General features: G+C 38.1%; 3 protein-coding genes across 6 annotated transcripts; all 3 read right to left on the bottom strand.

Moving 5' to 3' along the window:
• Positions 1–44,022: 44,022 nt before the first annotated feature.
• On the bottom strand, positions 44,023–50,300 carry LOC102907592 (preferentially expressed antigen in melanoma-like protein 7). Its single transcript, XM_076575600.1, has 2 exons — positions 49,720–50,300; positions 44,023–49,606 (listed from the first exon to the last, which is right to left on the bottom strand). Exons 1-2 carry the CDS (start codon positions 50,298–50,300, stop codon positions 48,991–48,993), a joined length of 1,197 nt encoding a protein of 398 aa, XP_076431715.1. The 3' UTR covers positions 44,023–48,990.
• A 61,509-nt stretch (positions 50,301–111,809) lies between these two features.
• Positions 111,810–214,332, bottom strand: Cwf19l2 (CWF19 like cell cycle control factor 2). Of its 2 annotated transcripts, none has more exons than XM_006992011.4 (18): positions 214,179–214,332; positions 211,574–211,684; positions 203,649–203,771; positions 198,498–198,608; positions 197,715–197,834; positions 195,471–195,561; positions 189,717–189,832; positions 187,577–188,247; positions 179,516–179,609; positions 177,509–177,601; positions 171,334–171,447; positions 168,992–169,129; positions 132,719–132,931; positions 129,844–129,960; positions 128,257–128,412; positions 126,983–127,063; positions 116,591–116,692; positions 111,810–114,313 (listed from the first exon to the last, which is right to left on the bottom strand). In XM_006992011.4, exons 1-18 carry the CDS (start codon positions 214,269–214,271, stop codon positions 114,170–114,172), a joined length of 2,688 nt encoding a protein of 895 aa, XP_006992073.1. In that variant the 5' UTR covers positions 214,272–214,332; the 3' UTR covers positions 111,810–114,169. The 2 variants fall into 2 exon arrangements, 1 of the variants encoding a protein (XP_006992073.1); XR_013052591.1 differs by having other exon boundaries at positions 114,165–114,313; positions 125,252–127,063.
• Positions 214,333–224,239: 9,907 nt separating this feature from the next.
• Positions 224,240–277,797, bottom strand: Alkbh8 (alkB homolog 8, tRNA methyltransferase). 3 transcript variants are annotated; one of them, XM_015985615.3, is made up of 12 exons: positions 277,740–277,797; positions 274,632–274,767; positions 270,294–270,531; positions 269,000–269,131; positions 267,847–267,942; positions 257,445–257,549; positions 255,894–255,964; positions 253,528–253,634; positions 244,963–245,114; positions 243,068–243,324; positions 238,114–238,263; positions 224,240–228,353 (listed from the first exon to the last, which is right to left on the bottom strand). In XM_015985615.3, exons 1-12 carry the CDS (start codon positions 277,751–277,753, stop codon positions 227,787–227,789), a joined length of 2,025 nt encoding a protein of 674 aa, XP_015841101.1. In that variant the 5' UTR covers positions 277,754–277,797; the 3' UTR covers positions 224,240–227,786. The 3 variants fall into 3 exon arrangements, with proteins under 3 accessions (XP_015841101.1, XP_042136353.1, XP_015841102.1); XM_042280419.2 differs by having other exon boundaries at positions 243,068–243,270; XM_015985616.3 differs by lacking the exon at positions 277,740–277,797 and adding an exon at positions 277,176–277,697.
• Between the last annotated feature and the right edge of the window lie 10,561 nt (positions 277,798–288,358).

The raw sequence follows: 288,358 nt of genomic DNA, 5'->3' as shown, positions 1-288,358 counted from the left end.
TCCCAAAACAATTCTTCACAGAACTGGAAAGAACAATACATAACTTCATATGGAAAAACATAAAACCTAGGATAGCTAAAAGAATCCTGTACAATAAAGCAACCCCTGGAGGCATCATGATCCCAGAACTGAAACTCTACTATAGAGCTATAGTAATAAAAACAGCTTGTTACTGGCATAAAAACCAACACGTGGACCAACAGAATTGAACTGAAGACCCTGACATTAATTTGCACACCTATGAACACCTGATTTTTGACAAAGAAGCCAAAAGCGTACAATGGAAAAAAGAAAGCAGCTTCAAAAAATGGTGCTGGCATAACTGAATGTCAACTGTTGCTGGAGAGCTTCTCTCCAGGCTCCACCAAGCCCTGCAGTCCCACAATCCACATATAAAATAATCACTCAGACACTTATATTACTGATAAACTGTATGGCCATGGCAGGCGTCTTGCTAACAGTTCTTATATCTTAAATTAACCCATTTTTATAAATCTATACTTTGCCATGTGGCTGGTGGCTTACCGGCATCTTTACATGCTGCTTGTCCTGGCGGTGGCTGCAGTGTCTCTCTCCTCAGCCTTCCGCTTCCCAGAATTCTCCTCTCTCCTTGTCCCACCTACTTCCCCTACTTCCTTCCTGGCAACCTACTTCCTGCCTGGTCACTGGCCATCAGTGTTTTAGTTATATAGAGCAATATCCACAGCAGTCAACATGTACAGGATTGCAAATAGATCCATATCTGTCATCATACACTAAACTCAAGTCCAGGTGGATCAAAGACCTCAACATAGATCCAGTTACACTGAACTTGATAGAAGAAAAAGTAGGAAGTTGTCTGTAATTCATTGGCATAGGAGACTACTTCCTCAATTTAACATCCCTAGCACAGATACTGAGAGCAACTATTAATAAATGGGACCTCGTGAAACTGAGAAGCTTTTGTAGGGTAAAGGACATGATCAATAAGACAAAATGATAACCTACAGAGTGGGAAAAAGATCTTCACCAACCCTACATCTGACTGAGGGCTGATCTCCAAAATATGTAAAAGAATTCAAGAAACTAGACATCAAAATATCAAACAATCCAATTTAAAAATGGGCTACAGAGCTTAACAGAATTCTCAACAGAAGAATATCAAATGGCTGAAAGACATTTAGGGATTGCTCAACATCCTTAGTTATCAGGGAAATAAAAATCAAAATTATTCAGATACCATCTTACACCTGTCAGAATGGCTACGATCAAAAACACTGATGACAGTTTATGTTAGAGAGGATGCAGAGCAAGGGGAACACTCCTCCACTTTTGGTGGGAGTGCAAACTGTTATAGCCACTTTAGAAATCAGTATGGCAGTTTCTCAGATATTTGGAAATCAATCAACCTCAAGACACAACTATACCACACTTGGGCATATACCCAAAGAATGCTCAATCATACCACAAGGACACATGCTCAATTATGTTTATAGCAGCATTATTTGTAATAGCCAGAACCTGGAAACAACCTAGATGCCCCCCAACTAAAGAATGGATAAAGAAAATGTGGCACATATACACAATGGAGTGTATATGTGCCACATTTTACTCAGCAGTAAAAAACAATGATATCATAAAATTTGCAGGCAAGTGGATGGAACTAGAAAATACAACCCTGAGTGAGGTAACCCAGACTCAGAAGGACTTAGAAGTGGATACTCAGTGTAAAGCAAAGGATAACCAGACTATAGTCCTCAGCTCCAGAGAAGTTAGCTAACAATAAAGGCCCTAAGAGGGATGCATAAATCACCCAGTGAATGAGAAATATATGTGATCCACATGAGCAAATCAGGGGTCAGGGGGTAATGGATGGCAAGGGATGGGAGATGAGAGCATAAGGGAATGGGAAGTTTGAGCTGGAACAGGGGCAGAGTGCGAGAGCAACAAAAGAGATACCATGATAAATGAAGACATCATGGGAACAGGGAAAAACAGGGTGCTAGGGAAGTTCCCAGTAATACACAAGAATGACCCCACCTTAGACTACTTAACAATAGTGGAGAAGGTGCCTGAACTGGCCTACTCCAGTAATCAAATTGGTGAATACCCTAACTGTCATCATCAGTAATTAATAGAAACAAATGCAGAGATCCTTGGCAGGGTACCATTCCAAGCTCCAGGGGTCCAGTCGATGACAGAGGGGAGGGATTCTATGAGCAAGGGATATCTAGATTATGATGGGGAAATGTACAGAGATGACCAGGCCAAACTAGTAGGAACTCATGAACTGTGGACCAATAGCTATAGAGCCCTCTTGGGCATGGACTAGGCCCTCTGCATAAGTGACACAGTTGTTTAGTTTGAACTGTTTAGGGGGGGGCCTGGCAGTGGGATTGGGATCCAACTCTGGTGCATGAGCAGGCTTTTTGGAGCCCAGTGCCTTTGGTAGGACAATTGCAGAGATTGGTGCTGGGGGGAGGGGCTTGGACCTGTCTAAACTGAATGTACCAGGCTCTGCTGACTCCCCATGGGAGGCCTTGCCTCGGAGGAGGTGGGAATGAGGGGTGGGAGGAGGCAGGAGAAGGGGATCTGTGGTTGGTATGTAAAATGAATAGAAAATTTCTTAATAATAAAAGAAAAAAATACTCTCCCCTAAAACTGTCAGTGATCTTAACCACTGAGCCATTTCTCTAGCCTGACCTAGGCACTCTGCATATATTAGCTTGGTCCTCTTGTGGGACTCTTAACATGGAACAGGAGATTTCTCCAACTCTTTTACTGGCTTTTGGGGCCCTACTCCCCATACTGGGTTACCTTGCGCAGTCTTAATGCATGGGGAGGTGCTTGGATTTACTGCAACTTGATATGCCATGTTTTATTGATACTCATGGGAGACCTACCCTTTTCTAAACAGAAATGGGGGAAGAATGGATTGGGGAGTGAGAATGTGGTGGGGGAGATGGGGCACTATTAGGAGAGGAGGGAGGGGAAACTGCAGCTGGGCTGTAAAATAAATAAATAAATAAATAAATAATAAATAAATAAATAAATAAATAAATAAATAAATAAATAAGAGATGTTTAATTTCTGTCCAGTTGCTCAGCCACATGTACCCAAGAATCAGTAAATACTCTAATGGTAGAAGAAGAGACATACATATTGACATCTCACTTTCTCTGTGGAATGAATGCCCTCCAAATCACATTAGCAACTCTCACTATAATCAAATAACTATATTTTACTTAACTCTTCTGGCTGTGATGGTCCAATATTTGTCTGACATGAGCCACTATGTCATAAATGTGATTTATTTTATTTAATCTTCTCTAGAAAAACCCATGCTTTCATATGTAAAGTTAGCAAAAATGGGTTTTATTCTAAAATTTTATTAATGTTCTGTTCAAAGGGGAATTAGTGAGGGAGGACATCTGAAACTATAGTGTTTGGAACATTTGTGCTGTGAGATACTATCCCAGATTCATGCACTATTTACCATCTCTTGAGCACTGACTGTCAAAATATACCCAACCACAAAACTTCAATACAATTTTCCCAGTTCTTCTGCACTGAGGGAGAAGTGTCATTTTTGTAAAAGTTAGCAGTCTGTGTCCTCCACAGGGACCCACTTATCAGAGATTGTTTTGCAACCCAGCCTCAGACAAGAAGCTCACATCACCCACCCCTGCAGTTAAATTACTGATCTATTTAATATTTGCAATCTAAATTGACTAAAAATAAGAGCTCAATATGGTGACAAAGGCCTTTCTCGCACTTGGAAGGCTGGGATAGGTATATTAAAAGTTCAAAGCCATCCTGGACAAACTGGCAAATACATATCTAAAAAGTTAATAGAACAATACTAAGAGAAGTAAAAAATGAGGAGAATCTACAACCACTACTTTACTGAACTAACATAATCCTTAACAGCAATCTAAACATTTTTCCTTATACCACAGGTAAATACAGTCTTTACCTCTCATCAAGGAAACTTCTCTTTGCAACAAAGACCATTACAGAAAACCACAATCAAAATACAGAGTTGTGAAGCCAAATCCCAGTGGATACATCTACAAAACACTCCTGCACCTAAGGCTCAGGGGACATTAAGGAAGAAGGAGGAAAGAAAGAGTCAGAGGACCATGGAGTTTTCTATGAGAATATGTCTCCTAGTACCATCAGAAGTTATATGCATAAAGTCTCATCCACATGACTATGCATACATGAGCTAAATATGATGGCACGAATGAATGTGCCAAACTAGACAGGGAAAAGGCCATAAAACCTCAACCATACACAAAGAACTATAGGCAACTGAGCAACTGGTTGAGGTGATTTTCCCAGGTAAGAGCACATAAATTGGTGTCGAGTGCCAAATGGTCAGCCCTGAATACATACATACTAGTAACATTATAAAGACTGAAAGAACTGTATTTAGGTATATATGTAAGTAATATCAGTGAAAATGGCTGTGTATTTGAAGGAAAGTAGAGAGGGGTGTATGAAAGGGTTTGGAGGGAGGAAACAGAAGAGACAAAGGTAATTATAATCTCAAAAATAAAAAATATTTATTTAAATTTAAAAAGTAAGTGAATTCTTCAAAATAGTCTAAAACTGACTACTGTCACTGTAGTCTTCTTTCTTACCACACTTTCACTGAACATGGAAGAGAGAAACCTTCCCACACTGTTAATATGATACCATCCCATAGCCCAGTAGAAATTATGCTCATGACATCAACAGGTCTGAGTAGAAGACTAAAGAGATAAGAAACTACCTGTATTCTTAACTCCATCTATGCACTGCTAAACCAAATAGCCTCAAAGCCCACCCTTTTTCTGTATTCTATGACTATGATGTAGTTTTAGTGTTGCATAAGACTGAGAAAACTTTCTCTAGTTTACAGTTAAAAGTACTGAACTATTTAGGGTAGACAATCAGCTCAGTCTCTTTTTGTTAGTGCCAAGTGTCCCAGATATTTCACCAACTTACCTGGTCAATTCAGAAAAAAAAATCCCTGCTTTCTTTTATCTTTATGCACACTTTAGCTAATTAAGCATATATGTCCCTTTAGGTCTTGTCCTGTCTCACCCAAATAATGTAACAAAGAATCTATACTAATTCTGTACTGTACTTCCTCTGATCTGGAGTAAGCACTTACTGTGCCTTGTGTCCTTAGCTTACAGTAATAGTTTAGCATCCCCTGTAGGCTGATGACCTTTCAGTGCCATCTTGACCTGTTCTTTAAATTGTCTCTGCTTAAGGACTTTAAATAAAGTTGCTGTAACTACAACTATTGACCAAATAAATGAATGAGTAGACAAGAAATGCACTGATAAATTTAAGTCCTACCCATACATCTTGGGAGTTCTAGCTACACTTTCTTAGAACAATTGAGAAGCACTCTGAGTCTAGTAAGATTATTAATTAATGAATAAGTCATTGTGAGCAAATAAATCAATATAGTTCATGTCAACAGGGAGTAGGTACGAGGGGAAAATTGTGTGAATCCTCATTAAGTAGCTAAATGCCTCCTTATGTGTATAAAAAACAGAAACAGGAGTTTTTAGGAAATAGCAAGTTGTTTTACCTAAGGTGAGAGAGAATTTCCCCCAAGTCCTGCCAATGATTCCCTTTCTATCCATCTGTATTGCTAAACCTGAAGCTTCTAGTATCATTCCCCCAGAGTGATTACACTATCCTCAATTGTCTTCTAATCATTCTGGATGGCATCTATCCATTCTAGAGTCAATTCATTCTCCCAGACTATAATGAGGCTCATGGATTGCCTGTTCAATCATCACCACATCTTTTATCCTGAGAATATAATCTTAAATCCTTATCAAGACACATAAGTACATCTTGATGTAAACTTGAAGCACCTACATCTGTTACTGGTTTGTCTTTCCTTTCATCTTCACTTTATCCACACTCAAATTTTTTCAAAAATACCATGCTTTTACTTACCTTTTGGATATTGTAAATATTCCTCTGCTATGACCTATGATCTATTGAGAATTTAGTTCTGCTACAAGTGAAAATGTTTCTAGTAGGTCATTTATTCCTTGTCCATAGAAGTCAAATTCCAGGCTAAGACTCCTTTAGAAACTCTACTGCAAAGAGTCATGGATGAGCTCTATTGAATTTGTTGTCCTATCGTGCTCATACACTTACAAGCAAAAGTTTAGGCCCTCACATGCCTGCTCTTGAAACAGCCATCAAAGCTACATTGCACTGAGAAGGAAAGGAAAGTGAAAATGAGAAATGGGGAGGATGTGTCTTTTTTCTTTAAGAACACATCATGAAAATGATACCTGCCACTTGCGTTTGTATTTCATCATCGAGAACAAACACACAGGGGATGCCTAAATATAAGTGAGATAAATGGGTTTCATGTTTGAGGGGGCTATACCCTATATAAAACTCTACAGCTCTACCTAAATTTCTTCATTCTTCACAATTGAGTAAGAGTATATTAAAGGACAAGTAGAGTCTGAGACAAACTAAAATAACTTCCTTTCCCTTTACTGCCATTCAGCCTGGCTCACCCCTTATCATGTTTCTTTTTTTCCACACAAAAAAGTTTTTCTGAACTCCTCTACCAAGTCTAAAATAGGTGTTTTTCCTTTTTCGTCTCATAGTACCTGCTCCTCCATTTCTGGACAAGCCCTCAGTTCTCCCTTCACACTCAGACTAATTTTTCCATGTTCTAAAGTATTAGGGAGAATTTGTTATATAAACCAGCCACATCTAGTCAATGTCCTGACCAATCACTTCATTAAGTAGTTTGTCACTATTAAGTCACTCATGTCTACAAGGGTTGTAAACTGTCTATCTCAACCTCCACTGCATTCTCCTTCTAGTTCAAAATTTAGCAAGTACTAACCTTCTGACACTAGTTGTATAATTGACAAAAGAACAAACAACCATGCCTCTCTCTGAAATCTGCACTTGTGTCATCCTCGGGGCCTTCACAACTTATGTAAATAAGTATAATGGTCTTCTGACTTTTCACATGATTGTCCTTTCCAGTGCCTGATGGAACACCAATAAAAAGTAAGAAGAAAGTCATACACAAATCTTGGTTCCAGTGGAATTAGAGCCTAAATCTTCCAGAGCCTTATCCAAAACAACATATAGGCTCACAGATGAGAAAAGAATAGATCTGAATTTTCAGGATAATAAGCCCCTATAAGAATATTATCTTTAAAAAAAAATATTATCTTTAAAAAAATCACTTAGAGGAAAATAAGAGGAGAAACAGGGTACATAAATCTACTCTCCCAAGTGCCTTTGGTCTTTTGGTTAATTTGATTTTGAGATGAGCGTTACTACAGCATCAACATAGGAAATATTTTTAATAAACCTTTTCTGAGTGCAATTACATGTTTCATATCTCTGCTTCCCAAACACTGCTCTTACATGCTTTCTGCCAGAAAACCACACCACTTGTATAGTTATTTACATTCTACAAACTAAGAAACAGAGCCTTATATTCTATCCTTTAGGATAAGTATCAGGTCACCTCATTTTCCAACCCAATCATTTTAGTATTACTTTTGATCAAAGATCATACTGAGAATCACATAATCTCTATGATCAGTTTTGTTTGTTTGTTTTGTTTTTGAGACAGGAGTTCTCTGTGTAGCCCTAACTATCCTGGAACTCTCTCTCTGTGTGTGTGTGTGTGTGTGTGTGTGTGTGTGTGTGTGTGTGTGTGTGTGTGTGTGTGTCTCTGTGTGTGTCTCTGTGTGTGTCTCTGTCTCTCTCTCTCTCTCTCTCTCTCTCTCTCTCTCTCTCTCTCTTCTGGCCACAAACTCAGAGATCCACCTGCCTATGCCTCCTGAGTGCTGGGATGTACCACCACCACCACCTGGCTCTATGATCCCTTTTAAAGCCTCAGCACATTGTCCCAGATGGGAAATGTAAATAAATATTTGATAAATTATTACATTATTCAAATTACATAAGAAACATTAAAGTGTGATTTAATATCAGTCTCTAAGACATCTATCTATAGTGTTGGAAATATGACTGGAAGGCTACATATGATGAGAACTAAACCCGGGAGAATTTAGAGGACTTGAAACTAAACCTTCATTGGTACCTCACTTTACACATGTCCATTGAACATTTTCATTTGCAAGACTAGGTTACAGGTGCAGTATTTGATATACAGATTGACATAGTTTCCCCCAAGAAGTCCCATAGTTCAATATTCCATATTCTTGTCTAAATTGTCAAAGTAGAAAAGTGTAAGTATCAAAATATTAAATCAAAATTTCCTTACAAATAGAGTGAGTGACCCTCGGAGACTGTAACTGTTCCATGAGACAGAACCTGCCAGCACCCGATTGGACTAAGAAAGCCTTTATCCAGTGACTGATGGATGTGGATGTATGCATTCCCAGTGGGCATCAGACTGAGCTCCGGGAATCCAGTTGATGAGAGAGAAGGGGTGGGATTCTACCAGCAGGGGACTTCGAGATCATGATGGGGAAGACTTGCAGAGATGGCCGGCCACATTGGTGGAGACCCATGAACAAGTGGCTGTGGAGCCCCCATGGGACTGGACTAGGCCCAAGTCCTCTGGATACAGGAGACAGTTGTTTAGCTTGAACTGTTTGGGGGACACCCAGGCAGAGGGATCAGGATCCATCCCTGGTACATGGGCAGGCTTTTGGGAGCTAGGTGCCTGTGGTGTGGCACCTTGTGCATGCTTAGTACGGTGGGGAGGGGTTTGGACCTGCCTGGGCTTGGTGTGTCAGGCTCTGCTGACTCCCCATGGGAGACCTTGATTTGGAGGGAGGGCTGGGAGGTGGGAGGAGGGAGGAAGTGGAAATCTGTGGGTGGTATGTAGATAAAAAAAAATGAAAAAAATAGAGTGAGCATGAAGTTAATTCTGAAAAAAAAATGGAAACTGTTTTTACTGTGTGGAGAGTGTTATATGCTATGATAAAGTTACTAATACAAAACAAATGGATCACTTTTCAGGGTTAGAATTCCCTACACAAAGCATAAAAGATCATCTGAGACTATAATGCATTAAATGTACAAAATTAATCAATTTTGTGAAGTTTCTTATAAATAATTCCATTTGTCAATTGTTTTATTTATTGGGCTATTGATGTGTTAAGAAATCTAGCTTTTTTTTCTTTTTATAGTGTCTTTATAGTTATTATATTCATTTGTGATTTTTTTTTAGTAAATTTATTTTACAACATCATTTAGTTCAACATAATAGCCACAGATTCCCCTATTCTCCCACTCTCGCTCCCCTCCCCCTCCTCCCACCCCACCACCCATTCCCACCTCCTCCAGATCAAGGTCTCCCCTGAGGACCAGGATTGACCTGGTAGACTCAGTCCAGCCAGGTCCAGTCCCCCCCTCCCAGACTGAGCCAAGCGTCCCTGCATAGGTCCCAGGATTCAAACAGCCAACTCATGCAACGAGCCCAGGACCCGGCACCAACACACAGCTGCCTCCCAAACAGATCAAGCCAAATGACTGTCTCACCTGTTCAGGGGGCCTGATCCAGTTGGGGGCCCCTCAGCCTTTGGTTCATAGATCCTGTGCTTCCATTCATTTGGTTATTTGTCCCTGTGCTTTATCCAACCTTGGCTTCAACAATTCTCGCTCATATAAACCCTCTTCTTTCTCACTAATTAGACTCCCAGTGCTCCGCCAGGGGCCCAGCCGTGGATGTCTGCATCCAGATTCCTCAGACCTTCCTTGGATGGGGTTTATGGCACAACTAACAGGGTGTCTGGCCATCCCATCACCAGAGTAGGTCAGTTCCTGCCTTCTCTCGACCATTGCCAGCAGTCTTTTGTGAGGGTATCTTTGTGGATCTCTGTGGGCCTCCCTAGCTCTCTGCTTCCTCCCCTTCTCATGTGGTCTTCATTTACCATGGTCTCCTATTCCTTGTTCTGCCTCTCTTTTCTTGATCCAGCTAGGATCTCCCATTCTCTTTCCCTCAACCTTTGCCCTTCATTGTTCCCACTCATGACCAGGCTGTTCATGTAGATCTCATCCATTTCTCCGTGTCTTTTTTGGGGTCTTGTTTTCCAGGTAGCCTCACTGGTGATGTGAGTAGCAGTCCAGTCATCCTTGTTCCACATCTAGCATCTTCCTATGAGTGAGTACATACCATATTTGTCTTTCTGAGTCTGGGTCACCTCACTCAGGATGATTTTTTCTAGATCGATCCATTTGTCTGCAAACCGTATGATGTCATTGTTTTTCTCTGCTGAGTAGTATTCCATTGTGTATATGTGCCACAATTTATTTATCCATTCTTCAGATGAAGGGCATCTAGGTTGTTTCCAGGTTTTGGCTATTACAAACAATGCTGATATGAACATAGCTGAGCAAGTGCTCTTGTGGTATGATTGAGCATTTCTTGGGTATATGCCCAAAAGTGGTATAGCTGGATCTTGGGGGAGATTGATTCCCAATTTTCTAAGAAAGCCCCATATTGATTTCCAAAGTGGTTGTACAAGCTTGCATTCCCACCAGCAGTGGAGGAGAGTTCCCCTAGTTCCACAACCTCTCCAGCATAAAGTGTCTTCAGTGTTTTTGATCTTAGCCACTCTGACAGGCGTGAGGTGGTATCTCCGAGTTGTTTTGATTTGCATTTCCCTGATGATTAGGGATGTTGAGCAATTCCTTAAATGTCTTTCAGCCATTTGGGTTTCCTCTGTTGAGAATTCTCTGTTTAGTTCTAAAGCCCATTTCTCAATTGGACTGTTGGTCGTTTTGATGTCTAATTTCTTGAGTTCCTTATATATTCTGGATATCAGTCCTCTGTCACCTGTGGGGTTGGTGAAGATCTTTTCCCATTCTGTAGGCTGTCGCTTTGCCTTGAAATCTAGCTTTTATTCATATCTTTTAAGTCTTTCTCTCTTTTCTTTTCATAATTTCAAAGTTTCAAGTCTTACTTGATAAATTACAAAAGCTTAATAGATATTTTAGCCGGGCATGGTGACACATGCCTTTAATCACAGCACGTGAAAGGCAATTCTCTGAGTTCAAGGCCAGTCTAATCTATCAAGAAAGTTCCAGGACAGCCAAGGCTATACAGAGAAATGCTGTCTCAATATATTTGATCCATTTTAGCTGAGTTTTATTCAAAATGAAATATATGGGTCTAGTTTCAACTATTTACATAGGAACATCCACTTTTCCTCTGTTGATCTGTATGTCTGTCTTTCCACACATGCAATGGTGCAAATGAAACTTTTATCACTATCAGGTTCTATAGATTGATTGTTGCTGGATTAGTAGTATAGTCTCTCAGGAGATGCATTTAGATATTAACTGAGGCTGTAGTCATCTCAAGACTCACCTGGCCAAATGAATGGTTCTTGTGTATGACAGATAAGTTTGAACTGTCAGTAATAGCCTCTTCATGTGGTTTCCCATTGAATTCTTTTGTCTTGTTCCTGGATTTTGAGAGAGAGTGCAAGAGAAAGTTTAAAGGTATTTCATATAGAATCATTCAGACTAGTTATGAGCCATTGCTGGCATTAATATGATTTCCTACTACCATAAAAAATATTGGCTGAAAGTGAGACATTGGACCAGCAGAGATTCAGCTAGGAGATAAGCTACCATATTAACAATGAGCAACTAATTTAAACTGTGCTCCATTTATTCAACACATAAAATGCAGGTAATAAAAATTCAATAGAATGGCTGTAAAATTAAATGAAATTATATATGTAGCATATTTAGAGGAATATCTGACACACAAGTGCTCAGTAAATATTACCACTTTTGCTAGACACTCAGGTACTCTTTTTCATACTCACTGTATGTCTCAATCTCACATTATACTATTATGAGGCTGTGATCATTCTGGGACAGAGATTGACAGAATTTTCTTTGGAACTGTTTCTCATGCTCTAGGAATCTCATTCCCACCATAAACACTTGTTTACAGAGGCTGTGTAACCCATATACACAGGTTAGTGATAGAGGACACAAGATATCACTCTTCATCTTATTTCTTCTAAGGCCCTCTCATTAAAGCGAGACTCCTTTATTTCATTTAGGCTGACTACCAGAAAGTCCCTGCGATCAGCCTGCTTCTGTTTCTTTCCAATGATGTTGTTACTGGCATGATTAGCCACACCAACTTTTATGTGGATGCTAGGACCCAAATTCAGGTTCTTGTGCTTGAATATCAAACCATTGGTCTACTGAGTCATTTTCTGCAATGGAGATTTTTGTTGTTATTGTTTTTTGAAACAAGGTCTTAGTAGGTTGCTCAGGTTTGCCTCAAACTCAGAATCCACTTGCTTGTACTCAAGTGCTGGTACTACAAGGATGCCTCACCATGGCCAGATGCTAAAAGACTCACTATAAAAATATAACAATGCCAGCCACACTCAGCATGTTCAGGCAAGATCAAGGAAGAGATGACAAATATTTTCAAATTTAACCATGACTCATAGTAGATTGATTGATCGATACATCTTCTCATTCCAGAACATAAGCCAAAGATCTTTTCTTCCAAAAGGTGAACTTCCAAGTTTAGATTCAAAAATGACTTTGTCATTCCCAAGACCATTAGCCCCTATGCTTGAGAAATTTGTATACATTGAGGAATGTAGCTTAAGTTTTTTTTGGAAAAATTACCAAACTTTGCTCAACCGAAAGGCTTCAAAGCTCTCAGAAAAATCCTGGGCTTGGAAAAACTCGGACCAGCATTCCATATGACTCGTACCAAGTGCAAATATTCTTCTCAAGATCCTGCCACATAGAGCTACTACTACATAAGGTTGAACTCACTGGGCACGCAGGAGAAGCATCATTTAATGAAGGCTTAACCTACGTTTCCTATAAGACCCTGTAGAGTTTCTCAAGAAGCAGCTGAGCACTGTTTTCAACTCTACAGAGAGTCAAAAGTTTATCCCTTTTTAAGTTCTGTGAAACTCCTTGGCCAGGCTGGCCCCTCTAGTGAACAGTGTAGACTATCTCTGGTGTCACAGAAACCAAAAAGCATCATTATGTTCACTGCCACAAAGCAAATCCCTTGTACTTATTGTACTGCTTCAAATGCTACCAAATATCCTTTTGAAAAATAAAAGTGTCCTAGAGTTAATTCTTTATGGAAATATGTTGGTTAGAACTCTGGCTAAAATTTAAGGGAAAAATGCAAAGAAAGAGGCATTTTTCAGGATGTAAATGGTAGAATGAAATCCAGGAGAAATCTGGAAGCAGGAACTTGAACTCTCTTGGAATTTAATGAGCTCTTAAATGTGTCAGCTCTTTGTATCTTAATTAAAGTCTCTGTAATTGCAAACCTAGACACTAACAAAGGTGGAATTATGTTCATTCTCCTTCAGATATCAGAGAAGAGTAAGCATGTCCCTGAATGCTTAAAAAAAGCAACAACAGGGGAACACTCAGATTGACAAATACAGACTTGTGACTAGGTGTTCATCTACAAACTGATCACTGTGAACAGGGAGTAACATTGGAAGAAAAAGAAAAAATAATCTCTCATCTAGATCATGAATCCCATGTAATTACTATGTTATTTCTCATTTAATTAATGGTAGATTCTTTTCGCATACAGCATAATCTGAATACAATTTCCCTCCTTCTAGTCCTCCCAGTTCCTTCACACCTCTGTCATCCATATCCATGTCCTTTCTGTCTCTCATTAAAAACAAACAGGTTTCAAAGGTATAACAATAAAATATAACAACATAACATACAATCAGTTAAAACAAAAACCATCATGTCAAAGTTGGACAAGACAAGCCAACAGAAAAATAAAAGAACTCCAAGAGAAGGCACAAGCATCAGAGACCCACTCCATTACACATTCAAGGGTAACATAAAAGTACTAACTAAAAGCTATAGTATATACACAGAAGAACTGGGATAGACCTGTATAGGACTTGTGGTTGCTGCTTTAGTCCTTGTAAGTTCATATGCTCTTTGGTCAGTAGTTTTTAGAGGGCCTTATTCTCATGACGTCCTCCATCCCCTCTGTCTCCCCCACTCCTTCTGCATGCTCTTTTATGGGGTTCCCTGAGCTCTATGGGAAGAGATTTGATGGAAACATTTAGTTTACAGCTGTACATTCTAAGATCTCTCTGTGTGTGTAATGTCTGGCTGTGGTTCTCTATACTTGTTCTCAAATGCTGCAGGAGGAAGCCTCTCTGAAGATTGCTGAATAATGCACCAATCTATGAATATAGCAGGATATCATTAGGGGTAATTTTACTTTTTACTATTTTAGACCAATAGTATTTGGTTTTACCCTAAGTCCCTGGGATATCTGGACTCTGGTTCTTGGTCATGCAACCAGTGTTAGTTATGGGTTCCATCTTGTAAAGTGGACTTCCAGCCAAATTAGACATTAGTTTGTTACTCCCACAAGTTTTGTGCCACCATTGCCCTAGCAATTGCAGCACAGATTGTAGGTCAAGGGATTTGTGACTTGATTTGTGTTTAAATTTCTTTTTTAGTAGGCTGTAGAGTACCTTCCTATAACAAAGACACTAAAAAATAGGGGTGGAGTTTCTATGAAGGCACTAGCTCAACTTCTCTATGTTCAATGAGTTGTGTATCTGTGTTGTCTTCAGTAATGGGACACATAGATCTCCCTGGGAGAGTAAAATAGAATACATCTTTTGGGTGGACTAGAATTAAGGGTAGGTATTGGTGAAATTAAGGCCACTCCACGTAGTTAAAAGGAAGATTTATTTAGTGGGTAACTTACAAATGAAGGGATAGGGAGGTCGCGGGGTCTGGGGAAGGTGTATTGCAGTCCAGCGGTGTTTTCTGGAACTCTGCTCAGTCAACCTCCACCATCTAGGGTCCAAGAACAGAGAGAGCGCTCTCCCATACAAGTCTCCAGTCTCCAGATGCCTCCCCTGGCCCCGCCTTATAGGCCTGAAAGTTGCCAGAGTCTCATTGGGGGTTGGAACTTCCAGATCCAAGCTGGAATGGCTACCTACTACATCTCCCCCTTTTTGTCTAAATAAGAAGGTTCTAAGCTAGTACAAGACTATATACAAAGGAATGGTTATCAAATATTGTCCAGGAATAATGAGGGATAATGACCTAGATAAGATGGAACTACAACCAATGCAAACAATATCAAGCAAGAAACACATACTAAAATCCAGAGAAGTATAGAACATAGGTAAATGGCATGTTATAAAGATCATTCCAAAAGGTGTCTTATCCTAAAGAACCTGAATCTAATATGTTCTATTTAAGATATTATATATACTAAGTTGTAACTATAACTGCTAGTCTTCAATCCCATCAAAGACCTGAGAAGGAACATAATGGTACCTGAGAAATAGTAGATGGATGTAAGCAACTTTCAGGAATCTTGCAAGAGTAGACCAAGACAGATGGCAGCCTGGACAGTCACCTAATGTTTCTCAGCATCGTTGGTGCATTCAAATTGGTTATAGGCCTAGAGTATCTGACAGACCACATTCAGAAGCAGGAATTCTGAAAGACCATCTTACCCTGTCTTGGCAGAGTACAGTGGTCGTTTTCCTTGTGTCCCACTTGTCCAGAAAGGACAACATTGCATTCGTACTGTCAGCCGTCAAGGCAAGGGCAGTTCTTTGCCAAGGAGGCCATTTTGTGCCAAGAAGACAAACTTCCAAATGGAAATGTCTTAGAAGCGCAACATTCTCTCGGGATCAAACTGGTGCAGCCAGGACCAATTGTGTCTCATGTCAACAGAATTCTAAGTTATTTAAATGCCATATTCTCTAGATCTATGAAGTGTTTGAAGATTACCTGTCCATCTGACCTATGTATCTGTAAATCTGGATAACCTAACTAACATAACTATAGAGATGACAGGCATAGGTGACTATAAATCTATAAGTCTTATCTGCTGAAATAACCTAAGGACTAAGGATAAACAAGGTAAACAGTCTATAAGCAAATGTATGGTAAAGAATGATGACTTCAAAATTGTGACAATACACAAGATATTTATAACAGAGGTAGGAATATATAGTGCAATATGCAATATGACAATAATCTTAAATATATATCAATATACTGAATATCCTAAACAGAATAGAACATACATAAAGTATGACAGATATAAATTTACATTTGTATCAATATAAAAATATTTCAAAAAAGAGTAGAAATATATGTACATTATAACAAATATAGTTCTGTATTTGTATCAATATACAAATTATCTTAAACAGGAATATAAAAATAGTTTACATTTGTATCAATATATAAGAATCCATAACAGTATAAGTTACAGTGCAAATTATCTAAGGTTGCTATTGTACTAAACTTGTTTATTAGTATATACAATGATCTACCATAATATCTTATACCTATCCATTCCATTTCTTCTTTTTCTTTTTTTTAGGGAGAATATTGAGTTTAATATTTTTTTCCACCCCCAACCCTATAACCATCATCCATAACCCTGATAAGTATGAAACCTAAGGGAGAAGGGGCGTCATTTTTTTAGAATTGTTTTCTGTTGTTTAGGGGGTGATGTTATCTCTGTTGGTTACTGTGAGAAAGCTCAGATAGTTAATCTCAGTTAGACTAACTGTAGGTTCTGCAGCAAGTCTTAGAGTAATGGGTAAGATTGTTTGAAATTCTGGCAAGAAGTGTAGTATGATGATGATTATCATGGCCATTCTGGATTGGGTAGAGTTGTTGTTGGAGCCCCATCTTCCTTCTGGAGACTTCCGAGATTACTATTGGAAAAACTTATTTGTTATCAAAAAATGGAAGGTTTGGATTTAAAGAAGACATAGCATGTAAGAAAGGATCCTGAGAAGTCATGAGTAAGCATGGAGAGAATTAGAATTTAGAAGACAATGGTTCCTTTTTATTGGTGTCCTTCTGTCCCATACCAATGGGCTCTTCTGATACGGGACTGAAGAATCTCTCAAACTTTTCTTTTAGCAATATTCTTGGGATTAGAGAAGGAGTGAGCCAATTCCATCTCCAAAGCCTGCTTGGCTTATAATTGAATTGGAACCACAACTTTACTAGATTGAGAGAGAGATAGATGTTAGACAGTGAGATTTTACCCTGTGTAGATTGGTATCAATAGATTCTTTCTTTCTGCTGTAAAATATCTGAATATCCAAGGTCTTATGATTTTTGGAAGATGGGTATTTCCATTATCCTGGAAAGACAAAAACAGAACCCTACCCCAACCTTTGACTGTTAAATTTTTCTTACAACTTGTAGAGATGTCACATTGGTGGATGACCTTTTACTTCTCTTCATCAAGGGGTTTTTCCTGTTCAAATCGAATTTTTATTAATTTTGTTGGTATCCATAACTTTTCGTCTCCTGCAGAAACAAAGGCAAAACCACTTCCCCAATGTAGAACATATCCAGGTTTCCATTCTGAGGTCAGAACATCCTTGAAATAAAACGGTTGGTTTAGCTCAGGAGTCTTGTCTGTCATCCAATGTCTCTCCGCAGCTGTTGTTCCTTTCTCATCAGCATTGAGAAAATTCAAGGTTAATAAAGCACTATGCTGTCTATTTCTAGGAGTCATTGTTACCTGTTGCTGTTTATTTAGCATATCCTTTAAGGTTCGATTGGATCTTTCTATGACTGCTTGGCCTGTGGGATTGTGTGGTATACCTGTAACGTGCTTTATATTGTAATAAGCAAAGAATTGTCTCATTTTATTGGAGACATATGCTGGGGCATTGTCTGTCTTAATTTGTACAGGTATTCCCATGATGGCCATAACTTCTAATAGGTATGTGATCACAGAATCAGCCTTTTCAGAACTCATAGGAGTTGCCCATTGAAATCCTCAATAGGTGTCAATGGTATGATGTACATACTTGAATCTTCCAAATTCTGCAAAATGAAACACATCCATCTGCCAAATTTCATTTTTTTGTATACCTTTTGGATTGCTTCCTGCAGGTAATGGAGTTTGGTTATAGATGGAACAAGTAGGACATTTTTCACAATATCCTTAGCCTGTTGCCAAGTGATGGAGAAATCCTTCTTCAAACCTTTGTTATTTACATGGTATTTCTTATGAAATTCTGAGGCTTCTAGCACACTACCTATTAGTAACTGATCAATCTCATCATTACCTTGTGCTAGAGGTTCTGGCAGACCTGTATGGGATCTGATATGTGTTATATATATATAGGATGTTCCCTTTTTCTGATGATTTCCTGCAATTGAATGAATAATGACATTAATTCTGTATTATCAGGAATAAATTCAGCAGTTTCAATATGTAAAACAACTCTCTCTGCATATTGAGAGTCAGTGACTATATTGAGGGGTTCTGTGAAGTCCATCAGTACTATAAGAATGGCATACAGTTCTGCCTTTTGTACAGAGTTGTATGGACTTTGTACCACTTTACTTAAGCCTGCTGATTTATATCCTGCTTTCCCTGATTTATTCGCATCAGTATAAAATATGAGGACTCTAGAAATTGGCTTTTGTCATACAATGTGAGGAAGGACCCACTCAGTCTTCTTTATGAATTTTATTCTCTTGTTTTTGGGATAGTAGTTGTTAATCTCTCCCAAAAAGTTACTACAGGCTCTCTGTCATTATTTATTATCTTTCTATAGTGATGAAATTTTCTCATTAGTTAAAGGTACTACAATTTCTGACGGGTCCATTCCTGTCAACTGGCGAAGTCTTAATTTACCTCTTTGAATCAAATCAGAGATCTTTTCTATATAAGTCTTTAATTTCTTATTTGGTTTACGTGGTAGGAATATCCATTCCAATATAATATCTTCCCTCTGTATCAAAATACCTGTTGGGGAATTTCTGGAGGGAAATATGACAAGAATGCATTTAAGTTTTGGATCCACATGATCCACATGTGCTTTTCGAATTGTCTTTTTTACTAGAGTCAATTCCTTCTCAGCTTCGGCTGATAATTCTCTTGGACTATTTAATTCTTTGTCTCCTTCTAGAGTATTAGCCAAATTTTGTAGTCCATCTTTGGGTATTCCCATGATACCCAGTAAGTTGGAAATGTTTCCTAATAACTTTTGAAAATCATTAAGAGTCTTCAATCAATCTCTCCTTAGTTGTACCTTTTGGGGTCTAATTTTTTGTAGCTCTATCTTATATCCTAAGTAATTAATAGAATCTCCTCTTTGTATTTTTTAGGATCAATTTGCAGTCCACAGCGAGACAAAACTGTCTTTATTTCTTTAAACATGCTTTCTAATGTATCTAACTTTGGATCAGCTAATAGGATATCATCCATATATTGATAAATTATGGATTGTAGAAACTTTACACGAATTATCTCCAATGGTTTCTGTACAAAGTATTGGCACAAAGTAGGGCTGTTTAACATTTCCTGTGGGAGGATCTTCCATTGATATCTCCTGACTGGATTAGAATTATTATAATTAGGTACTGTGAAGGCAAATTTTTCCCTATTATTTTTTTATAAGGGTATGGTAAAGAAGCAGTCTTTTAAGTCAATAACTATTATAGGCCATTCTTTGGGTAGCAGAGAGGGCAAAGGCATCCCAGTCTGTAGAGAGCCCATTGGCTGAATTATTTTATTAATAACTCTCAGATCTGTCAGCATTCTCCAATTACCAGATTTTGTTAATAACAAATACAGGAGAATTCCAAGGGCTGGTAAATTCTTCAATATGTTGAGCATTTAACTGCTCTTGAACCAGCTGTTCTATAGCTTGTAGCTTCTCTTTTGTCAAAGGCCACTGTCCAACCCAGATAGGTTTATTAGTTAGCCATTTTAAAGGTAAGGCAGTTGGTACTTCTGAAAGTTTAGCAGCAGTTGTGTTCTGTTTATATACAGCCTGAATGGTTGGTGACTGTTTTTTATAGCATGTTATTGTATTATTCCTAGAAACATGCATTGGTCTGTATTTTTTTTCTGAGAGTGTAGAAATTTTAATCTGGGTATTCCACTGTTGTAACAGATCTCTGCCCCAAAGATTTACTGCTACATTTGTTACATATGCCTTCAACCTTCCTCTCTGTCCTTCTGGCCCAATGCATTCAACCCATCTCAAACTCTGTTTTATCTGAGATAGGGTGCCAATCCCTAACAATTGGACATCTACCACTTGAAGAGGCTAATTCGGATGCCATGATTTTGGTGTAATTATAGTCACATCAGTACCCATGTCTACCAGGACCTCCAGAACCAGGCCATTAATTCGAATTTTAAGCTTTGGTCTTTGTTCATTTATGGAAGTCTGCCAAAATATTTGTTTTATAGTGTTCTTTGTAAACTGATCCACCTATCAGGGCTCTTTTATCATGTATTGCAGTATCGGTTTTTATCTTAGGCTTTGGTTTATTCAGTTGTCCTGAAGAGGAATTTCTTCCACAGTGGCTGGAAATGTTCATACTACATTTGATTTGGGGGCCTGCAAGAGGCCCCCTGAGGTGTTTCCCGCCAGTAAAGGGTTGCCTTGTATATCTATCTTTGATCTGTACTCACTGGTCCAATGTCGGCCTTTGCCACACCTTTTACATAATCCAGGAGGTGGTTGGGGTCTCCTGTTTAGGCTATTTTTAAAAGGAATATTACTTCTAGGAGTACCCCCACGTACAGTTTTTACTTATATGACCACACTTAAAACATTTGGTAACACGGGGCCTTCTTTCACCTCTGGGATTTGTCTCTCCTATCCAAACCTCACTACTGTAGTTAAGAGACTCAACACCATTAGTGTATTGACTCCATGCTTCCAAAGGAGATGATCTGATCTTTAGTGGTGTAAGTATTTTTCTGCATTCTGCATTAGCATTGTCGAACGCCAAGGACTCAGTTAATACTTTTTAAAAAAATTCTTTATCTGATACAGCTTTTGTTATAGCTGTGTTCAGCCTTTGTAAAAAAAATCAGTGAAAGGTTTGTGTGGTCCCTGAAATATCTTTGTGTATATCTCAGGTTCTGGAATTTTTCCCCAAGCATTTAGAGCTGCTGTACAACATAGGGATATTGTATGCTCATCATAAGTGGCTTGTACATTCCTGTCAGCGAAACATCCCTCACCAAGCATTTGATCTTGGGAGATCACAAAACCTCTGAGTTTACCTTGTTGTTCTAAATTTTTTGCCTCTTCTTTCAACCAGCTTTTCCACTGTAGCTGCTGGCTATATTCTAGAACAGCTGAAATTAACTGATGCCAGTCATCTGGGATGATTCTATATGAGGTAGATGATGAATTCAACATCTGTCTTACGTATGTGGAGTGTATCCCATATGTAGCTACTGCTTCATTTATATTTTTAAAGTCCCTTGTTGAGATTGGTTGTAATGTATATGTCATATATGGCTCAGGGTATGTGTCATCTGCTGGCTTCTCATGGATAATAACAGGATAAGCCATTGTATGAGAGCCATTTGGAGATGTTACAACCTCTATGGTCTTGACCTTCTGCTTATTAGTTCCCTTGTCATGTTTACTGAGAGTCTCTTCTAGGGCTTGCAAATGAGCACCTAGGGTCTGTTCTAGGGAGTGAACTTCCTCTCTTGCAAGGGACTCCAGATTTCTCATGGAATCATAGACATTTTTATTTTCCTCAGAAACATATGATTCCATGGACCTTATCTTATCAATTAATGATAATCTTTCTTCCTTATGTAGTGTCTGAGTAGCCATAACTTCACTCTGGAGAGTTAGTGTTCTATCCATTAGATATTCATATTTATTACCAATAAAATGAATTTTGGGTACAAGCCTGTTTTGTAAATCCTGATTAGCAGATTCCAGAGAAAGAATCTTTTTCTGTAAGTCTTCATTACTATCTCTTAAAGCAGATTCCAGAAAGAGAATCTTTTTCTGTAAGTTTTCATTGCTATCTTTGAAAGAAGATTCCAGAGATTCTTTTTCTGTAAGTCTTCATTGCTATCTCTTAAAGCAGATTACAGAGAGAATCTTTTTCTGTAAGCCTTCATTGCTATCTTTGAAAGCAGATTCCAGAAAGAGAATCTTTTTCTGGAAGCCTTCATTGCTATCTTTGAAGGCAGATTACAGAAAGAGATTCTTTTTCTGTAAGCCTTCATTGCTATCTTTTAAATCCTGTATCAGTCCCAATAATGACTCATCTTTGTTCTTATTAAACCAGTGTTTAAACATTGTGTGAATTATTACAATGAATGTCAAAATGGTACAGGCCAAATATGCATGAGGAAGGTCATATATTTCCAGGAGAATGTCAGTCATCATACAGGCAAAAAGGTTTTTAAATTCTTGTGAGGCAGGTTTAGGTACCCACCAGCCGGGGAGGAGATTGAGGGCAGGAGCCACCCAGGCCTTTGGAATTTGACCCACGTGAGTGCCAGATATTGGTGAAATTATTAAGGCCACTCCACGTAGTTAAAAGAAAAATTTATTTAGTGGGTAACTTACAAATGAAGGAATAGGTAGGTCACGGGGTCTGGGGAAGGTGTATTGCAGTCCAGCGATGTTCTCTGGAACTCTGCTCAGTCAACCTCCACCATCTAGGGTCCAGGAACAGAGAGAGTGCTCGCCCATCCAAGTCTTGGGTCTCCAGATGCCTCCCCTGGCCCCGCCTCATAGGCGTGACAGTCGCCAGAATCTCAATGGAGGTTGGAACTTCCAGATCCAAGCTGGAATGGCTACCCACTACAGGTAGGGAGTAGTGAGAATGGGAAGATCAAGTGGGAAGGAGAGAAGATGGGAATGAGGGAGGGAATGAAGAGAGAGACAGCTAGAGTTGAAAGGCTTTTGAGAGGTGCTATGCAAACCTGGTGCAGTGGAAACTTCCTATAAGATACAAAGGCAATCTTAATAAAGTCTCCAAATTATGTGAATGATACAACCCTTGTTGGTATGGTCATCTCTTTTTATCAAAAGAAGCTAACATCAGTTCCAGGACTGGTATTCATTTAATTGTGTAGCTGGCCAAAAGGGTCTCACAGAAATGCTTTTCAACTCTAGCTGTCTCTCCCTTCATTCCCTCCCTCATTCCCACCCCTCCTTCCTATCTGATCTTCCTATTCTTACCACGCCCCACCCTTGATTCCAATCCACCCAAAATATATATTCTATTTTCACTTCCTCTGTGACTAACCTCTTCCGGTCTATAGAACACAGATTGGTTATCATTTATTTAATGGCTAGTATCCAGATGTAAGCAAATATATACCATATTTATTTTTTTCTGGTTCTGGGTTACCTCACTCAGAATAATTTTTTTCTAATTCTATCCATTTACCTGCAAATTTCATTATGTAATTTTTAAGAGGTGAGTAATATTTCATTGTGTAAATGTACCAAATTTTCTTTGTCTATTCTTGTTGTGAGGGACATCTAGGAGGTTGTTTCCATTTTTTTTTTAAAGTTTTATAACTAGGCAGCAACAAACATGGTTGAGCAAGTGTCCCTATGGTAGGGTGAAGCATTATGTCCTTTGGGTATAATCCCATGAGGGGTATAGTTGAATCATGAGGCAGATTGAATCTCATCTTTCTGATGAACTCCCACACAGATTTCCATAGTGGTTGTACAAGTTTGCACTCCCACCAGCAATGGAGGAATATTCCTCTTGTTCCATATCCTCACTAGCATTTACATTATTGATTGCAGCCACTCTGACATGTGGAAGATGGAATTTCAAAGGATTTTTTTATTTGCATTTTCCTGATGGCTGAGGATGTTGACCATTTCTTTAATTTCTCAGTCATTTCAGTTTTCTCTTTTGAGAATTCTCTGTTTAGGTATGTCCCACATTTCTAAATTGGATCTTTTGGTTTTTGAAATCAAGTTTCTTGATTCTTTACATATTTTTGATATTAGCATTCTACCATATAGAGTTAGTTAAAAACCTTTCCTTGTTAGTAGGCTGCCATATTTTCCAAGGATGGTGTCCTTTTTTGGACAGACACTTTTCAGTTTTGTCAGGGCCTATTAATTAATTGTTGATCTTAGTGCATGCATTAGCAGTGTTCTGTTTTCTTCTCTTGTGCCAATAAGTTCAAAGGTATTTCCCACTTTCTCTTCCATCAGGTTCAGTTTGCCTGGTTTGATGTTGAGGTCTTTGATCTATTTGGAGGGTGTGTGCGTGTGTGTGTGTGTGTGTGTGTGTGTGTGTGTGTGTGTGTGTGTGTGTGTGTGTTTGTAGAGTAATAGGAATGGATCTATCTGCATTCTTCTATATGCAGGCATCTAGTTTCATTAGCACCATTTGTTGAAGATACTGTCTTTTTTCCAGTGTGTGTTTCTGGCTTCATTACCAAAAACCAGGTGTCCATAGGCATGTGAACTTATGTCTGGGTCTTCAGAATGTGTCTGTTTTTAATGTCATTACCATGCTGTTTTTATTACTATAGGATTTTATATAACTTAAGATCAGGAATGGTGAGACCTCCCACAGTCCTTTTATTGCTCAGGATTGATTTAGCAATCTTGGTTTTTTGGTTTCCATATGAAGTTGAGAATTGTCCTTTCAAGATCTGTAAAGAATTGTGTTGGAATTTTGATGGGGACTGCATTGACTCTGAAGATTGTTTTTGGTAGGATGGCCATTTTTACTATGTTAATCATACTGATCATGATCATAGGAGATTTTTCCATCTTCTGATATCTTCTTCAATTTTATTCTTCAACACTTTGAATATTTTATTATACAAGTCTTTCATTTTCTTGATTAGAGGTACCTCAAGATATTTTATATTATCTGAAGCTATTGTGAAAAGTGTTTTCCCTGATTTTTTTCTCAGTCTGTTTATCACTTTTATATAGGAGGGCTACTGATTTTTTTAGATAATTTTTAATCCAGCTACTTAGCTAAAGTGGTTTACCAGTTGTAGTAGTTTTCCAGTAGAAATTTTAGGGAACTTACATATATCATATTATCTGCAAATAAAGATACCTTGAATTTCCAATTTATATTTCCTTGATCCCTTTCAGTTGCATTATTGCTCTAGATAAGATTTCAAGTACTGTATTAAATGTATACAGAATGGGAAAATAGTCATATTCCTTATTTTAGGGGAATTACTTTTAGTTTCATTTAAGTTGATGTTGATTATGATACTTATGTAAATCACTTCTATTATTTTGAAGTATATTCCTTGTATCCCTAATCTCTCTAGGACTTTTATAATGAAGGGGTGTTGGATTTTGTCAAAAGACTTTTCTGCATCTAATGAGATGATCATGTGGTCTTTTTTTTTTCAGTTTATTTATATACTGGGTTACATTTATTGATTTTCATATATTTAAACATCATTTCATCTCAGAGATAAAGCCTACTTGACGATGGTATTTTTGTACCTATGTTCATAAGGGATATTGGTCTGTAACTTTCTTTCTTTGTTGTAAATTTCTTTCTTTGTGAGATTGGAGTAGCAGGGTAACTATAGCCACATAAAATGAAATGGGAAATGTTTCTTTGTTTCTTTTGTGGAATGCTTTTTGAAGTATTGGTGTTAACTCTTCCTTGTAAGTCGGGTAAAATTCTGCTCTAAAACCATCTGGCCCTGGGCTTCCACAAATATACTTTGGGAGAATTTTAATAACTACTTCTATTTCACAAGGAGTTACAGATCTGTTTAAATTTCTTATCTAATCTTGATTTAACTTTTTAAATGATATAAGTGATATCTATAAAGAAAATTATATATTTCTTTTAGATTTTCCAATTTGATGGGGTATAGATTTTTACAGCATGTCCTTATAATTCTCTGGATTTCTTTGGTGTCTTGTTATATACTACTTTTCATTTTTAATTTTCTTAATTTAGTTATTTTTCTCTGTTTTTATATTTTAAAAATGAGATTAACTAAATTTTAGTTAATTTAGATAAGGGTTTATAAATATTATTGATTTTTCTCAAAGAACCAAATCCTTTGTTCATTAATTCTTTGTATTGTTCTCTTTGTTTCTATTTGATTTATTTCAATTTTGAGTTTGATTTTTTCTTGCTTGCTACATTTTTTGGGTGCAGTTTCCTCTGTTTGTTGTACAGTTTTCAAGTGTGCTATTAATTTCCTAATGTGTGAACACTCCAGTTATTTTTTTCATGTAGGCACATAGTGCTATAAACTTGCCACTTAAAATCATTTCATTGTGTCCCATAAGTTTTGGTGTGATGTATATTCATTCAATTCCAGAAAGTCTTTAATTTCTTTCTTATTTCTGTCTTGACCCATTTTTCATTCAGCAGAGTTGTTCAGTTTTCATGAGTTTGTAAGCTTTTTGATGTTGTTGACATTCAGCTTTATTCATGGTGGTCTGATAGGATACAGAGAGTTATTTTAAGTTTCTTGTATGTGTTGAGACTTTCTCTGTGTCTGAGTATGTGGCTAATTTAGGAGAAAGTTCCATGAGGTTCAGAAAAGAAGGTATATTCTTTTCTATTTGGGTGAAATGTTGTGTAAATAACTGTTTGGTCCATTTGGTTTAAAATGTCTGTTATTTCTAGTATTTCTCTGTTTAGTTTTTGTCTAGATTACCTATCTTTTGGTGAGAGTAGGGCATTGAAGTCTCACTCTATCAGTGTTTGAGGGTTAATATGTAATTTAATCCATAATAATGTATCTTTTACAATCATGAGGGTATAAATGTTAAGAAATAAAATGCCATCTTGGTGGATTTTTCCTTTGATGAGTATGTAGTGTCCTCCCCTATCTCTTGTGATTAGTTTTCATTTGAATTTGATTTTGTTAGCTATTAAAATGTCTTAGATTCATTTGTGTGGGATATTTTTTTTAATATATATATATATTTTATTTTACAATACCCTTCAGTTCTACATATCAGCCATGGGTTCCCCTATTCTCCCCCCTCCCACCCTCTCCCCTTACCCCCAGCCCACCCTCCATTCCCACCTCCTCCAGGACACTCCTCCCCCGAGGACTGCGATCAACTTGGTAGACTCAGTCCAGGAAGGTCCAGTCCCTTCCTCCCAGACTGAGCCAAGTGTCCCTGCATAAGTTCCAGGTTTCAAACAGCCAACTCATGCAATGAGTCCCACTGCCAAGTTGCCTCCCAAAATGATCAAGCCAATCAACTGTCTCACCTATTCAGAGGGCCTGATCCAGCTGGGGGCCCCTCAGCCTTTGGTTCATTGTTCATGTGTTTCCATTCATTTGGCTATATTTTTTTTAATAATTGAGTAAAACTGAAATTTATTATATGCCACAGTCGTCCTAGGGACCTCCATGTTATATATATAGCCTCTCTGGTTCTATGGGTTGTGGTCTGATTGTTCTTTATTTTATATCTAGAATCCACTTATGAGTGAGTACATAGCATAACTGTCTTTCTGGGTTTGGGTTACCTCACTCAGGATGATTTTTTCTAGTTCCATCTATTTGCCTGCAAATTTCATGCTTTCATTGTTTTTCTCTGCTGAGTAGTACTCCATTGTGTATATGTACCACATTTTTTTCATCCGTTCTTCCGTTGATGGGCATCTAGGTTGTTTCCAGGTTCTGGCTATTACAAATAGTGCTGCTATGAACATAGCTGAGCATGTATCTTTATGGTATGAATTTTTTTCCAACCCTTTACACTGAGGTACTGTCTATCTTTGATGTGTACATGTGGTTTTAGACACAACAGAAGGATGGGCTTTCCCATCTATTTTGTTGGGCTGTTTATTTTTATTGGGGGAATTGAGACCATTGTTACTGAGAGACATAAATGACAATTGCTGACTCCTATTGTTGTTAAAATGTGTTTGTGTGTGTGTGTGTGTGTGTGTGTGTGTGTGTGTGTGTGTGTTCCCATTCTTTATTTTGCTGCTTTTGAGATTATTTGACCTTTGTGATTTCATGGGTGTAGTTAAATTCCTCAGGTTGGACTTTTCCTTTTTAGTATCTTTTTGTAGGGATAGATTTGTAGATAGAGATTCTTTAAATCTGACTTTATGGTAGAGTATCATAAATTTTCCATCTATGGGAATGAAAATTTTGTTTGGTATAGTAGTTGAGGCTGGCATTTGAGGTTTCTTAAAGTCTGTAGTACATCTGTCTATGACCTTCTAGGTTTTAGAGTGTAGTCAGAAGTTTTTCTGCATCCTGCCCAGCCTACAGTCAGGACAAATCTCCCCCACTCACATCCTGAAGCTGCTTAGTCCCAAGTAAGCATACAGAGGCTTGTAATATTTACAAAGAGGATGACCTATGGCTCAAGCTTCTCACTATCTATCTCTTATAACTTAACCTATTTCTATTTATCTGTAAGTTGCCACATGGCTTTGTGGCTTATGGGTACTTTTACATCTTGCTTGTCCTGGTGGTAGCTTGCAGCATCTCTTCCACCTCTCCTTTCCTCTTCCTCTCTCTCAAGTTGGAATGTACCACCTAACCTTATTCTGCCTCATCATTGGCCAAACAGCTTTATTTATCAAACAAACAGAGCAACACATATTGACAGCATACAGAAAGACATCCCATAGCACTTCCTCTTTTCTGTCTAATCAAAAAGGAAGGTTTTAACTTTAATATAGTAAACGTACATAAAATAGAACAGTTATAAAGCAAGAATCACAGTTATAATATCCAGTCTATTTGTATTTTACAAATTAATAAAAAATATTCTACCATCTATCCTATATTTGTGAGTTTAAGCTTTCATAGCTAATTTATCTTTTATCATAACCAAGGAAAATTATAATTTTAACTATCTAGTCTTCAACTACATCAAAGACCTCAGGAGGATATAATATTACCTAAGTAAACAAGAAATTAATTGTTAGAAACTTCCAAAACTCTGAAAATGACAGACAGCTGCCTGCCTGGACAGTCATCCAAAGTTCCTCTGTAACATTGCGGCATCCATCTTTAGTCAATAGGTCTAGAGTTTTTTGCTTGCTTCTTGCTGTGTCCTGTAGAATATTTGGTAGTATCCTCTGTGAAGCAGGAATCTGAAGAACTATTTCACCTTGCAAAGTTCAGTGGTCTTGTTTCTATGGGTACTGCATGTCTAGTTTATATAATATATTATACACAATCCAGGCAAGAGCAGTTTCTTGCCCAAATGGCTTTTTTCCCCAAGAAGATCAACTCCATATGGTGTCTTCTATGCCCATCTTTCTCTTTAAAGTAAATCAGTCCTGCCAGGAGCACTGTGTCTCACTGTCCAGAAAGTCTAAGTTTTTAAAACATTTTAAATGCCATATTCTGTAAGTCTTTGAAGTGTTTGAAGATTACCTACATAACTGAAATATATCTATCTATACCTAGAAAACTTTACTAACATGACTATAAGTTTGACTATCTTAGAAGACTAATTATTAATCTGTATTTCTTAACTATCCATTACAATTTAGTAATGGATAGTAACTCATTTGAGTTACATAAACATAATACCTTAAATGAAAGTAGAAATATATATACAGTATAACAAAATTAACTTTAAATTTGTAATAAACTAAAATCTATAGCAATGTAAAACATTTTTAAACAAGTTTTTGCTCTTTAAAAATAGGTTCAATAATCTATTCTTTTATTCTATCATATCTATATTATCCCTTTTTCTTTTTTAGAAAGAGATTGTATTTATAATCAACCCCTTTAAATAACAATAAACATTTATAACAAGGATGACTGGACTGCTACTCACATCACCAGGGAGGCTACCTGGATAACAGGACCCCAAGAAAGACACAGGGATCGCCCAATGACAGAGAAATGGATGAGATCTACATGGACCACCTGGACATGAGTGGGGGTAATGAAGGGTGAGGGTCGAGGGAAAGAGAGCAGGAGATCCCAGCTGGATCAAGAACAGAGAGGGAGAACAAGGAATAGGAGACCATGGTAAATGAAGACCACATGAGAATAAGAAGAAGCAAAGTGCTAGAGAGGCCCACAGAAATCCACAAAGATACCCCCACAATAGACTGCTGGCAATGGTTGAGAGACAGCCCAAACTGACCTACTCTAGTGATGGGATGGCCAAACACCCTAATAGTCATACTAGAAACCCCATCCAACGACTGAGGGATCTGGATGCAGAGATCCACGGCTAGGTCCCGGGTCGAGCTCTGGGAGTCTAATTAGTGACAAAGAGGAGGGTTTATATGAGCAAGAATTGTTGAAACCAAGGTTGGATAAAGCACAGGGACAAATAGCCAAATGAATGGAAACACATGAACTATGAACCAATGGCTGAGGGGCCCCCAACTGGAATAGGCTTTCTGAATGGGTGAGACAGTTGATTGGCTTGATCTGTTTGGGAGGCATCCCGGCAGTGGGACCAGGTCCTGTGCTCATTGCATGGGTTGGGTGTTTGAAACCTGGAGCTTATGCAGGGTCACTAGGCTCGGCCTGGGAGGAGGGGACTGGATCTGCCTGGACTGAGTCTACCAGGTTGCTCTCAGTCCTTGGGGGATGCTTTGCCCTGGAGGAGGTGGGATTGGGGGGTGGGCTGGCTGTAAGCGGAGGGGGGCTGGAGGGGGGAGAACAAGGGAATCCATGGCTGATATGTAGAACTGAATTGTATTGTAAAATAAAATTAAAAAATAAAAATAAAAACAAATAAACATATATAAACAATATTTTGGGAATTTGGGAGTAGCTCATTTCCACTGGAGTCCAGTTAGCTCATACACAGCCTTGAGCATTTGGATATTCCTGTAAGGTTACTGGGTAGATTAATGTTTGCTGTCTGGAAACCTAAGGCTGTTTCTCTGTAACTGTATAATTCAATGCTGAGATAGGTTCCCCTTTAAAGTCTTCTGTCTGGGTATGAATTTCTCTATAATTTATTTTAACAAGTTTTTCTAAAATTTTTATCTTGGCACTCAAATTGACAAACCTTTTTAATGCTAAAATAAAAATGATCAAACAAATAATATTTATAATTGATGTTATGTAAATCCCATTAACATTAATTATTCTGACAATTAATTGTTCCATTTTTCAGATTGCCGAATATGTTAGCAAACAGAGACCAAATCTCTTCCATTATAAAAATGTTTCCCATTTTTTAATGTGGGGGGATTTTCTTTCAATTAATTTCTCCCTTTAATATATCTTAATTGACTCACCAAGTCTGCTGACTGTGTAGAACAGCAGAAGTCTGAGGGAGTTTCAAAGCAGCTACCTAGTGTTGTAGCAGTCTGAGACGGGAATCCAGAGAGAGCCCACCACCCACCAGGAGAGGAAAAGCCAAAGAGACTCTAGCCCACATGGGGTGGAGACTCTGGCCACATGTAGCTCAGGCCTGAACCATGCAGCTCAGGCCTGAGCCGGGGCCACAAATGGCTTTTTAGTTCATTCTTGCCACAAACACTGGGCTGCCAGATGTAAGGTGAATTGCTAAACGTTCTTATAAATAAAAAAAAAAAACAGAGCCAGATATTGGGGTTAAAACTGAGAGATCAGAGGAATAGGACGAGACACAGCCAACCTCATCTTACAAGCTCTCAGCCTTCAAAGAGACCTACTTCCTGTATACCCATGCCTATATGCCTTTCTGTTCTGCCATCTCATTTCCTCTCTCTGCCCAGCTATATCACTTCCTGTCTGTCTGTACAGACCTCCAGACCTTTTTGGTTAATTAGTATTGGAATTTAAGGCATGTGCTACCATGCCTGGCTCTGTTCTCAATGTGGCCTTGAACTCACAGAGATCTGAATGGATCTCTGCCTTCCAAATGGTAGGATTATAGGCATGTGCTGCAATTGTCTGACTTCTATGTTTAAAAGAGTGGCTGGCTTTCTCCTCTGATCCTCAAATAAGCTTTATTATGGTGCACAATATATTGGGGGACACAATATATCATCACATTAGAGTCTCCATTGAAAGGTCAGGTGTAATTCTAATAGGTAATATCCATTACTTAGTATTTTCCTTTGCAGGTCTTAATATTCTTTCTGTGTTCTGTACATTTAATCCTTTGATTATTATTTGCTGAGGGCACTTCCTTTTCTGATCCAATTTATTTGGCATACACACTTTTTAAAATATAAATACATGGGCAGAAATCCAAATAAAACCTTCCCAGAGAACAGCAATTGATAAGCTGTTGTTATGTGGAATAATAAAACTTAATCTATGGGATGTTGGGATGGCTCAATGGTGTAATGTTGTGTAAATATCTGTTAGGTCCATTTGGTTTATAATGTCTGTTAGTTCTAGCATTTCTCTATTTAGTATTTGTCTACATGACATCTCTGTTAGTGACCACTTGATTTTGATCCCCAGAACCGAAATGTGAAAGAGAAAAGTTAACTCTCAGAAGTTGTCTTCTGACCTTCACACATGCACTGTGACACACACATGCCTGCACATATATCCATACACATTAAATAAATATATAAAAACAAAAAAATTTAAACACATCTGAGCACTTTCTTACCTATATTTTCAGTGTCCTTTTACCAAGGCACCCAAGACCTACTGAAAACTCTGGCTACTGAGAATCTCTGGCTAATGTAAATTACCTTGGTTCAAAATCTTTATTTAGACTGAGGTAAAATAGCAAAGTAACTCTATCCTGGACTATATAATTAATAATAAAAGCTGAAGTAGCTAAAAATGTCTGATTGCAGTGTAACAAAAATTCAGGGCTCTAAGCATCAAATATACTCTTGTCTGAAGAGTTCAAGACAGCCCCACCTTGTGGTTAAACACTGAAGCTCATGTTATAATATTAAGATTTGGTGATGCAAAATGCACTGTAGTGCAGTATAGCAATAATCAGGAAAAATCACACATTTATTTCAGTCAGATATGCAACTCTGTTAGCTTCTCAGCAAATAATTTCATACTTGTTATTTTAAAACACCATGTCAAACATCTTAAATTAAAAAACAGTCCTACTCTTATGAACAATTTCTGGAGCCCAGTACAGGCAGAACTTAATTTGCTGATACTAACTTAAAAAATAAACATAGTAATACAAAACAAAGGAAAACAAAAATTAGTGGCCAAGATTTAAAAAGCAATTGCCTTGAACATGGAGCCTCTGGAACAAAAGAAAAGGGACCTGTCTGCTCATGTTTATTTAGTAGCCATGAGGAAGCATGTACACTTACCCCAAATGTTTCTCTATTGTGTGATTAAATTCAGTGCCAGTACTGGAATCTCCAAAGGACTAACATTTTCCTCATTTCAATAATTGGAATGCCTGTTTTCAGTCCCTAAGAATTCTCTTGGCACACTATGCTAGGTTCAAAATAAATGCTTATTTTTAAAAAGTAAATCTATATATTGACTTATTTACCAATCATCTATTGTGCAATCAAAATTAGAGTTCTTGGGTTTAAAAACAACAAATAGGGCCTCCAGATAACTATTAAGACTTAGTTAGCTTTGTGGGTAGTATTTTCATGCGTAAGCAAGAGTGGGCTTTCTATTCTGTAGATGTTCTGGGCTTTGTTTTAACACTACTTGTACTGCATGTGTATACAGTATGTTAAGTCCTTAGAGACTCTGAAGTTCATACTTTTGTGCAACTATTTTGGATAAAGCCACACAGTGTTGAACATAAGGGCAGGCAGTACTGATTGTGTGTTTCTATTTTTGTTTTTTTTTTCTGACTGTTGTAACTTAAGTTTTGAACCCGAATTGCTTTGAATAAATCAAAGAGTTGTTAATAAAAAAAATCAGGAAAAAAATAAAAATTAGTATAATTGGGTATACATTATTTTTGAGTTGTTAAAAGAAATTCTGTACATAACATAATAAGAGAAAAGAAGACAGATAAGAAGAGAATCCCATTCATGTAAGTATCAGGATATCAGATTTGGAGAACATTTAGTACACAGTAACTCTAGTCACTCAGGATGGTTCTGACTCACTTCAATGTTTTTGGGTGATTAGTCTATATGTCTACTGAAAGTCCCCATTCAATTTCTGGAATCCTGATCCCTTGGGCAGATAATAAGTCTCCTCTCTTGCTTTTCATGAGAGCAGTAATTCTCCAGAATGTCACTTTCATACACTACTGTATTTATTCATATCTGTGCTCTAAAACCATAGAATGGTCTCAAATCCTGTTGTTTTTTGAAACCATTCAAGACTCTCCTTCAGAAGCAGACAATGCAGAGTCAAGATGCATGACCCCTGGACTGAATTGGTCAAGCTATATTAAATAGGAGACATGCCTGGCCTTTGCCAGCATATTACTAAGCCCCAAAGCAGGCTATTTACTACAACCTACTCCTTGAAAATCAATGCAGGTCACTAAGTCCTTTGCCTATAACTTTAACCTTGAACACTTATGAATGACTTCTAATTGTTGGAAAGGAAATCTGTTCTCCTTGGGAGTGGTATATGTAAAATATTGGGGAAAAAAGCTCCCTCTTTAAACATCAAGAAATGTTGACACTGCTAAAGTCTAGCCCTCAATGATGAGGTGGGGAGCATAGGCTTCCGACTTTCTACCTGCAGAGTCAGCACTCCCCTGCCATGGAGAGCTGGCATTATTCAGCTGAGTTTCAAAAGTATTATGCCATAACATATTCAGATAAAGAATTCCTTTCCATCAATGGGGCTAATTCATATGCTTCTTGCTTAGCATTTTAAAAGTATGGGTACAATTTTTTCAATAACTTTAATAAAATTTCAGTGAGTAACTATTATTTTACAGTTAAAAACTGCTATAATTAACCTAAGGCTAGCTAAACAGTTCTTTTAGTATTGTGTTTGTCTCAGAAGCCCAAGGGCTTGAGCTGAATTTCCTGATGTGGTGGTAAAAATTTGTAATCCCAAATCTGGAGAGGAAGAGACAGATACATCCCTGCAGCTGGTTGGCCCTATGACCTAATTTACTTGGTAAGCTCTAGCTTAATGAAAAAATTATTCAAACACCAAGGTAAATGGCACACGAAGAATGACACCCAAGTGTGACCTTTGTTATTCACACTCACATATATATGTATGCAATCACCTGCACACATTTATATACACATAAACACCACAAAAAGGAAGAAAAGAAAGAAGGAAGGTATTGTGGAATTTACTAAGGCAACTCCACATAGTTAAAAAGGTTTATTTTGGGATAACTTACAGCCAGTAAAAGGGTTGGTTACAGGATCTGGGATAGGTGAAGTGCAGTACAGTGGTGTTCTCTGGAGAACTCTGCTTGGTCTACAACCCAGCATCCAGGGTCACAAGAGAGCTAGCACATCTTGGGTCTAAGTGCTTCCGTCTCAGCCCCACCTCAGGGGCAGTTCATAGGTAGGTGTGGCAGTTACTGGGATTAGTACTTCCAGGTCAAACCTGGAACAGCTACACACTACAGGAAGGAAGGAAGGAAGGAAGGAAGGAAGGAAGGAAGGAAGGAAGGAAGGAAGGAAGGAAGAAAGGGAGGGAGGGAGGGAGGGAGGGAGGGAGGGAGGGAGGAAGGAAGAAAGGCAGAGAGAGAGAGAAAGAGAAAGAAAGAAAGAAAGAAAGAAAGAAAGAAAGAAAGAAAGAAAGAAAGAAAGAAAGAAAGAAAGAAAGAAAGAAAGAGGAAGACTAATAGACTTCTATTTTCACACCCAGAAAAAAAATGATGCCATCTCCTCTCTCCTTTGATAACAATAATAAACTTCAGAAAGATTCTGTTTTCAAATCTTTTTATTGTTTTATTTTACATGTATGGATATTTATCTGCATGTATGCCTGTACACCATGTGGATACCTAGTGCTCAAAGGGACCAGAGAGGGTGTCAGGTCCCATAGAACTGGAGTTACAGATGACTGGGAACCACAACATGGTTGCTGCAAATTAAACCCAGTTTTCTTGGAAGAGCAGCCATCTCCCCAAACACAGATGCCATTTTTAAATTATTTTATTCTTATCTGAAAGATTATGAAACTAATGCTGAGAAAGGAAACCACTTGGTCCAAGTCACATGCTAGTAACAAAGTAAAGACTGAAATCCATATAATTCTGACAGTAAAGTCTTTGCTATTAATCTGTACTATCAGATCTAAGTTTGCTGGGTTCAGAATAAGAACTGAATGAGGAAGACAAAGCTAACTGTGGATTCCATATGTATGCTCTACATTGTTTTCAGCTGCAAATAACTCAAACTATTTATGATGCATTAAAAATTTTATGAGGATTTTTGTCATTTGCTAACAGATATTTTACATTTTAATTAAAGCATGTTGTCTATGATTTTTTAACAAACAAACAACAACAACAGTCATTTCCCAGAAGTTTGTTTTGGTTTGGTTTTGGTTTTTGAGAAAGGGTTTCTCTCTGTATCCCTGGCTATGGTGATATTTTATTTGTACTGAAATGTGATTTCATTTGTATGTTAATAAATAAAGTTGACTGGGGGTCAGAGCTAATAGTAAGCCATAGCAGAAGCTGGGCGGTGGTGGTTCATGCCTTTAATCCCAGCTCTTGGGAGGCAGAGATAGGAGGATCTCTGTATGTTCAAGGATACAGCCAGCATGGAGACACATGCCTTTAATCTCAATACCAACCATAGAACACCTGGAGGTCTGTACAGACAAGCAGTGATGAGGTGGTCATGTGGTTGGGTTTACAACCAATGAGAAGGCAGAACAGAAAGTCTATATAAAGACAAACACACAGGAAGTAGGTCTCTTGGCTGAAGAGGATAGCTGTAGCAGTGAAGGGTAAGGCTCTTAGCTCTGACCTCTTGAGCTTTCATCTCTGCATTGGCTCTGTGTTTCTTATTTAATAAGATGGTTACTTCTATACCTGGTTGTCTTGGAACTTCCTCTGTAGACCAGGCTGGCTTCAAACTGAGAAATACACATCCCTCTGCCTCCTGAGTACTGAAACTAAGGGTGTACACACTGGCAACTTTAAGTATGCAAGATAAACCAGTTTGGAAGTAGGTTTTGTAGACAGGTTGTTCTTACCCAAGAGGAGACCACAATCAGAATTTTCTTAATCCCACCAGATGCAACAGGTCAAGAATAAGAACACTACCACATTTTAAAGTCAAATTTGAAGCAATGTTTAATTAAATATTGGCCATGTGGATGGGCTCTGGCTAGGTCCATCTCTGGGTTTCCAGAAAATGGCCCTGAGTCACAGTTTGCAGAGACTTAAGTATTTACTATCAGCTCCAATCAGGAGCAAGCATACATCCTGCCTGTGAACCTCCCACCCACATATAATCAAGCATATCCAGTGTAGTTGGGTTAAACAAACTAGTTTAAGAGAGTGAAAACATGTGGCTCATTGTTTCTTATAAGTAACCCCCTTGAGCATTTCAGGAATGATCTGTCCTTGGGCAAGAGGCTTGCAGATCAGAGGCATTTTTGTTTCATGGATCTCTTAGGCATAGTAATTAAAACTTAATATTGAACTTTGGCCCTCACAATTTATGAATTTGAAGTCTTTGTTGAGCCACACCAACCCAGAAGGGGGCATGCACTTTTTCTACTACAAGCCCAGTGTAGTAGACTCAGTGTCTATAAAGCAGGGGATTTATAAAGGAGAAAATCATAAGCTAGGTATTTCCCACTGATGCAGTTGTGGTGGCTGTTTGCAACCATGACAGGATATGAACTTTTCATAAGAATAGGGTATGGTGGTGTCACCATGGTAAATGAAAAACATAAAAAAAAATGAGAGAAAATGACTGCTCCTAGGTATAGTAGAGGACAAAGTTTATTATAGATAAAAGGGAGAGAATAGTTAAAGACAGACACATCGGTGTGGGATATTCCTTTACACTGTGTGAGTATATGTCACTGTGGTTGATTTAATAAATATGCTGCCTGGCCTATAGCCTGGCAGGTTAAGGCTAGGTGAAAAATCCAGACTAAGAAATTGCTGGGAAGTAGGGTGGAGTTTGAGGAGTCTCCAGAGACACAGAGAAAAGCAAGACTAATATGTTGTGTTGAAAGAAGATACAGATACATGGCAAAGGGTAGATAAGAAATATGGATTAATTTAAAATGTAAGATGTAGCTGGAGTTTTCTCCAGTCCTGCCCAGCACCACAGACCCCACAACCACTTATAAAATAATCACTCAGAAACATATTAATTAAACTGCTGGGCCATTAGCTCAGACCTACCACTGACTAGCTCTTAAACCTTACTTAGCCCATTTCTGATAGTCTATATGTCGCCACATGTTCCATGGTTTTGCCTGTTGTCTTTACATGTTGCTCCCTGGATGGCAGGCTGGCATCTCTCCCAGACTTCCACCTCCCAGCCTCTCTTCTCTGTTTGTCCTGCCTATCCTATACTCTCTGCCTGGCTACTGACTAATCAGTGTTTAATTTATTCACAACATACAGGACATCCCACAGCAGTAAGAGTTAGTTAGTAACCAGCCTGAGCTATTGACCAAGCATTTCTATTAATAATAAGTCTGGGTAGTTATTTGAAAGTGACTGCTAATACACAAAGAAACTCTGCCTACATATGGCACCTACATCCACATAAAATCCAAGAAAGTTTTTAAAAGGTTCTAAACACATTTTTTTTTAAAAAAAAAAAAAAAAGCAAAATTCTGCTGTCTCCCATGCCAGCAGCACTACAAAGGTACATTTCCCAGCAGCTGCCTGTAGGAGGATCCAGCCTCCAGACACCAGCCATCATGAACTACTGTTTTGAACTAAACTAAGCTACATGGACAGTGGCTGACATAGCAGTTTAAGATTCATCTCATGTGATTGAAAAACAATACAGATGCTCAGTAAAGACAGATCCAGACAGAAAGCAAAAACTCTAAACAGGATAAAATGTGTTTAAAAATATACATAGGCTAGGAAGGGAAAAAAGAAAGGGTAGAGACAGTCATAGACTTAAAACTGTTTTAAAAATATAGTAAAGTCCTTAAGAGAGAAATAGAGTAAAAAACATAATAGGCCATGTAAAGATGGGAAATACACAGAGTCTGTATTCTGTATGTTATTGTGTTGTCTTTAGATTTTCTGATTATTAATGAGGAAGAAAAGCTGCTAAGACACATTGGATTATGAAAACTACTAGATTAAACCAACCTATGTATTCTTAAAATGGAAGTGAAAAGATATGTTTCTTTGGGGAAGAGGTCGTGACTTTATTTCCACAGGGATAAGAGGCTGTATATTCATTCCAGGTTGATAGTGATCGGTTTGATTGGGAAGACTCCCTGAAAATCTTGACTACAAACATAAAGAAATAAACCTAGAAGAAATAAAAGACAAGTAATATATATTTACCTACTCAAACAGAAAAAAAAATAATCTTTGGCTAACTTGTGTACACCACACAGTATATACTTATATTAATACAGATATGTATGTTACATTTTAAAGTGTGGTGGTTTTAAAGAAAATGCCCCCCAAAGAGAAAGGCACTATCAGGAAGTATGGCCTTGGAGGAAGTGTGTCACTGTGGAGGTGGGCTTTGTGGACTTTTTCTCAAGCTTTACTCAGTGTGATAATCAGTCAACTTCTTGCTGCGTTCTTGTCAATATGTATCCAGAACTACATCTGCCTGCACATTATCATGCTCCCCATCATACTTACAATGAACTGAACCTCTGAAACTATAAGCCACAACCTCAATTAAATGTTTTATTTATAAGAGTTGCTGTGGACATGGTGTCTTTTCACAGCAATAAAACAACCCTAAGACAGAAATTACTACCAAGGACTGAGGAATTGCTGTGATAGGCCTGACCGTGCTTTTGCTTAGAATAATACGGACTTCGGTACTTTGGGTTAGAAAAGCAATGTAGTGCTTTAAACACCCTTTAATGGGGCATACTAGAAGAATCATGGAAAACAATGCTGCTGATAATGATTTGAAATGTTGGGAGCTGGCTCAAGAGGTTTCAGAGAATTTTAGTATGTTGCCTAGAAATCATTTTGCTGAAGAAAGTGGCTGCCTTTTGCCCTCATCTGAAAAGTCTGCCTGAGGCTAAAGTGAAGAATTTTAGATTAATTCCATTGGCAGAAAAAAATCTCAGAACAGCCTAGTATAATCTCTGTCATGTGAATATTAGTGGTGACTCTAATGAAGATATATAATGTAAAGGGGAAAGCTGAGCATGGTAAATTACAAAAAGTAAGTTTTGAGGAGAAAAAGAGCACCAGGAAGTGAAATGGAACTAAACCTTCTGGTCAAAGAGATAAATAAATTAAGAAGTGGAATATAGAGATTGGTGACCTTGTGGCAAGATCCAACCCAGATAAGTTTTCAATTTGTGAAAAGGAACTGAAGAAAAGCTTAGAGCTGACTGTAGTGGGGCACACCTTTAATCTCAGTATTAGGAAGGCAGAGGCAGGTGGATCTCTGAGTTTGAGGCCAGCCTGGTCTACAGAGCAAGTTCCAGGACAGTCAAGCTTAGGGAGTAAAAGATAGGAAACTGGTGAAGATGTAGTTGAACAAGGAGGCCATAGTCAAGCCCCAGCAAGAAACAGAACTTGGCAGCTTCAGACACATGGTTCTGGCTTTAGAGTTAAGGATGGAAGAAACAGATTTTAGAATTTACCTGTGTTCCTAAAGAAAGCTGTTGAGGCCAGGCATGTGTCAGGGGTGTCCCTGAGTGGAGGCTTGGTAAAGAGGCAATTGCCTGAAGCTGTGAAGTTGAAGCCTGGATTGCCTTGGAGAATCAAAGGTGTTAAAGATGCCAGAGTCATAGGACAGCTGCTAACAGGGAGTGGAACCAGCCCAGGAGAGGAAGTGTGTTGCAATCAACAAAGATGAATGGAGGTGGAGATGTGGATAGTGTTTTGACATCAGACATGGAGATGCAAAGCTTGGAGTTTGCCCATCAGGATTTTGGTCTTGGTTTGGTCCAGTATTTTCTCACTGTACTCCTTTCCCTACATTCTGGAATCATAATGTATGTCCTCTGCCATTATATGTTGGAAGTATATGATATTTTTTATTTTGATTTTATATTATATTACAGTTAAGAGATTGCATGAATCACAGAAGAGACTTTGAACTTTGGACGTACAAACACTGTTGAGACTATGATAGACTATGGGAACTTTTGAAGTTGGACTAAATATGCACTGCACTATGATTTGTCTATATGGCTTTGGGGGCCAGAGAGTGGAATGTGGTGGTTTGAAAAAAAATGGCTCCCAAAGAAAGTGACACAATTAAGAGTCATGGCCTTGTTGGAGAAAGTATGTCACTATGGGGTGGACTCTGGAGTCCTTTTCTCAAGCTTCACTCAGTGTGAGAGTCACTCAACTTCCTGCTTCTCTCTGGTCAAAATGTTGTAGCCAATTCCATATCTGCCTTATGCTGTGATGCTACCCACCATGATGATATGAACTAAACCTCTGAAACTGTAAGCCACTACTTCAATTCAATGTTTTCTTTGTTGTTACAAGTGTTACAATGCTCATGTTATCTCTTCACAGCAATAAAAAAAACCTAAGACAAAATATTTATATGTTTTCAGAGCAAGAAGAACAGACACCAATGAAAACAGAGTCCGTGTGATCCAGCATCCAGAACAGCTTCAAGGCTGCTGGCTGAGATGAACCATCCTCGCAGAATACTCCAGCCAAGACTTAACAATTATCCAGTTTTCCTCAAGGTTCTCCCAAGGATGACAGCACCCCAGACAACAAGATGCAATCTTGAAAAAATATCACCCACATTCCCAAAAGATGGGTTATGGATGTTTGTTATCATTTAAGGGGATTGGTTGCAAGTTGTTCTTGGTCATAGTTAGAAAAAAGGCTAGACGGAGGAGTTAAAATCAAAGATCTTTGTCTAAAAGAAAAAAGGGTGGTATAATATAGGAATGACAGGAAAAAAGGATAGATTATTCAATCTACTTTAACTCAAAAAACAACTATTAATCTCAAAATATTTTACATTGGTATGGATTTTGGTTTATTGATAAAAATTTAAACTTAATTTTGTTATACTGTATGCATGTTTCTACCCTTGTTTGTGGTATAGTTTTTATGCAGCTCTTTTGAAAATGTAATGTATAGTTAGAACCACAAGTTAGTAGGTTGTCATCTATAATAATCAAACATATTAGGTATGTTTTCAAGTTTAAACAGATATATTTTGATAGATGGTCTTCAAACAATTCCAAGACCTAGAGAACATGGCATTTAATATGTTTAATAACCTAAGGCTTTTCATGACAGTGAGATACATCTGCTCCTGACAGCACAAATTTACTTCAAAAGAGGATGATAGGCACCATAGAAACTCCATATGGAGGTTGTTTTCTTTATGGCAAAGGCAATCCATTTGAGCAAAGAAACTCCCCTTGCCTCAATTGCAGACAGTATACTGTCCAAACTGGACCAGTGGAATGCAAAAAAAAAAAAGTGACTGCTAAACTTTGCTAAGACAAGGAAGGACAGTCCTTCAAAGTCCCCTGCTTCTCAGAAGTGTCTGTCAGATATACATCCAGCCAAAGCTGGATGCCCCAATGTTACAGGAGAAATGTGAATGACTGTTGAGGCAGTCAGATGTCACTGTCATTAGGTAGCATTATACCCTTCTGGGCTCTTTGAAAATTTACAATTTTCCTTAGTTATGATGAAAGTAAATTAGGTATAAAAGTTGAGACTCACAAAGATTCAATAGATAATAAAGGAATTTCTCTAATTTTATCAAACAAAAGAACTGGATATTATAACTGTAATTCTTACTCAATAACTGTTTTGTATAGATTTACTATGTTAAAATTAAAATATTCATTTTTAATTAGACAAAAAGGGAGAAATGTGGAATATTCCTTTACATTGTGTGAATACATGTCACTCTGATTGGTTTAATAAAAGAGCTGACTGGCTGGTACCTAGGCAAGAGCTATGGGTGGGACTGTCAGAGAGATGACACTGGGAGGAAGAAGGGCATAGTCTCAGGAGTCTCATGGAGATACAGAGAGAAGCCAGATGAACATGTCATTGTTAAAAGAAGGCACCACAATGTAGCAGAGGGTAGATAAGAAATATAGGTTAATTTAAAATGTAAGAGTTAGATAATAACAAGCCTGAGCTATTGACCAATCATTTATGATTATTAATAAGGTTTTTTTTGTGATTATTTGGGAACCAGCTGGCAGGAAAGAAAGTCTGCCTACATATCTGGGAAAGTCCACAGTATTCATAACCCTAAGTCAAGTGAATAGACGGGGAGGGGAAGAGGGAGAGGAGAGAAGGGAACCAGGCACAGCAGCCAGGAGGCTCAAAGACAATGGGTAATCAAAATGGCTGGATTATATAAGGAGGGGCAGCTGAGGGAAAGACAGCTCAGCCCCTGGGTTGGAAAAAATTAGGGTAGGGAGCAGGGTATGCCAACCATACCCTGTAACAGGTAGGGACTGAGGGATGCTGGGAGAACCTGGCAGCTAGATCCCTTTCATATGTTAAATAAGCACTTCAGCCATTTGTTGTAAGTTTGAGATTTAACACATGGTATCACTGTTTGATCAGAGAGGGGAGCAGAAAGCCTTGCAGTTTCGAATGCAGAATAATGGCAGGTGAGTTATGGTTTCCATAAAGTCTGTGCAAACCTGTGAGTCAGGCTGACTTCAGTTTCAGTTCAAGGTTGGTTCAGAATTTAGCAAATATATTTTTCTAACTTCAATAGCAAATGTTTAGGTTATCTTTAGATTTCTCCATTTTTCTAAATACATGCATGTTAGTGATTACCACACATTGTTATGAAGTACCTAAAGAGAAAAACTCCCAACAGCCCCAAATAAGTGGAGTCTTTGTTAATACCAGTGGGGCTGTCCCAAGCGGATTAATGGGAAGCTGCTTGGAACCTGAAGTTAGTTTGAGTTTTCAAGAGAAAAACAAAAACAACAACAAAACAAAATAAAAAAACCCTCAGTTGTGATGTATATAGAAAACAAGTATTGTTTACAGAAGCTGAGAGATAACACTTAAATGGTCAGGCAGTTAACCTTTAATTTAAGATCACATTGTACAGGAATTTAGAACTGGTCCAGAAACCAATTTTATTCAAGATAGTTTTAGTACTTCAAGTATTCTTAGGAATATTTTCATGAGAGGCACAAATATAGTTCAGTAGCTCACTACAAGATAAGGCCAGCTAGAGTATCTGGTGACAGTCTTTTTTTTTCTTTCATTTTTCTTTATTAGGAAATTTTCTACTCACTCCATATACTATCCACAGATACCCCCTCCTCGCTCCTCCCACCCCCGAGCTCTCTTTCCCAAGACACGCTGCATCCCCGCATCCCCAAAATCAAAGTTTCCCAAGGGGAGTCAGCAGAGCCCAGCACACTGAGCCTAGGCAGGTCCAATCCCTTTCCCAATGCACCAAGGCTGTGCAAGGTATCACACCACAGGCACTGGGCTCCAGAAGCCTGCTCATAGACCAGGGACAGATCCCGACCCCCCTCCCTGGGTCCCCCCCAACAGTTCAAACCAAACAACTGTCTTCCATATCCAGAGTGTCTATTCCAGTCCCATGGGGGATTCATAACCACCAGTCCACAGTTCATGGGCTTCCACTAGGGTGACCAACCTGGTGACAGTCTTATATCTCAATATTTCCTCCTTTGGGGGCATATACCCAGAAGAATGAATTTAAAAAATGTGTACATTTATACAATGGAGTATTATTCAGTTGTTAGAAAAAATGATATCATAAAATTTACAGGCAAATGGTTGAAACTAAAAAATAATCCTCAGCCAGGTGGCAGTGGCACACACCTTTAATCCCAGCACTCAAAAGGCAGAGGCAGGTGGATCTCTATGAGTTTGCAGCCAGCCTGGTCTATAGAGCAAGATCCAAGCAGGAACCAAAACTACACAGAGAAACTCTGTCTCAAAGAAAAGAAAAAGAAAAAGAAAAAAATCCTCCTGAGTGAGGTAATCCAGATTCAGACCCAGAAAGACAAAAAAAAATGGTATTCACTCATCTATAAGTGGACATTAGCTATTAAGTAAAGGATAATCATGATACAACCCACAGACACAGAAAGGCTAAGTAACAAGGAGGGCTCTAAGGTGGACATATGGATCTCCCTTGTTAGTACTCTGAACCACCACTTGGGGACTCACCCCGCACCCTGACATCATCTTATATAAAGACCCTTTAAAAAACTCCTCCCCCTTTACTCTCTCCCTCTCCCCCCTCTTTAATTTTAGCATTCTAGAGGCAGAGATTCATCAGGATCTCCGTGAGTTCAAGGTCACACTGGAAACAGAGCCAGGCATCATGGCATGCCTTTAATTCCATCACTAGAATGGAAGTAAGATGGCAGGGCACAGAAAGATACATAGGCATTAGTAAACAGAAAATCTCTCTCTTGAGACTAAGGATTTCATAGAGGTAAGAACTTAGGGCTGGCTTGTGCTGCCTCTCTGATATTTCAGCTTTCACCCCAATACTTGGTTTTGGGTTTTGAGTTTTGTTTTTTCATTATAAGACCATCTAGTAATTCATGTTACATCTGGTGACCCAACATTTGTGTCATGAATTCCTGAAAAAGCCACTTGTTCCTGACTTTCCTGGCCCTAGCTCAAGCCCAAGCTGCATGTGGCCCAAGTCTCCAACCAACATGGGCTGGAGTCTCTTTGGCTTCTTCTCTCCCAGTGGGTTGTGGGTCCTCTTTCTGGATCCTCATCTTGGACAGCTACCACACTAGGTAGCTGCCTTGAAACCCACTCAGGTTTCTACTACTCTATGCAGAACAGTCAGCCTCACATCTGAATTGTCATTGTTGGCAAATTTGGTGAGTAAATTAAGATTTCTTAAAGGGAGAAAATAGTTAAAAGAGATTTTTTTGCACATTAAAAAAATTGGAAACATTTTTACAATGGAAGGAATTTGGCCTCTGTTTGATAACACATTAGGTGGTCTGAAAATGGAACAATTAAAAGAAAGAATAATTAATGTTGATGGGATTTACATAATATCAATTATAAATATTATTTGTTTGTTAATTTTTGTTTTAGTATTTTAAAAAGTTGGTTAATATGAGTGCCAAGACAAAAGTTTTAGAAAAACTTGTTAAAAAATCATAGAGAAATCAGACCCAGACAGAAGAACTTACAGGTGAACCAATCTCAACATTACATTATACATTTACAGATAAATGGCCTAATGCTTACAAACAGCCAACCCTAATCTGTATAGTAACCTTACAGGAACTGCCAAATGTTGAAAGAATTATAAGGTTGGGCTCCTGTGAAAGTGTTAGATTTGAGGCTATTCAAAGAAGCTATAGTCTTATATGGCATGCATTCTCTGTTTGTAAAGTAGATATTAAACTTGTGGTCAATGTGAAATAGAATTATCACTCAGGACTGGAAAGATTTGATTATACCTTTCCAGAAACTGGGCCACTACTGTGGGATATCATTCTGTATGCTGTGAATATGTGTTGCTTTGATTGATGGATTGATAAATAAAATGATTAGCCAGTAGTTAGGAAGAAAGTGTAGGTGGGATAATCAGATGAGGAGAATTCTAGGAAGAGGAAGAGCAGAGTCAGGAGTCACTAACCAGTCACAGAGGAAGCAAGATGACAAGGCAGAACAAAGAAAAGGTACCAAATCACTTAGCTAAACATAAATAAGAATTATGGGTTAAATTAAGTGTAAAAGCTAGTCAGTATCAAACCTGAGCTAATGGCCAAGCAGTTATAATTAATATAAGCCTCTGTGTGCTTACTTGGGGGATGCACGCAGGAGAGATTTGTCCCAACCACAGTCCAGCCAGGACACAGGAAAAGTTTCAACTATACATCCACAGTTACAATGGAGGAACTGGTGGAAAGATGAAGCTAAGACAATTGAACAACAATATAGGGTTAGAGGTATAGAAATTTGCAAAAATGAGCTTCTTGGGGAAGGCAATTATGCTGATATACAAAGACATCTTCATATGATAATCACACCTTAATTGCATGCTGAAAGTCAGCCTTGAATGCTTGGGACAGAATTGAAGAAGTAGAAAAGAAAATGGAGTCATTTAAAAAAGCTATACAGGGTCCAAAAGAAACCTTTACTGATTTTGTACAAAGGCTGTCTTCAGCAGTAAATAGAATGATACAAATTCAGAAGCTAAACAGATAATAATTGAATCTCTGGCTTTTAAAAATGTTAATGCACAATGCAAAACTGCAATTAAGACATTAAAGGCAAGATCAGCATCTTTGGAGGAGTGGATCTGAGATACAATTAATACTAAATCTCATGACAATGATGATATTTGGATAGGAGAAGTGATTTCTAGAGGTTTGAAGAAAAATAGTAATATCAGGTGTTTCAATTGTGGTAAACAGGGTCATCTAAAAAGAGACTGTGTATGGTATTCCTAGAAACAATGGTTTTTCAAGAAACAATGGCAACAGAACATCCCTCCCTTCTGGAATATACAGAAGGTGTGGTAAAGGCAAACATTGGACTAACAATTGTAGATCAACAAGAGACAGACAAGGTAATCCTTTGCCTTTCCCACTGGGAAATTCCCTCAGGGGTCTCTCAGAGGCCTCCATGACAAATTCAGTTCAGTCCTTTCCTGCCATCATAGAAGGAACTACTTCCCAAAGCAATTAAAAAAAAAAAACAACTAATGCCTATTGCAAAAAAACATACTTCTCGGGGTACTAGAACAGCTATAAAAGAGAGAACAAAAATTTGGGAGAAACCATGATGTGAATTTTGTGGCAAACTTCTATAAATAAACAAAGACCAAAATTAAAAATACAAATAAATGACATTCTCCTTGAATGTCTCATAGATACATGTGCAGACATAACAATAATTGTACCAAAATTTTTATATCCAAATTAGCCTCTTCAGGAGGTAAATGTTCAGGTATTAGGGATTGGAACATTATCTTAAGTGAAACAGAGTACAAGCTGGGTCAAATGGATAGGGCCTGAAGGACACAGAGGAAAATTAGAGCCATATTTAGGTATATAGCTATGAACCTATGTGGCTATGATTTATTACAACAGTGGAATACCCAGATTAACATTCCTCCAGTCTCAGAAACAAATCATAAACTAACACATATTTCTGAGAAAAATATTAGAAGGTATTATAAAGAACAGTCACTGACCATCCAAATTGTACAAGAACAGGGCACAACAGTGCTACCTTTGATATGGTTAACAGACATGCCTGTATGGGATCAGCAAGGGCCTTTAGCAACAAAGAAATTATAGGCCTCAGAACAGCTGGTAAAAATGCTCAACAAATTGATGAATCAACCAGCCCCTGGAATTTTCCTGTATTTGTTATTAAAAAGAAATCTGGTAAGTGGAGAATGGTAACAGATTTAAGAGCAATTAACAAGGTAATTCAGCCAATGGGCTCTCTACAATCTAGAATTCCTTTGCCTACTCTGTTACTTAAAGGATGGCCTTTTATACTTACTGATTTAAGACTGTTTCTTCTCAATACCCTTACAAGAAAAAGACAGAGAAAAATTTGCCTTTATGGTACCTACTTATAGTAATTCCCAGCCAGTCAAGAGAGATCAATGTAGGTTCTCCCACAGGGATGTTAAATATCCCAACCCTGTGCCAATATTTTGTATAAGGGCCATTTGAAGTAATGCATGAACAATTTCCTAAATCTATAATTTTTCATTACATTTTATTAGATGATTCAAATGCAGACACCTTAGAAAGAATGTTTGAAGAAGTAAAGAAAAAAATGCACTGTTGGGGATACAAATTGCTCATGAAAAGATACAAAGAGGAGATTCAATTAATTATTTATGATATAAAATAGGTCTACAAAAGTTAGACCCCAAAAAGTGCAAATTATAGTGATCTATTTCAGAGTCTTAATGAATTTCAAGATATTCAGAAACCATTCCTATCTATGGACTGCTATTTGGGTAAAAAATTGATGAACTGAGTAATTCGTTTAAAACCTTAGAAGGTGACAAAGACTTAATTAATCCCAGAGAATTTTTTTGATAGTGAATTATTTAATTGCAGCCTTATGCTGAAAATGGAGAATGTAATGGGTAGGCCTAGGGACTTTTAAAAAACACAATTAATGAAGAGATCACAAAAGAAGACTTCAAAAACAGTTCCAGGAGATGCTTGAAGCCAGTTGAAAGTCTTTCCAGACCCTGAAGCTAGCAGGGAGGCTGATGACTGAGGAAGACCCCAGAGGAAGAGCACTCACATCCAGAAGTCATGTTCCCTGTTTACTGCCAACAAGAACAAAGCTCCAGGTGAAAGACACAGCATTCATTTTCAGAGTACTCTTCAGAGTCACAGTTCTCATTACATACATGGCAGGCATTTGTGGAGAAGAAGATGCTACAGGGCTCCCTTATGGCTCTCAGTATATCCATGAGCTCATGACAAAGTTGGGCATATCTGTCTTCCTCGATGTAACCGGAAACATTATAGCATTGCAGAGGGGCAGGGTAGTACTCCACACTCATCTTGATCAAGTTGGCTGTGTGATGCAAAAGGTCCTTCAGGACGGGCATGGAGAAGTCATTGTATGAAAAGTTAACCTCGGTGAGCTGGGAACACTTGCTGAGGGCAGGGATGAGGTCAGTGAGCTGAGAGTCATCCATATTACAACCCTGCAAGTCCAGAGACTCCAGAGTACCTGCTACATTTTCTAGCAGCACTCCAAGAGGCTTGAGACATGAAGTCACAAACTCAGATCCTCTCAAGTCCAGCTGTTTTAGCTGATGAAGGCTGTGGCTCAAGGGGAAATATTTCAAGTCCGAACTTGACATCTCGCAGTTTTTGATGGAGAGAGTCTCCAAGCAAGTTGTCAAGGACCAGAGTATTTGTTTATGTGGTCTTTGAGAAAGCAGATGTCATCAATGGAGAGATGCTGCAGACAGTGGAGTTTAGAGAACTGAGCAAAGACCTTGCTGATATGCTTCTCAATGTCTGATGTCCTGTAGACAAGCCTGAAAGTGTTTGGGGCCTTGTTTTTCAGGAAGAGTTTACGAAGACTTCTCATCTTTCCAAGGCAGGAAGCAAATTGTGCCATTTTGGACACATCCCAGGCCAGGTTTAATTCCAGGTCCTCAATGTGTCCTGGGTGGAAAACATTCAAGATCTCTTTGACAGTGCACATAGGCACAGTCCAGATCTTAATGTTCATATAGTGCAGCTTTAGAAAGTCTTTTCTCTGCTGGACCCACTGCAAGAAGCATGCTTGCTCTTCATTCAGATGGAACCTGAGGTAGAGGTCAGTTATCACCTTCACATGCCTCCGCCTCAGTGCATATCTGGGAAGGTCCTTCACTACAGGCCTCTCATCCACAGTCTCTGCTGACCAGGCCCCATCCTCTCTTCCAGTCCATATGTTCAAGAACTCATGGTGAACATTCCTCAGGTCGAGCACCTGAAGTTTCTCACTCCCGTAGTGAAACTCTCTTTTCAGATGCATGTCTACTCCATCTAGCACAGCCTGGAAGGTTTTCAAGTTGGGAGTCTTCATCAACATCCCCACATGGAGGCAGGGGAAAGGCCAGGCTGCCACCATTGCCTTCACAATCCTAGTGTGTTAGCCATTGAAGGCATCCTTGAACAGTGCTGGGAACAGCATCCAGGCAGTTTCTCCAGAGCAGAGATGGCCAAGGCCTCATTTCTCAGCAGTGCCTGCCTGGCCAGCTCCTCCAGTGTGGGTGGGGTTTGAACACTCATCATGAATGGTCTTCAGTCAGAAGGTTCCACTTCTGAGCACTGACCACAGTCTCTCTATCCCAGCTGAGCCGGGCACTTCCTCCAGGCTCCAGGTCTCTCAGTCCCAGAGAATTTTTCAGATGAAGCTGAGAGTGAACTGGTTTTGGTGGAAAAGAAAATACAGGATGCATGTGGATCATTTGCATCCAAAGCTTGATTACAGTTTGGTTATTTTACCTTCTAAGCATTGTCCTACAAAAATTTTAATGGAGAGCAAAGATATTATATTAGAATGGATATTTCTACCAAATAAACAGAATAAGAAAATTAAAAAATTATGGAAAAGATCTTTGAGTTGATTTTAAAAGGAAAATTGGGACTTCATCAATTAGCAGGTGCTGTGGATGATTGATTGATAAATAAAATGCTGTTTGGCCAGTAGGTGGAACAAAGAGAGAGGAGAAGTCTGGGAAGTGGAAGACAGAGTCAGAGAATTGCTGCCAGCTGCTGCCATGAGAAACAGGATGTAAAGTACCAGTAAGCCATGAGCCACATGGCAAGGAATAGATGGGTTAATTTAAGATATAAAAACAGCTAGAAAGAAGCCTGAGCCATTAGGCCAAACAGTTTAAATAATATAAGCATGTGTGTGTTTATTTTATAAGTGATTGTGAGGTCCGTGGGGCTGGGCAGGATTGGAGAAAACTCCAGCTACAAATGACACCCAACAGGTTGACAAGAGTTTCAAATTAAAACCTGAAAAACAAGATTCTAAAACGGAACTAAAAACAGCTTCCTAGTTGTCTCTCTCAAGTTAGCGGCAGCCTGAGGGTTTAAGCTACTATGACGGGTTCCTGGCGTGTATGCTTGACCTGCAGTATGGTGGTAATGAGGCATCTATGAGCTATATATTATGCTGCATGGTGGATTTAGCCTTTGTTAGTAGAAAAAAGAAAAAAAGGTTTCTGGGCTACACACTGCTTTGATAGAGGCATGGACCCACTGCCTCCAGAGGTGAGCATGGTTCCTCTGAGGCTCGAGGTAAATGTACCATCTCCATGTTGAAAAGCTGAGGTGGGCAGACCCACCAGCCAAAGCTACTATTTTAGCCCTAGTAATGCTGCAGTTTAAAACAGTAGTTACACAATAAGACAGATTCAGATATAACAAGACTTTAAATTCTTTACAATGTGTGTAAAAATGTATGTAGGCTTGGGAGAGAGAAAAAAGCAATATATACAGTTATATAAAGAAATAGATACTTTTAAAAATAAAGTTTTTAAAGAGACAGTAAAAGTAGTATAAATAATAAGACATGTAAAGATGGATATTACACAGAGAATCTGGATTGTGTTGTCTTTGGGATTTTTAACTACAAAAAACATTTGATTGTAAAAGCTGTTGAGTTAAACTAATATGTATATTTTAAAGATATGTTGACATCAAAATTTAAATCTAAGGATATGTTGCTTTGGAAAGGAGGCTCTGCTTTTGTTTCTACAGAAAGTGAGAGGCTATGGATTTGTTCCAGATTAATATACATCAGGTTTGACCAGCTAAGACCCCCAGAAAGGTCTCTGATGACCCCATGGCCCAGATGATCCAACATGGTTTCAAGGCAACTGGCTCAGAAAATACAGCCTCATGGACTACTCCATAATCCTAAAATTTTCTTTATGTCCTCATAAGAATATGAAGTGCCCTCCTTCAGCAGGAAGATGTAAGAGAAGCTAGGCCCAGATTCCCAATATACCAAGCTGGCTTTGAGATGGAATTGGCATACTCCTTCTCTAAACACAAGTATATTACTAAAAAAAATAGAAGTTGAGATTCTTTTGTTCCATATCAGAAGAGCCCTCTGTTATGGGACAGAGAAAAACCAGTATTTTTATTTAAAGCAGTTTAATGCAGGTTAATTATAAATGTACTCTTTTTCTAAAGAAAAAATGGGATAGTTTAGATATAATAGGATGAAAGGGGAGCTTATTGCATCTACTTTTAAAGAGCAACTTGTTTAAAAATGTTTTAGGTTGCTATAGATTTTAGTTTATTGATACAAATTTAGAGTTGATTTTGTTATACTGTTTATATATTTCTACTCTTGTTTGAAGTATTATGTTTATGTATCTCATTTAGATTATAATGAATAATTAAGAAATACAGATTAACAAGTAGTCTTCTATGATAGTCAAAATTATACTCATGTTAAGTATTCTAGGTCTACATAGATATAATTCAATTAGGTGGGTAATCTTCAAATAATTCAAAGACCTATAGAATATGGCATTTGAAATGTTTTAAAAATTTAGACTTTCTGGATAGTGAGACATGTCTGCTCCTGGCATCACCGATTTACTTCAGAGAGGAGGATGGGCATTGAAGACACTCCATATGGAGTTTATCTTCACCTTGGCAAAAATAGCCATTTGGGCAAGAAACTGTTCTTGCCTGGACTGCTTGATTGACTGGACATGCAGAACCCATAGGAAGATGACCACTGAACTTTGCTTTACAAAATGGTCCTTAAGGTTCCTGCTTCACAGAGGAAACTGCCAGACATTCTACAGGACACAGAGAGAAATGACTGAGAGACTCTAGGCCTATGGGCTAAAGACAGATGCCCCAACTTTACAAAAGAACATTAGGTGGCTGTCCAGGCTGCCAGCTGTCTCTGTCTACTCTTGCAAGACTCCCAAAAGTTGCTTGTGTCTCTCTCCCATTTCTCAGATAATATTATATCTTTCTGAAGTCTTTGATGTAGTTGAAAACTACTATAACTTATAATTTCCTTATGTTATGATAACAGATAAGTTAGATATGAAACCTTAGACTCACAATATAAGATAGATAGGATATCTTCTTTAATTTTGCCAAATACAAATAGACTAGATATTATAAATAGACTAGATATTGTAATTGTAATTCTTGATTGATAATTGTTATATCTAATTTTACTATGTTAAAGTTAAAATCTTTCTTTTTGAAAAAGAAAGAGGAGAAGTGCTGTAGATGATTGATTTATAAATAAAACACTGATTGGCCAGTAGCCAGGCAGGAAGTATATGTGGGACAAAGAGAGAGGAGAAGTCTGGGAAGTGGAAGGTAGAGGCAGAAAGATGCTGACAGCCGCTGCCATGAGGAGGAAGATGTAAAGTACCGGTAAGCCACAAGCAACATGGCAAAGTATAGCTTAATAGAAATGGGTTAATTTAAGATATAAGAACAGCTAGAAAGAATCCTGAGCCATTAGGTCAAGCACTTTAAATAATATAAGCATCTGTGTGCTTATTTTATAAGTGGTTGTGGGGTGCATGGGGCTAGGCAGGACTGGAGAAAACTCCAGCTACAAGCAGGAATAGATCAAGCAGAAATTGTAGTTCCTTTATCAAGTGATGAAATTGACAAATTATAGGCAGAAAGTGAACCTTGGCAAAGAGCTTGCAGTAAATTTTTGAACGACATTAACAATAAATATCAAAAAAGCGATAGAATTAACTTATAACGAGAGCTAACTGAATCCTGCCTTGCATTGTATGGGAAACACCAATATCTGGAGCCCCCCCCCCTACATTTTATACAGATGCAAACCAGAAAGGAAAGGCAGATTACAAATCAGAAAATTGAAGTAAAATGGTTCAAAGTCCTTATAATTCTGTCCAAAAATCAGAATTATATGCCATTCTGATGGTATTAATGAAGATTTTGGAACCTCTCAACAACATACTTAATGTCTCTCAGTGTGCTGAAAGTGTGGTCTTACATACTGAAACTGCAGAATTTATTCTTGATGAGTCAGAATTAACTTTGTTATTTATTTAGTTACAAGAAATAATCAGGAATAGGAACCATCCCTTCTATATAACTTGTAGTTGGGAGGTTTCTCTGGTCCTGCCTGGCCCCACAGTCCCTCAGCTGCTTAAAAATAATCATTCACAGGTTTATTATTAATTACCATTTGCATGGCCTATGGAAGGCTTCTTGCTAGCTACCTCTTATAACTTAATTCATTTCTATCAACCTATAAATTGCCACGTGGCTGTGGCTTACCAGCACTTTGACATCTTGCTTCTCCTGGCAACAGCTGGCATCTCCCCAGACTCTGCCTTCTCTTTCTTTGGATTTCCTGCCTGCCTCTAAGCTGCCTTGCCATAGGCCACAGCAGCTTATTTATTAGACAATGGTAACAACATATTTTCACAACATACAGAAAGATATCCCACAGCACTTCCTTTTTCTATCTAATCAAAAAGGAAGGTTTTAAGTTTAATGTAGTAAAATTATATATAACAAAGTTATCAAGCAAGAATTACAGTTACAATAGCTAGTATTTGGCAAAATTAAAGACTCTATTGTATCTATTGTATATTTGCAAGTCTAAGGTTTCAAATCTAACTTATCTTTTATCATGACTAAGGAAAACTATTATAACTATCTAGTATTCAACTACATCAAAGACCCCAGAAGGATGTAATATTACCTAAGTAAATAGGAAAAATATTGTAAGTAACTTCCAAAATCTGGAATGACAGAGACAACTTGTTGCATGTACAATCATCCAAAGTTCCTCTGTAACATCGGGACATCCACTTTTAGCCTATAGGCCTAGCCTAGTCACTCAGTCATTTTTCCCTGTTTCTATAGAATATCTGGCAGTCTCCTCTGTGGAGAAGGAACCTGAAGGAACATTTTACCTTTATTTTTGACAAATTCAGCATTCAATTTCCTATGGGTCCTGCATGTTCAGATTATACAACATATTATTAGCAGCACAGGCAACAGCAGTTTTGTTGTGGGATTATGCCCCTGTAGACTGGCTTAATAAAACACTGATTGGCCAGTAGCCAGGCAGGAAGTAGAGGTGGGGTGAGCAGATTAAAGGAATTCCAGGAAGAGGAAGGCTGAGTCATGAGATACCAGCCTGCTGTCCAGGGAGCAGCATGTAATGCCACAAAGTAGAGCCATGGAACACATGGTGACATATACATTTACAGAAATGAGCTGAGGCCTGAGATAACAGCCAAGCAGTTTTAATTAATATAAGTCTCTGTGTGTTTACTTGCGTCTGAGCAGCTGCAGACTAAAAGGGACACAGGATAAAACTTTCAGTTACAAATGGCACTCAATGTGGGGAAAGAGTTTCCACATAAAACCTGAGAAAACTTTAAAAAAGATTCTAAAATGGAGCTAAAAACAGCTTATTAGTTGTGTTTCTCAGGCCAGCCACAGCCTGCAGGCTTGAGTTACTCTATGTCAGATTCAAGGTGTGTGGGCTTGACATGCAGTATGGCGGATTCCTGCCCTGGTACACAGAGGTATCTCCAAGCCACACAGTATACTGTGTGGTAGATTTAGCCTTTGCTAATATGAAAAAAAGAGGGATACGGGATATCTCTTTGTTTAGAGATTGGTTACAAATTATTATTGGTCATACTCAATATCTTCTAAAAAAAAGGAAGATAGGATATAGATATAGGATAAAAGGGTAGGTTTTTTAATCTGCTTTTAAAGAACAACAACTTGTTTAAAAATGTTTTACATTGGTATAGATTTTAGTTTATTGATACAAATTTAAAGTTAATTTTGTTATTATGTATATATTTCTACTCTTGTTTAAGGTATATGGTAATATTTTAATTGTACTGAAGTGTGATTTTATTTGTATGTTAATAAATAAAGTTGCCTGGGGGTCAGAGCTAATAGCAAGCCATAGCAGAAGCTGGGCAGTGGTGGTGCACACCTTTAATCGCAGCTCTTGGGAGGCAGAGCTAGGTGGATCTCTATGTGTTCAAGGATACAGCCAGCATGGAGACACATGCCTTTAATCTCAATACCAACCATAGAACACCTGGAGGTCTGTACAGACAGGCAGTGATGACGCGGTCATGTAGCTGGGTTTACAACCAATGAAAAGGCAGAACAGAAAGTCTATATAAAGACAAACACACAGGAAGTAGGTCTCTTGGCTCAAGAGGATAGCTGTAGCAGAGAAGAGTAAGGCTCTTAGCTCTGACCTCTTGGGCTTTCATCTCTGCATTGGCTCTGTGTTTCTTATTTAATAAGATGGTTACTTCTACAAAGGTATTATGTTTATGTAACTCATTTAAATTGTAATGAATAATTAAGAAATAGATTAATAATTAGTCTTCTAAGATAGAGTGCTGTGGGATGTTCTGTATGTTAAATGTGTTGCTCTGATTGGTTAATAAATAAAACACTGATTGGACAGTAGCCAGGCAGGAAGTATAGGAAGGAAAAGCAGAGAAGAGAATTTGGGGAACAGGAAGGCTGAGTTACAGAGATGTGGCAAGTCACTGCCATGAAAAGTGAGATGTAAGGTACCGGTAAGCCACAAGCCACGTGGGAACTTATAGACTAATAGATATGGGTTAATTTAAGATATTAGAACTAAATAACAAGAAGCCTGCTGTGGCCATAACTTTGTAAGCAATTTAAGTCACTGTGTGTTTACTCGGTTGGGTCTAAGTGGCTGTGGGACTGGCGGGTGAGAGAGATTTGCCCTGACCATGGGCCAGGCAGGCCCAAAAAAATTCTAGTTACAAATGGCACCCAACGTGGGGCAAGAGTTTCCACCTAAAACCTGAGAAAGAAGATTCTAAAACGAAGCTAAAACAGCTTCCTAGTTGTCTCTCAAGTTAGCCGAAGCCTGCATGCTTGAGCTACTATATGGTAGGTTCCTGGTTAGCGTGTTTGACCTATAGTATGGCAGTAATGAGGTGTCTCCAAGCCGTACATTATGCTATGTGGTGGACAACAATTTAGCCATTGTTGATTAAAAAAAGGGGGGAGGGTTTCTGTGCTACATGCTGCTTGGATAGAATCATAGATCCACTATGGCTCCCAGCGCTGGCAGTAAATTTTGTCCACCATGTTGAAAGGCTAAATGGGGTGGAGGTAACAGTCAAGACTTCTGCTTCAGTACTAACTGCTACAGTTTTAAGCAATAGTTACCCAATAAGACAGATTCAGATGGAATAAGATTTTAAATGGTTTATATTATGTGTAAAAATGAAAGTAGGCTTGAAAGAGAAAGAAAAGGGAATATATACAGTTATATAAAGAAATAGATGCTTTTTAAAAATAAACTCTTTAAAGAGGCAGTAAAGGTAGTATAAAAAATTATCCATGTAAAGATAGATATTACATAGAGAATCTGGATTGTGTTGTCTTTGAGATTTTTAGCTACAAAAAAACATTTGAATGTAAAAGCTGTTGAGTTAAACTAATATGTATATTTTAAAGATATGTTGACTTCAAAATTTGGACCTAAGATATGTTGCTTTGGAAAGGAGGCTCTGCTTTTGTTTCCACAGAAAGCAAGAGGTTATGGATTTGTTCTAGATTAACATACATCAGGTTTGACTAGCCGAGACCCCCTGAAAGATATCTGATGACACTATTGCCCAGATGATGCAACATCCAGAATGGTTTCAATGCAAATGGCTGAGAAAATACAGCCTCACAGACTACTCCATAATCCTAAAATTTTCTTTATGTTCCCATAAGATACAGTGCACCCCTCCAGCTGGAAGTAGTAAGAGAAGCTACGCCCAGATGTTCCCAAACATACCAAGCTGGCTTTGGAGATGGAACTGGTTCACTCTTTCTCTAAACCCAACTATATTACAAAAAAAAAAGTTGAAAGATTCTTGTGTCCCATATCAGAAGAGCCCTTTGGTGTGGGACAGAGAAAATCCAATATTTTTATTTAAAACAGGTAGAATATAAATACAGTCTCTTTCTAAAGAAGACAAGGGGAGGGGCTGGAGAGATAGCTCAAAGGTTAAGAGCACTGACTTCTCTTCCAGAGGTCCTGAGTTCAATTCTCAGCAACCACATGGTGGCTCACAACCATCTGTAATGAGATCTGGTGCCCTCTTCTGTGTACATACTAAATAAATAAATAAATCTTTTTAAAAAAGAAGAAAAGGGGATATGATATAGATATGCTAGGATGAAAGGGTAGATTATTAAATCTACTTTTAAAGAGCAACTTGTTTATAATGTTTTACATTGCTATGGATTTTAGTTTTTTGATACAAGTTTAAATTTAATTTGTTATAGTGTATATATTTCTATTCTTGTTTGAGGTATTATGTTTATGTAACTGATTGGAATGAATAATTAAGAAATACAGATTAACAAGTAGTCTTCTATGATAGTCAAACTTGTAGCATATTAGTCAAGTTTTCTAGGTATACATAGATACATTTCAGATAGACAGGTAATCTTCAAATACTTCAAAGACCTACAGAATATGGCATTTGAAATGTTTTAAAAATTTAGACTTTCTGGATAGTGAGACATGTCTGCTCCTGGCATCACCGATTTACTTCAGAGAGGAGGATAGGCACTGAAGACACTCCATATGGAGTTTATCTTCACCTTGGCAAAAATAGCCATTTGGGCAAGAAACTGTTCTTGCCTGGACTGCTTGATCGACTGGACATACAGAACCCATAGGAAGATGACCACTGAACTTTGCTTGACAGAATGGTCCTTAAGGTTCCTGCTTCACAGAGGAAACTGCCAGACATTCTACAGGACACAGAGAGAAATGACTGAGAGACTCTAGACCTATGGGCTAAAGACAGATGCCCCAACTTTACAAAAGAACATTAGGTGGCTGTCCAGGCTGCCAGCTGTCTCTGTCTACTCTTGCAAGACTCCCAAAAATTGCTTGTGTCTCTCTCCCATTTCTCAGATAATATCTTTCTGAAGTCTTTGATGTAGTTGAAGCTAGATGGTTACAATTTTCCTTAGTTATGATAAAAGATAAGTTAGATTAAAAAAAACCTTAGACTCACACATATAAGATAGATAGGATATCTTCTTTAATTTTGCCAAATACAAATAGACTAGATATTATAAATATACTAGACAGTGTAACTGTAATTCTTGCTTGATAATTGTTTTGTTATCTGTAATTTTACTATGTTAAAGTTAAAACCTTCCTTTTTGAAAAAAAGAAAAGGGTAAGTGCTATGGAATGCTCTGTATGTTAAATGTATTGCTGTGATTGGTTAATAAATAAAACACTGATTGGCCATTAGCCAGTCAGGAAGTATAGGTGGGACGAGAAAAGAAGAGAATTTGGGGAACAGGAAGGCTGAGTTAGAGAGACACATCCAGCCACTGCCATGAAAAGTGAGATGTAAGGTACCAGTAAGCCACAAGCCACGTGGCAATTTATAGAATAACAGATATGGGGTAATTTAAGATATAAGAACTAAATAGCAAGAAGCCTGCTGTGGCCATACACTTTGTAAGCAATATAAGTCTCTGTGTTTACCCGGTTGGATCTAAGTGGCTGTGGGACTGGCGGGTGAGAGAGATTTGCCCTGACTGTTGGCCAGGCAGAACAAAAAAAAAATTAGGTAGGTAATCTTCAAACACTTAAAAGACCTACAGAATATGTCATTTAAAATGTTTTAAAAACTTACACTTTCTCGACAATGAGACATATCTGCTCCTTGCAGCACCAATTTACTTCAAAGAGAAAGATGGGCATCAAAGACACTCCATATGGAGTTATCTTCTTCTTGGCAAAGGTAGCTATTTGGTCAAGAAACTGTTCTTGCCTGGATTACTTGACAAAATGTTATGTCAACTGGAAATGCAGGACCCATGGAAAGTGACCGCTGAACTTTGGAAAGAGATATGGTCCTTCAGATTCCTGCTTTGCAGAGGAAACTGCCAGACATAGGACACAGAGAGAAGCACCTGAGAAACTCTAGGCCTGTGGGTTGAAAAATGGATGCCACAACATTACAGAAGAACTTTGGGTGAGCAGCCAGCTATCTCTGTCATTCTAGATGTTTGGAAGTTGCTTCCAATATTCTTCCTATTTATTTATGTAATATTGTATCCTTCTGATGTCTTTGATGTAGTTGAAGACTAGATAGTTATAATTATCCTTGGTTATGATAAAAGATAGACTAGATATAAAACTTTAGACTCATAAATATAGAGTAGATACTGTCTTTAATTTTGCCAAATACAAATAGGTTATATATTGTAACTGTAGTGCTTGCTTGGTAATGGTTTGTTATATATAATTTTACTATGTTAAAGGTAAAACCTTCCTTTTTGATTACACAGAAAAGGGGAAGTGGTGTGGGATAATGTCCTTGTAGACTGGTTTAATAAAAACACTTAGGGCAGTAGCCAGGCAGGAAGTAGAGTCAGGGCAAGTAGACTAAATGAATTCTGGGAAAAGAAGGCTGAGTCAGGAGATGCCAGCCTGCCATCCAGGGAACAGCATATAATGGCACACAGGTAAAGCCATGAACACATTGTGACATATACTTAACAGAAATGGGCTGAGTTTAAGAGTAAGAGCTAGTCAGTAGTAGGCCTGAGCTAGTGGCCAAGAAGTTTTAATTAATATGAGCCTCTCTGTGTTTACTTAGGTCTGAGCAGCTGTGGACTGGGTGGAACACAGAAAAACTTTCAGCTATACAGTTTCTTAACCAAATGGCTATATTTTCCAAGAAGATAAACTCCATATGGAGTGTCTTCAATGTCCATCTTCCTCTTTGCACTAAACTGGTGTTGCTAGGAGCAGATGTGTCTTGTTTTCCAAAAAGTTTAAGTTTTTAAAGCATTTTGAATGTGATATTCTGTAAGTCTTTAAAGTGTTTGAAGATTACCTACATAATTGAAATATATCTTTGTATGTCAAAAAACTACAAGTTTGATTTATCATAGATGACTTAATTATTAATCAGTATTTCTTAATTATACATTTCAATGTCAAAGGAGTTGTACAAACATAATACCTTAAGAGTAGAAATACATCTGCAGTATAACAAAATTAAATTGAATTTATGTCAATAAAATAAAATACATAGTAATATAAAATATTTTAAACAAGTTGTTGCTCTTTAACAGTAGATTCAATAATCTATCCTTTTATCCAATCATATCTATATCAAATACCCTTTTCTTCCTTTGAAAGAGATTGCATTTATAATCAACTCCCTTTAAATAAAAACAAACATTTATAAACAATATTTTGGAAATTTGGGCATAGCTTATTCTATATCCTGTTGGTTGATGTTGCTGGCAATCCTACTGGGGGTCTTGTGAAAATTAAGAATTATAGTTATATCTTCGCTGTAGTCTGTGAGGATGGATCATCTTAGCCAGTTTCTTTGAAGCTGATTTTGGATGTTGGATCATCTGGGCCAAGGTGTCATCAGAGACTTTTCCAGGGGTCTCTGACCAAACCATATTAGCCTGGAAGAAATCCACAGGTTCTCATCTTCTATAGAAAAAAGAGCAGAACCTCTTTTCCAGAGCAATGTATACTTAAACATAAATTTGATGTGAAGATACTTTTAAAATATACATATTGGGTTAACTTAGTAGCCTTTATAATCAAATGTCTTTCTGCAATTAAAAAACCTAAAGTCAATAAAATCCAGACACTGTGTGATTTCCATCTTTATGTGGCTTATTTTTATTTACTTTAACTGTCTCTTTAAAGGCTTTATTTTTTAAAACTATCTATTTCTTTATATAACTGCATATACTCCTTTCCTACTCTCTTTCAAGCCTACATACATTTTTACACATACTGTAAACTGTTTAGAGTTTTATTCCATCTGAATTGGTCTCATTGTGAATCTATAATCCTTCTCTGACCAGGAGAGATGCTAAATTGTTAAAGTATGTGGCTAGGACAAAAAGCAGCAACCTTGGCTGCTGACTTTGCCTACCTCAGCTTACCAACATGATGGAGGTATTCAGGAGTGACATGCTTACCCTGCCAATTCTGGGGTCCATGCTGCCACCAGGTTGTGTGCAGCTGGCCTATAAACCTGATTTTATCTGTATGAGTAAAGGCTAAATCCACCATTCAGTGCTCTGCATGGCTTGGAGACACCTCTGTGTACCATGGCAGGAACTGTCATTCTGTAGATCAAGCCCAAAGGCTGCAAACCTGCCATTTTGTAGCTCAAGCCCGCATGCCACAGCTTGCCTGAGAGATAGAACTACAAAGCTATTTTTAGTTTCATTTTAGAATTTTTTAAAGTTTTCTCAGGTTTTGGGTGGAAATTCTTGGTACCACATCTGGGCACCAAATGTAGTTAGAAGGTTTCTCTGGTCCCAGCATGCCACATGGTCCCATGTTTCTCCAGTTCTGCCCAGCCCCAAGGCACCTCAGCCACTTATAAAATAATCATTCAGATGTTTAATATTAATTACCAATTGCATGGCATATGGAAGGCTTCTTGAAGCTAGCTCTTATAACTTAACCTATTTCTATTTATCTATAAGTTGCCATGTGACCACGGTTTACCAGTACCATCATATTTTCTTTTTCCTAATGGCAGCTGGCATTCACCCAGACTCTACCTTTCTCTTTCTTGTCTCTCTCCTTGGATTTCGCACCCGAGTTTAAGTGGCCTTGCCATAGGCCAAAGCAGCTTATTTATTAAACAATGGGAACAACATATATTCACAGCATACAAAAAGATATATCAAAACAATTACTCACATCTGATCCCATATGGGTCTGCCAGGCCCTCTAGTACAAGATAAAGATGAGATTGATAAACTATTGATAGGAAAAGTGCTAGAGAAATCAGAATTTAAAAAATACCATCTTAATAGTAAGGGTTTTAAAAAGGATTTTTCCATAGCCTGGCAACAAACTAATGAAATTATAAGAAAATATCCTACTTATTCTTTTTACAATTAAACTCCACTACAAGCAGAATGTAACCCAAAGGATACTCAGAGGAATGAAATATGGCAAGTGGATGTGTTTCATTTTATAGAATTTGGAAAATGAAATATGTATACCTCACCATTGATATCTATTCAGGACTTCAATGGGCAACTGCTCTGATTTCATGGAAAACTGATTCTGTAATCACACATTTGCTAGAAGTTATGGCCATCATGTGTACACCTGAACAAATTAAAAGTGACAATGCTCCAGCATATGTCTCTGGCAAAATGAAACAGTTTTTTGCTCATTACAATATAAAGCATATTACAGGTATACCATACAATCCTACAAGCCAAGCAATCATAGAAAGATCAGATTGAATTCTAAAAGATATGCTAAATAAACAGAAAGGGTTAACAAAAAACCCGAGAAATAGATTACATATGCTCTATTAACTATGAATTTCCTCAATGCTAATGAGAAAGGAACAATGGCTGTGGAGAGACATTGAAAAACAGAAAAAAACTACAGAATTAAATCAGCCGATGTACTGATATGCTGACATCAAAATAGAAACCAGGGTACGTATTATGTTGGGGATGAGGTTTTGCTTTTGTTTCTACAGAAGAAAAGTTATGGATACCACTAAAGTTGATAAAGGTACAATTTGAACAGGAGATACCTCTTAATTAGAAGAGGGGTTAGTTCATGAATCATCATGACCATTCAATTTAAACTAACTTATACCACTAACATATGCTTTTCATTTAATCAGCTATAACTTGCCCAAAGGGAACCTCCACAAAGTTAAGGTTGGGGAAGGGATTTGTTTTTGTCTTTCAGGAGAATGAATGCTAAAGAATCAGAAGAACATGGACAAATGAGACATCTGAAGAAAAAGGACAAATCTTCCAGAAAAAAAAAAATGTCCCAAGAAAAAGAGTAAATTGGCCTATTGGTATATCACATATCTAACAGGAAACAATTTCATAAGTCTTCCTAAATGTTTCTTTCTGCTGTCTCTACAAACACATAATGTAAATGGTCTTCATGTAGTCTCAGTTCAATTAAAAATTAAAGCTGGCTTTGGAGTTGGAGCATGACTCTCTCCTCTAAACTCAAGCATTCTTGTTAGAAGAAAATGCAAAATCTCTCTATCATGTCAGAAGTGTCACCTGATATATAGGACAGAAGAGAAACCAAAATTAATGGACTATTCTATTGCCACTATTCTCATAATACTTTGGATTTATTCTGACTCTTTAAAACTTTTCTTAAGGTATGAACTTTATATCAAAATTATATATATAAACTTTTGTCTTGACATTAATGGTCATATAGAGTACTAACTAATTCTAGAAAAAAAGGCTTCATCTAACTTCCTGTACATTATTTCTGCTTTAAGTCTATATCAGTTTTCTGCAGGGAGCCACAACCAAGCTGAACAGTGACTTTGAAGTCTCCAAAAATATGATTGGGCTCCACAAAGACAATTCCATCAGAACACTGATAATACCACTAAGCTGACAAACACCACCCAAAGTTCAGCTTTGGACTGCAAACTACTCAGGACAATTTTGAGATGGCTAGCTGAGATTATCCAGGCTCACAGACTACTTGAGAAAGAACCTGAGAGAAGCCCTGCATTTTCCCATTATGCAGAGACTGGACAACAAATGATACAGTTGCCTCTCCCAGGACTTGACAATTAACCTAAATTTTTTTCAGGATTTTCTAAATATGCCTTCACTGACAATCAACAGGAAGTAATTTTAGGAACACAATGCCCACATTGCCAAGAAGTGGGGAGGGTTGTTTTTGATCATTCAATGGATTATGTATAATTGTCATTGTTTCGGGTGTTTGATTACAAAGGAGATTAGATTCAGGTTTCTTAGTTTGAAAATGAAAAAAGATGATACAGATAAGAGGTATATTATTGAATCTTCTCTTAAAAGAAAAATAGGAGAATATGGATATGATAAGATAAAAAGGTAGATTATTGAATCTACATTTAAAACGCAACTACTAATTTTAAATATTTACATGGGATAGAATTTTTGTATGTTGTATACAAATTATGTATATTGACACAAATTTGAGATTGATTTTAATACTTCTCTGGATTTTAGTATGTGTTTCTTGCTTGATATTGTTTTCATTGGTTGTAGTTACATCTTATCTAGGTCATTATCCCTCATTATTTCTGGACAATATTTGATAACCATTCCTTTGTATATAGTCTTGTATTAGTTTAGAACCTTCTTATTTAGACAAAAAGGGGGAGATGTAGTGGGTAGCCATTCCAGCTTGGATCTGGAAGTTCCAACCCCCATTGAGACTCTGGCAACTGTCACGCCTATGAGGTGGGGCAAGGGAGGCGCCTGGAGACCCGAGAGCTGGATGGGCCAGCGCTCTCTCTGTGCGCTCTCTCTGTGCGCTCTCTCTGTGCCGGGACACTGAATTGTGCAGAGCTCCGGAGAACACTGCTGGACTGCGATACACCTTCCCCAGACCCTGCGACCTACCTTTCACTTAATTTGTGAGTTACGCCATTAAATAAATATCCTTTTAACTACGTGGAGTGGCCAAAATAATTTCTCCAATATAGCTCAGTCGGTAGAGCATGAGACTCTTAATCTCAGGGTCGTGGGTTCGTGTCCCACGTTAGGCGCCAGATAGTGGAGAAATATAGCTCAGTCGGTAGAGCATGAGATTCTTAATCTCAGGGTCGTGGGTTCGTGTCCCACGTTAGGCGCCAGATATTGGAGAAATATAGCTCAGTCGGTAGAGCATGAGATTCTTAATCTCAGGGTCGTGGGTTCGTGTCCCACGTTAGGCGCCAGATATTGGAGAAATTATTTTTGGCCACTCCACATAGTTAAAAGGATATTTATTTAATGGCATAACTCACAAATTAAGTGAAAGGTAGGTCGCAGGGTCTGGGGAAGGTGTATCGCAGTCCAGCGGTGTTCTCCGGGACTCTGCACAGTTCAGTGTCCCGGCACAGAGAGAGCGCACAGAGAGAGCGCTGGCCCATCTAGCTCTCGGGTCTCCAGGCGCCTCCCCTCGCCCCGCCTCGTAGGTGTGACAGTTGCCAGAGTCTCAATGGGGGTTGGAACTTCCAGATCCAAGCTGGAATGGCTACCCACTACAGTAGATTATTGAATCTACATTTAAAAAGCAACTACTAATTTTAAATATTTACATGGGATAGAATTTTTGTATGTTGTATACAAATTATGTATATTGACACAAATTTGAGATTGATTTTGTTAGAAAATACTGTACTTATATTTCTAATCTTGCTCAAGGTATTGTACCTATACAGTTCATTTAACAATGTAATGCAATTTTCTAGTCCTTGAAAGTTATTACCAACTATTTAGGATAATTAAGAAATGCAGGTTAATAATTAATCATTACAATCGAGCTTGTAGTTATATTAGTAATACAAGAAAAGACTACTGGAATTGCAGGGCATTTAGAAAGCTATGTAGAAACATTGCAGTTAACACTCCCAGAATTCTACAGGGTGATCCTAGTGAAGACTCCTAGTAATGGAGGACACAAAACCTGATCCGGCCATCTTCAGTAACTAGGCAACTTCTAGTGGTGGGACTGGGACACTAATTCATCCATAAAATCATCAACCTACAATTTATCCTGCCTGCTAGACAAGCTGGGGCAATGGAGGCACAGATCTTGAGGGAATGGCCAACCAATGACTAGTCTATTTGTGGCCCATACCAGAAAAGGGAGCCCATGCCCAACACTGCCTAGATGACCAGAAACTAGAGACTAGACAGCTCAGAGAGCTAGGAATGAATTTATAAAATCAATAAATGTTTCCTAATGATATTCTGTTATACTCATAGATCAGTGCCTAGCCTAATCATTATCAGGGAAGCTTCCTCTGGTAGCTTATGGGTGCAGATGCAGAGACCCACAACCAAATACGAGGCATAAGGAGAACACAAAGGTTATCTCCATCCTCCATTGGGTTCCTTTCCTCAGAGCTCAAGAAACCCCATGGAAGAGGGGAACAGAAAATTGTTGGATCCAGAGATGTTGAAGACACCAGGAGAACATAGTCCACAGAATCAATAAAGAAGGTCTCATAGATGTTTACAAAGACTGAAGCAGCAATCATGGAGACTGTATGGGTCTGCACTGGTCCCCTGAAAATATGTTATGGTTGTTAGCTTATTTTTGTGAGACTCCTAACAGTAGGACTGGGGGGTGTTCTGACTCTTGTTTGCTTTTGGGACCCTTTTCATCCTACTCAATTGCCTTGCCCAACCCTGAAATGAGTATTTGTACCTAGTCTTACTATAACTTGTTATGCCATCTTTGATTGATATCCCTGGGAGGCCTGCTCTTTTCTGAAGGGAAATGGAGGAGGAATAGATCCAGGGCTGGGGTACTGGGAGGAGTGATGGAAGGGGAAACTGTGGTTGGAATGTATTGAAAAAATAATAAATAAAGAGAAGAAGGGAGATCTATAAAACAAAAGAGTATCTTTAGCCTATAAAGGCTGAACCCATGAGAATGGGATCCCATCAGCCAGTTTTTCCAAGAGCAATGGTTTCTCAGAATACCTGGGGCTCTTCTCAGAATTGTCTGGTCTTGTACAATTTTAAACTGTCATTCATGTAAGATATGGGTCACAATGCTAACTACATGATTTCACTTATGTAAACAAGCTAGTTTGCTCAAGATAACAAAAACATCTATTTGCTGAATTGAAGGACGCCAGACACATAAAAATCTTAAACAATATAATGTTTTTCTGCCTCCAGATAATAGGTTTCTCCACTGATGCAGTGAGACAGATCAAGCCAAATTGAAAAAATATGAGAACAGCTTTATCTGAGCAAAGCAATTCCCTTGTGGGTTCTCCAGTCCCAGAAATTGAGGCCAAACTGTACACCCAAACTAAAGCAGAGTAATTATATACATTTTAGGCAAGGAGTAATGATGTTGGGTTTGTGCCTAAGAATGGTCAAAAGCTGAGCACTTTAGGTGGGAAATTTAGTAGCTGACAACTTCAAGGGAATAAAGTTGACATAGCTACCAAGAATGTAGAACTTGGATTTTTGGTGTCTTCCCTTTGTTTGGAGACTCTCTGAGTGGGTGAGGTTTGTAAGAGAGAGACAGGCATGACGCTTTCTGAGTAAAGCAGTAATGAGCTGGGGGCTCCAACTAAACACAATATACTTTGAAAGCAGACTGTTATGTTCAAGGTGGGCCCCTCATATGGCAGTGCCACTGACATGACATACTGCGATCTGCTCAGTATGGACTCTGAACAGGTAAAGAGAAGGATTGTGGTAGATTAACAATAGTCTTCCTTAGAAACTTGTAAAGCATTTTTCTGTTTGTCAGAAAGAGCCATCATCTCCCTTATCTGCTCCTGTGTCTAGCTACTTCTGCCAATGGAGTATCTAGTTCCCTATTAACACATATCTGCAACACAAATAAAAGTCTTCATGCTAGCTTCCATGCTATTCTGTCTTGCATCCCCTCCCCACTCCCTAGCTCTCTACCTATATACCAGAACCTGCTTCCTTAAAATTGGCAAGCCTTTCCTTGCCTTTTGTTACATGCCCCAAGAGATAGCCATGGCAGCTTTGAATTCGCCCAAACAAATCTTTCTTTCTACCCATGAAGTGGTCCAGTCTGATGGTTTATGCATGTTCTCATGTACATAGACCAAAAAGGTATCTATTAAAGTAGGATCCTTCTTAACCAGCCCAGAATAAACAAAATGGATCTCTTACCAAAGAAAGGGTGGTCTTGAGCCCTGGAAAGAACTCAGCAAAAATCCACCCAAGGAAATAACATCAGGTGTTCTGGATTCAATGTTCCATGTAGGCACCTGGTTTCTATTCAAGTGATTCTTCCAGTGAAAAGTGGATCATTCTCTGGGTCCTACATTGTGGCCTGAGAATTGTCAATCCAGAAAGTACAGCTCTCATCTTAAAGAGAATAAAAGATCCATTTATTCTTGAACTATTTTGAGGGACTGTGACCCAGAAACACAGATTTAGACTACTCTAAATTCCATGCTTCAACATGGAAGCAGTTTTACAAAGATTTTAGTTTCACACAGCAGAAAAAAATCATAAATCAAGGCACCTTTAAAATACATTAGTGGGTAGATACATCAGAGAGGCAGGTATAGCAAGATGGGGGAAGCTTTCCAAAAGTTCAAGACGCTATGTCATGACATTCATAGCTTGTAGAGAGGTAGAAGGTACTTGTCTGCTAAGTCAATAGATTCTAAAAGGCTTTTTTTCTCCTATTGTCACAATATGTTAGTGTTAGCATTCAGGCACCTGCACCAGGACGCTAGAAATTCCAGACCTTTGGATATTATTTCTCTACCTCACATGTGGGAAATATGTCTAGCACCATATGTGCAAAGCTCCCCAAACAGCAGACCTCTACACCTAGCACCTGACTTAAAGGCTTAACTTAACCATCTTTGCAGTCAAACCTGGTCCCAATACTCCTTAGATAGCAATTCAAATAACTGCTTGTCAGCACCTTATATCCTGATATTTCATGGGACCTTTGCAACTTCTGCCAGCAAACCAATAGATAGAAGGTGGTACCCTATGTTCAAGCTTTTTCTTATCTTCAATCCAAGCCCTCCCTTTGTTCTTTCTTTATAAATCCCATTAAGCTGCATTTCCCCATTCATTAAGTGAACTCTCTCAAATAGAGAAAAAAACTGGGGTCTTACACATCTAACTCTGCTTCTTTGATTAAAGAATTCCAATTTTAGTTTCTGTAGCAGCAGCAGCCTGCTTAGTTTCTATAGTGGTAGCAGAAGCAGCCTGCCTCTGCCAAAGCAATTACATCATTATCTGTCACCAGGTTCCTTTCCTTTCCACCACCAGCTATGTGACACTGGCCTGCCAGGCAGAGCTTGTTCTCTTTGCCTTATCTCTTACTCCTCTCTTTGTCTCTAATTTTCCCTCTTTCCTCTTTTCTCTCTTGCTTCTCTTCCTTTCATCTTCCTGTCTCAAGTCCCTAATCCAGTGCAGCTTTCCACTCACTCACTCTTTCACTCTCCCCCATCAATAAACCTCTTTAATTCTATTGCATGTGGCATGATTGCTTAGTAGCATACCTTAGCAGGGCCTGCCAAAGGGTACCCACTTCACACTGGGACCCTACCTACCTACCTACCTGCTCCACCCATAACAGATCCTCTCTCTTTCATCTGCAACAAATCTTGCTCGTTCACCTACAGCTTGGCCTTCCATCCAATACTGGCAATTAGGTCCCTGGCAGGGGCTACCAGCCTCTAACCATTCCCTTGGATGTGAGGCTGGCCTCAGTATTCCTTGGACCAGGCAGTCCATAAAATTGAAAAATAATTCTCCACTTTCTTTCTTTTTCTTTGCTAAAAGACCTACTTGTGTTTGTTTGATCTCCCCCTCTAAATGTTCTGCCTAGGTCTGCTGCAATACAGGAGTCAGAGATAGAGAAGCCAGCTTCACCTCACTCATCACACACTGGTTTTCACTTTCTTTTAATTTATTCAACTCCTCTTTGTGTGTGTGTGTGTGTGTGTGTGTGTGTGTGTGTGTGTGTGTGTGTCTTGAATTTAACTCTATGTGTGCATGTAAGCTAGCTTCAACTTTGTGTATATATGAATATAACTTGGATTCAACTGTGTATGCATGTGCATGCAACTATTGTTTAGAAAAATATATTTAAACAGCAGCCACGTGCCTCTCTTCCATCTTGGCTGGTTACCTCATCATAATGTAGACAGCCACATGGCTGGCAGTCATATTTTACTAAGGTTAAAGAGTACATACACTTCTTAATCCTAATGTGCTCTCCACTTTATCTCCTTTTAGACTAAGAAAGCAACAAGTCTGAAATATTTTGGATTGGTATGGAATTTTTTGAGTGATGATAAACATATATGGTTAGATCTTTTACAACATATTGTATATGTGGTTCAACCCTTGTTTAAAATATTAGCTATATGGTGATAAAAATTTAAGATTATGGAGATTATAGGGAAAGGGGAATGGGTAAAGAAACCCTGACCCTGCAACCCAGAACTAGGGAAAGAGGGCTCAGATAAGGCCAGTGAAAGAAACACAGTTTGGCTCAAATCAGAGCCATCTCTGGCCCTAGCCAACTAAATTATGAAACCAACCAATCACAGAACAGGACAGGAGAACCCTGGCCATGGGGCCCAGAACCAGGTTAAAAAAACATACATCCTGGGTTTGGTACTTGAGGCAGAGAAATGAACACTTTATTCCCAAACCTAAAACCAAGGAAACTTGCCATGATTCTGATTCTGAAACCAGCATTAAGGAAACACTCTTGGTCCTGAGAATCAGAGTCAGTGAAAGAAATGTGCCCTGCCCTTAGAATTAGTGTCAAAAGGCCAAGAAAGGTCAGTGAAAGAAACACAGTTTGGCTCTGAAATCAGGGCCATCTTTGTCTCTAGCTCACAAAAACTGGCCAATCCCTGGGCAGAAAAAAATCTAACCAATCACTGGTTGACTCTGCCCCCAAAACCTCCTATATTAACTGTCCTGCCTGATCAGTTGTGGGCTGTTTTCTCCACCCTGGTAAAGGCAGCTACTCTCCTGGACTTCTCCTTCCCCAATAAATCTCTTTCTCAAGAGTTTTGGGTGTGAAGATTTTTATTCACTGGCATAGAGAAGATCCTTGCTGAGACATCCTTCAGTGGACAGAGCAAGGAGGAACTAAACAGATGATCCTTGGAGAGATGTCCCTCTGTGGACAGAGCAAGAAAGAGCTGAAAAAGTAACAATTTTCTCTGGATCTGGAGGACATTGCTACATTTATGTAGGGGTTTTCCTGTTGTGGATATCTTTCTGTATAAATAAAACACTGGCCAGGGCTAGGCAGGAAGTAGGTGGGACCAGGAGAGGAGAATTCTGGGAGGTGGAAGGCTGAGTGAGGGAGACACTGACAGCCTCAGCCATGACAAGCAGCATCTAAAGATGCCATGAGCCACGTGGCAAGGTATAGATTTATAGAAATGGATTAATTTAAGATATAAAAACAGTTAGCAAGAAGCCTGCCACAGCCATACAGTTTGTTAAGCAATATAAGTCTCTGTGTTTACTTGGTTGGGTGTGAGAGGCTGTGGGACTGGCGGGTGACAGAGATTTTTCCTGACTGTGGGCCAGGCAGGAAAACTCCAGCTACATTTCCCCTTTTGAAGAATGAAGCAAAAGAAGCAACAACATAGGCTGAAGAAGCAGAGCTCTGCTAGGAAGGCCCCTTAAGTGGGGGCTGAGCAAAGCCCAGCTGTAACAGCTCTCCAGGAGAGGAGCAGGATTGCTATATCCTGCAGGGAGACCATCCCCCATTACACCAAGTATAGCCTAACTCTCCTGAACAGTCAGGATACCCTTCCCTGTGAAACACTTCCAGGCCAGACTTCTGAGAAGTCAGAAAAACTTCCCTTCAGGGCAGTCAGAAAAACTTCCCTTCAGGTCTGAGCTGTCTCTTTGTAGCTCTAGCCATCAGAGCTGTCTTAAGCAGCTCCAGGTGTCTGGGACACCCCCAGGGCTGAGCTGTCCTGAGCAGCTCAAGTTGTCTGGGATACCTCATTCTCCATGGTTGAGCTATCTCTTTGCAGCTCCAGCCATCAGAGCTGTCCTAAGCAGCTCAAGGTGTTGCCTGACTCCCCTAGTAGTCAGGATACCTTACCCGAGAGTTGCAAAACTCACATTTTGGTGCCGGGACCAAACCCACAGAGTTGCAACAAATTTACTTACAGAGATCTATTCAGATTAACAAAAAACTGACTTAGAGATTTACACCTAAGTACTTATTTCTCTGCCAACTGTTCAACACCAAGCTTCTAGAGAATTTAAATAAGTGACAACATGTGTTTGATAAATAAGGTATTTGATAAATAAGATATATATTCTATAATAGAATACCTGGTCCCCCAAGAGGGTCTATTTCCCAGATTTGGGCACTTGGGCAGAGGGCCCCATGGCCTGTCAAGGGCAGTGCTGGCCTCAGTGCTCCCCCAGTTCCTGCTAATGGGTCACATACCAACTCACAAGCCTCTTTTTCCTGTTCTCATTTCACCCTGGGATCTTTCCCTTTTCACTTTTCCTTGCTTTTGCAGGAGACAGCCTTCACAATTTGATACAAACTTGTTCTATTTTTACCCATGGAATGGCTATTTTGGTTTCTTTCCTGAGCACATTCTCTATGAACAGAGGGTTTTATTTTGACAGTATAAAAGCTTCAATTCAAAATCATTATTTTTGGGTAAAACCTGACAGGAATGGAACATAAAGTCCTAGTCCGATGAAAGCTGCTAACATATTGAAGACTGTTACAGAATACATAGTCAGTCCTTACGAATGATCAAGTTTTTTAATTGTAGTCATACTAAGTACTGATATAATTAATTACAGCAATAAGCCTTACTTGGCGCCCTATATGTTTTCAAAGTTAAGCTTGAAACAAGTAACTAGAAAGAAAGTTTGTCTATTAAGATATACCTAATAGAAAAACAATCCTCAAATGCTCAGAGATCTGCAGAATGTGGCATTTAAAATGTTTAATTTAAAAGTTTTTTGTGATAGAGAGACATGCTAGCTACTGCCAGCACCCCTATTTCCTCCAAAGAAGATGGATGGGCACAGAAGTACCTCCACCCAGACCTTGCTTCCAACACATAATGACAGCCACCAAGCAAAAACCATCTTTCACCTCAGCTGCTGCCAAGACCGTCTTCAGACCATAGACAACAGGACACTGGGGAATTGCTTGCCACATTTTCCCTAGACAAGGTAGATTGGCCCTCCTATAAGTTCCTACTCCATAGGAAAGTCTGTCAGATCTTCTTGACCTAGCAGTGGAAGACTGATGTTGCCCTAAGAACTTCTCCCTCAACAACCATGGAGGACTGTGGGGTCCCTGTCTAGATAGGCAGCAAGTAAGTCTCTGCCATTTTTAATCACTAACTTGGGTAAAAGTTATCCTTCTCAGAACTCTGATACTGTTTGATTACTAGGTTAGTATTAGCTTTGCCAGTTTAACAGCAGAAACAAGGCTTCTGCTGCTACCTCAGTTCTCTGTGTAAAATTCAGGTAACAGGCCTCACTCTCTTAGAGTGAATGCTAAGTCTATACACTTTTACCTTGCTACAAGACTCAAAAATAAAAAAGGCCAGGTGGTGGTGGTGCATGCCTTTAATCCCAGTACTCAGGAGGCAGAGCCAGGAAGAGCTCTGTGAGTTCAAGGCCAGCTTAGTCTACAGAGCAAGAGCCAGGCAGGAACCAAAACTACACAGAAGCCCTGTCTCATAAAAAAAAAAAAAAAAAAAAAAAAAAAAAAAAAAAAAAAAAAAAAAAACAAGATCCTGCCCTGGACTTTCCTCTGGACAAGAGGTGAGTGCCTGGGCTCAGCCTAGATCTCATCCCTGGCCACTGGGCAGGATCCCTTCTACCCCCATCAGGAAGGATCCCCTTCTCCAAGACCCCCGGCAGACTCTGCAATCTCCAAGCCCTGCCCCCACGTCCATCATTACCCAAGACCCCAGCCACTTCCTGAGACTTAGAGACCGGCCCCCAGCTCCCAACCTGCCCCAGACTTCCCTTTGGGACAAGAGCTCACATCCTGCCCCGGACTTCCCACCTGGACAAGAGAGCTCCCATATGGACAAGAGACAGAGACTTCCTGAATCTGTCAGCTCTGTCTGGACCATGTACACTGATAAGACCAAAAACAAACTACAAGAAGATGGGCAGATGTCGGGGCAGAAGTACATACAACAAAATGAAGAGCAATACAGCAATACTAGCCCTCCTCCAACATGTAGACTTGAACATCAAATATTGGAAGAAGCAGAAGAAAATAGCCTCATGAATAACATCATTAAGAAGGTAGAGGCTTATATAGAGGAAAAGACAAACAAAAAATGGGAAGGACGCTTTAAAAAACTAGAGGAAAGGACAAATAAAGCAGAAGAAAACAATAAAGCCCTGGAAGAAAACAATAAGGCTCTGAAAGAAAATCATGAAAAGCAATGAAACAGATGAAGGAAATAGTCCAAGGCCTGAAAAGGGAAATAGTAAAAATGAAGAAGACACAGGGAATGCTGGAAATAGAAAATCTGAGTAAATGAACATGAACTTCAGATGCAAGTATAACCAACAGAATGCAAGAGATGGAAGAGAGGATCTCTGGTGTTGAAGATACGGTAGAAGAAATAGATTCATCAATCAAAGAAAAACACTAAAGCCAACAGAGTCATGACCCAAAATGTTCAAGAAATTTGGGACATCATGAAAAGACCAAACCTACAAATAATAGGGATAGAGAAAGGAGAAGAATACCAACTCAAAGGCACAGAAAATATATTCAACAAGATCATAGAAGAAAAACTTCCCAACTTAAAGAAGGAAATACCTAAAAAGATATAAGAAGCCTATAGAACACCAAACAGACTAGAACCCCCAAAAAAGTCCCCTCGCCACATAATAATTAAACAACTAAACGTACAGAATAAAGAAAGAATATTAAGAGCAGCAAAGGAAAAGGGCCAAGTGACTTATAAAAGCAAACCCATCAGAATAACACACGATTTCTCAATGGAGACTTTGAAAGCCAGAAGGACCTGGACAGATGTAATGCAGACACTAAGAGACCATGGATGCCAGCGTAGACTAATATACCCAGCAAAACTTTCAATCATCATAGATGGAATGAACAAGACATTCCAAGACAAAGCCAGATTTAAACAATACTTATCCACAAACCCAGCCATACAGAAAGCACTAGAAGAAAAATTCCAACCTAAGGAAGTCAGATATACCCTTGAAAACACAGGCAATAGATAAAGCCACACCAGTAAACTCCAAAGAAGAGAAGTACACACACACTACCACCAAAAAATAACAAGAATGAACAATCACTGGTCATCAATAGCCCTTAATATCAATGGACTTAATTCACCTATAAAAAGACACAGGCTTACAGAATGGATACAAAAGCAGGACCCACCTTTCTGCTGCATACAAGAAACATGCCTCAAATCCAAAGATAGACACTACCTAAGAATAAAAGGCTTGGAAAAGACTTTCCAATCAAACGGTCTTAAGAAACAAGCAGGTGTAGCCATCCTGATATCCAGCAAAATAGACCTCAAACTAAAATCAATCAAAAGAGATCAAGAAGGGCATTTTATACTCATCACAGGAAAGATCCACCAAGATGAAGTTTCAATTCTGAACATTTATGCCCCAAACACAAGGGCACCCACATATGTAAAAGAAACATTACTAATGTTTAAATCACATATAAAACCCCACACATTAATAGTGGGAGACTTCAACACCCCACTTTCACCACTGCACAGATCTCGCAAATCGAAACTTAACAGAGAAATAAAAGACTTAACTGATGTTATGACTCAAATGGACTTAATATCTATAGAACATTCCATCCTAAGAAAAAAGAATATACCTTCTTCTCAGCACCCCATGGAACCTTCTCTAAAATCAACCACATACTTGGTCACAAAGCAAATCTCAACAGATAGAAAACAATTGGAATAACCTCCTCTGTTCTATCAGACCACCATGGTTTAAAGTTAGATTTCAACAACAACAAAAACTACAGAAAACCTACAATCTCATAGAAACTGAATAATGATAAACTGAATTACGAATGGGTTAAGGGAGAAATAAAGAAAGAAATTAAAGACTTCCTAGAGATCAACAAAAATGAAGACACCACATACCCAAACTTATGGGACACTATGAAAGCAGTGCTAAGAGGGAAATTCATAGGACTAAATGCCCACATAAAAAAGTTGGAGAAATCCCACACTAGTGACTTAACAGCACACCTGAAAGCTCTAGAACAAGAAGAAGCAATGTCTCCCAGGAAGAATAGACACCAGGACATTATCAAAGTGAGAGCTGAAATCAATAAAATAGAAGCAAAGAGAAAAATACAAAAAATTAATGAAACAAAGAGTTTGGTTCTTTAAGAAAATCAACAAGATAGACAAGCCCTTATCCAAACTAACCAAAAGACAGAGAGAGAGCATCCAAATTAACAAAATCAGAAATGAAAAGGGAAACATAACAAGAGACATTGAGGAAATCCAGAAAATTGTCAGGTCATACTTCAAAAACCTCTACTCTACAAAACTGGAAAATATAAAAGAAATGAATAATTTTCTGGATAGGTACCACATACCTAAGTTAAATCAAGACCAGATAAACTATTTAAATAGCCCAATAACCCCTAAGGAAATAGAAACAGTCATTAAAAGTCTCCCAACCAAAAAAAGCCCAGGACCAGATGTTTTCAGCACAGAATTCTACCAGATCTTCAAAGAAGAGTTAATACCAATACTCTTTAAATTGTTCCACACAATAGAAACAGAAGGAACATTACCAACTCCTTCTATGAGACTACAATTACCCTGATTCCTAAACCAAACAAGGATACAACAAAGAAAGAGAACTACAGTCTGATCTCCCTCATGAACATTGATGCAAAAATACTCAATAAAATACTGGCAAACAGACTCCAAGAACACATCAAAACAATTATCCACCATGATCAAGTAGGCTTCATCCCATGGATGCAAGGGTAGTTCAACATACGAAAGTCCGTCAATGTAACACACCATATAAACAAACTCAAAGAAAAAAACCAAATGATCATCTCAGTAGATGTAGAAAAGGTATTTGACAAAATCCAACACCCCTTCATGATAAAGGTCTTGGAGTGATCAGGAATACAGGGAACATACCTAAACATAATAAAGGCAATTTACAGCAAGCCAACAGCCAACATCAAATTAAATGGAGAGAAACTCAAAGCAATTTCACTAAAATCAAGAACAAGGCAAGGCTGTCCGCTCTTCCCATACTTATTCAAGATAGTACTTGAAGTTCTAGCCAGAGCAATAAGACAACATAAGGAGATTAAGGGAATACAAATTGGAAAGGAAGAAGTCAAGCTTTCCCTATTTACAGATGACATGATAGTACACTTGAGTGACCCCAAAGATTCCACCAAGGAACTGATACAGCTTACAAACACCTTCAGCAACATAGCAATATACAAGATCAACTCTAAAAAATCAGTAGCCTACCTATATACTATTGACAAACAGGCTGAGAAGAAAATCAAAGATACATCACCCTTTACAATAGCCACAAATGATATAAAATACCTTGGTGTAACACGAACCAAGCAAGTGAAGACCTATATGACAAGAACTTTAAGTCCCTGAAAAAAGAAACTGAAGAAGATGTCAGAAAATGGAAAGATCTTCCATGCTCACGGATAGGCAGGACCAACATAGTAAAAATGGCAAGCTTCCAAAAAGAAATCTACAGATTCAATGCAATCCCCATCAAAATACCAACACAATCATTCACAGACCTAGAAACAATAATACTCAACTTCATATCGGAAAAACAAAACCCCAGGATAGCCATAAGAATCCTGTACAATAAAACAACCTCTGAGGACATCACGATCCCTGACTTCAAGCTCTAGTATAGAGCTACAGTAATAAAAACAGCTTGGTACTGGCATAAAAACCGACATGTGGACCAATGGAATTGAACTGAAGACCCTGACATTAATCCGCACACCTATGAACATATAATTTTTGACAAAGAAGCCAAAAGTGTACAATGGAAAAAAGAAAGCATCTTTAACAAATGGTGCTGGCATAACTGGATATCAACGTGTAGAAGGCTGCAAATAGATCCATATCTGTCACCGTGCACAAAATGTAAGTCCAAGTGGATCAAAGACCTCAACATAAATCCAGCTACTCTGAACGTGCTAGAAGAGAAAGTAGGAAGTAGTCTTGAACCCATTGGCATAGGAGATCTCTTCCTAAATATAACACCAGTAGCTCAGACACTGAGAGAAACAATCAATGGGACCTCTTGAAACTGAGAAGCCTTTGCCTACTCTGTTACCTAAAGGATGGCCTCTTATACTTACTGATTTAAAGGATTGTTTCTTTTCTATACCATTACAAGAAAAAGACAGAGAAATATTTGCTTTCATGGTGCCTACTCTATTGATTCTCAACCAGTTAAAAGATATCAATGGAGGGTCCTCCCACAGGGAATGTTGAATAGCCCAACCCTGTGCCAATATTTTGTACAACAGCCACTGGAAGTGATGTGTAAAATATTTCCTAAATCCATAATTTATCATTACATGGATGATATTTTACTAGCTGACTCAAATGTAGATACTTTAGAAAGAATGTTTGAAGAAGTAAAGAAAATTTTGTCTTGCTGGGGATTACAAATTGCTCCTGAAAAGACACAAAGAGGAGATTCTATTAATTATTTAGGATATAAAATAGGTCTACAAAAAATTAACCCCAAAAAGTACAAATTAGGAGAGAACAATTACAGACTCTTAATGACTTTCAAAGATTATTTGGAGACTTTTCTCATCTACAAACTACTGTTGGGGTAAAAAATGATGAACTGAATAATTTGTTCAAAACCTTAGATGGTGACAAGGACTTAAACAGTCCTAGAAAATTATCACCAGAGGCTGAGAATTTGCCTTGGTAGAAAAGAAAGTACATGAAGGACATGAGGATCATATCAATCCAAAGCTGGATTGCATTTTGGTTATTTTACCCTCTAAGCATTCTCCTTCAGGAATATTAATGCAAGGGAAGATATTATAATGGAATGGATATTTTTACCAAATAAACCAAATAAAAATTTAAAAACTTATGTGGAAAAAATCTCTGACTTGTTTTCGAAAGGAAAATTGAGACTCCATCAATGAGCAGGAATAGACCCAGCAGAAATTGTTGTACCTTTAACTAAGGAGGACATTGAAAAATTATGGACATAAAGTGAACCTTGGCAAAGAGCTTGCAGTAATTTTTTTGGGAGAAGTTAACAGCAAATAGCCCCAAATCAATAGAATTGATCTTATAAAGAGAGCTGATTGGATTTTGTCTTGAATTCTATGGGAAAAACCCATATCTGGAGTTCGTACATTTTATATGGATACAAACAAACAAGGAAAGGCAGGTTACAAATCAGAAAATTTAAGTAAAGTGGTTCAAAGTCCTTATAATTTAGTTCAAAAATTGGAACTGTATGCTATTCTGTTGGTATTAATGGATTTTTCAGAACCTCTCAACATAGTTACTGACTCTTAGTATGCTCAAAGAGTGGTATTACATAATGAGACTGCAGAATTTATCCCTGAGTCATTATTAACTTCACTATTTATTCAGTTATAAGATACAATCAGGAAAAGGAGTCATCCTTTACATATAACTGATTTCCAATCCCATATGGGTCTTCCAGGCCCTCTAGCACAAGGTAATGATGAGATTGATAAATTATTGTTAGGGAATGTGCTGGAGGCCTCAGAATTTCATAAAAAAACATCAATAGTAAAGGTTTAAAAAAGGATTTTTCCACAAACTGGCAACAAGCTAAGGAAATTGTAAGGAAATGTCCTACTTGTTCCTTTTAAAATCAAATGCCATTACCAGTGGGATGTAACCCAAAGGGTACTCAGAGGAATGCAATCTGGCAGATGGATATGTTTCATGTTGCAGAATTTGGAAAATTGAAATATGTACACCATACCATTGATACTTATTCAGTATTTCAATGGGCAACTGCTTTGAGTTCTAAAAAAGCTGATTCTCTGATCACTCATTTGCTAGAAGTTATGGCCATCATGGGTATACCTGCACATATTAAAACTGACAATGCCTTGGTCTCCTATTCCTTGTTCTCCCTCTCAAAAAAAAAAAAAACTGACAATGCTCTATCATATGTCTCTGTTAAAATGAAACACTTTTTTTGCTTATTATAATATAAAGCATGTTACAGATACAGGCCAAGCAGATATAGAAAGATCCAACAGAACTCTAAAGGATATGTTAAATAAGCAGAAAGGGTAACAAAACCCCCCAGAAATAGACTGCATAATGCTTTATTAACTTTGAATTTTCTCAATGCTAATGATAAAGGAACAACAGCTGTAGAGAGACATTGGATAATAGAAAAAAACTACAGAATTAAATCAGCCTATATACTTTAAGGATGTGCTGACCTCAGAATGAAAACCAGGATATGTGTTATGTTGGGGATGAGGTTTTGCTTTTGTTTCTACAGGAGAAGATAAGCTGTGGGTACCATCAAAACTGATAAAGGTTTGAACTGAACAAGAGAGAAGTCTTAATTAGAAGAGGTGATAGTTCATCAACCATCATGACCATCCAATTTATACTAAACTTATACCATTAATGCATGCTTTTTCATTTAATCAGATATAACTTGCCAAAAGGGAACTTCCCCAAAACTAGTCTTGGGGAAAGGTTTTTGTTTTTGTCTTTTAGGAGAATGCAGACTAAGGAATCTGAAGAATACTGAACACATGAGACACCCGAAGAAAAAGGACAAATCATCTAGAAAAAAAAAAGTTCCAAGAAAAAGAGTAAAATGGCCTATTGGTATCTCATCTATAAAATTTCATATGTCTTCCTAAATGTTTGTTTCTGCTCTTCTCTACAGACAGTTAACACTATTGGTCTTCTTATAGTCCCAGTTCAATTAAAATTTAAAGCTGGCTTTGGAGTTGGAAAATGGCTCTCTCCTTCTTTAAACTCAAGCATGTTGTTAAAAGGAAAATGCAAATGCCCTGTATCATGCCAGAAGAAAGCGCCATCTTCTGATATGGAACAGGAGAAAAACCAAATTAATTAAGAGACTATTCTATTACTACTAATCTCAATTCTTTGATTCTATTCTGATTCTTTAAAGTTTTCCTAAAGTATGAATTTTATAACAAAATTTAATATATATATATATATATATATATTTAACTTTGTTAAGATATGAATGGTGATATAGAGTACTAACTAATTCTAGAAAAAAGGCTTTAATTAGCTGCCTATATATGTCTTTGTATTTGAGGCTCTTATCAGTTTTCTGCAGGAAATCACAGCCAGGCCTAACATCAACTGAAGTCTTCAGGAAGAAGATAGAGCCCCACAACAATAATTCCACGTGGACAATAATAATATCACTAACCTGACAAACATCGTCTACAGATCAGCTTTGGGCAGCAAACTTCTCAGAGCAATTTTGAGTTGACTAGCTTAGATGATCCTGTTTCAAAGACTACTTGAATAAGGGCTTGAGATAAGCCCTGAACTTTGGCATTATGCTTAGACTGGAAACAAAGGATATAGCTACCTTTCCAAATTTTTTCTTTTCAGAATAAAGATACTTTTGCCCATATCCAGCTGGAAGCAATTTTAAGAATATGATGCCCACATTCCCAAAGAGGTGGAGTGGGGTGGGTGGTTTTTTTTTTTTTTTTTTTTTTGGTCTTCTAATGGGTTTTTGGTTTGGGATAATTTTCATTGTTTAGGAGAGTTGGTTATGAGTTTTTGTTAAGGGTTAGGAAAAGGGCTAAGCAAAGGAGATTAGATTTAAGATTCTTGTTTAAAAACAGATACATAGAAATGATAGAATACAGGGTAGATTACTGAATCTACTCTGGGAAATAAAGAGAAGATATAGATATGATATAGATAAAAAGATAGATTATTGAATCTACTTTTAAAAGATAATTACTAGTTTTAAATACTTTACATTGGATTGGATTTTTGTATATTGTATACAAATTATGTATACTGAGATTGATATTGTTAGAAAATGCCATACATATATTTCTAATAATGTTCAAGATATTGTACTTATACAGTTCATTTAACAATATAATGCAATTTGCTTATCCTTGAATGTTATTATTACCAACTATTATGATATAAAGAAATGAAAGTTAGTAGTTAGACACTACAATCGAACTTTTAGTCATATTAGGTGTGTTTTCAAGATTGAGCAGATATATTTTAGATAGGACATCTTCAAACCCTTCAGAGATCTACAGAATATGGCATTTAAAATATTTTAATAACTTAAAAAATTTTTCTTTTTTTTATGACTATGAGACATATTGGCTCCTGGCAGTATCAGTCTACTTCAGAGAAAATATGGGCATTGAAGAAACTGCATATGGAGTTAACTTTCATTGTGGCAAAAGTTAGCCACTGACAACAAAGTATTCTCAAATTGACTGCTGACAACAGGACAAAATGGTCAGACAGGACACAAAATAAAGGACCTCCGATTCTTGTCAAGATGAGTGTGTTTGTGGCTTTAGCAACAGGCATCCTCTGAGGCCAGGACAATATGGCACTATCCCTGAAGTGGCCTTTGCAATCCGGGAAAAGGTACAGTGCTCTTTTTCTTTGAAGGCAGCTGAACAGGCACTGGACTGATGGCTTGTGATGTGCAGTGGAACAGCAGCTGAAACAGTTATTCTTGAAGAGTAACTAAGCTGACAGGGTCTAACCTCTCAACGACAGACTGGCATTTAATAAAAGAGTTGAAGCCACTCACAAGCTGAGAAGAAAGGGATGCGGAGAAGAACAGGATACCAAGATGAAGCCACACACAATGCCAAGAAGAATGGACAGCTGAATTCAAAAAATAAAAAACATCAACAATTTCTACAATTTAAAATTCTGAATCATGACATGACACTAGTGGAATTCAGCTGTTTCTGTTACATGGACTGCTCTCACCAAATGTGAGATCAAACTGTTGACTTTGTGTACATCCTACTTCACAAATGAGTCTGTCAGATATGTTAAGCCTATATATAGTCCTAAGATGATGCCCCAATGCTGCAGAGAAACCTTGGGTGACTGTCCAGGCAGCTGTTTCTGTCAACTCACATTGTTTTGGAAGCTGCTCGTGTGCACTTCCTATTTTTATTTTGTTAGGTAATATTATTTCCTTCTTGGGTCTCTGAGGGAGTGGAAGATTAGATAGTTATAGTTAGTTAAATATTAGATAGTTATAGTTTTCCTTGTTAAGAATTTCAGAAAAGAAACTCACTAAAGAGGTGTAAGTGTATACATTTCAAAGACATTATAAGATAGTTCTGTTAGCAATATAAGTTAGGATAGAAAGTGAATCAGGCACATTTTGGACTTACTAAAATAGGATAATGGAGTTAATTTCTACGAGTTTGTCAAATGCAAATGGACTAGACATTGTTTAGGTATTTATTACTTGTATATATTATATATAGTTACTGTACTTTTTGTATATAGTTTTTCTTATATTAATTATAACTTTTTCCTTTTTTGTTTTTATTAAAATAGAAAGGGGGAAATATGGTGATATTTTCTTTGTGCTGAAATGTGATTTTATTTGTATGTTAATAAAGTTGCCTGGGGGTCAGAGCTAATAGCAAGCCATAGCAGAAGTCGTGCAGTGGTGGCACACACCTTCAATCTCAATCACATGACAGACAGATCTCTGTGTGTTCAAGGATACAGCCGGCATGGAGACACATGTCTTTAATCTCTGTACCAACCATAGAAGACATGAAGGTCTGTATAGACAGGCAGTGACAAGGGGGTCATATCGTTGGGTTTACAACCATTGAGAAGGCAGAACAGAAAGTCAATAAAAAGACATATACACAGGAAGTAGGTCTCTTTCTCAGGGGAAGAACGGCAGCAGCAGCAAAGGATAAGAAAGTGTTTTTTTTTTTTTTTTTAAATCTATTTATTTATTATGTATGCAGTGTTCCAGCATGTATGCCTACATGCCAGAAGAGGGCACCAGATCTCATTCTAGATGGTTGAGAACCACCATGTGGTTGCTGGGAATTGAACTCAGGGCCTCTGGAACAGCAGCCGGTGCTCTTAACCTCTGAGCCATCTCTCCAGCCCCAAGAAAGTGTTTTTATTATCACCACGTAGCTACTGCTCTGACCACTTAGGCTTTTAACTCTGCATTTGGCTCTGTGTTTCTTATTTAATAAGACTATTGCATCTACACCCAGCTGTCAAATAAAACAGGAATTTGGCTTTTTAACAGTATATTTGTAGTAACCATGTAAAACAAACAAAGTGATCTGGGGGTGTGGGGAACACACATTTCACCTCTGCTTTCCTATTTAAAGCAATTGAATGTGATCAGAAAATGTGCATTCTTCAGAAACAGTATTTCTGTTGACTCTGACAATGACAAATTAGCAATCATATATTCTCACCAAACAATTGCTTTTTTAATGTGCCTTAAAAATCACTGAAGATGCCTATCATTACAACATACCCTCAAGATAGACATATCACTATTTCCATGAGGACAGGCTACCATTCATTAGCTAGAATCTAAAATGATGCTTTGCTTTTTGATAGGGAGTACCTCCAACCCCTGACTGGAAGCCAAGAAGCTTCTTAATCCTATCAACAATATTCATCAAACAATTTGTCACTGAAAAATATCTCCACACATGGGCAATCTCCTTCATTTATGATTATCTTATTAATTTTTATTTCAAACTTGTCATTTCTTATTTTGTTATCGAAGCACTTGGAATTGACATGTTCTGAATGTCTAGGTGAATACACTTCTGGAGTCATTTTGAGTGCATATAACTAGAGATAGAGTTTGGAATATAAAAACAGGATAAAGTCTTTGATGTAAATAAATTTATATTCCAGAAATACAGATATTTCCAAAACAATGACAGTAAAGTAAACACTGTCTTATATGTAAATGAGTGATAAAGAGCTGAACTACTCTGAGAGCTTATATAGAAGTCTTTGGAACTTTGTACTCAGGCCCTACAACAGGTTTAATGATGCACCCACCAAAGGACATGGCTATGTCTTACTTTCTAGAACCTCCAAATTTGAGTTTATTTTTATTTAAATAAAGTCTGTTCAGAAGTACTTAAGAATCTTGAAATAAGATCATCCTTGATTCTTAGATTGGTTATAATTTCAGTCAATGACAATCATGCTATTAAGAGACAAAAGAAAAAGACATAGTGAAGATAGAAGTAGATGGAAATTGTATGACACAAGCCAAGGAATGTATGGAACCATTAAAACCTGGAAAAGGAGGAAAGACGGGTTCTTTCTTGGGGCATTTGGAAAGAGTTCAGCTTTTCTAATACCTTGGTTCCAGACAGACATCTGGTATCTAGGATATAATAAATTCTTGTGGTTATGATTCAACAAGTTTGTGTCAATTTGTTATAGTGACTAAGGAAGTTAATCAAACAGCATGGGAGGTTCTGAATTTCTCTCAATTCCTTGGCTCTCAACTCTAAGGTCATTTTTCTAGAGATTCATCCTCTGATGCCCCAATCTTATCCCATAGTTAAATTTAGGTCTTCTTACACTCTTACAGCCAGTTCCATAGCCTCTTTCTTCCTCATGTGCATCATAGCACACATTCAAATGAGGACAATTTATTAATTGTTATAAATATGGCTGCCTGTTGATTGCAACCATAAGAATTTTGAAGAGATTCCCATAGCCAGCATCATAAAGCATTTATGCTTGTCTCAGACGATTATGTAACTTCTGTCTTCATACACAAGCTGATAGAAACTCTTCAAACATGCAAACACTCCTATAAGTCAAAGCAAGAAGTATGTTATTACGTAAATAATGAGAAATCCACTAGAATCCACCTTAATAACCTCTAGAATGACATGCACTCTAGAGTTTTTTATAAGGTTCCTTAAAAAGGAGTATTAAGGAAAAACTATCAAATTACATGTACTGTGGTTTGCTTTCCATAACCAGCATGAACAGTTTCACTAGTTGGGATACAGATATGGTTATGCAATTTTAACTATCAAATTATTTATTCAAGCATCACCTGGTTATAATCTCTCTTCTCTGAGACTCATCCTCCAAGTAAATATGTCAAAATACAAGGATTCATTCTGCTCAAATCGTCACATGCTCTTCCAGAAGAGCAGTGGAGGTAACTTGTAGTAGAATATTTTAAGGTGTGTTACTTTTGTTTTTGTTGCATTTGTTTAACTTTGTGAAGCTGTGTAACTGTGTTTGTCTAACACAACTGATGGTCTAATAAAGAACTGGCCAGTAGCAAGATGGGAGAAAGGATAGGCAGGGCTGGAAGACAAAGAGAAAATAACGAAGGAGAAATTTGAAAAGGAAGGAGGAGAAGGAGCCAGAGAAGGGGAGGACATCAGGGGCCAGCTCTCTAGCTACACAACCAGCAAGCTATGGATTAAGAGCAAGATTTATGGAAGTAAGAGAATGGGAAAAGCCCAGAGGCAAAAAGACAGACAAGACAATTTAAATTAAGTTTGTTGCCAGCTGCAGAAATATAAATCAGGAATTCAGCTGACTATGGCAAAGCTATAACCTGGAAGAGTAAAGAACTTTTACAGAGGAAGCCAAGACTTAAGGAGTGTTGGTGATATTGGTTGACTCCTACTATGAATTTCTCGTATGCTATTGTAGCTTTCCCATTTGACTGATCATTTATTGGGCACAATTTTCCCCTACTGGGATATTTGGATAACATCACCAGGCTTTTGTTCTCCTTTTAGCTTCAGACCCAGAAGTCTGCCTTTCTGTAATTATCTCCACCAGCAAGTATCCAGCCAGGTCCATCTCCAGACAAAAGCATTTTATCTGAGATACTTCTCAAACATTCAAGGACAACTGCAGATAGATAAGCATTGAGACCACCTGCTTGCCTTCTAAAATAAGGTAAATATACATACTGAGACAGGTAGATGTTAGGTACAAAGCTCTGTTCTTGTGCAAATTAAGGTTAAACCCTCCTTTCTTCCATAGCCAAAGTCCCCCTTTAACAATTAACTCAAAACAAAGAGGCTTTCACATACCTGGTACAGCAAGCTGTGACACAGGCTATGTAGTTACTGAGTTCCTTTCCCTGCCCTGCCAGAAAACCCGCACAGCTGAGATTAGGCTGAGACAGATATAACTCCACAGGAAAAAAAAAAAAAAGGCAGTTTTATTTTACTCATGACTTAATGACATAAAACTCCTAACATTTTACCTAACCACTTATAAGAACATAGTTTGAGCACATATATTCCCCCCTTTTGATCTATTAACTGATTTTTGCCCTGCATTGACCCCACCTCCTTTAATCACTCCCTCTTTGGGTTACAAACAAAACTGTCAATCACTGCTCTTATTGTAGATCTTATGACCCAGAAAACGTCACATTGCTTTGTCAAAGTATTACTGTTTGTAAGTGTATATATACCAGTACCCCCACAGCACTGGTAGATTTTGACTTAGAAGAATAAAGTGAATAAACTAAAGAGCTCGGGGTGTATTTAGATTCATTCAACATCCCTCAGACTAATTTTTGCCACTGGTAGGATTTCTTCTGGAACCCTGGGAAAAGATTGTAAGGGGCTGGACCTCAATAGTCTGTGATGAGCTGGCAAGAAACTAAGCCAAACTAAGGCCAGACATTCATAAGAATAAGCCCCTGTGTGTGATTTATTAGGTAGCTGGGTGGTGCCCACCCACAAAAAAGAGTAAAAATCCTCAACAACACTTTGGCACCCAAAGTAGGGTGTATTTCCACATTTGGCTTAAGAAAACTAAGAAAAAAAAGTGAGGATATGACTCCTTTAAGAGTTTTGGCCATATCCAGGTGGCAGTAGTACACATCTTTAATCCCAGCACTCAGGAGGCAAAGCCAGGGGGATCTCTTTGAGTTTGAGGCCAACCTGGTCTACAGAGTGATATCCAGGATAGGCACCAAAACTACACAGAGAAACCCTGTCTCGAAAAAACAAAAACAAAAACAAAAAATAATCAAGACAACCTCACACAGGCATGCCCAGAGACCTATCTACTAAGTGATTCTAGATTCCATCAAACTGACAGTTAACTATTACAAGACTGGAACCAAAAGTCATAAGGATTTTGCCTGCCTCTGCCTCCCGAGTGCTGGGATTAAAGGCATGCGCCACCACCACCCGGCAGGATTTTTTTTTAAGAGAAGTTGTTTCTCAACTCCCTAACTTCAGTTCTCTTAAATTTACCAATCTTGAAATTGCTAACACTCTACTGTAGTACAGGAAGCCACTACTGTTTAGAACTTAACTTTGGGAGCATAGAGCCTTCTCTAAGTGTGCACAATTAAAGTGTCACAGCTGTGCTTGCCATTGCTTCATTATAGCTTTCCTGGGTTCATTAAATAAAAATAGTTCTAAATGAACTTACTTAGAAAAGCACTCACATTACATATCAACTGCTAATGAGCACCTTTTAAAGACCCTTTCCTGAATGTAGAATTTACAACTCATTAGCAATTGTTTCCTTGTGGTTCTACCAGGTTCGGGTGGAGACAGCAAGTGGCTGGCTCTCAAGATCTTCTACTCCCTCTCCTAGTCAGAGTAGGAAAAATTAAAAGAAAGAAACAGTGCTGCTTATTCCACTTGTCTAGTTAAAGAGGCCTACTCCTCCCCAGGAACTCTAGGCTTTAGCTACTGATTGGGAGATGTGACACTTGAAGGCCCACAATCCCATATTGGGTTTTTTCCCTCATTTCCATGCAGTGGTCAGGCCACACCTGACCTACTTGCTTTCTCTATTGACAATACCTCTTCTCTTCTTCCCTTATTGGGGCAACACCAATGCAGGTTACCAGGCCTGGTGTTTGTCCAACCAAGAAACCTTCCTTACTTTTTCCCAACTCCCTTTGTTCATCTTTACAGTTCATTTAGGACCTGTGTCTTTCATTGAATGGAAGGAGACTCTCTCATCATCTTTCATACAGGATATCTTGAGGGTAGAAAATGCAGTCCCATAAGACACACAGCATTACCCTTCTCAGCATCACCCTACCTTCTCTTTGGTTTTCCTTTATATTAAGAATAAAGAGGAGGGGAAAGAACTAAGCAATTTCAACAGAAAGGCAATATTAGGTGATTCTAGGAACTAGGTTCTTAAGACTGAGAACACCAAGAGTGAGAAACTGACTTCTCTGGTGTCATTTGACCGATTTTTTTTCTTTTTGGTTGTTGTTTTCTAGTAAACTATGTGGACATAGCTGCTGCCAATTTTGACAGTTTTCTCCATCTAGACTACTTTGTTGCAAGCTGAATCCTTTTGTTCCTTATTTAGAAATCTGGGGAGATATTTTAATATCCTTCAGGATAAGTATTGATGGATCTCTTGAAAAAGGAAGCCGCATGTTTACAATCCATGATATCTTTCAAATGTTATATCCTCAAATTTCTTCTCATAGTTGTTAGAATTCTGCCCTCACTCCAGCTACATGACTGTACATGCACAGTTCAGGAGATAAGCAAATGTTCTTATGTCTTACATCATCAGTGTGCACTGGTGATCACGTATATGCGTGGTCACACAATCTGTGCATTAAAAAAGTCAGATGCAGACCCCACCCCCTCTCCCTCTTTCCTCCCCAGGCCTGATCCTTTTATCCCTCCTCCCCTTCCTCCTAATAAAGCTCTCTGCTACTAAGCAACCAGATTCTGTCATGACCATTAACGGGGTAGAGCAGTAGCGCTAGTGGCTGGCCATGGCTACCACAGGTATACAGCACTAGTGACTGGTGCTAGATACTGTGGTAGCAGAAGAATCACAAGCCATGGTTACCTTTTTGAGCTTTATTAGAAGGAGAGAGAGACAGAGAGAGAGACACAGAGAGAGAGAGAGAGAGAGAGAGACTGCATGGAGGGAAAGTACAGAGAGAGAGCACATGGGAGGGTACATATGCTTTTTAGGCTGGGACACCATCACAGGCTGATGACATAATAAGCACAGAATCCTTACAACCATGACCTTTTCACCGGTAACCAGCACCGCCACCAGAGCTGTTTATCATTCATTTCGATAATGATTTGTTATTTTTACAGATAAATAAAATTGAAGACAACAGAAATATTCTCCCATGGCATCATAGCATAGTTGTTTTCTTATTGTACACAATATATATTATATATATGTATATATATATATACACAATAATATATGTTTCAAAAATTCCATAATTACCATAGATGCTGAGGGATTATACTCTTAATATTCTTCCTTTTTTAACTGAGACATTTGGTGTCAGGGAAAGAAGTGGTCAGCGAGGTCACAGAGTAAATAAAATGAAGCCAAATAAACACAGGTATTACATGCATGAATACATATATACATTAATATGCTTTTGTGTGTACATATCAGATACATCACATGGTGTGAATATTGAGGGATATATAAAACCTTTTTATAAACATTCACAACTATTTCTACTGCCTAACAAAATTATAGGAGTCTTTATCTTATTAAAACTTTTAGAGAGTACCTTCATGGATCTCAAATAATATCAGAGAAGTCAGGGTCTCCCTCTTGGGGTTCTTAGTCCTATTAATAAAAGAACTTAAGAAATAACTCAAATCAAAGCTCAAGTACAATTTAAGAATTTAAAAGAAAAGCCCCAGGGTAGGCAAACTATAAAACTCAGTAGCTGCCCAGAGGAAAAGACTAGAGAAGGGAGTGGGTGGGGGTGGGGAGACATTCTGGTTGAATTAATCCAGCATGGAGATCAGCTAGCCATATGGCAGGCATGCAATCACAAGACAGGAAAGGGGCTTTAGAGAAAGAGTAAAGAAGTCCAAAGTGTTAGGGAAAAGATGCTTAAAGCAGAGATGGAAAGAAGAAAAAGGAAGTACTATGCTTTTCTGGGTAATTCAAAAAGGCAGTCAGACAGGAATCTGGTGGTTATGGGACAGAATTCCTGGAAAGGAAAAGTACATTATCTTATTGATCATTATTCTACTTATCTCTTTAGCATGACTTAAAATGAACCCACCATCCTAGGGGTGGTCATGCCTTCCTAAGCCAGGCAATTGAGTCAGTCCAGTTGGAATGTTAGGTCTCCACCTAGGCTAGAAATTTCACCAACTTGACCATAATGAAATAGTTTCCCTCAGTGGGCTTTTACTGCTGATCTGTCATTAACAGCATCCCAGTTGTATAGCGTCTTTTTCTTTCACTGGCAATCTTTCTCCAGTTTGTATATTTTATTTTCTGCTGATATTATTCTCATTCTGTAGTTTTACATCATTTTTTCTTTTCTTTGTTTATTCAACATTTATAAAGTGTCAGAATGCCTGTTGACATTTCTATTGTCTCTTACTCAGACTAGGGGTAAATGTTGACTACCTTTCAGCAATTTTTATGCAGACCATGCAGAAAAGAGTACAGCATCTCATTTTAGAAAGTACATGTAAATTTCTTTTATTGTGCTTGGTATTGAGGCATTGGCTAAAAGTTGAAGGCACTCATTCGACTGGCTTCATGCTTGTTAAAATCTTTCCAACTCAACTCTGTCTTCAAGCCATGCAAGGAACAGCATCTTATTTCTATTTCTGGAGCTCAGGTGCTCAATGAGGAGGGCAAACACTGCTGATCCAAGTTCATAATGCCTGAGTTAAAAAAGGACCAGTTTCCTTAGTAGTTAAGCTCATCTTCACAAGAGATCAGGGTATATTTGCATGAGTCAATCTTTGTTAGTGAAAATGGATGTTCTGAAGCCAAGAACCCATGCATTGCCACTTGCATCTCTAAAGAAAACACCAAATAAAATCTGTTTCTTTAATCAAGTGAATATGGTTTTGCATGCATGTTGTCCAAGTGATAGAGTATTGCAGCTAAATAATTGGTCACCTGTAGGAATGCAATTTACTTTTTAATCATTCTTGGTATTATCACAAATGAAATCACAGTAGGAGCACACAGCTGTCATTGATCCGAATATTCACATCCAGCCCAAAACACCAAGTGAGGCTTAAAATGAAATGTTCCTGTCCACCTTAAGTAGATTCTGCCCAAGAAGGACAACCACTCTTCCTTACCTACATTGCCATTTCTGTCATGTACTTTAGCCACTGGATCAACATATAAAGACATATGGTGTCTGCTTAAAATATGTCCCCTACACTGGGTGATTCTTTGAATAAATAGCCTTACTTTTGCACTGTTACCTAGCCAATTGCCACCTTCAGGCAGAGGGAGAGTTACCTCTCAAACCTTATTTTATCATTTGTTAATATAGATAATACATGACCTGCTGATCTTCCCCACTTACTACCCCCCCGCCCCCCGACGGCTTTTCTTCACAGTTGAACTCCTAAGTGACCTTCACCGAAACATTCTCTCTAAGATCACTGCTGGCAAATAAAACAAGTATTCTTTTTGGCTTTCACTTATTCTTACATAATTCAAATACCACTGTTCTAAACCATTTATAATGGGGCTTCGGCAAGTGGTTCAGCAGTTAAGAAAGCATCCTACTCTTGCAAAAAACCAGAGTACAATTCCCAGGACAGAGTGGAATTGCCCATAATCCCCTCTGACTATATATATATATATATATATATATATATATATATATATATATATATATATATATATCCAGAGGATCTAATGCCCTCTTCTGCCCTCTGTGGGTACCTGAACTCAAACACACAGACACACAGACATAGACAAATAAATACACACACACACACACACACACACACACACACACACACACACAGTAAATCTTTAAAAAGTAAAATATTTACCATGCTTGGCGGCATTCATAACAATATAATCTCCCTTTTCTTTCTTGTAGCATCCTTTATGTCTTTGTCCTTCATCCATTTTTTTTTTTTTTTTTTTTTTTTTTTACATTATCAGAATCTCCTTGGCTGATCTCATGCAGGCTCTGACCTCAGTGAGTTTGAACTCAAGAACATGTGGTTCATTGCTACCCTCCTGATGTCCCATTAGCTATTGAAACCATTTACCTGACTATTTTAGAGATCTTAAAATCCAAAATATCTGAAACTATTTTCTTTCTACTTATGTTCTTTTCATTCACCTGAAGTTTGGTACTCATTTATGACCATTTTTCATCTTTAATTCTCTATGAACCTACAACACATCTCCAATAAGCAAATCTGGCTCCGTCTCTACCCTGCCTATCAATTCTTAGATCATCCATCTTTGTCTAGCCTTCTTAAATTAATACACCAATCAGATGGTCTACCATGGTTTAATGTGTGTTGACCAAAATCATCACCCTTTGAACTTCTGTCTTTAGTTTCACATTGTGAGTAGGTAACATTGCCTGGTCCCAGGCTCTTAAGACTGCCCACTAGACACATGGCAATATATCAGAACTTACCTTTGAACCAAGGAGAACAGCAACTCTGCTGACAAGGATGACTGTGCAACTAAAGGGTAAAAGAATTGACATTATGGAGTTAGAGCTGCTATAGAGAAAGAATACCTTCCCCTCAAAAAGAATAGAAAGTCCAGGGGGGCGGTGGTGAATGCCTTTAATCTCAGCACTTGGGAGGCAGAGGTAAGCAAATCTCTATGAGTTTGAAGTGAGCCTACTCTACAAAACAAGCTCCAGGACAGTCACAGCTGTTACACAGAGAAACTCTGTCTCAAAACTCTCTCTCTCTCTCTCTCTCTCTCTCTCTCTCTCTCTCTCTCTCTCTCTCTCTCTCTCTCTCAGAGAGACTGAGACAGAGAGAGAAAGAGAAAGAGAGGGAGAGAGGGAGGAAGGGGGGAGGAGAGGGGGGAGGGGGAGGGAGAGGGAGAGGGAGAGAGAGAGAGAGAGAGAGAGAGAGAGAGAGAGAGAGAGAGAGAGAGAGAGAGAGAGAGAGAGAGAGAATAGCAAATAGCAAGGGGTGGCCTAAGGTGAGGGACATGAAAAAAACTGATCTCATCCTGCCTTGACTGACATGATACAGTTGAAGTACAGGGATGTCTGAAGTCAGATAAAACTCTCATTTATTATTCAGTCTTGCTAGGATGGCATAGAAATGTACATGAATTAGTCATTAGAAATGAATGACTAATTAAGCCTTTTATTGTCTATTTTTAGCTTTGAAAGACAATAGATTTTGTTATGGCTTTGTGTAGACATTTGTTTAATGTGAAAGTTAAAAGGCTAAAAAGGTTGATAACTAACCAAGAAATGTAAAAATAGAATAAATTATAAGTACACACTATTTATTTCTAACTAGATCAAGATTCAACAGTCTCATATCAAATAGCTTGAAGTAGAGTATATAAACTTAAAATCCTGGCAATTCAGCTTTGTTAAAAATAAATGAATATGGGAAACTCTCTGAAGTTTGTTTTTAACAATAACATAAAATTAAACATAACAGATTTATTGTGGACTCAAAAAGTATTTATTAAAGGAACTCATTACAGTAATTACATCTAGATTACAGTCCTTCTGGATTATAGCTTTGAAGTTTGCTAGAACATGAATACTTACTAACTAGGAACCTATATAAGAATAAAAGGCTGTGATCACTTTTGTGTCCAAATGAGAGGATCCTGAACAATACAGTTCTCTTCAGGTTGAGGGTTAAAGGCTGACAGTGTGTGATTCTGGATTCTGTTAAGATCTATGAATGTTCTTCTGAGCTAGGCTCCTATAGCAGGTATTAAGTATTCATTGTCAACTTGACAGCATCTAGGATCACCTAAGAGATAGGACTTCAGACACATATGTGAGGGATTCTTAGACCATGTGAGATTATGCCAATTCCATATTGAAGAATATCTTAGGGTTTCTATTGCTATGAAGAGACACCACAACCACAGCAACTCTTATAAAGGACATTTAATTGGGGTTGGCTTAAAGTTCAGATGTTTAGTCCATTAGAGATGACATGCAGACAGGCAAGGTGCTGGAAAAGGAGCTGAGAGTTCTATATCTTGATTCACAGGCATCATGAAAAGAACTTGCTTGAGCTTTTGAGACCTCAAAGCCCATTTCCTCCAACAAAGCCACACCTATTCCAACAAGGCCATACCTTCTAATAGTGCCACTCCCTATTGACCAAGTATTCAAATATATGAGTCAGTGGGGGCCATTCCTATTCAAACCATCATAAGGAGGTAAGACCTATCCTAAAAGTAGGCTGAGACTGGGCATTAAGAAATGGAAAAACTAGCTAGCACAGGCATTCGTGGTTCTCTGCTTCTTCACTGTAGATGCAATGTGTCAAGCAATCTGCCTCGGACTCCTATTGCTGTGACTTCTCTACCATGATGGACTGAATTGTGAACCAAAATATACTCTTCCTTTCTTAAGTTGTTTTTTTCATAGTTTTTAACGCAGCAACAAAAAATTACCTAAGACAGCTTCTTTGTTAAAAGACAGAATTTTGGTTACAAAAGGACAACATTTAAGTGTATATGGTAGATAAAATATAAATATGCATTTATATCTTCTTGTATGCTGATAAATAACTCTATTCCTTACCATAATTTTAATGTTCACTCATGAAAGCATGCCTATATATATATATATATATATATATATATATATATATATATATATATATATTTTGGTTTTTCGAGACAGGGTTTCTCTGTGTAGCTTTGTGCCTTTTTCCTGGAACTCAATTGGTAGCCCAGGCTGGCCTCGAACTCACAGAGATCCGCCTGCCTCTGCCTCCCGAGTGCTGGGATTAAAGGCGTGCGCCACCACCGCCCGGCTCGCATGCCTATATTTTATACTTAATATGTTTGCCTCCTTTTGAGCTCAGACACAGCATAAATCCAAGTATACTTGGTATGTAAATGTGTGAAAGCTCAAGGATAATGTCTTACTTGTGGAAGTTCTTTAGACTGCAAAGATATTAAGCTATAATATATGCTTTGTAATTATTTGTCCTTTAATAGCACATAATATGCTACCATGAGCATTCAGATTTGTTGGTTATTGACTTGTAGAAGGCCTACTTTAATTTCATTTAGATGAAAGTTAACAGATGCCTTGAAAGATTTAAATAAAATCTTAAAAGTGAGCAGGGTATTTCCTACATACTGGAAGATTAATATTCTTTGAGTGCCATGAACACCTCATGTAGTCTCAGTAATCTAATAATTAACACAATGATGCTTTGCTCTTCATTTTTTTGAGCTACACACAAAAGCAAAGCAGATGATAAATGTGATAAATTCAAGAAAGCAGGACATTCTATTAGATGTTTTAAAAACTGGCCAAGCTCAGTCATAACGCTTGTCTTTTATGCATGAAAGCATGAGTTTGATCCCCAGTTCCACATACAATAGGGCTTGGTGGCATATACCGGTGATCTAAGCACTCAGGAGGTAGAGGTAGGAGGATCTGAAATTCAAGGTCATCCCCGGTTACAGAATGAGTATAAGGCTAGTCTAGGCTACATGACTATCTAAAAACCAAACAAATAAATGCTAATATACAAATGCCACTTCTCTATGATAATGACTCCCAGGATGCAAAGTAAAGGTGATGCATAGAGCAGTTCATCCTCAAATACTTATTTTTCTCTGTTAAGAATTTTTCTACTCACTCCACATACTATCCACAAACCCCCACCTCCCTCCTCCCATCTCCCAGCCCTCTTTCCCAAGCTACCCCGTATCGCCACATCCCCCAAATCAAGGTCTCCCATGGGGAGTCAGCAGAGCACAGCACACTGAGCCTAGGCAGGTCCAAGCCCCTTCCCACTGAACCAAGGCTGTGCAAGGTGTCACACTACAGGCACTGAATTCCAGAAGCCTGCCCATAGACCAGGGACAGATTCCGATCCCTCTGCCTGGATGTCCCCTATAGATGTAACCAACCATCTTATTAAATAAGAAACACAGAAACAATGCAAAAGAGAAAGCCGAGAGGTCAGAGCTCAGAGCTGAAATCTCACCCTTCTGCCTGCGGTGTCCCAGCTTCCCGACCTATTTCCTGTCTGTTAGTCTATTTAAAGAGACAGAACAAGCCACAGCTATCTCACCTCACCAGTTCCTCAGCTGGTCCTGTTTCCTCAGACTGGAAGCTTCTGTGTCCTCATCCCAATAGCTCTCAGCTGAACTGTGTTGCTCCAAAGCCTGAAAGCTTAACCAGCCAAATGCTTCTAGTTTCTGGTCCTCATGCCTTATATATCTTTTTGCTTTCTACTACCACTCCCTGGGATTAAAGGCTGGCTTTCTGGGATTAAAGGCGTGTGCCACCACCGCCACACTCTTGCTATGGCTCTAATAGCTCTGACCCCCGGGCAACTTTATTTATTAACATACAAACAAAATCACATTTCAGTATAATTAGATTACCACCACAGCCCCCCAAGCAGTTCGAGCCAAACAACCATCTTCCATATCCAGAGGGCCTAGTCCAGTCCCATGGGGGCTCCACAGCCACCAGTCCACAGTTCATGGGTTTCCACTAGTGTGGTTGGTCATCTCTGCATGTCCTCCCATAATGATCTCGATGTCCCTCGCCTGCAGTATCTCTCCTCTCTCTCATCAATTGGATTCCCAGAGCTCAGCCTGGTGCCTGGTCATGGATCTCTGTATCTGCCTCCATCAGTCACTGGACAAAGGCTCTATGATGACAGCTAGTTTATTTGCTAGGGTGGTCACTAGAGTAGAAAGGTCCAGGTTGCCTCTGGACCACTGCCAGCAGACCAAGGTGGGGTCAACTTTGTGGATTCCTGAGAGCCTCCCCAGCACCCTGCCTCCTCCTATTCCCATGATGTCCTCACCTATCATGGTATCTTCCTCCCTGACCTCCCACTCTGTCCCTGTTCCAGCTTGACCCTCCCATTTCCCTATGTTCTCATCCCCCACTCCTCACCCTCTGCCATACCCCCACACCCAGTCCACTCATGTAGATCTCATCCACTTCTCCTTCGCAGGGTCATCCATGTGTCTCTCCTAGGGTCTTTCCCTGTTGGCTAGCCTCTCTGGCATTGTGGGTTGCAGTCTGGTCATCCCTTCCCTCCCATTTAGTATCCACTTATGAGTGAGTACATACTATGTTTGTCCTTCTGATCTGGTTTACCTCACTCAAGATGATATTTTCTAGTTCCATCCATTTGCCTGCAAATTTCATAATATCATTGTTTTTTACTGCTGAGTAGTACACCATTGTGTATATGTACCATATTTTCTTTATCCATTCTTCAGTTGAGGAGCATCTAGGTTTTTTCCTGGTTCTAGCTATTACAAATAATGCTGATATGAACACAGTTGAGCATGTGTCCTTGTGGTAAGATTGAGCATTCCTTGGGTTATGCCCAAGAGTGGTATAACTGGGTCTTGCATCCTCAAATTCTTAATCTAAGACTTTCTGCTAGGCAAAACTCCACTTACCATGATAGTCTGGAATGTTAGCAAATAATGACCATATGGAAGTAGGTCTCCCAGAACAGAAAGCAAATATAGCATTTATTAATTACTTGATTGCACACTAAAAAAATTTAACTCATTTGTTGATCTATACACAATATCTAACAACTAGAATCTGACATCAAGCTGCAGTAGTAATCATGATTATAATAAAATATGATTGTTTTGTAAATGATGATCACATTAACACTCAGAACACTGAAGGTGACTAATATAAAATGGGCATATTTTACCATTTCTCATCAAAACATGTCTTAGTGGAAATTGCCTATTTGAAAAATAAATGATTAAAGGCATTCAATATGTAAAAAACTTCTGGTGCTGCATACTTTATACCAATAAATCCCAGATGATTCTATAGCTAGGAAACACCAATGGACACCTGCTGCTCAGGTGCATGACATACCAGCCAGAAGAGGTAAGTGCCCCACCTGCAGTGTGAGCCCTCCCACCCCCTTGGTTTGGAGCCAAAGACTCATCCTCAGACACCCCTTTCCAAGCCTTCACCCCTGTGCCCCTAACCCCAGCTAGGGGGCATATCCCCTGCAATAGGTGCAGACCAGGACAGCCAGAACAGGTAAGAGCCCCACATGCCATCTGAACCCTTCCAGGCCTTTGGTTCGGAGCCAAAAGACCCAAGATACTGCCACCACTGCCACCACCACCCACCACAGCGGCCATGCCCACCCCCCCACCCCCATATACTGGGAGGGTACGAATTGCTCAAGTGCAGGCCACACTAACCATAAGAATAGAGATCATCTGCTAGACCAAAAGCCACACTAACTGCCAGAAGTCCAGCCCTCAACTCTGATGGAGACTCCTCAATGGACCAGAGGCCACCACACATATATAACACAAAAATAGAAACCAAGGAACAAAATACCCAGCTAACAAAAACAAACTCAAAAATAAGCTTCTAGACGTACATTCATTCCGAAACACAGATGCCTAGTCACTAATGCAAGAACACAATCAACAACAGCCAGGGCAATATGGCACCTCCAGAACCTAGCTATCTCACCACAGCAACACTGGAATATTTCAATACAGTGGTAGCCCAAGAAAATGACTATAAAAACCAACTTTATGAAGACTATGGGGTCCTTAAAAAGGAAATAAATAAATCCTTTAAAGAATTCTGGAAATACAAACAATTGGAACAATTGGAGGAAATGAATAAATCACTTAAAGAGGGCCAAGAAGAAGAAGAAGGAAAAAAAAAAAAACGGATGAAGGAAATGAATAAAGCTTTCCAAAACACGAAAATGGAAATAGAAGAAAACATAAACTGAGGGAACTCTAGAGAAGATAAACAACAACAACCATACGTACGTGGACAGAAACAATAAACACAGCATAACCAATAGAATAGAGGAAATGGAATAAAGAATGTGTAGAAGATATGATAGAATAAATTGATACATTGATCAAAGAAAATGTTAAATCTAAAAAGTTCCTGACATAAAACATCCTGGAAATCTGGGATACCATGAAAAGATCAAAACTTACAATAACAAGAATAGAAGAAGGAGAAGAATCCCAGCTCAAAGGCCCAGAAAATATTTTCAACAAAACTACAGAAGAAAATATTCTTAACCTAAAGAAGGAGATGCCTATAAAAGTACAAGTTTACAGAACATCAAATAGACTGGACCAGAAAAAGAAAATCTTCCTTGCCACATAATAATCAATACATTAAACATACAAAGAAAGAATAATAAAAGATGCAAGGGGAAAAAAGCCAACTAACATATAAAGATAGACCTATTAGAATTACACCTGACATCTCTCTTTTTTTTTTCTTTTTCTGCTCTATTTATTGAGCTGCACAGGAAGCATCACATGGGGAAGGAATGGAATACTGTACAGAAATCTTTAACAGAAATTTACAAGGGATAAAGTCACTGGCTTCAACCTATCCAGATAACAAATAGTATTATGACATCAACCAATATCCAAATGTTGTGTTGAACATTTTTTTAATTATTTTATTTTATTTTATTTCTATTATCAGCTGACATCTCAATGAAGACTCTAAAAGACAGAGGGCCTGGACAGATGTCCTGTAGACAGACTCTAAGAGACCACAAATGCCAGAGCAGACTACTATACTCAACAAAACTTCTAGTCACCCTACATGGAGAAAACAAGACATTCCACGATGAAGCCAAAGTTAAACAATATCTATCCACAAATCCAGCCCAAATGTACTGGAAGAAAAACTCCAATCCAAGGAAATTAACTACACCCACAAAAACACAGGAAATAAACAATCTCAAACCAGCATAACCTAAAGAATGAACACACACACACACACACACACACACACAAACACACTACCAACAACAATAAAATAACAGGGATTAACAATCATTGGTCATTAATTTCTTTCAATATCAGTGCACTCAGTTTCCCAATGAAAAGACACAGGAATACAATGGATTCAAACAGGATCCATCCTTCTGCTGCATAAAGGAAACATACCTCAACAATAAAGAGACATTACCTCCGAGTGGGAGTAAAGATTTTACAAACAAATGGGCCCAAGAAGCAAGTGGTGTAGCATTCTAATATCTAGTAAATGAGACTTAAAACTAAAATTAATCAAGAGAGATGGGAAAGGACCCTTCATACTCATCAAAGGAAAAATCCACCAAGATGAGATCTCAATTCTGAACATCTCTGCCCTAAAATGCAATGGCACCCATATTTGTAAAAGAAACATTACTAAAACTTAAATCATACATTGAACCCCATACTTTAATACTGAGAGATTTAAATACCCAACTCTCAGCAATGGACAGGTCATTCAGACAAATCTAAACAGAGAAATACTAGAGTCGAGACATTATAACTCAAATGGGCATAACCAATAGCTACAGAACATTTCACTCCAACAGAAAAGAATATATCTTCTCAGCAGCTCAGGGACCTTTCTCCAAAATTGAACATCTACTCAGTCACAAAGAGAGTTTAAATAGATAGAATAAAATTGAAATAACCCCTCTATCCTACCAGACAACCACAGATTAAAATTGTATTTCAGCATCAACAGAAACAACACAAAGCCTACAAACTCATGGAAATTGAACAGCTCTCTACTGAATGACTACTGAGTCAAGGTAGAAATAAAGACAGAAATTAAAGGTTTCTTAGAATTCAATGAAAATGAATACACAACATACCTAAACTTATGGGACACAATTAAAGTTTCCAAAAGGAAAGTTTATAGCATTAATTACCATGATAAAGAAATCAGAGAGATCGCATAATAGTAACTTAACAATACACCTGAAATTTCTAGAATAAAAAGCAGACACACCAAAGAGGAGTAGATGGGCAGGAAATAATCTGAAATCAATAAAAGAGAACAATACAAATAATCAGTGAAGCAAAGTTGGTTCTTTGAGAAAATCAACAAGATAGGCAAAACCTTATCCAAACTAATTAAAAAACACAGAGAGAATATTCCAATTAACAAAATCAGAATCAAAAAGGGGAATATAGCAATAGACACTGAGGAAAGAATACAAAGAATGACAAGGTCATACATCAAAAATCTATTCCACAAAATTAGAAAACCTAAAAGAAATGCACAATTTTCTTGATAGATACCACTTACCAAAGTTAAATCAAGATCAGATAAACAATTTAGATAAGACCTATCACCCCTTATGAAAAGAAGCAGTCACTAAAAGTCTCCCAAACAAAAAAAAAAAAAAGTCCAGGGCCACAAAATTTTAGTGCAGAATTTTACAATTCTACAACTTTCAAAGAAGAACTAATGCTAATACTACTCAAATTATGCTACAAAATAGAAACATGAAGTAACATTGTCAAATTCTTTTTCTGAGGCCACAGTCACCCTGACACCAAACCACATGAAGACTCAACAAGAAAGATAATTACAGATCAATCTGTACCAAATCTCATGAACATTGATGCAAAAGTACTCAATGAAGTAGACTCCATCCCAGAGATGCAGGGTTGCTTCATCATATGAGAATCTATCAGTATAATCCACCATATAAACAAACTGAAAGAAAAAAAAATCACATGATCATCTCATTAGATGTTAAAAAAGCCTTTGACAAAATCCAATACCATTACATGATAAAAGTCTTCAAAGAGATCAAAGATACAAGGGACATACCTAAGCATAATAAAGGCAATTTACAACAATCCTATAGCTAACATCAAATTAAATGGAGAGAAACTGAAAACAATTGTACTTATATCAGGAGAAAGACAAGGCTGTCCACTCTCTCCATATTTATTCAACATAGTACTTGAAGTTCTAGTTAGAGCAGTAAGACAACAATAGAAAATCCAGGGGATATAAATTAGAAAAAAAGAAACCAAAGTATCATTATTTGCAGTTTATATGGTAGTATACATAAGCAATACCAAAAATTCTACTAGGAAACTCCTACAGTTGATAAACACCTTCAGCAAAATGGCTGGTTACAAGATTAACTCAAAAGAATATGAAAATATAAAAATGATAAATGGGCGAAGAAAGAAACAAGAGAAATACCTTTCACAATAGTCACAAATAATATATCATATAATAATCATAACATGACATAACTGATGAAAGGGAAGAACTGTATGACAAGATTTTTAAGACTGAAGAATGAAACTGAAGAAAATATTAGAAGATGGAAAGATCTCCCATGCTCATGGATTGGTAGGATTAATATGGTAAAAATGGCCATCTTATTAAAAGCAGATTCAATGCAATCCCTATTAAAATCCCAACCCAATTCTTTAGAAACCTTGAAAGAATAGTACTAAAATTCATATGAAAAAACAAAAAACCCAGGATAGCTGAGACAATCCCATATGACAAAAGAACTTCTGGAGGTATTACCTTCCCTGATTTCAAGCTCTACTGCAGAGCTATAGTAATAAAAACCACATGGTATTGGCATAAAAATAGATATGTTGATTATTGGAATTGAATCAAAGAATGAGATGTAAATCCACACACCTATGGATACCTCATTTATGAGAAAATAGCCAGAAGTATACATGGAAATGGAAAAAAAAAAAAACAAGCATCTTCAACAAATGGTGCTGGTCTATCAAGATGTCTTCATGTAGAAAAATGCTAAAAGATTCATATCTATTCCCCTGCACAAAGACTAAGTGGATCAAAGACCTTACTATAAAACCAGATACATTGAACGTGATAGAAGAGAAAGTAGGGAATAGCCTTGAACACATTGGCACAGGAGACAACTTTCTAAACAGAACACCAATAGTGCAGACACTAAGATTAACAATTAATAAATGGGACCTCATGAAACTGTAAAGCTTCCCAACTGAAGAATGAATAAAGAAAATGTGGTACTTTTATACAAGGGAGTATTACTAGGCTGTTAGAAAAATGGCTGTAAGTAGAAAAAAATCATCCTGAGAGAGGTTACCCAGACCCAGAAAGACAAACATGGTATTGGTACTTCTAGTAGTGTTGTTTTTTCATTTGTTGTTTGATCAATTTGCAACATTTATGCTAGTCCTTATTTTATTAGAGCAAAGACTGCACAAGCTCCCGAGGACTATTGTCTTAGTTCCTTTTCCTGCTGTCATAAAATATCCTGAAAACAAATAAAGAAAAAAAAAAAAAAAACAAGAGGTTTATTTTAGCTCACAACTTGACGGAACAGTCCAACATTTTTAAAAATTATTTTTATTGAAAATATTCTCTTATATGATACATCCTGACTACTTTCCCCTCCCTCCACTCCTGACAGCCCTTCCCACCTCACCTTTCCTTAGATTTTTCCCCCCTCTGTTTCCCTTCAGAAAGGAGCAAGCCTCTAAAGAGACAATAACTAAACAGGTCAAAACAAGATACAATAAGACAAGACCGCCGGGCGGTGGTGGCGCACGCTTTTAATCCCAGCACTCGGGAGGCAGAGGCAGGTGGATCTCTGTGAGTTCGAGGCCAGCCTGGACTACCAAGTGAGTCCCAGGAAAGGCGCAAGGCTACACAGAGAAACCCTGTCTTGAAAAACCAAAAAAAAAAAAAAAAAAAAAAAAAAAAAAAAAAAAAAAAAAAAAAAAGACAAGACCAAAGCCCTCGTATCAAGGCTGGAAAAGGCAACCCAATAGAAGGAAGAGTCAGTGATACATCTTTTCTCACTGTTAGCAGTCCCACAAAAACACCAAGCTAACAGTCATAACATGCACAGAGGACCTACTGTAAACCCATGCATACCCTAAAGTCTGCCTCAGTCTCTGTGAGCCCATAAGTCCCACATAGTTGATTCAGTGGGCCATGTTCTCCCTCCCCTCTGACTCCTACAATCTTTCATCCCTCTTTTCTGTGGGGTTCCTCCAGGGAGGAACATGGAAACCTCCAATTTAGACTCTCTACACAATGCCTGTGGGTCTCTGCACCTACTTTTCTCTGCTGTTGAAGAAGCCTCTCTGATGACAACTGGACAAGGCACTGACCCATGAATATAGCAGAGTATCATTAGGAATCATTTCATTGATATCTGTATGTGTGTGTGTGTGTGTGTGTGTGTGTGTGTGTATGTATGTATGCCAGTCATGCTTGGTCCTACCCTAGATCCCTGTGCTTTCCAGTCTCCAGTTCCTGGCCATCAAGGCAGTGTAGGACAAGGGCGCCCTCTTGTGGTGCATGTATCAAATTAAACCAAGTATTGGTTGGCCACGCCCACAAGTTCTGAGCCATCATTGCCCTAGACCTTCTTGCAGGAAGGACAAATTATAGGTTGAAGGTTTCATGGTTGGGTTGGTATCCAGGTTTCTCTTTCTGTAGCCTTCAGAGTACATTCTTTTGCCAAAGAGATTAGAACATAGGGGCGAGAGCTCCATGCAGGCACCAGCTCAACCTCTCCACATTCAATGATCTGTTGATTGTCCCTCGGCAATAGGGCTCCTACTGTCAGTTTTCGAGAGCAACCTGTCCTAGCATCAGCCTGGGTTTTTTTTTTTTTGGGGGGGGGGGGCTACACTGGACCCTTTCAGCCAACAACTAGACCAAATGCAAACAAACCCAGTGCACTGGCTGGTTTTCTGTGTCAACTTGACCCAAGTTTGTCAGTTGAGGAAATTGCCTCCAGCTGTAAGGCATGGTTTTTTTTTTTTTTTTCCAACTAGTGATCAATGGGGGAAAGCCCAGCCCATGGTGGGTGGTGACATTTCTGGGCTGTTGGTCCTGGGTTCTAAAAGGTTGGCTGAGCAAGTCATAGAAAGCAAGACTCTAAGCAGCACCCATCCTTGGCCTCTGCATGAGTTCCTGCCTCCAGGTTCCTGCCATGTTTGAATTCCTGTGGTGATATATTGTTTTTGATCTAGGAAATAAAGCTTGCCTGAAGATCGGACGGAGGACAGAGCTAGTCAGAGTTAGCCATAGATGCCAGGCAGTGGTGGCACACAACTTTAATCTCAGCACTCTTGGAGGCAGAAACAGAGATTCAGCTGGATTTCTGTGAGTTCAAGGCCACACCGGGCTACATGAGATTAGTTCAGTCTAAAATGGAAACTGAGCCAGTCGGTGGTGGCATACACCTTTAATCCCAGCACTAGGAAGGTTGAGACAGGAAGTGATATTGCTGGACAGAGAAAGGAATATAAGAAGGGAAGAGACAGGAACTGGCTCTGGCAGGCTAAGGATAAGGAGCTGGTGAGGTAAGAGGTGGTGGCTGAGGCTTGCTCTGCTTCTCTGATCCTTCAGCTTTCACCCTGATATCTGACTCTGGGTTTTTATTATAAGACCAATTAGGATTCATGCAAAAAGTTTCTGGCCTGACTTCCTTCAGTGAGGAAAGAAATGTTGAAGTGTAAGCCAACTAAACCCTTTCCTCCCCAACTTGCTTTAGGGTCATGGTGTTTCATCACAGCAATAGAAACCCCAAGAAAGATACAAAGCCTGTTGGGGTTGCACAAATAATGGGGACCAGACCACCAAAGTTTATTAACCAGAAGCATACTTTTCCAAACCCCGTGGGGTTTCAAAACTTCTAGCCACAGACAAAGTTGGGATTCTGACACTGAAAAGAGGCAACAAGCCTCTTCTTGCAGCAAAAACCATATGCCAGGTAGTAACCCAAAGAAACTTTTTCAATTTTGAGGTTAGGCCTTGAGTGACAGTTCACTCCAAGATTTACACTTTTGATTTCAAGGTGTTAGTTCAAGATGTTTGCAAAAGCCTATGGCTATCTTGACATAGCTGCTTTCTCCCACAGTTGAAAGGAATGTAGGGCAGAAGGTTACACAGAAGCCACTGTTAAAGATTAACCTTTGTCCACAGGAGCTGCCAGCTCCAACTTTCCTAGAATATGTATATAGGCTATGGGCACACAAGTTTTCATATTCCTAGGCTCTTCAAGCCCATCTTGATGGGAAGTCAAGGTAGCAGGAGTGTCTTATTTAGGGTTTCTATTGCTAACATGACAAAACATGATAGTTCTGGCAAGTTTAGCCAGAAGGTTTCTCCGGTCCCGCATTTTCTCAGTTGCTTATAAAATAATCATTCAGAGCCTTACTATTAATTACCAATTGCATGGCCTATGGCTGGCTTCTTGCTAGCTACCTCTTATAACTTAACTCATTTCCATTAATCTATATGTTGCCATGTGGTCACGGTGTTACCGGTCTGCAGGCATCTTGATCCTTTGGCGGCAGGCTGGTGTCTCTTTCTCCTTTCTTCTCTCCATGTATGTGCTTGGATTTCCCACCTGCCTCTAAGCTGCTTTGCCAGAGGCCAATGCAGCTTTATTTACCAACCAATCAGAGCAACACATATTCACTACATACAGAAATACATCCCACAGCAAGCAAGTTGGGGAGGAAAGGGTTTATTTAGCTTACACTTCTGTATCACTGTTCATCACTGAAGGAAGTCAGGACAGGAACTCAAAGAGCACAGGATCCTGGAGGCAGGAGCTGATGTAGGGGCCATGGAGGGGATCTGCTTACTGGCTTAATTTCCATGGATCCTTCAGCCTGATGTATTATGGAACCCAGGACCACCAGTCCAAGGATGAAACCACCCACAATGAGCTAGGCCCTTCCTCATCAATAATAATTCTTTTTTTTTTTTTGTTTTTTTTCGAGACAGGGTTTCTCTGTGTAGCTTTGCGCCTTTCCTGGAACTCACTCGGTAGTCCAGGCTGGCCTCGAACTCACAATGATCCACCTGGCTCTGCCTCCCGAGTGCTGGGATTAAAGGCGTGCGCCGCCGCCGCCGCCGCCACCGCCGCCGCCGCCGCCGCCGCCGCCGCCGCCGCCGCCGCCGCCACCACCCGGCAATAATAATTCTTAATAACAAATTATAGCAGGATAATTAATGTAATAATTCTTAATAACAAATTACAGCAGGATCTTATGAAAGCATTTTTTTTTCAATCAAGGTTCCCTCCTTTCAGATAATTCTAGTTCATGTGTCAAGTTGACATAAGACTGGCCAGCACAAGAAGCTTGAGGAAGTTGGTAACATTGCATTCTTAGTCAAGAAACAGAAAGCAATGAATGCTTGTGCTTAGCTAGTGTTCTTTTCATACAGTCTAAGCCCTTAGCATAGGGAATGGTGCCACTGACTGTTAGTGTATGTCTTCCTCAATTGATTTAGTCAATGTAATCCCCAGAGGCTGGAGAATTCCTCACAGATGTGCCTTGAAGGATTGTCTCTTAGGTGATTCCAGATCCTGTCAAGTTGACAACGCTAACCACCATGAGCCTTCGAGGTTAATTTCCTAAGCACTGTTCCAATTAGGCATATATGAGACAGGATTAACAAGAGATTTTGCTGGCAGATAGTAAAGACAGCAAACTTCTCAAGATCAATCTATAATAGATGTTACCAACTTGACACTGATATCAAGTCAAAATCTTCTAAATAAAATTGTGGGGATAAGATTGAATATAGCATATCACTTTCTGTATGTGACAGTGGCAAAGAAGCCAATGAACATCAAATGCAAAAGTGAATTGAATGTATAGTGAATAAAGCAAACCAAGAAAGAGTATGCAAGAGATTCTGTGAATTTTAGAAACAAATGAAGCTCATGGCAAGAGACAGCAAGGATGCAGAAGTATGTCTAGAAATGTAGCAAAAACAGAGTGCCAAACTGTAATCATGATCTCACACAAATGAAAATTTCATATTAGTTGTCTCACCATGAACAAAAAAAAAGAGAAAAAAAATCTTGCTATAATTTCTTAGGTTATAGGATAAAAAAGCCTTCAGTCCTCTGTTCAGAATTGTCTAACACACAAATTCTAACATGTTGAAAGTATATATTTGATCTGTAATCATTATTTTTAATGAATAGACTAAAAACAACACCTCTAATTTTTATTGTCCCTGAATGTGTAGAATTGAGCATGAAAATAAAGTATTCTTGTCTTTCCCACTTACAAGAGAGCTGAGAAACCATGGAAAGAAAATGCTCAGGTTACAAACAATTGTCCCAGTGAAATAGCCGGTCTCACCTAAAATTACATTTGTCTTCTTAGTCGTCAATGGAAATACTAACCACAGCTTTAAAACTGGCTTTAAGATATTAACTGATGCCTCTCGCCAAGAAAAATTTGCCTGCTCTCTCAACTAACTTTTGTAGATTTTTCTTCCCAACCTTACCAATATTTTCTGTGCCTATATTTATGGAAGATGTCACTTGTACTTCACAAGAGTTTCAATGTAATCATGTCCTAACCTTTGTTGTACACATGCAATTAATTGCCATTGGGAAACTTTTTCCAAATGGTTGTGCTTAAGTATACTTAAAATATACTGCCTGGTGTCAGACTCTCAAAGTTTGAACTAGTGCCAGCTACTGAGTCATGTTGAACAGAATTTCTTTCTTGCCTCACACGGATTGACACTTGTTGGTCATAGTGGGTGCAGATGCTTTGGGTGCAGGAAAGATTTGGGGCTTGCTTCTAACCAATAACACATAGTGGTGACAGGATGTATATAAAAATTTGTTCAAGTCATATGTGATTACCTTAATACCTTATATGGTAGTCATCTTTAACAGATCCCTCTGATATTGAATTGACTATGAAGAAGTAATTGACAATGTTGGTAAACATATGTAGTGAAGATCTGTTAATGCCATACATAGAAGATGGCCAACGACATGGAAAACACATGAAGCTATCCTTCCTGGTTGAAAGGATATGAATGTAGCAAACAACCATGTGGGTGAGAAAGGAGATCTTTAACCAGTACAGCTTCCAGATGAAGAGCCTGTCCTGTCTGGCAATGATCACAACCTTGACTAAGTGTGCCTGACATCCTGGCACAGACGCTATGAAAACAGGTAAAAGAGTGTTGCTGTAAGCAGCTAGTCTTGTGGAAATTTGCTACACAAAAGGAGGAAGTTATTATTGGTGTGTGAAGGGTAAAAAATGTTTTTTTATTTGTCTCACTTGTACTTTGCTTTTCTAGTCTCCTGGTATTTTTATCTTCTTTATTGGCTTTTTCAACTATATTCTCTTAATCTTAAGGTCTTCTTTAGAAACTGTATTCATGTACTTTTAACTTACCAAAGTCTATATTTAAGTTATTAACACTTCAAGAATAGAGCAACAAACTTACAGCAGTACACACTTCTACTTCTTCCCTTTACATATCTTCACTATTTGTGATTTTACTTTTAGATGCTATAAATTCCTCATTATTTTTGCTTAAATAGTACTTATCTTCTAAAGAAAAAAACAAAACATACCTATCCAAGCAGTTGCCATTTTGGTGCTTTGTGTGGCTGTTTTTTTTTTTTTTTTTTTTTTTATACTTTTGAGCTTTGTTCTACACTGCAATTAAGTTGCTTGGAAACAGTTTCATATCTTTGCCTCTTCTAAGGTCTGTTTCTCTAAACTAGATCAGCACTCAGACTTGAAGCAATAATTCTAAACTATTACAACTATTATTCCACACGCTGTGATAACATTCTGTCCCCCTAATCTCAGTCAATCATGCATTTTTACATTCTGGTAGATAAACAATGTTACTGTAAACTCTCAAGTAGGTTAATCTTTAACTAAAGAATGCCTCCTCATATATACACTAAATATGGCTCCCTGTCTAGCAAACTCTCCTTTAGTAACTACCTGTGGTCTAGATATCTCTGTACTGAAAACTGTTATTCTTTAAGTTGAATGATGCAAAAGGCTCTTCCTGGATGTCCCCACACACACACCTTGTGGACATACTCAAGGTGAATAATGCAACAGGCTCTTCCTGGATCCCCCACCTTGTGGACATACTCAAAGTGATAGGACAGGACTTAGACGAGTTGTCTCACTTGTTCCTGTCTCTCAGAGATCACCAAACTTTGTTCTGATTCTGATTCTACTTACCTGAAAATTATGGTTTGATTTATGTTGTCTGTTGATGATTTGAGGCAGAAGGGCAACATGGTCACTCTATTTAGTCTCCAGGTATAATTCTTGAACAATTTCTTATGCAAAAGGAAGGCCAACTTAACTAAATTAAGAGCACCAAAAATAGAGAAAAGAACTAGACACTTCTCAAGAACAGACTGAGGCTCTAATACAGTAACATATGCCCAGTTTAATTTCAGACTCACTAGAGAATATAGACTGAACATTTCTCCTGACTGTCTTCTTTCCTTTTCAATGACGATGCCTACAGCATTAACAGATGCTACTCTCACTGCTGTAGTTTTTTTTTTTTTTAAACAGGAAAGACATATAAATTTGAAGGCAGAGCAAATTGCAATGAAATAAAAGTGGCCATACATTATTTCACATTTCTTCAATCAAAGGCAAGACTACAACACCCACTCACCCACTCACTCACTCACTATTTTGTTTGCTTGTTTGTTTGTTTGGCTTGGTTTTGGTTTTTTAAGACTAGATCTCCCTAAATAGTCTGACCTGTGACTACATAGACCAGGCTGGCCTTGAATTAACAGAGACATGCCTGCCTGCCTCCCAAGTGTTGGGATTAAAGACTTACACTTTCATGCTCAGCCCCATCCCTCTTCTTAAATGTAGGTAGGCTCTAAGCCATGTTTGACAAACATAATACAGAAATATCAAGTTGTACTAGTATCTGGGCTCTGCCTTGGGAACTGGCACATCCTACTTGTTAAGTTTTCCTTTGAAATAGTTGCTCTGGGGGAGTTTTAAGGAAGAGAAAAAAATCTAACTATTCTGAAGATAGCATTTATAGAGAAAATGATACCAAAATATTCCCTGCTGCTGTTCCCCAGCCCAGACACTAGGTACATAAGTGACAAAGCCACATAGAACATTAGCATTTGCAGTATAAAGAACAAAAGCCTCAAGAAACAACTCCAGTCATCTCCAGATGTTTGAGCCACTTTAGCCGAGGACCCAGACATCATAAAGGCAAATCATCGAAAGCTCCAACCATACGGTACAAGATAATAGTCATTATTACAAGCCACTGAGGTTTTGAGAAATTGTGCATTAAGACGTAACTGGCTGGGCAGTAGTGGCACACGCCTTTAATCCCAGCACTCAGGAGGCAGAGGCAGAAGGATCTCTGCGAGTTCGAGGACAGCCTGGGCTACAGTGAGTTCTAGGGAAGGCGCAAAGACAGAGAAACCCTGTCTCGAAAAACAAAAAGCAACAACAAAACAAAACAAAACAAAACAAAACAAGAAGTAACTGGAACCAGGACAAAGAGTACATTGGGATATACCTGCTACAGATTCTGTAGAATGTAAAGCAGGAGTATTCATATTTTTGAACTATCAACATGAATTAGCACTTTATAAACAAATGTTTTAACTCACTGATTATAAAAATGAAAGTTTTAGATTTGTTTAAGATTTGAGACAAAGCCAATAGTTTGAAAACATATAATACTGTCACACCTGTTTACTATATAAACACACATATACACTTAGATGTAATTTATAAGTACTGAAAATTAAAACCATTAAGTGTTATCATTATTTGTGAAATTTTAGAAGAACAAAAACAGTTGCCTTTTTTAACATACAAGGAACATACATTGGAACAGTGACAACCTGACTTTAAAATAAATGTATCACAAGTTACTCTGGAACATACTTCACAGTGATTCTAGGCACTAACATTTTATAATAAAATACTACAGTTTGAATTTTTAAAAAAGTCTTATTATAACACACATTTTATAAATACAAGGTTTTCTCAAGATCAAATGTTGAGAACAATAAAAGTTAAATACCTTTAATCAAGTAGGAACAAGAGAACATTCCCTGAATACTTACATTATTGAACATTTGTGACAACATTAAGACCCCAACACAGTGATTTGGCTACAGATTTTAACTTTACATGAACCCCAAACAACTGAAAATTGTGCTCTTTAGAAAAATTGCTTTTAAAATTACCAAAATTCAGACTACTTAAAGGTCCAAAATAAAAACAAGTTTGAGTTTATGTATATTTTCATTATCATTTAGTTTTTAATCCTTTTCTTTAACAAAGATAATACAGAGTGATACTATATGCTACTAGTAGAAAAAGAAAAAAAAGAACTCTTCCATAAAACTAAGAAAATAAATTTCACTTAGTACTGAATACATCTGGTTTTATATAAAAAGCAAAATAGAAGCTAGGCGACAGACTCTACATGGAAGCAGACTCACTTTCCCCTGGAGTCCTTTTCTAGAGTAACCAAATAATTTGGAATAGCCAGAAGTAGATACAGAAAGGAATGTGAACCAATTATCCTGATATACCTGCTCTTATTCCACAATCACCAAACTAAGTCTCCAGGAGCCATAAGGAAGAAAACAACTTGACTAGGTGTCAGTGACTAGAGTGGCCAGCTGCTGCTCCCTTCCCTAGGGGCCAAGGCAAAGTTGCTTATAAATATAATAAACATAAACTGAGTGGGCTCAGCAGAGGAAATGACACATGCAGGATACACTTAAGAGCTTTTACTTTTGGTGACATCAAATGGTTTCCACCACTGAGCAAACTGCAACACTTTCTTCCTTTGGTCCTCAAAGCTTTCTCCAATGCCCTTCCTCCACAGCCTGGGCTCTAGATCCAGCATACCACCAATGATTTCCTTTTAAAGAGTAAGAAAAATATGAATATATACATGTATAAACAATGTAATCAAGAAGGAAACTACTCATTTATTTTGCTATTAAATATAATATTAAATAATTCTTTGTGACAATGTATACATACTACATATTAGTTTCAAGCAAAATAAACCTTATTTCCAATCTTAATTTCAAACTCTCTGATCCTCAGAGTCCTTGTGATGTCTCTGGTGAAGTAATTTGTCTGCTTGGTTGCTCATTAGTATATCTATCTAATGGTAACAAAAGGGAGGAAGAAAATAAAATTTAATTTCCTTGCTCATAAATATAACTAATATGTCAACAGAGAGCTCATAAGAGAATATGGAGATGTGGTGAGAAGCAGAATAATAAAGTCTCAGCTATATAGTGGGAAAAGAGAGCTAGCAAAGACCATAAGACATTTAAAACAAATAAAAAATGTCCTACTTGTTGGATAAAACAGAAAAGGGAACCACCCGCCATTAAGAAAGTACTCTGTATATGATCTCAGGAGAAATTCAGATTTAGTGCAAGAATTTCCTGGCATCAGCCCATCTACAGTACAGTCCGAGAAAGGGTAGTTTATGTGTCTGTCTTAACTGTCTCTAGACCCCTGCATGCATTATGTGACAGTGCAAAACGGGTTCTCATTCTCTTACTGCACTGAGATCATTTTTCCATTGTTCTCTGAGTAATTTCTTGGGCAGCAAGTCAAAGGAGAATCCAAAGTATTTCCTAAAAAGCATACTCTGAGGCATGGGGAAACTGCCCATTCAATCTGAAAAATGTATTATATAAGAACAATGAATGAGTATTATTTGAAGGGAAGGCAATTCTCCCAATGAAAATTTAATAAGTAAATCAATGGGTTAGTGGTATCCTTTCCTCTAGAAACACATTTTTAAAACTATGAATCTAGAGCTAAAAATTAAAAATCTCTAGGGAACAACAACAGGATTTTTCAGAGCAGTGAAAACAAAGGTTTTGTTATTGTTATTGATTTGGTTACTTGTTGTTGGTAATTTTATAGAAAAAAATTCTGCAAACTTCTCAAACAAGGGTAGAGTGCACCTGACATGAATGAAGCTGTGGGTTTGATCCCCAAGGCTATATAAAAACAGGCCTGATGGTACACTCTTGGAAACCAACATCAGGAGGTGGCGGCAGGATGATCAGGAGCACAAGCACATATTCAGCTATGAGTTCAGACCAGCCTGAGCTATGTGAGAATCTATAAGCATTAATTCAAAAATCCATGTGACTTTGGAATCTGGGTACTCATTAAGGACAGCAGCATAGTGAGTTCTGGATCCAAACCATTGGAGCTCTGTTTCCTCTTGGCACATCCCAATTCATTGTAGAAGATTTTCTCATGCAGATAAGAGTAGGGTAGAGGGGCAAGCAGGGTGGACCATTAGGAACATTCAGCAGAGTTTATCAAGGCTCCTCTCTCTCTTGGTATAGGCACATAGAGGTCATACAAAAAGGCCTGAGCTAGGCCCAGATTCATTTTGCCAATTTCAAATGCTACATTAATTTCATTCCAGTTTCTGACAAGAATTTAGATACTTAGTAAACAGACCCCTAATTTAAGGAATATACTCTTAGGAAGGCTTTTTTTTTTTTTTCTTCCCTGAAAGAAACTACTGCCAATCAAATCACTGGGCCTTTCCTATATGCCCAGAACCTAGCTGTGTGCAATGAGTCATTTATTTTTCCTGGATTATACCTTAACTATAAATGAAGAGCTGAAACAATTTATTATCTGCATTAACCATGACCTGTGGTACCTGGGTTCTCTGATTTAGCACAAAACCCTAGACAAGTTACATAACCCCTCTGTCTGCAGTTTAGAGTTTTCTAATCTGTACAACAAATGTTAGAAGAAAATGTAGACAATAGAGTTACTGTGAGCACAAGATGACTGTTCTGACAGTAGACGGGCACACTGTAAGCCCTTAATAAACATTAGCAAGTGCCACAATTTTTTCAGGACAAAGCTGCCAGACTCCAAAGTCAGGACAACATTACAGTTACTGAGACTGAGCACACTGTCAAAAAGTCTGTTACACAATGATGTCTCTTACTCAATCATTAATATTCTGGTACATTTTTATTGTTACATCCTAACCCCATCCCTCTCTCAAACTTGTATGAAGAACAACTCACCAAATTCTTGTATACTGTGTAGAAACTTTTAATTTTCTTTTGCACCCTTGTGAAAGTATTAACCAAACCACTAAACTCCAGGGTTTTTATCAAATTTCTGAGTTTACCTTTCCAAAGTAACGAGGAAATTTGTGTTGATTTTCAATGACGTGGGCAAATCCTCCCTGAAGGCCAAAGTCTACAGCAAAGTAAGGCAAGCCTCTGGGCACCTAAGTAAACAAACAAATTGCACATGAAATAAGAAAGCTATGCTTTCTCCAATTCTCTGCCACAAGGGAACCAATCATCCTTCAGGAGAATGTACATGACAAACTTCCAATTACCTAACTTTCCAAGGAAAAGATTTCATTCTGACAGACTTTCAGCCAGACACATCTTCGTCAAGTCTAGCAATTCAATCAAAACAAATACTTTCCTATTCTTGGAGATAGTAGAAAAAAATTATTCAAATATTTTACAGAGTCAAGGAATAATTTTTCTATGATTACACAAATAAAAGTATGTTTTGTTCATATTTCACTTAGGAAGCGGGAGCTTGATCATATATTTGTGGCTTTGTTTACATATGCATAAAATTTTCACTATAATATTTATCAAATATAAATAAATTTATAATATTAATTTCTCTCAGTAACTAGTGAGATAAATAAAGCAATATTTAGTTTACCAAGTTAATTTCACAATACCTTGGGATCAGCTCTCTATTAGTCTTTTTTCCTTCCCTTTCCTTCCCCCCCCCCCACACACACAGGAGAAGGGGAGAAAGGCACGAGGGACAAGGAGACAAGGAAGAGTTTTAATCTCCATACTGATTGAAAAGAGCTATAATTTCTTGCTTTCTTATTGGGCAGATTTTGTATCTTTGTAAGTTTTTCCTCTAAGTTCCAACTTTTATCATTAGAAATTATCCATGTTTGTCAATATACAGTAAGTTTTCCCTCTAATACCACCACACAATCAGCACTGAGTTATCTGGACACTGACCCACATATTCCTACTTAAGAACACACAATTGGTATTGAGTACTTAGGAAGGCAGAATTTTAGAGTATGCAGTAACATATAGTAGGAACAGAGAAATCCTCTTTAATCATTATATCCAATAAAATTAGGGACAACAAAATGTTGCTCATTTAACAGGAAAAGCAATAATTAAAAAAAAACAGTCTATAAATATAAACATAAAATGTTGATTTATATTTTTTTAAAGTTATATATATATATATATTTTTTTTTTTTTTGTTTTTTCGAAACAGGGTTTCTCTGCGTAGCTTTGCACCTTTCCTGGAGCTCACTTGGTAGCCCAGGCTGGCCTCGAACTCACAGAGCCTGGCTCTGCCTCCCGAGTGCTGGGATTAAAGGCGTGCACCACCACCGCCTGGCATATGTTTTTAAGATAATAGTCATGTATTGACAATCAAGAAAAAATAAAGTAAAAACGGACAGATAGGGCTTTAAGCACATGTCTGATTCTCATGAGTATGTAATGCCGTACAATTCTGTAACATTTGAGTCTCAGGAGAAACATGAAGCATTCTGTGGTTTGCTGGGAATATCCAAGAGAATGACATAAACACAAGTCCTCAGCTCTAATCTAACAGCATAGGAGACTGTTACTTTCTTTTTATTTTAGATTTTTTTTTTATTCATTTTACATACTAGCCACAGATCATCTCTCTCATCTCTTCTCCTGCTCCCCCCACCCCAGCCTTCCCCTCCATTCCCTCCTCCAAAAGGCTAAAGTCTCCTGAGTCAGGAAAGCCTGCTACATTCAGTTGAGGCAAGACCAAGCCCTTCCTGGAGACTGTTACTTTCATTTCTATCTCTACAAGAATGCTTTGTACAAAGCCGTCCAATGACAATAGAAAAGAAGGCTCTATTGGACACTGTGCCACCTAACTAGGTCACCAGGCATGCAGCATGTGATACTTTGAGAAGTAACTTGAAGAAATATATTCTTTCTCTTTCTTTGTATTACACTCTGGTAGGCAGAATAATGGGTCCTGAATATGTCAAAGCCCTGAGTATGCTACTTTACATGGCAAAAGGGACATTAAGGGTGTGAACAAGCTAGGAGTCTTATAATGAAATGGTGATGTTGGGTTATTCACATGAGATAAATGCAAGCACAAGAATAATTATAAGAAACAGGAGGCCTGAGTACTCAACCAACTCTGCACTTTGAAGGCAGAGGAAGGCCACAAGCCATACATACAAAAAGCTTCTATCAACTGAGATGATAAGAGTGTCCTCTCTTCTGTAGAACTGATGGCAAAAGCCTATAGTCAAAGCCACTCTGGAGGCTGAAGGAGGAAGGCTTCAAATTCAAGGACTTGGCTACAAACAGACTCAAAGCAGGCTTGGGAGACCAGTGAGCATGTACTTAAAAAGAAAAAGGAAACAAAACTAAGGCTGGGGATATGGCTCAGTGGGAATGCACTTGTTTTACATGCACAGAGCCCCAGGTTCAATGTCAGTCCAATTAAAAAACAAACAAACAAACAAACAAACAAACAAACACCTCTTCTTCAGAGTCTTCAGGAGACACCCAACAGAGCACATTTCATACTTAAGACATTCCGAACTGGAATGTGAGATTACTGTACAGCATTTTAAGCTACTGCCACTGCTGTACAGAAAACTAATATACTCAATGCCTCTGGGGTACTTGCAAGATGGAAAATGAAATCATAGCATTTATATAAATGACAATGACTTCTCCTTTATTCTGTTTTTCAGGCTCCAGCAGGTGGGGCCTGCAGTTCTGTTGTCATTAGCTATGACAAAGGCACCTGCATATTTGTCTTCACTAGCACTCTCCTTTTCCTGCCTTGTCTAGCATAAGGAAAACTGTTGGAACTCCAGTTCCACTCTTTAACAGTGTACACAGAAATAGAGTCTGAATTTCAAGTTCCGGAAGGCAACCAAGGGCAATGGCAACAGCCCGTATTTTTTTACGTTCTTGTATTCCTCTAATCACCAACTTGAGGGGAGGTTTCCCAAGCCTGGCACTGGGGTTTCTGTTAGATAGAGCACAGTTTATAAAACAGTGTGTTACCCTATGTCTTTTTCAAACAACCTTAATGTTATGTATCTCTCCTTCTTCTCCATTCCCCTGTATTATGGTTTGCTTCCTTCCTTATCCTCAGCTAAAAGTCCTCCATTCTTGCAATTACCCCTTTAATAGTACCTGCTTCCTACTATTCTCTTCTCTAGAGCTTTTCTCACATTGTACTTTACTGACTCCTTCAGATACTTCAGGTTATCTATTCAAATCTAAAGCTAGGACCCATACCTAAGAGAGAACAGGTAGCATTCAGGACTTGGAGTAACTGAGCTAGACCTGAACTGAAAGCCTCCTCCCAGAGGACTAGTTTTCATACTGTGGGAAAGGATTATGTAAGGTGCCAAAGGAGAGGTACAATCTGTACTCCTACCAAGCTGTAACACCTATGAACTCTAACAATGATGGGACTGGCAAAATATTCTCAATGGTTTAAGAGTGGCTCTATCTTGAAGGTAGGCAAAGTTGTCTAATTGGATTTAAGGGCAAGTTAATAGTAGGAAATTCATGCTTGGCTCTATAAATCTAGTCAACTACTTATGGCTAGAGAGGTCATAGACATGAAAGGAGAACCTACTACTGCCATTTTTCTAACCCACTGTAATGTCTGTGTTCAAAATATTTATACTCACAGATAAGTATACCTGTCAGCCCTCCTCAAAGAAACTTCTTTTTATAACTAGGACTATTACAGAGATCTACAACGGGTCAAAATGCAGAGAAATAAGGAAGGGTCTGTGGTTGCTCAATTTCAACTGATATATCTGCAATGCAACCCCTACACGTAAGGCTCCGGGGAAAAAATCACTGGAGAGGGAGCACAAAAAAACAAAAACTGTTTTAAGAGGCAGAGGTCCAGGATGGCCTGTTGCTATGTAGGGTCTACTAGGCATGGCCGAGAAAATGAATGCAAATAATCTCAACAATATGGTTACCTGAACAATGTGGTGATATATTGTTTGTAATCTAAGTAATAAAACTTGCCTGAAGATCAAAGAACAGAGCCAGCCAGAGTTAGCCACAGAGGTCAGGGAGTGGTGGCACACACCTTTAATCCTAGCACTTGGGAGGCAGAGGCAGAGATCCATGTGGATTTTTGTGAGTTCAAGTACACACTGGACTACATGAGATTAATCTAGTCTAAAAGAGAAAGAAAGCCAGGCAGTGGTGGCACACACTTTTAATTCCAGCACTTGGGATCATACACTTTTAAACCAAGCACTAGGAAGGTTGAAACAGGAAGTGAATGGCTGGGCAGAGAAAGGAATATAAGGAGGGAAGAGACAGGAACTGGCTCTGGCAGGCTGAGGAGCTGGTGAAGTAAGAGGTGATGGCTATGAATTGCTCTGCTTTTCTAATCCTTCAGCTTTCACCCTGACATCTGGCTCTGGGTTTTTATTATAAGACCATTTAGGATTCATGCTACAGAACAAGAACAGCATATTGACAAGGCATGCCAACATAGATGGGGAAAATCATGCCAGGCCCCAATGGGGATAAAGAGTTACAAATGATCAATGGCCGGTAAGAGTGAAACTTAATTTCCTCCAGGAACAAGCTCTCATGGAGCATATCAAATCCCAAGTGGTCAGCCCTAAACATACTACATAACAATTAAAAACCACATTATGAACTGGACAGGGGAGGGATGCACACAGAAACTGTAGAGTGTTGTGTAGATCGATAGCAAAACTGTGAAAACTGCCTGGCTTTTCAGTCTGAATTTCTCCCTCTGATTTCAACAGTAATGCCTAACTTCCTCTAAGTATCTACACTTCTAGTTAACTCAAATTTCCCTTGAAAAAAAGTTTTTTTTATTAAAAAGCAATTATCTCCAAATATTGACTGCTACATTTCCCACAAAATTCATATTAATTTTTTTAACTGATCAAGAACTTTCCTGAAATTTCAATGCAACAGCTTTGCTTTTTTTTCAGTGCCCATTTTTTTAGACAGATTCTTTGTAATAACATGATTCCTCTACACTCAGCACTCAGATCTGTTTATAACATTTATTTTCTTAACCCTAACCCTAGGCTTGATATCACTCTCCAAGGAATCTAAAGACCCTAGAAATAGTATACTTATATTCACAATATATATTGCCATGTATACACACACACACACACACACACACACACACACACACACGCAAAAGAATCAGAACAAAGTACAAATACATGAATCTCTACTGAAACCTAAGAATGTAGGTGGAGAAAAAAAAAATGACCCCAACACCAAAGAGGAAGGCAAAAACCTTTTGAAATTATTAAGGCCACAAAACATACAGAAGAATGTTTTAAGTCTTTCTGATATGCAATGTTAAAGTGACTTAGTATTTACTCACTTCATGTTCTGAAACATCATTTTAAAGCATTGGAAAGCATGTTACCCTAAAAGATGGCTCTTTTGGAATTCTTCTGGTATTAAGTTCTCCTCACTATTCCACATACATGGACATCAAGATGCACCAAGAAGTTATCTGCCTTCAACTCACAAAGAGACTCAGGTAAAAAAATTCTACAAAGCCTTACTGCTTCAAGGATTCCCACCTTCAGATTGTTGATGCTAAAGAATGACTCCTGTTCTTATATGCAGCCAGACCTGCTTCTTGTTTTCCACATCAGTTAAATTAGCAAGAGCACCTGGCTACTTAGCTCATGTACTAAGCATAGGTTTTAGAAAAACAAGCTTAAGCAGTAGATGACCTACAAGTTGCACTTACAGTAGTAAATGTGGGATAATACATTTCTTTTGAACTTTCAACTTGGAATACATTGGCTGCATTTACAATTTTAGGAAAGAATTGAGTATGAAATTATGATTTAAAAAACAAAAACTGTATATTAGACACTGTTTCAATAAGCCAATAGAAAGAAGAGTGAACAAGTAAACAAGACACTTAGGATTGTTTTTTTTTTTAACCCCTTAAAATTCTTGGTGAGTTTTCTAGGGGAGCAACAGAAAAGGACTGTAGACAAAACACTCTCCCTCTGAGTTGAAACTGTATCTTCACTAGTTCTATGAAATAAGCATCTTTGAGCTGGCTATCAGTGTGATAGGGAATGCTAGCCATCTATGTGTTTTGAATTAGATGTTTGGCTTTCCAAAAGCAGAAATGGAGGGAAAATATTCCAGTGGTACCTAATATCTAGTTGAACAGCAGTGGCCAGACATTTTCAATAAAAAGGCCTCATGGTGAAATGCTTTATTTATGGTTTGCAGGTCATCCAGTCTCTGGTAGACTATTGAACCCTTAGCAGCATGAAAAGCCTCCATGGGCAAGTAACAGATGTATTTTAAAAACCTTCTGTACGGAAGACTGGGTTTAGCATGGGGCTGAATTGACAGTAAGTAAGCTCTATAAAAGCAACCATCTTCTCTGTTCTCATCTACTACACACAGAGCATGCCCAGAACAGAGCTGTTAAACAGCAGACAAGCAATGAAGACTTACAGAATGAGTTATTTTTAAAGGTAATTCAAAAGCAATATACATTTATTAAATCTCTATTCAATTTAATTTTTATTTCTACAAAACAATAGTCACTATAGAAGTAGTTACTATATCGTCAGACTCCAAGAACACATCAGAACAATTATCCACCATGATCAAGTAGGCTTCATCCCAGGGATGCAAGGGTGGTTCAACATACAAAAGTCCATCAATGTAATACACCATATAAACAAACTCAAAGAAAAAAACCACATGATCATCTCACTAGATGCAGAAAAGGCATTTGACAAAAATCTAACACCCCTTCATGATAAAAGTCTTGGAGAGATCAGGAATACAGGGAACATACCTAAACATAATAAAAGCAATTTACAGCAAGCCAGCAGCAACATCAAATTAAATGGAGAGAAACTCAAAGCAATTCCACTAAAATCAGGAACGAGGCAAGGCTGTCCGCTCTCCCCATACTTATTCAATATAGTACTTGAAGCCAGAGCAATAAGACAACATAAGGAGATTAAGGGGATACAAATTGGAAAGGAAGAAGTCAAGCTTTCCCTATTTGCAAATGACATGATAGTATACTTGAATGACCCCAAAGATTCCACCCAGAAACTGATAAAGCTTATAAACACCTTCAGCAACATAGCAGGATACAAGATCAACTCAAAAAAATCAGTAGCCCTCCTATATACAAAGGACAAAGAAGCTGAGAAGGAAATCAGAGATACATCACCCTTTACAATATCCACAAATGACATAAAATACTTTGGGGTAACAATAATCAAGCAAGTGAAGGACCTATATGACAAGAACTTTAAATCCCTGAAAAAAGAAATTGAAGAAGATGTCAGAAAATGGAAAGATCTCCCATGCTCATGGATAGGCAGGACCAACATAGTAAAAATGGAAATTTTACCAAAAGCAATCTACAGATTAAATGCAATCCCCATCAAAATACCAACACAACTCTTTACAGACCTGGAAAGAAAAAAACTCAACTTCATATGGAAAAACAAAAAACCCAGGATAGCCAAAAGAATCCTGTACAATAAAACAACCTCTGGAGGCATCACAATCCCTGACTTCAAGCTCTACTATAGAGCTACAGTAATAAAAACAGCTTAGTATTGGCATAAAAACTGACATGTGGACCAATGGAATCGAATTGAAAACCCGGACATTAACCCACACACCTATGAACATAAAATTTTTTGACAAAGAAGCCAAAAGTGTACAATGGAAAAAAGAAAGCATCTTCAACAAATGGTGCTGGCATAACTGGATATCAATGTGTAGAAGGCTGCAAATAGATCCATATATGTCACCGTGCACAAAACTTAAGTCCAAGTGGATCAAGGACCTCAACATAAATCCAGCTACTCTGAACGTGCTAGAAGAGAAAGTAGGAAGCAGTCTTGAACGCATTGGCATAGGAGATCACTTCCTAAACATAACACCAGTAGCATAGACACTGAGAGAAACAATCAATCAATGGGACCTCTTGAAACTGAGAAGCTTTTGTAGAGCAAAGGATATGGTCAACAAGGCAAAGCGACAGCCTACAGAATGGGAAAAGATCTTCACCAACCCCACATCTGACAGAGGACTGATATCTAGAATATATAAGGAACTCAAGAAAATAGACATCAAAACGACCAACAGTCCAATTAAGAAATGGGCTATAGAACTGAACAGAGAATTCTCAACAGAGGAAACTCAAATGACTGAAAGACATTTAAGGAATTGTTCAACACCCCTAATCATCAGGGAATACCACCTTACGCCTGTCAGAATGGCTAAGATCAAAAACACTGAACACACTTTATGCTGGAGAGGATGTGGAACTAGGGGAACTCTCCTCCACTGCTGATGGGAATGCAAGCTTGTACAACCATGTTGGAAATCAATATGGAGCTTTCTTAGAAAATTGGAAATCAATCTCCCCCAAGATCCAGCTATACCACTCTTGGGCATATACCCAAGAAATGCTCAATCATACCACAAGAGCACTTGCTGAGTTATGTTTATATCAGCATTGTTTGTAATAGCCAAAACCTGGAAACAACCTAGATGCCCTTCAATTGAAGAACAGATAAATAAATTGTGGCACATATACACAATGGAATACTACTCAGCAGAGAAAAACAATGACATCATCAGGTTTGCAGGCAAATGGATGGATCTAGGAAAAATCATCCTGAGTGAGGTAACCCAGACTCAGAAAGACAAATATGGTATGTACTCACTCATAGCAGGATACTAGATGTGGAACAAGGATGACTGGACTGCTACTCACATCACCAGGGAGGCTACCTGGAAAACAGGATCTCAAGAAAGACACGAGGATCACCCAATGATGGAGAAATGACTGAGATCTACATGAACAACCTGGACATGAGTGGGAGCAATGAAGGGCGAGGGTCGAGGGAAAGAGAGCGGAAGATCCCAGCTGGATCAAGAACAGAGAGGGAGAACAAGGAATAGGAGACCATGGTAAATGAAGACCACATGAGAAAAGGAAGAAACAAAGTGCTAAAGAGGCCCACAGAAATCCACAAAGATACCCCCACAAAAGACTGCTGACAATGGCCGAGAGACAGCCGAAACTGAACTACTCTGGTGATGGGATGGCCAAACACCCTAATAGTTGTGCCAGAAACCCCATCCAAGGACTGAGGAATCTAGATGCAGACAGCCACGGCTAGGCCCCAGGTGGAGCTCCGGGAGTCTAATTAGTGAGAAAGAGGAGGGTTTATATGAGCGAGAATTGTTGAAACCAAGGTTGGATAAAGCACAGGGACAAATAGCCAAAGGAATGGAAACACATGAACTATGAACCAAAGGCTGAGGGCCCCAACTGGAACAGGCCCTCTGAATAGGTGAGACAGTTGATTGGCTTGATATGTTTGGGAGGCATCTAGGCAGTGGTACCAGGTCCTGGGCTCATTGCATGAATTAGCTGTTTGAAACCTGGGACTTATGCAGGGACGCTTGGCTCAATCAGGGAGGAGGGGACTGGACCTGCCTGGACTGAGTCTATCAGGCCGATCTCAGTCCTCAGTAGAGGCCTTGCTCTGGAGGAGGTGGGAATGGGGTGTAGGCTGGGGGGAAAGGGAGGGGGGCAGGAAGGGGAGAACAACGGAATCTGTGGCTGTTATGTAAAACTGAATAGTATTGTAAAATGAAATAAAAGACATACAAAAAAAAAAAGTAGTTACTATATCGTATCTAAAAGTTGACCTAGGCGTCAAAAATGAACTATACATCCAAGAAAGTGGTAAACACGTAATGTAACCCAACTACTATATTCTAGGAATGCAGCACGGAACTTCTATATAAAAAATAAACTTGGGGTCAGGGAAATAGCTCAGCAGGTCCTTGCCACACAAGTGGAAGGACCTGAGTTGGGATCCCCAGAACCCAAAAAAGCTTGATGTGGTACCACACATCCATAATCTCAGGATTCTTGTGGCAAGACTGAATGCAGAGACAAGAGAATCCCTGGAGGCTTGTGTTAGCTGGCCTAAGTATATGTAGCAAGAGACCCTGTCTAAAACACAGTAGAAGGAGAAGACATGGATGCACACATGCACACACATTTTTGTTTTAATGGAGTGGGAAGAGAAGGAGGAACAGAAAAAGAGGGAGGGTGTTCTAAACTCAAAATGGAGCCAATACAAATTGTTTCTTTCATTAAAATACCAGTGACAAAAGTATCCTCCTGAGACCTTGTCACAGCAAAATACAGAGGCCACCCCAGACAATTTTGGTGAGTAAAAGGGCAGGGGGCTGAGCACCAGGAACAAAGATTTGAACAAATGAGCGTTTGACAGAATGAAATACTTTTTGTTGAAGCGTACTTTTGTTTCACCTTTACTCACTCAGGCAAATGGCCTAATTCTCAAACAAGAGGTAGACATTCACAAACATTCTCAATACTATAGTAATTTCTTATATTACAAAAACTTAATACTCACAGACTTTCTAATATCTTTTGAAGATAAATCAATCAACTTCTTATTCATGGACCATTCTTCATCAGATTCCATTATGGCTTTCTAAGAAACAACCATGTGAAAAAAAAGAAATCAAGAGTAGCAAACACAAAGAGACAAGTTTTTGTGTTGTTTTGTTTTCTAGGTGAATGCAGGTTTCAGTACATAGGATAGACTGTCATTTTGAATGGGTGAAAGCCTTAATTAGAAGATTTAAAACTAGAACTACTTAATGTTTTGAAGCCCAACTTTTAGTCAGAGACAAAATTCTTTTTCTCTTAACTTTATAGTGACGAGCTCAACTTCATGGGACAAAAAGCCATCCTTGAGAAGATTAAGTAATTTAAGATAGAATATGATCTGTGAATGTAAAATTTCACAAATTTCCTTTTGCATTAATAGAAGTCTACTCAAATTCATTTAATTTTACTTTTCTTCTTCCAAACACCAAAGGAGTGTATATTATTTGTGGGTACCAAAAACTATTTCGGACTATAAAACTGGAAATAAACATGTTGAGAAAAATTACTCTCAAAACTAAAGTATACTTTTTTAAAAGTAGAGATAAAAATACATAGAAATGGAATTTTAAGACTTTCTAAGTTAACTAGTACAGGTATTATTTACAAAATAATCTTTTTTTACCTTACCATTGATGAAACAAGTTTTAAGGTGAAACTAACATTCAACTACATCCAATTTAAATATACCAGGTAGGCTGTTATTCCCTATACAACTGCATGAGGTCACCTTCCTAGAGTTATTATTTGGAATTCCTCATGGTAAAACAATGACTTCACTAAAGACATTAAAATATAAACTTTAAGTCATTATTCATAGCTTATTTATACTTCTTAGCACTCCCTGTTACACAAAAAGTTCAAAATTATTTATACAGAAATGTATTTAGATTATTTTATGCTTTTACTTCATTTTTTATATAAAATTTGGTATGGCTATATTAAAAAATGGCCGGGCGGTGGTTGCACACGCCTTTAATCCCAGCACTCGGGAGGCAGAGCCAGGCGGATCGCTGTGAGTTCGAGGCCAGCTTGGGCTACCAAGTGAGCTCCAGGAAAGGCGCAAAGCTACGCAGAGAAACCCTGTCTCGAAAAACCAAAAATAAATAAATAAATAAATAAATAAATAAATAAATAAATAAATAAATAAATAAATAATACATTAGTACAAATATATTCTCCCTAAAATGAATATAAAAAAAAATAAGAATGTACACAAAAACTACTTATAAATACCTTAAAATAGATGGGAGCCATATCACCCACTTCCCTTGGGAGAGGGATACACTCATAAATCATATGATACTGCTTCTTCATGCCCATATTAGTCTCTAAAAAGATACAATCCAATCCTTTATCTTCAAACATCTTTACCAATGATTTCTTAAACATCTAGAGGAGGGGGAAAAAGATGACAGAAATATATTCAGAACTTCTCCACATTCACAAAAGTTTTTAATCTCATAACCACTGGTTAAAGGAAATAATATGAGATGGTCAATTGAATTAAGAGCAAAACTTTCTTCAAGTTCAACATAAAAGGTACTATATAACTTGGATCTTTCTCATTTGCAATTTGTGGTTGTTCAAGTATGCTTTTATGAAATTATCTTATATTTTCTGCCAAACATAAGATCCAATGTCCATTACAGTGTTATCAGGTACTTAAAAAGAAAATTATTGAAAAAGAACTCCTGCACTTTCAAACAATATTTTGTGTTAAGTCAAATCACTGAATGTCATGTTCATGTGCTCACTTCCTCGTGGACTGAAAAATTGTCTTATCCAACTTGAGATTTTTTTTACCACTTATTTTAATTCCTCACAGAAATATATAATATACACACAAGATTCTTGTAATTGAATGCCTTTTGCACTGCATTTTATTCTACGTTAAATCAGTTTTTTGTAAATTTTTAAATGCACCTCAGAAAAGTCCTGTAATAATCCTGAAGGTCAGATTTCCATACTTTCCACCTTAAATTACCTAGTGTTACTAGCACTTCCAAAAAATTTTTTCACATCAAAAATAACTTCTCTGTGTTGCTAATTATGCTTGGCCTTTGACACAACAACATAATTGACCCATAAACTCTGGGAGTATCAAACTTAGAAAAAGTAAAGGCATAAGAGACTGCATTTCATAAAATGCAGGCAAATCTGTCTTTTGGCATCGTTTTCCACATTCTGCAAAAACTAGTATATACTGTCATCTCTTTTGAAGTCTTATCTATAGTTTCTAACTTGAGTCCTCTGAAACCTCTACTCAGCTGAAAGCACTTAAAATGCTTTCTTTCTTGGTCATTATGAGGTCTTGAAATAATTCAGCAACAATTTAACCCATGCTGTGCCTTTCAATCTTTCAAGGAATCAGCCATAAAACCATGTAACTGACTCATATAACTGACTTCAAAGCCAGAGTATGCTATCAAGGGAACCAAGAAGAAATAGAAGCTAGTTTGGCAGCACAATCACCACAGCCAGAGGGCAAACAGTAACTGCTGCCTATAAATCTCTGACTCCACATATTTTCATTCTTAGAAACTTTTTTTTGCTATAATTTAATAAGAATGATGAACGTAAGATGCAAAAAGCACTAATTAGAAACCTAATTAATTTTTAAAGTAATTACTTTGTCAGTTTACTTAGTAAACAAAAGATTTCAAAACAAGGAGAATGTGAGGAAATAAAAGTAGTGAGAGATGACAATCTATAGACACCTACAAACTGTCAAGTAAAGGTATCAAACCAGTTTGAATTTATCATAATAATTTGCAAAACCTCTTCATGAACTTTGCAGACAATGAGCATGACAGTACTGACCTGAATCTCCTCCCAGATATCTTCATCCAACATGGTAGCTGCTTGAAGGTGCTGCAGAGGGACTATGAGGCAGTGGCCCTCAGTAAGAGATTGGAAGTTGGGTAAACATAAATAAACCTAGGGGCAAATTCCAATGGTGATGTGTTATTTAGTCATGGCTATAACAGAGAAGACTACAGTAGTGAAATCAGAAGTATTGAAAAAGGCAGACTTGCTTGTAAGAACTAGTCTTATTTTAATATTCTCAAAGATGCTATTTACATTTAAAATATCGTGGAAATGGCTTCTAATAAACTGTAATTTAGAACATAAGTCTCAGTTTTCATTGATAGACATTAAAAACAGATTCCCAAGAAAGCACAAGAACAAATGTCACTTGATCTTTTATCTAAGGGACATTTTATCTGAAAACAATACAGTTTTTGAAAAATAAAAAGACAAAATGTAAATCTTATGAATGGAAGTTCCTGGAAGAACTGCACCTTGTGCTGTTTAAAGCTAATAGACTAACCAGAGATCCAGCTGTTGTGGAGTCTGAAGTGCTGCAAATCAGGGTAACTTGGTTCTTGATTTATTTTTCAAAAACTGTATTGTTTTCTTTGAGAATAAACCATCTTTGTTCCTTTGTGAGGAAAGCTGTTTTCTTTTGTTGACAGTCTAAATTATGTGGAACAATCAGGCAATTTCTCTTGTTATGGGAAAAAACTGAATTAACCTAGCTAAGGGAAAGAAAATGAGTCCAGGATAGCTTTACCTCTCTGGTTAGATTCTATTTATTTACATATACGAATCACCTATAAACCATAGCTACTTTTCTATTACATACAATGAAGTACTCATATGTATATGAATGATAAGAAAGACAATATGAATGTTTCCCAAACTATTAATTCTTGAAACCAGAACTTTTTCATTTAGCCTCAGCCACCCATTCTCACTTAATCCATTCCAGTCTTTTTATTTTTAAACAGGGATTTTCTGTGTGCTCCTGGCAGTCCTGGAACTTTCTGTAGACCATGCTGGCCTCCAGCTGAGATCTGTTTGTCTCAGCCTTCAGAGGGCTGGGATTAAAGGAGAGCCACTCCAGATTTGTTTCTTTTCTTTCTTCTTTCTTCTTTCTTCTTCCTTCTTCCTCTTTCCTCCTCCTCCCTCCTCCTCCTCCTCCTCCTCCTCCTCCTCCTTCTTTTTTTTTGTTCCCAGTCAAGGCTTTTCATTCACTGCTGCCTCAGAGAGAACTTCTAATACATATTTTCAAAATAACACTTTCCATGATTTTGTCCCTCACTTTATGACAATATCCTTCTGAACCAAGATATGTTTAATTTGTTTATTACTTGTCAACAGAACAAAGCTTCAGAAGTGCTAGAGCACTTGCCTAGGTGGAGCCCTGTGGGAGCCCGTTCCGGGGTTCCTCGTGGCTTTACCCAGCAGGTCCGAATAGAGGATGATCAGGACCACGGGCCTGAGTGCAGGTGTCTGAGATGGCCTGCACTTGGCTGTGCTGGGGGAGGAGGTCTTTTGCTCCACCCCTTGGCGTCTCTATAAAAACCCTGGACCAGAGACAGTCGGGGCCCGTTGGAATAGGTTCCAGGCCCTCTCGAGGCTATCCTTTATTTTCTATCTGTTTATCTCCGCAAGATTCTCCGCTATAAATCCTTCTATCTAATATTTCCTGCTGCTCGCACTCAAGAAAACTCTGGGAAGCTGTGGGGGTGGTGGGTAAACGCCCCACAGAGCCCTAGATTCAAAACTCAATTACCACCCCCCCCCAAAAAAAACCTTTAAATGAATACATCTTTAAATTTTTTTTTTAAATCTACCTGACTCTTTACTTTTCCACAACAATCAGAATTTGGCACCTATCTGTGGTGATAAACTGTGTACCCCAATAAAGCTTACCTGGGGATCAGAGGACAGAGCCAGCCACTAAATTAGTATATGTGCTGCTGAAGCGAGCACCAGCCACTAAATTAGACATAGAGGTCAGGCAGTGGTAGCACAGACCTTTATTTAATACTATCACTCGGAAGGCAGAGATTCGTCTGGATCTCTGTGAGTTCAAGGCTACACTGGGCTACATGAGAGAAACAGAACCAGGCAGTGGTGACACATGCCGTTAATTCCAAGAAGTAATATGGCAGGATCCCAGAAATGTTTTTAAGGCATGAGGACACAGGAACTTACTCTCTAAAGATTAGGCTGAGGATTGTGCAGAGGTAAGCTAGCAGCTGTTCTCCTTCTCTGATGTTTCAGCACCCCCCCCCCAATATAGGGCTCTGGGTTTTTTATTATAAGACCTTTTCAGATTAGTGTTACACCTATCACATCCACAAACTAATTGCACAATGTAATATAGTCATCAACACAAATTTATTGAATAACTGACTCTGACACACTATGAAGATAAGATGCTTGGAATACAATGGTGAGCAAAGGTTATTTCTGCATTCCTGAAGCTGAAATACTTAGGGGAAAACCTAATCAACAAGACAAAGTAACTTCAATAGGTTTTCAAACTCTGACACAGTCTATGAGAAATCAAATATAGTCTATGAGGAAGTAAGTAAAGAAATGAAAGCTGCTTTAGACTAAGACTCTGAGGGGAGATTTTAACGCTGAGTTCAATTCAATCATTAGATTAGCCAGAATTTGATTCTCAACAGAACAGAGTCACCTACAACATGGGGTGAAAACAATGAAACACTGATATATGGTCTATCAAAAAACCCGAAGAACTATGGTAACTTAGAGAACAAAAACATTTGAAAAATTAGAGTAAGTAAAAACTTTTAAAAATTTTCTAAAAATCTGAAGAGCTAGAAAAATCTGTATATACGAACTGACCTTTACCTTGCATGAATGCTTTATTTCTTACCTTCACACCGATGGCAACAATAAGGTGCTTGGGGAACTGAGAGCTGTCAAAACAGTACAGACACTTGGCCATCTGTGTGGCAAGACTCTGGTGCTCTGCAATTGCTTTCCTCCTCTGGCTCTCTTCCTTTTCACCAAGATGTTCTTTTTCAGCTGCTTTGGAGACAAACATGTCATCCAGAGTATAATGGTCTCCATCTGGTTTTCCCATGAACTGAAAAATCAAAACAATAATAGCAGAAGACAGAGGTGGTAGTTAATATTTCATTGAATAAAATGGCATCCTAAAGTCCTATCTGTAAGCAATATGATACAACCTGCAATTTTTTTTTAATGATGAGAATTAAGCTTGAGGTTAAAAAAAAAAAAACAAAACAAAACTAATCCATCTATCATTACTGAGGCCACCAAAAACATTATCACAGCTAAAGTCAATGAATCTTTACTAATTCACACCATTTAATTACTTTTCTACTACTATGATATGGAAACCATTATGTTCATTTAAGCTGAAAGGAAACAAAAATGCAGGTTAAGCTACTTGAAAACTCAGCATAAACAATATATAAAAATTCATTATTGCTCTGCTTGTTCTCTACTTCTCTAACCTTTTCCCAACATTTGGACAGACACAAAACACAAATTTTATGTCCTTATATAAAATCCCTAAAGAGCACTATATTATGTACAAGGCCAAATACAAACTCTGCTATAGCCTAGAAAATGCGCGCGCGCACACACACACACACACAAACACACACACACACACACACGTAGCAATTAGAAGCTGCCAAAATAACCACAGTAAAATTCTATCTCCTAACTTTCACCTTGAGCTAGCTATGAAGTATTTCTGTACTCTCTCAATTCCTTTTTTTTTTTTTACAATGATCACAATATTATCTGTCTTCTTACTTACAACACATGCTGGTACAAGGTAAAGACTCATATTGTAAAGCACCAGTTCTCATAACAAAGCGTTTCATAATCTAGCATCAATAACCTCTCCTAACACATCTGGCCACACCTATTCACTCTCTATATTCTAGCAATCATTAGCCTTCCAAGGCACTGCTGCTTTTCAACTTGCACATGCTCTCTGATGAATACTCTCCATTTTTTATGTTTCAACTGTTTAGATTCAGTTGTTACCCCCAGAAAGAAATTTCCTCCCATATTCAAGCCCCTCAGAAATATTACCATCAATCTCATAATGACTACAGTGTTAAGTATTCATTGGCTTGTTTTTCCTTTTCCTAAATTAGTTTCTACTCAATCTACTAGCCTCTCCCCACCACCACCCCCAAAAAATTACTTGAAAAATCACCAAATATAAGGCAATAACAAGATACTTGGATTTGGGAAGAATTTTAGAAACAAGTTAAAGACGGAATAGTAAGTAAAAGGATATTTCTAATTAAAGATTATAAAAGATAAAAAATGCTGGTCACTAATGCTTTAATTCTAGCTCATGGAAAGCAGAGGCAGGTGGATCTCTGAGTTCAAGGATAACCTGACCAACACAGTGAGTTTCAAGTCAGCCTGGGTTACATGGTGAGAACCAGTCTCTAAAAGAAAAAGAAAAAAGCCACTTCAAAACACAAAATTCCTAAAATTCATGTGCCTAGTAACAGAATTTCAAAATACACAATGCAAAAATTCAATGGTACTGCAGGAGAAATATAATACACAACTAAGAGATTTAAACATCACTTTATAATTGCTGGGATAAGTAAAGAATCAGGAGACACAATGGAGACTTTAACAGGCTATGAACCAATATGATCTAATTAACACTAACAGAAGTCTCATTTGGCAAGAGAGTGAATGGTTTTCCAAATGTGCAGAATGTTCACCAAGACAGATGACATTCTGGGCTATTAAGAATTCTCAATCACTTTAAAGACTCTAGAATGTAATCAGAAATGTCTTTGGAATCACTGCCAAGTTCCAAGACAACAAGGAACACATTTTTCTTGTTTTTGTAAGAGTCTCACTGTGTAGCTCAAGCTGTTCTTGAACTCCTGATCCTCTTGTCTGAGCCTTCTAATTACTGAGATTATAGGTGTGGACCAAAACATGTAGCCACATTTGTCTAACAACTGAGCTAAAGGGTGCCTGGCATATATATGAGATTCTTCCCCTCAAGAACCCAATCTCTAAAGTATATCATCAACATACTATAAATATATTTTACAAAACAGAAGAGTTAGAAGAAAATGAAATTTCTTCTAGAATAAATAAACCAAACAGTATGAAGTTATTTTACTAAAAGGAGTAGAGACTTAGTGGGGGTTTGTTTTATCTACAGTATACTAAAACAATAGACTACATGTTTCCATATATAAAATCATGTCCCTATTAAATATAGTGCACCGTTCATATATTATTAAATAAGATACTTATTTTCTGTATATGAAAGACAGTATTTCCGTGCCTTATAAAAGTTAAGTACATGCTGCCAATTTTCTCTCATTTATTTCTGGTTTTTGAACTGATTCTGTCATAGACTAGCAAGTGAGGATTATTCACCAACAGAACTGAAACATGGTTCCATTTATCTGAGAACAGCATTTACAATGCCCTCCTCCTACACATCGAATCTGGACTTCTTCCTATTATCTTTGGGTGTGCTTGAAAATATTCTTTTCAGTCATATATGCTTCTTCTACAACTTTATGCCTATAATACTGCCATATTTGGCATCAATAAACAACATTTAAGTGAGTATTAACAATTATAAAATATCTTATACTTAAGAAGGAAAAGCCACTGAAGTATTAGAGAAGTGTAGTTAAAAAAGGAAAACGGTAGGAAAATATAGTTTAGACAAAACATTAAAGGAAGACAACTACATTACAATTTAAAACAGTACACCATACATCTTAGAACTTGGAGAACCTCTATATGGCAAATATCAGAAAAACGTGCAAAATTGAGTACAAAAATTAAAAGAAAGATTTTCACACTACACAAGGTACCATACAAATACAATGAAGTCTTTATTAAAAGGTCAATGACATTTCGGTAAAAGCAGAACACATGAAAAATGAAATCTGCTTTGTTCTGATAATAGACAGAAGAACTCACAGCTTAAGGACTCCCAGACTAGGATACACATTGAGGCTCTGTGTCAACACAAACAAACAAAAAAACAACCAACAACAAATTACCATCCTACAAATCCCATGGATTCTCAATGGACACAAACAGCTAAAGTAATCCTGAAATGCAAAAGTGCAGGTATGGAGATCTTACATTTGTTGATGTTAAAACTTGCTATGAACTACAGCAATTAAAAAATGCAGTAATGGCACAAACACATACACACAGACCAATGGGGCAGAATATGGAGCCCAGAAATTAAAACACACATACATGGTCAATCAAATACATGTATACATGGCCAAATGATTTCGGATAACAGTACCAAAATTATTCAGTGTGAAAATGATAGTTTTAAATAAATGGTTTTATCAATGGAATTTTATACAGCTGTGAAGAAAAATGAAATCATGACATTTACAAGAAAGTAAATACAACTGAAGATCATGTTAAATGCAATAAGCAAGAGTCAGAAAGACACTGATTGTTTTCTCTTATAAAGAGCACTTAGATTTAAAAGTGTGTGTGTAGCCGGGCGGTGGTGGCGCACGCCTTTAATCCCAGCACTTGGGAGGCAGAGGCAGGCGGATCTCTGTGAGTTCGAGGCCAGCCTGGGCTACCAAGTGAGTTCCAGGAAAGGCACCAAAACTACACAGAGAAACCCTGTCTTGAAAAACCAAAAAAAAAAAAAAAAAAGTGTGTGTGTGTGTGTGTGTGTGTGTGTGTGTGTGTGTGTGTGTGTAAGTCATAAGACTAAAAGGAGACCAGAGAGGGGAGAAATGTCTCTTAAGGGAGAGGAACATATGGAACACATGTAATAAAGTAGAAAGTACAGCTATCTGAGGAGAGAAAAGGAACCAGAGAGCAGTACAAAGCAACAGGGGCATAGGAGAAGGCAGTATGGGAAGAGAATGAACACAAAGTATAATGACATATCTGTATGAAAAATGCCATAATGAAACCCATTACTCTGTATGTCAATTGCAAATGTTAACAAAAAGGAGGGGAAAACGAATTCCAAAATTTTAGATGCAATATTTTTGAAAAATTGTTTTTAGGAGCCCAATATTGAAATGTAAAACAAATAAATTTGGAATTTTATCTTACACCATACACAAAAATGAATTCAAAATTAAACAAAAATATAAGCATAAACTCTAAACCCTGGGGCTGGATATGTGGTTCTGAGCTTAAGAGCATTGGCTGCTCTTGGACATAGGTTGGAACCATAGGTTCTGATTCCAGAATCCACACTGTAGCTCACAACCATCTGTACCTCACATTCTAGGGTATGCTATACCTTCCTGTGACCTCTGTAGGCATGAGGCACACTACATCCATGTAGGCAAAACACTGCATAAAAGTAATAAATCTAAAAAAATACCTAAAACTTTCAAATTCTTTGTGGGAGCCCACAGTGACTCAGTTTCCCACAGGGACTCAGTTTGAATCTGATGTCTACTCTGACCCAAAAGAGTTCAAAGCTTGCTTTCTCTAGTCTCTTCAGAAGCTATGAGAAAGCTCTGATAAAGTTCCTAGGAAAAGTATAGGGGCTGGGAGAAAGTCCTGATTAGCTTGTGGGAAAGAATGTTATCTAGCTAATGTTCAATTCTAAGCAGGGTGCTGATGTCACCAGGTGGCACATGTTTGAGATCATGAAAAAGCCTGTTGCTTGATTCAAGGACAGGCTAGACTGCCTGTGTTGTGCTTTGTTCTACTTTTGCCTTTCAGTTTGTGTACAATCTGGCTGTGAAATAAACTCAGGGCTTGCTTGGTATTGACCAGAAGCCCTCCCAACACTGATTTTCTGTCTCTGTCTATTCTTCTGTCTCTGTTTTTTCCTCAGCCTCATGCCCAACTCAGCTACCCTAGTTGGCTGGCTCTGACAATTCTTACAAGAAGCATGTAGTTTAAATAAAAATGACCTCCATAAGTGTACAGGTGGTGACTCTATTAGGAAGTGTGGCCTTATTGGAGTAGGTGTGGCTTTGTTGGAGGAAACACATCGCTAAGAGCTGGCTTGGAGATCTTAAATGTTCAAGCCAGTTCTAGTGTGACATTCACTTCTGCTATCTGCTGATCTGGACATAGAACTCTCAGCTCCTTCTCCAGCACCATGTCTGTATGCAAGCTGTCATGTGTCCTGCCAAGACAATAATGGACTAAATCTCTGAAACTAGAAGCCAACCTCAGTTAAATAGTTTCCTTTATGAGAGTTGCCTTGGTTGTTGCACCCAAAGGTCTGATGTCTCCAAGGGACCACCCTGTATCCAAGCATGAAAGCCTCATTTTAAGGAAAAACCCCTCCTCTTCCTCTCTCTCTCTCCCACGCACCCCCCCCTCCATTCCCATAAGGTGTGTACACCTTCGCTTTCCCTCCCTTCTGTCTCCCTCTTTCCCATCTTTCTCTTCATCTCTCTATTATAATAAACTCTCTCCATGTGGATGCAGTGCTTGGTGTGAGTGACTGCTCCACACACCTCTGCCTGCCACTGCATCTGCCTGCCATGTTTCCCTGCACTCATGGGATACCCTGGTCCTGCCAGCTGGGGTCCCCCATGCGATATATTGTAACAGGGCGTCTAGGGGAATTCCAACTCTATATAGTTACAACCTCAAGATTGGTGTTTACTTCAGGTTAGAGATGCTTGGTTTAAACAGAATGGAGAGTTGCAGCTGCAAGAAAATTGCCATATCCTCTAGCAATTTATGTTATTGCATCTATGTTACCAGTAGACACATTTCCTCTGATAGTTAGACATTCCATTTTTATCTGCAGGAAACTCATTCCCTCTGACAGCTATGGTATACAATCTACAACAGTAGTAAACCCACAGGATGGTACTTTGTTTATTATGCCAGTTATGTTATATCATATCCTTTAGGTTATGGCAGGAAGTGTCTGGAACTTGATTTTATGCAGCTCCGAATTGTCTGGGTCTAGGGGCAGAGGGGCAAGTTTTTTTTTGTTTTTTTTTTTTTTTTTACAATAATTTGTCCAAGGGCCTGCTGCTCCCTGTCTGACCCTTCTCTAAGATGGCTACAACCCTATCATCCTCTGAGTGGTCATTGTGTCTCTTCACAGCAACAGAAACCCTAACTAAAACAGAAGTTGGTACCAGGGACTCAGGTATTGCTGTGATAGGCCTGACCATGTTTTTGTCTGGAGGAATTTGAACTTTGGTAATTTGGGTTAAAAAGCAGCAGAATACTTTAAGCACTGCTCAATGGGCATACCAGTAGGAGGATGATAGACAGTGGTCCTAAAGGTGATTTGAACTGTGAGGTACTGACTCAAAAGGTTTCAAAGGAGAAGAATATCAGTATGTGGCCTTGATACCATTCTTGTGATATTTCTTAATTGGACTGTTGGTCGTTTTGATGTCTAATTTCTTGAGTTCCTTATATATTCTGGATATCAGTCCTCTGTCAGATATGGGGTTGGTGAAGACCTTTTCCCATTCTGTAGGCTGTCACTTTCTTTGCCTTGTTGACTGTATCCTTTGCTCTACAAAAGCTTCTCAGTTTCAAGAGGTCCCATTGATTGATTGTTTCTCTCAGTGTCTGTGCTACTGGTGTTATATTTAGGAAGTGATCTCCTATGCCAATGCATTCAAGACTGCTTCCTACTTTCTCTTCTAGCAGGTTCAGAGTAGCTGGATTTGAACCAATAGCTGAGGGGCCCCCAACTGGATCAGGCCCTCTGAATGGGTGAAGCAGTTGATTGGCTTGATCTGTTTGGGAGGCATCTAGGCAGTGAGACCAGGTCCTGTGCTCATTGCATGAGTTGGCTGTTTGAAACCTGGGGCTTTACGCAGGGTCGCTTGGCTCGGCCTGGGAGGAAGGGACTGGACCTGCCTGGACTGAGTCTACCAGGTTGATCTCAGTCCTGGGAAAGGCTTTGCCCTGGAGGAGGTGGGAATGGGGAGTGGGCTGAGGGAAAGAGGAGAGGGCGGAAGGGAGGAGAACAAGGGAATCCACGGCTGATATGTAGAACTGAATTGTATTGTAAAATAAAAAAAAAAAAAAAGCTTGGAGGTGGGGTATGGTGGTACACACCTTTAATCCCAGCACTCCAGAGGCAGAGGCAGGCAGATCTCTGAACCTGAGGCCAGCCTGGTCTGCAGAGCAAGTTTCAAAACAGACAAGCTTAGGCAGTGAAGGAAACTATAGAAAACAGAAAGCTGGTGAAGATGTAATTGTACACTGGGGCCATGTTCCAGCCCTAGGACGAAGCATAACTTGGCACCTTCAGCCACATGTTTCTAGCTTATGAGTCAAGGATAGAAGAAAGGAGTTATGGAATCTGCCTCTGAGGCCAGGCATGTATCAGGCATGTACCTGAATGAAGGCCTAGAGAGTGTGAAGTTGTGAAGGTGAAGCATGGACTGCCTTGGAGACCCCAAGATGTTAAGAGATGCCAGAGCTGTGGGACCCTGTGGAAGCCCACAACTGACTTAGTTTCCCCCTTTGATTCTAAAGTCTATTCTGAGTCAACAGAGTTCACACTTGCTTGCTCCAGGGCTGTGAGAAAGTCCTGATTAGCCCACAGGAAGGAACACACTATCTAGCTAGATGCAAGCTGCTGATGCCAGCTGGAAGTACATCAAGATAGAAAATGACACTCCCTGCTCCTTGACGCAAGGCAGGATACATAGTGGTTGAATGCCTGTGTGTGCATTGTTCTACCTCTGTCCTTCAAAACTGTATATAAGCTGGCTGTGAAATAAACAAGGGACTGTCCAGTATTGACTGGCAGTCCTCTTGACTCTTATCTGTCCTCTTCATTGTCCCTACAATCCACACGCCGCTACCCAGCTACCAGTTGAGTGTCAGACAGGACATTTGCCCAGGAGTGCTACTAACAGGGAGTGGAACCTGCCCAAGAGAAAGAAGTTATAGTCAACAAAGATGAAAAAGATGGAGCTCTGAAGAAAGTTTGGACATCAGACATGGAGATGTAGAATTTAGAGTTTGCCCAGCTAGTTTTCAGTTTTGTTTTGGTCCAGCATTTTCTCACTGTGCTCCCTTTCCTCCATTTTAGAATGGTAATGTATATCTTGTGCTATTATATGTTGGATGTATGTGATCTTTTTTCCTTTTGATTTTACAGGGGTTAAAGTTAAGAGATTGCATGAGTCTCAAAAAAGACTTTGGACTTTTAAACAAGTTTGAAACTGTTACAGACTATGGGGTCTTTTGAAGTTGGACTAAATGAATTTGGCATGATGATATTGTTATGAGCTTATGGTGATGGAGTGGAATAAAAAGGGCCCCTGTAAGCTCATAGGGTGTGGCACTATTAGGAGGTGTGGTCTTGGAGTAGGTGTGGCTTTGTTGGAAGAAGTGTATCACTTGGGGCCAGGTTTTGAGGTCTCAAATGCTCAAGCCACACCCAGTGAAAAAGACCACTTTCTGCTGATGCTGCTGATCTTGGTGTAAAACTTTCAGATCCTTCTCCAGTACCATGTCTGCCTGCAGACCACCATGCTCTCCACCATGATGATAATGGACTAAACTTTTGAAACTATGAGCCATCCCCACTAAATGTTTTCCATTATAAGAGTTTCTGTGGTCATGGTTTCTCTTCACAGGATTATCAACAGAGGAAAATGAACTGAAGCCCAATGTCCACAAAAGCATCCAAGCTTATGACTCTGCTCTCAAGGCAAAATGATAATCAAATCTCAGCCAGCAACTACTGCAGGCAAACCCTGGACACCCACTGGCCACATCAACCAGGGAATCAACCTTCTTTCACCACTCCACCCCTCAGTCTCAGTCACCAATGACCAAGTCAGACTCTCCCTGGAAACCCACCTGCCACACGGGCAGTTAATGAGGCAGGAGATCTTTACTCTCCCTCCTGTTCTCCAATTTCAAGCCCCCAGTCTCATTCCCAGCTTTGTATCAGACCACCTGCTGCAGCATCTCCTTCCACTCTATCACCATTCCTAAAGGTCTATGCAGATCTTTTTGGCCCACCCAGATTTCCTCCAACTTGTGGAACCTCTCAGCAAACCCCCAACCCACCTACTTCTAAGCCCATCTCCCTTCAAGCTTGTCAGCTCCCAATACCAAAACATATTATACCCAGAAACCCCAGTGGCCATATCTGGTAGGATCTCAAAAACATTCTTTCCCAGGCAACCCACAGCTACCACATTCCCTTCAGAAAAAGAGGGGAACATATACCTACCCAATCAAAGACAAGGCCATATATCAGTACACAGCATTCATTATAAGGGGTTGGGGATTTAGCTCAGTGGTAGAATTCCAAACCTAGATGACTAGAGGCCAGTGTAAAAACCCAATCAGTAACAGCCAGGACAATAAGTCTCCACCAGAAACTAGCAATCCTACATTCATAGGCCCTGACAAATGCAACACAGCTGAAGCACAAGATGAGGACTTCAAAATAGCTATTCTGACATAGTTCAAGGTCCTTAAAGAGACAAGATCATGATGGGAAGACACACAGAGATGACTGGCCATACTAGTGGAAGCCCATGAACTGTGGACTGGTGGCTGTGGAGCCCCCATGGGACTGGACTAGGCCCTCTGGATATGGAAGATGGTTGTTTGGCTCAATCTGTTTGGGGGGCACCAAGGCAGGGGGATCGGGATCTGTCCCTGGTCTATGGGCATGCTTCTGGAATCCGGTGCCTGTGGTGTGACACCTTGCACAGTCTTGGTGCAGTGGGAAGGGGCTTGGACCTGCCTAGGTTCAGTGTGCTGTGCTCTGCTGACTCCCCATGGGAGACCTCAATTTTGGGGATGTGGGGTTACGGGGTAGCTTTGGAAAGAGGGCTGAGGGATGGGGAGGGAGGTCGGGCGGGGGGGGGGTTGTGGATAGTATGTGGAGTGAGTAGAAAATTTCTTAATAAAGAAAAATGAAAAAAACAGCATAAATAAGTCTATTAATGAACTATATGAAAACAGAAATAGTGGAATAAAAAAAGAAAACAGTTCAAGACATGAAAATAGAAATTGAATCAATCACGAAAACCCAAACTAAGGAAAAACTAGAAATGAAAAATTTAGGAACTCAAACAGGATTTCAGAGGTAGCTTATCAACAGAATACAAGAGTTGGAAGAGAGGCACTCAAAACAAGATAGAAGATATGGATACCTTGGTTAAAGGAAACAACAGCTCTAAAAAAAAAAAATACAGGAACAAAACATTCAGGAATCCAGGGAACTATGAAAAGACCAAATCTATAAATAATAGGAATAGATAAAGGAGAAGAAACCCACGTCAAAGAAAGAGAAAATCTTTTCAACAAAATCATAGAAGACAATTTCCCTAACCTGAAGAAAAGGGTGTCTATTAAGGTACAAGAAGCTTATAGACACCAAATACACAAGACCAGAAAGAGATTCCCCACAGCACATAATAATCAAAACACTAAAAGTACAGAAAAAAGAAAGAATATTAAAAACTGCAAGAGAAAAAGACCAAATAACATATAAATTCTGACCTAGTAGAATTACACCTGATTTTTCAATGGAGACTCTAAAACATAGAAGAGTTTGAAAAGATGTTCAATAGACTCTAAGAGATCATAGAAGATAGCTGAGACTATTATACCCAGCAAAACTTTCTATTAGAATAGATGAGAAAAGAAAGATATTCTATAATAAAACTAAATTTAAGCAGTTTCTAGCTATAAATCCAGCCTACAGAAGGAGCTAGAGGGAAAACTTGAACCTGAAAAGGTTAACCACATCCAAGAAAACACAAGGAATAAATAATCTTACATCAGCAAATCAAATACAGACTAACAGACTGGATTTGAAAACATAACCCATTTGTATGCAACATTCAAGAAACCCACCTTAAAATCAAAAACAGACATCACCTCAGGGTAAAAGGATAGAGATAGATATTCCAAGCAAAAGGACCACAGAAGTAAGTCAGCATAATAGCCATTTTAATACCTGACAAATAAATTTCAAACCAAAACTAATCAGAAGAGATAGGGCAGGACACTACATACTCAAAGAAAAAAAATCACTAAGGGAATATTGTAATTCTAAATATCTATGCACCAAACACAAGGGCACCCAAGTTCATTAAGGAAACACTACTACAGCTTAAATTACATAGTGACCCTCACACAGTGATCATGGGTATCTTCAACATCCCACTTATAGCAATACACAGGTCATCCAGACAGTCAAGTAAACAGAGAAATGTTGGAGCTAACTGATGTCATAGAACAAATAAACCTAAAAATATTTATAGAACATTTCACCCAAACACAAAAGAAAATATCTTCTCAGCACCTCATGGAACTTTGTCCAAAACTGAGCACATACTCAGCCACAAAGAAAGTTTCAACAGATACAAGAAAATTGAAATAACATCTTGAATCCTATCAGACCACCATGGATAAAAGCTGAATATCAGCAACAGAAACAACAGAAATTTTACCCACTCATGGAAAATGGACAACTCTCCATTGAATGAAAAATGGGTCAAGAGAGAAATAAAGAAAGAAGAAATTAAAGATTTTCTAGAATCAAATAAAAATGAAAACACAACATACTCAAACTTTTGGGACACAATTAAGACTATTCTTAGAGGCTAATTCACAGGACTAGATGACTACATAAAAAATTGGAGCTATCTCATGCTAATAACTTAACAGCACATCTGAAATCTCTAGAATAAAAAGAAAGAATAACACCAAAAAGAAATCAAACTCAATACTGAAAACAATATAATGGAAGGAAACAACAACAAAATAATACAAAGATTTAAAGAAACAAAAAATTTATTCTCTGAGACAATTGACTGACAATGCCATAGCGAAATTAACTAAAAGCCAGACAGAGAATATCTAAATTAACAAAAGCCACCTGGCAAAATATAGATTAATAGAAATGGGTTGAATTAAGTTATAAGAGCTAGTTAATAATGAACCTGTGCCATAAGCCATACAGTTTGTAATTAATATAAGCCTCTGCATATTCACTTTAAAAGCGGCTACAGGACTGAGGGTGGGAGAGATTTGTCTGGAGAAACCTTCAGTAACCTTTTTTATTTTTGTTCTATTTTATGTATATGGTATTTGCTTGTATGCATGTCTGTGTACCACACGTATTTCTTTGAGGCTATGAGAGGACAGCTGATGCCCTTGAGTCTGAAGTTACAGATGGTTTTGAGCTGCTGTGAGGTGCTGGGAATCAAACCCAATACTCTTAACTGCTGGTCCATCTCTCCAGTCCCGAGAGTTTATTTATAAAGAATGCTGGGGTCAATATAACGCATTTTAAGGAAGATCAAAGCATACAAAACTTATCCCCAAATACCAATAAATGATGCATGCAAACTGGTCAAAGGTAATTTAATGTAGGCAGCAATCAACAATTATTTAATATAAGTTATTTAAAGTGGAGTACTGTTTAATGAAAAAGTTGGCCTGGGAGTTAACAGTTGAAGCTTATGATATTGCAGTCTGCCACTCAAGAACTTCAAGAACTAGGAAAGTCACCAAACATTGCACATGCCATTTAGCTCATTGAGGTTCATTTTTCCCTTTTGTAAACATGAAAGGTTAAATAAGAATAGTATGGTTCAGGTGGTGTTCTATGTTCTCAAAGGAACATAATACACCCATTAGAATAGAAACCACAATAAGCACATTGGTTTATATACAATAGGAAAACAAGCAGATATTCCTTTTTCTAGATTTTTTCTGCCATTCATGTCCTGTTTTAAGTAATTACATAGAACTTCTTTAGAAAAACAAAACATAAAACTAAGAGATATAAAAGGATATTTTAGAAACAATAATCATGCTCCTCCCCTGTGGCCTCACCAACCATCCCCTATGGCACAAGCGACCACCAGAGCCATACACACCCCAAACCCTGTGCTGATTAGTAAGAGGTAAAGCCCTGATCTCTGAACGGGACAGCTCAGCTCATTAACTCCTAGGCCCCGGGGGCACTCCAGGGATGGGGTAGCAGCTTCCTCCCCTGCCCCCCATTAACCATCTCTTGCAGCACCAGCAACCACCAAAGCCATACACCATCCCTATACTGATTAACAAGAGGTAAGGCCCTGATCCTGCACCTCCTGCACCTATAGGGAAGAAGAGCAACCTGGAGCTCCAACCTGTACAGATTAAAGGAAGAAATAGGTAGACAGTAGTGTAAGAACACATTAAACAACATAAACAGCAATATGGCACCACCAGAACCTAGTGATCCTACAACAGCAAGATCTGAACTACCCAAAACAGATGATCCAGAAGAAAACAACCTTAAAAATAACTTTATCAATATGACAGAGGTTCTAAAAGAAATGAAAAATTCCCTTAAAGAAATGGAGGAAAACAAACAAAAAATCGGAAGAAATCAAAAAACCCCTTAAAGAAAATCAAGAAACACAAGAAAAAAACAATCAAACAGGTGAAAGAAACAGTTGAAGACTTGAAAATTGAAATTAAAGTAATAAAGAAAACAAAAACTGAGGAAATTCAGAAAATGGAAAATCTGAGTAAACAAACAGGAACTACAGATGCAAGCATAATCAACAAAATACAAGAGAATGAAAAGATAATCTCAATTGTTGAGGACATGGTAGAAGAAATAGATTCATCAGTCAAAGAAAATGTTAAATCCAGCAAAATTTTAAGACAAAACATCCAAGAAATTTGGGATACCATAAAAAAAGAAAAACAAACCTAAGACTAATAGGGATGGAAAGAGGAGAAGAATTTCAGCTCAAAGGCACAAGAGTATATATTCAACAAAATCATAGAAGAAAACTTTCCCAACCTAAAAAAAGACATGCCTAAGAAGGTACAAGAAGCTTACAGAACACCAAATAAACTGAATCACAAATAAAAGTCCCCTTGACACATGCTAAATATACAGAATAAAGAAAGAATATTAAGAACAGTAAAGGAAAAATTCAAGTAACATATAAAGGCAGACCTGCCAGAATTATACCCGACTTCTCAATGGAAACTCTGAAAGCTTGAAGGTTCTGGACAGACGTTCTGCAGAAATTAAGAGACCGCAGATGCCAGCCCTGACTACAACATCCAGCAATGCTTTCAATCACCATAGATAGATAAAACAAGATAGTCCGTGACAAAACCAGATTTAAACACTACATATAAACATCCACAAATACAGCCCTACAGAAAGTACTAAAAGTAAAACTTCAACCCAAGGAAGTTAGCTGCAACCACTAAAACACAGGCAATAGATAACCCCACACCAGCAAATCCCCAATAACAAGAGTTAACAAGCACTAGTCATTAATATCTGTCAATATCAATAGACAGACCAGGTCTCTAGTCCCTAGGCCCAGAGGCGGACATTCCATGCCCCTCCTTCTGTCTACTGGAGCCCCAAGGACCAGGCAGCTGCCTCTTTCCCCACCCCCTCTCCAAGCCAAACATCCCCTGTGACACCAGTGATCACCGGAGCCATAAGCCCACACTGTACCAATTGGGAATAGCTGCTCCCTGAGACAGAGCCCACCAGTACCTATTGGACTAAGAGCTGCTCCCTGAGACACAGAGTCCATTGGCACGGAATGGACTAAGAGCCCCGATTAAACCAAGAGCTCCCATAGGACCAAGAGAGGCTCCCTCAGACACAGACAAGGCTTGCACTAAGTAGAGGAAAAGATAGGTAGACACCAGTACAAAAATACAGTCAACAAAATGAATACCAGTACAGCACCATCAGAACCTATTGATTCAAGATCAACAAGACCTGAGGATCCCAATATAGAAGAAGCAAAAAAAAAAAAAAAAAAAAAAAAAGACTTTAAGAAGACAATAGAGGCCTCTAAAGATGAAATGAAAAATTGCCTTAAAGAAATTGAGGAAAAGACAAACAAAAACTTGGAAGAAATTAAAGAAAGCCAAGAAAAGAGAGAGAGAGAGAGAGAGAGAGAGAGAGAGAGAGAGAGAGAGAGAGAGAGAGGGAGGGAGGGAGGGAGGGAGGGAGGGAGGGAGGAAGGAAGGAAGGAAGGAAGGAAGGAAGGAAGGAAGGAAGGAAGGAAGGAAGGAAGGAAGGAAGAGCAACCAAACAGGTGAAGGAAACAGTTTGTGACTTGAATACTGAAATAGAGGCAATAAAGAAGACACAAACTGAAGGAACGCTGAAAATGGAAAATCTGAGTAAATGAACAGGAACTACAGATGCAAGCATAACTGTGGTGGCAATCTAATTGTACTGAAATGTGATTTTGATTGTATGTTAATAAATAAAGTTGCCCGGGGGTCAGAGCTATTAGAGTCATAGCAAGAGTGTGGCGGTGGTGGCACACGCCTTTAATCCCATAGATCTCTGTGTGTTCAGGGATAAAGCCAGCATTGGAGACATATGCCTTTAAGACCTAGGGGGCTGTACATTCAGACAGTGACGAGGCAGTCACGTGTTTGGGTTTACAACCAATGAGAAGGCAGAACAAAATACTATAAATAGACGAACAGACAGGAAATAGGTCTCTTTCGGGAAGTTGGGACACCGCAGGCGGAAGGGTGAGATTTTAGCTCTGAGCTCTGACCTCTCGGCTTTCTCTTTTACATTGTTTCTGTGTTTCTTATTTAATAAGACGGTTGGTTACATCAACAAAAAGAGGTTTCTGGGCTACACGCTGCCTTGATAGAAGCATAGACCCACTATTTCTGAGAGTTGATGGCTCCCAGAGCTGGCGGAAAACGTACCACCCCCATGTTGGGAAGCTGAAGTGGGCGGAGCCAGCAGCCACAGCGCCATTTCAGGCTTAAAAGGCTGCAGTTTAAAGCAATAGGCTGAAGGTAATATAAAAAATAAGCCATGTAAAGATGGCTACCACACAGAGAATCTGGATTATATTCTCTTTGATATTCGTAACTGAAGAAAAACATTTGATTGCAAAAGCTGTTGAGTTATGCCAAAATGTGTATTTTAAAGGTACCTTGACTTCAAAATTTGGCTATAAGGATATGTTGCTTTGGAAAAGAGGCTCTGCTTTTGTTTCTACAGAAAGCCAGAGGCTACAGATTTGTTCCAGATTAAGATACATCAGGTTTGACCAGCCAAGACCACCTGAAAGGTCTCTGATGACACCATGGCCCAGATGATCCAACATCCAGAATCGTTTCAAGGCAACTGGCTCAGATGATACAGCCTCATGGACTACTCCATGATCCTAAAATTTTCTTTGTGCCCCCATAAGATACAGCGCCCCTCCAGCAGGAAGTAGTAAGAGAAGCTATGCCCAAATTCCCAAATATACCAAGCTGGCTTTGCGATGTGTAAAAGTTAAACCCTTCCTTTTTAAAAAAAGAAAAGGGGAAGTGCTGTGGGATGGGCTGTATGTCAAATCTGTTTCTCTGATTGGTCAATAAATAAAACATTGATGGCCAGTGACCAGGCAGGAAGTAGGTTGCTAGGCAGGAAGTAGGTGGGACAAGGAGAGAGGAGAATTCTGGGAAGCAGAAGGCTGAGGGGAGAGACACTGCAGCCACCGCCAGGACAAGCAGCATGTAAAGACTCTAGTAAGCCACCAGCCATGTGGCAAGGTATCGATTTATAGAAATGGGTTAATTTAAGATAAAAGAACAGTTAGCAAGAAGCCTGCCACGGCCATACAGTTTGTAAGCAATATAAGTCTCTGTGTTTACTTGGTTGGGTCTGAGCGGCTGTGGGACTGGCGGGTGACAGAGATTTGTCCTGACTGTGGGCAAGGCAGGAAAACTCTAGCTACATATAACCAACAGAATGCAAAAGATGGAAGAGAGAATCTCTGGCATTGAAAATACGATAGAGGAAATAAGTCTCGTCAGTCCAAGAAAATACTAAAGCCCACAAAGTCATAACACAAAATATCCTGGAAATTTGGGACACCAAGAAAAGACCAAACCTAAGAATAAAAGGGATAAAAGGAAAAGAATACCAACTCAAAGGCACAGAAAATACATTCAATAAAATCATAGAAGACTACTTCCCCAACCTAAAGAAGGAAAAACCTATAAAGATACAAGACCCTTACAGAACACCAAATAGAGTGGATCCAAAGAAAAAGTCCCCTCGTCACATAATAATCAAACCACTAAACATACAGAATAAAGAAAAAATATTAGGAGGTGAAAAGAAAAAAGGCCAAGTAACATATAAAGGTAGACACATGACTTTTCAATGGAGACTCTGAAAGCCAGAAGGTCCTGGACAGATGTTATGCAGGCACTAAGAGACCATGGATGCCAACCAAGACTATTATACCCAGCAAAATTCTCAATCACCATAGACAGAGTAAACAAAATATTCTACAATAAAACCAGATTTAAACAAAACCTATCCACAAATGCAGGCCTACAGAAAGCACAAGGAAAAATCCAACCTAAGGAAGTTAGATACACCCATGAAAACACAGGTAATAGATAATCTCACACCAACTAATACCAAAGAAGGGAAACACACAATACTACCACCAAAAAATAACAGGGATTAACAATCACTGGTCATTAATATCCATTAATATCAATGGTTTCAATTCACCTATAAAAAGACAAAGGTTAACAGAATGGATATGAAAACAGGATCCATCCTTCTGCTGCATATAAGAAACACACCTCAACTTCAAAGACGGACACTACCTCAGAGGAAAAGGCTGGGGAAAGAATTTCCAATCAAATGGACTTTAAGAAGCAAGCTGGTGAAGCTATCCTAATACCTAATAAAATAGACTTCAAACTAAAAACAAGCAAAAGAGATCAGGAAGGACATTACATATTTATCACAGAGAAAATCCACCAAGATGAAGTCTCAATTATGAACACTTATGCCCCAAATACAAGGGCACCGGCATTTGTAAAAGAAACATTACTATAGTTTAAATTGCATATCAAATCCACACACTAGTGCTGGGATATTTCAATACCCCTCTCTCATCAATTGACAAGTCTGGCAGATAGAAACTAACAGACATTATGACTCAAATGGACTTAATAGATACCTACAGAACATTCCACCCTAACAAAAAAGAATATACCTTCTTAACAGCACCCCGTGGAACCTTCTCTAAAATCAAACACATACTCAGTCACAAAGCAAATGTCAACAGATACAAAAAATTGGAATAAACTCTTGTATTTTATCAGACCACCATGGCTTAAAGTTAGACTTCAACAACAAAAATTACAGAAAGCCTACAATCTCATGGAAACTGAATAATGCCCAATTGAATCACCAATGGGTCTAGGAAGAAATAAAGAAAGAAATTAAACATTTCCTTGAATTCAATGAAAATGAATGAACAACATACCCAAACTTAAGGGACATTATGAAAGCAGTGCCAAGAGGAAAATTCATAGCACTAAATGCCCACATAAAGAAAATCGAGAAATCTCACACTAGTTACATAACAGTATACCTGAAAGCTCTAAAACAACAACAACAACAAACAAACAAACAAAAAAAGAAGAAGCAAACTCACCCAGGAAAAATAGACACTAGAAAATAATAAAATTGAGGGCTGAAATCAATAAAACAGAAACAAAGAGAACAATATAAAGAATCAATGAAACAAAGAGTTGGTTCTTTGAGAAAAATCAAAAAAGATAGACAAGCCCTTATTCAAATTAGCCAAAAGGCAGAGAGAGAGAGAGCATGCAAATTAACAAAATCAAATATAAAAAAGGAGATATAACAACAGACATCGAGGAAATCCAGAAAATCATCAGTTCATACTTCAAAAACTTGTACTCCACAAAATTGGAAAATATAGAAGAAATGGACAATTTTCTGGATAGGTACCACATACCAAAGTTAAATCAAGATCAGATAAACAATTTAAATAGACCAATAACCCCTAAAAATAAAATAAAAAAGTCATTAAAAGTCTTCCAACCAAAAAAAGCCAAGGACCAGATCATTTCAATGCAGAATTCTACCATATTTTCAAAGAAGAGCTAATACCAATACTTTTCAAATTGTTCCACACAATAGAAACAGAAGGAATGTTACCAAATCCCTTTTGAGTCTACAGTTGCTCTGATTGGCAAACCACACAAAGATGCAACAAAAAGAGAATTACAGACCAGTCTCCCTCATGAACATGGATGCAAAAATACTCAATAAAATATTTGCAAACTGAATCCAAGAACATAACAAAAAGATCATCCACCATAATCAAGTAAGCTTCATCCCAGAGATGCAGGGATGGTTCAACATACGAAAATCTGTCAATGTAATATACCATATAAACAAACTGAAAGGAAAAAAGCACAAGATCATCTCGTTAGATGATGAAAAGGCCTTTGACAAAATCCAACACCCTTCATGATAAAGGTCTTGTAATACAAAGAACATACCCAATCATAATAAAGACAATTTACAGCAAGACAACAGCCAACATCAAATTAAAAGGAGAAAAACTCAAAATCCACTAAACTCAGGAACAAGACAAGGCTGTCCACTCTCCCCATATTTATTCAATATAGTGCTTGAATTTCTAGATAGAGCAATAAGACAATAAAAGGAGATCAAAGGGATAGAAATTGGAAGGGAAGAAGTCAAACTTTCACTATTTGCAGATCATATGATAGTATACATAAGTGACCCCAAAAAAATCTACAAGGGTACTCCTACAGATGATAAACTTCTTCAGTACTGTGGCAGGATACAAGATTAACTCAAAAAAATCAGTAGCCCTTCTATATACAAATGATATATGGTCTGAGAAAGAAATCAGAGAAACACCACCCTTTACAATAGGCACAAATAATACTAAATACCTTGGGGTGACTCTAATTAAACAAGTAAATGACCTGTATGATAACAACTTTAAGTCTCTGAAGAAAGAAATTGAAGAAGATATAAGAAAATGGAAAGATCTCCCATGCACATGGATAGGAAGGATTAACATAGAAAAAAATGGCAATCTTTACCAAAAGCAATCTACAGACTCAATGCAATTCCCATCAAAATCCCAACACAATTCTTCACATACCTGGAAAGAACAATACTCAACTTCATATGGAAAAACAAAAAGGTTAGGATAGCCAAAAGAATCCTGTACAATAATCCAACCTCTAGAGGCATCATGATCCCTGACTTCAAGCTTTACTATAGAACTATATTAATAAAAAACAGCTTGGTACTGGCATTAAAAACTGACATGTGGATCAATAGATTCAAATTGAAGACCTTGACATTAATTTGCACACCTATGAACATCTGAATTTTGATAAAGAAGCCAAAACTATACAATAGAAAAAAGAAAGCATCCTCACCAAATGGTGCTGGCATAACTGGATATCAACATGTAGAAGACTGTAAATAGATCCATATGTGTCACCATGCACAAAACTCAAGTCTAAGTGGATCAAAGACCTCAACATAAATCCAATTACTCTGAAGAAGAAGTAACTTCTTTAAATTGATAGAAGTTGATAGAAGAGAAAGTAGAAAGTAGTCTTGAATGCATTGCACCGAAAATCACTTCCTAAATATAACACCAGTAGCACAGACACTGAGAGCAAAGATTCATAAATGGGACCTCCTAAAACGGAGAAGCTTTGGTAGGGCAAAGGACACAGTCAATAAAACAAAATGATAGCCTATAGAATGGGAAAAGATCTTCATCAACCCCACATCTGACAGAGGGCTGATCTCTCAAACATATAAAGAATTAAAGAAACTAGACATCAAAATACTGAACAATCCAATTACAAAATGGGCTACAGAGCTAAACAAATTCTCAACAGAAGAATCTTAAATGGCTGAAAGATATTTAAGGAATTGCTCAACATCCTTAGTCATCAGGGAAATGCAAATCAAAATGACTCTGAGATATCATCTTACACCTGTCAGAATGGCTAAGATCAAAAACACTGAAGACAGCTTATGTTAGAGAGGATGTAGAGCAAGGTGAACACTCCTCCACTGTTGGTGGGAATTTAAACTTGTACAGCCACTTTGGAAATCAGTATGGCGGTCTCAGAAAATTGGAAATCAATCTTCCTCAAGATCCAGCTATACCACTCTTGGGCATATACCCAAGGAATGCTAAACCATACCACAAGGACACATGCTCAACTATGTTCATATCAGCATTATTTGTAATCGCCAGAACCTGGAAACAACCTAGATGTCCCTCAACCAAAGAATGGATAAGGAAAATGTGGCATATATACACGGTGGAATACTACTCAGCAGTAAAAAACAATGATATCATGAAATTTGCAGGCAAATGGATGGAACTAGAAAATATCATCCTGAGTGAGGTAACCCAGACTCAGAAGGACAAACATGGTATGTACTCACTCATAAGTGGATACCAGATGTAAAGCAAAGGATAAGCAGACTGCAACCCACAGCTCCAGGGAGGCTAACTAGCCGGGAAGAACCTAGGAAGGACACATGGATCGCCCAGCAAAGGAGAAGTAGATAAGATCTACATGAACAAACTGGGGGTGAAGGAGGGTAATGGAGGGCAAGGGATGAGGGATGAGAACAAAGGAGAACCAGAGATTCAAGTTGGAACAGGGACAGAGTGGTAGAGCAAAGAAAGAGATACCATGATAAATGAAGACATCGTGGAGATAGGGAGAAACAGAGTACTAGGGAAGTTCCCAGGAATCCACAAGGATGACCCTACCTTAGACTACTGGCAATAGACAAGAGGGTGCCTGAATTGTCCTACTTTGATGATCGGATGGGTGAATACCCTAACTATCATCATAGAGCCTTCATCCAGTGACTGATGAAAGCAGATGCGGAGATCCACAGCCAGGCACCATGCCGAGCTCCAGTAGTCCAAATGATGAGAGGAGGGATTCTATGATCAAAGGACATGGAGATCATGATGGGAAAAAGTACAGAGAAGGCTAGTCAAACTAGTGAAAATGCAAGAACTATGGAGCAATAGCTGTGGAGCCCTCATGGTACTGGACTAGGTCCTCTGGATAGGCAAGACAGGTTTTCAGCTTGAACTTTTTAGGGAGCCCAAAGGCAGTAAGCTCGGGATCTGTCCCTGGTGCATGAGCTGGCCTTTTGGAACCTAGTGCCTATAGTGGGACACCTTGTGCAGCCTTGGTGCAGGGAGGAGGGGCTTGGACCTGCCTCAACTGAATGTACCAGGTTCTGCTGACTCCCCATGGGAGACCTTGCCCTGGAGGTAGGAATGGGGGGTAAAGTTGAGGGAGAAGTCTGGGGTTCAGGAGGAGGAAGGAGAGGGGCATCTGTGGTTGGTATGTAAAATGAATAGAAAATTTCTTAGTAATAATAAAAAAAAGACAGAGGCTAACAGAATGAATATGAAAACAGGATCCATCCTTCTGCTGCATACAAAAAACATACCTCAACTTCAAAGGTAGACATTACCTCAGAGTTACGGGTTGGAAAAAGATTTTCCAACCAAGTGGACCTAAGAAACAAGCTGGTATAGCTATCCTAATATCTAACAAAATAAACTTCAAACTAAAAGTAAGCAAAAGAGATAGAAAATGACATTTCATATTCATCACAGAAAAAAAATCAATCAAGATGAAGTCTCAATTGTGAACATTTATGCCCCCAATACAAGTGCATCTACATTTGTAAAAGAAACATTACTAAAGCATAAATCACATATCAAACTGCACACATTAATAGTTGGAGACTTTAACACCCTACTCTCACAACTGGACAGGTCTGCCAGACAGAAAATTAACAGAGAAATAAGCAAACTAACAGATGCTATGACTCAAATGGACCTAACAGACATCTATAGAACATTTCACCCAAACACTAAAGAATATACTTTCTTCTCAGCACCTCACAGAACCTTCTCCAAAATTGATCACATACTTGGTAACAAAACAAGTCTCAACAGATTAAAAAAAAAAAAAATTGGAATAACCCCCTGTACCTTATAGGACCACCATGACTTAAATTTAGAATTCAACAACACAAATTGCAGGAAGAATACAAACTCATAGAAACTGAACAATGCTCAACTGAATCATCACTGGATCAAGGAAGAAATAAAGAAAGAAATTAAAAACTTCTTAGAATTCAATGAAAATGAATGCACAACATACCCAAACTTGCGGGACAGACATTATGAAAGCAGTGCTAAGAGGAAAGTTTATAGCACTTAGTGGCTACATAAACAATTTGGAGAAATCCGAGACAGTGACTTAATAGCACATATGAAATTTATAGAACAAAAAGAAGCAAACTCATCTAGGAGTAGATGACAGGAAATCATCAAATTGAGATCTGTAAACAATAAAATAGAAACAAAGAGAACAATACAAAGAATCAATGAAACGAGTTGGTTCTTTGAGAAAATCAACTAGACAAGCCCTTATCCAAATTAACCAAAAAGCAAAGAGAGAATATCCAAATTAACAAAATCAGAAATGAAAAGGGGGACATAATAACAGACACTGAGGAAATCCAAAGAATCATTAGGTCACACTTTGAAAACCTGTACTCCACAAAATTGGAAAATCTAAAAGAAAAGGACAAAATTAAATCCAGATCAGATAAACAATTTAAATAGACCTATAACCCCTAAGGAAACAAAAGCAGTCATCAAAAGTCTTCCAACCAAAAAAAGCCCAGGACCAGATGTTTTCACTGCAGAATTTTACCAAAACTTCAAAGAAGAGCTAATACCAATACTCCTGAAATTGTTCCAAACAATAGAAACAGAAAAAACATTGCCAAACTCTTCTTACAAGGCTACAGATACCCAAACCACATAAAGATGCAACTAGTAAAGAGAATTACAGTCCAATCTCCCTCATGAACATCGATGCAAAAATAATCAATAAAATATTATCAAACTGAATCCAAGAACACATCAAAGAAATTATCCACCATGATCAAGTAGGCTTCATCACAAAGATGCAGGGATGGTTCAACATATGAAAATCTGTCAATGTAATACACCATATAAACAAACTGAAACCCAACACCCCTTCATGATAAATGTGTTGGAGAGACCAGGGATACAAGAAACATACCTAAACATAATAGAGACAATTGACAGCAAGCCAACAGCCAACATCAAACTAAATGGTGAGAAACTCAAAGCCATTCCACCAAACTCAGGAACAAGACAAGGCTGTCCACGCTCTCCATACCTATTCAATATAGGACTCCAAGTTCTAGCTAGAGCAATAAGATGACAAAAGGCAAAAAAAAAGGGGGGGGGTACAAATTAGAAAGGAAGAAGTCAAACTTTCGCTATATGCAGACGATATGATAGTATACATAAGTGACCCCAAAAATTATGCCAGGGATTACTACAGCTGATAAACACCTTCAATAATATGGCAGGATACAAGATTAACTCAAAAAAATCAGTAGCCCTCCAACATACAAATGATAAACAGGCTGAGAAAGAAATTAGAGGAACCAACACCCTTTATAATAGCAACAAATGACATAAAATATCCTAGGGTAATTCTAAACAAAGAAGTAAGACTAGTATGACAAGAACTTTACATCTTTGAAGAAAGAAACTGAAGAACATATCAGAAAATGCAAAGTTCTTCATGCTCTTGCATAGGTAGGATCAACACAGTAAAAATGGCAATCTTAACACAATCCCCATCAAAATTCCAACACAATTCTTCACATACCTGGAAAGAACAATACTCAACTTCATATGGAAATACAAAAAAGTTAGGATAGCCAAAAGAATCCTGTGCAATAAAACAACCTCTGGAGGCATCACGATCCCTGACTTCAAGCTCTACTATAGAGCTACAGTAATAAAAACAGCTAGGTACTGGCATAAAAACAGACATGTTGATCAATGGAATCAAATCGAAGACCCTGACATTAATCTGCACACCTATGAACACCTGATTTTTGATAAATAAGCCAAAATTATAAAATGGAAAAAAAGAAAGCATCTTCAACAAATGGTGCTGGCATAACTGGATGTCTAGATGTAGAAGAATGCAAATAGATCTATATCTATCGCCATGCACAAAACTCAAATCCAAGTGGATCAAAGACCTCACTATAAAACCAGTTACACTGAACATGATAGAAGACAAAGTAGGAAGTAGTCTTGGACACACTGCCACAGGAGACTACTGCCTAAATATAACACCAGAAGCACAGACACTGAGAACAACTGAAACTGAGAAGCTTCTGTAAGGTGAAGGACACTCTCAATAATACAAAACGGCAGCCTACAGAATGGGAAAATATCTTTATCAACCCCACATCTGACAGAGAGCTGATCTCCAAAATATATAAAGAACACAAGAAACTAGACATCAAAATATCAAATAATCCAATTCAAAAATGGGGTGCATGTCTAAACAGAATTCTCAACAGAAGAATCTTAGATGGCTGAAAGATACTTAAGGAAGTGTTCAATATCCTTAGCCAGCAGCAAAATAGAAATTAAAATGACTCTGAGATACCATCGTATGCCTGTCAGAATGGCTAAGATCAAAAACAATGATGACAGCTGATATTGGAGAAGATGTGGAGAAAGGGCAACGAACACACCCCCACTGCTGGTGGGAATACATTCTTGTACTGCCACTCTGGAAATCAGTATGGTGGTTATCTCTGAAAACTGGGAATCAACCTATTTCAAGACCCAGGAATACCACTCTTCATCATATACCCCAAAGGTGCTCAACCATACCACAAGGACACTTGCTCAACTATGTTCACAGCAGCATTTTCGTAAGCCAGAACCTGGAAACAACCTAGATGCCGCTCTAGAATGGACACAGAAAATGTAATACATTTACACAATGGAGTATTATGCAGCAGTGAAAAACAATGTCATTATGAAATCTGTAGGCAAATGGATAGAACTAGAAAAAAATCATCCTGAGTGAGGTAACCCAGACCCAGAAAGACAAACACGGTATGTACTCACTCATAAGCGAATATTAGATGCAAAATAAAGGATAACCAGGCTACAATCCACAACCCCAGAGAAGCTTGGTAAAGAGGAAGACCCTAGAGAGACAGGCATGGATCACCTCACGAAGAGGAAAGGGTTAAGACCTCCTGGGTAAACTGGGAGGAGGGAGTAGAGAGGAGATGGGAAGTGGGAACATGAGGATTCGAGATGGCTGATGGCCAAGTTGAGGGAAGGACAGAGAGGGAGAGCAATGAAAGAGGTATCTTGACAGAGTGAACCATTAAGGGGTTAGGGAGCTCACCAACTCTGGACTGACAACTGGGGAGCCTGCATGGGACAGCACTAGGACCTCTGAATGTGAGTGACAGTTGTGTGGCTTGATGTGTTTGTGGGTCCCTTGGCAATGGGACCAGAATTTATCCCGGGTATAAGAACTGGCTTTTTTAGAGTCCATTCCCTATGGTACATGCCTTACTCAGGGGTGACGTAGCAGGGAGGGGCTTGGTCCTGTCCCAACTTGATATGCCAGCCTGTGTTGACTATCCAAGGGAGGCCTTACCCGGTATGAGGAGGAAGCAGGGGTGGGATGGAGGAGGGGGATGAAGGAGAAGGGGAGGGAAGGGGAACAGGGGTTCGGTATGTAAAATGAAAAAATAATTTTAAAATAAAAAAAAAATTAAAAAAGAAACAATAATCATGATCCCCTATACAAACAAAATCAGGCTTTATAAGACAGAGATATTTATAAAGATGTAATGACAAAACACAATGGAAAAGAAGTGAATATAGCCTATATAGCAAGAAAAGACAGTAAAAATGAGATGAATCAATGTAAAAAGAGAGCAACAAAAAGTAAAATATGTATCAAGAACAAGATTAGGCACTCCGGGTATTGGTTCCAAATGATTTTACTTGTCATTCACAGCAATTTACATATACATACACAATTACTGAGGTCACTTTTCATGGTTCTGTATTTAATACCTCTTTTTCCACCAGCCCATGAGCTACCTAAACAAAATGCATAATCCCAGCAGTGCCAATGTGACTTCTGCAGGATATCTCATAGGATGGCATTACGACCATAAGGATTTCTGACTGCCTGCTTCTCTCCAGGCCCAAGACTGCTTTTCAAGAAAACTATTAAGTAAGAGAAGCCTATCAAAGCCTATCAATTAAACAGCCAGTATCTAGGGGTAATGAACTATGGCTCAAAGGCCACATAGGGCTAGCCATGTCTCCTCTCACCAATGATGATGATGATAATATTATTATTATTAATTACTGAAATACAGCCACACATTCATTCACATACTGCACATGGTTGTTTCTGTGCCATAACAAGAGAGCTGAATATAATACAGAAAACCAAAGCTGTTTACCATCTGGTCCTTTATAGAAAAGTTTGGTGACTTCTGTCCTTGATTAATACCTTTTAACTAAAAACAAGAAGGAACACAGGCTAGTGAGTTTTTGCAGTCTCTTTATGAAAACATCTAGTACTAATAGTACAACAAGGATAATAATATTTTTAAGAATGTAGTAACTCAGCTATTTAGTTCATAAAGTTTGAATAATAAAAAGATTAAGAATGGTATTTATAGAAATGCCTGTAAGATGCCAAATCTCTAACTTTTATATACATGTAGTGTTACATCAAATTTTTGCCAAATTTAATTTTGATTAATAAAAGTGCAAAAGAAATTATTCCTATGCTGAGGCTAATTTCTAAACAGGATGAACTAAAAGTCACCATGCTAAATCATTTCCATAGCAACCTGTTTCTCCTTAGCTATATCCCAAATTGGAACCATTGCTTTATCCACATCTGTTGTTTTATGAGAAGTTGCCTACCGTCTTACTGCTACTATCAAACACAAATTAGTCTTTATCCCACACTCTCATAAGTAAAAGCTGGTTACAAGAAAAAAGGGTTGGCACTGTTTTCATCTTCGCTATTAGCAGCTCTAATATAATTAACATCTCCATTAACACAAGAAACAAGAACAGCAATACTTGTGCCAAAATGCTAACAGAACACTACTACAAATTCAAGAATGTAACTTAGTTAACCAGAAATTATAGAGAAAGTCCAGGTCGAATATGTTTCAGTTGTACACAAATTTATCTAGTGTGTAGTTTAAATAAATGGTATCAGAACCAGTTTATTTTTACTTAAAATTATTAGGAAATATCCAAATCATATAAAGACAAACACAAGGGGCCCCGACTTCCCTTCTGGACCAGAGGTGAGTATCCGGGCCCTTCCAGGACCCCATCCCTGGGCTCCAGCCACCCCTGGGAACACCTGCCCAACTTGGCCCCAGGTTCTGGCCACCGGGCAGGTCCCCTTCTAGCCCCACCGGGAAGGATCCCCTTGTCCAAGCCCGCAGCAGCCCCTGCAATCTCCACGCCCTGCCCCCACACCCATCTGCCCGAGACCCCAGCCACTCCCTGAGACTTAGACACCGCCCCCCAGCTCCCATCCTGCCCCCGACTTCCCTTCTGGACCAGAGGTGAGTATCTGGGCCCATCCCTGACCCGATCCCTGGGCACCAGCCACTTCTGGGAACGCCTGCCCAGCTGGGCCCCAGGTTCTGGCCACCAGGCTGGTCTCCATCTAGCCCCACCAGGAAAGATCCCCTTGTTCAAACCCCCGGCAGCCCCTGCAATCTAGACACTCTTCTCCCACGCCCATCTGCCCGAGACCCCAGCCACTTCCTGAGACTTAGAGTCCGGCCCCCAGCTCCCATCCTGCCCCCGACTTCCCTTCTGGACCAGAGAGGGCTCCCATCCTGCCCTGGACTTCCCTTCTGGACAAGAGCTCACATCCTGACCTGGACTTCCCTTCTGGACAAGAGCTCACATCCTAACCTGGACTTCCCTTCAGGATAAGAGCGCCCATCCTACCACTGACTTTCTGTCTGGACAAAAGCTCCCATCCTGCCCCAGGTTCCCATCCAGATATGAGTTTCCATCCTGCCCCGGAGTTCCCATTTGGACAAGGGAGCTCCCATCTGGACAAGAGAGAGAGTATTCCTGAATCTGTCAGCTCTATCTGAAACAAGTGCACTGATAAGGCCAAGAACGAAACATAAGGAGATGGGAAGACGTCAAGGCAGAAGTACATACAACAAAATGAAGAGCAATACAGCATCACCAGAACCTAGCCCGCCTCCAACGTCTAGATCTGAACATCAAAAATTGGAAGAAGCAGAAGAAAACATCTTATGAATAACATCATGAAGACGTTAGAGGCTTGTGTAGAGGAAAAGACAAAAAAAATGGGAAGAACACTGTAAACAACTAGAGGAAAGGGCAAACAAATTAGAAGAAAACAATAAAGTCCTGGAAGAAAACAATAAAGTACTGAAAGAAAATCATGAAAAAGCAATGAAACAAATAAAGGAAACAGTCCAAGACCTGAAAAGGGAAATGGAAAAAATGAAGAAGACACAAACCGAGAGAATGCTGGAAATAGAAAATCTGAGTAAAAGATCGGGAACTTCAGATGCAAGTATAACCAACAGAATGCAAGAGATGGAAGAGAGGATCTCTGGCATTGAAGATACAGTAGAAGAAATAGATTCTTCAGTCAAAGAAAACACTAAATGCAACAAAGTCATGAACCAAAATGTCCAAGAAATTTGGGACACCATGAAAAGACCAAACCTACGAATTACAGGGATAGAAGAAGGTGAAGAATACCAACTCAAAGGCATGGAAAATATTCAACAAAATCATAGACGAAAACTTTCCCAACTTAAAGAAGTAAATGCCTATGAAGATACAAGAAGCCTATAGAACACCAAACAGACTAGACGCCCCCAAAAAAGTCCCCTCGCCACATAATAATTAAACAACTAAGTGTACAGAATAAAGAAAGAATATTAAGAGCAGCAAAGGAAAAAGGCCTAGTGACCTATAAAGGCAAACCCATCAGAATAACACCCGATTTCTCAATGGAGACTTTGAAAGCCAGAAGGACTTGGACAGATGTAATGCAGACACTAAGAGACCATGGATGTCAGCCCAGACTAATATACCCAGCAAAACTTTCAATCATCATAGATGGAATGAACAAGACATTCCAAGACAAAGCCAGATTCAAACAATACTAATCCACAAACCCAACCCTACAGAAAGCACTCGAAGGAAAATTCCAAACGAAGGAAGTCAGATACACACTCGAAAACACAGGCAATAGATAAAGCCACAGCAGTAAACCCCAAAGAAGAGAAGTACACACATGCTACCACAAAAAATAACAGGGATGAACAATTACTGGTCATTAATATCCCTTAATATCAATGGACTTAACTCACCTATAAAAAGACATAGGCTTACAGAATGGATATGAAAGCAAGACCCATCTTTCTGCTGCATACAAGAAACACATCTCAAATTCAAAGACAGACACTACCTAAGAATAAAAGGCTGGGAAAAGACTTTCCAATCAAATGGTCTTAAGAAACAAGTGGGGGTAGCCATGCTGATATCCAGCAAAATAGACTTCAAACTAAAATCAATCAAAAGAGATCAAGAAGGGCATTACATACTCATCACAGGAAAGATCCACCAAGATGAAGTTTCAATTCTGAACATTTATGCCCCAAACACAAGGGCACCCACATATGTAAAAGAAACATTACTAAAGCTTAAACCACATATAAAACCCCACACATTAATAGTGGGAGATCTCAACACCCCACTTTCACCACTGCACAGATCTCCCAAATCGAAACTTAACAGAGAAATAAAGGACTTAACTGATGTCATGACCCAAATGGACCAAGTAGATATCTACAGAACATTCCATCCTAGCAAAAAAGAATATACCTTCTTCTCAGCACCCCATGGAACTTTCTCTAAAATCGACCACATACTTGGCCACAAAGCAAATCTCAACAGATACAAAACAATTGGAATAACCTCCTGTGTTCTATCAGACCACCATGGTTTAAAGTTAGATTTCAACAACAACAAAAACTACAGAAAACCTACAATCTCATGGAAGCTGAATAATGTTCAACTGAATCACCAATGGGTTAAGGAAGAAATAAAAAAAGAAATTAAAGACTTCCTAGAGATCAACAAAAATGAAGACACCACATACCCAAATTTATGGGACACTATGAAAGCAGTGCTAAGAGGGAAATTCATAGCACTAAATGCCCACATAAAGAAGTTGGAGAAATCTCACACTAGTGACTTAACAGCACACCTGAAAGCTCTAGGACAAGAAGAAGCAAAGTCTCCCAGGAAGAATAGACGCCAGGAAATTATCAAAGTGAGAGGTGAAATTAATAAAATAGAAACTAAGAGAATAATATGAAAAATTAATGAAAGAAGAGTTGGTTCTTTGAGAAAATCAACAAGATAGACAAGCCCTTATCCAAACTAACCAAAAGACAGAGAGAGAATCCAAATCAACAAAATCAGAAATGAAAAGGGGGATATAACAACAGACATTGAGGAAATCCAGAGAATTATCAGGTCATATTTCAAAAACCTCTACTCTACAAAACTGGAAAACCTAAAAGAAATGGACAATTTTCTGGATAGGTACCACATACCTAAGTTAAATCAAGACCAGATGAACTATTTAAATAGTCCAATAACCCCTAAGGAAATAGAAACAGTCATTAAAAGTCTCCCAACCAGAAAAGCCCAGGACCAGATGGTTTCAGTGCAGCATTCTACCAGATCTTCAAAGAAGAGTTAATACCAATACTCTCTAAATTGTTCCCCATAATAGAAACAGAAGGGACATTACCAAACACCTTCTATAAGGCTACAATAACCCTGATTCCCAAACCAAACAAGGAAACAACAAAGAAAGAGAACTACAGACCGATCTCCCTCATGAACATTGATGCAAAAATACTCAATAAAATACTGGCAAACAGACTCCAAGAACACATCAGAACAATTATCCACCATGATCAAGTAGGCTTCATCCCAGGGATGCAAGGGTGGTTCAACATACAAAAGTCCATCAGTGTAATACACCATATAAACAAACTCAAAGGAAAAAACCACATGATCATCTCACTAGATGCAGAAAAGGCATTTGACAAAATCCAACACCCCTTCATGATAAAAGTCTTGGAGTGATCAGGAATACAGGGAATATACCTAAACATAATAAAGGCAATTTACAGCAAGCCAACAGCCAAACATCAAATTAAATGGAGAGAAACTCAAAGCAATTCCACTAAAATCAGGAACGAGGCAAGGCTGTCCACTTTCCCCATACTTATTCAATATAGTACTTGAAGTTCTAGCCAGAGAAATAAGACAACATAAGGACATTAAGGGGATACAAATTGGAAAGGAAGAAGTCAAGCTTTCCCTATTTGCAGATGACATGATAGTATACATGAGTGACTCCAAAGATTCCATCCAGGAACTGATAAAGCTTGTAAACACCTTTAGCAACATAGCAGGATACAAGATCAACTCAAAATAATCAGTAGCCCTCCTATATACAAAGGACAAAGAAGCTGAGAAGGAAATCAGAGATACATCACCCTTTACAATAGCCACAAATGACATAAAATACCTTGGGGTAACACTAACCAAGCAAGTGAAGGACCTATATGACAAGAACTTTAAGTCCCTGAAAAAAGAAATTGAAGAATATGTCAGAAAATGGAAAGATCTCCCATGCTCATGGATAGGCAGGACCAACATAGTAAAAATGGAAATTTTACCAAAAGCAACCTACAGATTCAATACAAATCCCCATCAAAATACCAACACAATTCTTCACAGACCTGGAAAGAATAATACTCAACTTCATATGGAAAAACAAAAAACCCAGGATAGCCAAAAGAATCCTGTACAATAAAACAACCTCTGGAGGCATCACAATCCCTGACTTCAAGCTCTACTATAGAGCTACAGTAATAAAAACAGCTTGGTACTGGCATAAAAACCGACATGTGGACCAATGGAATCGAATTGAAGACCCGGACATTAACCCACACATCTATGAACATAAAATTTTTGACAAAGAAGCCAAAAGTGTACAATGGAAAAAAAAAAAAACATCTTCAACAAATGGTGCTGGCATGACTGGATATCAACGTGTAGAAGGCTGCAAACAGATCCATGTCTGTCACCGTGCACAAAACTTAAGTCCAAGTGGATCAAGGACCTCAACATAAATCCAGCTACTCTGAGTCTGCTAGAGGAGAAAGTAGGAAGTAGTCTTGAACGCACTGGCATAGGAGATCACTGCCTAAATATGACACCAGTAGCACAGACACTGAGAGAATCAATCCGTCAATGGGACCTCTTGAAACTGAGAAGCTTTTGTAGAGCAAAGAATACAGTCAACAAGGCAAAGCGACAGCCTACAGAATGGGAAAAGATCTTCACCAACCCCACATCTGACAGAGGACTGATATCCAGAATATATAAGGAACTCAAGAAACTGGATATCAAAACGACCAACAATCCAATTAAGAAATGGGCTATAGAACTAAACAGAGAATTCTCAGCAGAGGAAACTCAAATGGCTGAAAGACATTTAAGGAATTGTTCAACATCCCTAATTATCAGGGAAATGCAAATCAAAACAACTCTGAGATACCACCTTACGCCTTATGTCAGAATGGCTAAGATCAAAAACACTGAGGATACTTTATGCTGGAGAGGATGTGGAACTCGGGGAACTCTCCTCCACTGCTGGTGGGAATGCAAGCTTGTACAACCATTTTGGAAATCAATATGGCGCTTTCTTAGAAAATTGGGAATCAATCTCCCCCAAGATCCAGCTATACCACTCCTAGGCATATACCCAAGAAATGCTCAATCATACCACAAGAGCACTTCCTCAGCTATGATCATATCAGCACTGTTTGTAATAGCCAGAACCTGAGAACAACCTAGATGCCCTTCAACTGAAGAATGGATAAATAAATTGTGGCACATATACACAATGGAATACTACCCAGCAGAGAAAAACAATGACATCATGAGGTTTGCAGGCAAATGGATGGATCTAGAAAAAAATCATCATGAGTGAGGTAACCCAGACCCAGAAAGACAAATATGGTATGTACTCACTCATAGGAGGATACTAGATGTGGAACAAGGATGACTGGCCAAAATTAATGAATGATTGGGTTGTGAACTGTGGAGGAAAGGGGAAGCTGGACATGGACCTTATTTAGATATAGCAGAATGAACTATCTCTTAAAGACCTCAAGCCTCAAGCCGCTAGATAATAGAAAGGATAATAGTTTAGGCACTTCTAGGGAATAAACATTCACCCAATAGGAATCTCAACTAAAGTGATTTATGGCAGAAAACATTATCTCATAAGAGGCAGATGGTGGGCCCCTCTGTTGAGGAAGTTTAGCATAAAAAACTTAAGGATGGCTCTTTTGATGCCTTAGCTCGTGATCTTGAGTCAGATGTCCGCTCTCTTAAATCCTCTAGATTGGACACAATACTTTCCATTCATTGGGGTATTGATTCTTATTTTCTTTTGGTTCTGTTATTATTTCCTTGTCTTTTTAAAATTATCCTACGTTCCCTACACACAGTAAAGCGTGATCTGCTGGAACTGCGTCTTAAAAACAAAAAACCGGGAAATGCCACACCAACTCCAGTGTCGTCCGTGTGACATGAACAATTATGTCAATAATAACGGACGGGAGATACGTGTCCCATGGGACTAAGCTCCCTGGAGGTCCCTGGCAGAGTGCCTGTGTTATGCCTCCTTCTCGAAGGAGACGTGCTTCACAGATCATGAGCTCTCTGGGCTATGGGTTCTGTATAACTGCTTTTCTGATAATGTTCTAATTAATCTATAAAACACAGCCAAATTAATGAATGCTTGGGTTGTGAACTGTGAAGGAAAGGGGAAGCTGGACATGGACCTTATTTAGATATAGCAGAATGAACTATTCCTTAAAGACCTCAAGCCTCAAGCCGCTAGATAATGGAAAGTATAATAGTTCAGGCACTTCTAGGGAATAAACACTCACCCACTAGGAATCCCAACTAAAGTGATTTATGGCAGAAAACATTATCTCATAAGAGGCAGATGGTGGGCCCCTCTGTTGAGGAAGTTCAGCATAAAAAACTTAAGGACTAGAACAGAACCCTTTCCCCTTACAGGTATAAAAGTACAAGTGTCCATATTCCAGCAGGCAAAAAGGTTTTATATTAGAAGAGATATATGGTAAAGAACTAAAGAAAGACTTAGGGAGGATCTGCAGCATCCAAATTGGCTAAATGGGTCATGAGAACCAGAAAAGTAAAAATGAATAATAAACTAGCGAGCAGCTGAGATAAAGATGAAGGACACAGCTGCAAGAAGCCTACACAAGTATAGGGACTGTACTAAGTTTATAAAAACATAGACTGCTCTTTGGGTCATAAAGTTCTTGTGAGTGAAAGGATATGTCTAGCGCCGATTAATAACTGTGTGCTTGATGTTTTTTAAAGATGATGTAATTGAATTATTGCCAAGCTCTTGTTGTTCCCTGTATGACTTGATAGTTTTCTTTTCTGTATATAAACTACTGATTTGCAGAAGTAAAATTGCAGCAGATTCAAACCACTTTTGAGTGTGTTTGTTGTCTGTCTGTCAGTCGCCGAATACTTGCCTTCCTGACTACCCAAGCCCTGATTCTCCTATGGTCGTGGTACTCCCGGTGGGCCAGTCCGTGGCATCTATACTTGTCTATTAGAGCTTTTGATTTTGTGTTTCTATGGAGGGTGGGTGTGTATGTGTAGGGGTGGGCAGGTTTCTCATGTTTCTTTTTTGTTTGTTTTATTTTACTCTGGTTTGTCTGATTTTTAGAGAGAAAGAGACAGGGCATGGAGTTGAATGGATGGGATAGGGAAGATCTGGGAGAAGATGAAAGAAGAAAACTTTTATCAGAATATATTTTATAAAAAAAATTTTTGTTGTTGTTGTTGGTTTTTTTTTGTTTGTTTGTTTTGTTTTGTTTTGTTTTTTGAGACAGGGTTTCTCTGTGTAGTTTTGCGCCTTTCCTGGATCTCGCTCTGTAGACCAGGCTGGCCTTCGAACTCAGAGATCCGCCTGCCTCTGCCTCCCAAGTGCTGGAATTAAAGGCGTGCACCACTACCACCCAGCCATTTTTTTCAATTAAAATACTGGGAAAAAACACATATAATATTTGCCTTAATATTTTCCTGATGTACCATATACAAAGTTCAATTTAATGAAATAAACTAAGATTATAGATGATCAGATCTCTTCAATGTGTACATCACTGTTAGATCGATGAAACAATTTCTCAAAATGCAAAGGTTTGCTGGGACTCTCTTACCTTAGATGCCATTCTCATGAAAAGTCTGTTTTGATCAATATTTGTTCCCATCTTCTCATTCTTGACTAAATCACTGAGACTAAGATGATCATCATCAGGAAAGTATCGGATCCTTTCTTTATCCGCATGGGTTGAAACCTACAGCAAAGTGAACATAATGAAGTCTCTGCAGATGTTTTGAATGAATTATCCATAAATTTGGTAATAAGTTAAAAAAAAAAAATCCCACATATCACAACCGTCCCTTCCAGGTGAAAGAATGTCCGTCAGAATAACACTTTCCACTTCTTCCCCTTTCCTTTCTTCCTTCCCAGGAGGAAGCATCCCATTCGCTGATTGTCAAGTTTGGCCAAAGATTACAACTATCACAACTAACTGTCCTAGCCCCTCTCTCTTCATGTACTTAAAACTCCTTACCACAGTGGAAGGAAGACTGCCATTATTCATTATTTAAGCAGGAAATAAGTATTGGGAAAAAAGAAAAAAAAGAAAAAAAAAAAAGTAAACATCCACTATTATGCACCTAATGTTTGTATCTCTCCCCTAATTCATGTGTTACCAGGAGTCAGGACTTTGGAGAGGTAATCAGGTAAAAAGGCAGAGCCCCTGTAAGATTAGGATCCTATAAAGACAGGACAACACCTGTTCTGTTTCTGCTCTCTACTATGTGAGAATAAGATGAGAAAGTATCACTGTAAACTGAGATGTTAAACCTATCAGTCATTTGGATAAGAATACATTTGTTGGCCAGGCCACCAATTTGAAATGTTCTTCTGGTTGCCAGAACGATAAAATACACACTCCTAACCAGTAATCTGTTCTACAAACAGCTTTTTTTTTTTTTTTTTTTTTTTTTTTTTTTTTTTTTGGTTTTTCGAGACAGGGTTTCTCTGTGTAGCTTTGTGCCTTTCCTGGAACTCACTTGGTAGCCCAGGCTGGCCTCGAACTCACAGAGATCCGCCTGGCTCTGCCTCCCGAGTGCTGGGATTAAAGGCGTGCGCCACCACCGCCCGGCTTACAAACAGCTTTATTAAAAGCAAAGCTGGTATTCTGAGGCCATATAATTCAGCCCTGGGTTTTCTTCACAGTTGGTTCCATATCCACATAGGAATCACAAGGTGCTATTTATTGTCTCCTTAGTCCAACCACTCATTACAGAATTCAAATAAAATCCATCCCCTACCTTCTTTGAGATTCCTAAAACCAGTGTCCTATCATCTATTCTAACATTGCTATTATTTCTTCACTAACCTGAACCTAATTTGACATGATTTCCTTGACTCTACAGACTTAATATTTGGCCTATGCTCAAAATGCAAACCCCGAATAAACGACTCTGTCTCCGACTTTAATCACTTGTTTAAATCGTTCAGTAGTGTGCAACTTAAAAGGGCTTCCATGGCATCTGACAATGTGTTTATGGACTGCTAGTCAGTTCTGCCATTTTAAATATTCAAATCTTATATTTCTCCATCTCTCTCCAGCTTCACCAGAACTCCCATTATATTAGGAGTATCAATCTCATTTCTATTTATTGAAAGAATTAATTAGTATCTATAGAGTAACAGGCATTCAACAGGCAAACCACCAATATTTGACAGAATATTCCCAAATAATTATTTGTATATTCAGTTATCATCTACATGATCTCCAAATTTAAAACAAAAACCTAACTTAGGAGAAGTGAAAGTGTTGGTTTTGCCAGCTGTCCATACTCAAAGTAGAGCTGAAAGATGGAAAAGAAAATATGGTGCTCAAAAGCTCTTAGCCCCTATGTAATTAAGACATTACTGTGCGTGAACACCCTATCATCAGACCTCAAACTAGGTGTCTACAAAGATAACAGGTCTAGCAGGTCAAGCTTTTCTATGTGCAATATGGTAAATATGCAAAGAAACTGAATACAATGTCAAAGACATACACATTAAAATGAAAATTGCAGTAAGCCTTCCATGTTCAGTCACTGGAAAGGAAACAGTTCAACTTTTTGCCATTTGTAAAAGGTAAAAAGATACCATTAAGAATAAAAGTGAGCCGGGCGGTGGTGGCGCACGCCTTTAATCCCAGCACTCGGGAGGCAGAGCCAGGCGGATCTCCGTGAGTTCGAGGCCAGCCTGGGCTACCAAGTGAGCTCCAGGAAAGGCGCAAAGCTACGCAGAGAAACCCTGTCTCGAAAAACAAAAAAAAAAAAAAAAAAAAAAAAAAAAAAAAAGAATAAAAGTGAAAGTTTGTTATTTTCCAATGTTTTCATTTAAAAAAAAAAAACTAGTCTAATGCAAAAGGAACTCAAAAGAGAATAAAGCAATTGTGAATTAGTAATTGAAAGGGTATGCTACACATACTCTTTGTCTCTTCCTTCTTTTTGCTTTCATATCCAGGGTCTCTCCGGGGGTGTTCACAGGCCACATTCGTCCAGATTCATCTGTTCTAATAAGGATCACTTCTTCATCCTCATGCTATGAAAAGGTTTAGTTAATATTTGAAATTCATATAATATTAAATATCCACACTTAACAACAACAAATTACAGAAAAGATTCTAGTTTGCATACACAATTATGAGCCTTTTAAATCTCATGGATTTTTATTACCCAATGTAAAGTGACCATAACAAAAAAAGACAAGAAGGGGAGAGACCAAAGGTTCATTTCAGTATTTTAATAATTCAACTACTGAAGCGACCTTCAAATAGTTCTGTCACTGTTTTAAATTGGGCTTAATGGGGATTGAACCTAAAGCCTCATGCATAATACTAAGCAGCGCACCAATGGGCTATATCCCAGCCCTCTTATTTCCTTTTTTTAAAGATTCTGAGATACGGTCTTACTAAATTGCCCACGGTGGCCTTGATCTCTCTCCATATCCCAAGCTGACTTTGCACTTGCCATATCCCCACCTTCTTCTCCCACATGGCGAATATTCCAGGCCTATGTCTTGGTCCCAATTCAAAAAGTTTCATCCAAATACTATTAAAGGATGATAAGGAGGAGAACAAAGATGGTGGTGCTGCCACAGCAGGCCATATTCGTGTCTGTGGTTCATGTTGCCTCCAGAGGCCAAGATGAAGCATGGGATCCCTGATGCAACCTGGGACCTTTGTTTCCTGCTGCAGCAGAGGCTGTGTGTATGTTTGTTGTCTAGTCCCACTGGAGGCAATGTTGACATCAGTGGTCTGTGCTGCTGCCGGAAGTAATGTTGATGTCCATGGGCCTTGTTTCTGCCAGGGGCCTGTTTGCCCCAGAGGCCATGTGGATGTGGCATACTATGCTGTCTATTGCCAGAAACCCTGTGGAAGTCTATGAATGTAAAGAGTGAGGAAACTACCTTTGCAGTGATATAGATGACTGCAGACTCACAGTTGAGAATGACAGACATTGGTGGAATTCTGTGAAACACCCCCCCCCCAAAGTCTAGACAGGAAGCCACTAAATAGAAAATTGTGAAATACATGATGAAGTGTAGTTCTTCACAGTTGATGGCCTCTGGTAGGGGTTGAGGGTGAGGAAGGACTCAGTTTTCTTTAAGGGGCTGGCCATTGGTACCAGTTGACTATGCTCCAATGAGTATATGGGCAACACAAATTAAACTTGATGTGTTTCTTTCTTTCTCTCCCCCTACATCCTAGGGTGGGCACAAAGGTGGGAGGGTAGATCTAGGAGGACTGAGAAGCAAGTGTGATTGGGGTACATTATGTGAAATTTCCAAATAATCAATAAAAACTCATTGGGAAAAAAAGGCTGATAAAGTGTAACAGGAATCTCAATGGTCTTATTAACAGAAAACCCAGAGCCAGATATTGAGGTGAAAGCTAAAACATCAGAAAAACAGAACAACCCAGTCAACTTCACCTCGACAACTCCTCAGCCAATTCTGTTTCCACAAATCCTCAGACTGAAAGCCTCTGAGTCCTCACCCCTGAGGATCTCAGTTGAACTGCTGCTTAGTTCCTGTCTCCTCATGCCTTATATACCATTCTCCACCCAGGCATGTCACTTCCTGGGATTAAAGGCCTGTGTCCTTCCCAAGAAAAGGCATGAAATCTCAAGTGCTGGGATTAAAGATGTACCACCATGCCTGGCTCTGTTCCCAGTGTGGCCTTGAACTCACAAAGATCCAGATGAATCTCTGCCTCCCGAGTGATAGGATTAAGGGCTAAAGGCATGTGTGCCACCACTGTCTGGCCTCTATGTCTAACCTAGTGGTTGGCTCTGTCCTCTGATCACCAGATAAGTTTTATTTGTTAGAGCACAAATAAAATATCACTACAATAAAGTACCAATAGTCTACCAGGGATTGACTGAGAATGTCCATCTCTGATAGGGTAGACAGAATATTTAATTGGTGTTTCAGAAACTTACACTTTAAACTTGATTGTAACAAGACAATCAACTGCCCTATTATAACCAAAAGTCGATTTTTCAATTTAACTTTTGCAACGATATCAGCGTTTCCTTTGCCTAAGACCTTTCAAATGTCTTTCATGCATCTGGTTCTTCAAAGGTTATTACATTTCACGTGGTTTAAAGATACTATCTTTTCTAAAAAAAAAAAAATTGCAGCCAAATATATTCCTGACATAACACAAAATAATAGTTTTCTATGATGAAAGTGGTATGTCATTGTTAATAATAAGGAGCATTAGGTAATGAACTCATTGAAGATCAATTTGAAACAAGGCCAATCAAATTATTCACATTTCAATTTTCTTCTCAAATCAGATTTAAATATATAAATCAATTTCAATTACATTTAGCAGCTCCTATGTTGAAGAACTAAAATATATACTTATTACTGTTCTTATAAGAATTTATTTTTCTCCAAATATTTAATGGACACTGTCACTATTCTCCCTCAATTACTTCATGAAATGCTATGTTTTAAGCCTTTCTATTTGTTCCCTAGCTAGAACAAAAAGATGGTAAAACACAGTAATGTAACTTCTAACTTCATCACACTGTGAAAGTTGCTCTCTAGTCTAATACTAAAGACTTTCAAATTACTAAACCCAACAATTGTTAATTGTATTAACCACATTCTTTGATTTGAAAGTATTTTTATTATGTTTATCACATTCTCTAGCCTGAATTCTTTTGAGTTTTGCATGTGAGGTGCACACTGGTGTGTATGTGTACACACACATATAGTCAAGAAGATGACCTTGGATGTGCTTCCTTGACCACCATCTATCCGGTTTGTATAGCTTGTTTGCTTTTTCACTGGATTTCTTACTGGTCTAGGATCTGCTATATAGGCTAGGCTGCCTAGGTAACAAGTTCAGAGATCTGCCTGTCTCCTGCTCTAGCACTGGGATTATCAGGTTTTATTACATGGATTCTGGGGATCCATCTCAAGTATTTTAATGACTGAGCCATCTCCCATGTCCTTGAAACTTTTTCTGCCTTTCTTTCTTTAACCAGCAAATACTAAAGTATCTGCATTAGCAAATAATTAAGTGCCTATATTTCTAAGAAATAAAGTCCCTGACCTCAAATTTATAGCTTCATTTGAGAATTATTCCCCATAAGAATTATTAATATAAAGAAAGCCAGATTCACTTTCTGCTACATTTTAGAGCTACCTATCAAATGTTGGTGATTCCAAGGTTCATTGATTTCCCAGAAATCCAACCTCATAGCCACTAATACTGCCACAAACTCTACTGCTAAACATAAATTTAATTGTGCCAGTCTTTACTTAATTGAGAGACCATGTATCACAAAACAGGGTGATGCTCAGAATGACCAGGTGTGAAATATGTTATCAATGCAATAAAAGATCTAGAAACTGAGTGTTCATAGATCTTTGAAGCCAGCACACATGAATTTTATGTTGCTTCAACCTAAATTAAAAATTGAGACATTTTGTATTTTCTTGTATTTTTATTTTACATGCATGAATGCTTAGCCTGAATACATGTGTACCACATGTGAACTTAGTGCCTGAAGAGGGTTGAAGAGAGATACAGATCCCATGGATTAGGAGTTACAAATGTTTGTGAACTGCCAGGCACATACTGGGAACCAAACCTATAGTAATTAACTATGAAGCCATCTCTCCAACCCCATTTCCTATATTTTTTATTTCGTTTTCCAATAATGTGAATCACATTTTATGACACTATCAGTCTAAGACGAACACAACATATACACATACATACATACATACACACACACACACACACACACACACATACACACACACAAACACACACTATGCATCTATAAACAACCTTAATTGTGCACAGAAGGTTAGAGGCACTGTACTAAACATGGTGGTGATATTTTATTTGTGCTGAAATGTGGTAATATTGTATTGGTATGTTAATAAATAAAGTTTGCCTAGAGATCAGAGGAAATAGCAAGCCATTTTAAGTAAACACACAAGTCAAGCAGTGGTAGCACACACTCTTAATCCGATCAATTGGCAGGCAGGGTCTCTGTGTGTTCAAGGCCAAACTAGTGTGGTGACACATGCCTTTAATCCCAGTACCAACCACAGAGATCTGGAGGTCTGTACAGAAAGGAAATCACAAGGAATTGTGGTACCTGGGCTAAGAGCCAATGAGAGGGCAGAACAGCAAGGCAATAAAGATGCTGGTAGACAGGAAGTAGCACTTTGGAAGCTGCGGGCGAGGTGAGGTAAGGTTAGCTGGTGGCTATTTCTATTTCCCTGATCTCTAAAGCTTGCACCCCTATATTTGGCTCTATGTTTTTTGTTTAATAAGACCGCTTAGAAATTCGTCTACAGCCAGGCACCTGCAAGGCCTTCAACTTCTGGCCCTGTATTTCTTTTCTAACTCTTTATAATTCTGATAAATTAACTGTATACACTTTACCTCCATTTCACAGAAAAAGTTACTTTCTTCTTCAATAAGAAAATCAAGAATGTAATCATAGCTAGCACTCGTTCCCAAGCAATTTTAAGAATATTCACATTGCTAAATCACAAGTCATTAAAAAAATTATTATTAGACTACTTGTGATTTTCTGTCTTAGCCACCTTTTCAGTCCAAGAAAAAGTAAGCATTTTAAGTATATATAAGACTTAGTACACTGTCAAACAACACAGAGTCCTCAATAAATGCTTGATAAATGGAATTAACAAGCCAGGGCCTCAAACTGATTGATATGCTCTCAAAATTAACCCACTTCCTCCCCTTGGTTGTCACTCTGTCCACTTTCATTTCCATGATGCTGTCAGTCCATAAGACCTGAAACCAATTCACTTTATGAAACAACAGAGAGGTCCATTCTACAGAGAAAAGAGAGGGGGAAAAGAAAACCTGGCATGGTGGCAAACATTTTTAATTCTAGCACTTGAGAGGCAGAAGCAGGTAGATCTCTGCTGAATTCCAAGCCAGCTGATCTAGTGAGTTCCAGGACCAGAGTTACAGAGTAGAGAGACCTTGTCTCAAGAAATTAAAAGGGAAAATAGTCAAATCATTCTTAACACCCATGTAATTTACTATTTTTTTCACCAAAGAAAGCAAACACATTTTCTGGTATAAATAGAAAGGATTTATAAAAGCTTTTCATTTACTAAGAATGCCAAATATTCCAGAGTTTTAAATTATTCCCAATAATCACAGTTCAATCTGCACAGCTTTTGATTTTATAAACACTGAAACCAAATGTTTCATTACAAATATTTTATATGAATATTCTTATAAACAAATCTCAAAATGCTTTAGTTCTATCCATTCATTATCTATAAAACAGCCTTATAGCTGGCAAAAACTGTGATTTCTTATTTTAAGGAAGGAGAAAATAAAACACTTATTAAGTTATAAAGTCAACATGATGATATAGCCAGAGATGAACATTTCCCACTGGAATCTAAAATCTAGAAGCAAATACCATTATCCCAAAAATGTATTATCAATTTTACAGTAAGAAAGGTCAGTATTTCCCAGAAAAAAAAAATGCACCTCTTAATCCAGTCACCCAACAGGTGCATAAAACTCTTTCCCATTCTTCTAGCATAGGATGTATAACCTTCTGATGTGCACCATCACTTGGTTTCCATTGTCCCTCCATCTCTACTCAAATAAAAGTTCTATATAGGTAAGTATTTTTACATGTTTCATTCTATACTATATAGATGAACAGACCACAGACAAAATCATTTGTCTTTTCTGTAGATGAACAGTCTTATTAAATAAGAAACACAGAGCCAATTGCAGAGTTAAAAGCCCAAGAGGTCAGAGCAGTAGCTGAGAGCTGAGACTTAAATCTGCAATTGGCTCTGTGTTTCTTATTTAATACAACTGTTCATCTACACTTATCTGAAATGAATGTCTAATTCAAGTCTCTTATTCTTTTATAGAAAAAGAAGTTAAGAATTAAAGTATTAAAGAATTTAGAATAAAAGCAGATTTCCTTGGCCTGAGGATGAGGCTTTCATCAGGGAATGTTAGTGAAATTTACACATAGCCATCTAGAATTACAATATCACTACTACAGTATAATAATATTAAACTAAGAAATAATATGCATTCAAGCAAACTTTTACTACTTACCTCTACTCTGAATCTTTTTGCTGATATCTCTGTTATGGTTTCTTTAAATTTATTTGCCTCTTTAAGTTGGGCTTTAAGTTGTTCAGCTAATTCCTACAAAGGGAAAAGTTAAATAGGGAAGCTGTGATGTTAAATTCCTCATTACAGAATATTTCAAAGTTATAAAACAGAAAAAAGCTTAACAAAAAGCCCTACAGCCAACAGCTAACTTCAATACACAACTGACAATAATTTTAAGGAGCATTGTTCAGTTATAAATATCTCGAGTACTGAGATAATTTCTTTATGATTTTGAGGCGAATAATTTCAAGAAACTATAAGTTGGGACAGGCAAGAAAATGAAAAAAGTACATAGCATCAAGAATTACACTTCTGCAATTTCTTAGGTATTACAAACTTGCAATACTAAAATCTTCAGTTATTTATTATAGGGAGCAATCACAAGACAAAAAAAAATTGTATTTTCTTCATTTCTGATGAGAAATTTGCACAAAAACTCTAAATATATTTCACTATTCTAAGAACTCTGTGAATTTATATAAAACGAGCAATAAACCACAAAATGATAAGTTATTTCAAAGACAAAAAATAACATGCTAATCATCCATGTTTCCATGAAAAACAGAACATCTTTTTCAATGTAAGTTTTTAACGTAAGTTAATCTACTAGGCAACCACTCCACTATTTTCACTGATTCCTCTGTACTTTGAAATATTAAATTTCACTTTTTTTATTATAATTATTTATTAGTTAATTTATCTCTCTTACTGATTTCTGGGTTGAGATATATTTCACTGATTAGCAAAACTATGTTCAAAGAAACGGAGGGCATATACACAGTCTATAACACGACAAGAACAAAATGGTCTTCCTTAGCTGCCTCTTGTACTCTAGAGCACTGATAGTACACCACAACAGAATATTTAAACAACACTTAAATTTAAAACAAGCCCACGTATAGTTCAGCTAATTAATTTACTATACTGGCACACAGAAGGATTTATGTCTTTGCTATCTGCCATATCAATACTAACACAAATTAGTATAATGGTATATTATATATATATATATATATATATATATATATATATATATATATATATATATGTGATAAAAGAATATATGGATGAGGTCATACCAAATTAACCCTATTTCTATTTAATTTTAGGCAAATTGGTCTTAACTCATAAACTTTTTTTGGTTTCTTTTTAAAACAATTTAAATTTATTATTGAGATGAACCACAACATATGTGTGGAGGTCAGAGAACAACTTACAGTAATAGGTTCTACTATATGGGTTGCATAGATGAAACTCAGGCATTAGTCTTTGTGACAAACTCTTTTACCTACTGAGCCCTTGCACTTGCCACAAGGTTTTAGGTTCTTAAGTTTCATTTTAAGAAAGTAATAAACACTGTTGGGCTGTAGATAGCTTAGTGGTTAAGAGTGTTTGCTATTCTAATAAAGGACCAGACTTCAATACCCACTAAACAACCACCTCTAACTCCATAGCTCCAGAGGAGCCAAAACCTTTTTCTGGCCTCAGTGGGCATCCTAGTATACATGAACACACACACACACACACACACACACACACACACACACACACACACACACACTAAATTAAAGAAAATTAAATCTTTACAAAAAGATATTAATAAGCATTCGTATTAAGTTAAAATGGAATGAAACAAAGACATCTTTAACTCATCCAATTATGTACCAGGTGTTAGAAATGCAAGAATAAAATAGAAAAGTGCTTAAAAATAAAAATTTTTTCATAAATTTCAGAAATCTAATAAATGAGAGATAATATATATTTCTCCAGTAGAGAAACCACAAGAGTACTGTTTCTAGAAATTCTCAAGAATTTCTTTAAGGAATTAATAAGCAGTAACTATTTTCTTTAAAGGATACCACATCTAAATGGCTAAAGCTTCTAAAAATATCTGTGAAGGTTAAACATTTCATTCTTTTCCAAGTGTAAAACACACAGGGGTCTTACCATATTTCCCATCATCTCTGCCTTGATAATCTTGGCACCCAACTTGTTCTTTTCATCAATATTCAAGATACAGGTGGACTCTGCCTCTGAACAACTGGTGAAACAGGACAAGAGAAGAGCATATGTCATAAATAAAAATAATGCATTATCTTAACTGACCTCAGAAAAGCATTTAGCACCAATAGCAGATCACAATTCTAACACATAAGAATTAAGTTCAGCATTCTAGGGTAAATTATATTTCAAGATTCTGTTACAAAGATAGGGATGGCCTATTACAGTTACAATAATAACTGAAGAGAGTACTGTTAATTTTAAGATAAATAATATACAAATTAACATCTTCATTTTTTAAATACCTAGCCAATGTACTGGTGCACACCTGTAATCCCAACACTCAGTGAACCAAAGTTGGAAGCTGTCATAAGTTAAAAGCCAGCTTGAGCATGATGAATTTTAGGCCAGTCTGGGCTACATTGAGAGACCTTGTCTCAGAAACAAAATATATTCATTTCAAAAAGGAAACAAACAAAAGTCCTAATAATAATGTCAGACCCAATTTTCTATAGCTTAAGAAATTTTGTATTCAATATGATGAATTATTGATCATCTTAGAACTACAATCTTGGGATGATATTTAGCCACATTCATGTGTGCTTTTGTAAAGTTGGTCCATAATTAAGTAGAAACAAAAACAATTTAAAATTGAGATCATGTGCCAAAGTCAGAGAAACCTCACATAAGAGAAAATTTCAGCCAATGTCAGATAACCCTAGCTTAACTACCTTAAGAGTCTTAGGAGTCAAGACTACAGAACAAGAGTCTGAAGGAGTCCTGAGCAAAGAATAGTAACAGTTTCACAAGTCCAAAGTAGTCCTAGTTCATGGTACAGACTGACAAGAGAAAGCTATACTATGAGAGAATTCTCTCAGGGCTGCCCTGGAATATTCAGTGAAGAAATACCTGTAGTCAGAGAAACAACTCTCCTACATGGTTAAAGAAATGTTATGAGGAATACTGGTAATAATGTCTGGTTCCATTAGCAAAGTTGCATAAGTGAGAAAACACTGAGTAGAATGCATAGGAAATAATATGTTATATACACTAAAATGCTACTCAGAACCAAGATTTAAAAAAAAAAATGTTAAAATTAAGAGTCAAAAGTAGCAAATGGTTTCCCATTAATTACATTCCAAAACAAAATGCAAGAATACTTAAATACATGACACATTTGAATGAAAATGTTCTTATGAAACTGATGAATTCATGTTAAACACATGCCAATAAAAATTAGGAGAAATGTAGCATTCAACAAATAAATATCATTATATCTAGTATTCAAATATTATCAGATATGTAAGTAGAAAAGTATAACTCATATTTAGAAGAAAATTCTATCAATAAAAGACCATCCAGAACTGACACAGACATAAGAAATAAATAAGCATATTTAGTTATTAGGATAAATGTATCCCATCTGTTCAAAAAGAAATAATAAAGCTAATGAAAAGTTACTTTAGCCAGGGTTGGTGGTGCACACCTAAAGTCAGAAGGATAAGGTAAGATGATAGAGTGTTCAAGGCCAGCCTGGCCTGTGTCTAAGACCTTATCCCTAAAGACACAACAAAAAAAGATGTAAATTGAACTTCTACTCAGGAAAACCACAACTTAGAGATTAAAAACAACAGACTGAATAAGATTTTTAAAAAATCAGATTACTAAAGGATCAGTGCACTAAACCAAATGAAACAAAAAAAATTAAAAAGAGCATCAGAAGGCTGCTGTGTAACCTCAAGTTCTCTATCATATGGGGAGTCTTTCAAAGAAGGGAAGGGAAATAAACAATAAAGGGTCAAATTCCCCAACTTTATTGAAAATGAAGAAGTAGCTCAAGGAAGTTGAAGTGTGCAGATAAATGGGACAACAGAAAAAAAAAAGAAAGAAAAATAGAAGAATTTTTAATGTAATCCAGCATCCCACCCACCAAAGCATATGATATTTGAAAATGACTTGAAAAAGATCTGAAGATTTTTAGTATTAATATCATACACTTGATCTCATAACATAATCATACTCAAAATACAGGTTTATTGAAAGTATATAAAATTACTTTCAAGATACAAACACACACACACACACACACACACACACACACACACAAACATATGTATCAAGTACTTATGGGACAAAATATATTTCATGTACAGACACGGATTTCCCAAGGTATTTTATGATACGTATGCAGGTGTAAATACTTCAAAGTAAAATAAATAAAAATCCAAAATACTAAAAAAGGCTCCAAACATCTGAGATAAGGGATACTCAGCCTATATACCATTAACATTATCTAAATACTTGTATTAAAAATCAGATGTTACCTATGGATTTTTTAATTAACAAAAAAGTTCTGTAAATATAAAGATAAATGTGTTATACGTAAAAGGAGGAAAGATACACTGTGTCAACAATAGTCAAAGGAAAGTTGAAGTATCTATGTTAATATGAGACCAATTACTATACAACACATTACTATACAATTACTATACTAATCCTGAACACACCAGAAAACTTGCAGAAGCCATATTTCACAAGATACACATATTCCAAAATTTATAAGTTATGTACAGCAGTTTATCACACGTCAATTACACCTCACAATGCTTTTAAATATTCCCCAAGGGGAGCAACCAAGAAAAGGTAAGGCAAAGCGTATCTTCAGAACCATCAGAGTGCCAAGTAGAAAGGATCTATCTAGTGAACATGGGCAGATCCAGATTTATGAAAATGTCACAGTGAAACCTATCTTTTTTGCACAATGGATACATGCTACTAAAAAAACCCCATACCTTTCTTTTACTAGTTTCCTGGATTCCAAGGTTTTATCATACTTCATTGAAATTAAGCTATTATTTTGCTTACATAGCTTCTGAACAAAGAATAACAAAACACAAACAACCTCTGAGAAAGAGAATGAGAGACAGAGAGACAGAGACAGAGTGAGCATAAGCTAATGACCATGAATGGAATTAAAAAAAATATATCAAATTTCTCTGTCATAAAAAAGACAATTTAACAGACACCATTTGAGTTTTGTTTTTAAAGGCATTACATTATCTTTTACTATAGAAACCAATTTGTTTTATACTAGGTGAACACAAAGAGTAAAATTCTAGAGCTTAAATTAAGTATAAATATTAGAAGTAAAGCAATCAATCATTAGGGAGGAATTTTTCCTTCCCTGTACGTTCTTTTGAGTCTCTATTTTAAAAGGCAATTAAAACAAACAGTGGGGCACGGTATGCATATGATTAGGAGAATATCATAACTGTTTACTTATTTGTGGGTTGGTACTGTTATGTATACATGTAATCTCATGATTGCGTCTCAATCTTGGGCACAATTTTCCCTATACTTTTGGGGTTATTAGATAACTGTCCCCAGCTGTGTTTATTTTTCATTAACATAAATCTGGCCAGGGTCAGACAAAAGTATTTCAGCTAAGATACCTTTTTATCCAAGGACAAATGCAGATAAACATTATCTCATCTCACCCATAGATAGAGAAAATAACCACTAGCAATTAAATCCTCAACCCTGGGTTATTTATATAAGATCCTAACTTAAGAGATTTACTGCTCACATTCCTGGGAAGATATTTTAGTTACTTGGTAGTTACTGAGTTAAGACAGTCATTTCCCAATGACCAAAGAAGACTTCTGACAAGGCCAGGAAGGTAATAGGTGCCATGCTTCGCTTCAATTCCTCCTCAGCCAGGTGCTATTCCTAGATTTTATCCTCAGATCTTACTCCTGGGGGTGGGGGGTTGGGGGGGGGAGAGGGGTTGTGTGTGTGCCGCTAAAGACAATTTTGCTTTTCTAGTTACTTATTGACCACTAACATTCTACCTAGCCACTTCTAGATGAGTTTGATCACATAAATTACTTTTTAGCATTCCCTAATTGATCTTAGCCTTTAGTTAACCCTACCAGAAAACTCCCCTTTAGTCATTCCCCCTTTCTGCGTTGTAACTGGAAGCTGACAATTATTGCTTTATGTGTGGCTCCTTATCACCTCTTACTGGAACCCTGAAAACTTCAAGCCTAGCATTGCTTTGCCAAAGAATTACTGCTTGTGTATATATACTGGTTCCCCCACAACACTTGGGGGGAATTGATTTAGAAGAACAAAGATGAGGACAGAGATGGTAAGAACTAGAGAGAATGATGAGACAGAAGAAAAAGCGACAGAGAGGAGCTCGGTGTGAGAACAGAAAAGAAACTGTGTAGATAGAATTGAATTTAGAAGAATAAAGTGAATGAACTAAAGAACTCAGTGTGCTTAAATTCATTTGATATCCCTCAGATTAGAATCCTCAGCTGGTTGTTAGACTCTTCCACGGACCCTGGGAGAAAACAATAAAAGCTGGACCTACTTTGTTTTCAGTACCCTCCCCCTAAGGAAAGAGATAACTACATCTCAAATGTCAATGTAGAATAGACTCATGCTCATTTCAATAAATAAAAGGAACAACTGAAAACAACCAATCAATCCTGACTTTCTACTATAAGCAATTCATGCACTAGCAGTCACATCTTTATAATATAACTTGCTTCTTCCTTTCTTGAAAAGAATGAAAGTCCTAAGTGTTTTGAGAAAAGGGATTTCCCAGTCATACTGACATGGGTCCAAATCTACACTGCCAATAGCCAGACTAGAAAAAAGGAGGGCGGAGAGAGGTGGCTCAGTAGTTAATGTCACTGAGCTCTTTGTTCCTTGCACAATAACTAAATTCAGTTCCCAGAACCCACATGGTGGCTCACAAAGGCCCATAACTCCAAATCCAGGGCATCTGACACCCTCTTCTGACTTCTGCAGGCACCTGTACATAGATGGTGCACATACATAAACTCTTCAGGAACACAGACACATACATACAATAAAAAAGTATAGATCTTAATTGAAAAGAAAGTGATTAATTTCAAGGCTCACACTGCCAGAATAAAATGCAGAAATGTATAAAATTACAGCAATTGCAGGAATGCAATATTCCAAGCAAAGTACCTACCCTAGTGCTTCATAATTACACATGCCTTTGTCACTGACAGCTAATTACTAAATCCCAGAATTTTCCAACCAGTAATACATTCCTTGTACTTAAAGTCTAATGATAAAATCTCTTCAAAAAAGGTTAAGAGAAACATCTAGAGCAATGCATAGACAAGTTTACAAATCCTTCTAAGGAACCAAAGAAATAACTTCAAGTTGTAAATTATATATATTATGAATCCCAAACTCTCAATCAAATGCTACCTTTCTTCTACACCCACTTCTCTAGGACAAGACTTCTTGTCTCTCAGTACAGCATCCTGACCAGCACATTTACCTTTAATTTATTCCATTTTCCGATCTAACCTTCATACTTACAGAATGTTTTGAAGTGTAAAATCAGTCCTTAAAGAACCCTTGCAATATTTCCTTCTTACTATTTATAAAATGCAGTCCAACTGAAATATGAGTTTTGAAGCTACTTGCAAGGTACAGTGGTTTCAAGACCTCTTCCCATAGCCCTTTCACTTAAGTATATTCACCTAATTACTAAAAGGCTACTATATGCTAAGTACTCTTAAGGTTCAGAGACACAAAGACTAGAAAGATAGAGCCTTCTCTTGAGAGCTACTGCAGCATTCTCTGGAAGATGCTTTGTGTAAACACTAAGTTATATGATGCTATCTCCTAACTTCAGTTTTCTCCTCAGCAGTGGTTGCCTTTTCTCACTAACTAATAGGCTTACTTTCACAAGGACTTTACACCTTCCCTGGACCGTAAGGCCCTAATATTGTGTGTACCGATTGCAACTGTAAGTATTTACACCTATTCTTGTAAGTGTTATGGTACCATATTGGTATAGGTACATACTTAACTGCCTTTCATATGCAAATTCTCAAAGACATCCTATGATGAAATTATTTTCATACCACCTTATCTAGGAACTAAAACCATCCAGTGAATGTAAGATGAATGGCAGAATGCATAAGTTACCTAACAAGCATCAAGAGACACCTCCCATGCAAACATAGCATTCCTTACTGTTAATCTATTCCATACACCACAATTCCAGACATTATTTCCCAAATTTGAGTCATTGAAATAATTAGTCTGTTCCTAATCTTTTAGTATCCAAGGTTCATTTATGTGTGATAAAATGTGTGTATGGCCTAATCAATTTTTGGAGTAAGTTTGTTTCAGAGTTTCACCAAAATTGAAGGGCAAAAACAAGTTAGAACCAGTAACAGAATCCTAACAAATTGAGAGGATGCCTCAATATTGTCAAGTGCATAACTACTAAATTATTGTACCATTATTAATATTATTGAAGCTACCAAACTCTTTGTTCACCCTTATACAGGCTGAGAGAGAAACCATGTTTTAGGGAATCACATATTAAAAAGCACTGAACTGGGCTGCCCCATTTGATGGCCGGCAGGGAGAACTCTGCGCGCAGGCTCCCCCACCAAAACACCCCAAAGGACCCTGCAATCTACAAGACCCACGCCCTACTCCAAACTCGCCCACCCCACCTGCAATCCCAGTATCTTCCTGAGACACAGAATCCAACCAGCTCTCATTGGACCAAGAGCTCTCATTGAACCAAGAATGGCTCCCTGAGACACAGAACCAGACAGCCTGGATTGGACCAAAAGCAGCCCCGAGACACAGAATCCACCAGCTCTAATTAGACCAAGAGCTAAGATTGGACCCAGATTGGCACCCTGAGACACAGACACAGCAAGTATAAATTGGACCAAGAGCATCTCACTCAGACACAGGTACCTCTTGGAAAAAGAGATGAGTAGATGGCAGTGCAAAAATACAACAAAATAAAGAGCAATATGGCATCACCAGAATCTAGTGGTTCTACCACAGCAAGACCTCAACATCACAACATAGAAGAAACAGAAGAAAGAGACCTTAAAAATAACTTTATGAAGATGACAGACCTTTAAAGAGGAAATGAAAATTCCCTTAAGGAAATTGAAGAAAAGACAAACAAAAAAATTGGAACAAATAAACAAATCCCTTAAAGAAAGGCAAACAAACAAAACACGAAAAAGCAACTAAACATGTGAAGGAAAAAGTTCAAGACCTGAAAATTGAAATAGAAACAATGAAAAAGACACCGAGGGAATGCTAGAAATAGAAAACCTGAGTAAATGAACAGGAACTACAGATGCAAGCATAATCAACAGAATAAAAGATGGAAGAGAGAATCTCTGGCATAGAGGTTACAATAGTGGAAATAGATTCATCAGTCAAACAAAAAAAAAAAAAAAAACACCAAAGCCAAAAAAGTCATAACACAAAACATTCAGGAAATCTGGAACAACCAGAAAGAATAGTAACGACATATGGAAGCTTTGCACACATGGCTCATCTACATTCACAGAAAACAAGACCAATACATTGTACACAAATGCTAAGCCAATATTAATGATATCAATAATTAATGCCCTCATTCATTGGCAATTGGGGACTAGAAATGACAATGCACCTGGAATAAAGCCTGGGTAGTTTGACTTCTAATCCCTGCCATGGTTATTCAGTCAATATTAATTTCCCTTCAGTGGCACATGGAAACAATGCGGAGGTCAGACGGCCACCTTTAGTGTTGGTGCCGCCTTCCAGGTTGTTTGAAACAGGGTCTCTCATTTTTTTGTTACTGTACATATTGACTTTTTCTAGTCCCTGTCATGGTTATCCAGTCATTATAACAAAATGTCTGCTTCAGTTTCCAAAGACTATCTGGCTTCTAGGGGTTTCTGCTGTTTCCACCTCCCATCTTTCTGCTGGAGCACTGGATACACAACATTGCTACTCCAGCAATTTGAACAATCTCCCCAGATCTTTTATGTAATTAAATGATCGCTTAAGTGGAAATTAGTCCTTACATTTTGGACACATTTTTTTCCTACTTCCAAGAGGGCCACAAAAATCAAGTTTTCTGATCCCACTCAAGAACTTAACTGAAAAAATACATATAATACATAAAAATACATAAAATACCCAGCAAATGTTGACTTTGTATCCTGCAGATGTCCTCTTCTTGGTAGTTCACCCCTCAAGTTCTCAGCCTGCAAATGTTCTCTCCTATCTCCTGGAGAGTGCTGATCAGCACTCCTGCTCCAGGTTTCCAGTGGCTTTTGATCTGAATGTTTTTGGTTTCCTTCTCTCCCACCAGGCAGGATCCAGGAAGTCAAATTTTCTTCACTGTTCTCTGTGAGTTTTTTAAAATCACAATGTAAAGAAGCCGGAGCCACTAATGTAGATGAAGTAGATGGTTCAAAATTTCTCCTCTTGGTGTGAAATGATAGTTGATCCTCATCAGAGGGTTTTAAGAATTTAGGTCTCAAATTTCCAGAAGATTCTTGCCTTTGTTCTAGGGCAGACTCTCTTCTACATTTTTCTAAAGACCCAGATCTCTTCCCTAAGTCAAGACCACTAAACTTATAGTCGCTACTGCTGCTGCTGCTGCTGCTACTGTTTGCAACCTCTTTTGCAAAGTGTCTGTCCTCTGAGTGCTTCTTACATTTCACTAAGTCTGAAGTGCCACTTGCTTGACTACACTGTGCTCTATCTGAATATGCAAGCTTCCTCCACGGTTCCCGTCCACAGTCTTCTCTTTTGCATGCAATTTTTTCAGCTTCTTTTAATTTTGACTGAAATATTTCCATTGACTGTAAGAAAGAATAATATATCTACAATTAAGAAAGTTTCAGTGTCTTGTCTCCCACATGACACTGTGTCATGATGCACTGTTAAATAGTACAGTAAAAATACCCCCACCAAAATAGGCAGAACCACAAAAATCACAACAGTAATACTTTAAAAAGCATAAGTAGATTAAAAAAAATCGAATCAAATTAAAATTTTCAAAAAGGGATGCACTAAGAACAAATGTTCCATACAACAGAGTTTCACACAGACACCATAGACACAACTTTTAAAAAGTTATAATTAATTCATACTGTTAAGATTCAAGAGGTTACTATGCTGCTAAAACTATATATCCTTGTGAAAAAAAGTGCTTAAAAATAAGACTAATAAATGAAGGAAAAATGTTCAGGTACATTGAATGAAATAAATTTTTAAAAATCAAATAGACCAATAAATTCTCTAAAGTTTGAGAAACAATAGTAAAGAGATGCATGTTTTAAGACCAAAAAAAAAAAAAATACACATGGACATTTGATTCTAGAGACCCTCATAACTACATTTTAGTACTTCCAGATAAAAGGATGATGGGAGAAAAACATGAAAAAATAAACAGAGGATTCAACACAACTGATTTTCTTGAACAGAAGGTCCTTTGGGATGGAGACAGAAAGAGAAAGACTTACAGATTAAGGTATCTAATTCTACTCAAAATAAAAATCTTTGCAAAAACTGGACATATTACCTGAAAACAAAAGACATCAAAATGGCTTAAAAATATATGATGAAGCATAGTCACATTGCCAAAATGCTACAAAATATGAAGCTTTAGAGTCGACCAGTATGTCAGCAGTGCTTATCTCTAAAGGTGTACTACAGAGACTCCCCTGTATTATTTAAATTTTCTTCCAATGAGAAAAAAATTCTACTTTTATATTGAACATACACACATTTTAAGTTTTACAAACTTGGGTTTTACGTTCATTATGTTAATCTTAAAAAGATGTAGGATGGGCTGGCAAGATGGCTCAGTAGCTAAAGACACTTGCTACCAAGTCTGATGACTTGAGTTCAATACCTGGGATTCACATGTAGAAGACAACAACATGATGGAAGGAAAGAACTGACTCCCTTAAGCTGGGCCTAGACTTCCACATGGGCCCTGTGGCATGAGTACTTCCTGAGTACGGGCACATAAATAAATTTACAAATGTATAGTTTTGGTGCCTTTCCTGGAACTTATTCTAAAACCCGGGCTGGCCTCGAACTCACAGAGATCCACCTGCTTCTGCCTCACGAGTGCTGGGATTAAAGGTGTGCACCACAGCCACCTGGCTATAAAAAACATTTTTTAAGCAATATTCTTACATAAGAAGAAGCAGGAAATTACTTAAAAGAATGAAGATAAATATAATATTAATTTAACTCAAAATGTTGCATTATTCAAAACAAAGACATTTAGTTTTTCAAATAACTATGAAACAATGCTTACCCCATATTTTTCCACTACAATATCCTCAAAGTTTCTGTTTTCTTTTTGAGCTTGTTCCTTCATTCTTTGATAAGACTTTCTTAGCCAGCTTAATCCTCCATCTTCTACTCCTGAAGCTAAATTCCAATAATAAGCATCAGTTGTATTTCTTAGGTGGTTATTACACAATTAATATTCACTATGTATTTAAATACTCACCTATGCAAGCTACCAAGGCTTGTTATGATAAAATAGGAAAGTGAAACAAAACTACTTATAAATTTAAAAACAAGCATAAAATTATATAATTCAATAAAGTTATAGAAAAATCAAAGAAGTTAAGAATTATTTATTTAATGCAGGGTCTTATTATGCAGCCTAGATGGCCTAGAACTCACTATGTAGACCAGACTGGCCTTGAACTCACAGAGAAATGCTTCCCTCTATCTCCTAAATCCTGGGATTAAGAGCATGTGTCATCATGCTCAGCCTAAGCATTATTCTATGGAATTTTCTCTGACCTTCCAGTTGGATTTATTTTAAAATATATAGGGGATGGGCACTTCCAGAAATAAGAAATAAATATGCCCAGAAGAGAAAGCAACACAAATAATAAATAAGAAAGTTATAGAAGATAATGTCATTAAGCTAAACTTTAGTTGTGATTAGCAACTATGAGTATATGAATGCCTTCAATGACCTGTGTGTGTGTGTGTGTGTGTGTGTGTGTGTGTGTGTGTGTGTGTGTGTGTGTGTGGTGTCTCATTTTCAATCTGCACAAAGAAATTTAATTGATTACTTAAATTAAAACTCTGTTCCTGATTTTCCTTGCTCCAATGAAGACTGCTTTTAGATCCCTCCAGCTCTAGAGCCAAGAAACACACACAGGCTCTTGGAGACATACACAAGAATCTTCATAACAGAACAGCCTACCAATAGCTCAAGCATGGAAAAGTCCATCACCAGAGAGGGACATGGAGATCCTGATACATTCTTAAATACAACAAAGAGAATAAATGGACTACAGTTATTCACAACAATATGGAAGAACTTCAAATGTGGACAAAAGAATAAAAAGATGAAGTGTAGAACTCATTTTTGGTGCTAGAAAATAAGATAATGATTAACCCTCCAGTGACAGAGTTACTAGCAGGGAACAAAAACATTCTTGAGTTGTTAAAACTGTTGTTTCTCCAACTGTGTGCTGCCTTTCCACAACACGCAATTGTGTTTATATTTTATTTGTGCTGAAATGTGGTGATATTTTATTTGTGCTTTGATAAATAAAGCTTGCCTGGTGATCAGAGGAAAAAGGCCAGCCATTGTAAGTAAACAAAGAAGTCAGGCAGTGGTAGCACACGCCCTTAATCCTATCACTTAGCAGGCAGGATCTCTGTGTGTTCAAGGCCACACTGGAAACAGAACCAGGTGTGGTGGCACACACCTTAATTCTAACACTAGTTAACCATGAAGTTCTGGAGGTCTGTACAGAAAGATAGAAAGTAACAGAGCTGAGCAGGAAGAGGAAGTGAAGTAGATGGGTGGAGAGAGCAAATCAGATGGCAGAACAGCAAGGCATATAGGTGTGGGTAAACAGGAAGTTGCTCATTTTTTGCTGAGGTAAGGTTGGCTAGTGGCTTTCCCTATTTCCCTGATCTAAGGCATTCACCCCCATATTTGGCTCCCTGGTTTTTCTTGTTGTTGTTGTTTTGTTTTGTTTTATTTATTTAATAAGACCATTTAAAATTCATCTACACTCTATGACAATCTTCACTCTGTTTCATCTGTGGTTTAGGTACTTTTTCTATGTATGTCAGACTTTGATAAGAGGCTTAAGAATGAACAAAGTAATGGCTCAGCGGTTAAGAGCATGTGCTGCTCTATCAGATGACCCAAGAATTCAGTTTCCACACTCACATCAGTTGGCTCACAACTGTCTATAACTCTAGCTCCAGAATGACATATCTGGCCTGCATGGGCACCTGCATTCCCATTCACATAGCACGCCACCTCCACATGTATATATAAATAAAAGTAATAAAAATATTTTTTTAAGTTCAGAGACAGAATCAAAAGCAAAAGAGATTTTTTCTAAAAAAAATATATTCAAATTAATTGTACTGTTTTACTCAAAAGTCAACATTTCCTAAGCAATACTTTTAATACAATGTGGCCTTTCTTTAAAGATCTAAAACACTTTGTGATTCAAGCCTAGATCTCTAACGATGCCACTTTTCATTCAAAAGTTTATTTTACTTGTTCTTTTCTACTTACATAGTGTAAATTACAGGCTGTAAGCATCCAAGGATTAACCCAAATCTGCAGTCAGCATGGTGATAAGTAAAAAATCCCCAGTAATTTATGTCTTTATTAATGTTCCAACTACATAATTAGATCACTGAGTCCACAGAATCATCTAGAAAACTAATCAAGTAACAACTGGGCATCATGACAATCTCTCCTCAACTGTCACTAAGATATTAGCAGTCTAGAGAGAAATCCAGGAGAACAAAAATAAGACTGATTCCCATATGCTACTGTGTATGAAGGAAACCTAACAGGAATAAAAACCCAACAATTCAGTCACAACTTGAATCCTAACTTTAGGAATATCTATGCATCATCAACTGTGGTTGATAAAATAAACTGAACAGTCTTATTAGTGTTATCACTAGGAATGATACTAATATACTACTGAGAAATCACCCAATTTAATATTTTAAAGGAAACAGATCCACTCACTTGCAACAGCATTCTCAGATTCAATCAACAAATCTTTAATGAATATTTAGCACTCATGAAAACTGTTAAACACACTATAATTCACACCATGAAAATAGCAAGTTTTTTTCAGCCTTCTGTGCTGAAAAAATGGTCTGTCAATAATTACAGTAAATTCAAGAGTATGCCACATTTAGGTATTCCAAACCTATTTTTATCCAAGTAAGTCTAGAATTAAGTTTTAATTTCAAGGTTTTAATAAGTTATGCTGTAATAAACCACTACCAAACAAACACTAGAAATCTCTTCCATTTCTCTCAGAAGACAAGTTAATACATAAAAAAACAATAAATTGAGCATCAGAAAACCTAGACTTGCTGCTGTGAGACCCTCACTGTATTCTCTAAGACGAAGGAGGCTTAGACAAAGATATCTTAATATAGATAGACCCAGGCCAGTTTCAAGCTCCCAGAAATGACAGCACCAGCCCCAGAAACTTAAAAGTACAGCCATCTGGTAGCAACTAATTAACAAAAAGAGTGCCCCAAATGCCGGACAAAAGCCAGGCCATTTGGTGGTGACTGATTAACCAGCGCCAGAAATGGCACTTCTCAACTCTGGAAACAGGCTCTAAAAGTTCTAACAGAGCAAACAGACAAACTAAAATAAGGTAACATGGAGGCCCAGGAAGATTTAGCCAATTAGAATTGTACCCATACTAACTCCCCCACAACATGCAGGGACTCATGGTTTTTGCCTTTAAAAAGCCAGCCTCACAAAGAAAGAGCAACTCCTCCCTGCCTCGCTGCGCTGAGACGAGTAAGTGCTTGAAACGAGTTCCCTGTTTCAATTAGAAATGAAAATAAACCTTGCTTTTGCATTCTGGGCATCCTTGGTCTTTAGTGGTCTCTCTGGGGGGTATTTTGGGCATAACACTGCTAGTACTATATATTTTTAACATTAAAAAACAAATCATTTCTTTGAACTTTTCCATCTTCATGTTAAATAATGCAGCTAATTAAAGCCACCTTTAACAATCCTTTCAACTTAAAGATTCTGACAGAAAAGTCCAAAAAGAGAAGAGGAGGAAGAACCAACAAGAGTTCACTGAAAAAGCCCATAAACCAGTGTCTACCAAGCACATGAAGAAATCAGTCTTCTCAATAATCTTCAGCAATGAATGCTCCAATGTGAATCTGAGGCCTGGTCCCTTACTACTCACATGAGTACAGACAAATCACCGAATCACTGATTGTTCCCTACCTGTTAACTTTCTAGAAAGCTTTGTATGACTACTATTACTAATACTTAATCTGGTAGAGACATTTCTGTCAATGCTAAGAGCAGAATAAAAATGTGCTGCAGTGGAATAATCCTTTTGTACACTGTGAAGATTTGTCACTTGAATTGGTTTAATAAAAAGCCAATTGTATGGTGGCAAGGCAGGAAGTATATGTGGGACATTCAAACTAATAACACTGGAAAGGAGGGCTGAGTTAGAGGAGTTGCCAGTCAGATGTAGAGGGAGCAGGAGATGAATGTGCCATGCTAATAAAGGTACCACCATGTATATGGCAGAGCATAAATAAAGAATATGGGTTAATTTAAAATGTAAGAGTGAGTTAGTAATAAGCCTGAGCTATTGGCTGAGCATTTCAATTAATATTAAGACTCTGAGTGGTTATTTGGGAGTGGGATGTCGGGACTGGAAAACTCTGCCTACAATGTACAGTCACTAATAACGAAGTAAAATTACTAAGTAAAAATTCTAAAGATGTCTTTGAGTGGATTTGGTGGCTTCATGCTCACAGACAATAAAGACTCTTAAGAAGGAGCCAAATAGAAATGATCTATAAATAAAAATCTGCTGTGGAACAATTCTTTTCTACAATATGAATATGTATTACACTCATTTGCTAATAAAAAGCTGATTGGCCAATAGCTGGGCAGGAAGAGACTGAGCTCAAGAGCCAGACTAGGATAATTCTAGGAAGAGGAAGGGAGAAGTCAGAGAGTCACCAGCAGATGCAGAGAGAGCAAGATGGGCATGCCGTACTGAGAAAAGGTACCAAGCCACGTGGCAAAGCATATGGGTTAATTTAAGTTTAAGAGTTAGCTACTAGCCGGGCTGTGGTGGCGCACGCCTTTAATACCAGCACTCGGGAGGCAGAGGCAGGCGGATTTCTGTGAGTTCAAGGCCAGCCTGGGCTACCAAGTGAGTTCTAGGAAAAGGCGCAAAGCTACACAGAGAAACCCTGTCTCGAAAAACAAAAAAACAAACAAACAAACAAAAAAAGAGTTAGCTAGTAACAAGCCTGAGCTACTGGCTAAGCATTTATAATTAATATAAGCCTTTGTGTATTTACTTGGGACCAGCATAAATAGAATATTACTGATAAATAACTAAGACAAAAAGATAATATTATTATTCACAATTTTATTTTATTCTGGTTAAATTGCAATTGGACCTATCACTGAATTGGCAATACAACGTACTAAGCATTATGTGATGCTCCATCAACTGAAAAATACCTCCTAAGAACACCACAAATTTTATGAATGCTGACAAATGAAGAACTTCTAAAAGCAATAAAATTGCATCTTTAATGTTCATACATTATTTACATAAATGTTACACTAAATATATTTTTATATTTTGCTATAGAATTAACAAACAAATGCAATATACAGTTTCCCATGATCATGCTTTGTCTTAAACTTTGCCCATTTAAACTAAAAACTTGCAAATGATGGTCATTATTCACAATATATACTGAATCATCTTGCTCCAAAATACGTTAACAGTAAACTTTCTAAATAATAATAATGTAAATAAGAGTTCAAAAGACTGCAGGTATTTCATAAATATTTTGTTATATATAAACTCAAATCATTCTCTTAAGAACACTAAACTTAAAGAATTTGTATGCTTTTATTAGTGCATATTAACTACAAAAAATAGTGGGTTTCATTATGACATTGTCACACACATATATAACAAACTTTAATCATATTTACTCCTCTCCTGCAAGTCCACAAAAAATATAAAAATACCTTTAGTAACTGCCGGTATACAATTTTCTGATGGTAGACCTGTCCCACCGTCCTTCCAATATGGATTCAATTCTCTTTCTTGTAGTTTGGACTAGAACAAGACATTTTGAAAGTTTAGAGTGTAAAAGTCAATCCACCATGGAAATGATTACTAACTAATTTGAGGCTAACAGTTGAATATATGAGCCTCAACAAACCATTTAAAATTCTTTAGACACGTTATTTAACTTGCAGGTAACCATGTCTAACTAATGTTCATGTGTCTTTATTGAGCACCTACCATTTCTCAAAACTTTGACATCTAACTCAGAGTTTTACACAAGATATTCCAAAGTTTAGGTAAGACATTAAAAAAAATCCTGTTTTCCAATGCTCCCCAAGGGTAGCAGCTTGATTACAAACCAACACAATTACCATACTTACTGCAGCTTGAATGTTAAAAAGTCTTTTAGTAAAACACCTGGTGCCAGATACTGCAGTAAATGCTGAAAGATCAGAGAGACAAAGGAACAAGCCACTGCCATGTCTTACCTCTAGGACTCCTCAGCCTGAAAAGGCCAGTTCCTGTCTCATCACGCCTTATATACCTTTCTCCGCCCATCATCTCCTTGCTAGTGCCGGGATTAAAGGCATGTGAGCTTCCCAAGCAAGGCATGAGATCTCAAGTGCTGGGATTAAAGGTATGTGACTCCCAAATACTGGGATTAAGGTGTGTGCCACCACTGTCTGGCTCTGTTTCTCTTCCAGCTGAATCAATCTCATGTAATCCAGGGTGGCTTTGAACTCACAGAAATCCAAATGGATTAAAGGTGTGTGCCACCACTCCCTGGCATCTATGTTTAATCTAGTGGCTTGTTCTGTTCTCTGATATTCAGGCAAATTTTATTAAGTTATACAATATATCACCATAACTTACTTTTAAAATTAGACTGGGAGCAAAAAAACAAAAAACAACACTGACCACAGAACTCTCAAAATCAGTTGGCTATATTTTTCACTTGTTGATCTATATTATATTAAAGGTAAATTTTAAGACAATCTCTGAAAGCCACAAGCTTCAGCATTTCTATATGTTGTGGTCTCTAAGGATTCCCCATTATTTTCTTGACATCGAAAGTGAAAACAATAACAAACATGCTTGCTTAATATTTCTTATGGCACTCTAGGCATCTTGAAAGCATTCTTATGATAACTAACTTGTGTACATAAAGAAGGCTCAGTTGATGGTTCAACTGTAATTCAAGGGTCATGTAACAGACAATAATTGCTCAACCCCATTTACTTAGATTTACACATCTAGAATGTCTTTTAAAAGATATATTTTATGTGCCTGTGTCTCGGTGTAAAATATGTGAACATGTATGCAGGTGCCTGCCCAGGCCAGAAGTATTGACTCTCCTGAAGTTGGGGTTACAGCCAGCCCTGAATCACCCACTGTGGGTTCTGGGAATTGAACCTGGGTCCTCTGGAAGAGCAGTCATGCTCTTAACCACTGACCCATCTTTCCAGCCAGAATCTAGTATATTTCTCTAAAAAACACATTTTTATTTTTATTTTATGTGTATGAGTGTTTTTAAAAAAATTGTTTCACAGTCCTTAGTTATCAAACATCATTAAAAAACATACTTCACAAATAAAATGCTATTACAAATAAGGCATTTACTTTATGGCTATAGCAGGAATCTTAAAAGTTCTTATTAACCCAATCAAACCCGAGGCCAGTTATTGGGGTGAAAGCTGGAAGATCAGAGAAGCAGAACAAACCACAGCAACCTCACCTTGCCAGTTCCTCAGCTGATCCTGTTTCCTCAGACTGGAAGCCTCTGAGTCCTCATCCAGAATGGGTCTCAGCTGAACTGTAGCTCAAAAGCCTAAAAGCTTAACCAGCCAAATGCTTAACCAGCTAAATGGTTCTAGTTTCTGGTCTCCATGCCTTATATATCTTTCTGCTTTCTGCCATCACTCCATAGGATTAAAGACTCACTTCTTAGGATTAAAGGCGTGTGTCACCATGCCTGGTTGTTTCCAATGTGGCCTTGAACTCACAGAGATCCAGAGGGATTTCTGCCTCTGGAATGCTGGGATTAAAGGTGTGTGCTACCACTGCCTATCCTGTATGTTTAATATTGTGGCTGTCCTGTTCTCTGCCCCAGGTAAGTTTATAAGGGTGCACAATATTTTGAAGAACACAATACCACCACATACGGCAAATTAAAAAATTAAAGCATTGCAACTATTCCTTACCTGTTCTAGCGCTTGGGCTTTCTCCCGCTCTATTTTCCTTAGAGATTCCTTTTCAGCTTTGAGTGATGATGAGGACACAGTTTTGACAGACATAAAATCAACAGTCATCCACTCATCCCGCTGTTTAAAAGAATGAAACCAGTTCAATCTGTACTTAAGACCTTCTCAGTATTAGAAACTGCAGGCACCAGGCAGAAGCAAACACTATGTGGTTAGCCACTCTCAACACACCTCTCATTTTGCTGCACCTTAGCCTCTCCCTTATGAAAGTGGGGTAAAGAACTCACCTTTCAAGTTTGTTTTAAGGAGTAAACAAATGCATATGAAAGGCAGCCAACATAGGCTCGCGCACACATAATGAATTGTTAGCTCCTTTCTTCATGTATCTGTGGCTAAGTGGGTAAACTATATTCTTTCTTAGGTATGTATATGAATCAGTACTCAAAACTATAAGCATTGTTAAGCAAACTATGACATAAGGGGAAGAGAAAAAAAAGCTGCAACTGAACTAGACAGGAGATTCAGATTTCTAGTATTAGGTAAATCCAACAGAACAGGAAAATGCCAACAACCACAGCTGAGAGAGCTCTGAAGGGCTGCAGCACAGATGAGCATCTACCTTCCACATCAGGACAAGGCCAGTCTGGACACCAGCATTCAGCATTTCTGTGGAGAGGGTTCATGAACTACTGCTAAAGTATAATTCTCCTGAAGTTATTACCATCAGTTTAATACTCATCTGCTTTCAGAAGCCATTTCTCTCTAAATCAGGTGGGTACTCACCTGCATAATGTGGCTGTCACATGCTTTTTCTGGCCTTCTGTCTTTCACTTTCCAGGTCTTTTCTTTAACAGGTGTCTGGGAAGGGATGGCCTCAACCCACTCATCAGAGCTCTAGAAACATTTAGCATATACATGACATTTATAATTTGCATACTTATACATAAAATAATGACATTAAGTGGAAATAATTCAGCTTCTTAGAAGAGATTATTTCATTGTTTTCCCCTTTTAAAAATAATACTGGAAAATCTCAAGAAATAACATGAAAATCCTACTTTGGTTTGAGTCCAAAAGACATAGCCAAATCCATTCTTCCTCTCATAAGTTATATCAAAAAATAAAATTAAAAGCTAGAAAGGGAAACACCATAGCAAGGCTCAATTTCTACCAATGTCCAAATGAACTCACAAGTTTGTCTCAATAGTATCAGGGAAATAACACCCATGTAAAGGAGTTTGACAGATATACTTGTGTCTTAAGGGCTAGAGAGATAGCTCAGCAGTTAAGAGCATTTGCTGCTCTTTCAGAGGACTGAAGTCTAGTAGTTCTTAGCACTCACACTGATGACTCACAACAGGCAGACATAGCTACAGATCCAGGACATCAAGACCATGTGTTTCAGATACACACACACACACACACACACACACACACACACACACACACAAATTGTTTTAGTTAGGGTGTCTATCTGCTGTGACGAAACACCATGACCAAAGAGTAAATTGTGGGGAAAAGGGTTTATTTAGCTTACACTTCAGCATTGCTTTTCATCACTGAAGGAAGTCAGGACAAGAACTCCAAAAATGGCAGGATCCTGGAAGCAGGAGCTGATGCAGAGGCCATAGAGGAGAGCTGCTTAGTGGCTTACTTCCACTGGTTTTGAAGGCATGCTGAGGCTTGGCACTATGAGAGGCCAGGAAAGGCCACTGGTGAACATATAGCCTCAGTAAACATATAGCAGCTGAAGGCCCAGGACTGAAGTGGTGATGAAAAGAAGCAAGGCTTGACACTATGAAGAGAGCCTATTAGAGGTGGCTACTGGTGAAAGTACAGCCAGTTGCAGAGAGGAACCCCAGCATTTTGGAAATGACAGTACCAAAGGATAACCACAAAGAACAGGAGAAGCAATGGAGTGGAGCCAGTTGGAGAACATAAGACAAGTTGTGTGTGCTACAGAAGGCAGAATCAGAAGGAGTCTAGAAGATCGTGAATGGATCCCAAATAATGGATAGTTGGAATTTTGTTTTGCTTTGATTGGGACTGTGCCCTGATTTTTTTCCTCTTAAAGTAAGAACATATTTTACTGGAGACCACAGTTGAGAAACTTTGAATTTTGAAAGATCTTGGTGTGGTGGTATTGTGTTCCCCAAAATATTGTGTACCTTAATAAACTTATCTGGGGTCAGAGAACAGAAAAGCCACTAGTTAGGCAGTGATAGCACATGCCTTTAATCCTAGCATTCCAGAGACAGAAATCCCTCTGAATCTCTGTGAGTTCAAGGCCACATTGGAAACAGCCAGGCATGGTGGCACACGCCTTTAATCCCAGGAAGCCAGTCTTTAATCCCAGAGAGTGGTGGTAGAAAGCAGAAAGATATATAAGGCGTGAGGATGAGAAACTAGAAGCATTTAGCAAGCATTTGGCTGGTTAAGCATTTGGCTGGTTAAGCTTTCAGGCTTTGGAGCAACACAGTTCAGCTGAGATTCATTCTGGATGAGGACTTAGAGGCTTCCAGTCTGAGGAAACAGGATCAGCTGAGGAACTGGCAAGTTGAGATAGCTGTGGCTTGTTCTGTCTCTCTGATCTACCAGCATTTACCCCAATAACTGGCCTCGGGTTTGATTTTATTAATAAGAACTTTTAAGATTCCTGCTACACCTTGGATTTTAAAAATTTGGTTACTAAAATTTTAATGTGTTCAAGTTTATAAAGACAGTGGGACTTTTAAAGGTATTTATGTTCTTAATGTGAGATCTTAGGAATGAATAAGAAAGGAAGGGTTATGGCTTAATAGTGATGTGTTTGTCAAGTTGACAAAGGGTCAGTTGTACTGGGTAGTTTTTGTGTCAACTTGACACAAGTTAGAGTCATCATAGGAAGGAGCCTCAGTTGAGGAAATGCCTCCTTGCATTTTCTCATTTAGTGATCCATGGGGGAGGGCCATCCCTGGCCTGCTGCTAAGAACTACTAGACTTCTGTCCTCTGAAAGAGCAGCAAATGCTCTTAACTGCTGAGCTATCTCTCTAGCCCTTAAGTCACAAGTATATCTGTCACGTGATATATTAAAATATGTAAAACATATTTATACTCTGCCACATCAACTGCCAACTGTTTCCCAAAGCAAAGCAGATTCTATTTATTCACTCATTCACTCATTCATTCATTCATTCCTTAATTTGGATTGAAATGCCAGAGCTTATTCATATTTACATACTTTTTTTAAAAGGTCATTACATATGTATTTCTATCCTAACTCAAGTTTATATTGTCAAATCAATTTAGTGCCTCAATCACAATTCTTTATGCCATGCATTAAAACTGGAATTTACAGCCTGAAACAAACAGTACTTTTTTCAGAAGATGGCTAATTTGCTACAATTAAGTAAAATAACAAAGAAGTTTGAGTTCCAGGAAGTTCTGTCACAAGAATTCTATAGTGAAGGTTTTTCTCTGACTTACCATATGCTGACCAATGACTTTTCATTAGTTTGAGCCACTGGGAACTTTATCACCACAGTTCCAAACACAAAAGTCATCATCACCACCTGCAACTTCAGTTAACTAGACACTAAAGAAACTAGAGTTCACCTTACTGATCCTTAATTGGTTAGGTAGTAAGTTCTATGACCACAGAAACCACAATCACGCTTGCCTACTTTGTACCTAACACTGTTATCTTCTTCACACCTTCCTAGAGTTTTCTACCAATTAACATTTCCTATACTTACAACAAATGATCTCTCCTCTTACTTTAGCAAAATAGATCACTTTGCTTCCTACCTAGTCCCCCCAACCCCCTGGCAAAAATTATTTACCGTTGTGCTTGGTCTAATCTCCTGTCAACTCCTCCTGCTGCAAGGCAGGTCCTCCTCCAAGGGTTTTGGTCTCACTCCAGCCACCTTGCTCTCTTTCTGGTTTGCTTCAAAGAAAGGGCTCTGATGGCTGAGAGATTTGTATGCTGAAGCATTTCAAATCCCCATCTTTTTTGAGGGGAGGCATTTTCTTGCCTTATGTACACCTGTAGCAGCAATTCATCTTCCAACTACTCCATTTCTAAGACAATATTACTCAACGAGTAATTGCCCCATCAAACATTTCTCTAAACTCATAACTATCATACACATTAATCTAGTACCAACGCTTCAAACTTGATAAATGGCTTAGATATTTCCAAGCTCAACAAAATATTCCAGTCTTTATCTCCAAAACTTCAACTCTGTTGATGACTCATGTTCAAGATTTTCAAGATAGTCTCCAGTCCAACCCTCAATGTTTATTCTGCATTTCCTTCCTATATTCCTCCTCCTTTACTCTATTTTTAGGCATATGTTGTTAGAGGCTCCATCTCACTACTATATTTTTTATTCTTTACATTGGGACTATTATATTCATCCTCATGGTTTTAATTACCTTTTTTCTTCTTTTTTGTCCAACCAAAGCTTCAGTGACTTAATTAGCATCTTGAGTGTTACGATGAACTCAAGGATAAATAAACCCCTCATCTTCCACAAAGCCTGTTTCTTCTGCTGAATTACTGAGTTACCCAACATCTCAAGTTAGAAATCACAGGATCATCTTGCCCACTTATCCAAGCTGATTTTCAACTCCAAAACACTAGTCAAATATACCATCTAACAAACACCACATCACTGCCCTAGGAGCATATATCTAAACCTAGCCCCAACTCCAGTTCTAGCCACAACAGATTGGTTCAGAGGCCTGTGTCTACAGACCAAATTAATTTCAACTAAGTCAAATGGGCTGAAGTAAAAATCAAGGAGAATTGAAAAAACATTGTTAAGAGTCCACCTGCGTGTTGAAAAGTAGAATTCAGGAAAAAAAAAAGAAAGAAAGAAAGCAACACTGGACTTGGTAAGATTGTAAAGCATGCACAATTCAATTCTAATTCCATGAGCTAAAGATGACTCCTAGACCTAAATGTTGTCACCTTCACAACTGAATAACCAAATATAGCTCTAGAATCCCCATCTTTCCTGCTCCCCTTCCTTCTCCAATATCTAAGTCTCTATCCATCATACATTTGGAGTGCTAGAGGGAAACCTGATCATAGCACTTATCTTGCATGGTTCCTGTCACTAAGACTATGTAATCTCTCTCTTTTTTTGTTTTTTTGTTTTCGAGACAGGGTTTCTCTATGTAGTTTTGGTGCCTGTCCTGGATCTTGCTCTGTAGACCTGACTTGCCTTGAACTCACAGAGATCCACCTGGCTCAGCCTCCCAAGCGCTGGAATTAAAGGCATGCGCCACAAACACCCAGCATGTAATATCTCTTCCTTGCTGCTGACAGAACCTGATTTTGTCTGAAGAAGTAATTAACCCTAAACATTTCTATGCCATCACTATCTACACATACCCCTTTCTTCTTGAAAATAAGTATGAAAGGTTTGGCTTTTTTTTTCCTCTGAGTCCAAACAGACTAAACTGGCTACCCACCATTCTCTTCTTTTTGGCCAAAAGATAAATAAACAAATTCTATTTTGAAGACTTAGATGTTACTTTCTATGGAGAAAACAGTAACACAAAGAAAACTAGACTCCAGTGTTTTAAAACTCTTCTCCCTTATTTTTATAAAACATTCTTTGTTGCTCTGCCTTAAAAATTTCCAACCACTTTTGTACAAGTGCTTTCCTATCCTTTCCATGTGACTCTTCAGTGTTCCTAGTCACCTTTTAGTTTCCCTGCACATTTCATTATCATCACATCTCCAACAAAGATTAACAAATGGTATCCCACTTTCTTTCTGGAACCAATAATTTACATTGCCAGCATTTCCCCAGGAAACTTCAAGTAGCTATCTTGTAGACATTTTTCTATCATGCATTTTCTACCATGCACCATCAGTTTCCATACATTATTCCTTCAAGTGCACTACTCTCCAGAGCTGCAGAGCTTAGATGCTCACTTACTGAGGAACTGTCAGCCGACTCACTCTGTTTTTCACATTTCTGTTTCTTGCTCTTCTTTTTCTTCTCTTTCTTCACTTTTTTTGAATGCTTGTCCTTTTTCTTCTTTTTCTTCACAGAGTGTTCCTAATAATTTTGAACAAGTATAAATAGAATTTAATCTTACCTAATTTTAACAGGAAGGCATTTTGAGTGGAAAGAAAAATCCATGCACCAAGAAACTTTACACAAAGATCATGACTATACAAAACAAAATTCTCTTAAAAACTTTAACATACTTTCTGTAAGATAAGCACTACTGATCAATGTAATAGTTCAGACTTCTTACCAGAAAAGATATGAGAGGAAAGTTATGGTTAAGTTATTTGTATGTGACAGATATTAAATAATATATATACATCCACTAAGTTTTAGTGATAGGCAGTGTAGGACCAGGACCACAGTTACTAATACATATTAAACATTTTAAAATTTCTAAAAAACACATTTTTAATATTCTCATTAGAAAAAAAATGAGTGGATGAAGGGTACATAACCTCAACAAAATCTTTCTATGTGTACATAAATCAAAATATCATAGTGTCCTCTGTAAATATAAATAATTAACATTTGTCAATTAAAAACAAAACAAACAACAACAACAACAAAAAAAAAAAAACCTTGAATCAATTGTGGGGGCACATGCTAGAAAGAAAAAAAACTGCTAAAACTTTGTAAAAAGAGAAAAGAAAGTTGATAAAAATTAACTACGACAGGCAGAGGCAGGTAGGCCCAGCAGAGACAGACAGACCTGGCGGCGGCCCACAGATGTAGACAGGCACGGCAGCGGCAACAAGCAGAGGCAGGTAGGCCGGCAGCAGCGGCCAGCAGAGGTAGACTGGCCCAGCAGAGGCAGACGGGCCCAGTGCGGAGGCAGGCAGGCCCAGCGGACAGTAGCCAAAACACAGTCGCAATAAAGACCAGAAACAGAGCTATTACCCGCTGAAGAGCTAGTGAAAACTAGCTCTTAATCAAAAGCTTGGAACATGGACGCCTCTAACCCCAACACCCGGAGAAAAGTTATCTCCGTGGGACGGAACCAGAACGAATCTGAACACTCCATCTGAGGCCAACCCAGGGCCCAGCTGCTAATCCGGCAAAACCCAACAACTTGGAGGTGTTGGTGAGACTACCCCGCTCAGCTGAAATCCATCCGGGAGAGGATTCAGATCCCTACAGTTTGAAGTCTGAAAAAACAAGATCAGCTGAGGAGTTGGCGAATGAACAAAACGTGACCTGGGAACACAGAAGGCGCTGCCCAGCCACCAAACCAGATCACCAGAATCATAAGTATATACTTCACCGACTGAGATCAACTGCTCCTGAAGAAACAGCCCAATAGCACCAATTTAACCAAGAACTCCTAGTGAACCAAGACTAAAAATTACAACAAGAGAGGCACTCTCAGACACAGACACCACCTGCACCGAGCAGAGGAAGAGATGAGTAGACGCCAGTGCAAAAATACAGGCAACAACATAAAGACCTATATGGAAACATCAGAACTTAGTGATTCTACACCTGCAAGACCTGAACATACCAAGCCAGAAGAAACAGAAGAAATCAATCCTAAAAATGACTTTAAGAAGATGATAGAGGCCCTTAAAGAGGAAATAAAACATTCCCTTAAATAGGAAATAAAAACTTCCCTTAAAGAGCAAATGAAAAACTCCATTAAAGAGGAAATAAAAACTTCCCTTAAAGAGGAAATGAAAAACTCCATTAAAGAGGAAATAAAAAACTCCCTTAAAGAAATGGAAGAAAAAACAAACAAAAAAAAAATGGGAAGAAATCAAAGAAAGCCAAGAAAAAGCAATTAAACAGATGAAAGAAACATTCCAAGATCTGAAAAATGAATTTGAGACAATAAAGAAAACACATGCTGAGGGAAAGCTGGAAATATAAATCCTGACTAAATAAACAGGAACTACAGAAATAAGCATAACCAACCAATTGCAAGAGATGGAACAGAGAATCTCTGACACTGAAGACACAATAGAGAAAATAGATTCGTCAGTCAAAGAAAACACTAAAGACAAAAAAGTCGGAACACAAAACGTCCAGGAAATTTGGGACACCATGAAAAGACCAAACCTAAGAATAATAGGGATAGAAGAAGGAGAAGAATACCAACTCAAAGGCACAGAAAATATATTCAACAAAATCATAGAAGAAAAGTTTCCTAACCTAAAGAAAGAAATACCTATAAAGATACAAGAAGCTTACAGAACACCAAATAGGCTGGATCCAAAAGAAAAAGTCCCTTTGCCACATAATAATCAAAACACTAAACACACAGAACAAAGAAAAAATATTAAGAGCCACAAAGGAAAAAGACCAAGTAACATATAAAGGCAAACCCATCAGAATAACACCAGACTTCTCAATAGAAACTATGAAAGCTAGAAGATCATGGACAAATCTTATGCAGACACTAAGAGACCACGGATGCCAACCCAGACTATTATAACCAGCAAAACTCTGAATCACAATAGGCGGAGTAAACAAAATATTCCAGGATAAAACCAGATTTAATCAATACCTGTCCATAAACCCAGCCCTACAGAAAGCACTAGAAGGGAAAATCCAACCCAAAGAAGTTAAACACATCCATGAAAAGTCAAGCAATAGATAATCATACACCAACATACACCCAAGAAGGACAACACAACACAACCACAAAAAATAACAGGAATTAACAATCACTGGTCATTATTATCCATCAATATCAATGGTCTCAACTCACCTATAAAAAGACACAGGCTAACAGAATGGATAAGAAAACAGGATCCATCCTTCTGCTGCATACAAGAAACACACCTTAACTTCATAGACAGACACTACCTCCGAGTAAAGGGCTGGGAAAAGGTTTTCCAAGCAAATGGACCTAAGAAACAAGCTGGTGTAGCTATCCTAATATCTAATAAAATAGACTTCAAACTAAAATCAATCAAAAGAGATCAGGATGGACATTACATATTTATCACAGGAAAAATCCACCAAGATGAAGTCTTGATCCTAAACATTTATGCTCCAAATACAAAAGCCCCCACATTCATAAAAGAAACACTACTAAAGTTTAAAACGCACATCAAACCCCACACATTAGTAGTGGGAGATTTTAACACACCACTCTCACCAAAAGACAGATCTACCAGACTGAAACTTAACAAAGAAGTAAATGACCTAACAGATGTTATGACTCAAATGGACTTAATAGATATCTACAGAACATTCCATCCTAACACAAAAGATTATACCTTCTTCTCAGCACCCCATGGAACCTTCTCAAAAATTGACCACATGCTTGGCCACAAAACAAATCTCAACAGATACAAAAAAATTGGAATAACCTCCTGTATCTTATCAGACCACCATGCCTTAAAGTTAGACCTCAACAACAACAAAAATCATAGAAAACCCACAAACTCATGGAAACTGAATAATGCCCACCTGAAACATCAATGGGTCAAGGAAGAAATAAAGAAAGAAATTAAAGATTTCCTAGAATTCAATGAAAATGAAAGTACAACATACCCAAACTTATGGGACACTATGAAAGCAGTGCTAAGAGGAAAATTCATAGCTCTAAATGCACACATAAAGAAGATGGAGATGGCCGGGCGGTGGTGGCGCACGCCTTTAATCCCAGCACTTGGGAAGCAGAGGCAGGCGGATCTCTGTGAGTTCGAAGCCAGCCTGGGCTATCAAGTTAGTTCCAGGAAAGGCGCAAAGCTACATAGAGAAACCCTGTCTTGAAAAACCAAAAAAAAAAAAAAAAAAAAAAAAAAAAAAAAAAAAAAAGATGGAGCAATCCCATACCAATGAATTAACAGCACAACTGAAAGTTCTAGAACAAAAAGAAACAAACTCACCCAGGAGAAATAGACGCCAGTAAATAATCAAATTGAGGGCTGAAATCAACGAAATAGAAAACAAGAGAACAATACAAAAAAAAAAAAATCAATGAAACAAAGAGTTGGTTCTTTGAAAACAATCAACAAGATAGACAAACCCCTAGGCAAATTAAACAAAAGGCAAAGAGGGAGCACCCAAAGTAACAAAATCAGAAATGAAAAGGGAGACATAACAACAGACAACGAGCAAATCCAGAGAATCATCAGATCCTACTTCAAAAACCTGTACTCCACAGAAATGGAAAACCAGGAATAAATGGACAATTTTCTGGATAAATACCACATACCAAAATTAAATCAAGACCAGATAAACCATTTCAATAGACCAATAACCCCTAAAGAAATAGAAACAGTCATCAAAAGTCTCCCAACCAAAAAAAGCCCAGGACCAGATGGTTTCAGTGCAGAATTCTACCAGACTTTCAAAGAAGAACTAATACCAATACTCTTCAAAGTGTTCCACACAATAGAAAAAAAAGGAACACTACCAAACTCTTTTTATGAGGCTACAATTACCCTGATACGCAAACCACACAAAGATGCAACAAAGAAAGAGAACTACAAACCAATCTACCTCATGAACATTGATGCAAAAATACTCAACAAAATATTGGCAAACCGAATCCAAGAATACATCAAAACAATTATCCATCATGACCAAGTAGGATTCATCCCAGAGATGCAAGGATATCAGTCAATGTAATACACCATATAAACAAACTGAAAGAAAAAAAAACACATGATCATCTCATTAGATGCTGAAAAAGCCTTTGACAAAATCCAACACCCCTTCATGATAAAGGTCATAGAAAGATCAGGAATACAAGGAACATTTCTAAACATAATAAAGGCAATTTATAGCAAGCCAACAGCAAACATCATATTAAACGGAGAGAAACTCAAAGTGATACCACTAAATTCAGGAACAAGACAAGGCTGTCCACTCTTCCCATATTTATTCAATATAGTACTAGAAGTTCTAGCTAGAGCAATAAGACAACAAAAGAAGATCAAAGGGATACAAATTAGAAAGGAAGAAGTCAAACTTTCACTATTTGCAGATGATAGGATAGTATACATAAGTGACCCCAATAACTCTACCAGGGAACTCCTACAGCTGATAAACTCCTTCAGTAAAGTGGCAGGATACAAGATCAACCCAAAAAAATCAGTAGCCCTCCTATACACAAATGATAAAAGGGCTGAGAAAGAAGTCAGAGAAACGTCACCCTTTACAATAGCCACAAATAATATAAAATACCTTAGGATAACACTAACTAAACAAGTGTAGGACCTTTTTGATAAGAACTTTAAATCTCTAAAGAAAGAAATTGAAGACGATATCAGAAAATGGAAGGATCTCCCATGCTCATGGATAGGTAGGATTAACATAGTAAAAATGGCAATCTTACCAAAAGCAATCTACAGATTTAATGCAATCCCCATCAAAATCCCAACACAATTCTTCACAGACTTGGAAAGAAAAATACTCAACTTCATATAGAAAAACAAAAGACCCAGGATAGATAAAAGAATCCTATACGATAAAGCAACCTTGGGAGGCATCACCATCCTTGACCTCAAACTCTACTATAGAGCTATAGTAATAAAAACAGCTTGGTACTGGTATAAAAACCGACATACGGACCAATGGAATCTAATTGAAGACCCTGACATTAATCCATGCACATATGAACACTTGGTTTTTGACAAAGGAGCCAATACTATACAATGGAAAAAAGAAAGTATCTTCAACAAATGGTGCTGGCATAACTGGATCTCAGTATGTAAAACATTACAAATAGATCCATATCTGTCACCATGCACAAAACTCAAGTCCAAGTGGATCAAAGACCTGAACATAAATCCAGTTACACTAAACTTAATAGAAAAGAAAGTAGGAAGCACTCTTGAACCCATTGGCACCTGAGACCATTTCCTAAATAAAACACCAACAGCACAGACCCTGAGCACAACAATTAATAAATGGGACCTCTTGAAATTGAGAAGCTTTTGCAGGGCAAAAGACACAGTCAATAAGACAAAAAGACAGCCAACAGAATGAGAAAAGATCTTCACCAACCCCACTCTGACAGAGGATTGATCTCCACAGTATATAAAGAACTCAAGAAACTAGACACCAAAATACTGAACAGTCCAATTAAAAATGGGCTAAAGAGCTAAACAGAGAATTCACAAAACAAGAATCACAAATGGCTGAAAGACATTTAATGAAATGCTCAACATCCTTAAATCATCAGAGAAATGCAAATCAAAACGACTCTGAGATACCACCTTACACCTGTCAGAATGGCTACAATCAAAAACACCAATGACAGTCAATGTTGGAGAGGATGTGGAGTAAAGGGAACACTCCTCCACTGTTGGTGGGAATGTAAGCTGGTACAACCACTGTGGAAATCGGTATGGCAGTTTCTCAGAAAATTAGGAATCGAACCACCTCAAGATCCAGCCATCCCACTCTTGGGCATATACCCAAGGAATGCTGATTCATACCATAAAGATACATGCTCAGCTATGTTCATAGCAGCACTATTTGTAACAGCCAGAACCTGGAAACAACCTAGTTGCCGGTCAATGGAAGAATGGATGAAAAAAATATGGTACATATACACAATGGAGTACTACTCAGCAGAGAAAAACAATGAAAGCATGAAATTTGCAGGCAAATGGATGGAACTAGAAAAAATCATCCTGAATAAGGTAACGCAAACCCAGAAAGACAGTCATGGTATGTACTCACTCATAAGTGGATTCTAGATACAAAATAGAGAACAATCAGACCACAACCCATAGAACCATGGAGGCTATATATATAGCATGGAGGTCCCTAAGACCACTGTAGCTTATAATAAATTTTGGTTTTACTCAATTACTGAAAAAAAAAAAAAAAGCCAAACGAATGGAAACACATGAACTATGAACCAAAGGCTTAGGGGCCCCCAGCTGGATCAGGCCCTCTGAATAGGTGAGACAGTTGATTGGCTTGATCAGTTTGGGAGGCATCTAGACAGTGGGACCGAGTCCTGTGCTCATTGCATGAGTTGGCTGTTTGAAACCTGGGGCTTATGTAGGGACGCTTGGCTCAGTCTGGGAGGAGGGGACTGGACCTGCCTGGACTGAGTCTACCAGGTTGATCTCAGTCCTCGGGAGAGGCTTTGCCCTGGAGGAGGTGGGAATGGGGGATAGCCTGGGGGTAAGGGGAGGGGGTGGGAGGGGGGAGAACAGGGGAACCCGTGGCTGATATGTAGAACTGAATGGTATTGTAAAATAAAATGAAAGGAAAAAAAAATGAAGAGAAAAAAAATTAACTAACTAAATAAAAAGACATGAATCTTAAAACATGTACTTTCAGATCTAGAAGATTCCTATAAATAGCCCACAGATTTATAACTAAATCTACGAGCCAACACAATAACAAAACCTTTTCATATCATGATAAACTTGTGGTCAAGACAGACATTTTGTTGCCTAAAGAGATAAATTTCAATAATACTAACCACCTGACAGTGAACATGTTATTGACAACCTGAGTTCAATACCCAGAATCCATAAAGCAGGTGAGAATTGACTCAGGCAAGTTGTAAGTTGTCCTTTGACCTGCACACATACCATCACATACATACATACATACAGAGAGAGAGAGAGAGAGAGAGAGAGAGAGAGAGAGAGAGAGAATATAAATACAAAGCAAAATTGTTCCTCAATATTAACCTGAATCATACTTTAAAAAGAAAAGACATAAGCAAGATATATTGGCACATGCCTTTAATGTCTTTAGTCCCAACACTGGGTAGGGAGAGGCAGGCAGATCTCTGTGCTTTTGAGGCCAGCCTAGTCTACATAACAAGTTCCAGACTAGCTAGGGCTACATAGAAAGACCCTTCCTAAAAATACAAAATCAAGAAAATAAATCCTATCATTACATCAAGCACATCTGTTGATATTCACCTGTGAGCACTGTTCAATTCTCTCATTCACATCAGGTAGCATCCATGTGTCCTCACCTCGAAGTTGCTTAAGTTCTTTGCATCTTTGTTCTTTTTCAAAATTACTTTTGGCCTAAAACAAAAGAATATGAAAGACAAACTGACAATTGATACAACTGCTTTTCAAATACAAAAAGAAAAATTGGTAATACTTTCATATAAAGATTCCTAGTCAATAAATGGTCTATTCTTGGGCTGGAGAGATGGCTCAGTGGTTAAGGGCACTGGCTGCTATTCTAGAGGACCCAGGTTCAATTCCCAGGGTCCACATGGCAGCTCACAACTGTCTGTAACTGCAGTTGGGAGATCTGACACCCTCACACCAATGCACATAAAATAAAAATTAAATAAATTATTTTAAAAAATGGTCTGTTCTTGACAATAAATTTGCCTCTACTAGTATAGGAAAGATTTTAAAAAACCTAACAATAGCTTTTCTTTAGTACTACCAGTCTTCAGTAAATCTGGGTACAAATCACACATAGTATCCTGTCCAGTACTAGCTTATGTCTTCCTTTCTCCCTGTCTCAAGTATAACTTGGAATCACTTTAACTGCCATCATCCCTGTTGTTATTTATTTTTGCTCTTTTCTGGGGGGCCTGTGGGAGCCCGTTTTCAGGTTCCTCATGGCTTTACCCAGCAGGTCCACAGAGAGGATGATTAGGACCACAGGCCTGAGTGCTGGTTTCTGAGATGGACTGCTCTTGGCTGTGCTGGGGAGAGGTCTTTTGCTCCACCCCTTGGCGACTCTATAAATACCCTGAGGCAGAGACAGGGCTCCTTGGAATAGGTTCCAGGCCCTCTCGAAGCTATCCTTTATTTTCTATCAATTTATCTCCACAATCTAAATCCTTCTATCTAATATTTCCTGCTGCTCGCACTCAAGAAAACTCTGGGGAACTGTGTGGTTGGCCCACCACCCAGCTCCCAAATAAATCACACACAGACGCTCATTCTTAATTATTAATGCCTGACCTTAGTTTAGCTTAGTTTCTAGCCAGCTTTTCTTAAGTTAAATTATCCTAACTACCTTTTACCTGCCAGCTCCACCGATCCTTTTACTACCTTGCTATTGGCCAGTTCTTTATTAGACCATCAGGTATTTCAGACAGGCACAGTAACACAGCTTCACAGAGTTAAACAAATGCAACATAAACAAAAGTAAAACACTTTAAAATATTCTACTACACATCCCTGTGGCTAGTTCTTTAGACTTTTGCAAAAGTTATGAAGCTGACTTTTTTCTATGCCTTCAATAGGCAATATCTGCACCCCAATACTTCATCTCAGAAACAAAAAAGTTATCTTCTTAAAAAGAAAGGATCATATTGCCAATTTCTAGTAGCAGTCAACAACAGTGAAACAATGCATGGTTTTCCCAATAAGTTTCTTCTGCTTTCTCATCCACATCTCAAATGCCAAAGCTGATCTCTATAAAATTCATTACACATTACAAAGAGTATCCTCTCAAAACTGCTGGGAATACCAGACAGACAATAATGAAGAGCATTAGCATACCTATTTTGAGATCAATGAACAACCTTAAGTTTACCTGTCCAAGACTAGCTGCTCACAAATTCCCTTAAAATGTGACTGAAGTTATTACTCATTCTTCCTGTCTTTTCTATTTCTTTTCTACTCTTTATATGCATTTAAACTTATTAAAAACTCTTTCATCTTAAAACAAAGCTCCCAAAATTTGTCACCAAACATTCTGTTGTTCTTCAATTACAAATTTGCCCTTTTTGCTGTCACAACTAATCAGGAATATCTTGTCAGATAATTCAATAATTTGTTTCTCCCATTTTTATAAATTCCATACATTTTAATATTAATGAGAATTTTGTTTCCAAAACTTTTGGGGTATGCACATAGTCTGAGTCTCTTATCTAAGTGTTTCAATCAGTAAAGGCTGACCTAAGTCTGGAATTGAAAGGAACAATACATTGGAGGAATCACCAGTGTATTCAAATGTGTCCTACTTCCAATACAGCCAGAGCAATGACTGGGGCTGCGACAGATGTGGAACAGTACATAGAAACTGAGCAATCCAGACGGCATAAATGCCAAGAATAGATGACGTAAATGCTAAGGAAACTCGGAGGAAAACAATCACATCTGTCTGCAAAGAGAATGAGCAAATGGAGCCGGGCAGAGCATTTAGGAGACACTGCATTGTTGAGAGACAGACAGAGAGAGACAGAGAGGAGAGAGACAGAGAGACAGAGAGAGAGGAGAGAGACAGAGAGAGAGAGAGAGAGAGAGAGAGAGAGAGAGGAGAGGGAGAGAGACAGAGACAGAGAGACAGAGAGGTGAGACAGAGAGACAGAGAGCACACCTAGAAAAGGCGAGTTATCGAAGTGATGAGAGTTGTTTGTGAGATAACTCCAAGGAGTCTCAATTCCTACAACTCTAAATAACTGTCCGAGATCTAAGACAAAAAACGAAAGCATTTTAAGAACTAAAGATTGATTCTCTCGGAAAGTGCTGGCTTAGCATGCATGAAGCCCTCAGTGCAAGCTCTAGTTTTAAAAAGAAGAAAGAAAACCCTTCAAAGCGGAGGTACCTGGCGTAATACTTCCGCCCGTGCAATTCGGATCCGTTCTTTTCGCTCTTCGATACTCTTAGCACTTTCGAATCTTCCACTGAACGCTGCCATAGTTGTTGCTGTCGTAAAGCGAGGAAGCCGTCAGGAAACCTCAGTTTACGACTGTCGTAATTCAGAAGCCAAATCTAGATTCCATAGTAGGGAAGGGGGCGTTACTATACCAACGCGCAGGCGCAGATCAGAAAGTCTGTCCCGCAAAAGGTTCGGTCAAAGCCTGGAAGGCTGACATTTTAGGAGTACTGGATTCGCTAAACGCTGAGTTAATATCAACAATGCGTTATGATGCACCCTGAACTATACTAACTCCTTTCTTACCAAGACTCTTAAAAATACTCCAGTGAGCTAGAGAGTTGTAGAAGTTAAAACCAGATCTCAACGTTTTTGCCGGACTTCCTGTGATAGTGCACCAGGCTAAAGGGGAGCTGATCAGAAAGTCAGGAGTTTGCGGGGTGAAGGGGAGCCGGGGGATTGCTGTAAGATTCAATTTTTTTCGTTGATGGGTGTCTTTAAATATATTGAAAACGGAGTTGGTGAGATGGGTCAGCGTTTTGGGACGCTAACTGCTCTTGCAAAGGACCCAAGTTCAGGTCTCGGACCTTTATGGAAGATCAAAAAACATTCTTAATTCTATTTCCAGAGTTATTTCGCCCTCTTCTGACCTGCACAGGCACTGCACCGCCGTGGTGCACTTACATACAGCCAGACAGAAGAAACAAAAATATGTATTTTTTATCTCTGGAGGTTGAGACTTAGTCTTGCACAAGCCTGGGTACAGAAAGAGTTCCCGTCACCCTGAGGGACCTCTTTGTTGTGTTTATTGCATCTTGAATAAATAAATCTCTGTATCAAAATACTAGTACTTATCTGTGCCTCAGTTGATTGGTTCACAGGGACAAGCCATTTCTCTCTTCTTTTAACTCTGGCAATTCAGAATTTAAAATGCCAAACTTTAATAGTTAACCACACACCCCAACCCCCTTCCCCCATCACCACCACCAAAGTGCTCTTGTTTGATTTGATTCATTATGTTTGGGAGGCTGTACCCTGCACAGATATACCTGGGCATCAGAATCGAGAGTAACCAGTCAATGTCAAGCTGATTAGAAGGGCTGCTGCACCTGGCTCACCCAATCCCAAAGGCACCTAAAAGTGCATGTCTTGAAATACTGCTAGCCAGTCTTGTGTTTTTCAGTAACCTGGGTTCTCAGTCAGATGTGCTTTGAAAGTTCATTTTGTTGTTAAGGACCAATACCCATGAGCTTTTGTATTGAAAAGTCACAGGAAATGAAAATGTCAGGAAACTAAAAACTAGATTTTGGTATTTCCCCTTCTTAAGTTCTCATTTCCCATCCCACCATGCACTAGTGATGAGAGGCCAGGCTGATATTGTTACAGCTAAGGTAGAAGCTGCCTGGTGGTGACAAGCTGCCTGTATCTCCATTCTCCCCACAGGATTTGCCCAGCTCCAACTGTGTAAAGAAAACACATGTAAGGACTAAGCCCTGTTAGACCTTGAGATTTTTGAGGACAGTTTAGACTCAGACATATTCAAATCTGGTCTTCTCATCAGGCCTAGAGATGAGCCATGCATAGGTACTGCCCTGTAGTCATGCTTTCACTGTCTCTTATGCCTGAGCTTCCCTTTCTTTCTCACTCTTCACCTTTTCTCTGTCCCCTCCCTTCCCTCCAGTGCTGAGCCTGACATAGGGCCACCTTCCAGCTCTTACTCCCACCTAAGGCCTTTGTATGTCATTCATATCCCAGGTCAAACAAACACCCTGATCACAAAACGAATGCTCCCATCTTCATACTACTCTCCAGATATTTTCACATCATGATTTAATGCTACTATAGCTCTCTATCTCTACTTGAAGTTGTCTCGACTGCCCATTTTATTTGTTTCCTGGATAACCCCCAGGATACCTATCACAAGTATTCAAGAACTTGAGTAAATGATTGAATTTACATAAATAAATTGCATACATCTGCTTATAATTTTAAAACAGTCCCTTTTATATTCATAGTAATTCTTGCAAGAACTAAAAAGTAATCATATAGAAACTGTACTTTAAAAGAAAGTCTGTGGATGAAGAGATGGTTCAGCAGCTAAGAGGTACCGCTCATGCTGAGGTCCCACATTGGGTTTCCAGCACCTACCTGGCAGGCCACAACCATCTGTAACTCCAGTTCCAGGGGATCGGATGCCCTCCTCTGGTCTCTTTGGTCACTGTGGACATGTGATGTACTTATATAGAGTTAAAATATTCATACACATAAAAGAAAAATTAATCAAAAAAGTTTTAGTAGATTCATAATCCTTATCAAATTAGACAACTTGTTTGAAAATGATTACTTATATGAAATGATGTTTTGGAGAGCTTAAATTCTATCATCATGTGTAAGACAACTGTCAAACACAATCAAGATAATACAAATTGTCCATAAAATAAAGATAAAAGGATGTGTGAAAACAATCCTATACAGTAACATGCATAAATTGACATGCAATGTATATAGGGACACTCAATTTCATGGGGAGAGGTGGGGGGTGTTGAAGCTGAAAAAGATCCTGTGAGGATGACCATATGTCCTAGATCACATAAAGCAACCTAATTTATATTTATTTCCCTAATTGTTATCAACAGTTCCTTATTTAGCTTTTGAAAGGGTCACAGTTTAGATCATAAGTTACAAGATCACCCTAATATTAATCCTATGTTAATTCCTTTCAACATAGTTTGTTGTCTTTAGATAGTCAAGAGACCAGAAAGACCAAGAATCTTTTCTGACAATATGTTGTAGCCCATAACAGAGATTTGACAATCTATTTCCCAGCCACTAATTCTGTGCCAATTTCTGAGGTATTGGTGAGTTGTTCAGTACACAATTTCTGAAGCCAGGTGTGCTAGGTTAAAAAAACAAAACAACAAAAAAAAAAAAACTCTGCCACTTATTTAGTTGTGCCACTTGACATAATCTGCTTCTTTTTGTTTCTTAACTGCAAAGTGGTAACAACACTGTATGCCTAACTTCTGTGAAAATTGAATGAGTTAAAGCATATAGAGCTTCCAAACTAAGTGCTAAGGCAATAATTTTCACATTTTAGCATTATCTCCTAGTCAGTGACCTGAGGTAATACATCCTAGTCACTTTGATCAACTTGGTACAGGCTGGAGTTATCTTAGAGGAAACCCTTGACTTAGGGATTGTCTAGATCAGATTGGCCAGTGGGCATGGGGTAGGAAGAGCTTACTTAGTTGTTAAGTGGTGTAGGGGGACCCAGGCCACTATGGGTACCACTATTCCTTGTCCAGGTGGTCTTGGACTATATAACAAGTATGAGCAAGTGAGCCAAAAAGCAAAGAAACAACATTCCTCCATGTTTACTGCTTTCAAGTTCCTGCCCTGACTTCCCTCAATAATGGACTGTGACTTGGGAATATAAATCTTTCCTACCCTAAGTTGCTTAGGTCATTGTCTTTATCACAGCAATAGACTGAAATTAGAACACCATGCTGAACTACCGTTTTCTCTCTAATTTTTATGACATAAGTGCCTTCTATATTCATTGTCTTCTTGTTATAAGTCATGTAGGAAAAAAGAAAAGCATTTCTCAGTAGGTTCTTCAGCACTGGAACAGATCACTGATTCTCTATGGTTGAGCATCAAAGTAGTTTGTATTAAGATGCTATCTTTCTACAAACCACCACCAGCTTTTGTGGTCCACATTAGGTAAGTAAAGTGTTCAACTGAATTTTAAATTTTAAGGTAGAGATGTCACCACAGTGAATATTTTCATTATCGTATATGAGTAGAACCATGGAAAATATTCCCTCATCTTCTAACTCCTGTAAACACTGAACTCCACTGTGTTGAAGTTGATCTACTATGTAAATGAAAGTCTATACATTCCTATACTACTTTGTTTCACATACATAATTTCTAAACATCACAATAATCATGCATTTGTCTTTGCAGTTATTTAAAGCATTCTATAAATCTCCTGTCTTATCTTTTTTATTCATTGTATAATGAAGGTTTTGTCATCCCCAAGATGAAAAACTATGGTTCAGAGAATATATGAAAGTGTCTTTCCCTAATATCACACTGGTGGTAAAGTTTTTTCCAAGCCTGGATCTCTTGACTCCTATAATAGTGTTTGGGAGTGATCTTTAAAAGAAAACAGAATCAAATTCCCCTTTTCCATTAGAGTACACACAAATCACCTAGGGAGCTCAGCTATCTAGACAGACCTAGAAATGTGGATGTCCATCAGGGAGTGTCAGGTAATCATGCAGATACTGAGCAGCCACATTTTGAGAAACACCACTCAAGGTGATGGCACACTATATGGAGATTGTAGGGAATACTCCAAAGGGCTATCTTATCCATGTAATATGGTAATTAAAAATAAGTAGAGGGAAAGATGCTTTTGGTCAGTAGAGATCAATGTCCTAAGCACAAAAACATTTTCTCTGTAACGGTGACAGTTAACTCTTCAAAGTTATATCTCTTGTTTTCCTGAACAGCAGTAGGATGACCAGATGTCTGCTGTGTCAATTCAAAGCTTTTCCTTCTCAGATGAAACAGGTGTGTTATTTCTCTTGCAGGAAGACAGACATCACTTGTAGCATTTCTCACTTCAGATGGGCTTTGAAGGAACTCATTTAGTTGAAGTACTACATGCCAATTTTTTCTCATGAGACTGGGCTGACATTTTGTTGACAAGGACAATGTTCTAAGGCCACCTGAAAAAGCAAATTCTATACTCAAGTTAGAAAAGGACCTTCTACATGCACCTGAAAAATCTTGGATCTTTTCAATAAGATACAATTTCACAATTTGGAAGTCTGAAGAAGATAACGTATTTGTGTTCCCATAGTAAACACGCCAATTAGCATACAGTTTTTTCTATAGGCCAAGTAGATTGACAGTATCTTGGATTACTTTTGAACTTTGTGTAGACAAAGGAAACTATGCCAGTCTATTTCTTAAACATATTGTGGTGGTTTAAATAAGTTACTGTCATCATTATGAACTCAGTGTTGCTAATTTTGAGTTTTATTGAATTATATCAATGTCTTATTTCTCTTAATAGGTTTTTCCTGATTAATATTAAACTTCTCCAAGAGCAAATTCATTTGATTTGAACCTCACAGATTGATACATCAGCTCAGGAGTTAGAGTGTTTTTCCATAAAACACTTGAAATTATAAACTAAGTGATCTTAGTAGAATCTGCTCAGCTCTGCTAGTTTATGTTAGTGACTAGAGGGTGCTGAGTGAGGTTGACTGAGCTTTTACTTAAATCCCACACATTAAGCTGTAGTTTTCTTTATTTTCCCCTAAGACAGGGTTTCATGTGTCCTTGACTGGCCTTGAAATATATATGAGGATGAAGATGTTCTTCTACTCATGATCCTCTATCTAGTCTCCTCTCCCAAGTTCTGGGATTATAGAAGTCAACACCATGCCCATTTTTATGCTGTACTGGGAGTAAAACCCATGGCTTCCTGAATGTTAGGAAAGCACTCTACCAACTGAGTTTTTCCAGCCCTGGACAATAGTTTTTATCTGAAGGTGCTGATGTCTGTATATATGATCTATTTGTTACAGAAGTTGTAAAAAAAAAATATGCCTAAGATTTAAAAACTGTATTCAGTGGATTATGAAATGATCAATATATCAATTGTAAAAACTTTTTTTTACATATAGGTAATTTTTACTTTAGTATTATTGATAAAATGGTGACCACTCTTCAAGTTCTTAAATGAAAGAAGATAGAACTCCATGAGCATATAAGTGATGATAATTCATTGAAGCTTGCTATAAGCATACTTTTCATTCTGTGGCTTAAGAGTAAAACTTATGGTTTACCATCTTTATTATAAAGATAGAAAAATTAGGTGGAAATTCTCACAAGTATGCATCTATTTTGTGAGATTAATGTCACAAAATCATGGGGGCAATTCACATTGTTATTTCATTGTCATTTTAAAAAATTCATGTTCTGAAAAGATTTTTTTTCTTAATGTTACTCGGACTAGATTACTGTTACTAAACTACTATTTGTCTCTGCATGATATTTATTTCTTTTTAACACCTATCTCTTGTTTGTCTGTAATAAATTTTATGGAAGTTATAGATTGCAGAAAGAATATAAGAGCATTCATTGTGTATAGAATCAAGTCAGTCAACTGTCCTACTGTTCTAGCCTCAAAACAAATGTTGGGAAAAGAAACATAATCAGTGTAATTAGCTTATTAGGTGGAAAGATCCATGATAATGTAAAGATGTTACAAAGAATTTATTTTTATAAATCTTCAAGGAGGTCTTTGTGTTTTCTTGAATTTTTTTCCTCCTGATCACTTACATCTTAGCAGGTGGCCAAACATAGTTTAAAAGACTAATTGTTGATAAATGATTAAGACATACATAAACATATTAATATCCACTGTTTACTACCATATTGTTCTAAAGGCAAGTGACCATTTATACTGTCTTGCTTGAAGAAGTATTTGACAAAAGAAGCAATATTGCCAGTTTGTAAACTTTCTTGTTCTAAAGAAAGCAGCTCTGTTCTGTAGATAAAATTATGCAAATAAGCTATTTTATATTAAAGATGGTCCCCATAACCTCACATATTTGAATGCTTAGTCATCAGAGAGTGGTGCTATGTGAAAGGACTTGAGGATTAGGAGTAATGACCTTGTTGGAATAAGTTTGGCCTTGTTGGAAGAAGTGTGTCCCTGGGGATGGCCTTTGAGGTCTCTCTCTGTCTGCAGATCAGGATGTAGTTCTCAGCTACTACTTCAGTGCCATGCATTATGCCATATTCCCTGTCAAGATAATGGACTAACCCTCTGAAACTGTGGGCAGGCCTCCACTGAAATGTTTTCTTTTATAAGAATTGCCTCAGTCATGGTATCTCTTCACACCACTCTAACAGTGACTAAGGCAGTATGTATAAAGGAGGTTGTTATGTAACTGGTGGCACACAGATTTTTCATTTAAGGAAATCTGTACTTGCATAAACATTCTGTGAAGAGAGGACCAAACACTACACCACTTAGGGCTCTGTGTCTAGTTTAAACTGAAATTTAAAATGGAGCATAGTCTCAGTTATCTTTTCTACTGTTACGTTAATTTATTTTCTTGTTTCAAATCAACATCCTTTCATTCTCTCTCGATCAAAGCCATCAGTTATAGTCCCAATAACAGCAATAAAGGAATGAGAAATTATTTACACGAGATTTATTGCTGAAAATTAGAAGTTACTCACAGAGTTCAGTTAAGGTGAGAGATCTTTAGGTTTTATACAACTCACTTGGGCAGCATTGCAGAAAATCAGAGAGGGGTGAGGCTTGAGGCAGAAGGAAAATGACATGAGATGTTTGGAAGCAGCCATCAGAAAAACTTGGTGAACCAAAACATATGAAGTGATAATGAACAATAAAAGATACAACCAATCCATAGCCTGAAATTTTGAGGTGCAGACTGTATATGGTAAATTTAAAGAAGAAATTAATCAATAAAACTTGAGGAGTCTGAAGGAAGACCTTTGAATACTTAGATACGAGAGCTGGCTCTCTGGGAGGCCTTGATGAGCTATTGTTGCTGCTAAGTAAAACATAATGTAGAGATTTGTGCTTTGTATTAAAGTATAGATCAAGAAATTAAAAACCAGGGTTGTCACTAAAAAGAATTATTTTAATCTACTTAAATGATACAATATTTACTTAGAGAAACCTAAGGAAAGAGAAAATTAGTTTAAAATATATTTTGGGAGTTGTTTTAGCTGCATACTAGGTAAAGGGCAGGTATTGGTTTACTTAAAAAATTAGCCCATATCTAAAATAGTAGCTACATAAGACTCATGACATGGCTGCATTTTTGATAATTATTCAAGATCCATATATATATATTTGGTTTTTCGAGACAGGGTTTCTCTGTGTAGCTTTGTGCCTTTCCTGGAGCTCACTTGGTAGCCCAGGCTGGCCTCGAACTCACAGAGATCAGCCTGGCTCTGCCTCCCGAGTGCTGGGATTAAAGGCGTGTGCCACCAACGCCCGGCTAAGATCCATATATTTTTTATACTGTATAAAAAGATGAGCTGAAATGGGGTATGGTAGAAATCACTACCCCAGTCTCTAGGAAAATACATCCTGCAACACTAATGGTGGTACTAATCTCTACAACCTTTGCAGGCATATTATCTTAGCTTTGCCTTACTCCTTCCATTAGGAACCTTTTCCCAGTGGCTTCCAGATGTCCTTTCTTAAACAGTAGCATAGGACACTGCATAGTTCAGAGAACCAGTGCCAGTTGCTGGATATTTCCATTCCAATTGTACATCCTAGAACTGGGGGAGATATCCACAGTATGGATTGAAAAATGCACTAGACCCACTGGGAAATGTTACACAGTATCTGTGTGTGTGTGTGTGTGTGTGTGTGTGTGTGTGTGTGTGTAGGATCTCCAGAAGAGGTCAAAATCTCAAGTCCATTATATAAAGAAAAATTTGAGTGTAATTGGCACACATCTTCCTGTATACTTTAAATGATCTTTAGTTTACTTCTAATACTTAACACAATATAAATAAGCTATGTATCTACTTGTTACAATGTTTCATAAGTATATTAGATGAGATTGTCTAGAGTAATGTAACCAACAAAATGTATATTTATTATAAAATGGGTATTTGTTAGATTGGTTTACATGTAGGAGCTAGGTAGTAGAACAATGGCCATCTGCATACTGGAAAGGCAGAGAAACCATTAGTTGCTCAGTCCATGAAGCTGACACAGCAGTCCCTGGAGAGTCACAAATTCAATCCACATTCAGCAAGGAAGGCAACAGAGTAACAGAAACAATCACAAAGAAACAGGAAGACAAGTAGGTGAAACTGTTTTTTCCTTAGACCTGGTTACATCTGGGCTACCTAGAGGAAGGTGCTATCTATTCTGAGAATGAGTCCTGTGTCCCATCCTACACACACACACACACACACACACACACACACACACACACACCACTGACATGTATTCACAGACATGACCATGACCAAAAGTCTGTCTCTTGGTGATTTTAAATCCCCTCAAGGTAGCAATCAGGACCAAACATCATCGCTGTGGGAAATATACTAAGAAAGTGTGTGTGCATGCTCAGCATAGATAAAATCATTCCTAATGTTTTTGGTCTATAGTTGGTTGCATCTATGAACAAATAGCAGTATTCTCACTCTTTCTGTTCCAGCCACAGGTCTTCCTTACAGTTCTTCTCTTTGGCCTTTTACCTTAGAATTTTTCCTCTATCTGAAATTCTACTTCCCTATGTAAGTACATAACTAACCTCTCAACCTGTCAACTCTTCACTTAAATGTCATGTTCTTATAGAGAACCATCCACACCTCTTTAGAAATGGAATCCACCAGGCCTCTCTTAACATCTTTATCTGCTCTACATCTTTTCTCTATGAAGAAAAACATGTCACTTCAGAACATGATGCATGTTTATCAATTTTTCTTATTGATTACAGTCTATTCTGAAACAGTCCATTGAGTTTCACACTCCCTCCACTTCCTCCTTTCAACCACTCCCTCCAGCAAGAATTATCCCTGAAGTGCAGCAAGCAATCAGTAAATTAATAGTGACAGAATCATAGGGATGCATTAATGAATGTCAATGCCGAATTGACATTCAAAAACAGATGAGGAAAGATAAAAAACCACGTGGCTTACAGGTGATTAGTTAGGGTAGAAGAAGAGGATGGAACAAGTTGGTGTTTACTGTCCATTATGTAAAAAGTATAATGTTTGAACTTGTCATGCTTTCTCATATAATCAATCCATCCAAAGAAATTGCAACTGAGTATTACAATTTTTTCTTTCAGATATAGATATGCCAAATTCTCACAACGACAAAGTGGTGGGTTGGTTTTAAATATATCTGACTTGAAAATAGTCATAAAAACGTGCACTACTCACTTTTTGTTGTAGTGATAAAATACCATGACAAAAAGCAATTTATAGAATGAGTTTATTTTGTCCTACAGTTCCATTGGAAGATAGTTCATGGCAGCAGGTGGCTGTAGTGTATATATCAGACACACACAGGAAGAAGAAAGAGCAATCAGGAAATGGGGCAAGGTCATAAATCCTTAAAGCCCTCCTCCATACTTCCTCAAGCAAGGTTCCACATTGTAACCATTCCATAACCCCTCCCCCAAATATCACCACCAACCTGGGACCAAGGAGTTAAATACATGAGCCTGTGATGGGACATTTCTTGTTCAGACCACAATACATAACAAGACAAATTTACTTCAGGACAGACATAGCCATGAAGGGATAAAAGAAGTCAGAAGCTAAAAAAGTAAAGCATGCTCACACCTGCCACCAGATTATGACAATTTATATTTTCAAAACTTCAGTTAAATTCTTCAATGTAAAACATGAATCAAATTGATATAGTCCCATTATTGTTTCTTAGCCTTTTATCTCACAGGGTTCTGATTTGAACAGGCTAGATCCAAAACAATAAAGTTTTAAAATTATATGCAGACAGCCAATATTTCTAATCAAATTATTGCTCCTCTCATCCCTTAGATACTTTCATTCAAAAGCTGATATACAGTAAATTGTAAATTATGAGACACAATACATCACAGTATCTTGATACTCATTAAGACTTGAGATCATTTCCTTCATTCTTCAGAATTATTGTCATAACTGACAAATCCTAATTGTTAGTTATAGTTTATATTTTCTCTTGCTTTATAACAATTGTTTTATGAAGAAATTAAAAAGTTATCTACTAAAGACTTCGGGAGAAGGCTACCAAGATTTTCACACTGGCAGTTCTTTAGTCTCAAGGAAACAACAATCACAAAGGTGTAGCCTGAAGCTGCTGGAAATGGGCAGTAACAAAAAAAACCTATTCTATGGGTAGAAAATATGCAGTAAGTTGCATTTAGGTCCTGCAGGGACAATGGACTTATATCTTACTTTACTCTTGACTGATACCCAAGAATACCATTTCAAAGGAGAAGAAATGATGGGAATGACACAGAAGAGATTTCTCTTATTTTTCTGTTTCACTTTTAGACTGGGTCTCACTATGTAACCCTAGCCAGTTTTGATCTCTGGGGCTCAGACTTCTGAACAGATGATATTATAGAATGACCCTATGCCTGCCTTTAAGTTTCTTTCTAAAATATCCAAGAATAAAGAAATATTCAAATTAGCTTAAAGAGTCAATATGTATTTTAAGAAATTTTCTTCTTAAGGTCAATCAACATTGCTAACATGTTTACCTGGAAATTTAAATTAACCAAAAGACATTGAAAATTTCATTTAGAACCAGCTAATAACTTTTTTCCCCCTTTGGTTTTTTCGAGACAGGGAATCTCTGTGTAATCCTTGCCTTCCTGGAACTTGCCAACCAGACCAGCCTTGAATTGACAAAAATCCTCCTGCCTCTGCCTCCAGAGTGTTAGGATTGAGACGTGAACCACCACCACCTAGCTTTAGATCTATTTTTTTTTTAAATATATTCAGCCACATATAGTAGCACATACCTTTAATTCCAGCACTTGGCAGAGGCAGTCAGATATCTTGTGGGTTCAAGACCAGCCTGATCATTTTAGTTAGTTCTGGAATAGACAGAACTAGAACGTGAGATCCTGTCTCAATATATAATGTATGTGTGTGTGTGTATATGTGTATGTGCATTGGTACAAAGGTCAAGACACCTTGTGGGAGTCAGTTTTCACCTTCTACTATGTTGGTCCTGGTAACTGAACTCAGGGTATTAGGCTTGATGGCAAAGGCCTTTATCAACTAAGCATCTTACTGGTCCACATGTTCCTTTAATAGAATGGTTCTTAACCTTCCTAATGCTTCAATTCTTTAATACAGTCCCTCATGTTATAGTAACCCCTAACCATACATTTATTTTCATTGCTACTTCAAAACTGTAATATTGCTACTGTTATGATACTAATATAAATACCTAATATTTCTGATGGTCTTAGGCAACTCCTGTGAAAGTGTAGTTTGGCTGCCAAAGGGTCATGATCCACAGATTGAGAACTACTGTTTTAATATATAAACAACATCTTAGTGTTTTCAATATATATATAATTTTAAGCTATACTTAAGCTTAATCTAGAGAGGTAAAAGCAGGATAATCAGCTACATAGCATGATTGAGGGCAACCTGGACTACATGAGATCTCTCTCAAAAATAGAAAAGAAAAAGAAGTCTTATTTGAAAGGGCCCTACTACAATTTTTAATTTTTTAATTATAAACATTTTTTAATCAAGTGATGGTCTTAAAACATGTACATGTTACTTTTAATTACGTTTTTTGATTGAGCCAATTACAAAAATCATAAAAGTTTCTCCCTGGTCAACTCAGTCTGGCTAGACATTGATCAATCTTACTAGGACTTTCCAAGAATATGCTTTTGGTTTCACTGACTAGATAAAAATGCCTCATTCTTCCTGGATTGGGACAAACTATGAATAAGGAAAAACAGCTAATTGTGACTGAAAGAGCAAAATTTGGTGTGGCTGATAAATTTTAACTTCTGGAATTTAACTGTTAAAGGGAACTATTTGAGTTGTCTTTAAAGCTTAAACCAATTGATGAGGAATAGTGATTCCTGGTAATAAATCAGTCAGGATTGCTAGTTACTTCAGCCATTAAAAAGTAATTTTTTGCTCACAAGTTAATATCCCTTTCAGCCTCCAATTTACTTTTTTTTACATGGCATTTATGATTACAATGAACACAATATTTACTTATCTGTTTGCGTTTATCAGCCTCCCTTTCTAGAAGGTAAGCTTCCTAGGAATAAGGGCTTTGCTCTTGTTTTCTACTGGTGTGTATGTTTGTGGTAACAGATATTAAATCCAGAGCTTCAATTAGAAACACACGTTCTTTCACTGAGCTAAACACCAACCTACTTTACTTGCTCACAACTCCATTCCTAGTACTTAACAGTAAATAGTATGAATTTAAAGAATATCTGTTGAATGAAGTTTCTATGAATTCAGAGAATCACCTGGCTAAAGTTTTACTGGGCATCCACAATGTGCTAGAAAGATCCAGTGAGAAAGTTACTATGATTTTTTCGGAACAAACAGTTGTAGATAAAACTTCACATTATTTCCTACTGTCCAGGAGTGTTCACTTAATTAAAAGGTCACATCATTGTTTCACTACGATCCTACATAGTATAGGATCTTTATATATAAACACTTTATAACAAAGCTTATCTTCAAAATGCTGCACACTTATACAAAGATCACAGGCCTTTCACAAGTTAAAGCCAATCACTTTTAAACACCATACGTAGAAGGCATGTAATAGGAACCTACGTTTTATGAAGTCAGTCAATAGTAGCACACAGAATGTTACCTAAGTAATCTCTACTCTCAGCTCTCCTTTGGTAATGTCCCCCAAGTTGCCTCACTAACTAAAGGGATAATTTAGCCTCTTTCTCAAAAACAGATAGGCAGTTTTTTTTTTTCCTTTTACACCTGATATGTTCAGATAAATGATCAGACCTTTTGAAGAACAACACACCAATTCCCCTGATCATAGTAGCTCTGTAGAACGCTAACATCACCCACAGCCTGGCAGGAAGCCTCCAATTCTCCATCACAGAAAACATGGTAATAACGATGAAACACGGGACTTGGGTCAGGGGATCCTGCTAACCCGAATGGCTCAACATCTTTGTCTTTACTAGGGTTTCCCTTGAAGTGCCAAGGAACCAGAACATCTTGGGAGTGAAAGGAAGTCCTGTTTGTATGAACAGGAAGCTCAGAACTAGGAACTTTCCTTGACGTACATTCTCCCTCTTGGATGTTATTAGTGGTGGGGACAGATGATGCTTGGTCTTCACTGCCTAGGTCAGGCGTCTGATTTACGAGTAGTCCTGCAGTGGTTGTGGCACTGTTTATCCTGTTTATCTCCTCTTTATCTTCTTGGCTAGTTTTGCTTCCTTTGAGGTACTTGGACTTCTGGTTTTTATACTCTTGTTCCATTGCCCAGACATATATGAGGGCCTGCCCACCAGGTCTCAAGAGACGGGCAAGTTCTTGGAGAGCTGCCACTCTACGCTCCTAAAAGAAAATTTAAAATGAAATGACTGTCATTTATTAACCTACAGGAGACAGAGAGAGGAAGTAGAAACATATAATTAAATGTAGGATTATTGTATTAAAACACCTGGCAAAGGCAGACTAGACCTGAATGAATTTAATTTATAGTGTGAGAAATAGATTACACACAGGAAACAAAAGATTCCCTGGCCTGAGGACACCAGGCTCTGAGTACACGGAAGTCAATGCAGCTGGAATGCAGGGGACAGAATTATAGAAAAAGGAGGAAGTGCAGGGAAATGCCTACAAAGGCTACACGCAAAGTCTTCTAAAGGCATCGTCCAGTTCCTATGCTACAGAAGCAATTCCTTGGTGAAACTCCAAGAAATTCAGCAGAGAAGCAGCTGGGAAGTTAGAAAGCAAAGCAGAGGTTTCAGCAATCAAACAATGCTGGAGACAGAAGATGACTTTAGGGTCTTCAAGGTACAATGGCAGAGATATAAACCAAGCTTAACCTGAAACCATAGGGAGGGTTAGAAATAAGTAGCTATAAACTGGCTACAATAGAGCAGAAAGCCAATCCTTAAAGAATTATAGTGATCAGCTTACATGTAGTTGTAGGTCCAGAATCCAATAATAATAACAACAATAATAATGATGATAAACATGAGATATATTGAAAGCAATCATGACCAAAGCCCAAAAACCAGAGGCAAAGACAGACTAGGAAAATAAAATTGCAAGCCAGAAGAAGGCAACAGGTGTCCACCTTTATTACTTTCCATCTTGGTCCCTTTAGACAAAGGGTCCCTTGAACCTAGCACTAGCTAGAGCTAGACTGCCTGCTAGACTACCAGCCAGTAACCACAGAAATCTTTCTATCTCTGTCACCTCAGCATGGGAGTTACAAGTATGTGTGTGTGTGTGTGTGTGTGTGTGTGTGTGTGTGTGTGTGTGTGTGTACCACGCCCAGCTTTTATGTGGGTGCTAGGTTCTAAACTCTGGTCTTCAAACTTTCACATAAAATGCTCTGAACTACTGAGTCACCTCTCTAGCCCCAAGAACATTTTTGTAGATATAAAAGAAAGGGTGTATAACTATTGCTGAGGGAAAGAGAGAGAGACAGACAGAGACAGCTATAGAGAGAGACAAAGAGACAGAGATACTTTGGTTTAATGAAATTCTTCCTTTTTTTTAGTAGGAAAATGAAGAAAACTTTCACTTATTTAACTCTGGAGTATGTTTTTCACAGTTTATCTGGATTCTTTGTAACCATCACTTCCAGGAATACAAGAAAAGAAGTAGCAAAATAGCTTTCCTTTCAGAAAGGCTACCTGTCAAGGTGTTTTCAATTTCTTATGTATTCTCAGAAACTTTACCCTCAGTTTTTACAGACAGAAAAGGAGATAACTGTTATTATTTTCATTAGACTTAGGAACGTTCCTACCACCAATTAACCATGAGGTATGGCCTCTGTCGGTGCAGAAATACTCTGCCCACTATTATCTATCCTTTTATAAAAGATGTAAAATTATATAACACAACTTTCTAAATCCATACAGTGCTTCAACAAGGCAACTGTTTGAATATTTGAGAAGTGAATTCAAGTTCAGTAAGTAGGCTCCATGATCATTCTACCTCTCAGATGTTTTAGTTTTTATATGGATTAAAACTAATATAATGCCAGGCAGTGGTGGAGCACGCCTTTAATCCCAGCACTGGGGAGGCAGAGGCAGGCGGATCTTTGTGAGTTCGAGGCTAGCCTGGTCTACAGTGAGATCCAAGAAAGGCGCGAAGCTACACAGAGAAACCATGTCTCGGGGAAAAAAAAAACTAATATAACATTTAACAATGTTATTATTGGTCTCATAAATTGTTTTGTAAGTTTCTCACATTTCTTCCAGTTGACTTGCTACTTGCTATAGTTTCTATTAACCCAGATAAAAACCAAGCGATGTACTACTTGGAAATGAGACTGGGTTTACACAATTATTTTCATCTTAATGTTTTGTAGTTATTGTCCTCTATTTTCTGTACAGAGACAAAGTTTAGTTAATCAAAATTCAATATAATAGCTATGTATATTATAAACAGTTATTCTGTATTCAGTGTAATTAAGAATTAAACATTGTATGTCTTGGACTAGGGAGATGGCACTGTAGGTAAAAGCTCTCGGCACTACCTGATGATTATTGTGTGATATTGTTTATATTCTGAAAAATAAATCTTGCTTGGAGTCAGAGGGCAGAGATAGCCACTAGTTAATCATAGAGGTCTAGAGGTCTGTGCAGAGACGAAACAGGAAGTAGTAAGGTGGGGTGGAGACAGGATCTCAGCCTTTTTGGATGGGATAGTGGAAGAGGAAGGAAGCGACTGTGGCTATTCTCCTGCTTCCCTGATCTTTCAGGTTTTTACTCTGATATCTGACTCCTGGATTTTACTGAAAAGATCAATTAGATTTATGCTTCTCTGGCACCCAACTCTTGGGGCACAAATTCACAAAAAAAGCTGCTTGCCAGTGGCTTTTCACCTACTGGCACATACCAGGGCTGCATGTAGGAACTGTATCCAGTGGAGTCACCACACCATCAGCTTGATTTCCCTTTCTTCCTCAAGCCCTCTGATCAAGTCTGAGATTTTTCTGTTGCAGCCTCTCTATGCAAACTCCACAGGTGCTTGGGCTCCAAACACTGCTGGAGTTAGGCCCTCACAACCAGTCAGCTCTGCCTTCAGGTAGCTCTGTGCTCTCACTTTGTGCTGATCACAAGTGCTGTTTTCACAATACCTGTTGCAGAAGGGTGGCTCTTTGGCTCCCCCTCCCATGGGTTGTGGGCTTTCCCTGGACCCTCTCCTCACACTGCTGACACTGTTCTCAGCTAAGCTGTTTTCCACTTAGACATGTTACACAGTAGCAACCAGCCTCCCACTTTCCCATCGTCATCAAAAGATTTGGTGAGACAATTGGGAATTCTTAAAGAGGGGAAGTAGTTTATAAAAAAGAGAAAGAGTTTTTTCCCACATTAAAAAATGGGAAATACTATCACAATGGAGGGAGTTAGGTCTCTGTATGATTACATAACGGATGATTTAAAAATGGAACAATTAGCTGGGTGGTGGTGGTGCATACCTTTAATCCCAGCACTTGGGAGGTAGAGCCAGGTGGATCTCTGTGAGTTCGAGGTGAGCCTGGTCTACAGAGCGAGATCCAGGACAGACACCAAAACTACACAGAGAAACCCTGTCTCGAAAAACCAAAAAATAAAAATAAAAAATAAAATAAAATAAAATAAAATGGAACAATTAAATGAGGGGATAAATAACATGGATGGGATTTACATAATGTCAATTATAAACATCGGTTTGATAATTCTAAGTTGGTTGATATGAGTGTCATGATACAGGCCTTAGAAATGGTTACCACTGATAATATGCAAGCCTTACAACTAATTACTAAAAAAAAAAAAAAAAAAAAGGGAAAGAAAAAAAATTGACTGATAACTTACAAGCACTAGAAAAACCTGTTAAAATAAATAATAGAGATATTCAGACACAGACAGAGGAATTTAAAGGAGTACCAAACTCACCACTACATTCTAAAATTAGAGAGGAACAGCCCAAGATTATCAAAAAATCAACTTTAATTTACCCAATCTCCTTACAGGAACAACTGCCAAATGATAGGCATCCCCCAGGCTAAGAAAGAACTGACTGGATTCCCGTGGAAATGTTAGATTTGGGGTAACTTAAGGAATTAATAGTCTCATATGGCATGCATTCACCTTTTGTGGAGCAGATGATATATTTGTGGTCAACTAGTAACAGAATTGTCCCACAAGAATGGAAAGACTTGGTTGCAGCAGTATTAAAACCTGGTCCTCAGTCACAGTGGAGGACCTGGTGGAAAGATGAGGCTAGGACCATTGAACAATGAAGTAGGGCTAAAAGTATTAAAATTTCCCATGAATAACTTCTTGGAAAGTATGATTATGCTGATGTACAAAGATAGTCTTTATATGATGACCACACCCTGGTTCAGCAGCTTTGAATGCTTGGGACAGAATTGAAGAAGTCAGAAAGAGAATTGAGTCATTTATCAAAGTTATACAAGGCCCAAAAGAAACCTTCAATGATTTTTTACAAAGACTGACTTGAGCTGAAAATAGAATGATACCAAATTCAGAAAGTAGACAAGTAATAATTGAATATTTGGCTTTTGAAAATGTTAATTCACAATGCAAAAGGGTAATTAGGCCTTTAAAGGAAAGATCAGCACCCATAGAGGAATGAATCCAAGATACAGTCAATACTGAATCTCATAAATATGATGATGGTTGGATAGGAGAGATGATTACCAGACGCTTCAGGAAAAATCAAAATATCAGGTGTTTTAATTGTGGCAAACAAGGTCACCTAAAAAGGGATTGTAGGCACAGCATTCCTAGAAACAATGTGTTTATTTTTATTTATTTATTTATTTATTTATTAGGAATAATGCAAACAGAAGGCCCCTGCCTTCTGGAGTATGCAGAAGGTGTGGCAAAAGCTGACATTGGACAAATGAATGCAGATCAACAAGGGACACGTAAGGGATCTCTTGTAAGCCCCCATGTCAAATTTGGTTCATTTCCCCTATTCCCTGTCACCATGGAGGAAACTCCTCCCCAGAACAAATAAAGGGCCCAATGCCTATTGTAAAAAAACATACTGCTTTGGATGATAGGTCAGCTTGAGAAAATAAGACCAAAATATCAAGAAAAACCATATAACAAATATTATAAAAATTAGATTTGAATGAGAGACCTCTTGATTAGAAGAGGTGATGGTTCATCAAATAGCATGACCACACAATCTAAACTAACTTATAAGACTAACAAATGCTTTTTTTTAATCAGCTAAAACTTGCCAAAAGGGAAACTCCCCAAAGTTAGGGTGTGGGAAGGGTTTTGGTTTTGTCTTTCCAGGAGAATGAATGTATCCAGGTAAGGAATTCGAAGACCACTGGATCTGAGGAGAAAGGACAAATCATCCAGAGAAAATGTCCCAAGGAAAAGACTAAATTGGTCAATTGATATAGCACATTTCCAACAGAATAAAATTTCATAAATTTTCCCAAATGTTTGTTTCTGCTGTTCTCTACAGACACATAATGCAAATGGTCTTTTTGTAGTCCTAGTTCAATTAAACATTAAACTTGGCTTTGGAGTTGGAGTGTGGCTCTCTCCTTCTCTAAACCTAAGCATGCTTATTAAAGGAAAATCCAAAATCTGTCTTATGTCAGAAGAGCCACCTGATATGGGACAAAAACAAACAAACAAATAAAAAAAACCCAAACCAAACTAATCTATTGCCATTAATCTCATATTCCTTTGGTTTTATTTTGACTCTTTAAAGCTTTTTTTAATGTATAAATATTATCTCAAAATTTATAAGATACATATATCTTATAAGGTGTATGTATGTATGTATATACATACATACATATACCTTTTTGTCATGATATTAATGGTCATATAGGGTACTAATACTAGAAAAACACTTCATCTAGCTTCCTATACATGATTTTGAGTTTGAGTCTCAATCAGGTAATTAGGAATTATGGTTTTGTACTATGGATGTACATAACAAATTATGGTCCTTTAACCTTTTTGAGATCTGCTGCATATTGCTGTAGATGGTTGTTTGATAAATAAAACACTGATTGGCCAGTAGCCTGGCAGGAAGTATACGCGGAACTAACAGACAGGAGAAAAGAAAAGGACAGAAAGGCAGCAGGGAGAGACACCAGTCCAGGGAGCATCACGTAAAGGCAACAGGTAAAGCCACAGAACACGTGGTGACATATAGATTAACAAAATTGGGCTTAGTATAAGAGTAAGAGCTAGACAATGGTAGGCTAATGGCCGGGCAGTTTAAATAATGTAAGAGTTGGTGTGTTTATTTTATAAGTGGGCTCTGGGACTGGCAGGGCTTGGCAGGAGCTGGAGAAAAACTCTCCAGCTACAGGGTAGGTAGTTTTTGGTTACTCAGTAGGTTATGGACATTTGACATGGTTTAGGGGGGTAGGATACAAGTTGTTATTAGTAATGGTTAAAAAAAAAAAGCAGAACAAAGAAGATTAGATTCAGAGATCTTGTTCTGAAAAGAAAAAGGGGGAATACAGAAATGATAGGATAAAAGGGTAGATTATTGAATCTGCTTTTAAACCAAAAAAGCAACTTCTTGTTTTAAATATTTTACATTGGCTTGGATTTTTGTATATTGATACAAATTTGAGGTTATTTTTGTTATACTGTATATATGTTTCTACTCTTAAGATATTTTTATATATTGATACAAACTTAAGGTTATTTTTGCTAGAATATACTGTACATGTATTTCTACTTTTGTTCAAGGTATTATGCCTATACAGCTCATTTAACAATGTCATGTAAATTTATAGTTCTTGAATGTTATTATTACAAACTATTTAGGATAATAAAGAAATACAGATTAGTAGTCACCTATTTCGATCAAACTTGTAGTCAGGTTAGGTATGTTTTCAAGGTCAAGCAGAAATAAGTGGTCTTCAAACACTTTAGAGATCTACAGAATATGGCATTTCAGATGATTTAATAACATAAGTTTTTTTTATTTTTTATTTTTTATTTATTTATTTTTAAAGACAATGAGACATGTCTGCTCCTGGCAGCATCAATCTACTTCAGAGAAGATGATGGGCATTGAAAAAACTCCATATGGAGTTTACTTCTTTGTGGCAAAAGTTAGCAACTGGGCAAGAAACTGCCCTTGCCTCAACTGCTGACAGTATGCTTTTAAAATTGAACAAGCAGGACAGAAAAGAAAGTGACTGTTGAACTTCACCATGACAAAGTGGAATACTCCTTCAAAAATCCTGCTTCACAGAAAAGTCTGTCAGATATTCTAGGCCTATACGCTGTAGATGAATGCCCCAATGTTACAGAGGAACCTTGAGTGACTGTCCAGGCAGCCAGCTGTTTCTGTCATTTCTTAGTTTTAGAAGTTGTTTGCTTTGCACTTCCTGTTTACTCAGGTAATATTAAATCCTTCTCACGTTTCTGATGGCGTTGATGACTAGATTGTTATAGTTATAGTTTTCCTTGTTACCAAACTCAGAAAAGAAACTCACTGAAGAGGTGTAAAGTGTATAAGGTTGCGAAACATAAAAAGATAGTTTGGAGTGGGTAATGCAAGTTAGGATAGAAAGTCAATTAGGTAGAACACTTTGGACTCACCAAAATAGGATAGATACTGGAGTATTTTCTCTGAATTTGTCAAATGCAAAAGGATTAGTCATTGTTAACGTAATTATTGCCTGTATATATTTGTATATAATTATGTACTTATTGTATATAGTTTTTTATGTTAGTTAAAACTTTCACTTTTTATTTAGACAAAAAGGGGGAATGTTGTGTGATTTTTGCTTGTATTTTGACAAATAAAGCTTGCTTGGAGTCAAAGGGTGGAGCTAGCCACTAGATAACCAGAGATGTCTGGAGGTCTATACAGAGAGGAGACAGGAAGTGATAAGGTGGGGTGGAGACAGGTCTCAGGCTTTTTGGACTGGACGATCAGAAGAAGGAAACAACTGTGGCTGCGCTCCTGCTTTTTTGATCTTTGAAGTTTTTACTCTGATATCTGACTCCTGATTTTTATTGATAAGATTAATTAGATTTACACTTCAGATGACCTGAATTCAATTCCCAGAATCCTGTAGCAGGAATCTTAAAAGTTCTCATTAATAAAATCAAACCCGAGGCCAGTTATTGGGGTCCATGCTGGTAGATCAGAGAGACAGAACAAGCCACAGCTATCTCACCTCACCGGATCCTCAGCTGGTCTTGTTTCCTCAGACTGGAAGCTTCTGTGTCCTTATCCCAATGGCTCTCAGCTGAACTGCTGCTGGAAAGCCTGAAGCTTAACCAGCCACATGCTTAACCAGCCAAATGCTTCTAGTTTCTGGTCTCCACGCCTTATATATCTTTCTGCTTTCTACCACCACTCCCTGGGATTAAAGGCTGGCTTTCTGGGATTAAAGGCGTATGTCACCATGCTTGGCTATTTCCAATGTGGCCTTGAACTCACAGAGATCCAGAGGGATTTCTATCTCTGGAATGCTAGGATTAAAGGTGTGAGTGCCACCATTTTCTAGCCTTTGTATCTAGTGGCTGTCTGTTCTCTGACCCCAGATATATTTATTAGAGTACACAATATTTTGGGGAACACAATACCACCACAGAATCCATATGTTGGAAGGGCAGAATTCACTCTCAAAACTATTCTCTGACCTACACAAGTACCTATGGCAAATGGACACTCACATCAATACCCACATACACACATTTACTCTAAAGTAAGTAAATGCAAATAAAATTAAAAATTTGATATATTACCATTTCAATTACTTTGAAATGACTTAGATTATAAATTAACATGTTAAAACAACTATTATCCTGTGTCCAGTCAAGAATAAAACAAGAAAAGACTTTTTTTCCTTTTAAAAAATGAATGAATAAAACCTAAGGGACTTTAAACTAAGCTAATACGTCCATAAAACTAGAAAAAAAATTTCAATGAAGATATAAAATAAATTCTAGAATAGTATTAACACATTAATTTCACAGTAAATTACATATATCTCCACAGAGAATTGAGCTAGAATTCAAGCCAGCATAAATCACCAAGAATGAAGCAGAAATCTTAAAAAGGGTAGCAAAATGTAGAACATATTATCAATTTAGAATTCAAAGTATAATCAAAATAATATTGTTTTAAATAGAGTTTAATGACACAAAAAGAGGATGTGCTACCAATATTTAAATACTTAGTAATAAATAAATACTTAAATAAATATAGCAAAGAGAATTCTTCAAGCAAAAGAAAGCTAGTCTTTCAGAAACCTTTAAAAATGCTTCAAAGAAGGAAGACTAGAAAGAGTAAATATTGAAAAGTACAAATAAATATCAAGAGCTTAAAACAACAAAACTAATAAAAAACAATACCACAGTGGAAGTCAGAGGAGCTAAGTGGTGTTCTGATGTCTTACATTGCTAAGAGGGCTAAGCATCACAACTCAAGGTAGACTAAGGTCATGGGTAGATATTGGGCACCATGGTAACCACTATAAATAACCAAAGACTATCTAATCAGCAAGCTAAGGGAAGAGGAAAAACTAGAGTATGGCTATGAGGTAAGTAATCAAAGAGAACTGTTATCAGTTTTTGTCACTGGTGAAATGCCTGAGGAAAGCAATTGTAAAATGGAGATGCATTTTAGCTCACAGACTTTCAGGTTTCACTCCATGGCCACTTGGCTTCTTGTTCCTAGGGCTATAATGGACTCATCAGAGAAGAAGGCATCCTGGCAGAGCTGCTCACCTGATGGCAGCCAGGCAGCAGATAGAAGGGGACCAGGAAGAGAATGCCATTCAAAGTCACTCTACTGGTGAGCTCCTTACTTCAAATCAGGCCCCACTTCCTCATAGTCTATGCAGCATAAAGTAATCAATGAGTTAACACATTGATGGAGTTAGCACCCTCATGACCCAATCACCTTCCAACAGAGCCACCAGCTTGGGGCCAAGCCTTCAACACATGAGCCTTTTTTATTTACTTTTGGAGGATACTTCATGTTGAAACCATGACAAAAACTAGAAAAATAAAAGAAAAAAAATTTAAGGAAAGGCTTATACTGAGTCACATACATACAAACTTTTCCTGCCACTTTAGTTACAAGCTTTTACAGAGGGAGAAGCAATACTCACCGCAGTTGAAAAATGGTGAATGACAGCAATGGAGATGCAAGCATCAAAAGACTCACTTCGGAATGGAACTGACAGTGCATCACAGACTAAGGCCTGAAACTGCCTCTCTCTACAAATGTCCACAAGGTTCTGGCTACGATCACAACCAATCTGTTATAGGGAAAGAAATTTGTAACATTTAGTTTACATATCACAAGAGGTTTATTTCATACCTTAGACTACTCACACATGCTTCAAATACATAAGCAAACAACCACATTACAAGTCATAAGAATCAGTACCAAGTCATGACTACAGTCAGGAGAATCAGTCATTACCAAACAAAAAAAGAGAATTTGGGCCAGATATGGTGGCACATACTATTAATTACAGCATGGTGGAGGCAGAGGCAGGCAAATCAAGGCCAGCCAGTATTACATAGTGAAATCCTGTTTGTTTTTTGCTTTTTTTTTTATCATTGTTAAATATTATTTCATTTTTTAAAGCTATTAAGTTTTTTTTTTTTTTTTTTTCTGTTAAACCCCTAGCCTTACAAAGAACAAAATGCTGAATTCACAGTTTGTAAAATTATGCTTGTTTAAATTTTTCTGTATCAGAAAACCATCCTAAGGGAACAGGGCCACTGAAGGCAGCAAGCAGAGCAAGTATTTCTACCTCCCCAAGCAGGTAAAGCCCAATAAGTCCCATGACCACCTCTGATTCTGTGAAAGTGTCTGAGGGCTTCCCATCTTCAAAATAACTGTTCTGTTTAATAACATATATACAAACATCGAGCTCTTTATGGTGCTATGTATGCCCATGTGTAGAAACGTGCATATCTATATAGATATAACTGTGAAGTGCACATGTAAGCTATGGAAGTCATAGAAGGGACTCAAAAAACACTAACCAATCTTTTAATAATTATTCCCAGACATTTCTTTATAACCCAATCCAGTAATGAGTAACGCTTTTTATTCTGTAAAAACTTGTAACTAGCCAAGCAGTGGTGTTACATACTTTTAATCCCAGCACTCAGGAGGCAGAAGCAGGTGGATCTCTGTGGGTTCGAGGTGAGCCTGGTCTACAAATTGAGTTCCATGAAAGCCAGAACTTTACTAGGTAAAATTCAATATGGGAATGTCCTAAGGGACTATTAATAACAGGATTGGCACCATTCCTAACTCTTCCCTTTGTTTAAGATCCATGCCTGGATGATCACATTTCTTTATTTTCATCCATATGCTATACAACTCAGCCAGTAAGTACAAACTCAGACTGGAAACACCATTCAAATAATATATACAGTTTTATGTTGGCCACATTTCCTTACACTTAAATTCAGTTCAGAAATTATCATAAGCCATAAGTATGCCCAGTCATAACTGACAACTGCATCTTACTAAGAGTCAACAGAAAGGTATCCAGTCTGACTATAAAACAAAGCTTTAAAAGTAGGGCTCAATAGTTTATTCAGAAGAAAGTTGCTAATAACAACAAAGAAAACTGGAACAGTAGCCATGTAAAATAAGAGGAAAGGTCTCTCTCCTTTTGCCAGATGCTTTTGACAGTTTAGATATAGCATACCTTTTCAATAACAAGAAAGCACAGGCAATGTGTCATACAAATCCCACTGATGGAGAAGTGGCCCATGCCTGGCTCAAGACTTTCATCTTTCGTTTGTTTTGCTGGAGTCTTCCACAAAACGTAGTTAAATCATGTTTTTTCTCTTCCTGCTATAAATACTGAGGATAATTCATAATAATTCTATACAATTCTCCACAATATAGCAGAAAGATGGCCTAATTATAAGCAAAAAACATGAACTCGAGAACTCTTGCAAAGCTCCATATTTCATTGTGGTAGATAGAGATTAAGGACATAAAAATTTATATTAGGCTTAAAAATATTTTCTTTACTCTTCCCTACTTGTGTACACATTATGTGTATGCATGTGTTCATGTTCATGTTCATGTGTGAGCATGGTCACATGCATGTGTGTTAGTCCTTGCGTAATTTAGAATCTCTTGTTTTACTGCAATGTACACCAGCTACCTGACCTAAAACCTTCTAAGAATTCTCCTGTCTCCATCTCCTATCTCACTGGAGGAGAGAGTAAACTACATTCACCTTCTACCACATCTGAATTTTGTTTATTCTGAGGATTTCAACTCAGGTCAACTTGCTTGTATGACAAGCAATTTACCCACAGAGCCTTCTCCCCAGTGCAACTTCTTTATTTTTAAAATTTTCAAAGAAAAATAAAACAAGCCAAAACCCTAAATATGTGACTGTGGAAATATAATTAAAACATGAGGGGCTGGAGAGATGGCTCAGAGGTTAAGATTACCAACTGCTCTTCCAGAGGTCCTGAGTTCAATTCCCAGCACCCACATGGTGGCTCATAACCATCTGTAATGAGATCTGGTGCCCCCTTCTGTATACATAAATAAATAAATATTAAAAAAAACATGAAAGAAATCATTAAAATAAAGTTTCCTTTTCTACTATTAAACTATCAAACATAACTTTTAGAGCAAGCAAGTAATGCTTACCTTAGCAGGTGAGAAAGGGAAGGAAGGAAGGAAGGAAGGAAGGAAGGGAGGGAGGGAGGGAGGGAGGGAGGGAGGGAGGAAGGAAAGCATACACTTCAGAGTGGACAGGGGACTGCATTGAGAAGGACTCCTACACAGTTTTAAAATCAAAATGTCTCACAGTAATGGCAGTGTGATAAAAATCTCTCTTTACATAATGTTGACAACACAAACTGGCACAGCCATTTAAAAAGCAATTAGTCATACTATCTTTAATTTTTACCATAAAAATGTCCACAACTTTTAGCTTAATAACCACTCTTCTAAAATTCATTTTTAAAAATAACACAAATTATAGAAAAAGCTAACCAGGCTAAGAGCCACTGACCTGTATTAAATTCACCCAGGCATATTCTTTGTAACATATTTTGAGTTAGTTATATTTCCACAGTAGAAATGATAAAATTTTATCATCAGTTAGTAATTTGCCGAGAATAGACCACAGATTTTAAAACCTGATCATCTTATCACCAAAATCTGTATTTTTTTCTTCTTGTCACAATGTCTTTCAACACACATGTTTGCATACGGTGAAAACTCATGTGTTTTTATTATAGCATACATACTCATCTGGAAATCTACCCTCCTAACAAATAGGTTATTTGTATGTGTGTATGCATGCATGTACATGCGGCTGGAGGTGGACCCTGGAACCCAGAACTCATACATGCTAAAGCACTGTGCCACAGAGTTAAGGCCCCAGTCCTTCAGTTACGTAAAACAGTGCTTAACTGACAACAACCATAAATACAGGAATGTCACCTAATTTAAATATTCTAAACTCCAGAAACTTTGAGACAATTAATGTAAAAATGAGAAAAAGTGTTATGCATTATCAAATTACATAAACTATGGTATTAAATATTTATGGTAAAATAATAAGAAAGTATACTCTGCCGGGCAGTGGTGGCGCACACCTTTAATGCCAGCACTTGTGAGGCAGAGGCAGGTGGATCTCTGTGAGTTCGAGGCCAGTCTGGGCTATAAAGTGAGATCCAGGACAGGCATCAAAACTACACAGAGAAACCTTGTCTTGAAAGACCAAAAAAAAGAAAAAAAGAAAAGAAAACCTTAATAAAAAGAAAGAAAAAAGAAAGAAAGGAAGGAAGGAAGGAAGGAAGGAAGGAAGGAAGGAAGGAAGGAAGAAAGAAAGAAAGAAAGAAAGAAAGAAAGAAAGAAAGAAAGAAAGAAAGAAAGAAAGAAAGAAAGAAAAAGAAAGAGAGAGAAAGAAAGAAAAAATATTATAAGCTAGTTTACTAGGGTAATAGAATACAGATAGGTAAATATCTTTCAGCAATATTCTGAATAGGGGCTTTGTTTTTCTTAAAAAGACACAATATTTGGGCTACAGAGCACTTGATACTCTTGTAGAGGACATGGGTTTGATCCCCAGCACAAATACATGGTAGCGAATTATCTGTCATATAACTCCAGTTCCTGGGGATCCAATTCTCATTACTGGCATTTGATAACAACAGGTTTGCACATGGTACATGTACATACACAACAGGCAAAACACAAACATATATTAAGTAAAGTAAATACTTTTTAAAAAGAATATATATATGTACATACATAAGCACACAATTTTTAAAACTATGAAGAAAACATTACAGCTGGAGAGATGATTCAGAGGTTAAGAGCACATACTGCTCTTACATAGGATGTGAGTTCAGTTCCAAGCTTTGTAATGTGATCATCAATAAACTATTTCATGATTATAAACTATAGATTAGAAAGGAATTTTTGGAGAGGTTTTCTATAGTGAAGCATCCTAACAAGGGAAAGGTAAAGCAGATGCACAAAGCAGAAAAATTATGGAAGAAGGCAGAAAGATTTTAAGAGCCAGAGGAACAAGACATCTGCTATAATACAGCATCTTCTATATATGACAGTGAAGCTGCACCCATGGATCTCAACAATATGGCTGCTTAATTATGGCTAGACCTGAACAGTGACAACACACCTGACATGTTAATGTGGATGGGAGAAATTTCACAAGGCCCCACTCCTGCATGAAGAGCTATGGACAATTAGTGACTATTGACAGAGGGAGAATCAGTCTTCTTCAAGGAGGAGTGCCCCTCATAGGTTATGTAATCCCAAACTGTCATCCCTAAACATACACACATACACATATATACACACAAACACAAACACACACATGCAATAAATTGACTCAGCAGGCTGTATTTATACATACATATAAATACAGTGACAATAACAGTTAAATAAGAGGTCATAAACTAAAGAGGGAAGGAAACATAGGAGGAACTGAAATTGGGAGAGGAAGAAATGAAAATGATGTTAAATACAGTATGCATGTATGAACCGCCCCCCATTTTTTTCAAATTAAAAAAACAGGAGCAAGAGTTACTTGCCATATATAACTCCTTGTTGATGCCAAGGTACTTTCCATTTCCACATCCAATATCTGCCACTATTGAACCACTTGGCAAAGCTTTCAGGAATTCCACTATGCGTGGCCATGGGCTGTGCCTTGTGCTGCTGAAGTGTCTTGCAATCAAATCATATACACGATGAACATGCTCTTGCTCCAGCTGCCATGCTTCTTTACTACTCTCTGGAAGGGAGGGAGGTGTGGCCTTCCTCTGTCTGTCACAGACCGAGGAGTAACCTAAATGAGAAGAAAAAGCTCTGCATCCAGGTGTGGTTGCACATGCCACCACTTGAGAGTCTGAGCAGCAGGACCACCAAGAATTTGAAGGCACTCTGTACTACACAGTGAGTTCCACGCTGCCTAGGCTTATAGAGTGAGATTCATCTCAACTAATCAATCAATAATAAATAATAAATCAAAACTAAATTTATTAAATAATAAGTAAAGCAATGTTAACTTTATTTTTATGCAAAAGACTAGGGTATCAAGTAAAATCCATATATGGACAGCTTCAGAAAATAATTCTACACCACACTCAAGCAAGTAATTCTAAGTAAACATAACTGGTCAGAAAACAAAACAAGTAAGAAGTTGGCGGGGGGGGGGGGGGGGGGGGCTGTTGGGAAAAAGAGAGTCAGTGGGAGAAGAGTAATGGTGAGTGAAAATGACCAAAATTTACTATACATGCATCAAACTGTCAAAGAAGAAAGAGGAAGAGGAAAAAAAGGAGAAAAAAATCTATAAACTGAATAAAAAGACTAAGTGAAATGCTTTTAGTGTTTCACTTACAATTAATAACTTTCTACAACAAAGAAACATTTGCATAAGAAACTTAGCTTCTCTGTCCAACCAAATTTTTAAGTAGCTCAAAAACTAGAGCTTTGCTTTAGTTTCTGTACCTTATAAGGCTGCCAGCAGTGTGAGACTCATCAAATACCAAACATCTTTAAAGTATCGCACTTTATAAACTTATTAACAGTGTTAGCAAAATAAGCAAAAACTCATTTTCATCCTCACAAATACAGTGATTTCAAGTTTTTTAACAGGATTATCATCTTCAGATCTAAGAGGCTTTGCACTTTAATATTTATTTGTATTTTTATTCATGTGTATATGTCTCTGTGTGTGTATGCCATGGAGGAGGGGGGTGCCTGTGGAGACCAGAAGGTATCAGATCCTTTGGAGCTGGAGTAACAGCCCGACAACATGAGCACTGGGAAGAAGCAAACTCAGGTCCCCCAAAAGAGCTACAACTGAACCATGTCTCCAGTCCTGATAGAAAAGATTTTTTATTTATTTAAGATTGCAGCTAAATATAATGGTTATTGTTACAGGCTATCCCAAACTGAAACACCTGTGATATGAAAAGCATTCTCTGATTCCTCTCATAACAAATTATCATTTATAAAGTAAAGGAATTTTATGTTGAGTCCATGAAATTAATCTAGGGAAGAACACACTCATATAAACAAGACAGAACAACATCCTATGCGTGCAGTTCTTTTTAGATCCAGGTTTTCAAACTGACTAGAATATAAACCTCTACTTACTCCCCTAGAGTCACCCTCACCCACACAAGCAATCTGTCATCTCCAACTTCTCTGTTGGGAATAAAAAAGAAAAATCAAGAGCCTGACAAGCCTTTCCAACAAAAGCCATTTCTGCACAATTAATGCCTTACAATCCCAACAGTCTTAGCTATTACTTCAAAAACTAAAGCATTTTCTTGGCACCAGCAATACTAAAGGACCAAATATCAGGTAAATAAATAATAAAACATAGCCTCTGCCTTCAAAGAATATAAACACTGATGGCCTTAAAGGGTTTCCATACCACATTTATTCTATTGTAGCACAGATGAAATTAGAGACTTACTACAATTGCAGGGCATACGCCTCACTTTCCTGAACGTAAATGATGTTCGAATTCCCCGCTTGCTTAAAGTCAAGTCTCCAATGTCACTGGTGATTATTCCACCTTTGAACTGTTCAGATGCTTGGACAGTATCAAATTTTCTGGGTGTAATTCTGAAGACAAAAAATAAAATAACTTACTTGGCATATAGTGACAGTATTTAGGGAGCACTACAAATGTTGGAATTAACATACCTATTCAAATCTATGACACTCTACAAATTACAATGCACTTGGAAAGAATGTACATATAGCATTTTGGGATTTTTTTTTCCAGAAAAATCATCAAAAGGTTATTATCAAGTTGATTTCCTATGCCGCCATGCTTATTTCAATTTATTCTCCCTTTCACCAAAGATCTTAACAAGCATCTCAATAGTTGGGATACTGTTTGTTTTCTCTATCACTTTCTTCCCCTTCTCTGACTACCTCCACCTTTTCCTCCATCTCTTTCCATAGCATGCAAATGCAGACACACACAGTCCGTCACTCTGAATGTAATAAATGTTAATAGCAACCTAAAAAAATAACGTTGAGATTTATTTTTCTTTCTCCTAAAACTATAACAAAGAATGTACAATTCATACACCAGCTTTAAACATCAGTATGACTTACAATCCAAACTTCCAGAAATAACTACTGTTAACATTTAAGGACATAAGATACTTTCTTTTGGTGGGGGAGGGGATTTGGCAAGCAATTCTTTTTATTTTATTTTATTATTTTTTAATGCCAAATGCCTTTTATTAAAGGAGGGAGGAGGTCTTAAATTACAGGCTTACAGCACAATGGGAGAACAGAAGTCCGCAACCGATGCTTTACAATCTTGCATCTAAGCTGTTAACGCTCGATATGCATGATACACAGACAAGGAACTTCCCTTAAGCATTCAGGAGGGTGGAACCCAGCAGGGAATTAGCATAGGGAGGATATCAAGGTCAAGTTCAGGCAGAGAGGATATTGGGAAGAAGACAAAACGCTTATCTGAGAAGTATTATGGAATAATCTTTTTGTACACTGTGAAGATGTGTCACTGATTGGTTTAATAAAAAGCTGAATGGCTCATAGCTAGACAGGATTTCTAGGCAGAGAGGATGCTGGGAAGAAGAAGAGGGGATGCCAGGAGACTCGGAGGAAGCAGCATGGGCAATACAGATTAAAGGCAATCAAGCCATGTAAAAGAACATGATTAAAACATATGAGTTAATTTGAGTTACAAGAGCTAGTTGGAAAAAAGCCTAAGCTATCGGCCGAGCTTTTATAATCAATAATAGTCTCTGTGTCATTACTGGTGAGCTGACAGTTCCACCAAAAAGTCCAACTACAAAGAAGCTTTACCATATCCAAGATCAGATTAAATGTTTTCACAACATATATATGCAAAGTAATTTCTTATTTTGCACTTACTATAACGCCATTATTCTTAAAACTTTAAGAATGAGCAACAATATAAAAAGCCTGAACCCCAAAAGAAAACATGCTTATTTTCAAAATTCTATGAATATTTGAGAAAATGGATTAGACAGCATTTAAGAGCAAATATTTTAATGGCCATGAAAAAAAATCAAAATCAGGCCATTTCTTTTTTTGTTTGTTTGTTTTTTGTTTTTTTCGAGACAGGGTTTCTCTGTGTAGCTTTGCGCCTTTCCTACAACTCGCTTTGGAGACCAGGCTAGCCTCGAACCAGGCTACTTTCTCTGTTTCCTTATTCTCAGGGTAGCCTTAGGGCTGCAACAGAACACCAGCTGCAGCCTGTTCCCCCTCTTGTTGAATCCCACAAACCATCCCACCCTGGCCTCCCCTCCCCATCTCCTCACCATGCCCCAGCCTTCATCTTGGGCAGACAAGCCCTACTCAACCACGCAGCCCCCAACACAAGTGAACAATACATGTTCAGTTACAGTCCACACCACCAGAAGACCAGGAAAGCTGCCAACATTGTCCAGTCTCCCTGCTCCCCAAGACCCAATCCTCAGGGTCAGCCACAGCTCTGCAACAGCCTAAGCCTGCAGCCTCGCCTTGCCCATGACCAAAAAAAGCCAGGAAAACCAAAACAAACAATTGGAGGAAATGAATAAATACCTTAAAGAAAGCCAAGAAAAACCAAACAAACAGTTAAAGGAAACAAATTAATACTGTTCAAGACCTGAAAATGGAAATAGAAAAAAAAAATAAAGAAATCACAAACTGAGAGAATTCTGGAAATGAAAAATTTAGAAATACAAACAGGAACTATAGAGGCAAACTTCACCTACAGAATACAAGAGATGGAAGAGATATGATAGAAGAAATGGATATACCAGTCAAAGAAAATGTTAAATGTTAAATCTAAAATATTTCTGACTCAAAACATTCAGGAAATCTGGGAAACTATGAAGAGACCTAACCTGAGGATAATAGAAATAGAGGAAGGAGAAGATTCCCAGCTCAAAGGCACAGAAAATATTTTCAACAAAATCATAGAAGAAAAATTTTTTAAACAACGAAATACCCATAAAGGCACAAGAAACATAAAGAATACCAAATAGATTGGACCAAAAGAGAAAGTCCCATCACCACATAATAATCAAAACAACAAACATATAGAACAAAGAAAAAATATTAAAAGTTGCGAAGGAAAAGGACCAAGTATCATATGAAGGCAGACTTAACAAAATTACACCTGATTTCTCAATAGAGACTCTAAATGCAAAAAGGGGCTTGAACAGATTTGCTGCAGACTATAAGAGACCATAGATGCCAGTTCAGATTATTCAGATTATTATACCCAGCAATATTTTCAATCACCATAAACGGAAAAAATAAATTATTCCACAATAAAGTCAAATTTAAATGATATCTATCCACAAATCCAGCCTTACAGAAGGTGCTAGAAGAAAAGTCCAAAGCAAGGATATTAACTACACCCATAAAAACACAAGAAATAAACAGTCTCACACGGGCAAAACCAAGAGAAGGGAAGCACACACAAACACATACACACATACACACACAAAAACCCACACACAGACATACACATATACACACCACCAACAACAACAACAATAACAATAAACTAACAGGAATTAACAGTCATTGGTCATTGATAGATATCTTTCAATATCAATGGTCTCAATTCTCTAATAAGACAAAGAATAACAGAATGGATTCGAAAACAGGATCCATTCTTCTGTTATATACAAGAAACACACCTCAACATCAAAGACAGTATTACCTCAGGGTAAAGGGTTGGAAAATGATATTCCAGGTAAATGAACCTAAGAAGCAGGCTAGTGTAGCCATGTTAATATCTAACAAATATACTTCAAACTAAAATTAATCAAAAGAGATAGGGAAGGACACCACATATTCATCAAAGGAAAAATCTGCCAAGACAACTTCCCAATTTTTTTTTATCTATGCCCCAAACATAAGCTCCCCATCCCATTTGTAAAAGAAACACCAGGACAGCTTAAATCACACATATAGAAGGATCAATGTCCAATTCATTTTATGAGGCCACAGTTACCCTGATACCCAAACCACATAAAGGCTAAACAAATAAAAAGAATTACAAACTTATTTTTCTCATGAACACAGATATAAAAATACTCAATATAATACTTGCAAACCTAATCCAAGAACACATCAGAAAAGATTATCTACTATGATCAGGTAGGCCTCATGCCAAAGATGCAGGATGGTTCAACATATGAAAATATGCGAATGTAACTCACCATGTAAATAAAGTGAAGTAAAACCCCTCATGATCACCTCATTAGATGTCAAAAAAGCCTTCAACAAAATCCAACACTTTAGGGGACCAGCCCCCACCATTATTTACCCCAGGACTCTTGAGGAATGAGGGATAAGAGACTTAGTTAAAGTAAGGAGGAGAGAAAACACAGGATAGACTCTAATGGGCCTGGATCCTTATCCAAACGGGCCCAGAACTTTATTTCAAAGGTCTATTTATAACAATGCTAATGGGTGGAGCAAAAGATCTTCACCTTGCTAGTTACAGTCACCTGGTACCCAGGCCCATGGTCCAATCAACCTCTTATGCCGTTCTGCTGGGTACAGCCACTAGGAAACCTAGTGGGCTCCAACACAACACCCCTTCATGATAAAAATTCTGGAGAGATTATGGACACGAGGGACATACCTGAACATAATAAAGGCAGTTTATAGCAAGCTATAGCCAATATCAAATTAAATGGAGAGAAACTCAAAGCAATTTCATGAACAAGACAAGGTTCTCTCCATATCTATTCAATATAGTACTTGAAGTTTTAGCTGGAGCAATAGGACAACTAAAGGAGATCAAAGGAATAAAAATCAGAAAGGAAGATGTCAAAGTGTCATTATTTGCAAATGTTATAACACTATGTATAAATGACCTTAAAAATTCCATGAGGGATCTCCTATAGTTGATAAACACTTTCAGCACAGTAGGTGGATACAAGATTAACTAAAAAAAGAAAAAAATCATTAGCCCTCCTATATACAAATGACAGACTGAGAAAGAAATCAGGGAAGCAACACCTTTCACAATAGACACAAATAATATAAAATATGTTGGGGAATCTCTACTCATGCAAGTGAAAGACATGTATGTAAAAAAAAACTTCAAGTCTTTAAAGAAAGAAACTGAGAAGGATATTAGAAGATTGAAAGATCTCTCACATTCATGGATTGGAAGAATTAACATAGTAAAAATGGCCATCCTAACAAAAGCAATCTAGAGATTCAACATAACCCCCATCACAATTGCAACAAAATTCCTTACAGCCCTTGAAAGGACAATTCTCAACCTAATATGGAGAAACAAAAAAACCCAGGATAGCTAAAACAATCCCGAACAATAAAACAACTGCTGGAAGTATCACCGCTTTAGTAATAAAAATCTCATGGCACTGACATAAAAACAGACAAGTTGATCAACAGAATCAAAAGGAAGACCCAGACATAAATTCATACACCTGGGATACCTGATTTTTGATAAAGAAGCCAAAAATTCACAATGGAGAAAAAGAAAGCGTCTTCAACAAAGATGCTAGTCAAAACTGGATGTCTGAATGACACCTGTCAGCATGGCTATGAACAATAACACAAGTGACAGCTTATACTGGCAAGGATGTGGAGCAAGGGGAATACTACTCCATTGTTAGTGAGCCTGCAAACGTATAGAGCAACAATGGAGGTTCCTTAGAAACATTGTGGTTCTTTAGAAAATTGGGGCTCGATCTACCTCAAGACCCAGCTATATCAACCACTCTTGGGCACATACCCAAAGAACCACATACCAGAAGGATTCCTGCTCAACTATGTTCACTGAAGCTTTATTCATAATAACCAGAAACTGAAAACAATCTAAATGTTCCTCAACAAAAAAACAGATAAAGAAAATGTGATACATTTACACAATGGAGAATTACTCAGTTTTGTTTTGTTTAAAAAAAAAAATGACATGAAATTTTCAAGCAAATGGATATAACTAGAAAAAGACTATCCTGAATAAGGCAACCTGTAGTGGTATTGTGTTCCCCAAAATATTGTGCACCCTAATAAACTTATCTGGGATCAAAGAACAGAACAGCCACTAGATACAGAGGATAGAAAATGGTGGCACTCACACCTTTAATCCTAGCATTCCAGAGGCAGAAATCCCTCTGGATCTCTGTGAGTTCAAGGCCACATTGGAAACAGCCAGGCATGATGACACACGCCTTTAATCCCAAGAAGTGAGCCTTTAATCCCAGGGAGTGATGGCAGAAAGCAGAAAGATATATAAGGCGTGGAGACCAGGAACTAGAAGCTTTTAGCTGGTTAAGCTTTCAGGCTTTTGAGCAGCAGTTCAGCTGAGACCCATTCGGATGAGGACTCAGAGGCTTCCAGTCTGAGGAAACAGGATCAGTTGAGGAACTGGAGAGGTGAGGTAGCTGTGGCTTGTTCTGCTTCTCTGATCTTCCAGCATTTACCCCAATACCTGGCTCCAGGTTTGATTTTATTAATAAGACCATTTAAGATTCCTGCTACAGCAACCCAGACTCAGAAAGACAAATATGATATTTACATATAAGTGCATATTAGCTGTTAAGTAAATGATAATCAAACTAAAATCCACAGACCCAGAGAGGTTAGTAAAAAGTAGGGCTCTAGTCGGGAAGCACAGACCTCTCTGGGAAGGGGAAGTAGATTTTGCAAGGGTATGGGGGACTGGGGGTGGATGAGGACAGGGGCAAGAGGGATCATGTGGGGTGGGTGGGAAGGGATGGAGGGAAAGAGTACAGGAAGGGACAGCTAGAATGGGTGGGGAGAATCAGGGGTTGAGTGGAAATGCAAATTCCTGGAATCTATGAGGACTCCTAGTCATAGAGGATATGGAGTCTGAACTGGCCATCTTTTGTAGGCAGACAAGGCTTCCTGTGGTGGGACTGGGTTGTATTTGTTTGTGTTGTTGGCTGAGGGGGTGCTTAGGAGATTCCTAAAGAACCCAGGCTGATACTAGGACAGAAGATCATTCTTTGAAACTGAAAGTGGGGCTCCATTTCTGAGTAAAACATCTATGAAGCTCATTGAATGCAGAGAAGTTGAGCTCCTCCCTAAATTTTACATCTACATCTATACCTACAGAGAGGAAAGGCTCCTACATGTAGCCTTCACCACTACATTATAGTCAAATTGGCTCAAGAAGATATTGTGTAGGCTGTGGAATGAAAAACCAGGCCCAATCCAGTCACAAAACTTTCAACCTACAATCTGTCCTGCTTGCAAGATATGCAAGAGCAAAGGTACCACAGAACCTGTGGGAATGGCCAACCAATACTTGGTTTAACTTGAGGCCCACACTACAAGGAGACTATGCCCTACACTGCCTGGATGGCCAGGAACAAAACATGACTGGAAAAAAAAAATTGAACAAACTGATCACTAATGATATTTTGCTATATTCATAGATAGATGCCTTGTCCACTCATCAGAGAGGCTTCCTCCAGCAGCAGATGGGAGTGGGTGCTGAGACCCACAGTCAGACTTTATGTGAGGGAAAGAAGCTAAACTGGAGGTCTTCATCAGGTCCCTCCCCTCAAAGATCTAGAAACCCCGCAGAAGAGGGAAAAGTAGGAATAAGAGGGAATGAATGGGCACCAGGAGAACTAAATCAACTAAGCAGGGCTCACATGGTGTGATGGTTTGAAAAGGAATAGCCCCCATTGACCCATCTGTTTGAATACTTAGTCTATAGGGAGTGGTATTATTAGGAGGTATGTCCTTGTTGGAGTAAGTGTGGCTTTGTTGGAATAAGTGTGTCACTAGGGGGTCTGCTTTGAGGTCTCAGAAGCTCAAGTTAGCTCATCTCGCTACCTGCAGATCAAGATGTAGAACTCTCAAGCTCCTTCTCCAACATCGTGTCTGCCTAAATGCCACCATGCTTCCCACCATGACATTAATGGACTAAACCTGTGAACTGTAAACCAGCCCCAATTACATGTTTTCCTTTGTAAGAGTTTCCATGGTCTTGGTGTCTCTTCACAGCAATAGAAATATTAACTAAGACACATTGGCTCACAGAGACTGAAGCAGCAGGCACAGAGCCTGCATGAGTCTGTACCAGGTCTTCTGCATATATGTTACTGCTGTTAGCTTGGCGTTTTTGTGGGACTCCTAACAGTGGGAAGAGGTGTATCACTGACTCTTTTGCCTGCTCTTGAGACTCTTCATCCTATTAGGTTGCCTTATCCAGACTCGATAAGAGGGCTGCTGCCTTGTCTTATTGTATCTTGTTTTGTCCTGTTTGACTGTCATCTCTTGGAGGTCTGCTCTTTTCTGAAAAGGAAAAAGACTGGGAGTGTGGATCTGGGGGAAAGGGGAGGTGGAAGGGAGCTGGGAGGAGTGGAGGGAGTAGAAACTGTGTTCAGGATGTACTGAATGAGAGAAGAATCTATTCTCAATAATTATTTAATTAAAACTTAGAACAGGTTACTAATACAATAACATGATCATTTTCCTGAATATTTGAAACGTGTCAGCTAAAATTTATAAGCAGAATGGAATTCATATAAAATTAAGCATTATTTTAATTATTTGTACACACACACACACACATATATATACTTTCACACAAAAATTCTAGCAGTATAATGTTCTGTCTTCAAACAACTAAAGATTCATTCCCACCAAAATGAAGAAAAATTATGATGCTGTAAATTACTCTTAAATGATTATGCAAAAGCAATGATGATAACAGGTGAGAAAAAGTAAAAGATGTAGCAAAGTATTCATAACTGAAAACTACAGGTGAAAAGTGGAGGGAGTTTACTCTATTACACACAATTTTTCTTTAAATTTGAAATCTTTTCAGAATAAAAATGTAGTGTATTAAATAACAAAACAAACAAAAAACCTGCATATATCTTGGAGGGCTTGTACACAAATGATTTGATGTGCAGGCACAGGACATGGCTTCAGCATCCCAGACAGAAAAGAATGAGAAATCTCGCAAAGCAGAAAGTTTCCCATCAGTAACTAAGGTCATCACAATACATACCCATGAGTCCAAAGGTATCTAGATTCTCCTGTCATCACCAGCAAACTCCGACGAGGCAACATAACTTGTACTGTGACACCCTCTGGGTGCTTAAAATCCATAACAATCTTGGAGCAAAGACAAAAGTTGAAAAAAGTTATCACCAAGAAGGGTTAATGCTGAATCTAGTGTCATACATTCCAGGGATTAAGGATGGTTCGTTTATACTGACCATATTATTCTAGGTTAATAGCTAAGTAGAGCTAAAACTTCCTCTAACACTCCTTTTACCTACCTCCTTGCTTACAGCTTCCCATGACAGCAGCAAAGCTAGCTGACCCATTATCTTGCAGCCAGGCTCACTGGTCCCTGCCCTTTTCTTTAGTCTTTTTCAGAACCAGCCAGTGTGTAGGATCTAACATGCTCCTTCTGGTCCAATGTTACAAGGCTAGCATCTTCCTAAGCAGACAGTCAGTGCTGGGAACAAAGACAGTGTATTTCTGTAACTCAGAGGTGAAGTTGAAATGTCTCCTTGGCCACATACCTACAGTGAAGTCTGCCATCACTTTTCTCATTAGAAAGCTGAAGACATGCTGATTTCCCTTTCCCTTTTTGTTTTTTTTAATTTCTCAACTTAAGGAAGAAAACTCAAGAATGTTACTCACTGCCCCTCTAAATCTACAAGTAAGGATTAGCAACATGGAAAAAGAACTTTAGTTCTTTTTTCCCATGTTCATTATTTCTGAAACCTTCTATACTAAAAATCCACATATGTAAATGATAAGATGGTTTTACTATATCAAACAAACATTATTGGTTCTTTAACCACAGCATCAAGATCACAGGAGTACAGCAGAGGTTGAGAAGTCAAAGAGCTTAAGCTACAGAGATGGAAACTATACAGATATAGTGGAAAGAGACAAAAGGAAGAAGAGGGAGGAGGAGGAGAGGCAAACAGTACTTGCCTCCAGGAGACATTAGATTTTGAAGCAAACACTAGTTAGATGAGATGATCTCAATGTTTCAAGGATTATTTTGGATTTAAATATTTTCTATTTCTGTCTGAAAGTACATGTGTAACTTGCAAACACTGTAAATGTTACAGGTCTGAGAGGAAAGATATCCTAGCAGTTGGAAGTCAAAGAATACAAAGTCACACTGCCCAACAAACCTCACACAAGAAATTTATTGGGAAAGACACAAGAGGGTGGTTGCCTCTGCTTGGGAGAAAAGCACCAAAAAACTGAACAGGAGGCAGGCTTTATATAGGGTTTCTTGGGAGGAAGACCTTTCCAGGGTGGCCTGATCTTGGGGCAAGCTCAGGGATTGCTGGGATTTTCTGGCCTGATATTGGGGCAAACTTAGAGATTAGTGAGATTTTGTGACCTAATCTTAGGCTTTTTTTTTTTTTTTTTTCTGTAGGATAGAGCTTGGTCACCTGTATCTCCAGGGGCTAGAAATGGCCATTAAAACCATTAGAGTAGTCTGGGAGACAGGGCCTGGCCACGTGCCTCAAGGGGCTAGGCCTGGCTGTTGGAATAATCTGGAGATAGGGCCTGGTCACTCATTTGTTGAGGGACTTACATTCACCACATTGAATCATGGTTCTGCATGTTTAGCAGCTCAAGCAAAGTGCAACTACAGAAATCAAGCACCAAATAAACATGAGCCTTTTCTTTACCTGGAGGGGCAAAAATAATCCTCTGCTAAAGTTTCTGAAAGGTTTGACTCAAGTTACCTAAGTAGAAAGGTCTAACCTGTAGCCAGGTGTGATGGCACACACTTTTAATCCTAGCACTCAGGAGGCAGACGCAGGTGTATCTCTGTGAGTTCCAGGCCAGCTCAAAGACAAAAAAAAAAAAAAATTACGTCTAAAAAAAACAACAGAAAAAAAAAAAAAACAAACAAAAAAACCTAAATGAGTAGAACTCTCAGGCATGTGAATTTCAGTTCTGTCATTTTCTCATGATCCAATTTCATGTGGTGACTATCTTTTACCACCATGTGGTATGCAGCAAAGGTAGGTCAAAAATGGGCCAAACTACACCAGAGAAAATTTGTATTTCACATGACTGCTAATATGAAATGTATGAATAAACATATAGATTTATCCTGGCATCTAATGAGCTACAAGATAAAACTTTGGACATCTAAAAAAAAAAGTGCGTGGTGGGGGTGGGGAGGTAGGGGGGTGTTGGTGAAACTACCCACTCTGGTAGGAACTAATGTGCTAACAACGCCCTTTTTATTTTAAAATTTTAATTCATTTTAATTAGAGTGTGGATAGTCCCATAGGGGAAACAAGGTACTGTGCAAGGCAAAATATGCTAAAAGCTGATTTAAAAAAAAAAAAAAAAGAGGAGGAAAAGAAATGCTTCAGCACTTACCTCTGCCCCCAAACTGAGAGAAATGATCTCATCCTCAAATGCAGAATGTGTGTCAATATGGGCAGGAATTCCTGAGATAGAAAACATGACAATATCACTTCATCATCCATTGTAGATTTAGACTATGTATACACATAGCCTCACGTAATTATGGTGAAAAGGTTTTTTGGTTTTTAAGAAGGTGCTATAATCTTAGTTAATAGGAAACAATGAATATGACTTGACAAAATTAAATCTAAAACAGGGTATCTCAATTTCAAAATAAAACAACATGGAGAATTGACTTTAAATAAAGGCTCAGGAGTCACTACTTAAATAAGACAAATTTTCCACTCACAGCCTAAGAGGTCAATGTGGAAGACAAATACAAGTCATTCTTTCCCATAATTACTGGGACTCTCAAGGACTTGGAGAACAGAGGCCAATACATTAATAATTAAGACACAGCTTCTTCCATTCATCAGTCTGGTAAATAAAGAAACTCTAACTCAGAGAAAAGATATAAAGAAGAAAGATACAGCCAACTCAAGGATATATAGACCAGTGGAAGGCCAGATAGGAAAATACACAGTTCAAATACTTACAATATGGGCACAGCAGCACACATGTGCAGTCCTAGCCCTGGGGGAGCTAAGACAGGAGCAGCTCAAGTTTGAATCAGTCTTGGGGGCTAGGAATGTAGCACAATGACAGGGTTCCTGCCTAGCAGATACTAGGCCCTAAGTTTAATCCTCAGCATCATAATAAAACAATAAAAAATAAAGTAAAGCATAGCATGATAAAAGCAGAGGGAAAAAAACCCTTGGAGGGAAAATCACTTAACTATAAATATTGTGTGAAAATGCTACTAATAACCTACCCATACCTAAGATTTTCACTGGCACATATTCCTAGAATAATCCTACACATTCTAAAATAGAAGAGGAGAAAAATCATCCAACCAGTTAGTTCTTCCTTTCTGTGAATAACTTGCTTCTTCTATTAAACATTTCTTGTTTTCCAGGCTATCAACTCCCTCTCTAACATGTTGAGAGAGGAACAAGAACAAGCTAAAGCCACAAACAGCAATGTATATTCATTTAATTATGTTTTATAGTGTAATCTCAAGGGGTGGAGGTACAGACTGCAAGTAATAAGCAATACAGATATATTGTATATAAGCAAAGCAGCCTAAAAATTAATTTTAGCTAAAACAAAAATTTAAAAAAAAAACACTGAATTTTAACTTTCTATCTTAAAATGTTTCGTAACCTTCTTAATTCTCAAATACAAAATTGGGATTTTAAAGAATAAACAACTGGGGCTGGAGACATGGCTCAGTGGTTAAGAGCACTAGATGCTCTTCCCAGAAGACCCAGGTTCAGTTCCCGGGACCCACAAAGGAGCTCACAATCATCCATAACTCCAGTTCCATGGGACCTGATACTTTCTTCTGACCTGCTATGGCAGTAGAGAAACATGTGATTCACAGACAGGCATGTAGGCAAAACACTCACACACATAAAAGATAATCTAAAAGAAAAAAAATGTGTTTAGAAAAGAAGCACCTACCATGTCCAGGCTCATACTGATTTATGGTCAACTGATCCGGTTTATGTTTAATGTAACCTTCTTTCAACCATTTCTCTAAAATGCTATTGCAAATATCAGGAAGACCTAAAGTTGGTAACCAGAAAAGCAAAACATGATGAAATAGCCGCATGTTTAACTGAAAAGTAACATTATGCTATCAAAGAGCTTTTGCGATCAGAGCTTTTGGTGTCAAAAAAGATGACAAATCCACAGACAAATTAAGGAATAGACCTGTAAGAATCTTTTAAAGTTATTACACCCTTATCAAATAAAAAGCACAAGATAATAATTTTACTAATAACAACTTTGACATTTTATAAAATGATAGTAAACAATATACAATGAATTGCCCTTGTCCAAATGAACTAAAAATGATTCATATATACCTTACATCACAGGTTGAGGGTAATTTTACATCTTATTTTTGATGTGTTTGTGTTTTGACTATGACCCATTCACATGAGCTTAGATATGGACACTTTCCCCTGGTAGTATCACATCTGCTCTCAAACACCTTCAGATTTTAAAGAAATTTGAATTTTGGATTTTCAGATTAGGGAGGCTCAACTTATAGATTTTATGTCAAAAATTAAATTGAATACTTTGTCAGTCTTTGAAGGTATTCCACTTACTGCAAACATTTTAAATTATTACTATTTTAAAAATCATACCTTTCAAAGTGAAACTTTTATCATGTTATAAATGCGATTTCATCAGGAATGAAAGCCTTAAATGTGATCAAGGTCATAAAAAAATAAATTTAGAATAGGAGAAATGCTTCAATCAACAAAGTACCCAATAGATAGCACAAGAAAAAAGCTGGGCATGGTAACACACACTTTTAAAATCTGTGGAGACAGAGATAGGCAGGTCAATGAGGTCCCCTGGTTAATCAGACTGGTTTGTTTGGTTAGTTCAAGGCCAGTGATATCCTGTCTCAAAATAAGATGGAAAGCTCCTGAGAAACAATACTCAAGGTTGTCTTGTCCTCTGCTTCTCACAGGTACCTATACACACATGAACACACGAATGCACACACACACACACACACACACACACACACACACAAATAAATAAAATTTAATTCAACAGAGTTGAATTAAGCCAGTATAATTTAGATAATCAGTTTATATAACCCATTAAAAAAAACAGCAGGAGATGAAAAAAAATTAGAAAAGGAAATACAATTGGCCAACCTCATTACTAACCAGGAAACTGTAAACTGAAAAGCTGTACAGCATGTTGGTAAGGACAGAGAGTGTGTAAAAATATACTGGCCAAGCTATTTGGAGCTATTTTTGTCTCTTCAATAAACCTAACCTTTGAAGCAAGAATTCTACTTCTTTGCAGTCTTCTTAAGAAACTCTTGCAGAGAATATAAAGAGGCATGCACAAAAATACTCACTAAAGTGCTATTTCTGAGTACTAAAAACTAGAAGTAACCTTAATGTTTAGGATAGGTAACTACCCTGACACTCAAATAAAAAATGACAAGATCTACAGGGCACAAGGAGTATATAGATGAGAAACATGCTGTGACTAGACAATGTAAGACTACTTTTACAATATGAGGCTATTCATGTTTACCTATGTACTTGAATAGATATATGAACTTAGATATGAACTCATTTCATTAAAAAAAAAAGTAAGAAGAATGTGTACTAAATTGATAAGAGCACATATTTCTAAAGGGAAGGAGTAGGGAAGGAGAAAAGATGCAAATAGAAAGTAAACATGAAAACACAAACTGAGGGAATTCTACAAAAGAAAAATATAGGTAATCGAACAGGAACTACAGATACAAGCATCACCAACAGAATATAAGAGATGGAAGACAGAATCTCAGGTGTTGAAGAAACTATAGAAGAAATAGATACATGGGTCAAAGAAAATGTTAAATCTAAAAAATTCCTGACACAAAACATCCAAGAAATCTGGGATTACACTATGGAAAGACCAAACCTAAGAATAATAGGAACAGAAGAAGGAGAAGATTCCCAGCACAAATACAGCCCAGAAAATTTTAAACAAAATCATAGAAGAAAATTTTCTTAAGCTAAAGAAGGAAATGCCTATAAAGGTACAAGAAGCTTATAGAACATCCACTAAATAGATTAGATCACAAAAGAAAGAACCCTGGGCTGGAGAGATGGCTCAGAGGTTAAGAGCACTGCTTGCTCTTCCGAAAGGTCCTGAGTTCAATTCCCAGCAACCACATGGTGGCTCACTACCATCTGTAATGAGATCTGGTGCCCTCTTCTGGCCTGCAGGGATACATGCAGACAGAACACTGTATTAACTTTAGGGGCTAGAGAGATGGCTCAGAGGTTAAGAGCACCAACTGCTCTTCCAGAGGTCCTGAGTTCAATCCCCAGCAACCACAGAGTGGCTCACAGCCATCTGTAATGAGATCTGGATCCCTCTTCTGTATACATAATAAATAAATAAATCTTTACAGAAAGAACCCTCACCACAGAATAATCAAAACACCCAGAACAAGGAAAGAATGTTAAAAACTGCAAGAGAAAAAGGCCAAACAACATATAAAGGCAGACATATCAGAATTACACCCACCTTCTCAAGGGAGATTCTAAAAGCACAGATGCCAGCCCAGACTACTATACCCAGCAAAATTGTCAATCATTATGTATAGAGAAAACAAGATATTCTATGATAAAGTCAAATTTAAATAATATCTATCCACAAATCCAGCCCTACAGAAAGAACTGGAAGGAAAACTCCTACACAATGCGGTTAACTATACCCCAAAATACACAACCAATAAATAATCTCACACCAGCATAACCCAAGGAAGGAAAACCATATACACACATACTCATGCATACACACTACCAACAACATATATAATAAAATAGCAAGAATTAAAAATCATTGTTCACTGATATCTCTCAATATCTAAGGACTCAGTTCCCTAATAAAAAAAACACAAGCTAACAAAATGGATGCAAAAACAAGATCTATCCTTCTGTTGCATACTAGAAACACCCCAACATCAAAGACAGACATTACCTCAGGGTTGGAAAAAGATTTTCCAAGCAAATGGCCCCAAGAAGGAAGCTGGTCCAGCTATCCTAATATCTAACAAAATAGACGTCAAAACAAAAATTAATCAAAAGAGATGGGTAAGGATATTTCATGCTCATCAGAGGAAAAATCCACCAAGATGACATCTTGATTCTCAACATCCTTTCCCAAACACAAGGACACCCACATTTGTAAAGGAAATACTATTAAAGTTTAAATCTCACATTGACCCTCATATTAATATTGGGAGACTTCAATTCCCCACTTTCCCCAATGGAAAAAACATTCAGACAAAATCTAAACAGAAACACTGAAGCTAACAGATCTTATGAAACAAATGGATCTAACAGATATCTACAGAATACTTTACCCAAAACAAAAGAATATACTTTCTTCTCAGCAATTCATGGAACATTCTCCAAAATTGACCATATACATGATCACAAAGCAAATCTCAACAGATACAAGAAAACTGAAATAACTCCCTGCATCCTATCAGACCACCATGGATTAAAGCTGAGTTTTAACAACAGAAAGCCTACAAACTCCTGGAAACTCAACAACTCTCTACTGAATGACTGCTGTATCAAGGAAGAAATAAAGAAATTAAAGACTACCTAGAAATTCAATGAAAATGAATGTAGAACATACCTAAACTTATGGGACACAATGAAGGCAGTGCTAAGAGGAAAGTTTACAGCACTAAGTGCCTTCATCAAGAATGTGGAGATATCATACTAGCAAGTAAAGCGCACACCTGAAAGCTATAAACAAAGACAATAATACAGAGAATCAATGAAACAAAGAGTTGGCTCTTTGAAAAACAATCAATAAGACAAATTTCTTATGCAAAAATAACTAAAAAACACAGAGAATATCCGAATTGACAAAATCAGAAAGAAAAGGGGGGACATAACAACAGACCCCAAGGAAATCCACAAAATCATTAAAAACCTGTACTCCACACAATTGGAAAAGCCAAAAAAAGGTGGGGGGGGGGCAAATTTCTTAACAGATTCCACTTACCATAGTTAAAACAAGACCAGAAAAACAATATAAATAGATCTATAACCTCTAGTGAAACAGAAACAGAAGCAGTCATTAAAAGTCTCCGAACCAAAAAGGCCCAGTGCCAGATGGTTTTAGCACAGAAGTCTACCAGATGTTCAAAGATGAGGCAATACCAATATGCCTCAAATTATTCCAGAAAATAGAAAAAGAAGGAACGTGGCCAAATTCATCTTATAAGGGCAGTCATCCTGATACTCAAACCACACAGAATCTCAACAAAGAAAGAGAATTACAGACCAATATCCCTCATGAACACTGAAGCAAAAACACTCAATGAAATTGCAAACCAAATCCAAGAACACATCAAAAAGAACATCCACCATGACCAAGTAGACTTCATCCTAGAGATTCAGGAATAGTTTAACATATGAAAATGTCAATGTAATCTACCATATACACAAACTGAAAGAAAAAAAATCATCTCATTAGATGATGAAAAAAGCTTTGACAAAAATCCAACATCTCTCTCTTCATTGTGGTGGTATTCTAATTGTACTGAAATGTGATTTTGATTGTATGTTAATAAATAAAGTTGCTCAGGGGTCAGAGCTATTAGAGCCATAGACAGAGTGTGGCGGTGGTGGCACATGCCTTTAATCCCATAGATCTCTGTGTGTTCAGGGATACAGCCAGCATTGGAGACATATGCCTTTAAGACCTAGGGGGCTGTACATTCAGACAGTGATGAGGCAGTCACGTGTTTGGGTTTACAACCAATGAGAAGGCAGAATGACTATGAAAACGACTTACACACAGGAAATAGCTCTCTTTCGGGAAGCCAGGATGACCAGAGGAGGAAGGGTGAGATTTTAGCTTTGAGCTCTGACCTCTTGGCTTTCTCTTTTATATTGTTTCTGTGTTTCTTATCTAATAAGACGGTTGGTTATAAAAGTCTTGAAGATATCAAAGATATAAGGGATATATCTCAAGATAATAAATGCAATAAATAGCAAGCCAATAGCCAACATAAAATTAAATGGAGAGAAACTCAGAGGAATCCCACTAAAATCAGGAACAAGACAAGGCAGTCCATTCTCTCCATATCTATTCAATATAGTAACTGAAGTTCTAGCTAGAGCAATAAGACAACTAAAGGAGATCATGGGGATACAAATTGGAGAAGAAGTATCACTATTTGCAGATGATAAGATAGTATATACAAGTGGCCCCATAAATTTTACCAGGGAACTCCTACAGCTGATAAAAAAACCTTCAGCACTACTTCCTACTTTCTCTTCTAGCAGGTTCAGAGTAGCTGGATTTATGCTGAGGTCCTTGACCCACTTGGACTTAAGTTTTGTGCACAGTGACAGATATGGATCTATTTGCAGCCTTCTACACGTTGATATCCAGTTATGCCAGCCCCATTTGTTGAAGATGCTTTCTTTTTTACATTGTACACTTTTGGCTTCTTTGTCAAAAATTATATGTTCATAGGTGTGCAGATTAATGTCAGGGAGATCACTTCTTAAATATAACACCAGTAGCACAGACACTGAGAGAAACAATCAATCAATGGGACCTCTTGAAACTGAGAAGCTTTTGTAGAGCAAAGGATATGGTCAACAAGGCAAAGCAACAGCCTACAGAATGGGAAAAGGTCTTCACCAACCCCACATCTGACAGAGGACTGATATCCAGAATCTATAAGGAACTCAAGAAATTAGACATCAAAACGACCAACAGTCCAATTAAGAAATGGGCTATAGAACTAAACAGAAAATTCTCAACAGAGGAAACTCAAATGGCTGAAAGACATTTAAAAAATTGTTCAACATCCCTAATCAGGGAAATGCAAATCAAAACAACTCTGAGATACCACCTGTATAATGACTAAGATCAAAAACACTGAAGACACCTTATGCTGGAGAGAATGTGGAGCTAGGGGAACTCTCCTCCACTGCTGGTGGGAATGCAAGCTTGTACAACCACTTTGGAAATCAATATGGCGCTTTCTTAGAAAATTGGGAATCAATCTCCCCCAAGATCCAGCTATATCACTCTTGGGCATATGCCCAACGAATGCTCAATCATACCACAAGAGCACTTGCTCAGCTATGTTCATATCACCATTGTTTGTAATAGCCAAAACCTGGAAACAACCTAGATGCCCTTCAACTGAAGAATGGATAAATAAAATGTGGCACATATACACAATGGAATACTACTCAGCAGAGAAAAACAATGACATCATGAGGTTTGCAGGCAAATGGATGGATCTAGAAAAAAATCATCCTGAGTGAGGTAACCCAGACTCAGAAAGACAAATATGGTATGTACTCACTCATAGGAGGATACTAGATGTGGAACAAGGATGACTGGACTGCTACTCACATCACCAGGGAGGCTACCTGGAAAACAATACCCCAAGAAAGACATGGGGATCGCCCAATGACGGAGAAATGGCTGAGATCTACATGAACAACCTGGACATGAGTGGGCGAAATGAAGGGCGAGGGTTGAGGGAAAGAGAGCCTGTGGGAGTGGGAGATCCCAGCTGGATCAAGAACAGAGAGGGGGAACAAGGAATAGGAGACCATGGTAAATAAAGACCACATGAGAAAAGGAAGAAACAAAGTGCTAGAAAGGCCCACAGAAATCCACAAAGATACCCCCACAAAAGACTGCTGGCAATGGTCGAGAGACAGCCGAAACTGAACTACTCTGGTGATGGGATGGCCAAACACCCTAATAGTCGTGCTAGAAACCCCATCCAATGACTGAGGGATCTGGATGCAGAGATCCTCGGCTAGACCCCGGGTGGAGTGCCGGGAGTCTAATTAGCGAGAAAGAGGAGGGTTTATATGAGCAAGAATTGTTGAGACTAAGGTTGGATAAAGCACAGAGACAAATAGCCAAATGAATGGAAACACATGAACTATGAACCAATGGCTTAGGGGCCCCAACTGGATCAGGCCCTCTGAATAGGTGAGACAGTTTGGGAGGCATCTAGGCAGTGGTACCGGGTCCTGTGGTCATTGCATGAGTTGGCTGTTTGAAACCTGGGGCTTATGCAGGGACGCTTGGCTCAGTCTGGGAGGAGGGGCCTGGACCTGCCTGGACTGAGTCTACCAGGTTGATCTCAGTCCTCGGGGGAGGCTTTGCCCTGGAGGAGGTGGGAATGGAGGTTGTGCTGGGGGGAAGGGGAGGGGGGCAGGAAGGGGGAGAACAAGGGAATCTGTGGCTGATATGCAGTACTGAATAATATTGTAAAATAAAATAAAAGGAAAAAAATAAAATAAAATAATTAATGCATTAAAAAAAAAACCTTCAGCAAAGTGGCTGGATACAAGATTACCTCAAAATAGTATGTAGCTCTCCTATATACAAATGATAAACAAGCAGAGAAAGATATCAGGGAAATGACACCCTTCACAATAGCCACAAATGATATCTAGGTGTAACTCTAACCAAGCAAGTGAAAGACCTTTATGATGAGAACTTCAAGTGTTTAAAGAAAGAAATTGAAGAAGATATCAGAAGATGGAAACATCTCCTCTGGTGCTCATAGATCAGTACTATTTACATAGTAAAAGTGGCCTTCTTATAAAAAAAAAAATCTACAGATTCAATGAAATTTTCATTAAAATCAAAACACAATTCTTTGCAGACCTTGAAAGAACAATATTCAACTTCATATGGAAAACCAAAAACCCAGGATAGCTAAAACAATCTATATAATAAATGAATTTCCAGAGTTATCACAATCCCTGACTTCAAGCTCAACTACAGAGCTACAGTAATAAAAACCACAGGGTGCTGGCATAAAAACACATTAATCAATAGAACTGAATCAGAGACCCAGGCATGAGTCCACATATCTATGGACACCTGATTTTTGACAAAGTAGCCAAAATCATACAATGGAAAAAAGAAATCATCTTCAACAAATGGTGCTGGTCTAACTGGATGTTGGAATGTGGAAGAATGCAATTTGATCTGTCGCTATCAACCTGCACAAAGCTCAAGTCCAAGTGGATCACAGACCTCAACATAAATCCAGATACACTGAACCTGATAGAAGACAAAATGGGAAGTAGCCTTGAATGCATTGGCACAGGAGACTGCTTCCTGAATATGACACCAGTAGCATGGACACTAAGATGGACAATTAATAAATAGGACCTCATAAAACTGAAAAGCAAAGACACCATCAATAGGACAAAACGGCAGCCTACAGAATGGGAAAAGCTCTTCATCAACTCAACATCCAACAGAGGGCTAATTTCCAAAACATATAAAGAACTCAAGAAACTAGACATCAAAAAACCAAATAAGCCAATTTAAAAATGGGGTACAGATCTAAAAAGAGAATTCTCAAAAGAAGAATATCAAACGGTCAAGAAAAACTTTTAAAAAAATGTTCAATATCCTTAGTTATCAGGGAAATGCAAATCAAAGACTCTGAGATGTCATCTCACATCTGTCAGAATGCTAGGAACAAAAACATATGCTGTCTCCATTGTTGGTGGGAATGCAAACTCGTACCACTACTTTAGAAATTAATATGGTGGTTTCTCAGAAAAATTGGAAATCAATCTACTTCAAGACCCATCTATACCATTTGGGCATATAGCCAAAGGATACTCAACTATGTTCATAGTAGCTTTATTCCTAGTAGTCAGAACCTGGAAACAACCAAGATGCCCCTCAACAGAAAAATGGATGAAGAAAATGTGGTAGATTTACACAATGGAATATTATTTAGCTGTTAAAAATGATGACATCATAAAATTACAGATGGACCTAGAAAAAAATAATCCCAAGTAAGGTAACCAGACCCAGAAAGATGAACATGGTTTGTACTCACGTATAAGTGGATATTAATTGTAAAGTAAAGGATAACCATGCTACAATCCACAGACCCAGAGAGGCTAAGTAACAAGGAGGGTTCAGGGTGGAACACTTGGATCTCCCTGGGAAGGGGAATTAGAATAAATTTCATGGGTGGACAGACTAGGGGATGGGAACAGAAGTGATGGGGGCAGGGGTATGGAGAAGTAAAGTACTGAAAGAGATGATGAGAGAAGGGAGGCATTTTGGGTGAGGTAGTAACCTAGTTCAAGGGAAGCTCCCAAGAATCTACAAGGATAACCCCAGCTAATACTCCTAGGAATAGGGAATACATAGCCTGAACCGGCCATCTCCTGTAATCAGGCAAGACTTCTAGCGGAGGAATTGGTACACCAACCCAGCTATATAACCTTTGACCTACAATCTGTCTTGCCTACAAGATATGCTGGGGTTAAGGTAGTGAAGAAATGGTGGGAGTGGCTAAGCAATGACTGGTCCAGTCTGAGACTCATGCCACAAGAGTGAGATCACCCCTGACACTATTTGAAGCACCAGGACCAAGAGGCTGAGTAGCTCCAGAGAACCAAATAGGACTGGAGAAAAAGATGCCAATGTAATGATGACTAATGATATTCTACTATACTCACAGATGGGTGCCTAACCTAGTAGTCATTAGAGAGGGTTCATCCACCCACTGGTAGAAACAGATGCAGAAACACACATTCAAGCATTAGACTGAGCTTGGGAATCCTACTGATGAGAGGGAGGAAGGATTGTAGGAGCCAGAGGGGCAAAGGACATCACAAGAAAACCCACAGAATCAACTAACCTGGGCTCATAGGTATTCACAGACACTGAACCAACAACCAGGGAGCCTGACATAGGCATTCTGCATATATGTGACAGTTGTGTAGCTTGGTCTTCTTGTGGTACTCCTAACAGTATAAGCAGGGTCTATCTCTGACTCTTCTGCTGGCTTTTGGGACCCTATTCTTCATACTGGGCTCTCTTACCCAGTCTTAATACAAGGAGAGGTGCTTAGTCTTACTGTAACTTGATATACCATATTTTGCTGATATCCATGGGAAGCCTGCCCTTTTCTGAATAGAAATGGAGAAGGAGTAGATAGAGTGGGAGGAGCAGAAGGGAAGTTGGAGAAGGGGCTGGGAGTAGAGGAGGGAGGGGAAACCTCAGTTAGGATACAAAACAAACAAATGAATGAATGAGTGAATAGAAATAGACAAGAGTTTTTACTTCATCTGTATATAAATAGACAAGAGCTTTGACTTCATCTGTATATCTGAACTTTTATAACAAAACTAGGCCACTTACAGAATTAAAATTCTCTAAATTTAACCAGTAATCTCAAAAGCTTACTTACAGATGACATGCATCTCAACTACTATAAACTTCTAATGTATTACATCATTCTTCCCATGCCAGTACTTACTGTGTATTAACATGTACTTACCCCCAGGTAAGGGCTTATCTTTATCCACAGTGTTGTTCTCATAGTGGAATTCATAACCAAAATGTTTAACTCTTCTGTGTTTTAAGGACTTTTGAACTGTATGAAGAAAATAAATTGCTTGAAAGAAAAGGACAGTAACACTTCATATTTCACTCAACATTATAAGGAGTCGTTAGGTAATGACAACTTCTCCTAATTGCTAAATTGCTGTTTTAAAAGCATGAGCCATTTTATTTGTTTTGTGCTTAAAACACTTAAAGAGTTCCATCTATTAATGTGAGAGAACTACGTGTCTACCCTACCACTCACAGGAATGCCTGTAATTGGAAAGAGGTGAAGCAGCTCTCATTGCTGCTTTGTCCTCATGAGATGTCCTGTACTACTGAGTGCTTGGAGGAATCTTCAGGGCAGAGAGAAAATGTTGGGAGCCAGGCCAATCTACAGCTTTCTCAGAGGCCCTGATGAAAGGACTAAAGGAACACTAGCTCTGTATCCTTGCCTAGCGGCAGACCTGCCAAGGTCAAGTTTGGGGCTGAGGCCAGGGCCTTGAAGGAGTCAAGGTTTCAGATTCTGGGAACCTGACTTGTCCCCCTTGAAGAGACTATAGTTATCAGTCCCAGGGCCACTGAGCGCTCAGCCTGTGACACTTGGAATATCCTGTGTTCCTTCGTGCAACAATACTTGTTTAACTTTCTGGTAATTCTGTTCCATTTCCCCCCTTGAAATTGTACATAAAATGCTATACTTCTTAATCTCTTGCTTGCCCTAAGACATAACTTGTGCAGGACCTCCAGATCTGAACTTTCCTGTCTTTATTATTTCTGATTCTCTGGTCAACTCCCTCAGGAACTTGTCACTGAACAACATGTTAACCAATTCAAGAAGCAAACAAGATTTTAAACAGGGGAAAGTCTGATAATTTATGTTAACATTCCTCAGTCTGGAGTTTAGAACTGGTTGCTATACAAATGTTATATATAAAACTGTTCCTAAGAACTGTAAGTGTGGCTTGCCTACCACCACGTCCAAGCTACTTCCAATGATCTTAAGGAAACAGCATAATGTCACTATACCTATGGTGTACAATGAAAGCAAGTACAGAAACAGGACATTTTCCAAAAATGTAATTTATAGACCTCGAAGTTTTACTTACAATTCTGATCGCCTGTGTTTCCTGTCCAATTAACACTTTCCAGAAGCATTTTCTCATCCTCAGAAGAAATAATTTCTTCTACCACCAAGAGGCCTGGAGGTAAGGCCTGAAGCCTCATTCTTTTCCATTGTGCTACAGGAAAACAAATTAAAAGTCATATATAAAACCTGTATAAAATATTTTTTTCCCCAGAGCACCAGTTTGCAAGGCTATTAATTGTCATTTTCAGAAGTCAGAAGCTGAAAGGCCCACACAAAATATAAAAATATAAAAAGATGAAAATCATAACTGTACTGTACTTTACTCTCTACAGTTCTCTTCAGCAAAGAATGACACTCAAGTCTTCTGTTGGCATATGATTGAGTCACTTTCTACACCTCATTTGAAGACAAGGCTTTTTGTATACTTATTGTATAAACTGTTATTTTGAAAAATGTCAACAGTACAAAATGGGAAGAGAAACCACAAGGTCAATTCACTCAATGCAGAAAAGGCTTTAACAAAGTTCAACATCTCTTCATGATACAAGTTCTAAAGAACTAGGAAGTACCATACCCCAATAAAGGCTATATATACAACAAATCTATAGACAATGATGTTAAACAGGGAAAAATTGAATGTATTTCCTCTAATATCAGGACAGCAAAGAGACAAAGGTGTCCTCTCTCCACTAGGATTCATTATTGGGCTTGAAGTCTAATATTGAATTAGCTAGATCAATAAGAGAAGGAAATAGAAGGGGTTCACATAGAGAAAGAAGCCTAAGTATCCACATTTATGTTCATAAACATTCCACCAGGTAACTCTTAGACTTGGTAAACACTTTCAACAAAATAACAGAATACAAAATCAACATGCAAAAATTGTGAGCTTTTCTCAAGTAGTAGAGAAAAAAATCAGAGGGAAAATTTTTCTTGCACAGGCAAATGAATAGAAAAGCCAGTTCTCAAAAGAAGAAATAAAAACTAATTAAAATTCTCTGAAAAGATGTTCAACATCCTTAGCCAATAGAAAAGAAAACATTAAAATTATTTTGAGTATATAACCAGGAGCAGGAGAGTTGGATCATATGGAAATTCCATTTCAAGTTGTCCACATTCTTACCAGCAGTGAGCAAGGGCTCCTCTCTTCCCACATCAGCCTTTGACTTCAACAGGCACAGCATAAGCAAGCACACCACATACATGTACACACACACACCAGCACATATATGTGTACACATACACACAAAGAATAACTGATAGAGACTCCATAAGAAGAAAACTCACACAAAAAGTAAGTAACTTCAAGGTACCTTTTTCCACAAAATTCAAGTAGAGAATGATCTTCTGCCCCAAATCATCAATGATTTCTTTTCCATTGAGGATAGCATAGGCTTTCTTGGATTCTTCAATAGTTTTGTATATTGCAAATGCATAAGGCTTATTAGGTGGCATCAGGAGAGCTTCCATGGGTCCACATTTCTCTAAAGCCAAAAGCAGTTGCTTCCTACTCACACCATTACCAAGACCACCATTGGCAACAACCAGGCTCTTTAAAAAAGGGGAAGAGAGGAGGTAAGTAAAAAGCAGTTGATATGACCTATTTATTTGAAAATAAGATGAAATGACATTATTACAGATAAATGTAATTTAAAAGTTTCATTTTCTTTGGTTATTTGGTTTGCTAGCTTCATACAAAGTATATAATTTACTAAATATTTTGGAGGAAATGTTTTGCTATGCTATAAACATTTATTTTTAAATAGTTTGTAATAGTGATATATTCATTTCTTCATAACCAGAAATGTAAGTTAAAATCTAACTTCCTACTATGTTCAGAAATACAAATTAACATAATGAAAAAGAAGGAATGAAGAATGGAAAGAAACATGCAATCAGCAGTCACATGATACATTTTGCCAAAGAATAAATGTTCTATATTCTTTTACCTATTTAATTCTAATTAGCATAATCTTTAAAACAAAGTAAAGTTATTTGGGTAATATGAGCCCCACTTTATAGAAAAAGAAACTATTGAGCAGAAAACTGGGTTAAGTAAGTGAGGTAGCATTACTGTTGTTAGTCTTCTGGAACCCATACTTTGAATATAACCATTACACTATGTTTACCAAAAAGTAAAAAGTCAAGAAACTGGATCAAAGAAAACTTAATTGCAGATTCATAAACCATGAAAAGTTTTCTGCTCAAGAAAATTAATTCAGTCAATGTAATTTAGTCAGATTGCAAGTAAACTTTTTTCCTTTAAAAATTTCAAGTTTAATTCCTGTCACTCTGTAGACTGCTAGGCTCTAGTCACAGGATGTGGGGGAGTGAGGGAATGCTCCTTTTCTTATTTTGAGGTTTATAGTCTGGTACTCTTACAGTTACTATATTTAAAAACCACTCTACATGGTGTTAAAACAATTTATCACCTATTATTTCTAAATCTTATTTTAGTGTGTGTGTCTGTGTGTATGGGGGTGGGTGGTGTCTGTGTGTCTGTGTGTATGAGGGCAGGTGGGTGTCTGTGTGTGTATGGGTGGGTGGGTATCTGTGTATGGGTGGGTAGGTGTTTGTATGTCTGTGTGTATGGAGGCGGGTGGGTGTCTGTGTGTCTGTGTAGCGGGGGCAGGTAGGTGTCTGTGTGTCTGTGGGGGGGCAGGTGGGTGTCGGGGTGTCTGTGTGTATGGGTGCGTAAGTGTCTGTGTTGGTGTATGGGAGCAGGTGGGTGTCTATGTGACTGTGTGTTGGGGCGGTGGGTGTCTGTGTGTCTGTGTGTGGGGGCGGGTAGGTGTCTGCGTGTCTGTGTAGGGAGGGTGTGGGTGGGTGTCTGTGTGTCTGTGTCAGTGTGCAGGTGTGCATATGCCACAGCAACCATGAAAAAGTTAAAGGACAACTTTCTGGAGTTAATTCTCTCCTTCTACCATGTTGGGTCCAAGGACAGAAGTCGTGTTGTTAGGTTTGTGTAGCAAGCCCTTTAACTCCTGAGACATCTCACTGGCATAACCTATTATATCTAAAAACATTAAAAAAAAAAAAAAGAAGCCAGGAATGGGTTTACTCATCAATTTCATCATTTATATCAGGTATTGGAAATGTTCTAAAAAGAATATTTCAAAGATATACAGGTCATATAAGCATAGCCTCAATTTGGTTTATTTAACATGCTATTAAAATGTGAAAGCCATTTTTGTCTCACAAGACACATTTGTTCTGAATACAATAGTTTACTGACTCCATGAGTTGTACTAAACTCAAGATCAGTATATTAATGTTTGTTTTATTACACATTATTAGGATATCTATAACAATCCTTGAAAATGGTGTAATACATTTATCATTAACCTGGATAACAAGAAAGATAAAAATCTCTTCCCCAGAAGGCAGCTAAACACAAGTATAAGGATACACATAATAAACTCATTACTACAATACTAAGTAATACATTAAGCAGCACATAAAACTTACTCTCATATGCTTTATCATGGACTTCATTCAATAAGGTTTTTTCATTAAAATATCATAACAATTTAGTTATATGTGGCCACCATTACAAAAATACTCCCATTTCCCTAAATCTTAGTCAGAGACACAAAGAAGACAAAGTACCTTTTCCTATTCTCATGCACTTAAGACAACATGATTAAGAATACCAGCAACCAATTAATTCTTGGAAGATTCTGCAGCAGGCTCAGCTAAGTGTCCTCTAGTCAAATTAATTCAGTCTAACACTAGTTACCTAGTGAGAACATCAGATCGCACAGGCTCAGTTCTGCAAGTCTGCCCCCATCAGCAGGAAACACACTTCTGACATAGCCATAACTCAGTTCCTGAGACTCCCGCCTCAGGTGCTATTAAATTACTTGAGCAGCTGACAGAACTCAGGGAAACACTGCTTACAGCCACTCATTCATTATACAGGTAATCAAAAGCCAGAAATTCACTGCCCGCCCTGAGGACACCACCCTCCAGCAGATTCCACATGCTTCAATATCCAGACCACTCATTTATTATACAGGTTATCAAAAGTCAGAAATTCACTGCCCACCCTGAGAACACCACCCTCCAGCAGATTCCACATGCTCCAATATCCAAACCACTCATTTATTATACAGGTTATCAAAAGTCAGAAATTCACTGCCCACCCTGAGGACACCACCCTCCAACAGATTCCACACGCTCCAATAATCAGAAGCTCTCAATTTTGTCTTTTTAGGGTTTTATGGCACCTTCCCCACAGGCATGACTGAATACATTATGGGCCACTGGTTGTTATAGTTTGTAAGGTAGACGTCCCCTACAGTAATCAAGTGTTTGGATACCTGACCCTCATTCAATGCACTGTTTGGGGAGGTTATGATTACATGTAGCCTAGCTGGCTGATACTGTACTGGTAGGACTTGTAGGTTGTAGACCCACCTAGTTTCTTCTCTAGCCACCTGTCTGTCATTCCAAGATGACCAGCCACGTCACATGCCTAAGGCCATACGAGCCAGTACTGCAATAATTCCTTTTCTGCTAATAATGGACTATAGTTTCTAAATTGTGATAATTTTTTTCCTTCCTCCTTATTTTGTCAGATATTCTGTTGCAGTGATAATAAAAGGAACTAACATAGTAATCAACTACACTTCCCTTCCCCAGAGAAAGCATGGCTAAGGTCCAACTCTCTAATCATACCTTGGTGTTTCCAGTAGTCAGAGGTCATTCAGAAGCCATTAGTCACTTCACTAGCAAATAAAAGACAACTAGATTTATCCCTGAGAGTTTTTAGCATGAGTTTAGGTATGCTATACTATGCCCAGCTTAGAAATTAAAGTCAAGGTCAAAAGTAATGCTCATATCTAAATAAGGAGAGAAGTGAGTTACAATGAGTTATAATTTAAAGCCAGGGAAACCTCCCAGTAGTTCATATCATCTTACTTAATTATTTCCAACAACATGAAAAGGTTTTGTAAATTAGGACTAATAAAAAGTTTATATTATATAACCAAAATACTTTGTAACACAGGAAAGGTAAGAAAAGAAAAAAGATTATATTAGGCTATAGAAGATCTACCTTCAAATTTCTATTCAACCATTTACTAGTTTATATTAAGGGAAATTAACCTCTCAAGATGACAGTTTTCTCATGCAGCTCATATAGACTTTTAGAGAATTAAACACAATAATGAATGTTAAATTTTCTATAGCAAATAAAAAGATTTCTACAATGTTATTAATATATAATTGCAACATGCTCTAGTTCAGTGGTTCTCAATCAGTCGGTCATGACTATTGAAAAACCCATACTTTGATGGTCTTAGGAACTCAGACATCACTTAGTGGCAAAATCACAGTTAAAAAGTGGCAATGAAAATAAATTTATGGTTGGAGGTTCCTAAGACCATTGGGAACATCTCTTTTCCTATAGTTGTGACCTACAGTTTGAGAACCACTATATTTCAACCCACACTAACAACATGAATTCAAACTACAGACTAGGCTACCATACAAATGGAAAACTAGCACATCCTAATCCATGTATGTTTAATATGGGCACAACATATCATTGAATAATTACAGCTTTGAGCAATATTTTACAATATTAACATAATACATTACAATACTGATACAGCTACATGAAAGTGACAATAACACTTTAAGGTCACCTGGGTGGGATAAGACACTGCCTGGATGCCTTCATGTTTCAGCAACACATGCCTGGCTTTACTCTGTTTCCTTAAGAACTTCTTCTCGATTTTATTGAGTTTTAAGCCACCTTTATGATTGATGTTCATAGTAATACTATAAAGAAAGAAAGTATAAAAAGTATAACCATAAAAGTCCTGAAGGATCAATTATGTTATTCATATATTCAGTAGTTTATAAAAATTTGTGTTTTGTAAAAAACTTTAGTTTCAACAACCTAAAAAAGTGAAACAAATAAAAAGAATAGAAATACTTCAGAACATAACACAAATTCATGACAATTCATCTGTTAGCTTACGTACTCCACTGCAAATATAAACTCTGGGAGTGCAAAAATGCCAGCATACAGTACATCCCCAGGAAATATGTAGAAAGAATAAATGAATATTAAGTGAGTAAGCATGTATGCCTATTATGGCCTTAGTCCCCTGACAATACAACTGCATGGCTTTGTATGAACTTCTAAGTTAGTTCAGCAAAACAAACACATAACAAAAAAATGAAAAAAAATATGACATATCTTCATATAATTAACTGCTAATAGAATTGCTGTTGCTTGTGGCATAACTACAGACCAAAACAAACAAACAAACAAAAAAATCAATGTTAATTGAAAGGAATTTGGAAGATTTCAAACTAGAAGGATCAGAAAAGCAAAGATATTGTTTAAAAGGTATTCAGTGAGGTAATAAAAGGCAAAGGGTAAACAGAAATGTCCAACAATAGTGAAATATAAGTATAATTTGAGAGGGTTTTTTTTTTTTCTTTTCTTGTTTTTTTGTTGTTTTGAAACAGGATCTCACATATCCCAGATTGGCCTCCAACTTGCTACAAGGCTGAAGATGATCTTGAACTTCTGACACGCCTGGCATAGCAGGTGTGCACCCCACAAGCCCAGTTTATGCTTATTTTTTCTTTATTAAGACAGTTACTCACTATGCAGCCCTAGCTGACTTCAGACTCACAAAGGTTCTCCTACCTTTGTGTGCCTGGATTACAAATGTGTAACATCATGACCAGCTGGCATAATTTTTTAGAGCAGCAAATGTTTACTGAACCTCTAATTCAATGCTACAAACTTCAAAGTTAACAAATGAAATAAATAAAATTACATTTCAAAATAACTGGGGTACATTCAAAACTCTAATTATTAGACTTAATTTAAGGACAGAAGAAAAATGGCATTAGTTCATTTTCCTAGCACACAGAGCACATGTTAGGAGGTAAAGTGAATAAGGCAGGTCGGTTGGACAGCACAGTAGGATAGTAATGAGAAGACCTGCAATATTTCACCTGTGCCAAGCAGAAATGCTGACCTGCTTACATTGGAGGCATAGAAGGAAAGGAAATAGGAAGAAGGTAGGGAGGAAAGAATCGTTCCACATGATCAACAGGTCTTGGTGATTACTCAGATGTGAAGAAGAAAGGAATCAAGATCACTGCACAGTTGCTTGGATGTACCTTACATGTGACAGGAGTAAGGTCACTAGCATATTAGCTATGACACTAGTTCAGTTACCTCCAGCCTGAGCATGTTCTCTGTTAGTAAGGAGAGTACGGAGACATAAAGGCTCTGTTACTAGCTAACTCTCAGTATATCTTGCTGGATACTACCCTAAGTAGCAACTTTACTATGTCTATGCCTGAGTTAAAAAACAGAGAGCCATGGCTAGAGAGATGGCTGAGTGGTTATAAACATTGACAGCTCTTCCAGGGAACCTGGATTCAAGTCCTAGCACCCACATGGTGGCTCACAACCATTCATAATTCAAGTTCCAGGAGATCTGACTCTCTTCCAGCCTCCTTGGGGCACCAGGCATGCAAGTGGTGCACAGATATACATGTAGGCAATACACATATACATAAAATAAAAATAATCTTTAAAAAAAGATTATCAAGCAACACAGATAAAGTGATCTTCTGATTGTGCATAACATACTTATTAGCAAACACTAGAAAGAACAAATCTAAATTCCTATCAAACAAGGTTTCACATACATGTTTTTTAAATATGAGAAATCAGTGATATGAGTTGGCTCCAGGAAAGCAAAATAGGTAGATAAGTAAAGAAGGATAGTTTTCTCTGGCTTTTGAATTTATAAGCTATTCAAATTGCATTATCTAATTAAAAAGAACACAGAAACATTTGAGTGATTAAGAAAAAAAAATCACCCCGTTATTTATCACACCCTTTCTAACTTTCTGAATTACACATTCTTCTGTTGTTTTTCCTTCCACTAGCCATTTATTATCTTTTCCAAAAAGTTCATAGAAAACCACTAAAGCAGAGATTTAGTATTATTCACTGGGTAGCACTCAGCACTTAGCACTTAAACAGGATGTGATACCCAGTAGCAACTGATTAAATTTAAATAAATAAATAAATAAATAATAAGCAAGCCTAAGTAGAATTTTCCATTTTAGTTCCTAAACTACTCCAGAATTCTGATTTTGGCAGCCATCTTCAACGATTTCCACAATACCGGATGTGTATCCCAAATTACCTGAATGTGTTGGACCAAGACTGTCACCTACACAGTCTTGGATACCTGGCATACAACTTGCAACAAATGTTCAATGAAATCGACCAAAGCCACAGGCTGACACCACCTCCACCCCGGAGGAAGGACTGATCAAGGAAGAGTATAAGACAAACAGCCGATAGCATGCTTTTGTTTCACAGAAATGATGCTGGCTGGAAAGAAACTAGAATCAAGTGAAGATCTCCAACCACAATAGGAGCTGACACAGACCCCCTCCCGCCCCCGGAAACCCATACCACACCACACAAATGAACACTAGACCCTATCAGGGTTCCCAACACCTCGACATCCCTCGGCCCATAGATTGCACCCTGCGCGGCCTGGGTCGGACCACGCTGGCCAGGACAGCAGACAAGGAGCTGCAAGGAGTAAGCTATGGTTTGCGACCCTCCGTCACCGCTAAAAACAGGCGCCATACACGTCTGTCTCTCCTCATCAGAGGTTTTCACCTCCCAGATGCTTTCTCTATTGTCAGTCAGCCCCGCTGCAGCCTAGAGTTATTCAAGCATTCTAAAACCGCCATACCTGGGAGCCGCCATGTTGCAGACAATCGCACTACATTTCCCATGAGTCCACAGGGCTACCACAGCGCTCCCACAATCCCCTCTCCCGCCCAAGATCTTTGTTTACATTTTCCCGGCAGCGAAGTGCCTGTAAACTGCTATGTGGAACAGAAAATTCGGCTGCTTTATGTGGGTGAAAAGTAATGATTGGAGGGGCATTACAACTGCCACGTTACTAAACCAGCACTCTACGTAACTACATGCTAAGGATTTGACCTTATACCCACAGATAAACTTAACTTGGAAAAGATGGAGACCATTACAGAAAACCACAAACAATCAAAATGCAGAGCTGTGAAGTCCTGTGTCAACTGCCATCTACAACACAGTTCCTGCAACTAAGGCTCAGAACTCTGCAAAGAAAATGGAGGCAGAGCAATGGGGAGCTTACTAGGGATTGTATCTAAGTGTCAGAAGTCACACCCATAAAGTCTCACTAGAATGACGGTATAAATTTGAGTTGAGCTGGATGGTGGTGGCATACGCCTTTAATCCCAGCACTCGGGATCTGTATGTAAGTTCGAGGCCAGCCTGGTCTACAGAGCAAGAGCCAGGACAGGCACCAAAACTACACATAGAAACCCTGCCTCCAAAAAATTAATAAATAAATATTAGCTGAACAAAAACAAAACAGACATGCTTCTGTGGTCATGCAGAAAGTTCAGGAGGCCTCAACTCTACAAAAACAAAACAACAACAACAACAAAAACAAACAAACAACAACAACAAAAAAAAAAACCCAAGCAAATAAGGAATTCTGAAAGCAAGTCTTCTCCAGGAAAGGGCACACATTATTGTTATCCAATAATGAATAGTCAGCCCTGAAAACACTTAAATATAAGTAACGTTATACAAACTGAGTAATTTGTGTGTGTGTGTGTGTGTGTGTGTGTGTGTGTGTGTGTGTGTACAATTAATAATAAAAAACGTCATGAGTTTGAAAGAGAGCAAGGAGGAGGGGTATAAGAGGAAGTTTGGAGGGAGGAAATAGAGTGGGTAAAGTACATAATTATATCTAAAAAAACAAAAATAGTAGAACTCTAGAAAAGAAGAAATTGGATCTACTTAGGAAAGACATTTCAAGGTAAAGTTTAAATGGCAGAAAAATTAATCAAATGGGAAAAAGTTACGTCCCTATTATGAGGTTGACTCAGCAAAAAAAAAAAAAGCAACAGTAATGTTCTAATTTGTTTTTTCTTTCTTTCTTTCTTTCTTCTTTCCTTCCTTCCTTCCTTCCTTCCTTCCTTCCTTCCTTTCTTTCTTTCTTTCTTTCTTCTTTCTCAACTCTACACTGGTAGGTCTCAATGAAGCCCAAGACAAATGGTGAGGTGCCTACTAACATATCAAAGGAGACATTGGCCAGCTTTTCCAACATCACTCAGTACCTATTGCTCCTCACTAGCACTGCTCACTCTCACCCACTACCCTAAACCTCTTCTTCTTTAGCTACTGGGTGTAGCTAAAGTTTTCTTGTCTTGCCCACAGTCAGGACAAATCTTTATCACCCGCCAGTCCCACAGCCGCTCAGACCCAACCAAGTAAATACAGAGACTTATATTGCATACAAACTGTGTGGCCCTGGCAGGCTTCTTGCTAACTGTTCTTTTATCTTAAATTAACCCATTTTTATAAATCTATACCTTGCCACGTGGCTGGTGGCTTACCAGAGTCTTTACATGTTGCTTGTCCTGGCAGTGGCTGCAGTGTCTTCCCCCCTCAGCCTTCCGCTTCCCAGAATTCTCCTCTCTCCTTGTCCCACCTACTTTCTGTCTGGCAACCTACTTCCTGCCTAGTCACTGGCCATCAGTGTTTTATTTACATAGAGCAATATCCACAGCAACTGGGCTTATGCTTCCCATTCCCTCATCTTCTAATCCCTATATAGCACAACCATTTTGGATACCCCATCTCTTGGCCTCTTGGCTCCTAGCTGGCTCTGCTCTTGGATCTCTCTTGGTCCACTTGCTCCCCTCTCTACTTTCTCATCCCCTGCCCTACACTTCCAAACATGGTCTGGCAGTCTGCTGGCCATGTTCAGTCTAAACTGTCCCAGATGCCTCTGGCTGTTCTCTTCCTCAGATATACAATAAGCATTCTCTGCAAACCATATCTTGAAGCAGTCATATCTCCATTTTATTTTCATTCATATGGTGTGGAAACCATAGGGGCAGCATAAACAAGTTACGTTCTGAGGGACCTGGCCTCACCAAACCTAGCAGCTGATTTGACTCTCCTAAAGTGTGTTTGGATCATTTGTTCCTGCTGGCTTCTACCTTCCACCATATTTGGCTCCAGATTCTAGAGTCCAATTCTTCAGCTGCTTTCCTCCACATGCTCTAACTATCTGACTCTCCTTGACTACTTGGTAAGTGTCTCCCTGACTCCTGGAGTCATGACATCCTTCTGTGCATCTATGCCTATGTGGGCATCTCTCTTTTTCTCCTCTCCTTCTCTACTGGCTAAGTAACCTGCTGGAGCGACCTGCTTTGTCTACTATTACTACAAAACCCACACTGCTGTTTCAGCAAGCTCCCCTATCCCTACTGGGCCCATAGTCATGTGGAAAGTGACACCTTTCCCCTGTAATTTGGGGCACGTCTTTTAGTCCACTTGGGGATACAGGATTGAAATTCGTGTCACCAAAATACTTCCCTTTGCTCTCAGCTCCTTCCTAGAGCTTCCTCTCATTTCCCCCTAGGAGCTGCCTGCAATTTTGCCGCTTCTCTAAGCCAGTCTGGGCTACTGCATTATATTTCTGCTCCCCTTTGGAGCTTATAGAAATCCATCCTACCACATACACCTTGGAGTTCTGTTTCATGACCTTTTCTCTTTTCCTTCCCAGACTCGGATTTAATTAAAGCCTCACTGTCTTGCTGCAAATGGCTTGGCCTTAGCACATCTCCATGACAGAAGATGGGCACTGTTGTGTGACATTTTGATCACATTCTGACAAAAAAAAAAAAAAAAAGTTGCTTTGAATCAGAGGGTGCAGTTAGCCACTAGCTGACCAAAGTTAACCATAGAGGATTTGGAGGACTGAGGACAGATAGAGAGACAGGGAGTAGTAAGGCAGGGCTTAGAGAGGATCTCAGACCATTTGGATGGAGGAACGGAAGAGATAGGAGGTTACTGGTGGCTTCTCCACAACTTCTCTTATCATTCAGGTCCTTATCCCAATATCTGACTCCTGATTTTTTATTGATAAAGAATAATTAGATATGCGCATCATCTGGCATCCAACTCAGGGCATGAAATCACAAGATAGCTACTCACCTCTGGCTTTGCAGCCACTTGCCACTGGAGCCACAGGAGCCACAGTCAACAGCTAGATTTTCCTTCCTCGCCCCAAAGCCTCTGAGTAAGTCTGGGATTTTCCTTTTGCAGCCTCTCTACAATAGCCTTCAGCTGCTGCCCAAACTCTGAAGATCCCCAAATTCCACAGGTGCCTTGACTCCAAACAATGGAGTTAGCCATTCACAACTGGTTAGCTCTGCCTGCAGGCAGATCCATGCTCTCACTTCTACATGTGCTTCTTCTATTGTATCCAGTTTTTTATATGGCTGGCTCCTCCCTATGGGTTAAGGGCTTCCCCAGGGCCCCCTCTTCAGGCTGCTGCCACACTAGTCAGCCACATCAACACTAATTTAGGCTTCTATTCTTGCTGTGACCACCTCACATTCTCAGCTCACAACTTTGGGTGAGCATCTGGAGCTGCCCTAAGCCAGGCTGTACACCACCTGTGTTCTCTGCCCAGCCATGTTACCTAGCAACAGTCAGCCTCACAGTTCCCTGTCATCATCAGCAGATCAGGTGATACAACTGAGAATTCTTAAGGAGAGAAATTAGCTTTTAAAAAAGAGGTTTTTTCCCCATGTTAAAAATGGAAACAATATTATGATGGAGAGAGTTAGTTCTCTCTATGAGGGTTTGGGAGACACAATTAACCATAATTGTACAAAACTCTTGACATCCAAATTGGCCTCTCCAGGAGGTAAATGTTAAGCTTTTAAGGATTGGAAATTTGTCTCAGGTAAAACAAAGTGCAAAATGGGTCAAATGTATAGGGTTGGAAGGACAGAGGGGAAAATTAAAGCCATATGTGGCTAACATAGCAATGAATTTATGGGTACATGATTGGTTACAGCAATGGAATACCCAGGTTAACATTCCTCTTTTCTCAGAAACAAATCATAAACTGATATATGTTTCTAAAAATATATTAAAAGGTGTTATAAAGAATGGTCACTCACCATTCAGGTTGTATATAAACATGGCACAACAACTGCGGATCTTTCAAAAGTACCAGAAGGCCCTGTCTTCAAAATGATTAACTGACAGCCCTGTCTTCAAAATAATTAACTGACAAACCTGTCTGTGTGGAACAATGGCCCTTGAACTCAGAAAAACTACAGGAATTAGAACAGTTAGTACAGGAGCAGCTAAATGCTCAACATATTGAAGAATTGACCAGTCTTTGGAATTCTCCTATATTTGTCATTGATAAGAAGTCTGGAAAATGGAGAACAGTAACAGATCTATGAACTATTAGTAAAGTGATTCAGGCAATGGACTTTTTACAGTCAGGAATTTCCTTGCCTTTTCTACTACCTAAAGGATGGTCTACTACAGTGAATGACTTAAAAGACAGCTTTTTTACTTTCCCTTTGCAAAAACATGATAGAGAAAAAAAAATGCCTTCACAGTGCCTACTTATGATATTTCCCAGACTGATAAAGATATCAGTGGAAAATTCTTCCACAAGGAATGTTAATATTTTGTATAACAACCATTGGAAATAATTCATAATCAGCTTCCTCAATCTATAATTTACCATTATATGGACTATATCTTACTAGCTGATTGAGATGTAGATACCATAAAGAAAATGTTTGAAGAAATGAAGAAAATTTTGCCTTGTTGGGGACTACAAATTACTCCTGAAAAAATACAAAGAGGAGATTCTACCAATTGCCTAGGATATACGATAGGTTTACAAAAAATTCAACCACAGAAAGTACAAATCAGGAGGGATCAAATACTAACCCTTAATGACTTTGAAAAGTGCCTGGGAGATATTAACTTGCTATGGCTCACAATTGGAATGACAGCTCAAGAACCAAATAATTTATTTACAACCTTGCAAGTTCATAAGGACTTAAATAGTCCATGAAAATTATCAGCTGAGGATCAGAGAGAATTGTATTTGATAAGAAAAGAGATTACAGAATGCACATGTGGACCATTTGCATCCAGAGCTTGATTTTTTTCTGGTTATTTTACCTTGTACACATTCTCCTACAGGAATTCTAATGCAGAGAGGAAGTAATATTTTATAATGGATATTTTTACCACACAAATAGACTAAAAAATTAAAGACCTAAGTAGAAAAGGTTTCTGAGTTGGTTCTGAAAAGAAAATTAAGACTTCACCAATTACCAGGAATAGACCCAGTAGAAATTGTGGTACTTTTCACTAATTGCTGAAATTTCCTAAGTATGGATAGAAAAAGAACATTGGCAGTTCTTTCAGTATTTTTTTTTTTGGAGAGATTAGCAACAAATATCCCATAAGCAAGAGACTTCAGTTTATAAAGAGAACTAATTGTACCCTTCCTCACATTCTATGGGAAACACCAATTTCTAGAGGCCCTATATTCTATACTGATGTAAACAAATCAGGAAAGGCAGGATATAAGTCAGGAAATTTAAGTAAAGTGGCTCAATGTCCTTATGAATCCGTTCAAAAGTCAGAATTATATGCTATTCTCATGGTATTATTAGGTTTTTCAGAACTTCTTAACACAGTTACTGACTCTGAATATGCAGAAAGAGTTGTTTTACATATTGAAACTGTTGAACCTTAGTCCAGAATTATTCAATAATTCAGAATTTACGTTGTTAATCATTCAATTACAAGAAATAATCAGAAATAGAAATCATCCCTTGAATATAACACCTATTAGATTCCATATGCATCTACAAGGCCCTCTAGCACAACTTAATGATGAAATTAGTCAGCTATTGGTGGGAAATGTGCTAGAAGCCTCAGAATTTCATAAGAAACACAATGTTAATAGCAAGGGTTTGAAAAAAGATTTTTCTAGCACTTGGCAACAAGCCAAGGAAACTATAAGAATGTCTCTTACCTTCTCTTAAAGTCAGCAAAATGAAGACTATCTGATATGTGCCCCCCCCCCAAAAGTGTGATGAACCACAGTTTGAGTGCCAAGTCTGTAGACGAAAGGCACAAATATGTTCAAAATCTGACAATGATGCTGGGAAAATGTTCTTGTTGGTTTCATTATCAGATTGACACAAACTGATTCTCCTGGGAAGATGAACCATCAATGAGGAATTATTTAGATCAGATTGACCTTGAGTATGTCTGAGCAGAATTTTATAGACTGTCAATTAAGATACAGAGACTCATCCTAAAATGAGCAGAATCATTTCATTGGCTGGAGCCTGAACTGTGTAATAGTGAAGAAACTAGAGCATAAGCAGAGGCAACTAGGCAGCATGGGTAAATTTGTGTGGTTTATATATTGTGCAACCTAATAAAGCTTCCCTGGGGATCAGAAAACAGAACAGCCACTAGATTAGCCACAGAGGCTGGACAGTGGTGGCATACATGCCTTTAATCCTATCACTTGGGAGGCAGAGATTCATCTGGATCTCTGTGAGTTCAAGGCCACACTGGGAACAGAGCCAGGCATAGTAGCACATACCTTTAATCCCAGCACTTGAGAATTCATGTCTGCTTGGGAAGGACACACGCCTTTAATCCCAGGAAGTGATGGCAAGAAGCAGAGGGGTATATAAGGCATGACACACAGGAACTAGAAGCTTCTTAGCAGCAGTTCAGTGGGGACACTTTTGGATGAGGACTCAGATGTAGTCAAACTTCTAAGTGGTCTTATTAAATATAAAGCATAGAGCCAAATATAGGGGTGAAAGCCTTAGAGATCAGGAAAATAGAGAGAGCCACCAACCAAGCTTACCTCACCAGCTCTGCATTTTCCAAAATGCCATGACTTCCTGTGTTGCTAGAGTTTTCCTGCCTTGCTCACAGTCAGGACAAATCTTTGTCACCCACCAGTCCCACAGCCGCTCAGACCCAAATAAGTAAACAAAGAGACTTATATTGCTTACAAACTGTATGGCCATGGCAGGCTTCTTGCTAACTGTTCTTATATCTTAAATTAATCCATTTCTATAAATCTATACCTTGCCACATGGCTTGTGGCTTACTCGTATCTTCACATACTGTTTGTCATGGTGGCGGCTGGCACTGACTCCTTTCCCTTCCTGTTCCCTTAATTCTCCTCTCTGTTAGTCCTGCCTATACTTCCTGCCTGGCCATCAGTGTTTTATTTATTGATCAATCAGAGCAACAGATTTGACATACAGACCATCACACAGCATTCCTGTTTACCCAGGCATTTATTGCCTTGCTGTTCTGCCCTGTCACTGGCTGTTAGCCCAGCTACCTCACTTCCTTGTCACTACCTGTCTGTACAGACCTCCAGGTCTCTAAGGTTGGTACTGAGATTAAAGGCATGTGTCACCACACTTGGCTCTGTTCCCTAGTACACATAGAGACCCTGCCTGCCAAATGATTGGATTAAGAGCATGTGCTACCACTGCCTGACTTTTGTGTTTACTTAAAATGGCTTGCCATTTCCTCTAGTCTCCAGGCAAACTTTATTCATTAACATACAAATAAAATATCACCACATTTCAGCACAAATAAAATATCACCACATTTCTTCTTTTTGTCTACTAAAAATAAAAACAGTTATAACTAATATAAAAAACTATATACAATAAGTACAATAACTATATATAATATATGTAAGCAATAAATACATCAACAATGTCTAGTCCATTTGAATTTGACAAATTCAAAGAAAATATTCCATTATCTATCCACTTTTGGTAAGTCCAAAATGTACCTGATTCAATTTCTATCCTTACTTATATTGCTAACAGAAAACTATCTTATATTTTCAAATTTATACACTTTACACCTCTTAGTGAATTTCTTTTCTGAAATTTCTTAACAAGGAAAATTGATACTACCACTATCTAAGATTCAGCTCCCTCAGAGACCCAAGAATGAAATAATATTACCTAGTAAAACAGGAAGTGCAAACAAGTGACTTCCAAAAAAATGTGAGTTGACAGAAACAGCCAGCTGCTTGGACAGTCACCCAAGTTTCCTCTGCATGTTAGGGCAACATCTTCGGCCTACAGGCTTAGCGTATCTGACAGATACATTTGTGAAGTAGCATGTTACACAAGGACTACAGCTTGACCTCATATTTGGTGAGAGTATTCCATGTATCAGATAAACCTGAATTCCACCAGTGTTCTGTCATGATTCAGGGTTTTAAATTCTGAAAATTGCTGGTGTTTTTGCAATTCAGCTTCCCATTCTTCTTGGCTTGCGGATGGCTTCATCTCAGCATCCCATTCTCCACATCCCATTCTTCTTGGCTTGTGGGTGGCTTCATCTCCTTTATTAAATACCAGTCTACCATTGAGAGGTTAGACTCTGTCAGTCTAGTTATTCTTTTAAGAATAACTGTTCCATCTACTGTTCCACTACACACCAAAAGCCATCAGTCCATTGCCTGTTCAGCTGCCTTCAAAGAAAGCAGCACTGTACCTTTTCCAGATTGCAAAGCTACTTTGGTAATGATGCCATATTGTCCTGGACTCAGAGGACACTTGTTGCCAAAGCTGCAACCACACTTTTCTTGGCAAGGATCAGTAGTCCTTTGTTTTGTGTCCTGTTTATCCATTTTGTATAGCAGTCAATGTGAGGGCACTTTGTTGCCCAGTGGCTAACTTTTGCCCCAGTGAAAGTTAACCCCATGTGCATTTTCTTCAATGCCCATATCTTCTCTGAATTAGATTGGTGCTGCCAGGAGCCAACATGTCTCATATTCATAAAAACAGAAAAAAAATCTAAGTTATTTAAACATATTAAAAGTCATATTCTGTAGCTAGAGTTATCCTGCCTAGCCCACAGTCAGGACAAATCTCTGTCACCCACCAGTCCCACAGCTTCTCACACCCAACCAAGTAAACAAAGAGACTTATATTGCTTACAAACAGTATGGTCATGGCAGGCTTCTTGCTAACTGTTCTTTTTTTTTTTTTTTTTTTTTTTGGTTTTTCGAGACAGGGTTTCTCTGTGTAGTTTTGCGCCTTTGCTGGAACTCACTTTGTAGACCAGGCTGGCCTCGAACTCACAGAGATCCACCTGCCTCTGCCTCCCGAGTGCTGGGATTAAAGGCGTGCACCACCACTGCCCGGCTCTTTGCTAACTGTTCTTATATCTTAAATTAATCCATTTCTATAAATCTATACCTTGCCATGGGGCTCATGGCTTACTAGCATCTTCACATGTTGCTTGTCATGGCAGCGGCTGGCAGTGTCTCCCTGCCTCAGCCTTCTGCTTCCCAGAATTCTCCTCTCTCCTTGCCCCACCTACTTCCTGGCTGGCCACTGGCCAATCAGTGTTTTATTTATTGACCAATCAGAGCAATTTGACATACAGACCATCCCACAGCAATATTCTATAGATCTCTGAAGGGTTTGAAGAGGACATGTCTATCTAAAATATATCTCTGTTTGACCTTGAAAACATATCTAATAAGACTACAAGTTCAATTGTAATGTGTAACTACTAACTTTCATTTCTTTATATCCTACTTGTTAATAATAATAACATTCAAGGATTAGCAAATTGCATTACATTGTTAAATGAACTGTAGAAGTACAAAATCCTGAACAAGACTACAAACATACATGCAGAATTTTCTAACAATATTAATACCAATATATATTATTTGAATGCAATATATGAAAATCTAATCCAATGTAAAATATTTAAAACTAGTAGTTTTCTTTTAAAAGTAGATTTTCAGAGTAGATTTAATAATCTACCCTTTATTCTATCATTTTTATATCTTTTTTCAGAGTAGAATTAATAATCTACCTCTTATCCATTATTGATGTAACCAACCATCTTATTAAATAAGAAACACAGAAACAATGTAAAAGAGAAAGCCGAGAGGTCAGAGCTCAGAGCGGTGTCCCAGCTTCCCGAAAGAGGGCTACTTCCTGTCTGTACGTCTTTTTTATAGTATTAGTGTTCTGCCTTCTCATTGGTTGTAAACCCAAACATGTGACTGCCTCGTCACTGTCTGAATGTACAGCCCCCTAGGTCTTAAAGGCATATGTCTCCAATGCTGGCTGTATCCCTGAACACACAGAGATCTATGGGATTAGGCATGTGCCACCACCGCCACACTCTGTCTATGGCTCTAATAGCTCTGACCCCCAGGCAACTTTATTTATTAACATACAATCAAAATCACATTTCAGTACAATTAGAATACCACCAGATTTCCCCTTTTCTATTTTAATGAAAAGAAAAAAAAGCAAAAGGTTATAACTAACGAAAGAAAAACTATATACAAAAGTACAATAACTATATACAATATATACAAGTAATAAATACCTAAACAGGTATTTGACAAATCAGAGAAAATAATTCCATTATCTATCC

The sequence above is a fragment of the Peromyscus maniculatus genome, chromosome 7 (genome assembly GCF_049852395.1).
Source record: "Peromyscus maniculatus bairdii isolate BWxNUB_F1_BW_parent chromosome 7, HU_Pman_BW_mat_3.1, whole genome shotgun sequence".
Lineage (NCBI taxonomy): Eukaryota > Metazoa > Chordata > Mammalia > Rodentia > Cricetidae > Peromyscus > Peromyscus maniculatus.
Note: the sequence above shows the minus strand (reverse complement) of the source record. Positions and strands in the feature narration are given on the sequence as shown.

Bases quoted from the DNA above. Each gene is read 5' to 3' on its own strand.
- LOC102907592 (XM_076575600.1), bottom strand. From the start codon at position 50,300: ATGGTGGCAGCCTGGCCTTTCCCCTGCCTCCATGTGGGGATGTTGATG. The intron at 49,607-49,719 runs GCTTGTCTACAG...GCTTTCTCAAAG, and splicing joins AAGGCCCCAAACACTTTCAG to ACCACATAAACAAATACTCT.
- Cwf19l2 (XM_006992011.4), bottom strand. From the start codon at position 214,271: ATGGCAGCGTTCAGTGGAAGATTCGAAAGTGCTAAGAGTATCGAAGAG. The intron at 169,130-171,333 runs GTATGTGTAGCA...ACTTTGCTGTAG, and splicing joins AAAGAAGGAAGAGACAAAGA to GTTTCAACCCATGCGGATAA. The intron at 114,314-116,590 runs GTAAACTCAGAA...ACTCTTTAAAAG, and splicing joins TTCCTCGTTACTTTGGAAAG to GAAATCATTGGTGGTATGCT.
- Alkbh8 (XM_015985615.3), bottom strand. The intron at 270,532-274,631 runs GTGACCTTAAAG...CCTTTTTTAAAG, and splicing joins CAGTGTCTTATCCCACCCAG to AGCCTGGTTGTTGCCAATGG. The intron at 255,965-257,444 runs GTAGGTGCTTCT...TTTCTATCTCAG, and splicing joins TCAGTATGAGCCTGGACATG to GAATTCCTGCCCATATTGAC.